The sequence below is a fragment of the Myripristis murdjan genome, chromosome 21 (assembly GCF_902150065.1).
Source record: "Myripristis murdjan chromosome 21, fMyrMur1.1, whole genome shotgun sequence".
NCBI classification, from domain to species: domain Eukaryota; kingdom Metazoa; phylum Chordata; class Actinopteri; order Holocentriformes; family Holocentridae; genus Myripristis; species Myripristis murdjan.
In genome coordinates, this window is record NC_044000.1 from 4923949 (window position 1) to 5212306 (window position 288358).

A 288358-nucleotide genomic window follows, 5' to 3' on the forward strand; every position below is an offset into this window, starting at 1 on the left:
ACCTGCGCGCGCACACACACACAGGCTCCCTTTCTGAAACGTTAACGTTAGCTCCAGCTGTAGTGTCCCCCGAAAAATGGTCAAAAGAGGCGCTTCGTAACACAGAGAAGGCGACTTTATGAAGGAGAAAGTGAACGTTATGTCAAAAAAACATACTCATACGTATCTTTGCGCATTTTTAAGTGGTTATACGGAAATGCGGGACCTTTTCTAGTGGGTATACGCCGTATACCTGCGTATCACGTAGACTACACCACTGATTTGGAGGCTAAACTTTCAGTGACAGACAACCAGCTGTGCGAGCGCAGCGCAAACAAGTGAGAGAGAGTTGCAGCAGTATCCCGCTGTGCTGGCAGACTCGGCAGCAGGGACGGTTTCTGCTATGGGCAGTGCAACTGCCCAAGGCGCAATCTACTTGGGGGCGCACGAGAAAAAAAAATCACTAGTTTTCTAGACTACCGTATTGACCCGCACATGCCGCGGCACCATCAGTCGGCATCAGGCGAGCCCGCCGCGGCATCATCCGGCACCGCGCCCACCCGGTCAGGTCTGCCGGATCTGACAGGTGAGCTGCCTCATGCTGGCCGGTGCCGCGGCCGGCTCGCCTGATACCGACTGATGGTGCCGCCTGATGTGTCTCGGTGTGATTGCCCCTCTGCACGCGTTTTACATGTTTTTCGTTTTCCTTGCATTAGGTGCAGTAGATTAATACACGTTTTACTTTCTCCCCCTGTCCACACCTTAAGTGACTGCCACAATCAAGTCATTTTCAAAAGAAAATGACTTTGAAATGTGGTAAAATTAATTTGACATTTATTCCACCCCTCCTCAGCAGGGGGTGCTGCAGCACCCTCAGCACCACCCTTCCCGCGCCCTTGCTCACACTGATACAATAATATACTGACAGTAAACACCATAGTTACAGAGAAATATATGAGGATGAGTTGTTCTTGTTAATATTGTTTGGCTTGTGATGGCTTGTGCTTTTAAGAATTTAAAAGCAGTGAGGTAATCCACAACAGTGACCTGTCCACAGATTTGCACAATCTCAGTATATTCAACTGGTTTTCAAATTGTTCAAATTCCTCTTGGATTCGGTATATTTTAGTCGGGAACTGGAGGCAGAATCTGAAAGGGCTTCCAGCACTGGTGTTAATCCAAGCATCACCTGTCTACAGTGGTAAACCCATAGATTTCTATAGCCTCAAGGTAGCATTATTCAATTTTAGCTTTAATCACAGCATCACTTACAGTATCTGGAGCAGTGCTTGGCCTCCAGTTGCCACCATTCAGTGTTAGCTATAGCACTTTTCTTGGTGTTTACCAGGATTACATAGCCTGCAGGACCTACACTGTCGTAATAGCAGTAACCTTGGCATCATTAATCCAGCATGTTACAGGCTTATATGACCCAGGCTACCATCATGTGGCTTTAACTTTATTACCACAGCATTACATTTTAGGGCTAACATAGCCTGGGGAATCCCACTGCAAAGCACTAGCTGTAGGTTTATCATAGCTAATCCAGAGTGGAGCACCTAGTGTCCCTGCAGGTAAAGCCTGGTAGCATTAACGCTGGCTGCAGAATCTTTAATCTGTTGTTGATTCTGCAGCCCAGTAATACTAACCACCAGTGAGCTGATGTAAGGCAGATTCACGCCACGACTGAAAAATTAAATAAATAAAAAAAAAGACCCCCTGAAGACATGACTGCAGCTTCTTCACTCTGTGTGCATGTGTATGCACACACACACATGTGCGCGCAGATGCGGGGGTGGTGGTATTCCCGCTTGCTGTGTTCATTACAAGAGCGGTACAGTGGTGTAATTAGCTTAATCCTCTTTTTTTTTTTTTTGGGTTATTATGACCATAAATCATTGAACATACATTTAGAGGGATTAAGGTAGCAGAGACTTGAGGGGGGAGGAGCTGCAAAAAGCAAAGTCCTGCCCAGCTTAGCTACACTACAACATCATGAGCCAGTCCACACAAAATTCACTCCAAGAGATTTCAGTGAGAGTTGTCAAGATTATACACATGTGCTGCAGTTCACATAGTGTTTGTAGATATATTCATATAGTGAAAAAAACTGCTCCAAAATGCAGCTCTTTTTGAAAGTGACAATATTTCAATTAGGGCTGAGCATTAATATAGACAATAGTTCAATTATGAGTGTTAATCTCCAAAGCACTTAGATGGCAGAGCTCTTCTGAGTCGCAGCCAAGGCTCCTCGCACTCTGGGTGGGTTTTTCCTCTCTCTGGCTCCGATCTGGATGAAACTCTGGATGAAACAGAAATTATAGATGCCGCATAATTGCATCCTCCGCGCACAGAGCTGTGCTAACTCCAGCCGCCGCCCCAGAGATTCTTAACAGTCCTTCTCTTTCTCTCTCAGTGTCCCTACAGTTGACCGAATGAGGAAATGTAATTAACTGCAGCCAAGGCAGCAGTGATGGGAGGGCGGAGGGCTGGTTTGGATGGATGGTAGAGGGTGGAGGGGGCTGGTGGGGTGAAGAGATAAGTGAATGGAGGGTGGTGTGGTGTGTGTGTGTGTGTGTGTGTGTGTGTGTGTGTGTGAGTATTAAAGACCAGATATCCATAAGATGAAACTTTTTCTTCTGTAAAGAAAAAAAAACTGATATCTGATATTATTTTAACATTTATTTTTAAAACAAGTGAAATGGATTTTACTTATTTTTCTCTACTGTGCAACTAATTTAACAGTCTTATTTGTGTGCATTGTCTAGTGTTTATAAATGGTTAAATGAAATGCGCAGTGACAGTAACAGACTCCACTGTTGAGCAGCTTGTCCACTCGTTAGTTATGATATCCACTTCACTTGTTTTTTAAAAGTCCTCATACATCTGGGGAATTCGCTTTTCACTAAAAAACTGGCAGCAAGATATTATAGCTGATTAGATTTTTTTTGTATTTCCATTTTCCAAATCCTACAAACGGCACAACTTTTGTCTGCGCTCCCGTTTCTACTGCGGAAGCCAACATTTTCCCAGACTTTGGGTTTTAGCTTGGACCGAGCATGAAATAGTGTTTCTGTGTCAGCTTTGCTGCTTTGTTGGATTGGGACAGGAAATGGGGTGTGTGCAGCCACATGCTCCTTGTAGTGTTTATCGTATGTGAGTTTGTTTTTTTTTTTTTTACTAGCAATTGAATATAAATCAGTTCAAGGCACATTATCTTGATTCAAGCTGACATTAGAGTGATTCTTTCCATCAATTTCTTTTAGGCGATTGATTGAATTGGCATCATTTAAAATCGATTCATCGAGATAATGAATGAATTGTTAAACCGCTACCATACACCCAAACCCCCTAAACCTCCGTACACTATGTACCCGTGGTGCTTTACCTCTACAGACTAAATCTGTCGCCCCTTTTCCACAACATGGTACTGGCTTGATTCGCCTCAACTGTACATGATTTTTTTGGTTTTCCATCGGGCAAAAGTTGGGAATAGTGCCTGCTACTTGGTACTTTTTTTGGTACCTTTTTTATTTATTTATTTTTTTTGGTATCATTTGTGCCAAGCTTAGCAGTTACTAAACGATGATGTGGAAACACTGCAGGCCACTGATTGGTCAGAGAGAAAGCAAGACTCATGAAACTAGTATCATGTAACTTGTAACCTATCTGTGTGAATTTTTTTTCCAGCAAATCTCTTAGAATAATATTGTTCATGTGAAACAGCCATTTTCAAGTTGGTCTTGTAAATTAAAACAAAAAAGGTGTGGGGCGCTGGTGTTTAGTGGAGGAAAAGCTATTCAACCTTCCTTGTTTTTTTTTGCACATTGGTACTTAGATCCTTAGATTTTGAGGGTCATCTTTATTCTTTATTTTTGATTTACTTATTCTTTATTTTTGATTTACTTAATCTTGTACTCTGTGGATACTGCTGGAAACTGTGAATTTCCTTCGGGATGAATAAAGTATCTAACTAACTAACTAACTAACTGACAAGCGACCAGTATGGCTTCCCTGTGAAGAGCTACTATCTGCAGCGGAACGCAAAATCCAGAAAAGTAAAGCAAGTTCAGTGGAGTGGCGTCGAGTTGAGCCGGCACCATGCTGTGGAAAAGGGCCATATAGCTCTAGACCCCCATACCCCAATACTGATTATCCCCATGCCTCTACAATAAATCCTTATAGCTCCACTCCCTCCTACACCCCTGAACTTCTATATGCTCTTACGTCTGTGGCCTGGTAACCCTACATCCTGCACCCCCATACCTCCTCACTCCTATACAGCGAGGACTGCTCACCTCTTAACCCTCACAGCTCCACATTAGACTGTCTAATAACTCCATATCCCAGTGCTGCTTTATCACCCCATACCCACTGCTATACCTCCACCTACTGAATCCAACCTCCAACCTTTCCTCTCTCTTTCTCTCTCTGTCTTTCACTTACATGTTCAGTTTGGGTTGCCAGGCAACTGCATCACACTCTTCTATAATTGGTTGGTGGCTGGCGGATTGTCCATGGCTGTTAATCTCTCTCTCTCTCTCTCTCTCTCTCTCTTTTGCCTCTCCGCCTGCCCCCCCCCTCCCACTCTCAGTTGCTAGGTGACTTTATCACGCATCCTTGCCTTGCCGTACTATAATTGGCTGGCGTCATGGTTGCTGTGGCGTCAGGCCCAAGCTGGCCTTGTTTCATTCTGTCAAGAGTGACTGTATGTGTGTGCATGTATGTGTGTGTATGTGCGTCTTTGTGTGTATGTGTGTGTGTGTGTGTGTGTGTGTGTTTTCGTCTGTCTTTGAGGGGGGTCCTATTGTAGGAAGATGGGGTACTCTGGCCAATTACAGAAAGATGGGTGTGAAACGGCCGCCTGTCTGGCACCTGCGGCCCCCACTTGTACCCCATATCACACACAACACAGTCAACACACACACACACACACACATGCAGATTGAGAGTGTAACATTTCTCCAACAGGCCAAGAAAATCAACTGCCAATCTTTCTGCAAGTGTTTTGCTGTTGTGTGATCACAACTCGGTGTATTGGATTCAGCCCTGAGTGAGGAGTAACCGCTACTCTCTAGTGCTGCAGATTACACACTGAGACACGTTCTAATCTGTTGTCGGCATCACCAGGCATAAGAATTTTTCGATGTAAGTGAGCTTTGTTTGTCCCAGAACAGTATATTTGTTACCTTCAGCAAATCTCAGCAAGCTGCCGAGCTGCAAGGGTAAGGCAGCACATGATCTCACATCTGTGTGGACCCGGCTGCAAAGGAATATGTGGACTGTGGTATTTCATTTATTATAGCACTGGTTTTCGGAAACATCAATGAAATGTTCCAAAAATGTCTTAAAATGCATCACTCAGTGTTTCAAAAGCATGCCTGACTCCATTTTCAAATATTTCTGCAGACAAATGCCTCAAGTCAGAGCTTCAATAGTGGCACAGTTTACCTTCAAACCAGCAGTCATGTATCATCTTAGAGGAGGGGGCCTCGATGACATGGCTGCACATCATCCACGATGAGCTGAATGTCCACAAATGGCAGCTTGTGAACAAGGTGAAGAAAACCTTACAGGCTGCTTTAACACCTAGTTGAATTTGGAGTAATTATTTGTGACCCTGGAGTCATTTTCAACCTTAGTTTCGTTTGCCCAGGCATGAGAAAACAGCAATCAGCCGTACTAATCAGACGGAGACCTTGCTGCAGGGGAGGTTCCCTGTGATGTTTCCAAACCAACCCTGCAGCTTCATTCAGAGAGTGACTCCACCCAGCTACAGGAAGCACCATACACAACAGGCTGAGGATGAGCTCACTCCAGAAGAAAGTTCCTGTCTGGACTTGGACTGGATATGGCTTTGGTGGAAATTTTGGTGCATGAAATGTCGCTGAAGGAACTATATGTTTGAAAATGTATATACAGTGGTCCCTCGTTTATCGCGGGAGTTACGTTCTAAAAATAACCCGTAATAGGCGAAATCCGCAAAGTAGTCAGCTTTATTTTTTACAATTATTCTAGATGTTTTAAGGCTGTAAAACCCCTCACTACACACTTTATACACTTTTCTCAGACAGGCATTAACATTTTCTCACTTTTCTCTCTTGTTTAAACTCTCAAAGTTCAAACCTTCATAGAAAAATAAGTCCAGTATTATAGAATGAACGCATTCTGTACTGTACAGGAGACACGGCATGGAGGAGGTTGATTGACAATGATCTACAGTCCCTTAGCCAATCAGGACGCAGAACACAATGCGCTGTAAAAAAAAAAAAAAAAAAAAAAAAAAAAAAAGCATGCAAAATTGCACAAAAAAAAATCCGCGAAACTGCGAAGCCGTGAAAGGTGAACCGCGTTATAGCGAGGGACAACTGTATCCAGGAAAGCATGTATCTGGCAGGCATTGTCTCCAGTGTGATTGTCACCGTCATGAGCAGCCGCCACCAGCTCCACTCAATCAAAACCACCAGTCTCAGAAACATGCATGACCTCGGGTCCTCCTCGCTGATCCCAGAGGACTGTGGGTCACGACGGGAGCAGAGATGCTGCTGGTGCTGCTTCACAGCACGGCGAGGTGATGCACATGTGTGGCTCCAGCTTCTGGACATTGGGTTTGGTGTCACAGAGCATTCATATCCATATCACATACAAAGTGGCAAATATTTATTGAAATTGTGTGACATATCTAAGGAATTAAACAAAATCAGTGACCCCACTAAATTAATACAAATAAAATGATGCTAAGTTAAATATTTTTAGGTTGTGTGAAACTGAAAATCCACATGAAACACGTTTTTTTTTTTTTTTTTTTTTGTTAATTTATTGATTTGTTTGGCGATTCAATTTGACTGTATAAACTTTGATTCAGTTAATCAGTTTGACTGAGGATCCTTTGACCAATGTGGCAAATTTTTCCAAATTTTACTTTCTTTATCTTTTCTTTGTTCCCTTCTGTTAATGTAACTTTCATTTCTTTTTCCTTCGTGCTTCCTGTCCACAAACATAGCCAACTTTTTTTTTTGTTTGTTTTGTTTTTTAAATGCTATTTTGGACCATAACATTTCTGCCACACATCGTCAAACTCAAACTTTGTGGTGGCTGCTGCTTCTTTAGCGTGAAGTTTCTGGATCTTTCTGGTTGTTGATAACAGGAATAATACAGTTCTGATCAGTACTTTGAGTGAAATCATCACACACTCAGTAGTCATATGTGCATTTTAGTTTCGGAAAGTGACACTTGTAAAGTGATGTTAAATCCTCTTTGAGTGAATTAAGGCGGTTATTTTTAAGCATGTTAGCTGGGGGGAAAGTCCAGCTCAATGGCAGGAGGCTAACAGTTAGCATGTGGAGCATCCAGCCAGTATCCAGCACTCAGTAACAATGAGAGGAAGATAGCACCACTACTGTCCTACAGCAACCCAGTTCCCCAACCCAGTCCTCAAGGACCGCCTGGCCTGTCCAAATTAAGGCCCACGCATCTTCCTGCACGCCCTGTTCAGGTAGATCTGCTTCAACCAATCAGCGTGGAGCCCTTAAATGGATCAGGTGTGAAAGAGCAGAGCTGAAACAAAAACGTGCAGGACAGGCGGTCCTTGAGGACTGGCTTGGGGAACCCTGTCCTACAGAACAGCTAATGTCACATCTTTCAAAATGGATGAACTATCACTTTAAGATTGAAAAACGACATTGTAACCTTAACCCTTTATAAGGCAAGTGAGTATTTTTGGTAATTTCAGAAATTTTACATATCAGGTCCATCCCCTGTCTCAGTTAGTTCAATAATCATTTGGTCTTCACCCAGCCAATCAGCAAAGATCGCTCTACATCCCAGATCACATGATTGTGGCATTTGACCAATCTCAATGGCTTTGATTTTCTATTACAAAATGAAAATTTTAGAAAAAATTTATAGAAGTAATAAAGTCCTGTCATGTTCTCTAATAACAGTCTAGGGTTGTTTTTTTGAATTTCAAAGTATTTCAATGAGTGCCTTATAAAGGGTTAATCAGTATGACAGCGCTGTGACAGTGTTCTTACTGTTTTCCAAAAATGGGGAAGTAGTTTCATTCTTCAAACTATCCATATCAATGTAGTTGAGCTTCCCAAAGTTCATCTGCAGCGCTCGCACGGTGACCATTAAACAAGCAGCCCCAGTGTGAGGCAGAGGAACTCCTGTCACTCAGAGACAGCAGGCAGCGAGCGAACCTCGGAGCTCCGCCGGGGAAATCAGCAGCCCGCTGGGTAATATTTGACTGGAGAATTTGAATATGCAAATCCAGGAGTGCACAGTTTGTGACCGGGAATTCATTTAGTCTGAAAACACTGCGTCACCCCGCAATCACATTGTGTCGACCGAATCAAAGAAGAGCCGGATCAAAGAGAGATGGAATTGAAAGGGGGGGGTGGGCTAAGGGAGGGGAACTGAAAGGACATCAGAGATCATTCGCAGTTGGATGCCTCTCTTTTTTTAATGTAGTTTTCAGGAGGATGGTGGCGAGGGAAGGGAGGTGGGGGGGGGCGCACGTCGTTTCATCACATCCCCTTTTACTTCCACCTCATCTTCCTCCACCACATCATCTTTTACCCGCCGTTGCATCACCTGGCTCTCAGCACTGCTCTGCACCTCTCCGATATTATTTGAAGATGAATCACTATTTACTTTTCTGCCAGTTGGGTCATCCTCGCGTGATGATTGGGTTCAAGGCAATTACAGCACGGAGGGGAAAAAAAAAAAAAAAAAAAAGCATCTTACATTTAGTCATCGTGTTAGTGTGTGGCTGAGAGCTGGCTTCAGATGATGCTGTGCAGTGTGTTTGGGGAGCGCAGGATAAACAGATCATCGCAGCAAATGGGAGGAAGATGTAGTTGGTAGAGGGAAATCAAATAAGGAAACTGTGTGTGTGTGTTCGGAGGGGAATTCAAAGGATCACACCATGGCTTATTTACATTAAAGGTTGATTAAAAGGAAAAGGAAAATGCGTAGATTTCACTTTAATAACACTTTGGATATTTGTGTGTGTGTGTGTGTGTGTGTGTGTGTGTGTGTGTGTGTGTGTGTGTCTCCTTAAGAAGATTGGTGTTTGATATGATGGGGGGAATGGGACATCTGGCTAACTGTAAGCTGCTGTATTACTCCCCATTAAGAGTCATTAAGACCCCAATTATAGTTACCACCCCCCAGTTCACACACACACACACACACACACACACACACTCACACACACACACAATCTGAAGACAGTCTGGTCCAAACCCCAAACCCAAAGGGGATACCTTGGGGCCCACACACACATACAGACACTTCACTCACAGGCACACCTACACACACGCAAACACACACACACACACACACACACACACACACACACATCATCCCATCCCATCTGAAGAGAGTCTGCCCCCCATCCCCCCTCCCCCAAAACCAAAGGGGTTACCTTGGGGCCTGAGCAAACACACTCTCCCACACATCACACACACACACACACACACACTCGCACGCACATGCACACACGCACGCACACACAGCTGAGAGGCTTTTTATCGTGGAGGGATAACTACAGAGTGGGAACAATAGAACATCTCTTCTCCCATCTGGTAAACTGGGGATGAAACTTCATTTACATTTCAGATCCCACCTCAGGGTGGGAGGAGGAGGGGGAGGAGGAGGGGCTGGGTGTGTGTGTGTGTGTGTGTGTGGACTGGTGGTGGTTTCATTTTCAGGGTGAATTTGGGATTATGAATTAACACGCCGCAGCGCTGAAAGACTTCATTTAGAGCTAATTGAATGGATTGGCTCATTGAAATGGCTGTTGTGTTAAAATAGGCCTGATGGTGCATGTGTATGCGTGTGTGTGTGTGTGTGTGTGTGTGTGTGTGTGTGTGATACATCTATATTAGTGAGCAGCTTTCACTTAGACATGGGAAATAAGATATAGAAATGATAATGAAATGTTAAATTACAGTTGTCTGTGTGTGTGTGTGTGTGTGTCTCTCTCTGTGTGTGTGTGTGTGTGTGTCTCTGTGTGTGTGTGTGTGTGTGTGTGTCTCTCTCAGGTGAGAAGCCCTATAAATGTTCATGGGAGGGCTGTGAATGGCGTTTTGCCCGGAGTGACGAGTTGACGCGACACTACCGCAAACACACCGGGGCCAAGCCATTCAAGTGTAACCACTGTGACAGGTAAACACACACACACACACACACACACACAACATTCCTGTCCTATCTATTGCACACACAGAGCAGTGAGTCGTGCAGCATTACAGGAGCTGCCCTGCACAGCCACGTCTGCTGTCTCATATTCATGCTGCTTCCTCGCTCATATGTTTCCAGTTATGCCGACATTGTTATTTACTCTTTTTTTTTTTTTTTTTTTCCTGTTTCTGCTTCCAGATTCTGTAGTTTCCATTCAGCTTTTCTAATTCTGTCTGTGTCCTTATGGTTTTCTTTGTAATGTATCTATATTTTGAATGGTTTTAGTTCACCTTCTTAACATTTTCCAGTCGTTTTCAGGTCATTTATTCTTCTAATTGGTCATGTTCTGGTCATTTTTACTATATGAAAATTTAATGGATTTTTTATGACTTTTTTTTTTCTCCAGTTTTCAAATCTTTTTTTGTGATTTTTAAACTTTTTTTTTTTTTTTTTTTTTGCCAATTTTCTGGTAATTTTTCATGATTTTCTTCCTAATAATTGCATCATTTTTGTGTAACTTCTTACTACGTTATTGTAAATGTTTGGGTCATTTCTTGGTAATTTACTCATCGCCCTTTTCCACAAGTTTTTGAAACTTCTCGCTTCATATTTACATTTTTTTGTTTAAAATGTTCATTAATATGCACTGTCCCATTTTTTAAAAATAAATAAATAAACTTAAACTTAAATCAAGTAAATTATCCCTTTGAATTTTCTCAGGATTCCAAGAAATAGAATCCGGATGAATGATGATTGGTTGCACACACAACACAGTGCTGCCTTTACATTTAAATTGGACTCAATTAACACACACACACACACACACACATATATATACACCAAGAACTGGTAGAAGGTTGTGTGCTGAAGATCAGTGTGAAAGTATGTGGTGAAGAGGTTTTCTAAAAATACAGAGGTTACATAACAAAAGGAAACGGACACTGTCAGAGCCATTCAACACATGCAAACACACACACACGTAATACATGAGGGACCAAACAGAGACAGCATGACACTCAGACTCCTCAGTGGACTGATGGGACACAAAGACATCCCTTTGTGGTGTGTGTGTGCGTGTGTGTGTGTGTGTGTGTGTGTGTGTGTGTGTGAGAGAGAGAGAGAGAGACAGAGGGAATCAGAGAGAGGCTGAGAGTGCCATACTCATGCAAATGCACTCACCGTCCATCACACACACAGAAGTCAAACACAGTCCCCACTGTGGTGCCAAGACACACAATGGGTTTGGTCCAGATGGAACCAGCCCCCTCCCCAGTTTGAGACACACACCTCCCTCCTCTTCTCTCAGCGGTCCATTTTGCCTTTAGTCTCCTCCAAATATAATTTATATTCTCATCACCGGGTTTCTATGCCCTGGATGCAGGTGTGTGTGTGTCTGTGTGTGTGTGTGTGTATGTGTGAGAGAGAGAGAGAGCGAGAGAGAGAGAGAGTGTGCACATGTGCTTACTCATGCCCCTGTGCTGGCAGTTATTACTAAATGGACGCTGGCTATTGGCAGACTGGTCACAGCTAATTGACTGGCACCAGATGCCAGCTCCACTTTAATACACACTCTCTCTCAGTATGTATGTATGTGTGCGTGTGTGTTGTTCGTCAGAAAGGTGCGCACACACAGACTCATGCACGCACACATTTGGCCCTAGGGACAGTGTAATTGGCTGTTGTGGGTTCCCTCTAGTTTGGGTTTTAGACACAAAGCCCTCCAGAACCCTGTTGGAAGCTTCTAATCCTCACTGAGAGCTGGGACCGTATTAGCCGTGTTCTGGCACACACACACACACACGGAGACACACACGGACACACACACATGGTCATAGACCCAACATGAATGTGGAGACACAGCACACATGCATATGGACAGGCACAAAGACACATGCAGATGCACATAGACTCATAGCTACACAATAACACATCCAGAGGTTACACAGACACCCACACACTCATGCACACACATAATTATACACATTCTGCAGCATGTACAGCATGTTAGAGTGTGAACAAAAGCCAGTAAATATCCAGCTAAAACCCCAGTCATAGTGCCATGACATGCATTAAAGTTAGCAGGACTATAGATACACACAGATTCACAGATTCCTGTTGTATTACAGTTAGTCTGGTGGTCAGACTTTTGAATCTTTTGATTACAAATTAGACCTGTTCCAGTCAGCTTTGTCCAAGTCTGGTTTGGTGACAGTGACACATTTTCATAGCATGTTTACTGTAGAACTGATCAATGCCACATTGATTATCTATTAGCCCTTTTTGGCCAACAACAAACTGGTTCCTTTCTGGTTCATGAACCTAATTTTGAACTGCTCTGAACATTTCAAACCCAAATAAATCGGAAAAGTTGGTTCCCGGTTGGAACTAAAAAAACAGTAGGACCTGAAGTGGGAACCATGATGACAACAAGGATGGGTGTGTATGCTGAACTGTTGTTTTTAGTTTGGACATCGGAATTTCAGGAAAAGATGGAAGAGAGTACTGGAAAAAGGTAATTTGTATCTCAAAATTGCTTTGGCAAAGTCTGGGTTTATTAGACCCAGAATCAAAATGTCAACAAGTCAAAAAAATTGAAAGACACCCCAGTGACTCCAAAAACAACCTGGTGAAAAGTGGCGAGGGATGGAGTAATATTAGGAAGTATTATGAATTCCTTGACAGCATGCTGGGTCATGGACCAGCAAACCAGCAGACTGTGGCTGAATTCAGACACAGCGATGCTGGAGACACCTCTGTCACTGTGGTTCCATCCAAAGTGGTGCACATGCTGGCCGGTTCACTAGTTAGCACCTTCGCTCCAAGAATGCGGAACAGAATCGGTTCTTAAAACAACATTTTGATAGTTTTAGAATCCCGTGGTCTAATTTTTTCTTACCCTGACAAGGATACGATTTTGGGGAAACATAGAATACTTGGTATTATTTGAATTTTTTTTTTTCCAAATCAATACCGAAAGCTGTCAGCCTTCAAAAACCCACATCGGTTCAAGTGTTCAGTGTGTAATGATCGTTTGCAGACTGAGAGAAAGCAAGGGAGAGAAACAAAAATAAAGACAGATGACAAACAAACAGATCCACAGTGAAACAGTCGGATGCAGCAGGAAATCCCTCGCCACCATCCACAAGCACTCAACAGTATCAAATGGAAGCCTATTCTCTCGGCATATTATTGTCTGAGTCCCAACTGGAGCTGACTCATTAAGACTGACAAAAGGCCCATCCTGTCTGGCTGGCTGCTGAACAGATTGCAGGCCACTCCTGGCTGCATGCTAACACTTCATACAGCACAGAAATATGGATGGAACTGCATTAAGCATCTGTCTCCACCATCAGCAATGTTAACCCAAGCCTGCAACAGGCACCACTCAAACACTGCGTTACATTGTGTGGTGTACTTGGCTTTTTGAAGACTGATTCCAATATTTTGTGTTGTGGCTGCCAATAGACAATATTTGTGCTTTTTTTTTTCTTTGTATGGGTGATGTACGGTGTTTGAGACATTGCTGCTTTAGGCTTTGGGAGTTCTTGCCTGTTGATGGCACTGTGGTTGGCCTATCAGTTTCACTTTGTAGGTACTAAATATCTGTATAAAAACGCAGCATTTCTCAAAGGTTCATCAAATTTGACCCGGTGTCGGGTAACTAATCAGGTGCAAAACTGTCCAGCAGTGGTTAAGAAATTGTACACAGACACACAGAACTGAATTTTTTTTTTTTCTAACTTTTTCCAAATTCGACACATAGGTCATTGTGGTTTTTTGCACAGGGGCACGAAGAATGATTATGATTGGTCCGTGAGGTCACTTGACTGAGACAAGAAATTTTTGGTGAAAGGGGCTGGAGGACTACATTATGAGAAGGTGTGCTAGGGCCTGACATCAGTCCTGACCAATCAAATCAGCTCTTCTTTTTAAAAACTCCACTATGGCCTACTGGCATTCTGGAGGAGGCAAGTCCAGTTCGACTTTTCCAAACCTGTGTTCTTGCCTGGGAAGTGCAGTATGTGCACAATGGTCACCCTAAATATACATACACCGCACCTGAAATGTGAATACTGCATCCTAAATATGTTGCCAAAGGCAGATGATGCCTCTTTTTAATGTGAATTCACATTTCGGGTGAAAGCCTGGTCACTATGTTTTTATGGATAATTATGCTGATATAGTAGAAAAGTCGCAATCTAACAAACGGTGCATTTACATTGCACAGTGAAAAACTGTCTCCATGAAGTTATTGATTGTGTTCCATAGGTTATATTTGGTTACACTGAAATGCACACCATAATGTACTGCAGCCTGTTGAACATGATTATATAGGCCTTAAGTGACAACTCCCCATAATAATCCTGACTGAGGTAATGTTTCTATTTCAATTTCCAATGAGAGCTGGACACCAAAACTCCACTGAGCCACCAGATTTGTATCAGCCCACCTCTCTGCTGCAATCCCTGCCCATTTTGGCGCAAGTGATGACGAAATTGCCAAACCGAGGCAGCCGGGCAAAAATTTTGTGTGTACCTGACGAACCTACCACTTCACCTGCTCTAACTCCCTGCACTTAGCTAGAACCCTTCGAACCCTTAGAACCCTCAGCGGATGGAGCCGGCTCTGTGCTTCTTGAATTTGTGGTTTTGACGACTGGCGAGTTGAGTTCTTTGCCGGACAAAGCTATATTTCTTTCTTTTGCTGTTCGCTAGTGGGCCTTCCTGTATATCTGTAGACCTGACGGTTGAAAGCAATATGTCTGCAACTACGCTTGGATGACTAGAGAATACAGTATCACTAAGGACATCATCAGCTGTTGAGATGATCAGGTGATCGTCAATTCAGTCTTTATGAATATACTGCAAATCTAAATATATTGCAGAATACTGGCATTTATGTGCTTAATCACTGGATTGCATACAGTATGTATAACAGTTTTCGTGATTTCATACAAATCTGAATGATTGGGCCCGTGTCTGACCAGCTTCACCTCGACTAATTCAGCGTTCCCCCCACAATTTCACTCTTGTCAGGATGGAAAAACCTTTGAAGCCTCAGCTCCTCAAGGCAGAGTAAGACAGGTTTCGCTACCGCTTTAACACAATAAGTGAAATCCTGCCACACCACGCTGGAATGATTCATTGTTGTTGGACATCTGCGATTAAAATAAATAAATAAATAAAAAATATCTGAATGATATTGGGTGGCTTTGATCAGGAGGAAGCTGTATCATGACTACAGTATATGATTACATATGCTATTCTCGCAAATACATGTAGTCAGGATACAGTAACACACACACACACACAAACATAGACACAACAGTGTCGGGTGGAGCCACTTTGTCTAGCTGGAACACTCAGCTTGGCACACACACACCCACACACACACACACACACACACACACATCTATTACCATCAGAATGGAAAGAGTGGCAGCCATGGCGAGGTTAACATTAGATACAGTGTTCAGTGTGACACATTATGTCTTGGGGAAACACATGCACGCACACACACACACACACACATACACACTCCAGTCTGTCATTAATCCTGCCTAATCAAGCAGAGACCCCCTGATGGTCATGGAGCTGGAAGGAGGAGGAGTGATGAGGAGGAAAAAAGGAGGAGAGAGGAGAAGGGAGAGTGTAGAAGAAAAGAGGAGAAGGGCGGGGGTGGGGGGTGGGGGGTAAGGAGGAGGGAGGAGAGGGTTAGGACGGAGCAGAGGGTGGTTCAGAGTTGTACCAGCTGGTCTGGCAGCCCCCTAACAGTGACACAGTGACTCGCATGGCCATCTGTCCAGCCACACACACACACACGCACACACACACACACACACACACACACACACACACAGATTGAATCAAGGCAGGTAGCACATGGACAGCTGAGGGGGGAGAAAGAGAGTGGAGGTACAAGGAGAGCGGTGCCATCACTTCAGACAGGAGGAGAGGTGGAGGCTCCGCTCGCTTTCGTCTCATCACTTAAAACAGCTTGGGAACAAAAAAAAAAAAAATCAGCCGTTGCCGTCGGTGACACAGGCAGGTTGAGAGAAAGCAGTGGGATGACACTTCAGCCGTTATGATGAGTGGTTTTGGGTGGCAATCTTTCTTATGATAATTCAGATTCGCTGCAACTCTCCTGCGACATTATCTGTGATGTCCCACGATGCTGCTTTTGAATCATTCTCCTCCACGCCTGGCAACAGCATGACTTTGGAGGCTGCATCTTATAAACTACTTGGCCACATGCCATTGGTCAGTGTTATCGCTCACAAATAAGGTGACATTAAAGAGGTAGTTCACCCATTTAGAAAAATTGGATTTTAATAATTATATTAATCATAATGTCATTCCCGCTTTAGCTGTTCTGTAGTGGTGCTATCTTCCTCTCATTGTTACTGAGTGCTGGATACTGGCTGGATGCTCCACATGCTAACTGTTAGCCTCCTGCCATTGAGATGGACTTCCCCCCAGCTAACACTCTGAAAAATAACCACCTTAATCCACTCAAATTGTTACAAAATCAAAGTTTGAGCTGGATGATGCTCATGCTCTCTCAATATAAGGTTCCAGTTGGACTGCAGAAGCAAAACAAGGAGAATTAATCAAAGGATAAGCATCAGGGATACGATGGATACGTTACAGCATGGCCAACTTTCTATTTGTGTCTTTTTCAATCTTTCATTCTTTCTCTGACTCTCCACCTCCGTCTATAGAACAGAACAGCAGCCACTCTAAAACAAGGCCTGTTTAGCAGAGAGAAACCTCAGTCAGATTCTCACACACACACACACACACATACACACGGTAGCCCTGACCAATTAATAATGAATAAAGCCTCTGGCAAATTGAATTTTTAATTTCTCATTTTATACTCGCCCACATTTTGTTTTTGCCTTTCCTTTACTCATATAATTTGTGATTCAATTTATTGCGCATGTTCAGCTTTAATCTAATAATCCTTACAGTGGCGTAATAAAATTAAAGTACTTGTGGCATTGCAAATCGTATATTATACGTTGTGGTTTTATGTCCCGCTCTCATAGCTGTTGCAGTTACTGTCGAGTTAAAAAAAAAAAAAAAAAAAAAACTGGCAGCCTGTTTACATGCGTGGCCATGTCTCGAGACGGTGCATATCTAATGAGGGTGTCGCTTTCCACAATAGTATTTCACCTCCAGTGGGGGGGATAAATTGCAGAGCTGCGGTGGTCTTGCCGTGATTTAGAGCTGCGTTGGAATAATAATCTGTTCGTTTTGGCAATAAGAATGAAAGAAATCAGACTCGGAGATCACTGAGCCTGAATTGGCCTGCCCTTATTTGCTTTCACTGGTGTGACATAATGAAGTGAGATTAGTGAGCTTCATTATACATTTGAAATGAAGTCGTTGAAAGTCCCTGAAGTCCTTGTGTGTGTGTGTGTGTGTGTGTGTGTGTGTGTGTGTGTGTGTGTGTTTGTTATTTAGCTTTTAGTTCTTGTTCTCTCATTCATTCATTTTCTCTCTCACACGCATTGCTGATCATGTCTTATTGTTATTAGTTGTCTGTACCGTTTTCCCCATGCTTCCCATTCAGGCATCCCATTCAACATGTGTGCATAACTATTAACAACTCAGTTAACGCCAAAAAAAAAAAAAAAAAAAAAAGTACAAAAATAGCCAATGAAGTCATCAGTTCTTGGTGAAGAACTCTTTTCAAATGTTTATTCACTTATAATTATTTTTTTTATATGAGGAACCATTCGCTAGATATAGTGGTTCTGTTGCTGTTGATGATTGTTCAGGGAACCACACATTGTTTTGAGGAACCATCTCAACATGTGTATTCTCCTATTTTCCTGCTGTATCTTATTACTGTTCTGTGATGGTGCAAACCAATTTCTCCATCAAGGTCATTAAAGTTTCATTTTTTTATTTGCCTGTTGATTTGCCTCCAGTCACTTTTGTGCAGATCACCTCAGTGCTGCTGGCGCACCAGATAAACGTTTCTGACACCGTTGCCCTGTCTGTCTCACTAGGTGTTTCTCCAGGTCCGACCACCTGGCCCTGCACATGAAGAGGCACATCTGAGGCAAAACGAGGGAGGAAGAAGGACGAGAGAGGAGGAGGAGGAGGAGGAAAAGGAGACGGAGGAGAGACAGGAGGAGAGAGGGGATGGGGAGTCGAGCTACCAGCCACCCGCTTCAGTTCGCCCTATCCAGACACCCACGCACGCCCCACACACACACACACACACACACACACATACACACACACATACACACACACACACACACACACCATCGCCTGGAGGGCAACGCGTCCGCCTGAGAAAACCAACGTCACCAGACTCAGACGGATGGACGTTCAATCATGGAGTAAAAAAGCGAGAAGGAGCTAGAAGTTGTTTTTCTTTGAAATCATGCATCCACTCACATGCAATAGCAACCGCTTTACATGCCCTTCTTTTATTGCATCATCCCGGTGAGCCCCAGCCGCTTCCATTCGGCTCGGGGGTTTGGACACTGCCACGCCAATAACCTACTCTAACAAGCATTACACGACCTTTTCCTTTTTTTCTCTGTATTCAGTGTGTTTTTTACCGTGCACCCGACCGGGGGAAGGGGATAGCCCCGTCGGACAGACCTGCTCAACTTCACATATCCAAATATTTCAGATTTAGTGCTTTAAAGACATAAGGACCGGCTTTTTCTTTTACTTTTTTTTTTTTGGCTGACACGGAACATAAACCATCACCTGCTGCACTTAAAAGTCAGTTTCTACAGGAACAAAACAACAATGCCAAATGTGCAGGAGAGAGACTGCAAGAATGACTTCCAACATGGCCGACACTGAAAACCCCCAGGGCTCCGACCGCCGCGGGGTCTCGGTCACAGGGTGGCGCTGCAGCTCTCAGGCTCTCCTCCAGTGGGTGATTGTATCTCTCACCTTCACTAAACATGCCTGCCACCTCCACAGGCGATCTGACAGAAATGCGCAGCGACACTTTCTTGCCTTTGTTTTCTATTTTAAAGGAGAAAAAAAAACAAAAAAAAGAGACGATGATTCCTATTATTGTTGTTGTTACGGAGAACGATGCTTTCTGTTTGTTCTTTCTCTCTCTTCGGAGGAAATGTCTTAAAACTCGCCGAGCTGGACCGCGATCGGAGCGAAAAGAGCGAAAAAAGATCCGTTTTGACTTGCAATGAGACGGAATGTGTGGGATGGAAAGGGAAGCGTTGCTGGTCTCTCAATCCCCCCGTGCGCACAGGCTTTGCTCTGCCATTGCAATCTGTGGGCAACCAATGGATGAGGAAAAAAAAAAATTGGAATCACACAGAACTATGAAAAAAGGGATTTGTATTTTTGGCCTAAAGTGAAAGCGGAAAGAAAGGCCTTCTGTTTTTCATTCGGCTCTTTCTGCCCCGCGATCCATTCCAGCAGAGAAACAAAACCCTGGCGTGACCCTCCATGCCCCTTCCGAAAGCCAGCCAAGGAGGCAGAGGGCTCTCTGAAAACTGGAAACCTGTTGTTTTTTTGGCTTTGTGTTGATTCTGGAAGTCATCTTCGAGCGCTATCGCAGACTCTGAGATCTCGCCTTCCTGGTTGGCGGGGGGGGAGGGAGACGAAAGAGTTGTTTGGCTGTTCCTCTGGGACGACAGTAAAGACACCAACCCGCCTCTGTGCGCTGGTGCAGAATGGACACGGTCACATCAGCCTGGTCAAACTTGCCTGTTTTCGTATCCATTGTCCGCACTGACTTTTTTTCAATGTTATCTGTGCTTTTTATTCTACAGATGAAAAAAAAATGCAGAAAAAAAGAATACAAAGGAAAAAAATGTCATAAAAAGACTCAAAAAAAGAAAAAAAAAATACACAAAAAACAATTGTCTCGCTTTACACATTGCATACTGAACAGGCACACATACGCCATGAACATGCAGCACACGCTCGTGCACGCACACACACACATGCACACACACATACACACACACACACAAGGCAGTTTCATTGCTCATGGTTCCTCTTTTGAGATAAGACTAAAAAGATTTAGGAAAATAATTATCAAAGTAATGAACAGAGTTGGAAAACAAAACACTGCATGACAGGCTTTATCACACACACACACACACGCACACATGCAGGCATACACACACACACAGACACACACACTTTCTGGAATTATATGTTCTGCTCCCAAATCTTTTTTCACAGTAGGAATTTAGCAACTGTTGTTTAGTAGAAGACTATCTTAGCGCTCAGCTGGAGGTAACAAACTAACAAAATCCTTTGAAGTGAAAAATGAGCTTGTTCCCAGTTCAATCACCCACATATCCAACATGAGACCCGTTTTCCTTGCTGGATGGCTACAATCAACTGCAGGAAAAAAAAAAAAAAAAAAAAAAAAAAAAATCAACAGTAAAACCTTGCCTTGCTACCAGGGCATCACCAACAGCACCACCACCACTGCTCCATCCAAGCACCACCATCTATATCCCCCCTAGCACTCCTGAACAGGCGTAGAGTCACTGCTAGTGATTGGTGAGGCTGGGTGAGACCAGAGGGTACAGGGTTCCTGAAGCTGGCAGGGGGGGGGGGTTTTCGATTCCAGCATGTTCCAGTATGTGCAGTCAACATGCCAGTCAGCCATGCCAGCTTTCATTAGGTGAACGCAAAGCATTCCCCTTCAGGGGGGGTTTTATGGTGCAGCTCAGAACAATCAATACCAAAAACCTCCAGCATGGAACTGCCCATTAGCCACGGGCAGGGTCTCCTTGGTCAGCAAAGACTGGTGGGAGACCGCCTCCATATAAGGCCTATGTATCCAGCGGCAGCTTTCTCTCTACAAACACAAACTCTCTCTCTCTCTCTCTGCTAAATGCAATGTAAAACAACCCGAGTTAAAGATGAATCCAGTGTTTCGCTTTTTGAGTTGAGTTTGTTCTTCGTTGGTTCCCTTTTCTTTCCCAATCGCTATAATGATGGTTATTTTTCTTCTGCTTGGATGATGCAACATCATGCTGAACTTTTCAGAAATGCAAAGGGGAAGTACCCGTAGAATGAGCCCTCCTATACAGGACGTACAATCATAGAGGACGGGGACTGTAGCACTTTTGTGAGGTTTTTGATGGCGCGCATGTGTGTGTATGTGTGTGTACGTGTGTGTGTGAATGTGTGTGTGTGTGTGTGTGTGTGTGTGTGTGTGTGTGTCCCCATAAGGCACATTATGAGGGAAGCAGTGATTTAGCGAAGTGGTAATAACTGTTTTTCGACTGCTGGCCATGTGTGCAACCATGTGGGAGAAAGTACTGTAAGATGGTTGATCCATTTGCTGTTAGAGTGAGTTTATAATCTAAGCAGTGGCTGACAATGTTTTCGCTTTCATTTGGACTCCTCCTTTACATCTCCTTTACAACACTCCGCTCATTTGGGGCAGTCATGAAGCTCAGTGACATGTCAAATTAAAGAGGCACTTCACAGCCCCGGTTGTTCCTATTTTAACATATAAAGGTGAAGGAAAACACACAATTCTTTGGCTCAAATTCATGTCATGTCAGACGAGTCTCTGCCACATGGTTACTACAGAGCACTCTAAAAAGAAATGTGTCACCCGTGATGCAATATCACATATTTTAAAGGGATGGTTCACCCATTTTGAAAAAAAAGTGATATTATTATTACCACTCTAGCTGTTATGTAGGACTTAGTGCTGGATACTGGCTGGATGCTCCAAATGCTAACTGTTAGCCTCCTGCCATTGAGATGGACTTCCCCCCAGCTAACATTCTTAAAAATAACCACAGTTGATATTTTTTCTGCTAATTCCTATTCTGCTGATTCATTATCAAACTCAAACTTTATTTATTTAACAGCTAAGGATTTAAGGAAATAATATCACAAATTTCAAAATGGATGAACTAGTCCTTTAAAAACAATTTAACTGTGTTAGCATGTTTTGTTTTTCACATAATCTGTACTGACAAGTAATACACTTGTCGCAAGCTGGGCAAATAAATTCATTGAAAAGGACACATCTTTTTTTAGAGTGTAAACTTAAAAATGTACCGTTAAATGAATGCCCTGGCTAGCAGTGCAATTAATATAACCCATATTTTCTCTCCTCTTCGATTTAAATCCCTCTTGACAAAGTCTGATAGATCTCAAACTCACTTCAAATGGAAATTCACATTTAATTCCCAGGGCATTGCTCTCTCCGCCTGTTAAAAGGAGTTTCGCTGCCATGGCGTTGCTCTGGGTCCCCTGTAGTCTCTCAGGCCCTGCCAGGCCAGCTAGCTGGTGTCCCACAGCTCTGATTAGCATTCGCACTCTAGGGTCCTCTTTGGGGCTCCAGACTCTCCAGTTGCAGCTCTACTAATGAGATAGCTATGGGTCACAGGGAAACCGAGCGGTCTGGAGTAAAAAAAAAACAACAGGGACCTTGAGCCACACTGGTTCCAATGGTCCTCACCCGATGGGCAAATCTGTTGTAGAACAAACAGAAGATCCCGTTTACACAGAGACACGCCAGAAGAGAGAGATACAAATATATTTAACTGTGAAAGAATCTGAACTTAGAGGAGATATTTTGATGAATAACGATAAAAGGATCTTTTACCACTTGAAATATCCAACAATGAAATTATCCCTTCCATTTTATCCCTTGGAATTACAGATGAAAAGAAACTGTCATTTCTTATAAAAGTCCCTATAGCTTTTTAATGCAGTCTGTGCCCCCAACCCCACCCTTTTCCACTTCCTGTACATTGAAAGTGCCATTCTTATTTCCCTCCATCCCTCCGTCCTCACCCCATCTCTCTCTCTCTCTCTCTCTCTCCCTCTCTCTCTCTCTCTCTCTCTCTCTCTCCACAGCAGTTGTCCATGCACAATCAACTGCAGGAATGCTGAATGCACACTTATACGTTTTGCCCAAAGATTTGCATATTTGCAAGTTAACTGCTGTGAATACAAGAGATATAGAGGAAGAATCCGAGAGGCAGAGAAGCAGAAAAAGGAGTGATGGATGGAAGTTGGGGAAGGAATTGTTTTATACCCGATCGCCCCGTTAAAGAATTTGAATTCCGTTCCTCACCCGAATCCAGTCTTGACACTTCATAACATTGCCATCTCTTGTCTGCTGTCAACTGCAGCCTAACTCATGGTTGCTCACGGTTGTAAAATAATGGTCTTTTAGGGTGCCCAGTATAGAGGGGGCTAGCAGCTTACCAGGACTGAAGTAGCTTTAGTTTAAGTTAGCTTCTTAGCACACTGCAAATAGTACTGTGAAGTCTTATATTTCAAAGTCAGAGGTGGACCGGAATCTTTTTGAAATGTTAGTAAAACTGTTGACTATGGAAACCCGAGATGAGTGTAAGACTAGTCAGTCAAAACCTTTACACTTATATAACACCAAGTACAAACAACTTCAGCATTCCCATACATCAGATGGTTAGAGTTCAGATCAATGGCTCCTCCTGAGACTCACAAACCAAGATGATGATGTCTTCTCTGCCTTTGGGTCTTACTAAGACTCCTCTTGGACCAATGGCAGTTGTTTGGAGGTAGCATATGGGAGGACCAGGCTTCAGTTTCCTCAAGTTTCCACCGTATCACCCTGAAGGATTGTCACTTCTGGCAGCTTTGTAAATAGCTTGGCTACTTTGGTGAGATATTGCATACAGACAACTCTGTGTGGAATTCAATGGGAACAGTTTTGTGGAAAAGCAACAGCACTGTCTTCTTCCAGTGTCTCTTCGAGAATCTCAGACATTTCAATGTTTCTAGATCTGCTTTAGTTCTCTCAAACATTTCACTACATGAAAGTACTTAGCTATTGCACTCTACATGTGTGCGCACTGCTAGCATAGTCTGTTTGAGCACTCAAATATCCACTAAACATTTTGTTACACTCGGAGGATGCACTTTGCCACCAAGAATCAAGGCATTTAGGTGCTTTGGGTACATCAGTCTGGCATATCAACATGATTAGAGAAATGCCTTTGATTCAACTTTATTTTACTGGAATAAATTGTACTTTACAAAGTCATGTTCAGTCATGTTGTGATTTGGTTGAATTTCTTGGTATCAACGGCATCCTGGAGTGACTGTCTGCCTATATCTACTGTGTTTGTTCATTCTTGATGTGTCAGTATATAAGAGATTCACAATCTCTACCCCCTTCCCCTGTGTCTGTACTCCACACCCCACTGTACTCCCTCTACCCAATCCCCAGCCCGTAGAGCTCTATGGGGCCAAACAGGCTCTTAGACTTTAGATATCCAACTGTCGGGATTTTTTTCTCAAGAGCTATGCAGATCAGACATATTGGGAATTCGGAGTTCCACATGCTACTTTTGTACTACATCCGTTAATGATGGGAAGTCCTGATCAGGCAGTACCGTGTGGTGTGACTGTAATAACTTTCCTCAGTGAATATGGATCTGAGTCAAGCCCCGCCAGCTAAATGTCCTTGGTCGGTAGAGCTTTTCTCCTTGATTCAACCCCATTCCCGCAGGTGCTCTCCTATCCCCACCAGTTTGTGTGGTCAGTTAATCCCTGTACCTGTAGTTTATTCCAGCCTCTGCAGCAACGATCCTATGAAGTTATAAAAGACAACACCGACTTTTTGGGAGTGTGGCCCATTAGGCACCTTCCCAATATCTTATGAAGGATTTGGCACCAAAGTAACTTCTGTCTCTCTGGTAGATAGCTCTGTCTCGTGCACATGCTAACACTTGAGTGTGTAGTATGTTTAGTAATTATCGGAAATTTACGTTACCCACCCAGATTGTACACTCTCTCACACTGTCATTGGCCCTACATCTATCCGACATCAAAGTGATGAATGATTACATCATAATTATACAACAGTTAGCTGTGAGTGAGAGATTTGATTGGACAAGAGGCATTGCACGAGTGCTGATATTCAGTACAACAGCACTCTGATGTTTAACTATATGTGTTACTCCACTTTACAGTTGTTTGGTAATAACCGTTAATTACATTAAATGCTGTGATCTACATTGTAACAAACTCTGCACTGCACAAATATTGGGCATGTTTCCAAAAGCAACATTGGAGTTGGATTGTGAAGCTCTTCAGAAGAAGACTCAATTCAGTTGAAGCTTGAATTCTAACATATCTATTTGTGTTTGGCGGGGCCAAAAGTTAATTGAATATGTAAATCCTAATCTATTGTCACTTATTAACTGATAAATTGCATTGTATGTACAACTGTTGTATAAAAGCAATATCACATGAGAGGGAGTGGTGTTATACTGAATATCAGCACAGCTGTGATTTGGTTGTAGGTACAAAGCCGCAGGCGCAGTGCCGAAGATAATACAAAGCAAATACAAACATTAACTTCTAAGGAATGGTGCCACTTCATTTACTGGGATGGACTACAATAGGTAGACGACAAGGAGAAGCAAGGAGATACCTTTTCACTATCGCAACTTCTCTGTCATCCATTCTGCAGGGGCTCTGTAATGCTGATACCTCTCATACTGTTCCTCCCTCCATACCTCCACTCCACATCTCCCCCTCACTCACCCACCTTCCTCTCCTCTGTCATTCTCACAGTCACTTCTGTTGCGTTTCTGTTTTGGTTTCTCTTGTTCTTTTACTTCCTATTTTTTGCTGTACAAAGTGTTTAAAATATTATTATTTGTATTATATGATGTTAGTATGGTAATGTTCTTTATTAAGGAAGAAGAAAAATTTATTTTTGTTACTGGTCTGTTTCATAATTCTTTTTTAAATTGGTATTGTAAGATATCTATGCAAGAACTGTTAAGTGGAGCATTTTTATTTAAGAATGTAATATGTGTAATAAATGGTAGAATCTGTTCACTGCTGTCTTGCCTTTTGTTTTGTCAGAGAGCTAATGGTCATTGACCAAGAGGCTCTGGAGACTGAGAGCGAACTGCAGGGGTAACACCTCACTGAACTTTCTCACTGATCCTTTCCACACTTTAGGCCAGGCTGTCTGAGAACTCACATTATAACCTCTCTGAAAATGACTGATACAGCCTCTGTATGGGCTCTCAAATGACTTCCATTGTGCTGCATGGTAGCACATTATTTCTGGATAATGGCCAGTTAAGGCAGATGGAGAAATATGGTTCCACCGCTGGCAAAAGTGCAGCCGCAATGAGAGCCACCATCACATAAGTACAACAAAAGGCTTTATGTTCTCAACACGGGTGGCAATTTAGGTCTTTATTACAAATTAAAACAATCTCATGAATATCTATAGCCCGCCTCCGCCGCCAAATGGCTTCTGCATGGCTGCTGCAAGTGACATAGTCCTTAATTACTGCTATTAGTAACTTGTCAATGACTGAGCTGTCATACATCCCAACCCATGCCCATGACATCAAGATTAAAAGAGGTAATCAAATAACTAATGGGTAATTAGGGAGCAATTAAGTGGAAGAAAAGGAGGCCATATACAGCATATCTGCGCTGTGTGTGAGAGAAAAATGTGTCCACTTACTCTGTATTTGCTAATTAAGTAATTGAAATAGTCCAGCTGACCAAACTGTGACTGTGTTTCCCCTGCAGCATAGGCATTAAGACGGGATATTTATACCTCTGATTTAAACCACCTTGACTGCCCACATGGCTCTCTTGTAAAGAAAGTCATTATATTTCTTTCCCATTTCCAGATATGCCCTTATTCCCTTTGCTTACAGGGCACATAGGATGTGGGGACCAGATGAAGACATTGCAGCAGAACTTAGGCGGCGCGGAGGGTTATTATCGTCCAGCAAAAGAGCTTCTCAGCATTGTGCTGTGTTGGCTAGAAAATGGGAATTCACAATGCTGATTAGTTGGGACATTTCCAAGTTTTGCAAGCTTATTCATTTCTAGTTAGAGGTAAAGAAAGAGGAGGAGTGAGCTGTTTCTAATCTTATTCAGCAGCATATGTGTGTTGTGTTTTAGAGAAACAGCAACCATCAGCTTTACTTAACAGCAGAAATAAACAGAAATGTGGTGAATTGTCCCTTAGCATACTCTGTGCTTATCTCCCAGAAGGGCCGTGTCAGCCAATCCGACTGACCCTCATGTCCCACTGTCCGCCGCCGCCTCCCCAGTATGATGCCACCTGGCAGTATGGGGTAAAAACAGCAACAAACCAGCTCTCAAGACAACAATATTGGCCAAGAGAAGATTGGCTTCATCTCGTTTCACTTCCCTCTGGCTTTCAACAGTGCAATAATAACATCAAAAGTAGTTTTGTACAACAAAATTACCAAATAGATGTGAAACATGCTGCAATCTAGTCAGGTTCCTACAGTGGTGGCTCTTTTAAAAAAGGTCACTGAAAGCACATAATGGGAGTATGATTATTACATAAAAGCTGCACAGTTAGCTAAGGCCGAGTGCCACTGCTCTGCTTTCCCTGTGGAAGCAGGGCTGCCTCACACACATTTTGTGCCACATGCACTTTGTTTCCATTACAATATAAGACACTCTAATCAGCCAGTGAAGTAGCTGGCATTTTGTTTCCATGGGAAAACAGACATTAAGTGAAGGATGTACAGCCAGCTGATCATTATGGTCAAATAAATCCTTTCAGGACAATAAAAAAAAACAAAAAAAAACCCTCTCTCCTTCATGGTGGTGTCTTGATCAGCCTGTCTGGGTTTATTGTGCCGTCGTGACCTGGCTGTACTTTATCCCACTTATTACATGGCTCCTTGAGAGAGAAAACAATCATTTGACACAAAAACAAATCATTTGAAATGATTTCACTGACCTTCAAGACTCTGGCCAAATATGGCCAGATAGGGCTGTCTCATTTCAGTGAGAAGCACAGGAAAACTCCTAGTGGAGCAGTGTTGTCTCTGTGTAATATTTACTTTGACATCTGTTTCAGAAGTCAAAGTAACATTTGATTGCCCATAACAGAGGCTTGTTATGTCGACTACATCTTAGCTCCCTGTCACTCAGGCAAAAGTAAGAAACTCAGCCGGCTTGATTAATGGTAGAAACAGGTCTGGATTTTCTGCATGGAGTGATAAATCAAAACTGCTTAAACTGACCATCCATAGCAACAATTATTCATACTGATGGTCAATGGACAACAGAATGTCTTCACTGATCAATCATTTTTGAGCATTTAAAATAGCCGTGTAATCATTTTTACATATGCACTGATTTAGTATTCCTGTATGCAGCATTTACCACTAGTTTGCTTTCATTTACAGAATATGCATCCCTGGTTTGGGGGCATGTCTCGATGGATGTCTAGATGTGTGAAATCCTCACACAGTCCCACACATGTGCACTCGATTCAAAATGATTAAAATATTTTGTGTCTCTTGGGTGGCCGCTTATTGATTAAGGTTAGGGTTACGTTATGGTCAGGGCTAACCATGCGGTCCACAACGACAAACAACAAGTACAATGAATGTGCAAATCTAGGGTTACCATCTATACATGACCGGGGTTTGGGTTTCTGTGTATTTTGTCTCACCAGTGAAAAAGTACCTGTGCACAACATGGAGACAGAGAAGCCAATCAGCTGCTTCCATTGTGTAACATCCCACCTCCTCTTCATTGCAATTGGTCTGTCTATTATGAACATGAAGAGGGCCAAATTAGCTGGTGGTGGTTGTTGCTGCGGTTCTCTCCTGTGTGGGTGCGAGAAAAATTCCCAGAGCTCCTCCTACAGAAGCCCGACCAGCAGAGTCCACAAAGTGAGAGAAGAAAAAAAAAAAACAGCCTGCACCAAAGCTAGAGGACCTCTCCTGTGGGAGGGCTGCAGATTTTATGAGGTCTGCACACAGTTTCTAATTGTATTAGGGAGAATCAGAATTAATGGCGTGAGAGGTGTTCGTATGGGTTATGCTTGCAAAGCCGATTCATCACATAGCACGGAAAATGTTTAGTCATTTTTATGTTTCTTTAGTGGGGACTCAGCTATCTCATCGGTTTCAGCTGTATAAGCACACTGCAGTTGGCCTCCAGGTGTACCTGACTACACTGTAGACATACCAGCTGAAGACTCTGATGCACCCTACCCAACACACTCATCTAAAAATACATTTAAACTACCTCTCTCTCCCTCTCTCTCTCTCTCTCTCTCTCTCTCTCTCTCTCTCTCTCTCTCTCTCTCTCTCTCTCTCTCTCTCTCGCACACACCCACCAACACACAGTCATCCTGTTTTAAGAGCGAGCAGATCCCACGAGACAGTAGTCATGTTGTGCTAACCCACATGCTGCTTGTCTCTCTAAATATTATTGTAGCGGTGAGGCTTTATGGCTTTCTTGTTTCAAAATTAGAGTCACAGTAAGCAGGAGAGTGCATGGAAAAACATTTGCTCGAGGTTGGGCGGGTGGGGCGGAGAGGGGGCGCGAAGCACTGATTTTCATTCGTGAGAAAGTGGCGCGGACCGCGGACACATGAGATGGGAGGAAATGAGTTTCTGAAGAAGCCTTGTTTGGATTTGGTGAGTGTACTAAAACCTGTGTGCCCTTGTTCTCTCCACCTTGGTTAGCACATATTGGTTGTTATATTGGATGACATGAAAGGCCATATAGATGCAAGAGAGCATGGAGCCAGTGGTGTAGTGGAGAGTATACACACGCCTGTACCTGCCTACCTTTTTCTGTCAATCTACAATATGCCCACCTGTGAGACAAAAAGCTGTGGAAATATAGGAGAGCACAGCCACTTCCTCCTTAGTCATCCACCAGTCTACTCAAAGCCCACATGAAATGACCTCACAAAACCTCTACTTCCTCTAAAACAGTGTCTTAAATGGTCACATCACCCTGCACTAATGCATGTGTGTTCAAATTTCAACCAATAAAACAAACCACAAACCTGAAACATCCTCTACCATCCCTATTTATCTCTTCAAATGAAACTGTGGCTGATATCCTGTTGGTTTGCACTTGAGAATGATCATTCCCTGAGCCGTGTCCCACCCAAACTTCCTGTTTCAACAGGAACTACATCAAATCAAGAACGTAAGAGTCCATTTTATGGTTCTTTCATACGATACCCACTTAATCAGCGATCACCACAGGCCTGCATGGAGAGTAACAGCATCAGGGCTTGTTCCCCAAACTAGATCCCATATACCCCTTTTCCATTAAACCGGTTCGCCCAAGCACCGGCCAAACTGGTTCCAAACTGGTTCCAGGCAAGCACCAACTTCGAGCAGGGGCTAAACAGGGGCCAGAGAAAGAACCGATGACGTGACCCACCACGTCATTGGTGGGCGGGGTTACAGACCCCAACAGGAACAGTGAACACTATAAACGTATAGCTAAACGTAGTCGTTGTTCGTTCCGGCCACGAATACGACGGGTAGCCAGCAGTAATTGTGTTTTTTGCCTCTGGATTGCAATGTAGGCTTGTAAAGACACAAGCAGTATTTGCATCGCTACAATGGGTCGTCCATTTGTCGTCCATGTTGGTTATTGTGATTCCGTGCGAGCGTCTCGCACACCCACACCCTTGTGATCATGTTTTACGTAATGACGTGGGTCTGACTTGACTCCGCTTGGCTGTTGGCCGGTGGAAAAGCAAACTGGTTCTTTGTTGGAACCAATTAAGCAACGGCTCTAGCACCAGCTCCGAACTAGCACCAAGTGCTTTTTGGTGGAAAAGGGGCAATAGAGAGCTGACGGGACAGAGGAGGAGCTTTCATTCACTTTTGGAATACCTTGCTATTTGAATGTTCATGTTATACATGACTGAATAATGGACCAAAAGTAAGATGGCTGGATGACTGAGCACATCGGAGTGCTTACTGATTTGTGTGAACTGTACTTCGTTCATCTGTCCCGGTCAAGTTGGATTGAGGCCAGGCAGAGGAAACACCCAGGCTCACACACACAAACAAACACACACATAGAGACCAGAGGTGCAGGACCAAAACTTCCTCCAAAGAATGGCAGGATGTTGAGTATTGATCCCACTGCAGCACACTGTATATTAAACACATGGCCATCTGGACACATGGACATTCATATCTGTTAAGGGATTTGCCGAGTACAGCAAGCGTAAAAACAGATATGAACTGTAGACTATACAGTTCAGCATTCAGTCAGTGAAGCATTTATACTGAAGATAACAAGATACATGGAACCACCAAACATTCATTCAGTCACACAGCACATGTGGTTCATGCACCAAGTTACACCTTAAAAAAAAGCTGGTGGTGAGTGCTTACTATGCACGTACACACACACACACACACACACACACACACACAAATACTTGGATGGATGATATGAGCTAGAGTCAATTATGGCACTAAATAATACTATCTGCAAGGGGTCATACATAAAAGCTGTCATACATGAAAGGGGTCTTCAAGAGTTCTTTGGTTAAGGTTGCTTTTCTAGAAATAATACCTATGTATAAAAGTGAACACTGCTGGTTTACAGGGGAAGAAAACTCCGAGGTTGAGTTGCACCAACAAGCATAAAATGAGATTGATCATAATTTACTATTAAATTCTGTTGCACCACAACTGGAATTTACTGTAGTTACTGTAAATCTGAGGAGGCTAAACGTTTAACCCTTTGAAACCTGAACAAATTCACTTGACACAAAATGACCTGAATTCACTTGACTAAAGTAAGTTACTAAAAACCTGACCCTCAGAAATGTGTAAATAAATAAATAAATCTATAAATGAATCTATAAGAAAATTAGTAATAAAATTACCAGAAATTTTGTAAAGCATTAGCAAAAAAAGAGAAAGAAAACAAACAAACAAACAAAAAAACAAATCTTTCTGAAATTTTGTATTACTTGAAGAATGTCAAGAAAACTATTTTTACAATAACTTAAATGGTCAGATCAGTGATGCTGGATCGACTTCAGATATTCTGTGTTTAAATTGAGAAAGGCGTCTAAACACAGCCTGAGGCTACATACAGACACAAGCCTTTACCACCAATTATTTCTTTTAGGTTTAAACCACTAAACTTGGATTTACTAAACCAGGATTTTTTATTATTATTATTATGTCAGCACACAGGATTCATGTATATTTAAACATAGTGTTGCTAAACTCTGATTAGAATTACTCTTATATTGAACTGAGTTCTTTTATGCACCGAGGTTCATGTGATACACATAAAGAATCATTTTCTCTATAGATCCCTTTTTGGTGAGACTTGAGACATGGAGGCGCAGATACAACACCTCACAAAGGAGCCAAGCGGGCAAAAGTTATCAACACTGACACAGTCAGGAAGTTACAAAGTGTCTGAAACTCTGGACGACAAAGTCACAACTAATCGGTGTTCTCACCTCCGCAGCCTTGGCAGCACCTGTATTGAGTTTGGCAGCCTGTAACAAGTTAGCTGAACAAACCCCAGACCTCGAGGAAATCAACGGGAGGAGAGTTCACTGAGCAAACTGAAGTAGATGTTTGATAAATACCTCTCCAAGAGCAATACTGTGTGGGTTTACTCATCAGTCACATCTCAGTAGGATCACAGATACAGTCCCTTGTGTCCCTCTGAATTATTCTGACATCAAAGGTAAAACTGATGGTACCAAGATGCACACAGCACCTCTCCAGGACCAGGACTGTCAGTTTCCTGGTATATTCTGGTGTATGGACTGAATGCTCTTAATTTATAAGTGGAGTGTTTTAAAGATCCAGTGTGATGACAATAATTCAGTAAGTGAGTGTGGTTCAGCCTCTAACTGCAAGGATTGTTTTTGTGTGATTTGTTTGCTCTAATGTCCTTTTCTCCAAACCCAATTTTGGGTTCACAGAGTGGTATCACTCCTTTCCTCAGCATTAAATTGCAAGTAGTGTTTTTTTTTGTTTGTTTTTTTTTTTTTTTTAGCTGCAGACCAATCTATAGGACAGAGTCAAAGCCAGTATTCACACCAAGTCAACACAAAAAACAGGCATGACAAGATTGTAAAATGAAAACAATCTCTGCACTCCTCCACACCGAGTCAGAAACATTGCACTGCGAAGATCCGGCCAACAGAAAAGTAATCAACCAGTCAGATTAGCTTTTGGATCACGTGCAGGAGCTGTTGGTGTCCTTTGCACCCAAAAATAGAGAGCACTGCATGTCGACACTCATGGAATGCCTCTTGACCAATCAAATCGCTCTACTGGAACTAACGGCCACATAATTGGCTCTGACCTGTGATAGGCTAACTTCACTAAAATGTGAACGCATCTAGCTGTGAATGCATATAGAACCTATGGACTGTGTATTCAAAAGTGATTGGTCAGTGAGAGCGTTCTGTGGTCCAGTGCCCACGACCGCACAGGAAGTCTTCATTATCCTCAGTCAAGCTAGCTAACAACAACACCTGCTGGAGCCAACAAGCCGTTACAACCTGGAGATCAAATCAAATCACAAAGTAACGTATGAACAACACATAGACAAAAAATATAGGCTATCATAGCAAAAAGCAGACTATTACACAGAGGCCTAGTAGTTTAAATGAAATGTTGCAACCAGATCTGAAATGAGATGAGATGAGAAGAGATGAAATCTGTGGTTTAGCAGAGTCTTGGAGTGTCACATTTTTGTGTCAAATTATTGCTTTCTTTCAGAAGTAGCTATTTAATAAACAGGATGGTGTACAGTCAGCTGGTCAGTAAAACATACTGAACCCGTGCCAGACCATGATCACGTCAGGGTGAGTGCTGCATCCCTGCTGGGGCGAGAGGCCCAGACACTGGTAGTGGAAGGCCCAGGGAAACCATCAGACGTCCTTTACCATTCAGCGAATGGCAGCATTAAATTTGCACGTAAATGTTTGTTGAACCGATTCATGATTATGGCAGACACCTATCCAAATAATCTCGCCCAGCTGTACCAAACAACCCTACCTGAGACATCCCAGTCTCACTGCTGTGCAAACCTGAAGACTGTGTGCGTTTAAGATGCCAACGTAAGTCCACCGACCTCCACGATTCTTTTGAGGTCTGGAACTGTATTGCACACAGGAGATCGCAACAGTTATCCATCCAAGTGTTTAATGTAACACACCACACACCACAACACACTACAACACACCACAGCTTGTGGCGAGCGCACACTCGCTCAGCACACAAAGACAATGGACAAAGTGTATAAGTTTATGAACCACACAAACTGTAGACTAGTACAACTGTTTCAACTTAGAAATGCAAACGGACATTCACATTTACCAGTGTTGTGTATTGCCTAACCATTGAAATTTTGAGCAGCACTATGCCTGCCTACCTTTTTATGTCAATCTACAATATACCCACCTGTGAGACAAAAAGCTGTGGAAATTGATTTATGGAAACTGAATGACTTGCTGAATTCATTTTAGACTCATCGTTCACTAGCAGCTGTTACCCGCTCACCTTGTCAGTCACCTCACCTGATCCATAGTCTAAGACCCCTTTTCAACAGGTGTGTCATTCACTGACTTACTGACTTCCTGGCTGAAACAGAAATAAAGGCCGACTGACAGGTGATCTGTAGGAATTGCAGTACAGAAACGTTACAACAGCTTGCACCAAAGATGGTGAAAAAGCATGCCTCGTTTTTTCTTTAAATTGCTCTTTCTTACAGGAGGAAGAGAAATGTTTGCACACTTGGTTCTGCAGCCTGAGTTTGTTTAGTCCGTAGGGGTGAAAGTTCAGAGGTCAGATTTTCCAGGGGTCATTGGGACAAAGAAAAGTGGTCTGTGTAAATCTGTTTTTTACATGAGCAGATAAATGAGCCAATTACAGTGAGTGCATGTAGAGGCCCAGAGACAATAGAGTGTTTAGCTTATCTCCTGGTTACAGCGACTCAGGAGGTCAAACACACATTAGCCTGCTATCACTGCTAATCTCCTTCTCTCTGTCAGTCTCTGCACCTCTCTTCCCTTTTCTCCCATCTTACCATGCACACACACGCACACACACACACACACACACACACACACACATCCTGACCCCTCTTCCTGTCCTGCGTCATGTTTCCTGTCCCATGCTCCCCTGGAACTTTTCATCATCCCAGCTGAGTTTCTTCTACAGTCTACTTCTACTGTATACACTGTACACGCTGCACAGATGGACACTTTTTCTAAATATGGATGTACACACACTAGACAGAGTCAAACAAATCACAATTTGTTTAAAGGTGAAAATTCTTTTTTTTTTTTTTTTTTTTTTTTTTTTTAATTTACCATGAAAATTGCTAATGAACAATGAACAAAACAAACTATAGCAAACTCAGTGTGGCTTCTGCTCCGCTGGCGGAGTGATAAAGGAAGTGCAGAGCGGAAATTTCTGGAATTGTAATGTGATGGTAAATCGTCTTTGAGTGGATGATGGTGGTTATTTTTCAGAATGTTAGCTGGGGGGAAGTCCTCCTCAATGGCAGGAGGCTAACAGTTAGCATGTGGAGCATCCAGCCAGTATCCAGCACTCAGTAACACTGAGAGGAAGAGAGCACCACTGCTGTCCTACAGAACAGCTAGAGGGGGAAGGGAAATAATATAATATTTTTTCAAAATGGGTGAACTATCCCTTTAAGCCAAAGATACACAGCCCTACTACAGTATATTGGCTATGATTTCAGTACTATTATATTACAAACAGATAAGTTTTGTATCCGATGGTGCATATTTAGATTGACTTTATTGTGCAGGCAATGTGGGTTAATGTGCCGTTGGATTTCCATAGAATAAAGATTTTCTTTCAGGAAGCCCCAGAAAGCAAAGTGAAGAGGATTCAAGTCAGAGGATCTGGGCGCTGTCCTCTGTCTGTCCATGGGTTAGAAAATGACACCCTGAGGGTGTGTGACAAGTCTGGAACACCAGACTGTGAAAGAATGAGTGATTTCCACATGATGACAGACTTTTCAGATACCGCCGTCCACAAACCACAAGAAAAGGAGGACGTTGCATAAGCCTCTAATGGAAGATACATTTTAAATCAGGTTAAATGTATGTGTGCAAAACCTTAAGAGGCTGTGCAGTAATCCCAGAGGGAAACAAGGTAAAACAGAGCATACACATAATCTAGGATGGAAAGAGTGAAACGAGCACAAAGGAAAACATCCCACTCACTGCTCAAGCACTAATACTGTTACCTCGCTGAAATCTTGTTTAAGTGCAAGCAAAAGTGTCACGTGGTCTTTTCTGTGCAATAAAAGGATGAGGTCACAGAGTTCAAACTAGATTTTTTATTTTTTTACTGTAAAAATTAGTAAGTAAAAAAATAAAGTTCACAAATAACGCAATATGGGAGCAAATAAGGAGATTACTATCCTCTACTCCTCTGTCCTTTTTTCTGGTGCTTTTGGACGGCATGCAAAATCTGTAGTCTGCACAATCAGCAAAAAATGTACTTAAGTAAAATTAAAAATGACTGGCTTTCAGAAAGTGCAAGCACACAGAAAGCTACTCATTTACAGCGGTAGGAGTCAATGTAATCAGTTACTCCCATCCTCGAACATGACGTTATCCACAGAGGGGAAAGGCAGGCTGTATTCTGGTAAACACTGTCTGGATTGATGTGCAGTGAGATGGAAGAGGGGGGAAAAAAATAGAGGCTGCTGTCTAAGATAATGTCTCTGTCGTCTTCTCCCTGGATCTGTGCTTGCGCTGAATTATTTAAAGCATTACAGTACAGTCGGTGACTGATAAAGACAACCAAATAGCAGAGGCATTGACCGAGGCAGAGCGAGATGGCGGTGGAAACACCACTGCTGGCTATTTGAATCCCAGCGATAAGCAGGAGATATGCCGCTCATCATCGGCAATATCACAAAGAGGCCAATTTCCTAGATTACTGTTTGTGATAATGCTGTAATGTCGCTTGATTATATCTCAAATAAGACGGAGCCTATTTGATCTGTGTGTGTGTATGCATGTGTGTGTTCCTCCTCTCAGACTTGGCATTGCTCCTTCCTTAAGAGGATTGCGATAACGCTACATGTGTGGGTTGAATAAGCTGCACAGCCAACGGTATGAAGACGTGTGAAACAAATAACCCCCCCTTGCCTTTCCTCTGCTCTTTAACTTTAAAAGCAAGCAAGGGTTTTTATTTCTGAAATGTAGCCCGGGGTTAATTTGTCTCAGCAGCTGTGAAGAAAAAAAAAAAAGACCATTCCTTTTGAAATATTATGTATTACCAAAGCATTTAGAGGGTATGTGCTTCTGGTTTTTTGTTTTGCATGGAGTGTACTCTATGGAGGAGTGAATCCCAATTAGTCTTTTATGATTGAGAAATGGAGCTAAGTAGATGTTACTGCTGAGGCTTGGTGTACTTGGCGTGTTTTTACAAATGAGAAATTGCAAGGACAACACTGAGGTCATTCAAGTTGCACTGCAAAAACGCAAAATCTTACCAAGATTATTTGTCTTATTTCAAGTCAAAAATGTCTTATTTCTAGTCAAAATATCTCATTACACTTAAAATAAGACATGATCAGCTCAGAAGTAACTTGTTTTTAGACAATTTTCACTTGTTTCAAGTGAAAATTCACTTGAAACAAGTGAAAATTTGCTTGTTTCATTGGCAAAATTTGCCAGTGGAAAAAGTGAAAATTCACTTGAAATAAGTGAAAATTAGCTAGAAACAAGAAACAAATTTTGCCAATGAAACAAGCAAATTTTCACTTGAAACAAGAGAAAATTGTCTAAAAACAAGTTACTTCTGAGGTGATCATGTCTTATTTTAAGTGTAATGAGATATTTTAACTAGTAATAAGACATTTTTGACTTGAAATAAGACAAATAATCTTGGTAAGATTTTGAGTTTTTGCAGTGTGGAGATGAAGGACATTCCAGTAAATTCTTACAACTGTGTTCTCCATTTTGCAACAAAATTATTTATCCTTCCTAATCATTTTTGTTTGTTGCTTTTTGTGCTCGCACACGAAGCAGTGGCTGCAAGATCATGGAATTCCCTTAAGATTGGATTATGTTGCAATCAAGGAAGTTGCATTTTTATGAATTCCTGCTTGCATTACTTGATGTATTTCTGGTTGAGATCGGACGTTGGGGCAGCTTGATGAAACGCGTGAGGGACTTGCTCAAAGGGAGCAGGTTGCGCTGTAACAAACACGGAGGGCAAAAAAGGCCGTGAAGCCACTGCATCCGAGCTGTAGCTGGAGGGCCACTCCACCATGAAATGCTCAGGGCAAAATGTCAAGATGTCGCACATTTCAGATTCTTCAAAAGGAATAAACCCCAGCCAGCAGGATGCAACCAGGACAGGGAAGCGTTTGACAGGTGATGACACACAGGAGGTGGCCAAGTTCAGTGCGCGGTTTCCACAATATGACATGAAGGCTCTGGTTTCACAACATGACACAGGTAGCAGCTATGAATGACTGTGGACATCAGCACTAGTTTCTTTTTTTTTTTCAATTTCCATTATTTAGATGATTTTTCAGTGCCGGTGCAGACACGTGCTTCAGCAGGGGGTCAGAAAGGCAAAACATTTTCCATCGCACTGATGTTGATGACAAAGACGCCACGATTTTGCATAAACTTTTGTGCAAACCAAAAATCCTCTGCGTGCACAAACAGGCCCACTGTGTAGAGAAAAAGCTGAAAACTGCAGAGTTCACTCCTTTAGAAATCTTAGTTAGGTCACTTCCTCCCTAGCTGCTCTGTGGGACAGCAGCGGTGCTATCTTCCTCTCCTCTTCCAACCACCTGCCATTCAGGTGCACTTCCCGCAGCTAACAATCTTAAAATAATATCATAATTTTTCAAAATTGGTGAGTTAGGCCTCTAATCTGTGGAAGGCCATGCAACCTCAGTTCACCGCGTGATTTAAATAGCTTGCTATGAACCCTCCAAACACAAGCCTCTAATGTTGCCCTTCCCTTCAATAATTAACTAGAAAGAGCGTCATCTATTCCCCTGTCCCGTACAATTAGACAGCGCTAAAAGTCTCCAGCCCTTTGTTTCCCTGCCCTGAGTGCGTAATCATAAGACATAAAACAAGGCCAGAATAAAAGGAGTAAACCGAGGGCTGCCGAGGGGCTCGTTTCACCTTGCAGGAAGATGGCTCAACAAAAGCAGCTTCCCCGAGTGTTGCGTGGAGAACAATAAGCCTTTGTCCTCCTCCTCCTCCTCCTCCTCCCACTCTCCTCCGAGCTCCTGGAGGAGAGTGGGAGAGAGAGAGCTCTCCGATGGCCAATGTCTTCTCTGTCATCTAATGTTTTTCTTCCCTCCACTCAGGTGTGTGTGTGCTTGTGTGTACATATGCATTGTGTGACCTTATTTGTCGAGGGAAGTCCTCGGGAGTGTCTTTCCAGCGTCCTTTATACGTGTCCAATGTAGCAGCAGTACATTTGAAACCTAGTTTTCTCACAACTTCTCAACAAAATGTGCTTAATTTCTTTGTCTTTCTAATTTTTGGTGGGAATTTTATGGTAATTTTGTGGTATCTTTTTGTATCTTGTAAATATATGTATAAAAACAACCCTTTTGAACCACGCGCCTGGTGCAATGATCCTTTTTTCCTCCATTACAATAGCAAAAGTGGATTTAGACACACCCTAGATGCAGTTGGCTAGAGGGTTGGCTAGCGGGAAAAGTCACCAAGACGGGTACGAGCAAGTTTCCTGCTGTCCCTGCGGCGGAAAATGACCCAATCTGGCAACGCCGCTCGGGTTGAAAATTGGCTTTCCAAGAACCAGTTATATTCAGCATGCAGTGTCAACCAATCAAAGGCCACCAGGCCACACCACCGTCCAGCAGAGAAAAGTTCGCCCCAGCACATGGACAAAGACTGTATTCAGCAACTCTCTTTAGTCAGCACATGTCACCGTGATAATGTCTGATTTATGTGAGAGTAACAACCAAAAATGAATCCACACCAGACACAACAATAACCAAAATGATTTTTCATTAAAATATGTATTTCACAATGGAAGTTGCATGTGGTATGGTGCACCAGCACTCTCAATGGACCACACACGCTGCGTTTCATTCAATTCATATAGCTGTGATTTTTTTTAAAAGATAAGCGTCAGTGTCACTTTATCTCCACCTGTAGAATCTAATGCAGTTTAATGCAACAGCTCCAGCATAAATTCTACCTTTTAACAAGTCACTTTAATTCTGTGTTTATTACTGAGGTTGTAGTTTGCAGAGGTCTTGTACTGGACTACATTATATTGAGAGCTGTTTCAAATTTTTTGTCCTCTCTATTTATATACAATGAGCGAGACAGAATATTAGAAACAGCTCTCAGTAAAATTCAGTCTAGTACAACAGCACCACTAATTACGAGCTCAGTGACTGCAAGTTTTTATTTTTTTGTAACTAATGAATTTACTCAGGTTTCAAAATGGAGACAGAAGGGAAAAAGATCAGAATTATAAACCATTTCAGACAAAAAAGTGTAATAAAAAGGAGAGTGAGGACAGAGGGATCGAGAGGCATCCAGTGAAACAGTTCTCAAGAAATCCTGCTGGAGAATTCATTCAAAATCTGTTTGTGTGTGTGTGTACTTCCATACTGTAAATCCACACACACACACACACACACACACACACACACACACACAGGCCTGGGCTTTCATTTCTATGTGGTCTGCACCTGGTGCATCCTGTAGTAGCCCACTGAGGAAAAGGAAAAGGAAGAGGAAGGCTATACACGCACACACACACACACACACACACACACACACACACACACACACACACACACAACCTGTTTCCTCTGAGTCAAGGTCTCAGGTCATTGTTCAAGGATCTGCCCTGATAGAACTGGAACAATAAAAAGCAACAACAAGAGACGATGCACCAACACAACACTCTGCCACCTTCAGCAGCATGTGCGCCTGATGAATGTATTTTTCACAGCTTTTATTCAAACAGGAATAATAATGAGGCAATATTATAATGCGGCATCTTTTCCCTTCACCTCTTCCAGTGCCATCACTGTTGGGACGGAACATGAAAGACCTTGCCAGCTGACAAAAATGCACTCCGGAGGACAACTTTATTTAGCCAGAGAGAGTCGCCTGGCTTCCAGCTCTTCCCCGGCAGCATCCTCACACACACACACACACACACACACACGCACGCACGCACACTCAGGCAGCTGCACACACTCACACTGGGACCCGCCCACTACAAACATGACCTTCTCATGTTGGGCACCCAGTTTCCCCAAAAAGAGGTGTTCCCTGACATTTCTGGGGCTCACTTGCAACACACACTTTATTATTTTCTGCCATGTGACATCTGCCCTGGAGAAGGCGGCAGCGGCGGTTGTCACTGTGTGTTTCTGAAGCGCTATAAATACAACAGCTTTGTTTTAACCCTTTGAAACCCGGACAAGTCCACTGATTTCCCTGCAAAACACAGAAGTGACCCAAAAATAGCTAAGACAGCAAAATAAGAATAAGAATAATTACCAGGAAATTTGAAAAATGAGTAAAAAAATAAAAAAATAAAAATAAAAACAAGCTACAGTTATTTTAATTATTATTTTGATATTATTATTATATTATAGGACAGCAAAATAAGAATAAGAATAATTACCAGAAAATTTGAAAATGAGTAAAAAAATAAAAAAATAAAAATAAAAACAAGCTACAGTTATTTTAATTCTTATTTTGATATTATTATTATATTAAATTAAAAGAATAATACATAAAAACCTTATAATTATCCAAAAAACTGTAATAAATAAATAAATAAGCACATTTACCACAAAACAAAGACTATACTAAAAAAAAAAAAAAAAAAAAAAAATCCCACACATGCTTTGACATTTCCACCAAACAGTTCCTAAGCTGTAACACGACCTGCTGAAATAAAATAATAAAAATGCAAAATGCCTCTAAAAGGCCTTTAATAGGCTTTTTATACATACAAGAGCCTATTATGAGTACAATGTCATGATGAAAGCATGTGGTTATCATCAGTTTCATGGGGTGGTGCCTGTTCTCAACCCATTTCCCTTCCCTCGCATGTAGATTGCCCCGGGACACCAGAGTGCATCACTGCTTTTTTTGCTTCACCAAACCATGAAAGCATGTTTACTCTGTGCTCACTGAGGAAGCAAAGCCACCATTCCTTTGTCTGCACAAGTGGTCAATATCGGTGATGCGCACGGTGGCTACTGCTGCTCATACCAAGGACCCAGCTCTTCTGTTTATTCCTATCAAAACACTGTTGCCAAAGCTGGAAGAAAAAAAAAAAATTGGGAGTGTAAAAGCATTCAGGAGCTGGGTGTAGCTTACATCTGTGACTTGTATTAACATGTGATCCGTATCTGGTGAACTCCTGTGGGTTAGGAGGGATGCGTGTTCAGACAAGACTGAAATGCACGCAGCGCGCATTGCGACTGAAATGCGATCAGATCTTCGCCACGAGTCAGGTGTAAATATGATCCGTGCGATTGCCTTTGTGCGAGTGCCCTAACCCGCAGGGTTGAAACGAAGGAGACAACAGCCTCCTTGTCACATGAGAAGTAAATCCAGGCGCACAGTTTCACCTCTAATGACCCCAGAGCCACCACATTTGTTGTTGTGGACAGGCTGGGTGGGACACCGGCACCAGAGGCCTCAATCATTCATCGTCTGGCTATTTTGTGGTTCTTAAATCTTAAATACAGAACAAACTCAAACATTATTCAGGCCCTGATGAATCTGCTTTGTGTGTTCTGTGGCCCCCAGACGCGGTTTGTTTCAGCGTCTCTTAAATCTCTTTCAGATTTGGGGCACTGTCAGTATGTGGGCCAGATCCAGGTGTTGCTGTTAGAATATAATGCAGAGCTGGACACCGAATGGAAAAAATAAAGCCAAATACTACAGAACTTTCAACTGTCCACACCTACTAGAAACTGTCCACACTGTGTTAAGTATGTTAAGCACTGAGCAGCAAACATTATTAGTAATCAAAACCAAAAAATAATGTTTCTTAAATGGCTCTTTTAAAGGCTGTGTGGCTTTAATGGAACCACTAAAGAATGACTTTACATAATGGATGGTTTCTCCTTTCTTCCAAAAAAAAAAAAAAAAAGCACTGTTCATTGCACCAACTGGCTGCACCAAAAACTACTTTAGAAAAGATTCTTTAGAAATGAAGAACAATTTCTATTTTTTTTTTATGGGTTTTTGAAGCAGCTTTGGAGATTATTTGAAGATCCATTTTAAAAGAAATGGCTCTTTAAAGAACTGTGCTCTGAAAGGTTGTTTGTGGACCCAGAAAAGATTCTCCTATGGCATCACCCCCGTTCCAGCTGGCACCTTAGTAGTGTAGTAGTGGACGGAGGAGGAGGAGGGGCAGCAGGAGCAGAATTTTTAAGGATTTGAACTAAGAGTCAGTAAAGGTCTCTTGTAGGTGTTCATTGTCCCATGCATTTTAGGAGGAGGGAACAGAAAGTCTCCTTATTTTAATTTCTTTTACAAGATGTTACCTGAGTTATGGACAAATAACAGCCAGTTTAGCTCTATTTATGTACATATTCATCATTTCATTCAGTGTGAAGGGGGCCCATGTGAAGTTTGGGCCCCGGGGCCCTGACAAGGCATCCCTCCCACCCACTTGCCTGCTTTTTGTCTTGCAAACCAAGAATCTGATCACATGATGACAGAATGACTGCCAGATCACACTTGAATATATGTTATCTCTCATTATTATTACCATTATTAATGAGCATTTTCTACTGTCTTACTGTGACTTTCCTTTGCTCTGAGTTTTTGTGCGTCCAGTTTGCTGTGTCTCTGCTGTCGGCTTGTCCTTGCTGTGTCCAGCGGTGACAGGAGAGGCTTTGGTCCTGTCGCTGCTTATTGCTGCTTCCCATTCACAGCATTCACAAAGTGTCAGTGTTTCTATTCAACTCGGAGGCCAGCAGGGCATCATTACAGTCTGGCTACGAGGCTAGTGATGTCAAATATAGGCCAGTGAACACACACATACACACGCGCACACACATGCACATTCTCTCACTTTCGTCCTCACAGTTTGCTGAGAGCACTTGGAGAGCAATAGGGGAATGAGGGAACAGACACACTGTGTGTATGTGTGTGTGTGTGTGTGTGTGTGTGTGTGTGTGTGTGTGTGTGTGTGTGTGTGTGAGGAGAGCTGCTGTGACAGTTTGTCCAAACTGACCGCCAGCGCTCTCATGGCAGTTGGCCTGGTTCCCTCTCATTGCTCTGTGACATTCCCTCAATCAACACTATCACACACACACACACACACACACACACACATGCACACACACAGAGACAGGCATAGGGTAATATCCCCTAGCTGCCCTCATTGTCTCACTGGAGCCTTCATATGAGTCATTCCTCCTCTGCATAAACCTTCCCAACGATACACACACGTATACTTACACTGTGAACACACACAGCAAGAATAAAGTGTAATATGTTTGTTTCATGTCAACACTAAACAATACATAAATAAGTAAATAAATAAATAAATAAATACGATTTCTGTCATTCATTCAGGAAAATTTTTAGACTTGGTTGAGTAAATTGTTTCCTTCAGTTTTTTTCCATTCCTGCTCTCCTCATAATGCACCTATATTGTTCCATGTCACATGTATCTTTATTATCTTATTCACCTTCATAATGAATGTATGCACTTGTATGACTCACACTAATTTACCAACATCTGGAGCATTGTGGAGTCAGAAAAGGGGCTTTAGTACTTGGCATTGGGGGTTGGGGCACTGAAGAGAGAAATGATTATTGGATTATTGGATTATTATAGCAGGGTCCTGGCTCTGCTGGACCTGAATGGAACTGAACCTTCATCAGCATCATTAGTAACACCTATTTCATGTCAAAATGGGTGCTGTGAAAAAGGGGCAGTGGGCATCAAGGCTGCCCTTCCATCACCGTACCACGTTATGTTGAAGTTGGCAAGGCAGTTTGTCTGAACCAGAGATGAGCCCTCCAGCTACGAGCTTCTGTGCTCTTTGATTTGCCTCCTCTTATGTCAGCTGATAGGCTCATCGAGTTTGATGGTGTTACGTGAATCCACCCTGAAGTTATATCACTTTTTGTGAGTAGAAAATGAAATTGTTCTGGTAAACCACGTACAACGCTATCTACATACTTATTTTCTGGCTTGTGTTATTTCCTGGATCCACTGGAATATTGTATTAATTTTCATATTCTAATTTCACTTAAGTGAGTTCGCTGACTTCCAGGAAGAAATATGCGGTACAAACGATGATATCTGAGTTGTACCTATATGCAGGACAGAGCTGGCAGCACACAGATTCATCTAAAACAATTATCCCTGGTGAATTTCACCTTGTCCAGTCATCTGAGATGCTGTTGGCCTCTCATTAATCTCACCCACTGGTCATCTCCTCCCTGCCTGCTCTCCTCTCTTTCCTCATCCCTTGTTCCTCCTCTCTCCTTCCCAGACAATGATCCAATTAGCTGCTGTGGCTCCAGTTGCCTGGAGATGTCAGTGCTGTGTGTGTGTGTGTGTGTGTGTGTGTGTGTGTATGTATGTGTGTGTGTGTGTGTGTGTATGATCTAATTGTCTCAGTAATTACCAGCCTGATACTCCTTGAGGTCTATAACCTTGTCCCGAGTCCTGATACCCTGCACAGCACTATCAATACCTGGCATGTTTTAAAAGGGATATAGATTTGTTATACGGCTGTGTATATTGACCCATCCTATACTTTTAATCAATATTAAAATCATTAGATTGGTGTATAAGTCATAAATGAACTGGGGGTTTAAAGGGATAGTTCACCCGTTTTGAAAAATGTGATTTTATTTCACTTCCCCCCTCGAGCTGTTCTGTAGGACGGTAGCGGTGCCTCTCATTGTTACTGAGTGCTGGGTACTGAAATAATGTCAGAATGAGTGAACTATCCCTTTAATAATGAAAGGCCAGAATGGAAGCAGTATATTTAAATAGTCACAGCTGTAGTCACTGATAGTAATGAAGATGAAGTCACAGTCATGACGTCAAGTGTGTGTGTGTGTGTGTGTGTGTGTCCATGTGTGTGTGCATGTGTGATCGCATGCCCCACAGCAGATCTTTTTTTTTTTTCCTCTCCTCTCCACCTCCTTTGTTCTCATTCCTCTCATTCCCCCTCTCTCTTCGTCTTCCTCGCCTCTCTCCTCAAGGTTGTTGGGTCAAAAGGAGCAGCGGCGGCTCCAGGCTGTTTAGGGAACCTGGAGGTTTGACCTGTGAACCCTGTGTAACAGACCAGTGCCATCCATTTATATGCAATTTAACACAAATATGAGTGAGCCGAGCTCAGAGCAGAGCGGAGCAGATAGGATCAATGAGGGAGCGTGCCTGGAATTCAGCAGCGCGGCTTAATGGAGGGGTGAGACCCATGCAGGTTTTTAACATGCAGTGCCAAACAGGCTGACAGTTATTATTCTTTTAGTCTCTTGACGTGGTGCTTAAAACCTTACAGGATGCCAAAATTCTCCACTGAAATTCCAACAATTAAAAATAAATAAAAGAAAAAGGAAAAAAGAATGAGCACTTTTATTTCTACTTGTGTGGAAACAAAAGGCACTGTCATTATTCTATATCTCATAGGTCATCAAGTCAACATTAAACTGCATTCATCTAACAACCTCTGAAGTATATCCTCCTGTTAGATCAGTGTACTCTGGTGAAGGGCGCATGTGCTGCAAGCTTCATATTATATGTGGCTGAATTATGCACTTTAAGGCCCAGACTTATGCACAGCATGCAGGTAGTGATTAATTTCAGAAGAAAACACGATCCACTCCCGCGTCAGAGAGTCAATATGAGAGCGGCTGTGTGAGGAATGTATTCATTGGAGAAACAAAGACCCCTTCAGCCCTACAATAAGCCTGGGGAGCTAATCATATCTCCCTGATTCGATACAAAGGAAGGAAAGGAAAGGAAAGGCCAAAGGTGGGGGATGCGGGGTTGGGGGGGGGATTTAGGGGGCGAGGTGGTTAGGCTACAGATATTGTCTGATTTTCCACAGCGGCAATCAAACGGAAGGCGACCGAAGGGGAGGGACGGAAAAGGGGAGGAAAGGGGAACTAAAATTGCACTGTAGGAGTGGGAGGGAAGGAAAGATAGAATGATCGAAAGGAAGAGGAATGATGTATGAATGATGGAGCGTAACAGCTTTGACCCTGAATACCAGACGGAAAGGAGAGAGAGTGACTGGGGAGGTGTAAAGAAGAAAGAGAGAGAGAGAGAGAGAGAGAGAGAGAGGAGAGGAGAAAAGGTCTGGCATGTATTCTTTCTCACAGAGGAGATTGTACATGCTGCTGTCTTGCTTTAAGTCATTCATCTGAATCCAGTCATCATGTCATGTTGTGTTTTTAAAGCATTTTAACACCATCTGAGGCTGTAAAACTTCAACACACCAGCAATCTCAAGCTTTGTTATTTACCAATTTGACTTTTTTTTTTTTTTAGGAACGGTAGCCGGGGAGAAGTCCACCTCAAACAGTTAGCGTTTGGGCCTCGTTCAGCCAAATCCAGCCGGCACAAATCGTTTTTTGACATATTCAGATTGTATCCAGATTGATTTTAGAAAGTCTGGACAGCAAAAAAAAACTCATGGAATGTGATTTTTGCAAATCAGATCCAAACCACATTTGGGCGTGGTTTGAAATGTGATTCCAATCGGATTTGTGCAGATGCGTCATGCTTTGGACACTCGAATAGGCTTTCAAAGTGCCTGTTATGTGACTTGCAATGCGACACACAACAGCGTCAAATGACGAGTGACGGACGTGCAGCAGAGCGGCTGAGCAGAATCCCTGCTGCTGCTGGCGGAGGGGCACCGAGGACAGACGCCGAAACAAACCGTCTGCCGGCAGCTTCTGTACATCTGTACGTCAGCGGCACACGTAGTTACTGACGCCTACACCGTCGCCATAGCAACCTGTGATAGGCTGGTGATGTCTGGACACACAAATCAAATCTGATCACTTGCAAATAAACAGTGCGGACAGTCCGTCTCAAAGATCTGATTTGAGAAACAAATCTGATTTGCCTGCAGTCTGAACAGGGCCTTGGAGCATCCAGCCAGCGTCCAGCACTCAGTAACAATGAGAGGAAGATAGCACCACCACTGTCCTACAGAACAGATAGAGGGGGAAACTATTTGCCCACAGAGAGAGAGAAAACTATTTGCATAGAAACTCATCCCTGACCTGTGCTTTGTCAAGCCTCTGTTCTGGAAAATATCAGCTGCAGGCACATGGCTGTTTCATTTTTTTTTTCTTTTTTTTGACAATCTTTACTGAAAGAGTCCGTGAAGACCGATGCACACAAATCATGACCTTGCGTCACACCTTGTCTGATAGATGACAGCCCAGTATAAATACGATCATACATTACATAAGGCTACATCCAGGCTGCAGCCCAACTCCCTCAGGAAGTTCATCTGTGTTGTTCTCAGACAGCTGGGGCATGTAGAACAAGTCACTTGGCTATAATGTTATCATATTTCAACTCACAGTAAAGTTGATTAATGTGCATGCTCCTTGTAAAAATGAATTTTTACTGAAGGAAAAAATAATGTCTCAAACTAATTTACCAATACAATGTCTAGCGAGCATTTGCACTGGACATTTTTTTTTCCCCGTTATGAATCAGATATTGGCAAGTCCTTGTCATCTACCCCTGAAATGAGTGAGGTTAATGTTGAATTTGTTTTATTTCTACATCGGTAAATATCAATAAAGCCTACATTAACCTGCTTTGAAGGAAAAATTCAACCTCAGATATTCTCACACTGTTGTCTGTATATATCATCAATCTGTGGGGGTTAGTTTATTCCAGCAGTTTGTTTTTGTTTTTCTGTGATGAAGTGCTGCAATTTACTTTTTTGCTGTACCTATTTTCTTTTCAACCTGCCTCGTCTACTATTAAAGCCACAGGAAACTGAAAACTGTCATTTCTCTGCAGCAGTGTTGTTTTGCTGCGTTTCACGATGTAATAAAGACTGCCAAGGTTTGAAAAACAAGCAGTATTCCTACGTGGAGAAATTCCTTTTCATATAATTGCATGATTTTCCATGGAAGCCCCATTTCAGGTTTTCAGCAGGCAGGATTAGTCTGGCACAGGCTCGTGCAACAAGCAAAGACAAATTCCTTCCCTCATTATGTGTGTAATATAGTAAACACCTGTCTTTTTATATGCTGTTTGAAGGCTGCTGACTAGATGGCCTTTTTACCCCTCCTGTGCCTGTTCCTGTTGCTGTTCAACACTCACTTATACTTAAACATCAAAGTGTCGCCATAGCTACCTCAAGGTTTGCTCCTGCCGTGCGAGCATTTGAAGTTCTGCTTTGCTGGGTCTGAGACCGCCGAAATGCTACATGTGTAAAGTTTTAATTTATTCCAATAAGATAAACACATAAGTAATCATAAGAATGTCATGGGACAATTTTTACCAAGAACTTACTGACCAGTGGCAGTCTTTGTAATTTGGGGATGAAGTGTCCTAAACATATTTGTAAACCTCCTCAATTAGTCTTGCAGCCTTTTCTAGGCAGGAATATTGCACTATTATTCCGCCTTGCCATTTTATGTAAAATGTGTCAACACGGAATGTTGGGAAATGGTCTTTTCCCTAATTTTTGGCCATAACCAACTTATGCCTGAGCCTAACCCTAATCAATAAGCCAAAATGACCACAGAAAATGGAAAAGTCCATCGCCATCCTGGAAAAAAAATCTGGAGACACTGTTCTTTCAGAATGCTGGAATGCGATGTAAAATTACAAACTGGGGCAGCATTATGCCGCCGTTGGTTCAGTTGGATAAAACACAAAGCCGGTGCAGAGCCAGGTCTTCATTACGGCACTGTAGCGGGATCTGTTTGACTGGCTCCATGTTGTCTTCACCATGAGTGGAAATCTACAGCTGCCAGCTAGGATGGCACCACAGGAGCTTATAGTGTAGCAATGGTGGCATTTTGACACAGGACCATAAACTGATCTCCACTCTGACCAGAGTGACCCCCTGACCAGCAGCTATGGGCCTGTCCACCATCACTGTGGTCCGCAACCCCTGTTCGAAAGCACTGATTGACTCTTACTGCTCTAGAAGGAGTCAGTGATTAACATGTCTGTGTGACAGTAGAGTGTGTGTGTGTGTGTGTGTGCGCGCGCGCATGTATATGCTGGCAGAGGAGTGTGAAATTGGCTAATTAACGTGACCTCCCTTTGATCCAGGGAGAATACACACATGACATCTGAATTGGGCTGAGCCGGAGGGATGGGAGGGTGCAGGGGATTTGTGATTGTGTGATTATTTGTGTGTGTGTGTGTGTGTGTGTGTGTGTGTGTGTGTGTGTGCGTGTGTGTGTGTGAGCAAGAGCGTGCCTGGGCTTGCCAGGGCTTTGTAAAGTAGGTTTAACCCCGCATGACTCCTGCCAAGTGTGGGACTCAAGCTGCAACAGCAACACAACGTCAGAGCAGCTCACAGCAGAGGACGGCGATGCTGACTCTCAGTCTGCTGCACAAGAGTCAAGGTTGGGTCAATGTACTCTGAGAGTCTGGGCCCAATAGTTATGATTTGTGTTAAAATACTAAAATCACAGTGCATACACAGTGATGATGCCCTTCCTATTTTCAGAATAGGAACTATTGCAACAATGGTATTAATATGCTATGATGGCCATTTTTTTCTTCCACTGTGATTTTTCCATTTGACAAATAGTCAATGTGATGACCCTGTGGCTGCTCTCCCCTACGCTGTTGGCCTTTTAACTGGTTGAGTTTGTGTTCCATGGTGCTTATGGGTCAGTTGTTAGGTAATGCAGGACATCTGCTTCCCTAGGCTGCAGACTATTTAAGATGGCCACCACAATATGCTCACTCTCCCTCTCACACTATGCTTCACCCCGGGAACACATCAGAGCTGCATTCCTCTTTTATTTTTGCTTAATTCCTCTCTACAAACACAACATACACATCCAAACACTCCTTGCACCACTGAGCTTACTGATTCCATTTTGGAATCATACACAGTACTAAACTTAGCTAGACTATTAGTATTAAGATTAGTGCAAATTAGGCTTCACATTATCAAGCAATTTGCCAACAGTTTTTTTTTTTTTTCTTTTTTTTTTTTTTCATATTTCCTTCATACTGATGTTTCACATGAAAATTGAGATTCATCAGACTTTTCAGGAGCCCGATCTGTTTGCACTGTGCACAGAGCCACCTGACCATCCTGCCACTAGAGTTAGTGACTGATTACAGTGATTGATTTCATGAGACTGACATCTAGGGCAGCCAACCCTTGGTGGGGGCAGGACACTGTGCTGCCAATCATCCGGTGAGAAGTGGAACATCTGATTGAATGAGGGCTTTTTATATTAGGAGGACACTATTTGGAAGGGGAACCTACAGAGACAAAGGGCCACGTTGCTGCTGTTAGCATGCTGATCGTCTGAACTGAGGCCAGCTGGGCGCCAGCTGAGATGCAGTCGACACCCGCATCGACAAGCTGGCCTCCACAGATACTTGATGAGGGCTGGATCGTCTGCCCAGAGCACGTGAGTCTTTTTTCAGGAACTTTGTTTTTTTTTTTTAAACTTAAGTTCAGTCAACATGAGTCACATTAGCATTAAGTGCTAGTCTATCGTTGAGCAGCATACATGGCCAGCCTCTCTGTTCTCTAGTGACGTGGAGGGGATGCATGATTGAGCTGGACACAGAGGAGGAAGTCACTCGCTGTGGAGGAGGGTCTGTTTGCCACCATTTGATTCAGCTGCCAATCAGGGGCCAGTAAGAGGTGTTGGCAGAGTCGACAGACCCAAATTGGCAGTGTGGGTATTATTTGACTTAGAACTGTAAGACTGGGCAAGGATTAAACTGAACTCTCAGTTACTCTTTCTTATGTTTTAACTTTGTAAGATATTTTACTCCTCTATAATATAGAACATATATACTGTTTTATATTTTATGTAGTATTTTACTCCCATTTTTAGCAAATAAAATGCCATATTTTAGTAAATAAATTGCCTTTTCATCATGCTACTACTGCAGTTTTTTCCTTGCGTTATAATGCACTGTTCACCCTTGTGGAATCACCTATTAAACTCAGTTTATTGCAGTTAAATAGTTCCTAGGCTCTTTCAAATCAAGGTGGCGTTGTTGGTCGAAACTAATTAAATAGCAGTAATATTTTGAGCCACAGGCATACTTTTGACAAGATGTCAAGATGCACCGTATGTTTGCTGAATGCCCAGTTCAGTTACATTAGAGTGGCATTTCTCCTTTTTGCAGATGATGGCGTTCTTCTGGTTTCAGAGGTACTGGACTGGTTTGCAGCTGAATCTGATATGGTCGGGATGACCAAGAAGTCTGAGGCCATGGTCTGCTTCTGGATAAAAGTGTCTTGGATGAGCACAAGTGGAGGAGTTCAGTTACCTCTGGGTCTTATTTGCAAATAAGGGTAAGAATCAACATGAGACTGGTCATCAGTTCAGGGCACTGGCTACAATGCAGGGACTGTATTAGCCTGTGGTTGTGGCAAAGAGACAACTGTCATTCCATCACATGTCAAGCTTCATTCTAGTCCTCACCTATGGTCATAAAGCTTTTTAACTAGTGATTGTAGGACTGTAGAATGGGATCATGGATCTGAGCAGCCAAAATGAGGTTTCTCTGCAGAATGGTTGCCCTCACTTCATGACAGAGAGTGGAGATCGGTGATTCCAGACGACCTCAGAATCAGTGCTGCCATATCTCAAGAGAGAAACGAGAACAAGACCACTTGCTCAATTTATGTATGAATTTATATGAATTTATCTTGGACTTCATATGCAACCATAAAAAACCAAACAAACAAAAATCTATAACTTGTAATTTTACAGTTTTCATTTTGTCTCTAAAGAAGTTGAACAAAATCATTTGGTCGACTAAAAATTAAGAATGAATGAATGAAAGTTAAGTTTATAAATAATAAATAATCATATCAATGAATGCAAAATGAAAAGGCAAATTAAAATTTTACTTATGCAATTCCATCCTGTTAAACTATCACCTGTAGTGTATAGGGGACGAGGAGGGCAGAGGGAACGGGGTAGTGGAGGGATCCTGCCACGGGACAAACTATCAAGCATTTAAATAACATAACCGAAATCTCTGCTAAGGATTTGATGTCGGCTCGTGCATCCATGGCTGCAACAGCAGACGGTAATCTTAGATGGACTTCAGTCAACTTTTATTTCATGTTAGACATACAGGAAACAAGCCCAAAGAAGCAACTACACTTTTGAAACAAGCCTAAAAAAACACAAGCAGTGACTCTAAATGTTCGTAAGTGACTTATTCGGAAAAACAAGCTCATCGTTTCTTATAAGAAGTAGACTTAGCAACAAGGTTCAGTAATGTGGTTGAGGAACCTGGTATGGATGCCCTCCTTCTGCAGGTATACTTACCATGACAGAGAGAACCCAGGACTACATCTCCCAGCTAACCAGGGATCCTGGAAGACCTGAAAGTTGCTGCAAGTTGCCTGCAAGTAGAGGCATTTGGTGTCCAGTGGTTGATTTACTGAATAAGATTGAATTATAATCTTACTACGCTTGCAGAATGTACACTGGACAATGCTGTCTTATACAAAAGGAGGGAAAGACTTATAAGGGAGATGATAAAAACCTTGTACTTCCTACTACTTTGAACAAACAATACTTTATTTTACACTCTAGAAAAATCCAGTGAACTGTTTAAAAGTGGGACAATCCATTAACAACTGCTGTGCGCTAAAGTGTGGAGGTGTATCCAGCTTCCCTCAGAAACATGCAGTTTCTTCACACAGCATAGTTACTTAGCAGATTTTTTACCTACTTCAAAACAGCTGTAATTACTTGGTAATTCACTATTATTTTCTCAGGTTTAGTAAGCTGGTAAGTTTTCCGTTGATTAAAAAAGTACCCCGAGCGACTACAAAAAGAGTATAAAAGACAGACTAATTGTATTTTCTCGTTCCTCGTCCCAGACTTTTCAAATGACCTCCCCTCACATTTCACTGCTCACTGCCCCCAATCTGTCTGAGTACTGCTTCTGTTAATCCAAATGTTGCTTTTCACATTATCAGGCCTTGTCTGCCTTTGTCTGTCAGAGAAATGCCCACCTTTCTTTATAGCTCCCTTTTTATTCCTTCTTTTCTTCCTCTCTTCATCTTTCCTCCTTTGCTCTCTCTTTTTCCTCACCATCCTCCTCCTCATCTCAACCTGTCCATCCTTATCCTGTCTTGTCTGTCTCATCACCACTCACTCTCTCTCTCTTCTGCAGTCTCTCTCACTCTGTTCTCTTCATCTTCCACTGTGTCACATTCACTTTCCTGACCCCCCCCCCACGCACACACAGACACATCCACATCTTACTTTTCTTCTTTCTCATCGTCATCCTCATCCTCCGCCTCCCCTTCCCCTTTTCTTAAATCTCTTCTCCCTCTGACCCCTCCTCCTCCCTTTCTCTTTCTCCCTCTTTCCTCCCTCCTCCCTCTCTGTTTTCCTCCATCACCTCCTGGGTAATGACAGGGGGACAGGTGGAGACCAGGCCAATGCTTTTACCACAGTGTGTGTGTGTGTGTGTGTGTGTGTGTGTGTGTGTGTGTGTGTGTGTGTGTGTGTGTGTGTGTGTGTGTGTGTGTGACACACACACAGATGGTGGACAGGGGTCCCTGCCGGCTGGCCTGTCTGTCTGGTGATGGGGTGTTGTTGTTGAGTTCACTCAGCCACACATGATTAGCTAGACAAACACACATACACTCTCTCTCTCACACACACACACACACGCACGCACGCACAAACACACACAAATGCATACACACACACACACACACACACACACACACACACTTACACACATATATTCCCCTCTACATACCACATATGGGGCTCAGCACCAAAAACAAGTCACCTGCTATTCCAGTCTCACTGATGTGTGTACACACACACACACACACTCACACACATACATACACACACAAGACAAAGTGAGGCGTAGAGGACCATGGGATTGTCAGTACTGATTATGCATCAGTGTGGCTTGTGTGTTTGTGCAACACTGTGTGTGTAGTGTATTCTGTGAGTGTACAACAACAATCCTCAGAACACTCTAAATGGTCCCTCTAATTAGACTCACTCTTCTAAAACTCCTTACTTTAAGTGTGTCATCATACATGGCGAGCAGATCATAAGGCCATTAGCAGCATCTATAATGTTTCACAACAATACGAGCAAGCAGCAGCGAATTACATGTAATTATCTGGATGGTATATGGCTGACTATAAAGTGTTTTTGATGCCTCACGAGCACCAGTTCTAGCAGAGTGTCGCCAAATGCCCCTCCCTCCTCAACACAGTATGCCAAGAAGGCTATTCCCATGATAGATTGCTAGGCGCCTAAGAGCTCTGTGTGTTTGTGTGTGTGTGTGTGTGTGCGTGTGTGTGGATGATCACCTGGGACTGTCTCACACAACAACGCTGTCTGTTCACATGGAGATCTGGCGCCTAGCTATTTCCCACTCACATAGTCTGCAGACGCCATACACACTAACCTTTACACACACACATTCTTACTGAGTCTTAATTTTTGACGAATAAATAAATAAATAAATAAATAAATAAATAAATAAATAAAGTGTCACGTTATGTTGCCATTTTGTTTCACAGTGACTAGAAATAATCGTTTTGGCTCTGGCGGCACTAGTGCAGTGTTTGCTGGGTGTCGATGTTTGTCTGGTGTGTTCAGCGTTAGCGCCGTGTGATCTGGGCCTCACCGCCGAGCCGATGTTACACGGGAGCCTTTTTCATGCAACTCGGTTTCCTGCAGCTGACTTTCAAGGGACGTGCCCTGTGCGTCTGCCAATACAGTGAACTGAAAACTTGCATGAAGCTAAGTCACGATCAAGGCCGAGGAAATCTGTTTAACTGAATATGAATTCAGTTTAATTCATTTCACGTTAATTAGTCCTCTGTGTTCACTGCAAAAACTCAAAATCTTACCAAGATTATTTGTCTTATTTCAAGTAAAAATGTCTTATTTCTAGTCATAATATCTCATTACACTTAAAATAAGACATGATCAGCTCAGAAGTAACTTGTTTTTAGACAATTTTAACTTGTTTCAAGTGAAAATTAGCTTGAAACAAGAAACAAATTCTGCCAATGGAACAAGCAAATTTTTACTTGTGACACAAGTGAACAAGTAAAAATTTGCAAATTTTTACTTGATGAGATATTTTGACTAGAAATAAGACATTTTTACTTGAAATAAGTCAAATAATCTTGGTAAGATTTTGACTTTTTGCAGTGTTGATCCACGCCGTTTTTAGGTACAAGGTCTACTTCATTTAAATCTAATTTCATCTCAAATAGCTTGGATGTCAAATAGATGAAAAAGTAGGAATAGGCTAATGATAAACAGTAGGGATGGGCGTATCGATCCTGTGGTATCGATATATCGATACTCATTTGGTATCAATTTCCTTAAACAAGTATCAATACTAACAAATAAGAATTGGGGGTGCATGCATAACTTTCAGCTGTTTTAGATAGCTTACTTCACTTACTAGCAGCTCGAATGCGGGAACTGGAGGAACACATAGAAAATAATGGCAGATCGGTCTTTTTTTCTTTTTTTGACAAGAAAATTGCAAGAAAACAACAATAACAGTGAAAATGTGCAAATTTTTGTTCATATTTAATTTATTTCATTAATATTTATGTTATTTATTTTAATTTTAGCTTTATTATGTATTGACCATAATAAATATGGTATAAATGGTCTGTATTTGTCATGTAATTTGTCTTAAATGTAATAATATTTTGAATGAAAAAAAAATTGCCAATAAGAAATTATCAGTATTGGTATCAGTATTGGTATCGCTGAAAATGCAAGAAAGAGTATCGGTATCGTATCGAATCCTAAAAGTGTGGTATCGCCCATCCCTAATAAACAGAGGCTCTATATTATCGCTGTCATTAATCTCATTGTTTGTTGCATGTAATTTTTGTTGCATTTGAAGTATTTAGTGTAACATTTTGGTTGCATGAACTGGCGACTCAGAAATGTGGCCGAGTTTCGAGAAAAAAGCTTCACACGTAACATCAGCCTCACGTTTCACTTTTGCTTTTAGGTTTTACTTTTAGCACGGGGAAGTCTTCGCAGTGGCACTTTAGTTTGATTTTCCCCACTGTGGCATTCCACCATGCCAAGATCAGCTTTTCAGTTTATTAAGTGTGGTTTATTTCTTGCTGAGACTTGTGAGAGAAGCAAACACACGGCCGCTTAGAATATTCCTGTAATATTCTTATTTTTCTTAAGTCATTTAAAAGCATTGCTGCTGCTGCTGAGGATACGCTTCCCAAAGACAATGCTGTTACAAGACGCGCCCCTTTCTGCCAGTCTGTTGGTTGGTCAGTGCCATGTCACATGCCAATGAGATACACACACACACACACACACACACACACACATGCACACGCACCCACACACACCCACCCTCTGCCTGGTGCTATCTCTCGCCCTCTCACAGATACTATTTCTTCAGTAATAAAGTGTGACAGTCAACTGGGCTCGCTCTAATCGTCGCTCAGCATAGTGTATGTAAGCAGCTAAACACACACACCTCACACACAAGTCACACACACACACACACACACACAAACACACAGTTCAGACTAGACATTTGATTCAATTCACTTTCCAAGGAGAGAGACTGGCCTGCTGTGTTCCCTTTGGGGTTCAATTTTATCTTGTTTCAATATTAATTACCAAGTACAAATTATGCTGAACATAAATAAGGGAATGGTGGCTGAATATGATTTTTTGCGACTCCTCCACCCCCCAAAAATTTACAATTTTATTGCTTTCAGGGGAGCTCAGCTGCCCCTGGACTCCCTGTAATTCCCACCCTGTGTGTGCATTACATGTGTGACTGCTTGTGAGTACAAATGTGTCTGTGTGTGCGTGTATGTGCATGTATGTGTGTGTATGTGTGTGTGTGTAAGAGAGAGAGTGAGTGCACGTGTGTGTGTATGCGCATGTGTACATGTGTTTGTGTGTGCACATGCTTAGCTAGACATGTGCGACTGCCTGTGGACACGAGTGTGCGCGTGTGTTTGTGTGTGTGTGTGTGTGTGTGTGTGTGTGTGTGTGTGTGTGTGTGTGTGTGTGCGTGTCCTATCTCTGGCCTTCTCTCTACAGCAGATCAGCAGGAGCTGTCAGATCAGCATCAGGCCTTGCCAGTCAGATTAAGGATGTTATGGCAGCATCCTGTCTACCAGGCCAGCCACTGCAGATAGATTAGACACTTCTCTCCATTTATCTCTCCTCCCAATCCCTCTGTCTCTCCAGTAGATGGCTGGTGTGTAGGCCCCGGTCCCAGGGTCGAATGGAGGTGAACTGAGCTTAGTGGAGGTGAATGCAGCGGAGCTGGAAGCATACTGGGAGTTGGAGTGGCGAGGCTGCTGGCTGACACCTCAGCCAGTGTAGGTGTAAAGAAAAAAAGTGAATTATTCAGATTTTCACTTAAGTTGCTATACATGTGTAGTTTTAGCTTAATTTAGTTAATTAATTTATTTCAAACATGTAAAAAAAAGTGAAAATTAAACAAATTAAGCAAAAACAAAAGAAACTTTGCAACAAACAAGCTAAATAACAATAAATTAAATAAGGCTGTAGAAGAGACTAACAGTAACAACACAAATTATATGGTACATGTTCGAAAAGGAGTTCTAGGAAGAGAAATGTAACCTTTATTATTTCCAACCCCTTCTCTGTCCTGAACCTGGCATTGGACCACTTGCATAAGTGGTAGCTGCTGATCAGCCAGGGAAGCCATTTTTCTGTCCTCAATTAGCAGATAGTTTTTTTTTTCCATATGATTGACTGACTGCACTGCAAAAATGCAAAATCGTACCAAGATTATATGTCTTATTTCAAGTCAAAAATGTCTTATTTCTAGTCAAAATATCTCATTACACTTAAAATAAGACATGATCACCTCAGAAGTAACTTGTTTTTAGACATCTTTCTCTTGTTTCAAGTGAAAATTTACTTGAAACAAGTGAAAATTTGCTTGTTTCATTGGCAAAATTTGCCAGTGGAAAAAAATCACTTTAAATAAGTGAAAATTAGCTAGAAACAAGAAACACATTTTGCCAAGCAAATTTTCACTTGTTTCAAGCAAATTTTCACTTGAAACAAGAGACAATTGTCTAAAAACAAGTTACTTCTGAGGTGATCATGTCTTATTTTAAGTGTAATGAGATATTTTGACTAGGAATAAGACATTTTTGACTTGAAATAAGACAAATCATCTTGGTAAGATTCTGAGTTTTTGCAGTGTGATTGATTGATTGATTTCTTTGATTAAAGGTGCCCAACCCTCATGGGTTTACAAGACACTGAAATGCACAGTGTGCAAACAATTCACTTCATCGCAAAATCACACACCATCATACAGCCCGGTCTCAAAGCAGATAAAATCCACCAGAAAAAAGGTTCCCTTCCTGCAGCACAACACAGTGTTTTCCATGATTGTCCAGCCGAGAGAAATCAACATAAATGGAAGAAATTTTCTTAAAAAGTACATCTGTTATGTCCTTGTAAACAGGACAGCAGAACAAAAATGAACCTCATTCTCAATTTTGTCTAATTCAAAGGAAGAAGATTTAGGTAAGCTGAAGACAAAGTTCAGTTTTATCGATTAGTGCCACACCCCCACCTCTCTTTGCTGTCCTAGCAGCATTGAAAAAGGAATAGTTGGGGAGTTCGGCTTCATTTAAAGGGAGAAAAACCTCAGGCTTTAACCAAGCCCATCATGTCATGGTGGAGATCACCGATCCGGTTGTTGACCAGTACTATGCCTTCTGGGAAAGCAATCTAATATTGATAAAAACTAAACTTCAGGTTAATCGGCCTTACAGTGGGTCGCATTGAAGGAGAAGGTCAGCTGAATGGGGAAAAAATTAGGAGCTATAGTCTACCTGCGTGTAGTTTGAAAGGAGCTGCGTGGGCGGTTTAGTGCACTAATGGAAGAAAAAGCCAAATTACTGCCGTTAGAGGGAGAATCAGAGCAAATCTTTACTGTATATAGAACTACTTACTGTATATATAACTTATTTTTATTCTTACTTATTCTTATCTATATTGTAATTTATCTTTTTTATTTTTTTTGTTCTTTATTATTACATGTTTGCACTAAAAGGAGCTGCTCTTAATCTCATTGTACATGTGTATAGTGACAATAAAGGCATTCTATTCTATTCTATTATATTCTATCTGCTGCCTGGACCAGAGGCAATGCAACTGGATTCTCACTATAGAGCTGAATTGACAATTGAGTTTACAAAGACAGTCATCACAGTGCTATAGCTCCCATCACTGCCAACTCTGAAAGGCGGCTGCAAGGACAGGGAAATGACACTCCGCTGAGTGAGTTCACCTTGACCAGCACGTAAAGCCGAGCACATATAGTTCTAATCAACAGGTTAGGAAATGCGTCTAACTTTGGTCAACTTCCACGAACCAAAGCCTCCTCTTTTCCTCTACTGCTGTTTCCCATCTTATCATTCTCCACACTCTTTGCATCCCCATTTACTCTGAATGATCCGAGCAGAGTTAACAAAGAGAAACAAAGAGTTATCACCACGCGTCAGATCTCACGAACGCTGATCAGCGTGCGTATTCGCAGTTCTGTTATCTGCGGTTGACACGGATTAACATCAGCATTAAGCGGGATCGTATATCTCAGTGGAAGAGCGAGAAGGAGAAGGTGAGGATTAGACATCAGTTAATCTGTGTGATGTGAGATTACACGTGTTGCAGGTGCGGGTAATACGGCATGCCATTTAAATCCAGCGTCAAACACTAAGTCAGCCAACGATATGATGAAGTAAAAAGTAATAAATCACAACATAATTATATGTAATTATTGAAAGATTCAGAAATCGATTCTCTTTTGAGGGCAAACGGTTCTTCTTGAAGTATGATAAAAACAAGCCATATAACTGATAAGCTGTTTACAATAAACTATATTACCTCAACTATTCCAAATGGACTTTAACCTGTTAACCCTTGTACCCTCCTAAGGAAAAGTTCCCAATCCCACCCTTTGACCAAAAAATGTTCATGCATCCATTCTCTCATAAAATTACGATTTTTTTTTAATCAATTTTTCCATGTTTTTTTGTTTCATTCTATTTATTAAAATGTTTTTAATTATTTTAAATCATTACTTAATAAAATATTAACCCTTTACATGTCTGTTTGTATCATATACTACTAATTAAAATTTGTGGAAAAAAACATATACTGAAACTTTGTCAACATACTAACAGGTAATGAGATTATTTTACTATTATTATCCCAGTCTGACATGGGTCGACCATCACCCACAATATTAAATTTGGTGCATTATTATTTTTTTTGTGCAATGCCAGTTTAAAAAAAAAAAAAAAACTCCCTTTAGCCTCCTTTGACCAAAAAATGGTCATGCATCCACCCTCTCATAAAATTATGATTTTTTTTAATCAATTTTTCCAGGGTTTTTCGTTCCATTCTATTTATTAAGTTTCTAGGTTTGTAAAAATGAGTACAACTTTGATAGTTGTTTGATACATTTCATTATGGTTGCTGTAGCAAACGTTGATTTCCAGGTCCTTGAAGAAGAACAGTGAACATGTATCAGGAATGTTCTCGGCTGCTTTGGCCTGCAATGGTCGCAGTGAGAAAAAGCAGCCTTACATAGGAAGAGAAAGCGCAATAGAAACACATTTTTTGACAGTAATCCTGCTCTCCTATCCCGCTCCTTTACTTGCACCCGATTGTGCTCTTATTTCCTAGAGCAGTGGTTCTCAAACTTTTTTTTTTCAGTGACAATAAAGTCCAGCTCCATCAGAGTCTAAAACAACAGCCTGATACTGAGGATATTTTGTTGGCTCTGTTTTTGCTTCTTTTTCCCTTCTTTCTTCTTGTTTGCAGCTGTATCACTGCTTTCTGGATTTTGTCCTGAGCAAAGATCAAAGATCAAATCAACTTGAGAGAAGGTAAGAAATTAAGTCTTTTATTTTGAGTACTCACTCTATTTATTTTAGGCTACACAAAAACTTCAATTTTCAAATCCCACATTTTGCATTTTAAATCCCACAGATGTATTTGTTTTTTTTTTTTTTTTCATTCCACAAGCCAATAGCCAACAGTTTAGTTTTTATAGTACAATTTTAGTACAAGTTCCATTCGTTACAAAATAAGGCTTCCTCCACTGTGCATATTAAAATGAGTTAAAGGGGAAAAAAAATCCACCTCACTCAAAACACATCGTTGGGCTGCATTGCATTCTGGTCTGCTTAGGCAAATGTCTGTGGGGAAACTGATCTCTCTGCCACTTCTGCAAAGGATTTCCCTCTGCGTGAATACTGAATGGCAGTGCAAGATGCGGCTCTTTGATTCTCCGGGATTGACTCCAAAAGTTGATCGATGCTTACAATTGTGGTTTCAGACAGCTTGGATGTGTTCCTGTCAAACTGCATTGTATATGTACAGGACATTTAGGATCACATTATCTACTTTTGGCATGGTGTTTATGAAAAAAAAATAAAAAATACAACACAAAACACAGCCTTGAAAGACTGTAAAGTACATCTGTGACTTTGACTGAGTATAACTGTTGAGTTTTTTGTTGTTGTTGTTTTTACAAAACTCTGTTTATCAGACGAGTCAGAATCATGTCTTGATGCACTTGAAAATCTTGTATTGTTATGATGGTTTGTTGTTTTTTAAAATTTCATGTTACTTCATTGATTGCAATAAACAAGCCTAACTGTGATATCACACCATGCACTGTGACATCACAACATGCACTGTGACATCACAGTCACCCATAGTCACCCTACCCTGCAGTCCCTCCTCCACCATCCCTGGCTGCAGTGATCAGCCTGTTTGCATCTCCGGCTCCACAGTGACATCTCCTTTGGGCGAATCCTCAGTTTGCAGCTTCAACATATTAACAACATTTGAAAAGGTGCAAGAAATATTACAATATAAACTACAACCTGTTGATTTCCCGGCTTCTCTCTTGACGAAAGCCCTAAAGACACATTGTAGATTCAGTAAAACCTCAATATAACACATTGTTTTCAAAATGTCACTATAGATTACATGTCTTTTTTATCATAAAAGTGTATTGCTCTTTTTATGCTACATTCTCCATTGATTCCCAAAGTCAATGGAGAATTCCCAAGGTCATATAAGTCATATACTTGCTATGTATGTATATATATATATATATATATATATATATATATATATATGTATATATATATATATATATATATATATATATGTGTGTGTGTGTGTGTGTGTGTGTATTGTGGCTATATCATGTTGTTATATGTGTTCTATGTCTCTTATCAGCTACACCATATGTATTGACGTTCACCCTGTCATTTTGATCATTTGACAGAGGAGAAGCATCATGTGACTGCTGACAGGTTCAGAGAAGCATACCAGAGATTTTGAATGTTTGACCCATTTACTACAGTATGCCCACATTTTTACATGGCAATAAACCACTTGCAAATCATGCAGGGGTATTGAAGATTTCACATAACGTCAACAATTTCAACATAAATATGAATTTTTGTTTGAAACACCCAATGTTCTACTTCTGTGGCTAACAAAGTCTTCAACATTCATAAACCACAGGACTGATAATTGGCTGTTTCCTCAGGAACTATTTTCAGACGGAGACCATTTCAAGTCATGTCAAGCCAAGTCATCAAAACCCAACAGTGCTGCTGCTTCTAGGAAAACTAGTGTGGACGACTTTATTACAGTGATGGAGTACTGGTGTGAAGAAACTTTAAACTCTCTGAAAGTTCATTTTGTTATTGTAGTGGAATGAATGGAAACCAACGGCTGGAGAAAAGGGAGGAAAAATGATGCCAGAGTTCAAAAATATGACTGCTTGCTTTGGTAATTCTAGCAGAAACGAGCAGTGCGCACATTTTTTTTTAACATTAAACATGCAAAAGCTCTATGGTTCTTTAGTCCGTTAAGATATCTCATTGCTGTGTTGCTTGAAACATCAAAGAATCTAAATGGAGCCCTGCAAACTATGTTTTCTCACTACTTGTTCTTGTTTCTGTTCCAGTGATGAAGTTTTATAGTGTGATAGTTTTGACTTTGCTGAAGGGGGTTAAAAAGTCAAAATTTTCAAACAAGCTGAAAGTTGCTAAGAATGGGAATGGTTTTTGTGGCTGTGCTCCCATTACTGAAGAAGGAAATTTAACCAATGGAAAAATCTCACAAAAATTCTTCAAAACATCTCTTTTTTCTATTTTTTTACATTTAAGTCATCACCCTACGTTGTCACTTTAATGCTGTAATGTCCGACAGTACTCCAGAAAGTAAGGTCACAGTTATATCACAGAGATCCATTTCTGCAGGTTGACTGTGCACTGTGTCTAATTCACTGTCACGACACCCTAATATATATTTAATACCCTTGCATCACGCACGCAAGGCAGCCGGCGCAGCCTATTTTTACCATGTAGGTAAACCCAGTGCACAGCTGTGAAGGGCTTCAGCTTCCACACAATTGTCATATGTGGGCAATTTGCTCAGCAAACACTCTCAAGACAGGGCAACTACTGGTGTGTGAAGGGAGGTGCAAATATGCTTAAGAAGCGTATTATCACTGTCAGGTGAAAACCTTGCATCTCCAGAGTGTCACCCTTTCATGCCCTGACAACAGTGCTCAAGTTTAGTTTAGCTCATCCACTGGGTTTTGAAAGGGTTTCTTACCCCGAAGGAGTTACTTCTTTGTTTGTTTGTGTGTTTGTTTGTTTGTTTTAAGCCAGTGAAGACCATGTTAACTTTGAAATTTCCCAAAAATGTAAAAAAAAAAAAAAAAAAAAAAAAAAAATGCAAGAAAGTTGACATGAAATTGCAACAGAAATAGTGAAAAACAACAATAAGAAAAATACACAAAAACATCAGAAAATTTGCAAAAGAAATTAAAAATCACAACAAACGAAATTACCAAAAAATTTCCAAAATGAAAAAAAATCCTAAAAAGGACCAGAAAATGGTAACAAATTAGTGATATACAAGAACAAGAACATTCCAACACACAAAATAACAATTATACATACAATTATACCAATTATATTATACAGTTACATGCAATATATATACAACTGGATAAATTGGATATACACGACATATTGCATCCTATATACTGTATATCAGATGGACTGAATATTCACTTTGAGGAGAGCAAGAGAGAAAAGACAAGGAGGAAGATGCACAGAAGTGACTAAAAGAATACAGCAGCATGAAACCTAACCTGTTGTGTTTCCTGAAGATCCACCGTGTGCCATGGGGAGATATGATATTCCTATCTATTTGAAGAAAGACTGGGTGGAGGGTGGGGAGGGAAACAGTGCAGAATTACAATCCTTTGAGGGCTTTGCAGAGCGTGACATGTGTGACACGAACCTGTCAAGGTCACTCATCCATGTAAATGATATCACGTCCATAAACACAGTCAAACAAACACCTGCAGGACCCAAGGGGTGCCGCTTCATTGTCAGACATAAATTTTGAAATCAAGGTGCAGAACAGACCCGCACACACACACACACACACACACACACACAGAAGACAGCAAAACAGTTTTTAGGTATGCAATGCTGCTTGTACAGATCACAGCCACTGTTGTTTGCCCTCCTCATCATCCTTTTATTTCATCATTTATATTTGTTGTCAAGGGTTTTCATGGGATATTGTGACAAATGTAGTGAAAATGCCTGATTTTGCAGCAGGTTTTGTCAAAATTTGCAATGCATTTTTTTTTTTTTTTTTTTTTTTTTTTGCATAGTTACAAACCAAGGAAAACCAAAGAAAAGTTTGTATTAAAGTGGTAAGCGCAATGCCTACCTCCCATGTCATAAGTAATGCCTATACCGTCTTCTGGAAATATATATTACAATATTATAATACATATTATACATAGAAACTAAATGCTTATTCTTTTTATTGTCTGAACAAAAACAAATGTGTTCAAGCTTTAAGTGCCACATCAGTTTTATCTATTTTAATGTGTCATGACTGTCAAACTCTTTTTCAAAAGTACCCTTTTTGCTTGAGTGCAACTTTGAGATTCACCAAAATGCTCCGGAACAACGAAAACTAGAATAATGCAGTTTCATGTTAAATGGAAAAAGCACATTTTTTAACCTCTTTAACTTCTTAAAAGTGGCATAAAATTACAACTGTGAATCCTCCTCCACCTCTTTCTGTAAAGTTGACCAGCTGATGCTCAGTTTGATTGGCCACTCAACATGAAAAACTATGGTGTTTGCCAAAATGACAAGCTCTCTCTTTATTTGGCCGTCTCATGCACAAATGTTGCAGCAATTTTTTCAAAACTGCAAGTTCGTGCAAACATTAAAGGGGCTGATTGAATTTGCATTAATGAGATTGCAAAATTGCAAATTCCTAGAGGCACTGTAATTTCTGAGTAGTCTGAGTGGTGAATAAATTTGACCTGAGCTCATTTGTGATTGTGGTTTTACAGTACCACACAGCTCCACTGCCGTTTCTTTCTTTGTGGGCCTGTTCAGACCATGGTGCATCATCAAATGACCACACTGCCATCCATATAGATGAGCAGGGATCAGTTGTAAATGAGGATCTGGCGGCGGATTTGGTCAGAAGCAGCCCACTGATTTAATGGGCAGCCGCCTCATGGCATCATGCAGTTTGGTGGGATGTCAAGGGCTCCTCCTGCTCCTTGTAAGCATGCCCATCCATGCTCACAAATGAGCAGGGCACTGAAATGGCCAGTGGTGAGATCACTAGGATGGCAGTGGTATGAATGATATGGGACAACATGGTTTTTCTATCAGGAATCTTCAACATGACAAATACTGAAGAGACTCCAGAGCACGCTCAACTGGACAAGGACGTGTCACCTATAGTTACTCTGATTCACACTGGGAATCTGGAGGGTTTGAGTCTAATTGAACACAACAGGAATCAGACTGTGCTGAGCACGTTGTCCCCTTAGATCTGAAGTTCTTAGCAGTTCTGATATCAGCTTTAGGAGAAGGATGGTGGGTTTTGTTTTTTATGCCTCCCTGCCAGTGACAGCCAAGGCCAGAGGCATTATGGTCCTGGTTTGTCCGTCTGTCTGTCTGTTCACATGTCCGTACGTCCACACATTTGTATATTTGTACATCCATATATGCATATGTTTGTCACATTCCATTAGGACTCAAGCATCAGCTGGTTAGGTGACTAGTGCTGCACCATGTAGCAAAGCTCTCCATCCTGTTCTCCTGTAAAAATCATCTCTAAGTGAAGACAGTACATTTCTCACTGGAGTCATACACGTCACTATAGTGGGGACTTCCATTCTGCTAAAAAAAATACACTTAATAATTTTTATCAAATTGAATCAAAGTCTTCGCCACAATATGCATCTGGGCAAACATGGATGAAAACTGCAAATGATTTGTGGAGGGATACAGCTGCAGGGCGGTTAGTTTTTATGTGTGAGGGAGACGCTACATGTGTGCTTGTAATTACATGTGCCATTACTTTAATATGTGCACATACAGTATGTGTATATGGTTGTGTGCATACATCATATTTACTGTAGAGATTCACCCATATGGTGTTTCAGGGCCGGTAACAATAACCAATCTGTCTGTTGTGGCCGATACAGATTCCACATTTGCCAAAAAGTGAAAAGAAAAATAAAGGCCTAGTTTTTTTAGATTGAGCGGTTTATTTTCCCACTGTCAATACAATTTGTAGTTAACACAAGAAAGCTCTGTTCATTCTTCATTCAACTGTTTCTCCTCTTTCTTAAAGTGCTGACAGGCAGCGATGCAGTTCCTATCAATTCAAGAGAAAACCTTGTCACATCAAACATGATGCACTGTACACACCCAACATGGAGTGCTGGTTTAAAACAACAATGTCTAATGACAGCCAGTCAACACAGATAAACACTCGCGAATTCAAAGACAAAAATACTTCTGTCTTCATTTTTCGACTAAAATGTAGTCAGAAACTGCACCTGTTGTGAGAAAAGGCTTCACTTACGACCTGAAATTATCAGGTGAAAATCCATTACTGGAACAACAACAATAATTTAAGTTTCTCATTTATTGGAGGATAATATATCAGCCACCAATACAGCATGCGTCTGTAATTATACTGCAGGAAAAGGCAAATGCCATAACCTGTCCCAATTTGACAAAACGCCCCCAAGAAACAAAACGTCATGGTGCAATGAATTTTCCCAATAACCAAATGCAGTATGATATTAAGCAGAAACCATTATATTCTCAGAGGAGTAACTTTTTAGAATGATAACAGAAGATGCTGTTACATAACCTGACAGCTCAGTGTAATTACATTACATTTATACAAGTTATAACATCTAAGAGTTGTTATATTATCAGTTGTTAGATGCATGCATAAGTACCGTGTGCAAGTGTGTATGCGTGTGTGTGTGTGTGTGTGTGTGTGTGTGTTTGTGTGCGTCTTCGTTCTGTGAGGGGTCCCAGCCGCCGTCCACGCTCCTCCAGTGGGACCATGCATAATGCAGCATTCGCATTTCCATGCCACTTCCTCCCCTCCCTCCATCCCTGCGTCTCCTCCTCCTTCCTCTCCCTGTGCTGTAGTAAAAATAGAAGCGCAGACCTGCAAGCCTTCGCTCGGCTGTTTACACCATCATGAACCCCCTCCCCACCTCGTCCACTCCGCCTCACCGCTCGCTCGCTCTCTCTCTCTCTCGCTCGCTCGCTCCCTCTTTCTCACAGGGTTATTACTCTCATTCATCTCAACCTGTTCTCTCAATCCTCCAAGGGAGCCGGAGAGAAGAAGCGAGAGAAGAGAAGGGGCTGGTGGGCCAGACTGAAGAGCAGGAAAGGTCCTCAGATAGCGCAGAGATGCTTCATCTCCATATCTTTATTATGTGCTTCATAAAAATAGCCGTGGTGGGGGCTCTATCCCTCGCCTCTCTCGCCACCCACTCCTCCCCTGCATGTACTCTGTCTTTGTGTACCTGCTCTGCTCGGGGGAAATGAGAAACTACTCTGCACAGCCATTAAATGTAGAAACTAGGATGCAGAGGCAGATATCTCTGGCTCATCTGCTCCGGCTGTGAACGCACGGCCATAAAACATGGACATAGTCGCCCACCTAAACTAACAAAACCCAGCTTTTAAACGCAGATTAGAGTTTATTCAGCCTTTTAAGGTTCACATAAATCTTTATTGGGTCAATTGTCTGTACACACCACAGGTGGTAACATTAAATGGATGGAAGTTTGATGCAGGGACAAGGAGAAAATGTGTAAATGAATGCTTTTCTTAAAATATAATTGATTTTAGACTATGCTGCTGGTTGTCTCGTCATAGATTATTCCCTTTTTATTTACCACCATATAGTAATATACAGTTTATGTGTCCTCACTTGTGTGTTAAAAATGATGTTGGTGTCAGCCTGAGAAATATCCCCTTCTGCCAGCTCATATTTTCTCCTATGTATAGAGCACTTAACGGCCCTGGGCTCCAGACATGGAAGGTAAATGGTAGACTGTAAAAAACGATATAGGTGTCAAACGGGGGAAATAAAGTAGTTCTTCCTTAAGCCACACATAGCAAGATTTTTTGATAAAAAAAAATAAATAAATAAAATAAACATGTCTTATCAGCCTAAAACACAAAATGGGGCCACACCAAAGAAGAGCGTCCCATTGTCCTGTATGAAATTTTGGTGTCAGCTATTGTCACCTGAGGGAAATGTTTCTCTGTGCACAAGAAATGACAAATGGAAATTTAAAGGGTTAGTTCACCCATTTTGAAAAATGTGATATGATTCCGCTCCTCCAGCTGTTCTGTAGGACAGTAGTGGTGCTATCTGCCTCTCATTGTTACTGAGTGCTGGATAGTGGCTGGATGCTCCAGATGTTAAGGTGATATATGCTGATTAACAAGAAAATGTAAAACAAAAAGGTATCAAAAAGCGGTTTTCCCCTGCTTTAAACGAATATCAAAGCTTGTTAAACATCTCTCTACATGCCACTCACATAAAGCCACAGGAAGTCACTCACCCACATCAGTCACTTCTGTGGTCAAATTGTGGATGCTGAACACAAACTTCTTTTTGTGAGGCTTTTAAAGTGTGTTTCAGCCTCCCTCGTGTTTTGCTTGTCGTGAGACTCTCTAACACGAACACATTTGGTTTACTTTTGCAACCTCAAAGGATTTCTCGGTAGGTCCTCCCGTTGGCACATGGGGCGACCAACATGTGAAACTGCTCAGCTTGAATCCCTGCCAGAGAGATGCGAGGTTCCTGTTCAGTAGAGACCATGCAAAAAAAAAAAAAACACTTCCCACCATGCAGTGCTCTTCTTTTATGTAACAGTGTCCAATAAGGTTGTGTGATATGAATATTGGAACAGGTTTGGCTCAGAAAGCATCGCTGTATATGGGGGTGCATAACAGCTCATCCTGTTCTTACTGTATGAAATCTAATGCAATTAGATTGAAAAGCACCAAGATAACGGCTTCAGTGCTAGTTAATAAAATATCTGAAAATGAGGCACAGACTTATTTTACATATTAGGATGGAAAGCCAGTATTCCTGAGAGAAGGAGAGAAATGTGCATGTGGCTGCCATGAGGAGGGATACAGTTTGGATTTTCAGAGATTTTCTGCATAAACTGAGCGGCGTACGAAACTGTGACTTAATGTATGTGTGCATGGATGTGTTTGAGCGTGCATGTGTGCGCGAGTGTGTGAGTGTGTTCCCGTGAGTGTGTTTGTGTTCTGTGCTAGAGTACAGTAGAGCAGCTATTGAAGGCAACAGACAGAGGAGTAGAGTGCCTCTGACAGTCTTCCGGTGTTTGAACCCACGCATCAGTAGAGAGAGAGAGGAGAGAGAGCAAGGAAGAGAGGAGGGAGGAGGGGGAGGAGGTGGAGACAGGGAAGAGAGAGAGAGAAGGATGGAAACACAGAAAAGAGAGAGATGACAGGCGCAGACAAAGAGCGACAGGGAAACTGATAGAGAAAAAGGAGTTTGGTATCGTCTGAAAATGAGTATTATGTATTGCTGGAAAGCTGTAGATGACCTCTATCTGGCTGATTAAAGAATGCACACGTGATCACTGACACAATAAAACATAAAGGGAAGAAATTGAAAGAAACGAGTCAAAACACATGTGTGTGTCATTTTCAAATCAGTTGGGCGATCTTGGTATAATTATTGTAAACAAACGAGGCCATGGTCAGGCCGGTTGGTAGCCTCTATCTAAAAGCAGTGGTATTATAAATTCAAAGCAAAGTTGAACTTTGGCAGAGAGTTGGGTTGCATAGTTACGTGGGTGTGTTATGAGTCCACATGGTGGTGAAATCTCCTCATTAGCTGCTCTGTGCTCCCCTGGGCTGCTAATCCACAATACTGGATTTCCGTCTCTGCATTCACTTCCACAGAAAAGCAGCTCCTAAAATATCACTTTTAGCACATAAACGCATGCAAACAAAGCAAATTATGCCAATATAAAAAAAACAAACAAAAAAAAAAACAACACACAATATCCATTTTTGAGGACATTTAACTGCGCTTGTTATTTTCCTATTTGAATTGGAAAGTAGATCCAGCAGGTAGCATCTGCCAGAAAACTCCCGCATGGTAACCTTGTACCAGGAAGAAACGACCTGACGGTACTTTCACAGATAATTGTAATTACACAGACAAAAAAAATCCTCCTCCTTGAAAAGGATAAACATGTTAGAAGTGTATGTAGAAGTATTTTTTTTTTCATCAGCCTTTCACTCCTTCCTCTAGCTGCTCTGAAAGCTTTAATTCTGTTTGCTCTGGAAGAACAGTGCCCCTTTCCTGTTTTGTGCCATAAAGCGATCCAGCAGACTGCCCTTGAATGAGGTGGTGAGTGGGTCAATCCATAGCCCAGGACTTTCCCCTCCAGAGAGCCAAGTTTGATTCTGGTGTTCAGCAAGAGCACAGTTCATTTTTACCTAGTCAGTATTACCTAATATTGATTAATATTAGTGAACATAAAGGTAACCATTAACTTTTCCTAACATTATCCTAACCTAATCCTAACCTTATCTACTACATTTTCCTAGCATTAACCATGACCCTCTCCTAACCTTAACCAAGTGGTTTTGATGGCTACAGGTAACAAAAATGGCTGTTTTACGTTTTACAGGAATGTAAAATGCCCACATTTTATTCTGGTGATTGGGTGGAGAGCGCAGTGCAGAGGATGATGTCATCAATTAAAAGTAATTGTAGTATTGTCTCAAAACGAATGTGGTTCTTTCGTGGCTTTTAAAAGAACATCGATTTTCGGGTTCCTATATTATGGTCTGAATGAAAGAGACGCATTTAAAGTTTTGTCTCTGCTGTCCTATAAAAATAGCAAAATGTCACTTACGCCCCTTTTCCTCTGAACCCTGTGCTATTTTAAGAGAGGAGGATGAGAGTGCCAGAGAGAGAAACACAGAGAGAGGGGGAGAGAGAGAGAGAGAGAGAGAGAGAGAGAGAGATCCACTTTAGGGAACAGAGTGCACCTGCACTTCCAGTGGTAAATGAACATTGATCTAGTATTCAGTCAGACCGTGTTCACAATGAAAAAGCTTTTCCCTGAGAGGAAAGGATAATACAAGTAAACACATACATCACGGATATGAGCTGCAGTCTGTGATCATCATAAGGCATCCCACCATCAATACAACAATAATGTTTCAGAAATGCATTAATTCATGCCTTTTATCCCCTTAAAGGACCCCATCATAATGCAGTATAACTTACATCAATGCAGTGCCACTTGCTACACTCTATTTTCTGAATTTCACAAAGATTTACGTCAGTCAGTTATGGAAATGAAATGGTACATAATCTGAATTTAGGTGGGTTTATTCTCCACTACACCCCAACATGCACCTGACGAATGCAAGGCAACACACATTTCGTCTGACTTATCTTGGGAGGAATGAGGAATCCCACAATATGAAATGGTTTCCTGTGCAAGTTGAACAAAAGACCAAGAGGAGGGTTTCGAAAACCCACGAGACTTGATTGCCTAACTGCCAGCAATCACAACCAGTTGATTATTTCAGTCAGCCAGTACATGATCAGCAAATTAGATCATCGCTTGGCTGGTTGCACACTCACACTCCTCCCCTCCTTCCCAATGTTTGAGTGATTTTCATCCATTTACAGTAAGCTTTGACTGATTCCATTCTTTGATGGCTCTGGCCAATATAGATACATTTGTGGGGCGCCCAGTAGCTCACCAGGTAAGAGCATGTACCATGTGTTAAGACACACACACACACACACACACACACACACGACAATTTGTATATATAGTTGTACATATATATATGACATATATATATGACAAATATGACCATAACAGTGATTTTGCATGTTTAGCATAATACCTGCACTGCAAAAACTCAAAATCTTACCAAGATTATTTGTCTTATTTCAAGTCAAAAATGTCTTATTACTAGTCAAAATATCTCATTACACTTAAAATAAGACATGATCGCCTCAGAAGTAACTTGTTTTTAGACAACTGTCTCTTGTTTCAAGTGAAAATTTGCTTGAAACAAGTGAAAGTTTGCTTGTTTCATTGGCAAAATTTGTTTCTTGTTCCTAGCTAATTTTCAAATAAGACATTTTTGACTTGAAATAAGACAAATAATCTTGGTAAGATTTTGCGTTTTTGCAGTGATGAAAAATGTATTCACTTCATGTTTCTGCTGATCTTTTGGCAATGCAAGCAGAGGTATTTTAAAGCTGCCAGATCATTTTTCCTCCCTTTTGTCCAGCCATTTCCATTCATTCCACCACGATATGAAAATGAACTTTCAGAGACCTCAAACTGTCTATACACCAGAATTCCATCACCGTAATAAAGTCGTCCACATTAGTTTTCCTAAAAGCGGCAGCACTGTTGGGTTTTGATGACTTTTTGAAACTGGGCAGAGTGAAATGCTCCCTCCACCGGGGAAAATAGTCCCCGGGGAAACATTTGCTTTCCACAGACAATTATCAGTCCTGTGGTTTATGAATGCTGACGGCTTTGTTAGCCGCAGAGGCAGAACATTAGAAGGTGGCTGTTTTTTGGATTTTATGTTGTGAAATCTTTACCGCCCCCACATGATTTGCAAAATGGTTTGTTGCAATGCAAAATGTGGGACGGCTGCAGTAAATGGGCAAAACATCCCAAATCACAGGTGTGGTCCTAGAAATAATACGCATTCAGTGTTTACCCCACAGTCTCTTGTCTTCCAGTGTGCGACAGCTTCTGAAGCAGTAGTTGGACCATTGTGGGACAATAAAAACCCACTGAAACTTGATTCTTGGGCCAAATGTGTCCTCACAGGCCCTCTTGGAGCAAAAAGTGTCCACTGTAGAGCAATGGAGCACACAATATCTTACCTTTGTTTGTCATGCTGGCAGTCCAAATCAGTATCTGTTGGCTGGAAGTCTCTGAATTACACCATGAGGCAAAATCTAGCCAAGTCTTTTATTGGCCCAACATGTTGGCCAACAAGGAATCTGTGTGAAGCGTAAAACATTCCACACAATTCCCTGTTTCACTCTTCTGTCAGCTCCGTACCCTCTGCAGTGGATAAACACACTCGCACAAAAGTATCAGTTAATATTCAGTGTGTATATTTGATGCAGCAGACAAATAAGATGAGAGGAAACATCGGGAAACACTGGTGCGCATGCTGTTACTTGAAGGGAAAAGGAACAAATCTACATAGCGTCGCAGAAAACAGATGCACTGAAGCCCACTGCAACCCAGTGACACACACACACACACACACACACACGCGCAGACGAACGGTGAACGAATCAAAAGAGGTCTTGTGGGAGCCATTGTGAGTATCAACCACATCACAGACGGGCTGCCACACCTCCCCTTTTTTTTTTTTTTTTTTTTTTTTTTGCCATATCCCACCGCACATTTCTGAATTATCCCTTGGACATTATACGTTTTCAAAAGCTTTTCAAATGCCTTTTTCTCTCATTTGGCCTTTGATAAATTCTCTACTCTCTTTTCCCCCCTCTTTTTTTTTTTTTTTTAGTCTTTTGTCTTTTCATGCAGAGCACCTTGGCTGCTGAAAAGGGAGTACTGGAGGAGTCCACGGTTATTCAATGTGCAGGGAGATGACATGCTGGCTCAGGACAGACAGGAAAGGAGGAGAGGAGAAGAGGAGGAGAAGAGAAGGAGAGGGAGGAGGAGGAGGAGGAGGAGGAGTACGAGGCAGAAGCAGTCGTTCTTTACCCAGGGGGGAGGCACAGTGGGGGTGGGGGAGGGTGGGCAGGGGTGTGTGGGGGGGGCACCTCATCCCTCTCTCCTCCAACTGAGCCACCTTCCTCAAGGTCAATCACAGAAAGGGGTTCACACACACGCACACACACATGCGTGTACTGGCAGACATACAAGCGAGAGCACACACACACACAGATACACACAAACACGCGCACTCGCATGCAAGCAGGCAGGTTGGCAGACACGATACACACCAACACACACTAGCTCACAGTTTCTCAGTGCTAAACACACATTCAGTCAGGCAGAACTAGAAAAGAAGCCTTCTGCCTGCTTTTTTACTCGGAGACTTCTCCACGTAGCGAGCAGCCAAGTCCCAGTCAACCATCTGGAGATAAAAACACCATTCTTCCCACACACATGCACTGTGTATTTATGATAATAGACCAAATGCCTCTATTGATTCTTTCTCTCTGTGTCTGTCTGTCTGGATCCGTGTGTGTGTGTGCGTGCGTGTGTGTGTGCGTGCAAGCTCATTTTTTATTTCTGCATGGAGAGCAAACAGCCCCCTCTTGTAAAATATGCTTCCACTCCTCCTTAGGTCAAAATTGTCTCACTTGCTCTCCCCCCCTCCTCTGGGGCTTTAAGCTGGACGCAAATTCACAACTGTTCATTACCCAGGCAGGGTCAATTCCAGAAACAATGTGTTTGGTGTCACAATAAAAAGGTGTTTTTTATGGCTTGTAGCTGTAAAACGCTATTAAACAGATAAAACACCAGCAACGAGCATCAAGAGGATTATAAAAGGAATTGCCTTGATAAACTCCACATATCTGCTTGATGATACACCAACAACCCCCTTCTGTTGGTGGGGGCGGGGGGGGAGCGGCGGAGACCGAGGAGCACATGGTCAGAGGATTTACGCAGCTCTACAGCGCCACCATCTGGGGGGAAGTAAAGGTGAGGGGGCTGACTGCTGTCCCGTGTCAGGATACAGCCCAAGAAAAGCAAAAAAAAAAAAAAAAAAAAAAGAAAAAGATAAAGATAAAAGAAAAATGTCTGATTAAATGTGTTTTTATTTCTGCACTATTCTTAGGTTTGATAAAATTTGAAATGATTTTGCCTTGGTCTCAACTGCAGACGTACATCATTTCTGAAATGCCACTTTTTCTGATTATCCATACAGAATGTTTTGTCTCGTGAGAAGACAAATGAGGCCTTGGCCTAGAGGAATTACTCTAGAATAAATATGATGTTTTTGCAGAAAGACTCTAATGAGCCACATTTTAACACTTCATTAGGCAGCAATGGAGCAATCAGGCCAGTTATGTCCGTATTAAAGTGTTAAAGGAAGGGGTAAGTTGAATACCAGAAGATTTTAATTTAGCCCATCATTAAGATCAAGAATATGTTTTATGTTCATTACATGTGGCTTGTCTCGTTCAGAATATGTGTGGTATATTCAGTGCAACTGCCCGTCCCACCAAACACTTCATAACACATAGGCGTGTGTGTCTGCATCACACTGGTCTTGTACTGCCCTCTGGCACCCATGCTGAGAATGGCATCACCAAGGTGTCACTGGATTTCACACTGACCAATAATTTTGTTCACTTTCTCTCGGACCTGCATGCTTTTCTTGTGTAAATTTGCCTCATTTCAAAATTATTGCTGATGAAGAGTGAGGAAAAAAAGAGAGAAAACTTCACAATACATCACCATCAAATCATCATCAAACCTTAATTTAATCAGCGACGGCCATTAAGAGTAAGTTCTCTTTTTAGAAGGCGCCCTGTACTCTGAGTACAGATAACATGATACAACAGTGTATATAATAAACAATAAAATGCAAAAAAAAAAAAACATACCAAAGCAATAAAACATATTACTAAATAACAATAGCAACAGCAATTAATTATGCTTACATACTAAAACAGTATTCAAAGATTCAAAGATTTTTTTTTTATTATTGTCAATACTACAGTATATACAAGATATATGAGGACTGAAATACTGTTTCTCTCAGACCAATGAAGGCACATACACTTGACTTAAAAAGTAAACAGCATGAGATAAATATTAAAAAAAAAAAAAAAAAAAAAAAAAACCATCAATAGGAAAATAAAACATCAGTTAAAACAATAAAGTAATCCAGTGAAATCACATGCACACACACGGCTCCAAATCCATTCTAAGAAATTTAATATTAGCCAGTTCATTTTTAATCATTTCTGTGTATTGCTCAGTATTGAAAGTGAGCCTTCCTAATTCACCCCTCACATGATGACCCTCGAATACCAACTAGCCTTGTACAGATACTACCCAATAATTTAATGGCAAAGACAAAATTTTGATCTCAGCACAGACACAAAAGAATGACCTGTTGAGACATTATATATTTAGTAACAACATGTGATGGCAGGTATCAATATGCATTATGAGATGATACACTACCCATATCCTTGTCAACCAATATACCTCTACATTGTTTGAAGCAATCAGAATTATTTATGTATTGCTACGGTAAAGAATAAGGCAATATTTTTATATGAATCTATAAAGATAAATAAGTAAAGCGTATTCATATTTGGGCCATGCAATAAATAAATGAGCCTATCAGTGTCCCAGTGGATTACACCATATTATCCAGACAGAGATCTCCCTGAGATCAGAACATTGTCTATGCCATTAAACTATTGGGAGCTATCTATATAGTGTGCAGATTTTTGTCTTTTTTCTTCACCAGCCTCTTTTTTGATCCTGCACCTGTGGGAAAGATTTAAAAGATGTGTGCACATCTCCTCTCTCACTTCTTGATGCAGAGTGGACCAACATACAGCCAAAATGCAGCAACAGGCAGCAGTTTGAAATCCATCAAGCTTCCTCTTGAGGTAGTCCAACCACCTGAACTTGCCGTAAAGCTTGTGTGGACTGATGTGGCTGTAATGGCTGATTGCTCTAATCTTGCTTTGGCATGGTTCATTTTTACAGTTAGTCAGAGTCAGAGAACATTATGGAGGTTATGACAGTTGTGAATAATAAAAGCAAGTAACATTAAAGAAGCCAAAAACTAATAGTCAGCTTCCCAAATCATTCTCCATGTCATGCTCCCCAGCTGCCTGTCATACATGGCTGCTCAAGTACGGCACAGGCAAAGGGACAAAATCAAGACTGCTGAGAATTTGGATGAGGCTATATCCTTGTGGAGGACAGCTACTGATCTGGGCAATGATAAGCCAGTGGCTGCTGCTGGCTTGGCTGGTTTCTTGCCTTGGAGTGCAATTTACCAGGCTTAGAAACTAATGACCATGCAAGCCAGTAGCCAATCCAGTGGGTTGCTACGGTAGATGCATGAGTTGCTCCACTGGTTGAATGCATAGTTGGTTTCTCATTTCCAGCCTCTGGCCACTCAGTTGGCAGCACTGGCTCATCACTGGCCGGAACAGTAGTTGGCGTTGGCAAGGATGTAGCCTCTTCCATCTTCTCGGTATTTTTAATGTTGTGCCATACTGAGGGAGCTGCAATTCCATACGTCCAGACCATGTTCCAGCCCTACACCTCCATACCCTGAAACCATGTTCCAGCCCTACACCTTCATACCCTGAAACCATGTTCCAGCCCTACACCTTCATACCTCCAAACTATGGTCCAGGCCAGCCTACACTTTTCTCCCTCCTGGCACCCAAACAGTGGGATGACCTTTGAATTTCCCACTCAATTCAGAACAGCAATCTTCCATTGTATGCAGAATACCCAAGCAGTACCTCTTGTTGCCTTCTCCCACTTGAATGACACCCCCTCTTATACTCTATGGTCAAAGGAATATTGTAAGGGCCCTATGACCCTAATCCCTGCACTCCATACAATTGGTTGCTTATGAAATTTGTGACTGGGAACTGAAGCTTTTCCTACTGTTGCACTCATTGTAAGTTGCTCTGAATAAGACCTGTCAGCTAAATTCTTAAATTCATAAGTACAGGGAGGTAAATCTTTATTTAAGCGGCCCCTTCCAAAACCAATGTCATAAAGTGTGCCACAACAAAAGGAGCAACAGAGTTATTAAAGAAACTCAGTAGAAGTAATGGAATAATGGCAAGACAGACAATAAAATCAGAAGCAGAGGTCAGCGGCCTCTTAAAACACGCCTTTTCATGTCAGCCATTCCACTCTTTTGTGGTCTGTGGTTCACAGTCGTGTAGTCACTGATACAATCAGCTGTGCTTGCTGTTCCCACACTCAGGTGGAGGCTGTTTCATCGTCCAGGAGCCACCACGGCAAATGCAATGCCAGATTTAAGTTTGGATGGGGGAATGGCAGGAAGTCCTTGATTAGAAGACTTATTTGTTTTCAGCATCCTTGCAGGTCAGCAATTAAAATATATACCATATAGAGTACCAGAGCACCATTTAATTCAACCACTGGGCGTATAGACGTGAAAATGGTTTGAAGATCCTGTCTCAGTCTGGGCAAGTTGGAAAAAGGGTATGCCCAAAACATTCGATTATTTAAATCTTTGATTCAGAATATAACCTGGCCTGGGCTCTGCTGCTCTCTCTCTCTCTCTCTCTCTCTCTCTCTCTCTCTCTCTCTCTCTCTCTCTCCTCTCTGATGCCTGCATCCACGACCACTATGTAATATAATGGCACTGACATTATCTGCTTGTCTTCTTGCACATAGGATAAATTGGTTTTAACACTGACATCAGAGGGTGTCTTTAAGATAACATCACAGCTCACAGTCCCTCTGCCCTTTTCTTTCCTGGCTTGAGCTCTGTCTCTGCCTCTGTTGTCTCTCTTTGATAGCTGTATTAACCACCTCTGAGAGACACATGTTGACTTTATTCCCTCTCAGTATGTGTATCCATGGGAGAAAATTGGTTTCAAACAATGTTCAAGTCATAAGAGTGTTATTATCAGGTGACGTTACAGCTTGTTGAGTATATTTATGCCATTTTTTTCTCTTTTCTTTCTCTGCCTTGCCTGGGCTTTCTCTCTGTGTTTTTATGTCTCTCTCTGATATCTGTAAAATTAAAAAGACTGGAACTCCGCAACTGAAATACAAGTTTATACAAGGGAAACATTAGATTTGCTAGACTAGATAGACTAAATAAGTTTAGTCAGTTGTGCTTAGGTGGCAACTAGTGTTTGCTGAAAATTGTAGAATAAGTGAGCTACTTCAGACTTTTATTTAGATAGAGTCAACAGGAAATAAAACCTTATGTGCCTTTTTCATATCCATGATGCTTATCCACATTGCAGAATTAAGAGGAGAGATATTGCAGGAGATGCAGTCAGGAAAAAGTAGCTATAAGTTATCTGTAACTGCATGGATTTGAAACAAAGGTTAAATATGGAGCTAGCTTGCATTCCTGGATGAACTGCTCATGCTCCTTTACCTTGTCCAAGAATAAATATATGATGCCAACATTAGAATACTAACATGAGTTTGCTTTAGCAAGCTAAGTCAAAAATGATGGCACAAATTCAGCTGCCAGTGCCCCTTGTGATAACATTAGTTTTGCTACTAAAGTTTTGTTTGAATAAAACCAACAGTCAGAATGCAGGAAAAGGGTGAAATAAATACAAAATTAAATAAATAATTTTGTGCATCAGGGGCAGAGAATACAATCTAATAAATAAATTTTAAATCAAGCAATAAACTTGCTCAAATTCCCATATGTTTGGGTTTTGCTTAAATATGCCTTTCTTTCTTTCTTTTCTGGACTCCCTTTTAAAATATTTGGGACTGCAACCCCTATCTGCAGAACCTGGGCATTCCAGCTGCTGGAGAAAGAAGCCAAAGGACCAATGCCCAGCCTTTACACAGCCTGCAACATGTGAGTCCCAGTCTCTTTCATACAACAGATGCATATTTATTTTCAGTAGTCTGCTAAAGCAAGGTGGTCAGAGGGTATTTCCACAGCCTACAACAAGATAGTCCAGAGTATTCACAGTGTTCCCATGGGGTCACATGCACTTCCTCCCGTGTGATTGGCATTTAATTATATTTACCTGTTAAAAGGTTTGAATCACACAAATTTCATATTAGCACAATTTGAATAAACAAATCATGAAAATTGCTTTTAATGAGTCATGAAGCTGTCTTATTTTTAGTTTAGAATCTACACGTGTTTTGTGTGTGATGAGAGGCCAGGAGATGATGAAACTAATTAAGATTGTTGTAATAGAGTGTGATGCACAATGCAGTGGTGTGGCAAAAGGAAGACCCTCCCTGGGTAAGGCACAGGGGGGGTCTTGTGGTGCAGCTTGGCATGTCACTGAAATGAACAGGCCGACAATGTGTTGGATAGCAGTAGCATTGTGAGGCACGTACCAGCAGTGGAGGTACATTCCAGGGCCAGAAGCATAAACATGCATGCACTGTGCTCTAAATGAACACTGGTATTTATTATTAAAAAAAAAAAAAAAAGAAAAGTTTTTTGGTAGCAGGGCAATGGTGAAATGACAAAAAATAATGTGAAAGACTATCTTTTTTTAGATTGTATCTTTTATTTCAATATCTGAAGAGTCGTCATAAGAGCCATTGTGCACGTATTGTTTGACACACACCTGTTTATCACACTGTGAGGAAAAATGTAAAAACACTGTGTCACACATCATACTGTCTATTGACTGAGAAATCACTCACTACCAGTGATGGTGCACACGCATTATCAATAAATAGTCATGAGCTCTATGAATATGCATAACCGTGTGTAAAAGCTGTGTGTGACAACACGTTTGTGGCTGCGGTGCTGTTAGAGGATGCTAGTGCCAGAGTGAGAACAATAGCCTGTTCCATACTGACAGACGAGCTCCTCCATCTGTTGCTCTCACTTGCACTGCGGGCACTGATGAGCCTCCTTACCTCACGCTTGTAATGTCCATGAGACTGAGGAATGCAGCTGTGTTATATGAGCTGGATTTTATGCTTATACACTATATTACCAAAAGTATTCGCTCACCCATTCAAATGATCAGAATCAGGTGTCCTAATCACTTGGCCTGGCCACAGGTGTATAAAATCAAGCACTCAGGCATGCAGACTGTGAAACAAGACATTTGTGAAAGAATGGGCCGCTCTCAGGAGCTCAGTGAATTCCAGCGTGGAACTGTCATAGGATGCCACCTGTGCAACAAATCCAGTCATGAAATTTCCTCGCTCCTAAATATTCCACAGTCAACTGTCAGCTTTATTATAACAAAATGGAAGCGTTTGGAAACAACAGCAACTCAGCCACGAAGTGGTAGGCCACGTAAAGTGACGGAGAGGGGTCAGCGGATGCTGAAGCGCATAGTGCAAAGAGGTCGCCGACTTTCTGCACAGTCAATTGCTACAGAGCTACAAACTTCATGTGACCTTCAGATTAGCCCAAGTACAGTACGCAGAGAGCTTCATGGAATGGGTTTCCATGGCCGAGCAGCTGCAGCCAAGCCACACATCACCAAGTGCAATGCAAAGCGTCGGATGCAATGGTGTAAAGCACGCCGCCACTGGCCTCTAGAGCAGTGGAGACGCGTTCTCTGGAGTGATGAATCACGCTTTTCCATCTGGCAATCTGATGGACGAGTCTGGGTTTGGAGGTTGCCAGGAGAACGGTACATTTCAGACTGCATTGTGCCGACTGTGGAATTTGGTGGAGGAGGAATTATGGTGTGGGGTTGTTTTTCAGGAGCTGGGCTTGGCCCCTTACTTCCAGTGAAAGGAACTTTGAATGCTTCAGGATACCAAAACATTTTGGACAATTCCATGCTCCCAACCTTGTGGGAACAGTTTGGAGCGGGCCCCTTCCTCTTCCAACATGACTGTGCACCAGTGCACAAAGCAAGGTCCATAAAGACATGGATGACAGAGTCTGGTGTGGATGAACTTGACTGGCCTGCACAGAGTCCTGACCTGAACCTGATAGAACACCTTTGGGATGAATTAGAGCGGAGACTGAGAGCCAGGCCTTCTCGACCAACATCAGTGTGTGACCTCACCAATGCGCTTTTGGAAGAATGGTCAAAAATTCCTATAAACACTCTCCTCAACCTTGTGGACAGTCTTCCCAGAAGAGTTGAAGCTGTAATAGCTGCAAAAGGTGGACCGACATCATATTGAACTCTATGGGTTAGGAATGGGATGGCACTTCAGTTCATAGTATGAGTAAAGGCAGGTGAGCGAATACTTTTGGTAATATAGTGTATGTGCTTGTTGTCTGTAATCTCTGACTATCATGTTTTATGGGGTGCTCGCTTGGCCAGGTCTCCCTCAGAAAAGAGATCTCAGTTTCAGGGAATTTCTGGTTAAATAAAGTTAGATTTTAATGTAAAATATATATATATATATATATATATATATATATATATATATATATATTTTCACACCTTCTCTTTTTCAACTTCTCCAGGGTCTACGGCTCAGAACTGATCAAATTAATGACATCTGTCACTTTTTGTCATTGTAACATATACTCAGTGGCCACTTTATTAGGACCACCTACACAACTTAATCCAACTGTTGTGCCATAAAATTTCCTTTTCTGCTCTCTATAATGCTCAGCTTATTGATGTTCATTCACTTCTATGTTTGGCATTGAGCTCATAGTTAGTGCTGCTGTTGGACTGGACTGCATTTTACTGACAGCTGTTTCCACTATTCTGTCCCCCTCATGTATATAAATAGAGAGGACAAAAAATTAGAAACACCTCTCAATTTAATGTAGTCCAGTACCAGACCTCTGCAAACTACAACCTCAGCAATAAACAGAGAATTAAATTGACACATTCTCCACAATGTCAACAAAAAACAAACATTATAAACTTTGTTAAAAGGTTAGAATTTATGGTAGCACTGTTGCGTTGAACAGCATTAGACTGTACAGGTGGACCTGAGAAAGTGGCCACTGAGTGTATTTTAGCTCTCAGATTCAAGTGCTAAAACTTTCAAATAAATCAGACGGTTCAATCTGACATTTGGTGAAATTGTGCTCCTTCTTTGCCGTACTTTTCATTGAAGATTGGATGAGCATCAACAGCTATTGATATGCAAAGCAGGCTCATTAGGGGTGTGCCTTCATTTATGGCTAATTGTGGGAGTGGGCATCAGGCTCATGCATGTGCACACCGTTTCATGATGATTAAAGGACTATAACAGTGATTTTGAATGTGTGGCCTGTTCACTATAGTTTACCCACATTTTACGCTACAACAAACCATTTTGTGAATCATACAGGGGTACTAAAGATTTCACAACATAGGCTATAATCAAAATCCCTCAATTTAAAATTTTTAAAATATTGACAATGTGGGTTTGCAACCTTAATGTGTCATCTGAGAAACAAAATATAGGTTGAATGGTTGTGGAGATGCTGTGTATATTGTGAAACTGGGCCTTAAGACTCAGGACTCCATAGAAACTGAATGTATGTCCAACAGTCCTGGTATAAAGGCATTTATTGCCAAAGGAATTTCTTTTTCTTCCTCTTCTGCTTCTGTCATTATTATCCGTAGTGGTAGTATCATCATCATCATCATCATTACTGCTGTTATTATTATTATCATTAGCAGTAGTAGTAGTAGTAGTAGTAGTAGTAGTAGTAGTGGTAATAGTAGTAGTAGTGGTAATAGTAATAGTAGTAGTAGTAATAGTAGTGGTGGTGGAAATAGTAGTAGTGGTAGTAGTAGTAGTAGTGGAAATAGTAGTAGTAGTGGTAGTAGTAGTAGTGGTAATAGTAGTAGTAGTGGTAGTAGTAGTAGTAGTAGTGGTAATAGTAGTGGTAGTAGTAGTGGCAACAGTGGTAGTAGTATTATTAGCAGTAGTAGTAATGGAAATAATAGCAGTAGTAGTGTTTTTTAATACACACAAGATCATTACAATTCATTTAACAAATGATAATAGAGTTTTTGACAATCTTATTCATTAAAAAATACTTTCTCTTTTGATAGAGCTCTAGCTGACAGTACATTTCCTGAAAAATGGTATTAAGTTATTAATTGCATCGGGCGTATCAGGGTCTATATTTAAACATAAAGGGGCGTTAAGACCAGACTTACTGTTGTGATAAGCCAGTATGGCCTGAAGGGCTTTTTATGGTTTACAGACAATTTGCCATTTTGCCAAGCGCTTCAGAGAGGAGCGAGGAGGTCGTTGTGATTCGCTCGGCCTCGGGATTTCTCGTCCTCTTCCGTTCAGTGTTCGGCTTTTCCCGGCGGGTGTCGCCAGTTGCCTTCTCGTCCCTCTCCAATCTCCGTGTTGTTGTTCCCGGTGACGCGGCGGAGGTGTAGCCTGACGCGGGCTCTTACGTGTCGGCCAGAATAAAAGTGGAGCTCCGGAGGCCCGGGAGTGACGAAGGGAGTCTGTATCGGTAAGGAAGGAGCGGTATCCGGGGCAAAGAAAGACGGGACGTGGCTGTAAAAAGTGTCGGTCTGGTCGGGTTCGGCCCGAAGGAAACAAAGAGATCATGGCGCCGCGGTGTGTTTGTAGCAGGATGGAGGGAGGGGAGGCTGCGGCTGTTTGGGGAGAAACAGTCATGTCTGGTTCAACCTGGGCGCCAGACAGTAGATTTGCACACCAAAGACAGTGATAGGACTTTACTGTTTATTGCGCTCTGCTGTCAAATGATGCTGAAAGGTTGAGCGCTTATGCGCACAGGGCTTGTTTGCGCATTTCCCTTAGCGCACTGAATGCAATGGTATTTTCAGTCTTTTTTCTCTCTCTACAACTTGTTCGACCTCATATGTATCTCTCATTCCTACCCACACCTTGGTTTTGATAATAATCCCCGTCTCTTATAACCCTTATCGTTAATTGTGTTCCCTTGTAATACCTTCATGCTATGAATCGGGCATCGCAGGTCATCGCGTTGAAAATAGCGAGTCAAGAACCTGGGGCTGAATATAAGCATCCTAACCGTGTGCCAAGCCACATCAGGCGTTTACTGTTTTTTGGGATGTGCTGGGAGCCCAAATAGGCTGAGCGGAGTGTGCAGTGAGGGGGCGTTGCCTGGCCATGTGGCTCTGCTGTCATACAGAGAGCATCCCAGTGACTTTTGAAAAGCAGAGGGAGAAATGTGTAAAGCCAATCATACAGCGGATAGACGCTACGCACAGTGTGAGATCACTGGGCTCACTGAACATACCCATCTTAGCCGGATAATGTGCAGCGTGCGGCGTGCCAGCCACACCAGCTCGTCAGGGTGGGATATTTGCGTTGTGTCATGGTTGAGAACATGTAACAACTACTTAATTACAAGTATGAACACATATAAGAGAAACGGTGTCCTTTGACCTAACAAACCTCTAGTAGACTGGAGTAATTAGGTGCTTTGCTGTGGTGGAAGTGTGTCAGTGGGTGAAATCAGCTGGACGGACCCCTTTTACACACTTTTGGCTCATGATGATACAAAGGCCTACTTGAGAAACACTGAATTAGAAGATACATCTGAATATAAAGTTATGGCCTGTGTAAGCCTTCAGTTGATCTAGTGGGTCTGTGGAATCCGGATCATTTGAAACGTAACATAATTTCCTTTGGTTAGGAAAGAAAAACACAAGTAATGAGTCTGTGTCCTCCAGAACAGTCCTCTGCCTGTCTGTCTTTGCTCGTTCCCTCCAAGTATGACTCGACTTTTTCCAGTTGGGGCTTGCAGCTACCAGCCTATCAGTACCCTCCCCTCAGTTTCGTTTTTTTCTCTCCTGCCTGATGTTTTTCTCTCCTTTCTCCATTGCTCAACTCCTGCCTTCTCAAAGGTTTGGAAGAGAATGCGCCCGGGTGTAATGCGTGACTCTTTCCAATGAGATTTGTACACTTCTTATGAAGGTTTGTAGCTGTTGGCTGCGACCCAGCAACTGTATTACAATATGGAAACAACTGCTGGCTGGAGGTAGTCTCATCATCACTGGATTGATTGAGGAAAAACAGATGAGATGTATTTAAGCTGTAACTTCACCATGGTCTTGAAAGTATTTTTGAAATACTTGTATTTTTATATTTGTGTAAGCTTTCACACAGTTTCTGTGTGTGTTCTACACTTTCTATTTGCTTGGATGTATCTTGGCCAGTGATTTGCATAGAAGGACTGAACATTTTATCGTTATCATATTGTTATCTAAATATGAACATGCATGATATTAATATCTCAAAAGGCAACAGTATTGACAATATTTTATTTAGGGTTAGGGTTAGCCTAAGACAGTAACTGCTCTGTTCTGCTCAATAAAATACTTTAAGTCACTGCATCTACATCCAGTTGGTATTAATATGCTGTTTTTTGAAGAATGCTCAATTTTCAGTGTTGATGCACTTAAATTTGAACCCATAGACATATCATATATCATGTCGCTATCAAGATATTTGACATACATATAGAGATATGACATTTTGTCCATATTGTGCAGCCCTATTGCATACCACAGAGATCTCAAAACAGCTACTTTTATTTGGTTCTGTTTTATTCAGCCATGCTGCACTGTGAAAACCAAAACCAATGTCTCAACCAAATGCCTTTGTTATTTCAAAATGCAAAAAGGTGGCAATGTGGAGATTGGCTACTAAAAAACATCATACTTGTGTTATTCCTTTAATGGCCTTGAATATTGTGTTGAGGATGTATGTTTAATGAAGTGCATTACATTTGTCAGTAAACAGATTCATTAGCTCTGGATACTAGACAGACCTTTGGTTAGTATTGTCTTTTAATGTCAGAAGTTGACTAACTCAAAGAGCTAGAACTAGTTAAACTATTAAACGGGTAGACGGTGATTTTTTTTTTTTTCTGCAAGTTGGCTTCACTGCTGACAACAAAAATGAGGTTCCTTTTGTGCAGTGTGCCTTTATGCTTGCTGGAAGTATCTGCAGACATGCTCATGTCATTGTGTTCTGTTGGCAGTCCTCTTTATTATCACAAGTCCTCAATTATTCTTGCGAGGTTTGTCATGGAAAAGCTACCAAATCGCCTTGTAGTCCTTCCACTAAAGTGGGGTCTTGCTCTGCAGCCGCTCTGGGATGTTGATTGAACTCTCAGCGGAAAACCGCAAAGAGGGTGCCAGGATGCAGAGGTTTCTGCATCCTGGCACCCTCTGGGACACCTGGATAGTGGAGGCCCATGTTGGGTCAACACGCTCCAAGGCATTTTGGCATCTTGCCTTCCTCAGGGAGTCTGAGGAATTTATTTATTTATTTTTTTCAACTAAAGGTTGATTGCCTTGGTTTTTCTTTTGAGCATAGCACTTCGCAGACTTCTGTATAATTGCAGCCAGTCTGTTATCACTGAAGGACAGGGTTCCTTCAAATGTCTTAAAAAGCATTGAATTTATTCATCTAAAAATAAGGCCTTAAATGGTATTAAAACGTCTTAAATCAGTCTTCCAAAAGTCTCTAAAATGCAAAGACATGCGTGGGAGGTAGGATTTTAATTTACGGTGTTGCAATTTAAAATCCCCAAATAATTCGTAACATCTAGTCTTTAAATGATTTGCTGAATGTCTACGGCATTGGTAGAACCAACATCACTCATGTTTTGGTTTCAGCCAGAATGAGAGAGCAGCAGATGCACTGTTGCTAGCTCGCTGTCACTGTACCCTGGATGACATGGGGAGCTGCAGATTCAGTGAAAGATTGATTGATTAGATTTCTTGGCATGGCTGATACTGGTACCAGGCAGTGAATATGAGGCACGGTGTATTTTGTGCAAGATAAATACTTATATTTTTTTATTTTATTTTTTATTTGTGTAAGCTTTATGACCTGCTCCTGCACAATTGCGGTGTGTGTTCTACACCTTCTATTTGCTTGGATTTGCATAGTGGGACTGAACATTTTATTGTTATCATAATGTTATCTAAATATGAACATGCATGATATTAATATCTCAAAAGGCAACAGCATTGACGATATTAAATTTAGGGTTAGGGTTAGAGACAGTAACTGTCTGTTCTGCTCTGGTCAATAAAATACTTAAAAAATACTGCGTTTTCTACATCCAGTTGGTATTAATATGCTGTTTTTTGAAGAATGCTCAATTTTCACTGTTGCTACAAATTTTAAATAAGTGTGAACCCACAGACAATAAGTAATTGAATAGTCAGTTAAGTGTTTTAGCTTTTATGTTAATCCTAAAAACAAAACAAACAACAAAAAAGCAGCAAATGATACAAAGTAGACAGTAGACGAATAACATAGGCTAAAGGATTCACCATATTCCTGCACAGTCCTTCACATGCACATGCCTTTAAATAGCTTTACTAATGGAATCAAAAACAGCGTATTCAGAATAGGTTCACAGATGATGCATTTACCTAGTGTAAACAGTCAGTGCTTTGCCCGTGAGCCTCACACATTGCAGCGTTTGAGCATCATCACTCATCAGGAGACATTGTTGCTCCTGCTGGGAAAGTTCTCATGTCATTGAAGTGTCAGTTAGTTTCACGGCAGCTTCATTTGCCCATCAGAGTGCAGGTTCTCATGCAGTGGACCTGCAGTGATCCTGTGCATGCATTCGCAGCCAGATGGTTTCAACAGCGTCTCCCCAATCCTCCTCAATGTCCCCAGCTCAGCCAATGAGGATGGAGTCAGCCGCGGAGGCTCAGCAGGGCGCGGACACTGCTGTGACCGAGACCGAGAACCAGCAGATCACCCCGGCCCAGATCGCCACCCTGGCACAGGTAACTGCTCATATTGCCACTTTTACCGCTACTGATACTGCAGCAGAGGAGCAGGCAAATCAGTGTTCACTCACATGATCAAATGACTTTATTTTACCACCACTGCACTGATGCTGGTGACAGTAAGACATGAAAGATATGAATTCCTGGCAAGACTGTTCTCTCTTTCTCTGGCTGAAGGACAGTACAATGTGCTTACGAGCTATGCAGACAAACACACACACACACAGAGAATTACACTGGCAGCGTCACGCTCCATGTCACAACTTTATGACTCACTGAACGTGACAATAAGGTGTGGATGGACCAACAGAAGGAAGGGCAGATTGAGCTTGGCATGCTGGCTGTGTGTTACCAGAAATAGACATGGAAATAGTGCCCGCCACTACCCACCCCCTTCAAAACACACACACACACACACACACACACACAGGCGCACTCACTCACCTGCAGCAGTAGGCCACAGCCAAGATATCAAAGTGTAGTATGACAGGCATGATAAATATAGTCAGGCTGTGACTTTGCCACTTCATTCAGATCAGCTTGGCAGCTTGTTTGTATGTAACGGCTTGATATTATGTGCTATGTTCACTGAAATCATCTATTTCAAATATGAGATATGGTCTGAAAGTCCATGAATTTGCCCGGAAATCATCATCATTATCACAGCATTGTGACCCTTATTAATACTTGGAAACCTCAGCAAAAATATTTAAAAAATGCGAGGAGCAAACATGAATTGACACAAAGATTAACAGGAAATTAGTATAAGAAAAAATGAACAAATTAGTAAATAAATACATAAATAAATAAATATGTACATACATACATAAATGCAAAACAAAAATCTGAAAATTAGCAAAATTACCAGGGAATTAGAAACATCACCATAAACTTGCAAAAAAAAAAAAAAAAAAAAAAAAAAAATAGAATAAAACTACTTATATGAATATACATTACATATTATTCTGAATTATTATGAATATACAATTGAATTTAATTTACAAGAAAAGTACTATAAAATACCACAAAAAATGAAAGCTGGTTTTCAAACAGTTCCACTACACAACAGCAGTAAAAGGTGACAGGTAGAAAACTGGCAGAAAACGCTGACAGTGTACAGTTTGTACTTTCATACAAATACAGTAGAAATACAGTTATCATGTTATTTCTCACAGAATAATTCCACATGAAGGTTCCTGTAAGAGCGTTTAAGGTTGTGTCTCCTCAAACAGTAACATGACATCACTTCTGCCTTTCAGGTATCCATGGCAACAGGTCACGCCTCAGCAACGGGTCCCACGGTTACGCTGGTTCAGCTTCCCAATGGACAGACAGTTCAGGTTCATGGAGTCATCCAGGCTGCACAGCCTTCTGTCATCCAGTCACCACAGGTCCAGGCTGTACAGGTGAAATACTCTCACACACACACAGTTACGCACATGCATGCACATACATACTCAGTTAGGTTATATGTGGCACATATTGGCCTTTTATTAAATACGCAGCATCATTATTGTGGAATTGATCAGTACTACATTGATTGCTTATTAACCTTTAAAGGGACATTTACCTATTTTATATGATATTATTTCCCTTCCCCCTCTATCTGTTCTGTAGGACAGTAGTGGTGCTATCTTCCTCTCATTGTTACTGGGTGCTGGATACTGGCTGGATGCTCCAAATGCTAACTGTTAGCCTCTTGCCATTGAGCTGGACTTCCCCCCAGCTAACATTCTGAAAAATACATAACATCTAGAGGGGAAGTGAAATAATATCCCCTTTAACCTGAATAAGTTCCAAAGTGAACATTTTTATCATAATCCATACAAGTAGGCAGTATTATGAAATGAAACTTGACAGTTCATATGATGCAGTTGTGAATAGATTTTGTGTGTGTGTGTGTGTGTGTGTGTGTTCTCTGTTTTGCAGATCTCCACTATAGCAGAAAGTGAGGACTCCCAGGAGTCAGTAGACAGTGTGACTGACTCTCAGAAGCGCAGGGAGATCCTGTCACGACGTCCGTCATACAGGTATGTGTGTGTTTATGTGTGGTATTTGGTCATGTGACTTTGTGTGAGATGTAGTTCCATGTGGCTGTGCAGATGTTCGACATGTGACTGACATGGAGAGCAAAGCTACATTACCCCTGAGAGATTCTCAGCCTGTTAAATACAAAAGTCATTACATCTGTCTGAGTGCAGCCATTTAGGTGTTTCCAAAGACAATAGTAAGGTTTACATCCATCTATTTTTATGCACATTTAAAATTTGCATAGAAGAAAACCTGAATGGAAAACACTGGAATTTGACAAAAAAAAAAGTTTTTATGCTTGGCTGAGGTCTATTAGTTGGTGTCAACAAAGAGAAAATGGAGAAATAGAGAAATAAAGAGCGCGTGCTTCTGTTCTGTTGAATGTCAACAAACATGGTGGTGGATGGGAGTACACATCCAACAACAAAACATTTAATCAAAACCACGTAGAACTAAGTGAGGGCTGTTATTACCAGTCTTCCCAGAGCAGTGAGGTCAGGTTTCTGAAGAGATGCTCACTTTACTTTCGTTTGTGTGTCCTACACAGCGTAGTACAATTCACTGGACTTATCACATTCACAAACTGAACGTTTGGCCTGATGGGAAGGTCATGGGGTCACCAAAAAGAATCAAGTTCTTCCTCTAGGCTTTTGTGAATGTTAATGAATGCTAATTTGAAAAGACTCTTATAAAAGGTATTTGAGTTCATGTGTTCACAGCCAAGAGTTCTTTCAGAATAGGCCGTCTGGCTACAGCAGGTGCTGTTTTGTGGTGTTATGAAGCGCCTGCAAGACATGAAGATGATAGAAAAAGGTGGTCATGATGCTCGGGCTAATTCAGGTTGATGAATATGTGAATGTGACATCAGCCCTGTCAATGCATTTTAAGAAAAAAAACCTTGCTGTTGGTGTTTGCCTGTGACACCAACAGGAAAATCCTCAACGACCTTTCATCGGATGCACCGGCCGTCCCTCGTATCGAGGAGGAAAAGGCTGAGGAGGACTCTTCTGCTGCTGCTGCACCTGCGATCACCACGGTTACCGTGCCCACACCCATCTACCAGACCAGCAGCGGCCAATACAGTAGGTCATCTACTAGCAGAATCAAGAATCGATCTCATGATGTGAGTCTGTGTGCAGTTGGTGTGTTAAATTGCAGTTGGCCTATTTCAGACAGCAGTCACATTTGATTTACATCGCATTAGAGTGGGAAACCTCGATGGCAGTCAAGCAGATGGAAGCAAGAGATCAATTGGTCAAAAAAATTTTATATACACAAGAAAGTATTTTTGGGTATCACTGAGCAATGAGTTGAACTGGAGGGCAGATTAACTCCAGTGCATTAGGCTAACACAGTTACACCTAGCTGCTCACATTAATGTGAAGGATCAACATTGTGGATGCTCTTTCAATCCAGTTGCTGTAGTTGGATCTTTCCAGCTCTGTCAGCAGGAATGAAGAATAATTCTATATTTGTTCCCCCCCTACCCCAAAACCACACACAGTCGCAATTACCCAGGGTGGGGCCATCCAGCTGGCTAATAATGGCACAGACGGAGTCCAAGGCCTCCAGACTCTGACCATGACCAACGCAGCAGCGGCAGCCCAGCCCGGCACCACCATCCTCCAGTACGCCCAGACCAGTGATGGCCAGCAGATACTGGTTCCCAGTAACCAGGTCGTTGTCCAAGGTGAGAGGAAAAAGTGATAATGGGGATGATTTCAGGTCTTTTGCATCACTGAGTTGGATTGAAACCAAAATTTTGGGCTACTTTGTTCTGCATATATTTATTCTACACATAGCACATTGCATCATATCTGTCTGTCAGTATTAAATTATGACTCTATTCAAGGCTTTATTTATATCGCGCCTTTCATGCAAACATGCAGCCCAGAGTGATTCACAAGAACAAAGACAAAAAATAAATTAAAAATTACAACAAGAAACCAATAAAATGTTAAAAACATATAAATAACAGACAACAATTGAATAAAAAATAAAGTAAAATAAACACAAGGATAAAAACTATTAAATATGAAATCCAATGATTAAACTGAAAAACTAAGGCTGTAACATTACTCCAAAATAAAAGCCAAATGGAAAAGGTAGGTCTTAAGTTTCCTTTTAAAAATAGCAAGTGAGCTTGCCATTCTGATATCCAGGGGCAGCGTGGTCCATGAGCTGTATCATTTAGCCATATCATTTACTGCAAATTAAAGGAAAAGTACAAACAGTTTAATTTCACTGAAATTTAACAGGAGAGTGAATGACTGTCACTATTATGTGTGCCTGTTTGATGGTTACTGACATAAAAACTTTTCCAAACTTGTGCACTAAAACATTTTTATCTATACCATGATCATTCCTGCTGTCGGCAGATGTTAGTTCTCAAAGTATGACTGATTTTGTCAAGAGCTCGGACCTAAATGTCTGCTTTTTTATGATCCACCCTGCCCAGCTGCTTCTGGTGATGTCCAGGCCTACCAGATCCGAGCAGCCCCGGCCAGCACCATCGCTCCAGGAGTGGTCATGGCCTCCTCGCCTGCCCTTCCCACTCAGGGGGGCACCGAGGAGGTCACCCGCAAGAGGGAGGTCCGCCTCATGAAGAACAGGTATATACAGAGGAGGACCCTGTGTCTACGTGTGCATTGCCGTTAACTGGGGCTCTGTTGTCGTGTCAGAAATCTCCTAGGAACCACAGATGCCACCTTGGATGTTAATGGGAAATTTGCTGTGCAGATAATGCATAGTGTACTGCAGCCAGCCTAGAAAAGACATATCTGATAAAGCTGGTGATGGTTTGGTTGTAGATCCATTCAGGAAAGTTGCAAGTAAAATCGGTTACATTTTGTAATTTTTTTTCATATTGGCATAAGGCATAATACTCACTTGTTTGTCAATACAAGCTTTTTTATTTTTTATTGATTTAGTTAGTTATTTTTTACCTAATATATCAACTGATGCACCCACAAACTCCCATGCAGTGGGTAGTTTGTATCCTGGTGCAAATTTTGATTTTTGCCAGGCTGGTTACCTGCAACTACTGGGCTAAGTAACATTAGCTACTGTGCGATTCAGAGTTGTTTATAACAAGAATGTCATGGTTAGCTAGCCCACAACCCAAAATCAGTGAGGGTGATTAGATCAGTGGGTGGGTGATTGTGGTTAGTGGGCAGCTTGCCGACTAATTCCTGTGGTAGGGACAACGCTGTACAATCTCAGACATATCTGCACACGAAACGGCGATAACAAATAAAAATGCGTCCTCTTCCCTCAACAGAGAGGCGGCCCGTGAATGTCGCAGGAAGAAGAAGGAATACGTGAAGTGTCTGGAGAACCGAGTGGCCGTCCTGGAGAACCAGAACAAAACGCTGATCGAGGAACTCAAAGCCCTTAAGGACCTCTACTGCCACAAGTCCGAGTAGCTCCCCTCCTCCACACAGAGCTCGCCCAAGTAGCATTACAATTCTTCTCAAAGACTTTGACTGTTGGATTCTGAGTGCCTGGCCCTGCAGTTGGACAGGACTAACTAACTCTCTTTGAGAATGCTACCCTATCACAATTCCGCTTATACTACCTGCCGACCTGTAAGCTATGTTGGTGCAGTGAATCTCCAAATACCAAGCAGGCGCATTTTCTACAATATCAGTACATGGGAAATGCCATTGTGTAGTTTCCAGGGTTGATAACAGACATTGGAAAAACTGAAAATTAGCAGACTGAGACACTATCCACAATGCTGTGCAACACTAAATGCACCCAGCAGGCATCCGTACTCATTATGGCTACCTGATTTGGATGCCTGCCCGATCAGGATTGTGTATGCACAGGCTAGGGTATAACATGATGGAGGGTAAATTTACCAGCTGATGGAAAACAACCATAATGTGAAGCTAGACACCTTAAACCTCTGTGTTTAGCATGGCTTGAATGTAATATATTGAAATTGTTCGTTATTTGGGGGGTGTCTTTGGTTAGAGTTAGAGCCTATGTTGTATACCACAGAGTGCAGTATGGGTAGCATTGTGTAAGGACTATGTATGCACTGAATAGAATTATGACTCCGACACAGCATCGTTTTACCAGGCAAGCTCAATCAGCCACAGTTAAAGGCTTTGGATGAATTGTGAACTGTTACTTGACCCACATCTGGTATCCCATCCTTACGCAAAACCAACTTATCCGATACGTGGCCACTTGTAAATGGGACTCTTCCAACCATTGGCTTTTTGGGCATGGACAAGTCTTTTTTTCTAAGTGTTTTTAAAGATGCTACAAACTGCCTACCGCGAACGAGGTGGAATTCTGTACCGTCGGGAGACAGCGGATCGCCACGGCCAAGGTTCGTTTCAACCGGACTGTCTTTTGAAAAAGGACATCAACGTTTTTCAAGTCACTCGTGTACTTTTTTCCTGCTCCTCCACCGCAAGAAGTTGTCAGTGCTGCCGGGAAGGACTACTAGCTGGCTATGGCACGGTTTATACACTCTTAAAACATTCATAAATTTCATAAAGTTAGGGTTCCCCAGCCTTACCAGTATGCGATATGACCGATGGCAAGTTCTCAAATAGAAAGAGATCTGCTTCAGACCCTCGTGACTAAAGTGACCAGCATCGTTGTTTTGATTTTGCTGCGGTAAATCGTTTTAATTTGATAATCTTATCAAGGAAATTAACCGTTTTGCTATGCCATTTTGTCCTCAAGTAGATTATTATAGATTATTGTTGTCTGTCTTAGTATATGGGTTTCTGGTGAATGGCGGTAAAATACGGATTACAGACACTTCTCAAAGTCAGTTTACAGATTTTTTTTTTTTTTTAATATGTAGCAGATCTGCTTTTGATTCTTGCCATTGGCTACGAATACATGTGCTCGACACAAATAATTCATGAGGACGTGTCGCGTTGAGAGATGGCTTTGTGGGACTGTTTGTGGTTTGTGAGAAGATACATGTATTGCTTAGTCTCCTCATTTAGATTTCTTTTTTTTTGTATGACCACCCATAGGCTCTACAGCATGTGTAGATCGTATTTCTGTTTATTTGATATGAAAATGTTCTTATGGCTTATATGAAACCAACTTTGCATATTTGTAACATATATGTCGGTGTATAATAGAGGTCACTGTACAAGTGTATTCATTTAATCTACCAGGCCTAATACAATCATGGCAGCTACGTGTATGGGAAAGAGGCCTTTGTTGAAAGTGTTCTATTTTGGAGTGCTGTACTAGCCTTATGCTGTGTTTAGGATTGACGGTGTATATTTGTAGAGAAAAGTGAGTCTGTTGAGAGCAGTTACAGTCCACAAGATATATCAGTTCAATTAACAGCCCTTGGTTTCATTTAGTTGGAAACGACCAAGAAGTAAATTGCCACCGCTGCAGCCGCCAGTCTGGAGTTACACAACCCTTGGTGGTTTTAAATTCGGCTGTAAATTGTTACATTCTTAACTATCAATGCATTTTTTCACATCGTAGGCTTAAAGTGAAATGGATCGCCCACTAAAACTTTTTTTTTTTTTTTTTTGGGTATCTTTCAGTTCACCAAGCAAAAGCACAAAACCCATTATTCAACTGGAGTCATGTTTTTTTGTACATTATTATATTGTACTGTATCTATTGTACTGCAAAACTACATTAATCCTTTTTTTATTTCTTATTGACAGTGTTTCTGTGGGTAAGCCACTCATGTTAGTGTAAATATTAAGTCATCAAGTTGGTCTTGGTTCATTTCAACTGCAGACAAGCCTCTGCAAACCATAAAATAGTTTTTTGTTTGTTTGTTTGTTTGTTTGTTTGTTTACAGGTAATGAAAGGTTCCCCACAGTGGGAGAAACTCTTATTCCAGCTTTGCCTCCCCAGAATGTTTCTCCCCGGAAGCAACACAGACTCATGTTTGGGTTTCTTTTGTATTATTTTTAACTCATTGTTACACATTAGCTTGTTTTATTTTTCTATTTTACAAAATGTTGATAATGTACAGTATACATGAGTATTTGTAATGTATGTATGGGTCAAAGCGGTTGGGAGCAGTGGATGAAATGACTACAGAATCAGTTAGCAGCTCATGCTTGGAGTAATACAGAAATGCTTAGAGGTCGATGTTGGCCCACAACACATGAACATGTACTGTAGCTGTGCTCAGCCTGGCTGAGTAGCACACATCTTCATCTCCTTTGGTCTGCCTCTTGCCTTTCATATCATGGTTTTGACAAATCATTTGCGTGGCTGAATCCAAGCATGACAAATTGCAGAGGTAATCTTTTTGCGGTGCCTTTTCAGGGCAGATTATGTATTCATGTCTGGAAACACAATTTGACTCAGCACACCTTGAGCCTCAGTGACTGTGGAAAAACCAGTTAATGCAGAACAGAAGAAATCTGCAAGAGAGGTTTGATGAGGGGCTTTGAACAACATGTGTGCAATGTGTTTTCACATAACAAGAAATTAATTTTCAGACTGTGGTTTGAACCACTTCCTGTAACCCACAGCTACAGTGCTGGTGCTGGAAAGAAATAGTAATAGCCTACTCATGTTGATTTGATATATTGAGCTCAAGTATGTGATGTGATTAAACAAGATCCTTTACCAACAGTGGTTTCATTTCTGTGCCAGAACTGTTTATACCCAGGCTTCATTTGTGCATGACACAGATTGGTATACATGTGTGTAACTACATGTAGAATTTCTAGAACAGTGTCAATAACCTTTTTCTAACTTTTGCGTGATCCGTTTATATATTGCCACTTTTACAAGTTATCAATTGAAAATGCCATTTATTGTATAGTATGTAATAGAGACAAGGTCACCTAATGGTGTGTTGTATACTCTTTGTTTCAACATCATTACCTTATAAAAGTCTACCAGCCTATTATTTGGAAGTGCTCTGTAACTGTTACATTGCATCACCCTTTTGTAAACACTTGCTATTATCACAATAAATTGCTCTCAAACTTTTTCATTTGTTATGTTGTTGATTAACAGCCATTTCGGCAAGCCAATCACAAAAAAATGACATTTTTAACTTTAAATAAAAATGTAATAAATGTTGCAGGTATGTTGTTACCCTGCGAAAGGTTTTTCACTACATTTAAGCTGATATGCATGGCCAGTATTTATATAATTATTTAGATATGGATAGAAGCTACTGCTGGTTGGTATTTTTATGCCAAAATTCAGTGACTTTGACCATCTTTGTGCCACTTTATCTTCTCATCAGTTGAGTGTAAAACTGAGAAATTGCAGTTGCTTTTTTACTTATTGAACCTTCCACCAACCAATTTAACCCTCTGAAGCATGTGGGCACAAATGTAAAAAGCATTTTAGAGGACCAAATCTGTGATTTTGAATGCTTGGCCTTCTACAATTTCCTCACGTTTTTACATAGCAACAAATTATTTTGCAAATGATGCGTGGGTACTAAATACACTATATGGACAAAAGTATTGGACCACCTTCACATTCCACCTGCTGGAGCTCTTCTAAATCCATAGGCATTAATATGGAGTTGATCCTCCTTTGCAGCTGGAATAGCTTCCACTCTTCTGGGAAGGCTTTCTACAAGATTTTGGAGTGTGACTGGGAATTTTTGCCCGTTCATCCAGAAGAGCATTTGTGAGGTCAGACACTGATGTTGGACATGAGGGCCCGGCTAGCTAGCAATAAGTAGTACATCCCAAATGTGTGTTTTGTGGTAAATGTTTAGTATCCATTATATACTCTATTTTGTATGTTTCCCCATATTTTGATAGGCCTATATATTTAAATCTTCATAGATGTTTTCTTCCCTCCTTTTGGCATGTTGGTTGTACTGTTGTAATTTTGCACAACCTCATGTTTTGTTCAAACCTCTAGTGGACTGACGGTTTGGATCAATGGTGGAAAGAGACGGGGATGGAAGAAATTAAAAAGGGGCTCTTATTAAAGAACCAGGGCCTAAAACTATTTATGAAAACATGATTACTCTTTTTTTTTTTTCTCTTCGATGGAAAATGTTGAATCTGGTAGGGGTGAACTGATTGACATGTGGGGCGTAAAGGCTTCAGTTTTTACTGTCAAATAAGGTTGCGGATACGAAAATAGTACCATCCGCTATAAATGCATTCATCGGTTTAAATCGTTTCCTACAGACAATTAATTCGTCCAATGAGCGGCTGAAGAATGAGCTTGTTTTGATTACACGACCAATGACGGTGAATGGAATTCCTAAGTGGGCGGGCGCTGGCTCTCCGTGCCAAGTATTGGTGTTTCAGAGCAGACAGATGGCGGCAGCGGGGAGCAGCACCAGTGTTAACCCGGTGGGGGTGAGCGACTGACTGGACGGTCTTCAAAACCAGAACCGGCTATCAGATGAATCCGGAGAAGACCTAGCCATAGTAACTTGGAGCGACACTTTTTTGTTGGCTGACTGATTTATTTTCTCTCTTCGGCTTGGATATTACACATTGCGGAGGCCGCAGAAGCCTCGGGCGAGATTTGGCGACAGACTGAGGCGAGTGGAAGAGAACAGCTGTCGGGTTACGGAAAGTCCTGGAAAGAATACTCGTCAGAATTCGCTGGCTGGAAGTCGTATCGCCTTTCTCTCTTGTGGCACAGATGGTGTCTGAACAACAGCTACAGGGGACTTCATGTGCACTAAAAAGTTAAGGACAGTAGCTAGCTAGCTTGCTAAAATGCTAGCTAGCTACCCAGCAGCGTAACAACCGAGGGGCGCACGTTGAATGAATGAAGGAGTTAGCGACCACTTGGATTTCAGCTAACAGCTGCTTGTTATTTTTACTCCAAACACACAAAGAGCGTTACACGGACAAACGCTGATTTTCAAAGTGTTTCTGCACTGTTGTTGCATGACAGCCAGGAGAGCAGACCCACAAATGGACAGCAATGCGATTCCGAGGAGTTGGTGGACAGCGGCGATTTAGCACGCAAAGATAGTGTTGAACAAACCCTTAGCTAATGTTTGTGTTGTTGGGGGGCAGCTAACTTTAGCTAGCTACAAATATTTGCACTACTGTGGACTTGGCTGAAATAGTGTTGAGCGTACTCCAGGTTTGGAATGGGGAACACGGTGTCATGCTGCGTCTCTCCCGAGGGGAGTCCCAAACTACCGTCGAGGCAGCCGGCAGAGCGGCTGGAGGACTACCAGACCAACACCGACGTGAGTGATGACAACACCGGGCCTTACCTGCAGCACATCAGCGACAGAGAAGTTCCCGATGGTACGTGCAACATGTAGAGTTGTGCTGGGCGTTGGATCACGCTCAGATAACTTCATCTGTGTGGTTATGTATGCACTGCATTGTGTTTGTTCATATTTTATCCATTGAGTGTCACACCCATGCTTGTGTTGTGCCCTGTTTGGAGGGAGGAGTAGCTTTAATCCCTTCTGTCACAATGAACAGGGAGCCGCATACAGTAGCCAACCATAAAAACTGACTCAAAAGACATAAAAGAACTCAACATAAAAGAACTCAAAAGTTCACATGCAGTGAGGGTGTTGAATTAGTTTTTGGTCATAGGATCTGCTTCAGTGTTCTAAGTGTCGCATTGTTTGATGTTTTCATGGTTAACAGATAAACACACATTCAAACACGCACACTCATTCTTCCTTTAGGGCTACAACACTAGACAATGACTTGACTATTTACTCTCAGCTACGCAGCTAGAGAACGCACACACACCCTTTGGCTATTGCCAAGCTGCCACACATACTTTGAGCCCCATGCTGCTATTGATGCACTTATTGAAGGACATTCTTGGCATTCCTTGGGATCAGATAGGCACTCAGTCATATTGATCTCAGCTTATATGGTGCAGCAATATACACTCAGACATGACAGTATAAAGAAGCCCTCAACAGTAATGGGGTCACTTTCAATGATCAGCTTCACTTAATAGCACATAGTCTGTGTGGAAGAGTTGAGCTTCATACTGCGCCCCCACCCCTCACCCCATCCCCCCAGACATGGAATAGTAAGCTAGTCAATGAAAGCAAAAAGAAACATGGAGTATTCCTGGAATCAAAGCTTTGAGTGCCTGTCCTATTTTTGTGCAGTCACTGGGATCAGTTGGGCTGGTTAGTTATCAAGGCAATGGCATTGAGAGACCCCCAGGAATCTCCCTTCTATCCCTGGTATCCCGACCAGTTGAACAGATACAGCACCCGGCACCCCCACCTCTCTCCTCTTCTCTTCATAGCTAAAAGGGTACATCATCTACTGGAGCCGAGCCATCACCAAGTTAGCCTGGGCTTTCAAATATGTAGGCAGATTTTTGAGGCAGAAATTCTGAGTCTGAATACCAGATGAACAGATCATGAAGTGATCTCAGATGTTTGCCTGTGATGGAGGCCTGAGCCTAATACTGTGCTTTCATTCCTCACGCCTCTTTTCATAGTCTCTCAGACATGCACAGAGGGCTTATTCAAATGTATTTTGGTGTGGTGACGACAGCAGTGTGTGAGTGTTGTTTGGTGAAGCCAGCTGATGGCAGTGTAAGGGTCAGCATGAGTCCCACAAGATCTTCTTGCATTCCTTTCATCCCCTCCGTCCTTGCCTCACATTCGGCTGCATCGTCCACTAATCCCTCCTCCTCTTTGATGTAATTCACTCTGTCTGTAAGGACGGGTTAAGGAACATTATGCTCTGCCTCCTGCTTGTGTATAGCCTAGGGCTGCTTTCAGATTGTTTTGAACTTATAATCCATAACTTGAATTAGACTTGTTGCCTCATTCAGTGAATGTCTGTGAGTAAATGCAGGAGAAAAAGGCCAGTGAAATGTCTCACGACTGTCTCTGTTTAAATGTTCTCCATGTTGGACTAAAAAAGACTGTGTTTACATTGTAAGCATGCCATATATTGTGCATAGAAGCAAAATTAATGATATGAACTTTGTGGCTTACCTGCAAGAGGCTGCTATAAAAGACCAGCCAAAATAATTAATGTACATTCTTTCTACAGAATCGACACCTGCCCCTTTTCAATCCATTTTGTTGCTATTTTGTGTATATAGGTATGTTTTTTCGGTCAGTTTAAGGCAGATGTCCACGAGATACAGTTTTAATGATTTGGTGTGTGTGCATGTTTGAGCAGGGTTTGCTTTGTCGGATCTTTTCCATAATTAGTCTGATTCCCTTTTTAACTTTTTTTTCAGTAGAAAATTGTCAGTAGCAAATTTCCTTTTCAGAAAATTTTAATGACAATATTAATCATTTAAAAAAAAATCATGTAAGCTATTCTAATTAATTAAGATCAGGTGACCCAATCTCATATTCTCCACTCCGACTGCTTCCTCCTCCATCAGATAATACAGTCCACTTTTGTTAATTTGTTAAATTTTTGAATTAGACACTTAGGTGATGCTGACCATGCCGTGCTTCTGTGATGTCAGGATATGAGGTAGTGTATATGTGACAGTTTTATGATGCAGGGTTGTAACACGGTGGCATAATGGCGGAGAAACATATTGCGATGGAACTGCATATTATGCTGTCAGAGGCCTTTAATTGATCACACTGTTGAGATGTAGCCTATATATGTGCCTGTAGGCTACAGTCTGTTTTGTTCATTGTATTACTTGTTCAGCTGGTTGTATTTATTTGTATTAATACTGGCTATAAGGAAGTCGTATTTATTTTAGTGAGATTTGCCTGCCTTCTTCACATGTCTCATTAACATGCTTTCATTTGTGAACAGGTGGAATTCATCACAGTTCTGTGGACCATTTAGGAAGGCTTTCAGAAGTTGTCAGCAGTTGTTGAATCTGATTTGGCAGATTTGTATGAACCCACCTAACAAAAAAAAAGTATGACAAAATGAACATTAAAAATAGGCTATTGCTCTTGCATGAGGACCATTGTAACAAGCACTGTGGTGTCTCTTGGATGTGGCATGGGAGCTTGGTGGGTGGAGATACAGCAGTCACAATGAACCATAAAACTAAAAAGTTTGTGAACTTTACTGGGTTACTTGGTCCGGACCTGGACCATCATCCATTTATTGGTGACACCTGATCTACAGTGATCAGTGGACTAGTTGTCTGTGCCTTGGTCCCAGTACAAGAGCCTGTTACATGGATGCTTTCTGTCATTATTGCTGTACCACTGCTGTGGATATGCCCATCTGACAGACTAAACTATACGTGCCCGCATCCCTTGGCATCCTAATGTTTTCAACACCACAGCAGGCTAGAATAGAAGAGACTGAAGTACCAGTACTGGCCGTCGTAGACTGTACAAGTGGCACTGAATGAGGCAATAGAGTCCATGATTGATTGTGACTAATGCAGGGATAATAAGGATAGAAGTGAAGCTGTGAAGAGAAAAGGGAAGCCACAATTAGTATTTTTCCATCACCAGTAGCCATACACTGCCAGTTGTTCCTTCTTGTCTTCTAAGAAGTATTTTTCGTAGTGGCATGAAGAAACACACCATTCAAGAATGCCTTTCATGGTTAGGAATAAACTTTTTAAAATGAAGTCAAAAGAAGTGTTGGCAGGAAAAAAAACAAAACAATATGTTTTGATCTAGCCATCCTGGTGTTTTCTCATAGAGATCATGAGAGGGCCATGATCAGTGTCTTTTGCTTCAGAATAAGATCATGATGATGAAATAACTGGCAAATCAGTCAAAAAGCATGATACAATATTTGTGTTTCTGTGCTTCGTCTTTGTGTTTGGTTTTGCTTTGTGGAATGAGTTTAGTCTCCTGACTGTTGCTTCGGTTTATCATTTAGCCTAAGTGCAGAGGTACTCTGGTAGCCTGAGATTTGTAATGAAATATACAGTGATCATTTGTAATTAAGTTATCTTCCATTTATTTGCAGTATAAAAGACAAAATACAGTACCAATAGCTTTTTCTCTGTGATAGTACACAGTGTAAATTTCACAGTCAGCCAAATATTGGTAGCAAAAAGACTTAAGACGAGTATTGCTTTTTAAAGCAGATGTCAGCTGGTACGGATAGTGTGCCAGTGTATTGGTTCATCTTAAGAAACTGTTAGGATTTATTTGCTTCGTGATTCCTGGTGCTAATGGGCAGTGATCCTAATATGTAATCATCAAGATATCGCTGTTTTTAATGTATTTGTGATTTCAGACATTTATTTATGAAATTCAAGCCAGGCATGTACCAAGGTGTTAGCACACTATAGCACAAAATATTAATGAGCAGAATTAGGCTACACACAATCATTTCTCTCTGATTGTCATGTGGTAATTAAAGATTTTTGCATAGAAACATTTGATGCTACCAGCTTAATACAAATGTAGTATTTTTTTCCCAAAAGAGACAGGCTTATAGCTGATAGTGCTTCATAATGAAACCCATTGTGAATGGACTGACAGCTTGGTACAGTGCACTACTGCAGAAACAAGCAATGGCTGCAGTCTCACTAAGAAACTAAGATGTGATGAAAAGTGCCAAAGGGCAAGCAGCTGCCTCACTGTTTCACTCATTTCCCTAAAATCACCAGAACGTAGTTCTGCACACACTCCTTAGATAAGGCATCCAATTTGTTGACTGAACAAGGATGAATGGATAGCTTGGGTCAGTGGTGTCCACTTTGCTTTGCTGAAGCAGTCAAAGTGTACTACTTCAAATTAATGCTTTAGGAGAGTGCTGTTGTTTGCCAACTTCCAAACATGTTTTTACAAAAATATATGTCTGTTCTGTATCAATTCATATTTCCATCTGCTCTAGTAAAGTTATGTCATGATGTGTTTTTCTGCCTGCCATCATTGAAACCCTGTCTAAACAGATGACATTGACCGTTGTGTCATTGCTATGTTCCTACCAGAAAACTACAAAGAAAACATCTGAGAAGTATGTGAATGAAATAAAATGAAGGACACCGTCCAGAATCAGTAGCAGGACCTTGATCTGGTATTTTGCTTCCAACCAGCCAGAAACCCGTACCTAATTGGCACTGGTTCTACCCAACATCTAGAGACTGTACTGCTGAAAATTATGTTCATGTACTGGAATGCTACTGTACGCTCTTATCATTGTATCTCATTGCTGTATTGGCTACAGCCTGATTGTTTCTAACTTTTTCTTAAGGCTTCATCCCTAATCCGGATTGAGAGCTGATGTCTAAACACAGACGAGATGCCTCTGTTGTCAGATTGTTATCACCCACTGACATGTTGCTGTGTTTTCTCAGAGCTGGCCTTGGAGTCCAACCCATCAGACCATGCCCGAGCGAGCACCATCTTCCTTAGCAAGTCCCAGACAGATGGTGAGCAATCATAACATGACACAGACACACACCCATGACACACCATAGTTTGGTTTGGCTTTGTTCCCTCTATTATACCATAGGGGAAATTTGTTTCATGTCAACTGGCTGATTCACAGCTGTGTTATATTTAGTCTTTTCCTCCATTATCATCTGAACCATTAGCACACACAGATGACACATGACTTGAAGTTTTAGTGCATGATGGTTTGAAAAATGGATCATTCATTCTGTCCCACACCTCAATAATTCATAGAATTGTTTTTGTTTACATGGTCACTGTCTCAATTGAAGCATTCAAAAATATCAGTGCAATGCCAATAGAAGTTCACTGACTCAGTCACATATATTTTAAAATAGGTTGAATTGCTGCACATGCTTGAAATACATGCTCAAACCTAGCCAGTCTCCCTAGCCAACAGTCTACAGCCCACAGCCCCCACTGTGTATGTAAGCATACATAATGTCAAAAATAGAACTCATAGCCTCAACCAAAGTTAATTAAGTATTACAATTGACTGAGCCCAACTGAATTTGCGGTTGGGTTGAAGCCACATTAACAGGTAAACATCATACCTCTTTTTGACCAAAACAGTTCTGATTCTTGAACCAGGTCCATTCAAGACTCGTGGAACCAGGGTGCTAACTAATGAACCGTCCAGCATTTGCTTCAGTTTGTAATGAAACCACTGTGACAGAAGTGTCCAGGTCTCTAGCCACTGACTCCAGCACTGCTGTGGCTGAATTCAGCCCCAGTCCCAGCATGCTGTTGAGGTACTCCCCATACTAGTCTGTCCAGTGACACTTTTCATTAGGTCCATTTTGGAGTCTCTTTGAGTATCTGCAATATTTTTCTTTTTAACTTTTTGATAATTTGGTCCTTGGTTCTAACAAACTCAAACAACTTTTTGCAATCTTAAGATGCAGATTGCTTTTCTAGCACTCCCTTCTATCTTTTCCTGAAATTCAGGAGATGTCCAAAGCAATAGTTTTGTTTCTTCAACAGACCACTGCATGAAATTTGATTTCTTCATTGTCTCATCTTTCCCTGTAGAATCATCCATACTTGTCGTCATGGTTGCTTCAGGTCATACTACTTTTTGGTTCCAGCTGGGAACCAACTTTTCAAGTTCTGAATCAGTTTATTTTTGGTCAGAGTACCCCCAATGGTTCAAAATTAGGTCCACGAACTTGAATGGTACCTGTTCCTTATTGGTCAAAAAAGCCTTTTAGAGGTCTCCATGTCTTTTTAAATTGTAAACATTTGAAACACTGGAGATTTTGTAGCTGTTGCTAGTAGACAAAATATTTTCACACCCAGACATGGCACTTCCTTCTAACCAAGTCTCCAAGTCTGGTTTGGCACATAAGGGCACAAGGAGCAGACAGGATAGTTAAATCAGGTTCTGTGAAATGTCAGATTATTGTTATTTGACTAATTAAGGTGGTTTTTTATGGTTTAGTCATAAAATTACAATAACTGAGTGCATGTGCCTACCACTAACCACATCACTGCATTACAGTCATCCAATGTTATCTGCTGAAATGCCATTCTCGCAGGATTTTGTGTAATTATTTAAAATAGAATTTTCCACCAGTCATATTTCAGATTTCAGAAGTGCACAGTTTTGTTTGAAATATTTGCAATGGATTGGCTTTTTCCCCCATATCATGACCTTCCAAGATGCAGTGCAATAATTATATGTAAGTGTATGGCCTTGATGTAGCTTTTAATTGTTTTTTTTTCTCTTTATTTAATATTTCTCCTCTTTTTCAGTACGAGACAAGAGGAAAAGCAACCATATAAACCACGTAAGTCATGTAAGTGTCAGTACGTAAATGTTAATAACGATAAACCTGATTGGTATACAAATTTTTCTATGATATTTACTGGTGTTCTACATGCTTGTAATGAGCAGACGTGGGTTTAGTCTTGTGTTTGAAGGCAAAACATATAGATATTCTAAAATTAAACCTATTGATGCCAATATTTTGAGCAAATACAACACCTACCAATTTACATGACAAACAATTGCAAAATGTCAGTGGTTCCCCATTTATTCCTGTCAGGGTGGAGAAGCCTTGGACAGTACTTTTACAACATGGGATACTCTCCATATGCATCATATCAGAGGTGGATCACAATAACTTGCTGAGCCAGTATCATCCCAGTGTATCAGTGTAATCCTAGTTGAATGTGCCCTCATTAGTGGGCAAGCTGGTAGCTTGTTATATATTGAAGCTGATTGGCTTCTTTGACTGGGTAGTGGCAGTGGGATTAGGTCTTGACCCACTGACCCCGTTAGTCTCCTCCAGTGTTGCTGGTCCTCAGTAGCCATCTTTCCACTGTTGTACCACTGCAAGCCAGGACTGTCTTTGAGCCAGAGAGTGTTAATGGCCCTTGGCCACAAGCCACAAGAACAAAAACCTATTTCCACTGTGGTGCCAATAGCTTTGCAGTCTTGTCTCATTGGTGCATGTGAATGGGAAGTAGAGCGCGAGTTGTTAAAGTCTGCACACCCGGCACCAACTAACTACTGCAGAACTACATGCCACAGGATTTTTTTTTTTTGACCCTTAACTCCGCCTCAGATCACGGTTAGCCTTGTCTGGCCCATGGGTATTTGATGGGCCATTAGTACCTAGAAACTAGCCCCAACTGTCCCACAAAGGCATGATCAAAGACCAGAAGTGACAATGGAAACACAACTGGCCTTGGCACGCACTAGCATCAGTTGCAGGAAAACGCAGCTCTGCACCTCTTTTAGCCATTAGAGGTCACTCATGAGGACACTGTAAAATTTGATAACTATCTATGCCTAGACTACCGAATTACGTCAAGGACATGGAGTATTATTCTTTCTGTGTGTCTCCAGGTATCTCCTGGTCTGCTGTCTAAGAAGTACAGCTCCTGTTCCACCATCTTTATAGACGACAGCACCGTCAGCCAGCCCAACCTCAAAAGCACAATCAAATGGTGGGTAGATCCGATACACGCACCCATGAACACACACACAGGCACGCATAGAAGGATATTCTTACCTAGTGACCTTAACAACTGAATGTACTGTGCTCTGAAAGTGACTCTTTTAAGCTGAGAAAACTCATTACGACTACATCAGCCCTAATTCCTAAGTCATGTATGTTTAACCCACGGGACGGCAGTTTTCTTCTATTTTAGCTACAGGATTCTTTCTTTAAATTCTGTTGTTTGTAGCTGCATACATTCATTTTAGCATCTCACTATACAGTCAAATTACTGTTCTGTAATTGAGATTTAGTGTGTTTTATTGAAGCTATAATATGAAGTAAAAGATGCATTGACTTTGTCTTTTCCTTGTCTTTTTCTCTCTCCCTCCAGTGTCACATTAGCAATATACTACCACATTAAAAACAGGTAAGTCTGTAATTTGCTCTTTATGTCTTAAAAGTTGCATTCATTTGTATGTAAAATAACATTTAGTCTTCTTGCTGCCTGTAAAGTGTTTCTCTTTGCATTGTGTGTCCTGCAGGGACTCAGACAGGTCACTGGACATCTTTGATGAGAAGTTGCACCCCTTATCGGTGAGTGATCAGTGAAGAATTTCCACAGATTCATCATACAGAGTAGTGTTTCCATAGCCCTGTGGCATGTAAGACATGTATTACAGTGGCATGTATTAGTTTATTGTAAAGCTGCAGTAGATGGTCTGGTGCCAGAAAACATTGGCTAATTAAGCGTATTGTAGAAGGCAGCGATTGCAGGTTTTTTTGGCCTGTTAGACCTAATTGTCAGTCAATACCTGGCACCTAGTGGCAAGACAGGTAGTCGTTCATTAAAGTCATACATTTTTTACTGTTCCAGTTATTCTGCCAGCCAGCTATTAATTCATTCAGCCATCTATCTAGCCAGCTGACCAGTCAGACGGTCAGTGAGTCACTGTTTACCTTGCACTGCAGTCGTCCAGTTACAAAACTGCAGCCGCTGCCAGTGTAACCCGAACCTGACCCAATGAAGTACTTGTAGGAAATCTTGACCCCATATCATGCAGCAAGTACAGACTAGTTATTAGCTGGTGTGTTTGGCTTCTTACTTGAGTATATAGAAAATAGAAAGATAGACAATATTACAGCCATTTTAGGTGTCCCAGACGGTCCCAGACAAATGGTTAGGATCGGGGTAAAAAAGCCACATCTTTCCTTGTGTAGTGTGAGAAGGTCAATACATCATGTCCCGATCTCCTTAGGACCTTTGTCCAGATCGTTTTTCCATCATGTTTGAAATTTTAGTTGTTGCTCCTCCAGTGTGAGGCTGCTAAGAGCTCATTTGTCTCCCAGTTAGATTGCAGCAGTATGTGACATCACTGTGTTTAGACAGATGAGCAGATAAACATACCATGTATTATGGAAATTTTCCCACCTCCAACTTGCCTTGGAATTGACCTAAACACACACACGTCCACACCTCAAAGTCGTCATCTTCCTTTTACCGTCTGCATCTATGCGTGTCTGAAAAAACATTGTGCCCACTTGATGCATAATTGTTGTCTTTATTGGTCACTAACACGCAAATGTCTACACTAATGACCCATTTGGCTTCCTGTCTAGCAGGCTCTAGTCCCGGCTTATGAGACTTCAACGTCTTGTCAACTCTGTTTAAAGTCAAGTTCACTTGTTCAGTCTTTCAATGGGCAAACATACCTTGTTGCCCCATTATAAAGTGTAAGCACTATTTTGATGCAAGATTGGATTTGTTAACTCCATCGTTTGGCAAATGTGAAATGTCCTGCAATATTTTTTTTTCATGTAATGTGCCTTCAGTCCCTCTGCCTCAGAAAAGAAAAACTATCTGTCCAACTTCACCATTTGTGCTGCTGTGCAAGTTTAATTTTACACTGCTCTGCCGCCTTTAGCACATTAACCCCAAATTTCAAAACAAGCAGCATGCAACCTGAACTTGCAGATCCACAAGGCTATAAAGCTGTACCATGTAAGATAATTAATTGGGCTTTCTTTATCTGCTTGTCACTCCCATTATTAATGTGCTTTGTGGGTGTGATAGAAGCAACAGCACAGTGAGCAGACATTGACATAGTTTTCCATTTCTATGTTCAAATTTTATTTAAAAAAATGATTCATATATCTGTATAATACACCTAAGGATGAAGCTTCACATCTATTCCCATCTTTGACTAGATGCTTGTTGCTGCACAGTGTGTATGATGTCTTCCAAGACTTTGAATTGATCAAATTCAAAATGCAAGTTAATGCAAATGAATCAATGCCTTTTTTTTGGCCTGGCCCTTTGCAGTTGAAGTGCACTGCACCACAAACTGGATAGCTGAGCTCAGTGAACAAATCACCCTTCCATTTATATTCCTTTTGCTTGATGCATATCACTGTACATGTGTGTTTTTGTGTGTGTCCCACAGAGAGAGCCGGTGCCAGATGACTACTCCTATATAGACCCAGAACACAAACTCATCTATCGCTTTGTTAGAACGCTGTTCAGTGCTGCACAGCTCACTGCAGAGTGTGCCATCGTCACTCTGGTGAGTGTGTTTGTGTATTGTTGTGCTGAGATGCTCACACTTGTGACACAGACCAATTTATTATTATTGTGCTAGATTTCAGTGGGGGGATAAATAAAGGTTCAGTTGAGTGCTAAAGCATTAGCACTCAACTGAACTTCAGCTTCAGTTTTCCTACCTGGTCACAAATTAATGGTCAGATACACAAATATCAGTCATATCAGTCAAACTCTGCTTGTGAAGATACTTATGTCTGTAATCTAAAGTCTGAGACTATGAAAAGAACAGTTCAAGCTAAAATAGAAGGTAGTAGTCTAGAACATAGACACAACTGTTAATTCATTCATGTTAATAAAATCAGTGATCTTACATTGAGTTGTCAGCAGAGGGCAGTAGACTCCTACAAACTAGATCTCAAGAATAAGACAAGTGACACATTGACAGAACCAGTTTGAGTACCAGGCATTATCAGAAATCACTGAAGCAAAGACTAAACTCAGCCTGGGTCACAGCAGGTGAAAATTTTTAGGCTGCTAGTTTACAATGATGTTTATTTTTATCAGAGCAACATATCAGAATCCATTGTAGCTTACCCAAGACCCTTCCTTAACACCTTAATAAGTGTGTAATTTTGTGGGTGGTGTACTGATGCCCAACCAAAAGGTCACAGGATTGATTTTTGCAGCAGCCATGTTTAATGTTTCACTGTTGAACAAGTCAGTGAACCCTGCTCCGGGACCCTCTCTTGCTTTACGTGTAATTTCTTTCTGAGGTATGCAAAGTAACACATTCAGATTCACACTAGGCGATCAGTGTGCTATACCAATACCATTTTCTCAGTCATGAATACCAGCACCAGGTACAGGACATTGACTGTTGACTGATACTGAGGACCATTACTGTACTGAACCCCTCTTTTGAATACAGCTGCAAAGGACATTTCTCTTAAAATGAACAAAAACCTTTTCGTTTACAAAAACTATGAATTTCTGTACTTAGCATCCCTAAACTCCAGTCTCCAGTTTAGCCTTGAGTCTTGAGCTCACCCTTCTTTAATCATTGCCAGAACTTTATCAGTTCCCATAAATCATTCCTATTTTTTGTATTCTTTATTACACAGTTAGACCTGGTATTTTTGGGTTATTTAATGGTAATATACACAGGTCTTAGTTGGGTATGGTGAAATATTGCACTTGATTTACTTACAAGAAGTGAGTTAAAATTAGCCTTTCCTCCTTATAATGTCAACTAGAAGAACAAATATCACCAAGGTGGTATTTCAGAAAACAGTTTTACTGACTAAACTGAGTTTGTTAACCCAGAGTCAACACAAATTTGCCATTTTTGATCCCAAGAAACAAGATTAAATGAACTCTAGGTCAGTCACTATTGCAGTGGTTCTCAACTGTTTTGGCCTGTGACTCGTTAAAATAAACAAGTGTCTACTGGTGACCTCTTGTCACAGGCTGCATATGCAGAGTGGTGAACAGTCCACCTTAAGAATGACCACCTGTTCAAGTTGTTTCATTTGCTTAAGTATCAGAGGAGGCCTTGTGTTTTAACACGACTTAGTATTTCACAAGAAAACAGAAAAAAGAGGAAACTATGCAAAATATTCATGATAGTTTATATATTGAAAATGATTTTTGTTTCTTTCCCCTATGTCGTAATCATTTTGTGACCCCGCCTCAAAATTATTTTGCAACCCCCTGGGTGGTCCTGACCCGCAGGAGCTAACTGCTCAGTTGGACAATCCTTATTAGTTATTGGTCAGATCTATCTATCTATCTATCTATCTATCTATCTATATATATATGTATATATATATATATATATATATATATATATATATATATATATATATATATATATATACATATACACACACACACTGAAAAACAAATAGTAAATAAAAGGCAAAACAACAGGACATCATATAGCTTGCCCTTTTCATGGTGATCTTGTCCACATTGAAGCCCAATTATTTTTTTGCCTCAACCACTCACACAGTCTTGACCAAACCCTAATGAATTAAGTTACTGTTGCCCCCAAAGAGTAATCTTGGGAATTCTAACGCATTAGGAAGTACCACATCATAACCAGAGCTGCATATAAGTCAATTTGGAAGTTTTGGTAGTAAATAATGCAGGGATTCTGCCAGTCTAGTGTTTCATGGATTACTGCCACAGATAATTATAAAGGAGACAACAGGGGAGTTGATAAGAACTCAATTGTCTTGCCAATTCCCAACTCTCCTTTTAACATACACACACTCTACCTTCAAACCCAAGGTGTACCTGGAGCGCCTGCTGACCTATGCTGAGCTAGATATCTGCCCAGCCAACTGGAAACGTATCGTCCTGGGAGCCATCTTGTTGGCCTCCAAGGTCTGGGACGACCAGGCCGTCTGGAATGTCGACTACTGCCAGATCCTCAAAGATATCACTGTGGAGGACATGTGAGTTGGTTTGCACAAACACACTTGAAAGAGTGAGATGGAAAGCTAGTCAAATTATTGGTAGTGTCCTCCTAAGGTGTTACAGTACTAAAAGGATAGTTCAGCCATTTGGAAAAATCGTTCCCCCCTCTATCTGTTGTGTAGGACAGTAGTGGTGCTATCATGCTCTCATTGTTACTGGGAGCTGGATACTGGCTGGATGCTCCAAATGCTAACTGTTAGCCTCCTGCCATTGAGCTGGACTTTCCCCACCTCACTACGGTCTTACATAACAACTAAAGGGGAAGAGAAATAATATCACATTTTTTCAAAATGGGTGAACTCCTCCTTTAAGTACATTAAGGAGTACAGCATGAGAAAGTTGGTGGTTGAAGCTGGCGATGATATGGACACAGGTGGAAAATCTTTGTGGTGCACAGAAAATGACAAATCAAAACGTAAGAAAAAAATAATAGAAAACTTGCCAACAGCTGTGAGTGAGGATCTGTTCAGAGAAAGCTGGCCACATCAGCCACTAAGAAGATAACATTTAATCATACTGCCAAACCGAATTCCTCAAAATCCAAACAGTTTTTTTGTGTTGTCATTGGGACCGCCAGAGTGGACCTTGTGTAGTGCAGCGTTAATGACATTAAATTGAGTGTAATTTGTTGATGTTGCCTGATGTGGTCATACTGCATTATACAAGTTTATCTCTGCCTCTAATGTTCCTCTAATCTGCTTTTAATGCATCATAAGACACAGGTAAAGCGCTGTCGAGTTTTAAAATGCCAGAAAGACTGAAAAACAGACATGAATGAATGACGCAGGTATAGCAGACGGAGGAATAGAAACGCTGGCACTGATGCTGCAGCCTCTCTGCTGTTCCTTAGTCAATAAGCTGGTGAAGAGGCCAGAGGCCACACTTGTAGCGCCAGGGCTTTATTTCCTGCAATTGGTTCACTTCTGTGTGTGTGTGTGTGTGTGTGTGTGTGTGTGTGTGTGTGTCTGAGAGAGAAGTTAAAAGTGGCTCCTTGTGTTTGTGGTTTGCAAAGAGGTGTGCACTGCCTGCATGTGTTTCCTCCATCCCTTGAGCCTTTCTCTCTCTCTCTCTCTCTCTCTCTCTCTCTCTCTCCCCCTCCCTCTCTCTCTCTCTCCATATATGTCTGACCTCTGCTCTCTCTGCTCTGTTTTCATTGCCTTCATTGAAGTGTCTTTGTGAGCCGGCTCGGGTCTGGATGGAGGGATGTGAAGAAGGGTAGACAGGGAGGGAGGGATGCAGGGAAGGGTCTCAAGTGCTCTCACTGCTTCTACATAATGGCCCTGGCTCTCGCCCACTCCATTAGTTGCCCCGGGAGACGAGACATCACACACACAAACACACACACGATCATACACACACAAATCCTTTACTGACCAACAAAGCATCCTGGATGTGGTCTCCCTAGCGACCACCTCCCTAGCTGTTCTTATGGCTGTGCTGAGGGTGAAGAACGAAGATGAAGGCAGACAAGACCAGGCTGTGATACTCCTGAGTGTTGAGCTCTGAATCTTGGCATGTCTGATTATTTGCTGTGTGTGTGTGCATGTGTGTGTCTGATGTTGCACTCTGTGGGATGGACTTGATTCTGTCTCCAGAAATGCCACATGTTAATTTTGAAAGTCCGAATACAAACACGCTTGTGATCAGCCTTCCAGTGATTCATTCTGTGTCCCACTTGTTGGCAAATCTCATTGTTTGCTGAGAGGAATGATGCAGAGTGAAACTGGGGAAAAGGGAAAAAAAGTTTTCTGATTTATCTAAGCCTCATCAGTGACTGATCAGAATATATCCTGTCTGTGGTTAGTTATGAGGGGGCAGTATGGTCCACCTGATAGAATGATTGTTATATTTACTTGATGAACCATTAAAACAATGAACTGATTATCAATACGTGAGTTTTTTGTAAATCGACGAACTTGATTCAACACTATAGCTCACAGAAGTAGCCGTGCTGTTCTTACATCATCACTGTTTGTCACATAGTCCAAATGTGGTTCCAGAGGCTTTTCCACTCCAGAAAGAAATAAAAATATATATTTTTTTCAGATTTTCAAAGTATTAAATAACAGCCTAAAATACTTCCGCTAACTCCAAATGTCATTTCATTGGTATTGGCCTTCAAAAATCATTATCACTCACGTCTGATGGTCTTCAAGCATGTGCTGTTTGCCATTTGCACACAGGTGATTTCACTGGTTAGTTCCTGCCCTCTGGTTGAAGTTTATTATTAATTGAAATCAGAACGTGTGTGTGTGTGTGTGTGTGTGTGTCATGATGCATCTAGTCACATCAACCTTGCTCTCAAAGCATTGATGGAAACCAGGTCTTATTGTTCTTTGTTGGAGGTCTAGGGATTTAACATCATGTACTCTATCAGTGTGAGTTACTTTGGAAATGAGCATCAGCTAAATGCCCAAATTCTAGACCAGAGTAAAGTAATGACAGTGTGTGGAAGTCTTGGCTCTCTCGCATAACCATCAGCTCTCTCTCCACCCTCCAGGAACGAGATGGAGCGCCACTTCTTGGAGCTCCTCCAGTTTAACATCAACGTGCCGGCCAGTGTCTACGCCAAGTATTATTTTGACCTGCGGCAGCTTGCAGATGACAACAACCTCAGCTTCCCCCTGGAACCCCTCAACAACCAGCGTGCCCAGAAACTCGAGGTGAGCTGCCTTCCTTGATGATTACAGCTCACTTTAGGGACGGTTTGATAGTAATCTGTGTCCAACAGCCAGGAAAGCCAAATGGCCATTGCATACATCATTGGAGCATGCCGGCAGCATCGTGGCTGCACCACAGAAGCATGATGAAAGATAACCTACACAGTCTGTGGCTCTACAGCAACTGCACAGGGTGTTTGTCCCGCAGCAGTTGTGTTCTGTAATGGAAATGAGCCTGTTGCTTCTAATTAATGAATTTACATTTACATTTGTGTGGGATTGTTGAACTCAGGAGAGTGGGCATGAATTTGGCCCAAGCCAACTTCCTCAATTGCCCTCTAGAGGGCTGGAAATGTAAGAAATGAATCTGCGTATTGCAGAATCTGGCCAGTAAAACAAAACTACAGCTGATTTATACAGCACCTGCCAGCATTCCATTTGCTCTGCCCAGGATGCTATCATTTGTTAAAGTATTCCATTTATGAATCGGCTATTTGTTCTAACATACGCCCAGAGCTAAGCAAGCAAACATCCAAACAGGCTACTAGTCCACATTAAGTCACTGGCTTAAGCTAATTAAAACAAACAAAACAAAACAAAACAAAAAACATGGTGCAATCAAGGATGGACTGGGATAAAATATTGGGATAAAAATTGACCATGGAATTTTGCAGACCGCCACACTTCAATCAGAAAGATGGGGCCATTGTTTACACTGGTTTCAATTGGGAAGCTTCATTTTTATGTCTTTAATTTGTATAAACAAACCCACAAGTCAGAATGGTGTATTTCCATGTCTCCACATGTACACCTTCCCTGCCTCTGGCAAATTTCCTGCAGGCAGTACCTGTCAGATCTTCATTTCAACTCAAATAGGAAAAGAAGAAAGGAGCTGCTAAATTTCCCCAAAAAATGGTTTTGGGACTTTACGTGACAGTCCACTTTGTTAGCGTTCATTTCTGCACTAAAAGTGTTATTTTAGGAGCCGTTTTAGTATGAAAGGGAATGGAGAGAGAGAAATCCAGTATTGTGGATTATCAGCCCAGGGGAGCACAGAGCAGCTAATGAGGAGATTTCATCACCATGAGGACTCATATAACACCCAGAGAACTATACAACCCAACACTCTGCCAAAGATCTACTTTACTTTAAGACGCTGACTTTGGCTAGTTGGTTGGTCACTCACCGTTGCCAAAAAACGTTCCACTCTTATGCTGTGTCAGGTGATGATATGCCTTATATCTTCACCCCTCCTGTCTTTCATGAGCCCACTCACTTCTCTGCTGTGAAATTTCTGACCAGTCACATGGGACAACAGTCTTGACATTAGCAAGAATGTTTGGAGTGAACATGGTGGCTACTTCAACTTCCAAAGTGAAAACAGAAAGGGTCTTTATTTTGTTTTGGAAGCATCAGTTTCTTTGATTTGAATATGATGAATGTTTGTATTGTGAATTCTGAGCTGGCTCTTGTTTAAAGGCACCAGCATTAACCACAAACACAGTGGACTGGGAGTACAGGAGCTGACCTGGTGCTCTTGCCTCTCTGTTGGAAAGACATGAATGAAGAGACTCACCAGCCTCGTGAATTCCCTCTCTGGCTTTTACAGAGAAGCTTTTGTCACTTGGTTATAATATTATGAAGCTCATCCTTCATCTTGGCTATAGATGCAACAACGGCTGATTTACAGTTTGGAACTTTTAGATTTTAGAGTTGCTAAAAATCATGCTTCAGTTAATTTTTGAGGATTGTTTTTCCATAATTGTGTGTTTTTGTGTCTCCAGGCCATCTCCAGACTATGTGAGGACAAATACAAGGACCTGAGTCGAGCGGCAATGAGGCGATCTTTCAGCGCTGATAACCTGATTGGCATACGTCGCTCCAACGCCGTGCTCTCATAGGCCGCCACCTGTCACCTGAGTTCCAACGGTCAATTCCAAGCCACCGCAACCAATCAGGCAGGATTTGGGCTTGTAATGCTACGGCCAATCCTGTGACTAGCTGAAAACAACAATTTGCATTTGCAAGTATTAAAGCTGCATGACTCAGCAAATTTAAAATCTAAATTTTATTGCAGTGTCTTAGCCACCCAACTACCCTGTTGGCAAATCTCAGGACAGTGTTAGAGATGGCTCTACACCAGTTAATCAGAGCTTGAGCTTTTGGATTGTCCTTAGGAAATATTACAATATGACATTTTTTAAGCAGCATAAGAGGCAAAATACACCAAATACAAAAGGCTGTTCCTTGTGAATGATCAAGTAAATACCAAAAGTTTTTATTGATAGCATAAATGAAACTTGTTTACAATTGATAGCAGTCCCAGCTGTGGTGCATACCTACTATTTGTTCTTAGTAACTTATCTACAGTACATATTTGGTTTTGGATGTTGCTTACAGTTTGTTTCATACAACAACCTACTAGGCTCCCGCTAGTCTACAGGATTTGGTTGTAGTGTTGCAAACCTAGTTCCAGGCAGCACCCATAGTGTGTCTGGGAAGAGGAGTGCCAATCTGGGATCGCTTTCACTTTTCAGATTGACTTCAGGTGATCAAAAGGGACCTAATTACAGATCCTAGATCAGTACTGCAAAAGAGAGGTTTGATAAATGTAGTCACTAGACTGACATGCTGTAGGTTGGGTCTACAGTCCAATTCCGGAAACCCCTCCAAACCTGCCATCCCAGCCCCACCCAGAAAGCCCGTCCCAGGTCCCACCCAGAGCTTCAGAGCAAACTACATAGAGATTGAGGGGAACAATAAGACTGAGATCCCCACCCCCCTTTTTTGCTTACTATGTAGGCTACTAGCTGTGAAATTTGTCTTTTTAAATGGAAAATCCTTTGCAGATGGAGTATTTTAAATAAACACTAATCATGTAACAAAGTCATGTTGTGGTCATTGCATGATACTACATTGTTGGATTTCAGTTCAAGGAGTTAACCCTTAGATGCATGGCTCACCAAACCCTACACTCTTCCATGAGTGGGGTTAAAAATGACCCCAATGGGTTTTATGCTGTAAACTTCAGAAATGTCTTTCATTTTGCTTAAAGATGATGATTTTTATTGTATTTTAGTCAACAAAAGAATTATTTCATGTTTGACATGTCCATTTATCACTTTTAATAAACAATTTATCAAAAAACATATTTTAAATAGGTCAAAAAAAGTAAACATCCAAAAATTATCCCTATTAGAAACAATGTGTTTAATGCAATATTTCTTCATTTTGGTTTTAAAATATCTTTCTTGGACACATCTTACACCTCGTTGTCTTCTGCTGGCCCTGTCTGCTTCTCTCCTGTGGCTGGATTGCAGCTTTTGTCATTCTGCACCTTCCCATTGCTTCAGTGATGTAGGTTGGTAGGCGAGGGTTACCTTCCAGTCCTCATATATATATATGTTCTGAGGTATAAAAATGATGATAATACTTACATGTATGTTGCTGTGTAAAAATAACCTTCAGGGGTGGTGAGACTGCTGGCATTAGATGTGTGGATCAACACTAAATGTATACCTGACATTCACAGTTGATAAAAATCAAAGGTTCCTAGGGTTAACCCTTGAAATTCCATAGAAAATGCTTGGGGTCATTTTTGACCCCACGTATGGAGGAGTGGGGTATTGATACAAAAAATGCAATTACTTAAAAAATATAACAGTTAGATACAAATCCAAATGGCCTCATGTCAAAGACAACCTATTTGAGGAATACATGGAAGATTAAATGATAAAAATTTAAAATGACTAAGATATTGCAAAGAAAAAAAAAAAAAACACCTCCGAGGTCATTTTTGACCCCATGTATGCATCTAAGGGTTAAGAGCCTTCCAGAAGATAAAGTGATTGTCATTTGCTTCTACAATGGATTTCTGCTTTTGACTGTCCAATGTCAGAACAAAATGGCGTCTGTTGATTGTTTGAAGAAGCCCTTGCTCTTTGTCGAAGACTGACACCAAACTCCAAGGTTTACCACAGTTTTTTTGTGCTGAGTTCATTTTTCTGCCATCAAAATCCATTGTAGCTGTGATGGAGTCATCCTAAGTTTTCAAGTCATCTTTACATTTGGCCTCACCTGATATCCTGTTAACCCGTTACACTCCACTTCCATCTTCGGTCTGACACTGCCTCCACTCTAACTGATTACTGTGGGGGAGGGGGATTCGATTTTTCCCAACAAATCACAACGAGACCAAAGTATCTGCCTGGATCTAACATCATTTGAAGCCGACACTGATGTGTGGCCATGCCCACATACTGGTCTTGTTGGGGTTGTAAGAGCGGAGAGGAGTGAAGTTGAAAACCATGCTAGGTAATATTAAGACATTGCGTCTATGTAAAATAAATTTGTTAGTCAAGATGGTATTATCCATTTTCTCATGTTAGCAACATAAGACCTGCAGAATTGCTCGGAACTTCTTAAAGGTGATTCACAGGTCTGGAACCATGCTGCGTTTGGCCAGAACACCCACAGGAGTGAGGAAAAATACACCACCAAACAAAACAGACCCTGAAATGCAAGATAAAATAAAGTAGCATATAAATGTTGAAGAACCTGGAGACTGCTTTGAAAGGGTTAGTGGGAGTGTGTTTAAGGGTTACAGTTTTCTTTCACCTACTTCCAACCATTTACATTTTCACATCTTCCAACAAAATATCAATAGTGCCCATTAACAGAGTTGGTGATCAATACCAGTGTCTCAGTTATTAATTAAAGGGATGGATTACCCTATATGCCCTGAATAACAGTAATCCAACAAAGAACAAATGCAAAAGAGAAGAGCAAGCTGAACGTACAGGAACATTTCTTCAAAAGTATCTATTGTACATGTAACTTCTCTGACATATGCTACTTTCAAATGCAGTCAATACTGAAATTAATATCAAAATAGAGTGATTTCTCTTATTCTCCTTGCCATGCTGCAGAAAACATACACACGTTATCTCTTTATGGAAAGTTCCATGCAAGTAAAAATGTTAATTGTGTTCATTTTGTCTCATTTTGTAAGACGTAAATAGGCATCAAATCCCTGTGGAAAATACAAAATGATTAAAAACACCTACCAGGTTGACTGCATGTTGTTTCACAGTTTAGAATACATCCGGTGCTATCATCTTTTGCAATTTATTTTAGTAAGCTGAAAATAGTGCAATAGCTCCAATGCATGTTGCTTGGAGTCAAGCAGCTCCATCATTGCCTCCTTACTGATGAACATTCAGAGTATTCAAATTTTAACGTTGAACAGTTTTCCTCTGTTGTAGTTCCAACTTAAAAGTTACATTACGCTCTGATGAAGACATTGCTATGATGTACCCACATTGTCCTCATCTAATTACAATTATTTATTACAGCACTATCACATCATTAATTCCTGGTGTAAGGTTACTATGTGAAAGTTTCCTGCAGAACCTACCTGCCGGATCTACTTTCCAATTCAAATAGGAAAATTACAAGAAAAGAGCTGTTTAATTTATGAAATAAATGGGTACTGGGACTCGCTGTTTTTTTTTTTTTGTTTTGTTTTTTTGAAATTGGCCTAATCCACTTTGTTCATGTTGGTTTATGCACTAAAAGTGTTATTTTAGGAGCTGTTTTGCTGCACTATAGACGTGAATGGACAGATAGAAATCCAGTATTGTGGATTAGCAGCCCAGAGGAGCCCAGAGCAGCTAATGAGGAGATTTCAGCACCATGTGGACTCAACAATACACACAGCACAGCACACACACAACAAAAACATAATCTGTTATCAAAGAACTCCACAAAATTGAATGCAAAAATTCTGAAAATAGCACCGTGACATTTTCGGGGAGGAAAAAAAAAGGTTTGGGGGGTCACTGAGCCTAAATCTGGTAGGTTGCTGCAACATTTGACCAGTTTTAGCACAACACTCCACTACATGAGCATGAGAAATTCAAACAGAACCCCTGAGTGCACTGAGCCCTTCCCATAATGACACAGAGTCGCTCTGACTGATTGGCCCACACAGCTTTATTCACGTACGCTTCAACCTGTGAAATCAGAACAGAGAAGAGCTGCTTTTTTTCCCTCATAAATATCTAGAAAAGAATGGCCAGTAAAATCATGTCATATTGAACGCCTTTTCACAATAAAGTACACATAAAGCTGCATCATGGGATACCAGATTTACATAGATACATCGATTTACATGAAGAAAATGCACAAAAAGGCTGGGATCAACTCCGTTTTAATTCAACAAGATGAATTAAAAAAAAAAAAAAAAAAAAAAAAAAACTACCACAATCATATCATTTGATGTCATCCAGTCAGTATGCATGTACATTTAACTGAGGAACATTTCTGCGTCCTGGCCACGCTCGCACACACGTCAGCCTAATAAATTAGAGATGTAATCTATGTGGATAAGTGACACAGTAGTCTAAATAACACAATTCGCTAACAACATTGAATGAATCCAACGATCACAACCCATCACAGGGAAGCAGGAGGCGCAGAGAGCAGACACTCTGAATGTGCTCCAGTTCAGCCTCAGTCATTCACAACACCTGCTCTGTCTCATGTGGGTTTTCCTTACAACGTGTGAGGAGCACAGCATCCCAGACTTCTTCATGCCACCCCATGAACCCTACGTACAAGGCTTTACGCATCTTACGGCATCTTAGACCAGGGTTGTCGCAAAACCCTGCACAGAATCACACGAGCAGCTCAGGAGGAGAGCGAGTGCAGTGCAGGGGTCGCCCCCGTATCGACCCCAGGCCAATTATCGGGGCTGATATGGAATAAAAGTGGAATAAATGTGAACTGGCTGGGCAGCAGTTTTAATAGCACGGTTACAGTTTTGATTTGCTTTACACTGCATTTGTATTTAATTTACAGAAGAGACAAAACTGCCAAGTTGTAGTGTGTTGCCCTTACTCGCCTTAAGGACAGAGGGGTTACAGTTTCAGTTTTTGTTTCACATGTTTGTGAAAAGTGCCCTTCACAAGCATTTAAACACACAAAATCTGATCCAGCAGCACTCATCTCACCTTTAAATATATCATTTTAATCAGTATAAAAGTTTTCTTTTGATTTTTTTTCTTTGATAAAGTTTTTTTTTGGAGATTGGTTTGTTTTAAATTTTCTGGTCATTTTCTTGGTACTTCCAATAATTGCAATAATAATTGCACTTCTCAAATTTGCTGCAGATGAATATTGGGCCTTAGTATCAGTTATCAGTCTCCTGGATTACTGATCGAAGGTATCGTTTTCGGCCCTCAAAAATCAAGCTCGGTCGACCCCCCACACAGTGCAACCTCTTCATGACAGTGGTCATCCTTACATGTTTGTGGCAGCTTCTAACAAGTGTTATGTAAGAATTATAAGAAAAATGTAAGACAATGAAACGCAAGAATTTGGGAATCCCTGGTGTAGAGAGATGCTTCTTGAAATCAGGACGTAGCACCTTGCAAAATGAGGAACAGTTTGATTTCAGATTTATTTAAGCCTAATTCACTAGAAATTACACTTCCACAAATTATTTTTGTAGCAGGTTTTACTCTCACCACCATCATCTCCAAATGGACACTGTTGACATTTCTGCTAAGAGGTATTTTGTAGTCAGTTTTAGATATTGTGATAGGACTCACAGTTTAGCAGGAATGATCATTTTTGCATTATAATTTTCATATTCACTGAAAAAGCAACTGATGGTGTGATTTTTTTCTGGGCTCTGCACCAAGCAAACATGTTGTCTTACATCTGGAAAATACAATTAGTAGGCCAGTGCATCTCTGTAGCATTGTAAAATTTTATTTACAACCTTTTTCTTCAAGATGTTTTACCTTGATTAAAATATTTTTAAAAAATTACAGCTCCTTAGAATTTGTTGGTGCACACGGCCATATTGAGGTTTCAAGAATATTTCTATTAATTTGAGTGATAAAAATGTAAAACAAAACAAAACAAAAGACGCATCTCTATGGGGTTTGAATTGATCAAATGGGAGCGAGCCTGGTGGACGTTCGCTCTGGGATCTGCTGCAGACGTTTGAGAGGCACTGCGGTGAAGACATAATGGAGTCAGCAGCTCCACTGTGGACCAGCAGATGGGAGTAAAGGCCACAGACAGCTGCACCCTTCACACTGAATCTGACGGCAGTGTGTCTGATGTTGTGACAAGTTTTCCAGAGACGGGCTTGTATTGACTTCAAACACGACACGACACCACCACGGAGCCCAGAGGTGATCCATCCCGGCAGACCCCAAACGCCCAGCTGTTCCCTGTGATGACTTCCAAGTCTGACATGCTGCCTACAGATTAACAGGTCTGACTTGAGACAGCTGAGACAAAGAAAAACTCTCAGTGCTATTTGAGTTGAGATTTCGGTCACAACAATGCATTCGTACAAAAGAAACCACAGAGCACATCCAAACACATGGAAAAGCATGTTTGTTTCATATATATGCAATTCAAATCTCTGTGAAAAATCAGAGCTTTTTCCCTGGTGCCTCTCCTGGGATCAGCACTGGCTGAGGTCAGTTACAAACTAACATACTATACACCTAATTTTACAGTCAACCTTTACAACATATACAGGAATAAATATGGATTCCTCTCTCAAGGCTCAGAAGAGCTCGAAAGAGGACATTTGTGCAGATGTGCTTCCTTCCATGGATCCATTGAACTCAGGGGCTGTTTAATGCTGATTTTTTTCCCATTAAATGTCAATTTTGGTGGATTTTTTTTTTTCTGAGCGGTGACACTTTATACACAGTGAAAGGCTAGCAGCTGCAGGCTCAGTTGCCATAGACATTTCTTACAAAAGTTTGTGACTCCCTTTTCAAAATGGCGGGTTTTCTCAAGTTTAACCTCTGAATTTTCCCTTATATCCTCGGTGTCAGTTTTCAGAACCTGTCGTGAAGTATGCCAGTCGTTTGTTGAATATTCCTTTTCACGATCTAAACTTTGTTCCTCTTATTTGTCCTAGCAGAGAATTAATATTATCAGAGTCCACATCTCCCCACACAGACTCACAGGCATTTGAGTTTGGATCCAGTGGTTTTATGTATGAGTGCCCAAAGAGACGACTTGCCATGTTCTAGTGCTGGACTCTCATAGGGGACCAGCAGTAACTGACTGCATGTGTATCAGGTCTATATTCCTCTGTGCGAGTCACTTCATATATGAGAGGGAGGAGCAGGTTTGTGGTAAATGCCTGAAGCCAGCACGGTTCCAGTGTGGCCAGTGAGGGCGGTGCTGGCTTCGCTGTACATCGAGGGCGGTGCGGCGGCCTTCTGCGGCCAACAGGGGCAGCAGCGAGCCACGAACCTCCTCCAGGACTCCAGGGTTTTGCCAGACCAGATCCAGACGCCTGAGGTGATGCCCACCACCAAGCACATGAAGTACTTGAGCATGAAGACGGCGTAGTCCGGGCCCACGCCCAGGCGCTGGCGTTCAGACAGGCAGGAGCAGGCCAGGGCTCGCTCCCAGCCGGGCCGGTAGTGCTGCTCGTACACCAGGCAGGCCACCACGATGGTGGCGGGGACGGTGTACAGCACAGTGAAGAGCCCGATGCGGATCATCAGCCTCTCTAGTTTGTCTGTCTTGGTGCCGCCTTGTTTGATGATACTCCGGATGCGGAAGAGAGAAACAAAGCCGGCGAGGAGGAAAAGGGAGCCGGTGAAGAGGTAGACCACGAGAGGCGCAAGTACAAATCCCCTCAGGTTCTCCAGGTTCTGGTTCCCCACGTAGCAGATTCCAGCCACAGGATCCCCGTCCACAGAGCTGAGAGCCAGGACAACGATAGACTTGACGCTGGGGATGAGCCACGCGGCCAGGTGGAAGTACTGGGAGTACCCCGCGATGGCCTCACTGCCCCACTTCATCCCTGCCGCCAGGAACCAGGTGAATGACAGCACCACCCACCAGATGGAGCTAGCCATGCCGAAGAAATAGACCAAGAGGAAGACCAGTGTGCAGAGTGCAGGGCCCGTGGTGTCGTAGAGGATGTGGAGCTGGTTGCTGCCGACGTTGCCACTGGCGCCACAGGCCACCCGCTCGTGACCGGCCACCAGTCGGATGATATAACCCAGAGAGACGAAAAGGTAGCAGGCCGCCAGGAAAATGATGGGCCGCTCTGGGTACTTAAAACGCTCCATGTCGATGAGGAAGGTGGCCACCGTGGTCAAAGTGGAGATGAAGCACAGCACCGACCACAGTCCCACCCAGAAGCTGGTGAACGCCCTCTCGTCGGCAGAGAAGTAGGGCTGGTGGCAGGGCTGGGCGCAGTTGGGCAGCGGGCCGGTCTGGACCCGCCCGTACAAGGTGTGGGACTCCCTCTTGATGGGGACCAGGGGGTCCCGACAGCGGCACTCCCTGTCACACTGAGCGGGGCTGGGGGGTCTGGTCCGGCCTTTAGGGGTGGGCTTGGGGAACGGAGGCGAAAGGGTGGTGGTCTCGCTGCTGTTCTGGTCCATACACAGGGTCTCGTCGCCCAGCTGGGGAAGCTGCTCGCAGCTCATCCTCTCTGGCCACTCGAAGCCGTACTGGCTCATTAGAGGAGAGCAGCCTCGTTTGGCCCGTTCGCACACCGAGCGGCACGGCGGCAGCGGCTTCCGGTAGTCCAGCAGGCAGATGGGCGTGTACATGCTGCACAGGAAGAAGAGCAGGTCCGGTGAGCAGCGGATCCGGACCAGAGGCCAGAACTGGTGCACCTCCAGGCCCACCTCCTCCTGGGTGTCATGGTTGAACTGGTTGGGCATGTAGGTGAGGTTGTAGCCGATGCCCCTGCACATGGGCACCGTGATTGGCTCGCACATTAGGTCCTTGGAGGCTCCCAGCGCCGGACCGGGACACCGGAACAGCAGCAGCAGCGGCACGAGGAGCCATGGGGACACCGGGCCACATGGCGCGCGCCTCTCCGCGGTTGCCATGGAGATATTAAATATTGTATTATAGCCTAATAGTTATGTAATTGGTACTTTTATATCATTCAAATGAAAAATGACAGGGATTGTAAATGAAAAGCGCTTCCTTGGCTTGCTCTAATTTATGAGCGCATCTCGGAAACGTGAGGTCCCCACAGAGCGGCGGAATAACTGCAGCAGCATGGCCACAGCGCTCTGTCCAATCAATCAGCACACAAGTTTCATTCCAGACCCGGTCCGATCCGACGGCAAAAGCACCTTGCAGCCTCTAATGATAAAAACAAAACAAGTCAAAGTGCTGACAGCAAATCCAGTCCTGTCCTGGAGAAGTTGACGAGGCTGCTGCCAAGCCCGCACGGCGCCCGGCGACGCTCTGTCAGTCATTCACCAGGCTCCAGCGCTCATTACGGAGAAAGTTCATTATGGAGAAAGTTCATTTCCTCTCTTGTTGCCTTACGGTCACGATCCAATCAATTTAACAGCTTTCCAACATGTTTACCAAGCGCTGTGTCGTTTTCCAACAAATGGCAGATGAAGTCGATTGTGTCTCGCAGTGAATTAAAAAAAAAAGATTAAAACAGGTTTCGTTTCCAAATAAAGAGGTAAGAAAATAAAACAGCGGTCACAGTGCAAATATTTGTCCAGCGTGCGCCAAATGTCCAAAGATCCTCACTCTTACGCACGGATCCCGCTGCGTAAAATCCAGTTTATGTCTCTTCTGTGTCAGCTTTATTCCCTCACTTTAGTTTAATAAAAGAAACAGATTTCAGATGAATTTCAGATGTTTGAGATTTCTTTTCAAAGTTTCACAACTGTCCCTCGCGCTGCCTCTGCAGGAAAACAGGGCTCGTGCCGGCCGAGAGAAAAAGGGAATAAATCTTTCCTCCGAAGTGTCCCTTTCCAAAGTTGTCCGGTGCCACCAGGCTCAGTCCTCACAGAGCCGCAGGACGGAATAAGTCGGCTGGTAGCCTGCAGACCTCCTCATCCAGAGTGAAGGACTGCTGCCTTCACGTGCTGTCGGAAATATCACCAGCAAACCATTTGGTACGATAACGCACCACGGCATGACAAAATACCTGGATCTTATACAATTTAGTGCGAAACCATCCAAATCTTATTATCTCCAGTGAATTTAAAGGGACAAAACTGAATTATGTCTGACCAGATATTATTTGATCAATGTGATGAATTATTAGACATAAGTCACCCAAAAATCAGCCTGGAGGGAGCACTGGCTGTGAAATGCCCCGTGATAGGACTCTTTCCACACGATGAAAAACTATATTTTTGCTTGATTTTTGTTCTCTATCATATTGTTTAAAACTACAAAGTTAATTTTTGAACTCCTTTTCCATTTACAACTCATTACCATGGACCATGGAAGCTGTGTAATAAATTAATTAAAGCACCAGTTAAGTTTATTTCTACTATAAAAGCGTTTAAAGAATTTTGATGTCGAGGTAGCGTCACTGATGTATCAATAATATATTTTTTTAAAATCATTTTTAAGACTTGTTTTCAGATTTTCATTTTTTTTTAGCTCATCTTCTAGTCGTTTTCTTGTATATATTTTTTTGTAAGTTTTGTATGTTTTTACTAATGCTCTGTAATTTATGATAATTTGTCATTACTTTTTACCCATGTTTCTGAGAGAAATCAAGTGCAAATGTTAGGATTTCATACACTGGTCTGCTTTGGCATTATTTCCCATCAGAAGCAGTTGAATGCAACAGTGCGATACATTTATGACTTCCTGTGTTAGGAAGTCAGACTTTACCAGGAGACCCTGAAGGCATCAGATGTTTGGATAAGCTCTCCCCGCCTCCTCCCTCTCTCTCTCTCTCTCTCTCTCTCTCTCTCTCTCTCTCTCTCTCTCTCTCTCACACACACACACACACACACACACACACACACACACACATTACCAACCAACGCACACATAAACCAAAGTTTCCTTTTAAACCATGGAAGTTTTATATGTGTTTTCAAAGTATTTACAATATGATTCACACCTTCTTTCCTCTCTTGTGCATATTCCTCTGTTACAGAAGAAACAGACATTCCTCTGTGCCCCTTTTACATTCTGTGTTTGTGTTTTGTACTCTGTCCAGTAACTCCTTTGCTGCTGCAGAGACATGACTTAAACCTTCGTCTTATTTTATAGTACAGTTTTCGTTTGGCACATTTCCAGATGATAAATATGACTGTCACATGCTGTCCTGCCTCCTGATACAGGTACAGAGTTGAGTTCTCTCTGAGCAGTCACCTGTCCAGGCTCTGGCTCTGCACCAAGCTGAGTGTTTTTCCAATCAGTGCTCACAAAGGTAGACAGCCTCTGAGAGCTGAGATGTCCAGGCTCTGCTGGAGGCACGAGAACAACACATATACACTGCCTGGCCAAAAAAAACGTTGCCACCAAAAAAAAAAAAAAAAAAAAAAAAAAAAAAAAAAAGGTCACACACTCTAATATTTCGTTGGACTGCCTTTAGCTTTGATTACGGAACGCATTCGCTGTGGCATTGTTTCGATAAGCTTCTGCAATGTCACAAGATTTATTTCCATCCAGTGCTGTATTAATTTTTCACCAAGATCTTGTATCGATGATGGGAGAGTCGGACCACTGCGCAAAGCCTTCTCCAGCACATCCCATTGATTCTCAATGGGGTTAAGGTCTGGACTCTGTGGTGGCCAAACCATGTGTGAAAATGATGTCTCATGCTCCCTGAACCACTCTTTCACAATTTGAGCCCCATGAATCCTGGCATTGTCATCTTGGAATATGCCCGTGCCATCAGGGAAGACAAAATCCACTGATGGAATCACCTGGTCATTCAGTATATTCAGGTAGTCAGCTGACCTCATGCTTTGGGCACATAATGTTGCTGAACCTAGACCTGACCAACTGCAGCAACCCCAGATCAGAGCACTGCCCCCACAGACTTGCACAGTAGGCACTAGGCATGATGGGTGCATCACTTCATCTGCCTCTCTTCTTCCCCTGATGTACCCATCACTCTGGAACAGGGTAATTCTGGCCTATCCTTCCAGTTTTTAATAATGCGTTGGCAGTTCTTAACCCAATTTTGGTAGTTTCTGCAATCTCTCTGCTTGATGCATGCCAATGATCTGACCCTTCTCAAACAGACAAACATCTTTTCCACGACCACGGGATATGTCGGATGAACTTGTCCTCAGAAGCAGAGGTGACTCTTGGTCTTCCTTTCCTGGGTCGGTCCTCATGTGTGCCAGTTTCGTTGTAGCGCTTGATGGTTTTTGCGACTCCACTTGGGGACACATTTAAAGTTTTTGCAATTTTCCGGACTGACTGACCTTCATTTCTTAAAGTAATGATGGCCACTCGTTTTTCTTTAGTTAGCTGATTGGTTCTTGCCATAATATGAATTTTAACAGTTGTCCAATAGGGCTGTCGGCTGTGTAGTAACCTGACTTCTGCACAACACAACTGATGGTCCCAACCCCATTGATAAAGCATGAAATTCCACTAATTAACCCTGATAAGGCACACCTGTGAAGTGAAAACCATTTCAGGTGACTACCTCTTGAAGCTCATGGAGAGAATGCCAAGAGTGTGCAAAGCAGTAATCAGAGCAAAGGGTGGCTATTTTGAAGAAACTAGAATATAAAAGATGTTTTCAGTTATTTCACCTTTTTTTGTTAAGTACATAACTCCACATGTGTTCATTCATAGTTTTGATTCCTTCAGTGAGAATCTACAATGTAAATAGTCATGAAAATAAAGAAAACACATTGAATGAGAAGGTGTGTCCAAACTTTTGGCCTGTACTATATATTTATATATATATATATATATATATATATGTGTGTGTGTGTGTGTGTATATGTATACATATATATATATATATATATGATGGTCTTTTGAAAACATGAGTAAAATACACCATGAAGAAATGTTCCTAATTGTACCATTCTTATTTTGATAGTATTTACCTTTATCATCAAAATACAGGGTCTGTACAGCAGTCCAGTCGCCAGAATAAAATGCTGCCATTTTACGTTTCTGCCAACCAACAAATACATTGAAATGTCAACGTTTCTGAAGCACAAAAACATTACATATGAATATTTAGACTTACAGCCAGTGTGGTGGAGCCTGAGTCAAACGTCAGCTGATTGCTAACGTTCACACAGGTGCAAACACCAGCTAATGTTAGCTCATATTAGCTACTTTAGCCATTTTATTAGCTTCATTAGCTTCATTAGCCACCCAAACTCCTTCGCTAAGTTTAGGAAAAAGCATTGGTAAAAGTAAGAGATCAATAAAAGATTGCAGCTGAGGTTCAGTAAAGGTTTGTCATCGTGGTTGAGGTGAGGAAGAGGTCATGGTTAATGTTACAAAACGTTAGCTAATGTTCGCTAATATTAGCTAGCTAACCTTAGCCAAAAACAAACCCTTGCTTGACGTGAGCCCTGACCTGCAGAGGTCAAATCCTCTCGATTTCTCCAACTTAACTCAAGTATGAAAACGTCACATCTCAACATATCTTTGCTTTGCAGAAATATAAAATGACAACATTTTCTTCCTGGTGACTGAGCTGTGACCACACACATTATTTCAGCTCAAATCTGCCATCAATTTAATTCTGCTTGAAATATATCAATGTCTGCAGAGTATTTTTTGGCAACGTTTGTATCTATAACTAAAGAAGAAACACAAATCTATAAAGGATTAAACATAATTGTCCACATGACTGTATTATCCATCTCCAACACACACACACACACACACACACATACACACACACACTATATCCCACTCAGAACAAAGGTCACAACGCTCGGTGGGGTACAAAGGTCTCGAAGGGTGTGTGTGTGTGTGTGTGTGTGTGTGTGTGTATGAGGGTGTGTATGTACAACCTATCAGCCAAGACAAGTCTCTCTGCAGCCCGTTCACACTGTGATTACCTTGGCTCAGGCCGCATGCTGCCATGATGAATATAAGCAAATAGAGAGGAGTTCACGTGTTAGCCTGGACGGCATCAATCACACACACACACACACACACACACACATAACTGATTACCTGTGGTGATTTTCCCTGGTGCCAGGCATGTTTGACTCAGACTTGCATCATTGGCCGATCAGGTAAGAGGGCTTACACACACACACACACACACACACACACACACACACACACACACACACACTAAAGTTAATACAGTTATAGCCACCATTTCAAAAGTAAGCGGGAAGGAATATTGAGAACTTTAGAGATTTATTAATATATTTTACACCAAATTAAATCAACAGGTTTATGTCATTCTTAGTGTGTGTATATTAAACAGTGTTGTCAATACAAGACATGCAAACACCGGAGAGACAAAAACAAACCATGACCTGAAAATAAGGGGAAAAAACAGCAGAAGAGTGAATATAAAAAGTGGGCTCAACACTCGCAGCGGCCTGGGAGCCCGTGAAGACACACTGAGGCTATAAAAGCTGCTGACAGCAGGCCGGACAGGGTCATTACAACTGCACATGTGGAAAACTGCTGCTGGGCCATCAATAGAGTGAGCTCAAGACTGTCAGTGTTAGTGTGTGTGTATGTGTGTGTGTTCCTCACAGCAGGATAAGAGCTTTGTGCAGACACCTGTATGGGCAGGCCAAGAGAGAGACGGAGAAATGTGAGTGGGAGGGAGGAGGAAAAGTGGAACAGACGACAGTCACAACTAAGACGTGACACTTTTGAAACGCAGTGACGTCAGTATGCTGTTATTGTGTTTCGATATTCAATATCTTAGTTTGTATCGAAGTAAAAATGCCCAGAAATGACTTTTATATGTGTGATGGTGGAGGGCGTGTGAGACATCATGAGTCAGCGTGTGTGTGTGTGTTTGTGTATCAGATCTCTGTCCATTGCTTGTGTGTGAGGCGCTCCGTGTTTTGGAAAGTGTTAAATATAACATAACCGTGATGATTGTCATGCTTTAGCAGTGTGAGGCTGTGTGTGTGTGTGTGTGTGTGTGTGTGTGTGTGTGTGTGTGACAGCAAACTGCTGCACAGTCTGAACTGGACCAGTGAGCCTCTCCTGTGATCCGGGTCACCGGGAACACTGGGGGCCCTGCAAGCTTTTGTGTAGTCAGGGAGCCATTGTGTGTGTGTATAAGGGGGAGGGTGGTGGGGGTGGGGGTGGGATGGCGGGGGGGGGGGGGGGGGGTTGCAGGTTGCGGAGACCCTGGCCTTCCCTCCGCTGTGACCGTTGTCCAACCCCCCCGCCGCTCCCCCCCGCTCCCCCCCCCTCCCGGCCCCCCCCTCCGTCGTCTTTTTCTCCTTAAACTGTCTTTTGTTTTCATTTTCGCTGGCATTTCTGCTCCCTTGTTGTCGGGGCCCTAAATGAGTCTTGACTGGCCCGCGGGCCACTGGAGAAGCATAAAGGAGTTTGTTTCACTCGCTACAGTTGATCCATTGTGGCTGCCCACAATGCACTAATTGGCGATGACAATTAAGCGCGGTCAACACTCAGGTTCAATTTGCCTGCTGCTCAATACACATCACGGGCCAGTGAGGCTGGGCTGCTCACCGCCTTCTCCTCAGGCAGGCACGCACACACACACACACACACACACACACACACACACACACACACACACACACAGGCCAATATGCAGAAATGCATGTTTCTGTAGGGGAGGCTGGGAGTAGTTGTAACACATTTTGTCTCAGCTTTGACACCTCGGACGGTTTTTCGTGTTGGATCTCTCAAACTTTGACACCAAGTCGCCCCGTCGGTCTGCTACAAACAGCAGCTATTTCACTCTCCGTCTTAATAGCACAGTCTTCATGGATAGTAGTCAAGTACAAGGAGCTTGTATGTCGCAGCATAACCCCAGCAGCACAACTTCCCCACCCCTGTTGGCCATTTGAGTCTTAGCTGTGGCAAAAAGGTGGTTTGAGATGAACAAGGTGACCTGAAGGAGCACTGGTTCATCTAATACACACACCATCAGTCATTTCATACTCCACATTCTCAGTGTTAATCAAAATATATACTTAAAATTATTACATTCATTAAAATTACTTTTTAAACCAAGGGATGGCCACAAATACTTCACTATTTAGATATTCATTCATTTGGTTTTCAGGTTTGGGGTTCAGATATTTGTGTTTGTTTTTTTTTTTTTTTTTTTCAGTTTATGATTTATATTAGTAGTTCCCTCTTTACTGACTTTACTCATCTTTTTTTACAGTGGGGCTCTGACATGTTGTAGTGCTGTGTTTCTCTAGTACAATATCTGTAAGCTGTTGACCAAAAAAAAAAATTTTTTTCACACAAAAATGGAAAAACATGACCACAGCAGGACACAATAACGGACGGGTGACACAGCGATGAGGTCAGAGAGCGGCGTAGCGAGCCAGTAGAGTCATTAGACAGGAGAGAGGGAGGGAGCTGCGTGGCCGAGCGAGGTAGACAGTGAACTGCAGTGAGGGAAAGCCCCACAGCCCAAACATGGTATGGAGGACGGCCCAATTTTTTTGCTGTAAAACCTGCAGCGTTGATTATGAAGCCATGGAAGTGTAGAGGAGATCGCATGTCTGTTACAACACACTCTGATGACACCCAGGCTCCCCTGCATGTTCCCACAGCCAAGGGATTCCTCAAACGGACACAGCATCTTCTGTCATGTCAGCAAACTCAACCCCCTCACTCCTTTTCCCTCCCCAGCAACAGAATATCAGCGGTGAGAGAGGCCTCCAAACGTTTCCTCGCCATTTACATCTGCAGCTCTTACTGCTGATTGGGCCTCCATCGTCACTCGGTTCTGATCTGCAGATGTCTGCTGGCTGCAGAAAACAGCTTCACACTAACAGCCGGTTTAAAACTTCAGTGCTGAGTGAAAAGCCCTGCTGCATGTGTGTGGTTACAGCAGTGTATCAGTTTGCCCATATTGGCCTTTTATTATTAAAAATGAGGTATGGTATCTCATCACTGATGAGACTGATACTGATGTCAGACTTTGATTGTGTCATCAATTTTCTAGCATATTTATTGTGTTATTGAGTGTGTATGCATGCTTAAATTTATAATCAGCCCTTTGAAACCTGATTCACTTGGTTTAGAAAAAAATCATGGGGGGAAATCATGGGTTAATCATGGGATTAAAAAGCTAGTAAAAATTACTTAAACATTAATTTAAGAATTAAGAAAATTACCAGAAAATTAGCAAAATACTACAAAATTAGGAAAAAAAAGTTTTTTAAAGAATTACAAGAACCACATTTCTTGTATTTAAATACCTTTGAAAGGTGTCATTTTAGTTTCATGTATGTGCATTTTAGTTCCGGAAGGTGACACTTGTGATGTTAAACCTTCTTTGAGTGGATTGACTTAACATGTTTTAGCCAGAGTGTAGCTACTTCAATGAAGAAAATAAACAACAGCAAAATCAAGCAATCTACTTTCTCTGTGGTGGCGGCTGCTCCTCTGGTGAAGCGACACAGGAGGTGCAGAAGTTCAGATCTTTGCAGATGCTGATAACAGAAAAAATAATTATTTGAGCAAAATTAGCATCCGTGTGCAAATTGTATGTACATTTCAGTTTTGGAAAGAACTCGATGTTAAACCTTCTTTAAGTGGATGAAGGTGGTTACTTTCAAGAGTGTTAGCTGGGGGAAGTCCACTTCAATGGCAGGAGGCTAACAGTTAGCATTTGGAGCATCCAGCCAGTATCCAGCACTCAGTCACAGTAGCTATGTTTACATGTGCAAAATTTCTCCAATCCGATCTAAACCTTGGTTGATCGGAAATTCCAAATCCACTGTTTACATGTACACTAAATAAAATGATCCGATCATGACGTGCGTATACATGCACCAAGCGTTTGATCACAATAAATCATTTGGGCATGCGCGGAGTTGTCTAATTTTCTGGAAATAGTAGTAGAAGCTGTACTTCCGCCTGTGTTGTAAACAAACGCCGCGTTGTCTGCACGTCCTCAGCTCGTTCACTCTTTGTGCCTCTCACATTTTATTTTCCTCCCCTCTGGCACAGTGTCTGTTTATGTAGGTTTTTTTTTTTTTTTTAATATGGACCTTTTGGACCGTTTGCTGCTTGCCGAAAAACGACCGGCTGCCGCAAAGGCGGAAACACATCACGCTGACGTAACACACATGCGCAGTGGAGATAATTTTACCCCAACCAGGAAGACAGGATCCGAATGGATGTGTACATGGACGCCGTTCGGAATAATGATCGGCATAAACCACCTCTCTCTTTCGGAATGAAATTTCTTTCCGAATGGACCGTATCGGATCACAATCTTCCGATTGACGTGTTTACATGAAGCATTTTTAACCTGATTTGGCCTTTATTCCGATTATTTGTGTCCATGTAAACATAGCTAATGAGAGGAAGAGAGCACCACTACTATATCACATTTTTCAAAATGGGTGAACTGTCCCTTTAATGTCAATGAACATAACTGAACTGAGCTGGATTGAGGAATGCAGTTGCACATCTCCCCAAAGCCTTGGAGGGGGGCTGATCTCATGTCATGTTTGGGCTGGAACTGAAACGCTGTCGCCACATTTCCCATCATGCACCACTGTATATAACACTGTTTTCTTTGGGTGCAAATGAATAAATCTATCAAATATGAAACCGGATCCTGCAACAATAATAATCTTTTCTGGTCAGTGCCACTCCACAGGGAACCTGAAATGGCTGTATAAGGCTTGGGAAGGGTTAGTAATTTGGGGTTGAGGAACTAAAGACGGTAGCGAGCAGAGCGGGTCGCTCCGGGTTATTCTGGGCCGCTCCAGCAAGCGTCAAAAAGATCTGGAAGCAGACCATCAGCGCTCCAGGTCATCTATTGTCAGCAGCCATTTTGACATGAAATAGCAGGTAAACACAGGTGTTACTGATGATGTTAACGAAGGCTCGGCTCCATTCAGCTCTATGGAATGGAACCTTAGATCAGGATTTTTTTTCCCCAGACAAATAAAACAAGATCAACAAGTAAAACAGAGTAAAATAAAGCATACACATATAAATGTAACATAACAATAATGCCAACTCAAAGTAATTATGACTGTACATGGAGTATTAGATATTGTAGTATAAACACCTGTTTATGCAGAGGAGTTTCCATCTGACTTTGTTGCAACGTTGATTGCATATCTAAAAATTTCAATAACCTCTTCACATTTGCTATTTACACTGCCTGGCTGAAAAAAAGGCACCACCTGGATTTAACTAAGCAAACAGATAAGAGCCTTCCATTGGATAATCGCTGCAGTGATCAATATGTTTCAGCTGGAAACAAGTTCTGTCACCCTAACTAATGCAGCTTCTCATGTCTTAGACAACCATGCTGGAGGACAAACCGTGTGGTCGTGGAAAAGAAGAGTCCGACTACTGGCCTGCATCAAGCGAAGAAAACAAAAAAGGAGACTGCTGAAGCTACAATTGAGTAAAGAAATGTCCAAAGCATTATTAAGAAAACCACTTAGCAGTGACACTAATTGGGAAAAAGGCACACAGCAGCCCGACTCTCCAGAATTAAATATGACATTGCATGAGCTTATTGTGCCATAATCAAAGCTAAGGGTGGTCCAACGACATATTTGAATTTGTGGCTTTTTTTTCCCCAGGCAGTGTACAGAAGTAACCTGCAGGACATTTAAAAAAACAGAAGACAAATTTGTATTGTGACGTTTTTTCAGCTGAATCTATAAATCCAAATCCATATCGACAAGATATTCACACAGATCACTGACACAAAAGCATTGGATATTAAGACGTTTGTTTTATTGGCATCAGTGGCTATAGCAGACACATTTGAACAAAACCAGACGGGAGGAAAGTCAGGTCATCAGAAATCAAGTCCCTGTACTTGCATAAGGATTTGGCTGTGGTCAAAAGGAACAATGATAACAAAAAAAAAAAAGTGGACAACCAATCAAAGCAATTTAACAGACAAACCCAGAAGTAGACAGAAGCATTTGAGTCCAGTTAGCCATCATAAATACTGTGGGATAAACACTCGGTTTTGGTGCTACAGGAGCGGAGAATTGACCGGGAAACCCCTCAATGTGGCGGCTCCACGAGGGCTGAACAATATCTTTAAAAAAAAAATTAAAAAAATCATTGCGATTAATTTTACAGATTTTGTGACTATGATATGATTCATGAACGTAATAGGAATGATCCTTGTTGCAGTCTAATTTGCATTTTCACTGACAAAACTGTTAAAATGATGATGGTGAAAATGCAATTTTCATGCCATCCTGGCATCTCCGTAGCCCTGCAAAACTTTATTTACAATAATGTTTTGTAACACATTTTACCATTATCACCAAACTGCAGCTCCTGTGATTTAGAGATCCCACCTGGCCTCACTGTGATTTCAATAATCTGTCCAATAATTGTTCAGCCCCATTCTCCACCACTTCCAATATTTTCCCAGCAATTCATCCAGTTTTACTCCACCCATGTGCTTCTGCTTTGTTTGTTTTTTGGATAATTTCTCAGACTGGAAAACCCTCAGCCTTACTCTTCTGATGGCATTAACCCTTTGAATCCCGGCAGCCTGTGGGATGGCTTTAATTAACCCTCTGTACAATATTCACTTGAGTTCTTGTCTTTTTTGTGAGATTTTTTTTGGCAATTTCTTTCAAATTTTTCAGTACAAACAAATCTGGTAATTTTGTTGGAATGTAACTTAAAATGTATAATTATAGTAAGTATACAGTCTTTTTTTCTTGTCATTTTAAATTAATTGATTTATTTGTTGTTTCCCTCATTTTCTGGTAATCTGATATTTTTTGTGATTTTTTTTTACAAATTTTTTTTTCTGGTCATCTGCTCATTGCTCTTTTTCCATGTTCTCCAAGAAATCAAGTGAATTTGCTCATGTTTCAAAAGGTTAAAATTTGAACTGGAGAATGAATCATTTCAGTGCCTGAGTGGACTGAAAACATAGCAGATCATGAGGTGAGGACCAGGCCACCTGGTCGTGTATTCCCTTCTTCTTAGCGTTCCCTGAAACACGGCGAGCTCATTAGGAAACAAACCTTGTAAACTAAGCACAGTAACAGAATTTCATTTTTCACACTTCATCGACATAATTAAACTTCCACGTCGAGGATTACATAAGGCTCAGAGGTATGGGGGAGTGAGAGGAAAAAAAAAAAAAAGCTGCACGGCTAACCCTCCACTTAAGGCAGGTGAACACTGACATCCAAACAGCAAGTAATGATCATTTCTTTAAGCAAACAGGCACACTCTGACACTCCAACGTAAAGCCTGCAAGTCATTGCTACATATAGGCAAAAAAAATGACAAAAAACAGCAAAAATCCTGAACAAAAAACATTCACAGCGAAAACAAGTACAAAAACATGCCGTGACAATAAACCGCTGAGCTGCTTTTGAACAATCAGACACAAAATCAAGCCGATCCTTTGTCGATCAGCCCTGCGTCAGGTTCAAAATACTTTTGGTTCGTTTGAGCGTTTTCTCCTGTTGAGTGCCAGATGGTGAAGTTGACCATTTCATTACGCAGCAGGCACAATCAGTCAAGTACAACTGATGTATTTCAAATTACTTTAACGATAATGCGACATGGCTATGGTTAGAATTGACTTCAAAAAACAAACAAAAACCTGCTTTACAAGCAACACGGCAGAGCTATCCCTTCTTGAAGCCATCACCAGCTTTTGAATGAAAAGGGCTGAATTCTCAGTTTCAGTCTACAGTAGAGCACATGCTTCATAAACATGAACAACTGTCACACCTGACCTCTGCGCTTCACAAAAATATATCAAAATATACCCACGGGCTTCTCAGTCAAGTGCTGATTACAGTAGCTTATTCACATTAATTCCCTTCAAGACTAAACATACATGTTTATGGCTACAGTACATTAGATAAAATGAGATGAATGTAAGTCTAGATACTAGGATTGTTTTAGCAGAGATTTAACAGAGTGGGGTTTGTTCGGCTGCACCGAGCCGTACCACTTTCAGAGAAAGGCGGAAAGATTAGCAGCACTGCAACAGTAGCTGGGTTTCCATCCAAGTTGAGTTATTTGCAAATTATTATCAGTTTGAAAAGATGAATGGAAATGCCCAAGCTTGATCAAATGCCCCGATGAATGTGAGAAAGAGGACCACATTGGAAATAACTTTTGAAAAAAGTGTTATGCTAGATTACTTCATTTTCATGCTTTCTGCAAGTGGAAAAGTGGTTGGTGAAGAAATAATGTTAAATACTGTGATAAACTGGAAACGTATTAGTCAAATACCTGATGATGAAGGCATGACACTGGTTCAGTTTCATTCATCAGTTCCATTCAAAAGTGGCTTTAGACATCCTGAGCTGTCTGGCGAATCTGTTCTTGCGCCTATCGAGCCGGGCCCCGACTACAGGAGGTTTAAAATACTACCCAGGTTGCATAACGCACGTTACAAGAAACTACACAGATGGGTGGCCCCGGATGAGCCTGCAAGCAAACGGGAGGTTTAAGACTGGATCAGTAATCCCCCCACATTACCTGATAATCCGGGCCAAACATCGGTACCAACCTAGACTGGCTTTCTCCTCAAATTTTCATTTTCAGCAGGGGTGAGCGGGGGTCAAATCAGCCCAAGACTCCTGACGTCTGAGCCCGGCTTCAGGTGTCATCATCATATATGCCCAACAGTTTGAAAAGGACAATAACAACTTGTCCAATGCCATCAAATTCTTGGATAATGGATAATTCACCCATTTTGAAAAATACTTCCATAATTTCACCTCTGCCCCTCGCTTGTTAAATAGCACAGTAGTGGTGATCTTGGGGAAGCTGGGGGGAAGTCCACCTCAATGGCAGGAGGCTAACAGTTAGCGTTTGGAGCATCCAGCCAGTATCCAGCACTCAGTAACAATGAGAGGAAGATAGCACCACTACTGTCCTACAGAACAGCATGGCAGGGAGTGAAATAATATCACATTTTTCAAAATAGGTAAACTTTCCCTTTAATGACACCATTTGTCTGATGTTTTTTTTTTTTTTTTGTTACATTCAGGATGTTTTTTTCTCCATTTGTTCACTTCAACCCAGCTGATGGAAACACATCTAGCTCACATTTCTTCTTCGCAACTAAACTTTGCTTAAAGTTCCCTACAGTTGGATGGAGACAGCCTGTAAGACAGAGTTTAGATAGAGAGTGACAAACAGGGATGCAGACGTCTACACAGGAAAGCATTGGATTATAAAGGCCATCTAGGTTGCATAGGGAAGATACTAAAAGCTAAAGCTGCTATCTTTTTTTTTTCAGATTTTGCATGAAATACAGCAGAGCAGAAAATAGATTCACAGAGGAGAGGAGGAGAGGCGAGAAAGGCAACAATGAAAGAATAAGTTAGATTATTGCCCGTGTTATTATACAGTTCAAGTAATGGGGGGAAAAAAACAAAAAAACAGCAGGTTACAAAGACGCACAAATGTGCACACAAACACACATGCATGCACACGCAAACACACTCACATCCACACACACACACACACACACACACACACTCACACACAAAGTCCCATTTAAAATTCAAATCCATTTAAAAAGCTTTTTAAATTTACATTAAAGGGGCACTAATGAAATAGATAGGTGAGTCCAGTGGGTTAAATAAAAATACTTCTTTCATTCCACATTCAGGGGTTAAACACCCCAGTCTGTGGTTTGACATCCTTTTAACTGCTTAATAGTGCAAAAATGTAAAGTGAGCAGAAAAGGGGGAAGGCAGGGAAAGAGGGAGAGGGAAAAGACAGAAGTAAGGACTGATTAAGAGATGGAGAGAGCTTTCTATGCTTTCTCTTGTTCACACCGCTCGTCTCATCGTCAGTGCCTACACCATGTTGGTAAAACATGCCCATGATGACTGCAAATCTCTCTGGGCAACGATGGGAAGCACTGTTTAGAAGATGGTAGTTTCTAAAGTATCGATCTGGATATCCCCCCATATATCAACAGTGATAATTGGACTAAGTAATTCGTAGAATATCAGGAGGGCTAGTGTATGTTGGCTTGGAGCTGAGAGACAGGTGACAGACAGGTGAGGTACGGTAGGAATGGGAACGACATCAACGTCATGCAACAGACTCTGGCTATGGCAACAGCAACTCCTCTCCCCTCTGATCCATCAGGGTCACCAGGTCCAGTCTGCAGATGTGTGTGTGTGTGTGTGTGTGTGTGTGTGTGTGTGTGTGTGTGTGTGTGTGTGTGAGAGAGAGAGAGCATATGTTTCACTACAAAGCATAGGTGTATGTATGTCAGTAGTAGGATAGAGTCTATAAAGCCAGGTGTAGTTGAAGCAAAGCAGTTCTTCCGCTGGTTCCCCTACAGTAGAATAGAGAAAGCTCAGCTGACGTATGTGCATTTATATGTACACACACACACGCTCGCGCACACACACACTCACAAACAGCGATACATAATGTTGCATCAAACACGCTGAGCTTGTGCTCCTAAGGAAAACTGACAGAATCTGTTTTGGAGACACACTTGAGAGAACAAGCGCTTTGTCCAACATCACGGCCAGCCTGTGCCTTTTTTTGTTGCTCATTGTCCATGTGTGTGTGTCTCTATGGGGGTGTGTGTTTGTGTCTCAGGTGTCTTGGTAGGGCACGTGATAGCACCCGGGGCTGTCGTCATCGGGCGACCAGAAGGACGACGGCCTCTTACTGTGGAGCTCTCGGCGGACGCAGCGCGGGCAGGGCTGGGCCTTCTGTCGACACTCTGTGTGGAATACCGCCCCGCAGCCGTCACACCTGTACAGGCAGACAGACAGAACAAGGCAACGGTGAAGATGTCATTCCGCCCCTCCTTTTCTCTTCCTGCTTAATCCCTTTCAGGATAATGGAGCCTATACCAGCATTGGGATGAAGGGAAATATCATGAAAATGTCACCAGTCAATCACAGGACCAGCACAGACGGACAATAACATTCAACGTACCATTATGGGCAAATTAGAATCTCCTGACTTGCATGTCTTGGGACACATCTTGGAAAATGGGACATTTCAGATTCAGGAGGCCCTCATCGCCCTCATCCCCAGCTGTATCAGCCAGCTCCTCCTGGAGGACGCCAGGGTGTTGCCATTCAGCTGGCATTTGTAGTCCCCCGGTTGTGTTCTGGGTCTGCTGTGGAATTACCTTCCGTTTGTCCACAGGAAGGTGTCCAGGACGTATCCTAATCAGATGCCTTAAAAACCTCAACTGGCTCCTTTCAACACAGAGGAGTGGCAATTCTACTCTGAGCTCCTCAGCCTGTCTCTAAGGCTGACTCCAGCCATCTTGCAAGAGGCCCATTTCAGCGGCTTGTATATGAGATCTCACTCTCTCAAGTCACTTTTGACCTTAGACCTTGAGTTGTAGATCCCCCCTTTTTATCTATCCATGGTCCCTGGTGTAAGAGATATGGATAGCTGTACAAAGGGACAACAGCAAGACATACATCCAATATTCAGAGGGCAGTCCTGCAAGATTCTGGCAGGCCTGCATGCATTCCTCAACTGAGTTGGTTAGAAAGCTCTGCAGTGTCAATGAGTTATCCATTATGAAATACTGAAGGCTCCAGATACTCCAATACTTTTTGACTGACAGACAGGGGTTGTAGTCCCCATCCATAAGAGAGGTTGTGTTCCAATTACGAAAGCATCGCACTCCTCAGTTCCACTGGGAAAGAGGAGACTCCTGCCAATGTCCGATCCTCATATTCAAGAGGAACAATGCAGATTTTGTCTTGCTCATGTAACAGTGGACCAGCTTTTGGCCCTCTTTCAGATAATTGAGGGGCTATGTGAGTTTTCCGATCCAGCCTAGGCCCCTCTCTTGTTCAGGCTATACATGAACAGGGAATCAAGTCGAAGTCAAGATCTGGGGAGTGTCCAGTTTGGAGACATCAGGGCTGTAGCTCTCCTGTTTGCAGAGGATATGGACCTTTTGGCCTCATAGTAAGATCTCCAATGTGCACTGGAGTGGTTATCAGCGTTGCAGTTGGGATGAGGTTCAGTACCTCAGAATCTGAGACCATGGTTAGGTCTTATACACCCATCCAGGTGAGGAATGAGTGGGTGCCCTATATGCAGGAACTCGCATATCTTGAATTATGATCCATTGGTGATGGTAAAAAGGGGCTGTGAGACTGACTGCTGAGTGCAACGGTTGGAGCTCTTGTTTTATTAGTCAATCTTTGTTCAAACTGTCACCTGGGGGTACAAACTGTGGATTTTGGCTGATTAAATCTGTATAGGTTTATGAAACCCACTCGAATTACTGTGCATTCTGCAAATCAAAAGAAATCTAGCCAAGAAAAAATATGGTGGACTTCTGTCTCTCTCAACTCCAGTCAGTAGTGTAGAGTTTCCCAGCATGCTTTTGGGCAACAGACATTTACTTAGCCCAGGCGACTGCTGTTTGGCTCATATTCCCTGTTTAATTCTTTCGTTTGTATGTGTAGTGTTTATCATGAGGTCTTTGTGTTGTGTTATTAAGTTTAATGATGGTTTTACATTATTTGTGCACCGTGACTGTTATTATCTGTTCTTTTGGTGTAGGTCCATCCACTATGTGTTGCTATATGACATCTGGGTCTATGCTTCTTCAAAATAAAAGACTGGATGGCTAAGACAGCCAAAGCAATGTCATCCCTCACAAGCACACCCAGATACCAAAGACACTGAATGAACTAGCTAAAGCGTAAATTTTAGAAGAATGTTCAGAAGGGAAATTTATTTGTCAGAAAGCCTTTGTTCATTACTTCCTGAATATGAATTTGGATTTGGGTGCTTCCCTAACTACTACTAACCATTTTCTGACTTCATTATTGGTCCTGTTATTGAATATTATTGGTCTTTACATTTCCAGGATTTCAAGTGCACACGGGAACCTTATTCTTGGGACCCTAGGAGCGACTGAGGATGTAAAAACAAATCACATAACATTTTAATACTTGCCTTCAAAACACTGTGTGGATAACTGCAGCTGTTGAACGAGTGCAGTATTGTGAGAGGCCAACATTCATGAATGTATCGAAGTAGATGTGGCGATAAAGGATCCAAAACAACAAAACGAAGTTAAGATGTTCGCCCTTTGCTCAATCCACATCTGGACCTGTGTTAGACTGCTCCAGGAAGTTACAGCTTCACACAGGACCAAACCAAGACTGAAGTGGCTCTAACTGTGGTGGCGACCAGTAAGCATGCTAGACCTGTGCACATATGCCCTGTCAACACTACACCCCCTCACTCATTTCCTGGACCTATAGTGGATGAGTAACTAAGTCAGTGCATTGTAGCTCAGTTCAGCGTGGTGTGAAAATCCTTTACAGCCCAGTTCCAGTAAGTACAGAAGATACAGCGGTTGGACTACACCACTGTTATCAGTTAACACTTAATACTTCCTTGACATGAGTCATAAAACACACCCAGAAGGAGGTGTGGTCATGTACAGTAAGCTTTGCTGTGCCCTCCGTTACAATTAAATGATGAACGACTTTAAGGATCATATATCATGCTATGTGGTCTTTCCAGTGATACATACAGTATATTAAACAGTTATGTTCCATTTCTCTCCGCTCCGCATTGCCTTCTAGGAATCAGCCCAGGTCTTATCAGTGCACCGTCTGTCACATCGAGTGTCAGTGGAGTGACAGGAGCCAGGCTTTGCATTGGATTAACTGTCCATGCCATGCTTTCCAGTCACCCAACACACACGCACACGCGCGCACGCACACGCACACACACATACACACACACTTTTTAATGCTAACCAGTGTCGCTAACAAGGAGCAGGCTTCCTTCCATCCTACTGCTTAGGAAGTGCACTTGCTCACATACAATCATTCATATTTACAGGTATGTATGCCCGTGCTCACACACACACACACACACACACACACACACACACACACACACACACACACACTAACTTCATGAGAGGGGAGGGGGTGAAACTAACCCTAAAAGGAAATAGTAAACATGTCCCTAACAAGCAATGCATTTACTGTCTAGCCCAACCATCAAAAAATATGTCATCTCAGGTTTATTTTTTAAAATCTGGCCTATAATTTAAAGCAATTTATATTTTGAAAATGTTGAAATTCAGTGTGTGTACCATGACTGTTATTGTCTGTTCTTTTGGTGGGGTCAGGTGGCATAACATTACCCAATGGTTTTCAATGGTTTGTATCCTGCACTCAAGCACCATTCCTGACTCTTGTAGGGCTACTCTCACCTCTTGACCAAAAGAGTTCTGGTTCTTGATCGGGTTTAGGAATTCTGCTCAGGATTCTTGTAACCAAGGTGCTAACTAGCTAACTGGCCCACTTTTGTACCAGCTTGGAGAGGAACCACTGAGACTGAGGTGTCTTCAGGTCACAGGCAGAAATCAGTGCCAGTCTACTGGTTTGCTGGTCTATGAGTGCCCAGGAGTTCATATTACCCCCACATACTGTCCTGTCCAGCACCACTTTTCACTAGGTCCTTTTTGGAGTTTCTCAACTCCTTCAGTTTTTTAAACTTGTTGATGATTTGGTCCTGGGTTCTAACAAAGCCAGGCTTTGTCAACTCTTCAGCAATTTTGAGTTACAATTTACTTTTCTAGTGTTGAAATTCAGGAAAAGTGCATATTGAAAGCAACAGTTTTGTTTCTTCAGCAGACCACTCTTGGACTTCTCCATCATCTCCATCTTCCCCCGCAGAATAATATAAACCCACTCTTGTTGTCGTCACAGTTCCTACTTCAGGTCCTATTATTTTTGGTTCCAGCTGGGAACCAACTTTTTGGGGTCTGAACCAATTTATTTTTGGATGAAATTCTCAGAAAGGTTCAAAATTAGGTTAACAAACAGAACAGAACCAGTTTCTTGTTGGTCATAAAGGCCTATTTAAGTCTAGGCTGCTGGTGAAAAAAAATAAAGATAAGTCTAGTCAAGGCGACTGAATAGTTTTAAGATTCTGTACCTCTTGGTGGCGCTCTCCTGGAAGGGGTAGATGACCTGTCCGTTCTGGCAGAGCTCACATATGAAGCCTTTCTCTCGGCACAAACTGCAGCTGAAAACATGGGAGCTGGCAAACTTTATCACCTTGGACAGGAAGGGAGCGAGCTTACCGTCGATCACCTAGAGGAGAAGGATAGATTGTTGGAGAGATGAGAGACGAAGAGGAAAGAGAGGTGGGGAAGAGATAATACTACATCAATAATGCACATTTACTCTTTTAAGGATCTACAATCAATACAATGTTCTGATTGCAGCCTAAATAAAATTGAGGGAAACAATGAATACAAAGAAAAAATATTAGTGCAACAGTGGTCAAATTTAGATATACTGAATACTGATAGAAAACATCCACGATTGAGTGCCAGATTCAAATACCCATATTGTATTGGTATAACTCTAACGACATCATTTTGATGTGAGCAAAAACTGTGTTGCAATTTATTATTGTAAATTTTATTTGTTTATTTATGTATTTATTTATTTATGTATTTTAGAAAGAAGCCTAATGAATCTACAGTTATATGAGATCTGAATTAAAAAACTGACTAAAACAAAGAAAATCTCGGAGAAAGACCAAGATAGGCCTAGAGTTCAGTGTCAGGTTTTCGCATTAGACTTTTATGAAGATTCAAAGAGAAAAGACTGGAGAGGCGAGGAGAGACTGAGGAGGGGAAACTGAATTCAGGAGGAGGGCAGGCAAAGAAAAAAAAAAATGGTGAATGCCTTTTAATGGCAACGCTTGGCAAGTTCTGTGAAAGCCCAGGCAGGTTAGGGGGTGTGAGGGCGGGCTGTGGTGGATGGATGAATGTGATGAATAGGCAGTGGGCGACCAGAGGAAGGAAAACAGTTAATGAAAGGAAAATGTGTTTATAATGTTTAGAATACCGCAAAAATTAACTTTGGCAACACAGCTTTCTGTCCTGTCATGTTAAGAGAGGAGACTGAGAGAGCACAGGACAGGGAAGCTAGACAGATAGAGAGAGAGAGAGAGAGAGAGAGAGAGAGAGAGAGAGAGAGAGAGAGAGAGAGAGGAAGAGAGAGAGAGAGACAGACAGACAGACAGACAGACAGACAGAGAGACAGACAGACAGACAGAGACAGAGAGCGAGAGAGAGAGAGGGAGAGACAGACAGAGATAGAGAGAGAGAGAGAGAGAGAGAGAGAGAGAGAGAGAGAGAGGGGGGCCTGCATTCAGATACAAGTGGTTCCACCTGGCAGGGCCCAGGACCTCCCAATTATAACCTCCTCCATGCTGTCTGTTAGAAGCAGAGGGGGAGAAAGAGGAGGAGGAGAGGAGTAGATGAGATGAAGTGAGAGAGGAAGGAAACAATCCCAGTTTCCACGTGTGCGAACACATGCAGACACACTCGGGGCTACAAAACGTACTGTATTATATCCATTCTATTTACAGTATATTACACACAAGGGCCAGGGGCTATAAGCAGGCCTTCTACTGAGAGTAATGGCCTCGACAAAGGGCTATACATCAGCATTAAACTGATATACAGTCAGGTCCATAAGTATTTGGACAGTGACACAATATTCATAATTTTGCCCTTGTACACCACCACAGCGGATTTGAAATGCAGTAATCAAGACGTGACTGAAGTGCAGACTTTCAGCTTTAATTTAAGGGGTTGAACAAAAATTTGGCATTAACCTTTTAGGAACTGGTGACAGTTTTATACATTGTCACCCCATTTTCAGAGGCTCAAAGGTAATTGGACAAACTATATATAATATACATAACTCTAATTATAAGGATTAAATCCGATATTTGAAAAATCCTTTGCAGTCTATGACTGCCTGAAGTCTGGAGCCCATGAACATCATCACCAAACTGTGAGTTTCCTCCCTTGAGATGCTCTCCAAGCCTTTACTGCTGCTGCTGGTTTGTGGGTCTTTGGCCTTCAGTTTGGTCTTCAGTAGGTGAAAAGCAGCTCAGCTGGGTTGAGGTCTGAGGACTGACTTGGCCATTGAAGAATATTCAGTGTTTTGGGTCATTGTCCATCTGCACTGTGAAGCTCTATCCAGTTTAGTGGCATTTGTCTGAATCTGAGCAGATGGTACAGCCCTATAAACATCAGAACTCATCCTGCTGCTTCCATCAGCAGTCACATCATCAATAAACACTAGTGAGCCAGTTCCACTGGCAGCCATACATATGTCCAAAGAAACTTGTTCCATTTTATTTGCTTTTTAAGCCTAATGATGGCCTCCTTCACCTGCAGGGACACCTCTCTGGATCACATGTTGAGGGTTCTGCTATAGAGCTACCAAATGCAAGTGCAAACACTTGGAAATAATTCCCAACCTTTTATTTTCTTAATTTGTCATGGAATAACAAAAGAATAGGCCACACCTGGCTGTGAAACTGCTTTTTAGTCAAGTGTCCAATTACTTTTGAGTCTCTGAAAATGGGGTGACAATGTCTAAAACTGACCGTAATTCCTGAAGAGTTAATGTCATATTTTTGTTCAGCCCCTTACATTAAAGCTGAAAGTCTGCATTTAAAGCACATCTTGATTGTTTCATTCTTAATCCACTGTGGTGGTGTAAAGAGCCGAAATGCTGAAAAATGTGTCAGTGTCCAAATATTTATGGACCTGATTGTATGTGGCTGATACTGACCTTTTATGAAAACTACAATGTGGGTCAGTCATCACTGATACAATGAATATGATGCAGTTTGTTTGATTACCTATTAATTGTAGAATTGGTAAGTAATACACTGGTAAACTATGAGAAGCCCTTAAAGGGACAGATAAAGTGTGATGTTATTTCACTTCCCTCTTAGCTGTTAGGACTGTAGTGGCTCTATCTTCCTCTCATTGTTACTGAGTGCTGGATACTGGCTGGATGCTCCACATGCTAACTGTTAGCCTCCTGCCACAGAGGTGGACTTCCCCCCAGCTAACATTCTCACAAATAACTGCCTTAATCTGCTCAAAGAAAGTTTAACTTCACAAGTATCGCTTTCCGATACAAAAATGCACATACGACTACTGAGATCACACCGACAGTTTTGCTCAAATAACTCTTTAAAACTGTATTTTTCCTGTCATCAACATTTAGAAAGATCTGTTAACTTCATCACTTCCTGTGACGAAGATGAACTACAGCCTACCATTAACCTCAATTAACTCTGCTGACTGCTATGAATTTTAATTTGTTTTCAGAAGAAAATACACCAGAAAACAACTGACATCTGCTTTATTTTTCATTATTTCAATGCGCTGTATGAGGATGAATGAGCGCGAGTCATGGGGAACTGAAACAGTGCAATTTTTGATCCTAGATGCTTTCATCAGATGCGATGCAACACTAATGCGATGCCAGCACAACGTGAACACCAGTGCCAGTGCTGTGGATAATACAGTGGGGCAGCTTTAATTAATTTCATATAAAGCATTGTGTCCATGGCTGATGGCTGTAGCGCGGCCTGGGAGACTGATGACAAAGATCAAGAGATTTGGGCACAAAGAAGGATCCAAGCAGAGCATACGCTCGCATACAGGCAATGTCCAGCAGACTCGTCCCCTGTAGTACGGATGATAAATGTCGTCTGTTAGCCAGGTAGAGAGACAGGCAGGAAGAGGGGCTGACAGACAGGTACAGAGGCAGTATATGTGTCCCTCATGCCCAGCACAGCCCACACTCAGCCTTGCCAGCCCAGCTCCAGTCCGGTCCAGCCCAGTCCACATGACAAATGGCTCTCCTGATGGAGGCTGACAGGCCCAGTAATTAAGGCCCTCTATAATTGGACTGGGCAGAATCAAACGACTGGCAGCACAGCTCTGGGTGGCTGACTGGTACTCTGGAGGGATGGAGGGAAGGAAGGAGGGAGCCACAGAAAGATAGATGGATGGAGGGTGACAGAAACAAATGGGAGGGGGGTGGAGAGGGGTTTTATGAGAACACAGCAAAAAAGAGAAGGAAATCAAAGCCAGCTCCCATGCATGTACACAGCCTGGAAGTGTCATTTCTTCGCAAATGCTGAACTACAGAGACCCATCTTTCCCAGTTATATGATCACATATTTTGCTTTCTGTGTAGAACTTAGCTCAAGACCCAAACTTCCAAGCCCAATCCAACCTTTGCCCGAAGACGTATGAACCAACATGAACCTGAAAAACATCTGCTTTCTCTAAGCCTGAACAGGATTGGATACCGAGGCATAAATTAACAACCTTTTTGCCTTTTTAACAACCTTTCCTTTTCCTAACCCCTCCTGTGTCTACAGGCTGTGACAGACGTGAAGACAGAGGATTCTCATTCCTGGAGAAACAGGAATCCTGGAATCCAGGGATCCTGAGTCATCAGGAATCAAGAAGGCGGAATGTTACTATAATACAAATCAATGTAGATCCCCTATAGCCCATCACAGGCTGTAATATAACATAAAAATGCTGGGAACCTAAAGGATTTGTCTCTGTCTTTTCACTAACTAACTAACTAAGTTAATTAATTAATTAATTAATTAATAAATGTCAATGCATGCGCCACTTTTGTTCTGATAACTAGCATGTACTATACTTTTATGAGGATTTAATCTATGTCATGCACATACAGGGTGTCCATAAAGTCTCTTTACAATTTGACAGCTTTATTACAAAAGCAAATGAATGGACAAATCTGTGGAAATTATTACAAAATGAGGAGTAGACATTGAAGGTTTTTTTTTGCCTCATTTAATCACCTCTATATGGGCACCATTAGTTGCACGAAGCACATCAAGACGGTACTCGATTTCTTGCCATGTTGGCTGTAGCAGAGCCTCATCAATGGTGGCAACAGCATCAGTGATCTTTAGCTTCAGGTCGCTGATGTCCGATGTGATTAAAAACTTTGATAACCACTGAGTACATAGAACAAACCTGATTAACATATCTCATCAACTGCTTTTGTAATAGATTTTTTACATTGGAAAGAGACTTTGTGGACACCCTGTATATTTTAGATATAGATGAATATGGCAGACAATACTCCTACTGGTTTCTGTCATGCTCCTCATTCACACACACTGTTTGTCGGGTGTGGAAATCAGTGGTCACATATGCTTTTATATACACCTGATCTCCTATAATTTATTATTTGCTATTTGCTATTAGTATTTGCTGCTGCAATGACCCACAATTCTCACACTCAAGTTTCATCTTATGATAATACTGATTAGTTAACAACATTTGAAATCTAATCTTTAGTGTTTTCTGGGAAATTTCAGTTCCTTGTATGAAAATTTTCCCATTCAATTCTGACAGAGTTTGGTAGGGCGGTCCTTTGACCTGTGCAATTTAGCTAGTCTTTCCGTGTGTGTGTGTGTGTGTGTGTGTGTGTGTGTATGTGTTGTCTTTGTAGTTTTTTCCTGAAGAGCCCTCCACCGCCCCTCAGCTCCTAGTCTTCCTTCCCTTCAGATGTCCCTCCTTCCCATCCAGCTCCCCTTTTCTTTTTCTTTTCACAAAGCAGACTCGCATAAATGTAGCCCCCCACACCCTCTGAATTCTTCCTCAGCCCCTCCAACCCACCCACCCCTCGTCCCTCCTTCCATATTCCTCCCTCCTTCCTTCCTCCCTCCATCGCCCCCCAGTTCACCCTCCCTCTCTGTCCCATGTAGGGCTCTTTGTGCTCCCAAACCTCCTAATCCCCTAAAACTGCTGTTTAGCAGCCGCTCGCCTGCCCTCCACACACACAAACACACACACATACACATACACACACGCACACCCTGAGTACCAGAACTCCATTAGAGGGCTAGACAGCCAGCCGGGATTACATCGCTAAAAAGACCAGGTTGAGCTCTGTTTGGATAACACCCGCTCCTCACACGCACGCTAAACAGGATTACCCGCCACACAATGACATACGTTGCCCATCAGTGTATGTGTGTGTGTGTGTGTGTGTGTGTGTGTGTGTGTGTTATACTCAAGTCACTTTCAGGTTGATGCATAAACTTGCTTTTAAATGTGCCTTTCATGCTACTTTTTTCAATGGGAAAGAAATAGGCAGTTTTTAACTCTCAAAATGCAGATTGTGTTAAGATGGATAGCAAGAATAATGGAACTAAACAAATATATAAACAGATAATTAGACCCAGACAACTGGGAAGATGGGTACATAGATACAGAAACACAAATAAGATAGCTCTTAAAACTCTAAATCTAATTTATATGTTCCAGTGTCTTCTTATTTGTTATATACTGCAGATTATTTTATGTTTTTATACTTTTTTTTTTCTTTAAAAATGTTTCATTATGTTCTGATACTGCTATTTTTAGCACCATCATCAAACTATACGTGTGCTTTTTCATTAAACTTAGACTGGCAACTTACAAATGTTTTTTTTTTTTTTTTTAACCATTTTTATCTGTTTTATGTTTTTTAATATATTTTTATTTATTTATTATACACACGAGTGTCATGTTTTCTAGTCTTCAATTTTCCTCACTACTGCCGTTTTCATTTCTGCAACATTTCCGTTTATTGAGTGCTTGTTAAGCGCTTTGCAACTCCTATTTTGGAGAGTGCAACATAAATAAAGTTTATGATTATTTGAGTGGTTGCTGCTGCAGCCACTCAAAGTCCTTAAGGGGATCATTAAAGTTCCATCGAATCATTTTATTTTATAGGTTAAAGTAAAAGGTCAGCGTTGGGCGTTTTCAGTGAAAAGGCTCCACCTGAACTCAAAGCCATGAGGAGAAACTAGAAATCGCTCTGAGAACATTTAACATTTATTTAGCAGGCTTTTGTGTCGCTGGACAAGTGTGAGTGGAGAGGCATACTTGGCATAGAGGGAATGCCAGTGTGTTTCTGAGGGAAGCATGCACACACACGCGCGCACACACACACACACACACACACACACGCAGGTCAGGGCCAACAACCCTGATACCACATTTATTTAACAAAACACATTCAAACTTTTTATTACTGCTAAATAATAAATAATAATATAACAAATTTCTGTTTCTTTATCTCTTGCTCCCTCCTCTCTTTCTCACACAGACACACACACCTACTTGTTACTCCCTCTTTAGTCCTCACAGAAAACCCCAGAAACAATTCTTCAAACCAGTGAAGTAAAGGCAGAGTGGACAAACAAAGTGGCCTTGAACAAACACATATGCTTTCACCAAATGAACTGGTTCCTAACAGGAGACATTGGGGCGAGCCATTTGCTGGAGAAGTGAATAGGCTAGTGCGGCCCAGGGTACACCCAGAGAGTTCAGCCTTCACTGACCTCTGCCATGGAACAATAAAAGCCACGTTGATTAAGAGCGCCATTTTATTCATGAGGTGAATCAAAAGAAATAAGCTTGTTAATATGGAAAACCAATTAAGAAGCAGAGTGCTTGAGCAGCACCAAGTGCAGAGGAGAAAGAGAGAGGGACAGAGGAGGTTATTTACGAGAGAGTTTTGTGGGCACCTAATGGTAAGAACTGTGTAACTTCACATCAAGAGACTAGTATATATATACATATATACATACATACATATATCTATCTATATATATATATCTATATAGATAGATAGATACATGAGAGAATTTACAACTAAATGGAAAACAGTTGAGTGGCGAGAAAGTAAGAGACAACGGGAGAAAGTGAGAGACAATTGAGGGGGATAGCGTGTGGTGAGTGCGTGTGGTGAGTGCGTGCGTGTGTGTGTGTGTGTGTGTGTGTGTGTGAGGCCAAGGGGATGTTGGGAAGAATGGTGGGATGTCACGCTTTGTTTTTCTGCCTGCTGATTCTGAATGTGACCAATTAGTGAAGCAGAGAGAGAGAGAGTGTGGGAGTGGAGGGGGGACGCCCAATCTCTTTCACCATGAGAGTCTCTGGCCCAGCGCTGAGGCAGAGACAGAAACAGGGGGAAGGGGGTTGTGGTGGTGGTGTGGGGGTTGAAACAGAAAAGAGGGCAGGGTACAACATAATGAACATAATTACAAACAATAGAACTTTTCAGTCATTTGTGGTTGCTGGCCTCCAGCCCCCCAACTCACACTGACAACTAAATTCAACTGCTGAAAGGCCAAAATGTGTTATTGTGAGTTTATTATCTCTGCTAGTGTTCAACAGCATTCATATTAAGCTGTTTGTCTCGCTATATTTGTGAGGACTTTCCACTGACTACATTCATTCGCTTCTCCTAAATTAAAATTAACCCTTAACCTATTGTAAACCGAAGCCTAATAACTATATATTCAATATACGTGCACTTAAATAATTGAGTTATGTCCATGACTGCCAGTTATCTGATTTCAAAATTGCTATTTTAAAGAGAAACCAGGCATCCATGGACCATTTAACCCTTTCGAACCTGAGCAAATTCACTGGATTTCTTTCAAAAAATAGGTTTAAAAAAAAAAAAAAAGGTAATTGGAGAATTAGCGAAAAAATTACCGGAACATTAGTAGAGCTTGGATTTAAAAAAAAAAAAAAAAATAATAATAATAATAAAAAAAAAAAAACATAAGGAACTAGCAAAAACAAAATACATATTTTAAAGAATCACAAGAAAACTATATTTGTAATTATTAAAATAATATATTTTTACATGTCAGATCAGTAATGCCGGACTGAGGCCAGATTTCTTGTGTTTAAATGCTTGTGAAAGGCATTGGAATGTGTCAATATGCTGACAATACCTGTAAATACGTGAGGGACTGAAAAAGCATGTTTTTGACACTGACTCTTGGCAGGTGTTGATTAACATTCGATACATGCAAATGGAATCTGTCTTCTGGGTGCCTTTGTGTGGACATGTGTGTATACCTGCTGCAGGTCAGCCATGGAGTAGAGGTGGATGTGCTGTAACAGGTACTCCCTGGGGAAGATCCTGTGAAAAAAAAACACACAGAACAAGAGAATATGTCATCTACCAACAAGGAGTCAGTGAACAGCAAGACGGAAGATCCAAGTTTCATCAAAACTGGACTGGTGATGTAGCAATTATGGACTTTCAAAATGTGACATTTTGACCTTTGATGACAGGACACCAAAAGGCCAGAGATTGCATATATTTACACACAAAGATGAGTTCTACCTCCAAGTTTCATCTCAGCTTAGCGATTTGAGAAATGTTTGACAGATGGACACAGATCAACCCACACTGGTCCCTTTTGTTTCTTCCTGATTTAGTAGAGGTTTCAGGTGTTTGCCTTTCTACCACACCTTGGCCACTACTGATACTGAATCGGAGCACACATTTCAGCAACAATCTGTGCATATGAGTTTTCCACCATCAAGGGTTACTTAACCAGTTATTACCTACATAAATTATTGAAATAAAAAAAACAGTAGTTAATTGATATTCTGTTCCTTAAACTGTCAATCCACTCCTTATTTTCCTACCTTCTGGACTCATTCCCATTCAGCGTGTGGCACATGCGTCACTGGAAGATAAGTGTCTTTTTGTCATTGCTGCTTTCATGAGTTATGATGGCTAAACTGTGTCACTTTAACGACCAACTTAAAAAACGAATTTATTCAATGATTACAGTGGATATCAAAAGTCATCATATCCTGTAAAACTGCCAAATTTCGATTGCCTTGAGAGCTCAGACTTATATGAATGAACACTAACAAAATTTGTTTTAGTTTTCTATTTGATGCTGGTCAGGACGAGTGTGTGCTGACGCTGTATCTGAGAGACTATTTTCATTAGTAAGCTTTACAGAGCAGCTGATGGGCCATAAGTTACCGATATATTAAGATCATAATCAACGTAATCAAAGCCTGATCAACACACCTAGACTTTAGCTCAGTCATTCAATTTATTTTGGCCACATACACATAGTTTAATCAAGATTTTGTTTTGAGTATTATTATTATTTTATTTTTGTTTATTTTAGTGTTGTATGTGTGCATGTTCCACCTTAACCACCTTGTAAAAATATGATGATACTGACTTTATGCCCCTCATCTGGAGTGTTTAGGCAGAGTTCCATGGGTCTGCATGCGCACATATCCAGATTTGCAAACTGTTGTTTTGTCGTGAACCGGCTGTGTTATCATGTTATGATCATGAAGCAGCCATCAGTGCAGCATGAAGTGACAGGCGGGGACATAAAACAAGCGCTCTCTCTTGTGTGCTGACCAGTGCTGTTGCCATGACAGAGGAGACGGATATACACAACGTGAACATGAGACCGCGCCTGAAACCTGCCGCATCACTAATAATTTGCTGAATAAAAGATCACAAAGTAGCTATCAGCCTTTATGTGCAAATACTAGTTTTGCCAATTTGTATTCTTTGATCTCTCCTGTAGCAGCTTGAAGCAAGTAGGAAGAACAGTTTACGGGAACAGGAAAAGCAGCGTCTTCTCCTTTTAGCTCAATGCTGAACAATACACTCATTTAATGGACAACCCCCAGGTTCCAGACGATGCAACAACCACAGTATTATGCTAGAATTATATTTATCTAATTATAATTGCACCCTATTAGACTATTTTACACAGGCATTAAGTATTATTATTACTGGCAGACAGAGTGGTGAGAGGAGAGATGAAAAATAACTTCCTGCTTTAAAGATATGTTTGGAGACAGCAGCGTTAAATATTCCAACAATGTGTGTCAAAACTCAGGCATGAGAGCTCTGAGCGAGAGGCGCATGTCTCTGTGTGTGTGTGTGTGTGTGTGCGTGTGTTGGGTGAGAGACCTCCTCTCAGACTACCAATATGGATGGCTCCATGTTAAATCCTGTCTAAGCTGTGATGAGTGTCACCAGCAATACAAGTGCTCTGTGTGTGTGTGTGTGTGTGTGTGTGTGTGTCCTATATGTGATCCAGACACCTCATGGTGTTAGGTACCACCGATAAACTTCTCTGTTTGGCATGTAACCATTAGTTACCACCACAGCTTTCACACACACACACACACACACACACACACACCCACACACACACACACAGATCTAAAAATCAAACACACACAAACACACACGGGCCCCTTTTTGACTGTGTCCCAGTACCTGGATGAACACACCCTGAGTGTTTGTCTTGATAACAGCACTCAAGAACCACTACGTGTGTACGTGCCTGATTGCACACGCACGCACGCGCACGCACACACACACACAACATACATAATATTTGTAGAGCACACATTATTTGATAGTAGGTTTTATTTTGCTATCTGCCTCCCTCTCTCACAGACACACCTCTCATGACGTGTTCAGCTTTCATTCAGTGATTGTGACAGTGTGCTGAAGGAGGGTCTGACCTCAGTAAGTGTGTGGGCTGTGTGAACCATCAGATAAACTTCTGCAACGCTGCCTCTAAACTCTGTGGGAAGTCCAGGAAATATATAGATCAGCTGTGCGTGTGTGTGTGTGTGTGTGTGTGAAGCAGAAAGAGACAGAATGGGAGAGAGAGAGAAGAGAGAGAGAGAGAGAGAGAGAGAGAGAGAGAACTGTAGTAACACTGTAAACAATGTATAATAGTGTGCACACACCCCTGTGTGTGGTGTGTGTGTGTGTGTGTGTGTGTGTGTGTGTTGTCGATGAGGCTGAGAGATGGGGGTTAGATTAGACAGCGTGGGCCATGACAGCTTTCTCCTCCCTTTGAACTCAAAGACAAACCGGAGATCCTCTCTCGGTTTTGATTATTCTTATGAAAGGAGCCCACCTCCTCTGAAACATAACCTCCAACCACTGTGGAGTTTTAAAGGGATAGTTCACCCATTTTGAAAAATGTAATAGCATTTTCACTGCTCCCAGCTGTTCTGTAGGACAGTAGTGGGTCTATCTTCCTCTCATTGTTACTGAGTGCTGGATACTGGCTGGATGCTCCACATGCTAACTGTTAGTCTCCTGCCATTGAGGTGGACTCCCCCCCAGCTACAACTTAAACACTCTTAACAATGACTACGTTTACATGCACACCATATTCCAGTTCGGCTGAATATTCCGGTTAAGGTAACTGCGCTGCGGCAACTGGAATATTCCGTTTACATGTTACTTGGCATGTTCCCTTGTTTCAGCGTATTCCACTCTCTGACATAATGCGACACTCAGCCGCGGGGGGAAGCAGCACGCGTATAGGCGTCTGGTCTGCCGGAAATACAGAAGAAGAAGAAGCTGTAGCTATTTGAGTGTTTTCTCCCATCGATATACTCCATGATATTAAAATCTTTCATTAGCTGAAGGCAGACTGCAGTCTTCTGGCTCTTGCTGCTTTTCGCCAGGTCATTCTCCCCGCTTGCAGTAACCATAGCAACAAAAACGCCCCAGGATTCATTGTGAGTCAAGCATGCGCAGATGTAACTGAATATTCTGGTACGGGGTATTTTCTGATTAAGGTGTTTACATGGCACAATATTCCAGCTGGAACAGGCATATGCCAGGGGTCTGATTCGGAATTCTCTCCATATGACCTACGAATATGACCTTGATCGGGTTCGGTGCGTGTTTACATAACACATGCGCAACCGGAATATTGCGAATATTCCGGTTAAAACAGGTTTATGGTGTGCATGTAAACGTACTCACTCTTACACTCTTAAAATAGCTGCCTTGATCCACTCAAATTGTTAAATAACCAAAGTTTGAGTTTGATCAGGTGTGGGAGAATTTTAAAAAGGTTGACCACATTCAAAGGACAAAAAAAATCCATAAAATCTAAAAAAAATCTATATCTGTCTAAATTATATCAATAGATAGACAGATAGATAGACACAGAGAGAGAGAGATCAATAGTGAAACTAGTGTGATCTCTTGTGCGGTCTAATCTCTGTGCTGGTCCTCAGTTACAGCAGCGGCTGGCAGGAGCCTGGAAAGTTCATGAAATGTGTGAAAACAAGATGCTAGACACTACATGACTGGCCAGCTCTCTTTTAGTGCTCTGGGAATAGCTGTTATATTTGTCCTCCATCACATGTGTTTAATGAAGAAAACACATGATAGTAAACTCAAACAATCCACTGTGTCTGTGGCTGCTGCTCCTCTGGTGGAGTGACACAGGAAGTGCAGAGTTTGCCAGATCTTACTCTGTTGATAACTTTTCAAAAGTAATGCACTAACATGCAGTGCAGCCTGGCTAAACCAAACTCATGGAAACAGTAGCAGCTTGACTGTAGAGGTCTACCAATATCAGCTGATGACCACTTCATTACCCACTGGTGATCCTCAACATTTTTCTTGGGGGGTCTCTGTCTTTGGTACATCTTTTGGTGTCTTCTTCCTTTGATTTTTTTTGTGGTTGATGATGTTTGGGTTTCTGTAGGTGGTGCTCTCTTCTTTGTCTAAGCAGCTGGTGGCTATGGTGGCTCACTGCTCATGGTAATTACCCAATGCTTCTTTTGGTTATTCCAATTTCTACCACTGGAAATATAAATGCGCCTCTTTTTCATCACATTTTTCCCAAGACAGGCCTGCCAGAATTTATAGCGACAAACATAGCATAAACTCAGTTGAGTAGGTTCAGCCACTACTGTGTTATATCAAATCAGCAATAAAGCAGCAAAATGAGTATCTATATTCATTATTTTACATTGGTCAATATGAGGAGCAATTAACAGTTAAAAGTCAGAGCCAAGGCATCTCCTCAAAACAACAGGTGCTCTGCTAATGAACTTCACAAAGTCACATTTTTACCTTTTTCACCTCTCACCTTTTTCAAGCCACTGCAAAAGTGAACCAAAGTGACAATATCAGAACAGTTTTATTTGGTTCAAATGCCGCTATCGGCTCTAAGCTGGCATTAATCAATCAGCAGTATGTACATGAAACTTCTAAGCCAAGATACTGCAACCATCACCTTCGCTGAGAAACAAGAAAACAGTCTTTACTATCTGCACATAAACCTGGCCAGGCTCCCCTCACAGGACCCTACCAGAGGTGGGAGCCTTTGAGATTGAGAAATGCTGCTCTGGGCAAAAAATACTGTACTCTCTCACTTACTACTCCTAGTGCCTGCATATGAGTATGAGTGTGTGTCTGTGTGAGCGTGTGTGTGTTCCTTCAGATCCCCCTTGGAGTAGACTGATGGTTAGGGGAAGGTTTTAGCGCCATGGCCCTCATTAATCCTGCAGTGTTTGGAAGTGGCGGGGCACTAGCCGGCGCTGGCTAATGGGATAGAAGTAAACACAGAACACTGTGATATTGCTCTGCTCTGCCCTGCACTGGAGTTCAACTCAAATGGGTTTTTGAGGCCTACAGCATATTCATGCATACTTGTTTGCAATCAAATCAAAGGCACTGCATTACAGTCTATTCGGGTGAAGGTCCTTTCATAAACACAAGACTACTATTGATTAATTATATGGTAATATTTAATAAAACAAACTGCTTCATAACAGGTGAAAGATACTGACTGGCCTATGTTCCATTTTCAATAAAACGCCAATATTGACCCTGGAGATCTGGCAGTGGCAGTGTCTGGTTTCCATATTTGGTAGTATCATGCCATAATTATGGGAAATGAATGCCCCTATTTTTTTAACCTTCCTGTTATGCTCAAATTTACGAACATCTTTTATGTTTGGGGTCAATTTGACCCCAGCAGTTTAAACCTCCACAAAATTATTATAACTAAAATTGTTACCAAAGTTTATGTGTTTCTTTGTTGACGACCTAAATAGACCTTTAAATAAAACCCAACCCCCACCCCCACCTATACATCCAGTATGACTATTACACGACTATGGAAAAATATGCAAATCACCATAAAATCTCACTGATTGACCTAAAATTGGAAAGAAATATTAATTTTTAGTGTTTTAATGGCTTTATATTATTTCTAAGAACAGATTTTTGTTATTTTGTTATTTCCAGGACTCCCTGGAAGAAGAGACATTGTGTCTCAATGGGACCTTCCTGGTAAAATAAAGGATAAATAAAATAAAATAAAATAAATAATTTATAACCGATGTGTACAAAGTGTCTACAGGACATTGAAAATATCATGTGAATTTCATGTTTACAAGGTAACTACCCATTACATTAGGAAAAGTCATTAAATATCAAGACAAAAAAAATGATGTTATAATCACTTATTTACAGACGTTAAACATTGGCTGTGGTCAAATTGACCCCAAACATAATAGGAGGGTTAAGAATGAACCCACATATATTACTACAGGCACGAAACATGGTGTCATGCACAACTGCAGGTCTGCATAAAGTTCATTATAAGCTATAGAGTATTTGTGATCCATCTAAAACATTTTTACATCTGGCCAGCATTTAAGAGCAAAAGTTAAACATTAAAAGTAATATTTACAAAAAACACTGAAAGCAATACAGCCTATCAATGTCTTAGAAACGGTCGAGTGGGGAGGAAGATGGTAGTGACCTGGACCAGGGCAAGGAGCATCAATCAGCTCACAGACAGCGCTTTCAGTGTGGGACCCCTCTCAAATAAACAGTCATCCCTCCTGACTCACACATATATGCACACTATATACATACACACACACACACACACACACACACAGGAATGCCTACAGATACAGTTTATAGTTCATAGTGCGCGCAAACATGAGCATATTCTTGCAAACACACACATAACATACTAAGAGATGACCCTTCAGTTTCAAAGTGGTTGGGTAATCAACAGAGGCAGCTTTCAACTGGACACCGACATGCTGGCCACATTCCACACAGCTTCACTATAATCCACCTGTTCTGACGCAGGCCATCACCACCATGACCTGAAACTAGGCATATGTGCAAATAGGCTAATAATTTGATCGGATAATTCAAGCCACAAGTCTAACTGTAAAAGCATTTGTGAACTTTTTTTTTTTTTTTTTTTTCGCAGAACTTAAAATACTTTAGACAAATTTGACTTCATATGCTTTGGTGTCAGTGAATTAATTATTGATTATGAATTATTAATGAACTAATTACCTGTGTCAGTTCATGATTGTTTTTTTGGCTGTGCCATGTTAGCCTTATATAATGTCCTACCTTCTTCGGAGGTCCTCGGCGACAGTGGCTCGGCAGCTGAACAGGTAGGCTCGCAGGGACTGGAGCTGCTGGCGGAGGCGCAGCACAGCGCTGAGCGGCTCGCAGTGCTCATAGAGACAAGGGTTGAGCTGCTGTACATCGAGCAGGGGTTCCTCATACACAAACTCCAAGAACTCCTTGGCCTGCTTAGACACCTGCAGGCACAGATCACAGTCTGAATCAGGATGGCTTTGATTCATCACAGACAACAGCTACAGAGGGAATTTGACCAATCTGGTAATTAGTGCTGACACATGCTGATGTGATGCTGCTATCCGGTGTGTGATTTTGAGAAGGTACGCAGGTACACTGGTTCATGAAACCGTTCCGTTGGTTGGTATTTACTAGTGGTGTCAAGAGATTAAAAAAATTGAGAGATTAATTAATTATGATCTTTAATTAATTGATCTAATTAATCTCTTTTTTAATCTCACCTAAAATTGCTGAGAAAAGCCCTCAACTTGAGGTATTTCCCTTTAAATTCATTACATTATTGTAGCAGATCAGTCCGATGCGGGTCGGGGGGACGACCCCTCTTTTTCAAGACCCTTTTTTGGAGGAAAAAAAAAAAAAAAAAAATTATATGGACAAAATCTTGTTTGAATAAAAAAGCCACCGGTCGGCATCGGGCGAGCCGGCCGCGGCACCGGGTCTGGTCTGCCGGATCTGACAGGTGAGCGGCGCACACATAGCCTACTGCCATATCAATTTTTGTTCATACGCGGCTGCAATGACTGCGCAATGCAGCCATTCGCCGGTAATCGCGGCATCAGGCGAGCCTACCTACTGGTTTACATATGCACAATACATGTGTATTTGCTTAGACCCCCAATATTAGACGAGGGCGTTTTTTCAGGGCATTTTCAATGGAAAAAATATTGTCTTATATTCGGATAAATACGGTAATGTATTAACTTCGATCACGCAACCTTTTCTTCCACCTCCTCTCCTCTTCTCTCCTCCACAGTCAGACACACACACGAGTCGCGACACCCCCTCCTCAACATGCGCTGCCTGTTTACAACGGACTCGGACTGTTGGGGCGGGTGTTAATCAAAACAAACCAATCATGTCTTCACCTCTTCACAGGTTGCTGGCCTCTGATTGGCCTGGCCTGTCTCTCTGACTTAAAAAAAAAAAAAAAAAAAAAAAAAAAGATCAGACTGGTGAGGCCAGCCGGACCGGACCGACAGCTGATTGGCCTGCCGGCGACCTGTTTAAAAAAAAAAAAAAAAAAAAAAAAAAAGACGGGCAGGCCACCGGGCCAGTGACAGGCCGGCGCTTCGGGAAATCTCCCGATGTACAGTTCGAGCCTGACAATAGGAGCCTATCAGCTTATGCTAAACAAGCCCAAACACAAAAAGTAAAGTTAGAGATTAAAAATTAGATTAACTCGATTAAAAAACATAACGCGCTAAATATGACTGTAATTAATTAATCTCAATTAACGCGATAATTTGACACCACTAGTATTTACACCAGTTCAGAGTGCAACTATGTCATCTTTGACAGTGGGCTAGCCCTTCCTTCCATCTTTTCCTGAAATTTAGGAAATCTCCACATTGAAAGCAATAGTTTTGTTTCTTTGGGAGACCACTGCGCACTCTTGGATTTCTCTGTCATCTCCATCTTTCTGTGTAGAATAATACATGCCCACTCTGGCTGTCATCATGGTTCCCACTTCAGGTCCTACAAGTTTTTGGTTCTAGCTGGGAACCAACTTTTTGGGTTCCAAACCCATTTACTTTTTGGTCTAAATGCTCAAAATGCTTCAAAATTAGGTTTGCAAACTGAAATGGAACCAGTTCCTTGTTGACTGAAAAGGCCCAGCAGCTATGCCACCACACAGCCATTCAGAACTCATGTACACTGCCTTTTATCTACACATACGCCTAATAATTTCTGACCTCTTTGTTGGCCTCCACCTGCTTAATTTACTGGTACTCCCAGTTCTGCTCCCTAATGGGATGGTCAGCAGCTTAGAAACCAAAGTGTATCAGCTGACAGTAATCTTAGTATTATTACACCAAGGATTCAAGGAACTTTATTGTCATACCAGCTCACATTTACATGTTAGTGGTATGAAATTAGGACTCAGGTCCCAGTATAAGCCTAAATAAATAAATAAAGCAAGGAAAAGAAATGTAAATATAAAATATAAAATATATAAGTATAAACAGTATATATAAATTAAAAACAATATGTATAAATATAAACAGTATGTATAAACTATAAACAGTATATGTAAATAAATATAAGCATCCCATATAAATGTAAACAGTATATATATATGTATATATATATATATATATATATATATATATATATATATATATAATATAATATATATATATATATATATATATATATATATATATATATATATAATATAAAGTGTATATGAATAGAGTATAAGCAGCATATATAAATGGACCAAAGCTGAGAACAATGTCTGGCTCTGCATCTCACCTAAGTAGCACTGATCAGAGGTTGTGGGAGGGGACTGGGGAGGAAGGTGGAATGGGATTGGGGGAGCAGAAGCTAGTAGGGTCCCATTATAATGGTCTAGTAGTGCAATACATGGGTTGAACGGGGTAACACCAAATTTAATACTGTGAAATTTAAAGTTGTACAAACTGACAAGGATCTACTGACAGTAGTGTCACAGATGTGCAAAGTACATCTAGGTTGATTAATAACCTAAATAAGTCACTCTGTCAGTCAAGGCTGGTGTGTGTGTTGGTGAATATGCTTGGTGGTGGTGGTGCTGTTTGTGTGGGTGTGGGAGGAGGAGGGGTCACGGCCCTTAGGGACAAACTGCAGGGGTGGTCCAGCAGTTAGGCATTAAATGTATATAGAGGACAGCACCTTGTATTTCTTGACATAACACTCACATATCTGACATCAGCACTCAAATGACGGACAAAGCTGATGATCGGCATCTGTGATATCTGTAAGATGTTGATTGTGCAAAAACACCTGAAAACTCAATGTCAGTAAGATACTGAGTTGCTACCATTTTGTATGTTGTGTGAATACTGAATGTCACCAAAGAAACCATCATATCTGGAGGTGTGCAACACTGCCTGATGTCTGCTTTTTAATAAAATGCCGATCTTCTCCAAATATTAGCAAACCCAGATATGAGTTTAATGTATTTAAGCCTGTGTGTGTGTGTGTTCCAACCTTGTGCTTGCTTGTGTCCCAGTTGTGCAGCAGGCGTGCTGGGATGAGGAAGGAGTTGTCTTGATGGCAGCTCTGGCAGTAGTACCAGCCGCTGTAACAGCAGACCTTGGCCTTGCCCCGGGAAAGGCCAACCGGACGCTGGCAACCTGGCAACAGAGCACATTGGTTGAGTGTGATAATGTCTGTGCACATTTTAGCAATCACACATACTTAGCACACTATATTCTACCGCCGAGTGTCTGAAAGTGTGTATTCAGAGTAAGCAACAATTAAACATGAACTGAAACCAAACTGGCGGCCAGATGTGGGACTTAAACACAAGTCTTCAGGAGCAGAAGCCCTTGTGCCAGACACAACATCTCATTAACTGATGTGTAACACAACAACAAAATGCTGGCTAATTAAGGCAAGCCAAGGCAATCTCACTGGAGGTGTTAGAGAACTGGTGGGGGCGGGGACGGGACTCTGGTCAGGGGAGGGAAGTAGGTTACACGGGACAGCTAATCATTACAGAGGAAAAATAGGTCTGTTTGTGTTCAAGCATTGCCTTAAGCTGATGTTAATGTGTGTCGGTTTATGACTGCCCTACTAAATGTCACACTAAACCATATCCAGCCAGGCAAATCACTAACATCCACACAAACAGCACTGATTCAAAAGAACACCTGACCATCATTTAGCTAATTTGTTCTTTAAAAAGCCCTCTAATATGTGATTCCTCCTAAAAGAGCTACCAGATTTTGTGGTTTACTCTGTGCAGCGTGATGACGAAAATTTGTTTTTGTCTTCAAAACAGTGATACCTGAAGCCAGCTTTTACTGGCAGAGGAAACTCTTTTTGGCTATGTTTGGCCCAGCAGCCAAAATTAAAGGAAATACCTGACAAAATCTACCTGGGCCTTTATTTGAAGTTATCACTGAGATCAGAGGGTCTTCTTGTTCCTCCATCTAGTCACAACAGTGGAGACTTCAATGAGAGCGTTTTATTGACAGAAAAGGACCAACAGGCCCTCTGTTCTATTCAGCCAGTAGGGTCTATTGCTGCTTGCTTTGTCTTCCAGGCACTTTAAAGTTCCTGTCTTCACCCCAACACCCAGACCTGATGTATGGTGTGTACACCACACACACACAGGTGAGTGCCACAGCACCGTGACAGGTGTCCCTTTATCCACACGATCTAGGAATACTTGGAGCCAGGATGAGGAAAAGAAACAGAGTGAAAGAGAGAAGAGAGGTAAAGGAAGATTGTTATTCTGATTGTGGAAAACAGAGGCCAAAACAGCTCTAGAAAAAAAAAACAGCAAGATGGAAAGAAATAAGGAATGAGTCGAAGGGCAGTAAGAGATGGTAGTGAAGACGTACAAGAGCATGAAAGCGGACTGAGAGATTAAACAAGCACGGAGCAAAATGAAGACAGACAAAGAAAGAAGCTCCCCAGTTCCGCTCTTATCTCCAACTAGGATCTGACGTCTGAAAGAGCCAGACAATGGTCTAATCAGCCACGAGTCGGATTCTTTTTTTTTTTTTTATCTTAAAAGGCCTCACGTTGGAGCACCGGTCAACAAAACATAGACTGCATGATAGGCGGACAATGGCAATGCTTCAATCCAGAAAAACATACAGTCTTCCTCTCGGGTTTAACGTCAATCCTGCTGCTTAGAGAGAGCAATCAGACTGAACACTTTGTAAGTGGAAGAAACTATTTAGGAGGAAGATATCCTCGTTAACACTTAAAGTGACAGTTCACCCATTTTGCAAAATGTGATATTATTTCACTTCCGCCTCTAGCTGTTCTGTAGCAAAGTAGTGGTGCTATCTTCCTCTGATTGTTACTGAGTGCTGGATACTCGCTGGATGCTCCACATGCTAACTGCAACTGAGGTGGACATCCCCCAATCAGAACCACCTGAAATGACTCTGGTGGGAAAACACATCTGTAAAATGTGGGTGAGGGTGAGTTACTGCCTATAGACTTTGTAAGAGACAATTAAGAAAAATAATGAAAAGTAGAAAACAATAAACAGGAGACCCACGATGCAACCCTAACCCTAACCCTAACCCAACTGAAGACCAGAAGAAATTCAGCATAGAAATGATTACTCTGCTGTACAAAGTGGGACTGCCTATTTCCACATTCTTCTGCCCACAGGTGGCTCTTTATGTTTCACATAGCATGGTGTTTAATCCATGCCTTGCACATTTAGTGAACAAGAGTGGTTGTGGCATGGCACGCACATCCGTTGCTCTTATCTTTGGCAGGTGCCGGATAAAACAGCAGTCAACGAACAAAAGTGAAATCCAGTCCACACCTTGGCCTGCAAATCACCCTTCAGTTCTTTCACCAGAGCGGCAGTGACATGCTGCTCTGAGAACAAACTACAGTTCGTTGTTGCTGTTGGTGTTTTTGATGTACTACAGAAAAGCCAGTACACCGGTTTCTCCCCTTGTATCAATTAATAAGCACTGCAGTCGTTCTGAAACAAAGTGAAAGAGAGCTCAAGAGGAAGCAGAGGGAATGAAAGCGTCTATCTCCTCCTTTGCCAAGCCAACTCAAACCAGTACTTTATAAAGCCAAGGATTTGGATGGCGGGTAGCTTACACCAGCTGTGGTTGGGATTGAGTCCCAAAAATCCACCAACTGGATCTAATCTAAACATGAGGCTTGTGTGGAACAGCGACCCCAAGATAGAAATAAGCATGACTTCATGTGTTGCCCTGGGCTTGAAATACACACATCTACACACGACAAACTATCACACAGAAAAAAACATGCTGTTGTGTATGCCTAGCTATCACTCTCTCCAACGCACACTAATCTACCCAAATCTCTGTAACCCTCCTATTAAGACAAAACTCCATGCTGTTGGTCTCAGGTCTTCGGTAGTGGACTCAACCACAGGACCGAGTGGCAGGGTGTCATGTGTCCATCCTGTCCTGTAATCAGCCTAGCACCACACAGCAAAGCCACACTATCCAACCCCACTCCACGAATAGAACATGGACTCCCCTAAAAAACAGGGAACACTGCCCAACTTCCAGAAACACTCCAGCGGCTTAACTTAGGCTGGGGACACACTGCACGACTTTTAGGCTGATTATGGCCACAACTTGGTATTGTAACTCCAGATTGTAAACATTTAACATGTTTGATTTGGTAAGGATGATCCACGGTTTTGAGATGTTCAAGACTTTAATCCCTTGTCTCCTGAACTGATATTTCAAACAAACTTGATTTTTATGACTTGAATCTAAAGAAGTCGTGATGTACCCCTGTAATACTGCCCAAACAAATATTTGGTTCTATGTTGCAGGAGCAAAAAAGCTTCTGTTTGTGTGAGATTTGGGGGGTTCATGGCATTAGGAGTCAGTTTTGATCAGTAGTAACAGAAAGTAAAGCTAATGGCTCTGGTACAGAATCTATAATAAAGGGCACAACCAGAAGTGGGCATGGCCATGTGTCGACCAACTTGTCGGCAGGTACACACTGAGTTAGAGGACACCCCACAAGGCCCCCTCTAGAGAAACTGCAACAAAAAAAAAAAAAAACAGAATAAAAAATAAAGAAATGGCCATAGCCTCGAAGGAAGTGGGCATGGCCCGATCAGTACAAGTAGATAATATGTTGCTCGTTAGCTGAGCACAAACCTTGCATCAAAAATTTATGGTGAAATTTACGGCCACGAGGCATGAAAAGTAAGGCACTTTTTGCTTCAGCCATGAGCAACCTTCCAACCAAATTTGCTGGAAATTTGAGCATCTGTTTGGAAGTTTTGCCACTCTGACGAATGGACAGATGGACGGACAGATGCACACTAATTCATAGTCCCTGCCCTCTGTTTCACTGAGTGGATGAACAAATAAATGAAACATGATTAAATAAATAAATAAATGAAAATCTGTAAAAAAAACAATCACATGTGTGATGTCTTTTTTTTCCACCTTGTAGGGAAATAGCTAATGAAATCAATCAGCAAACTGATCCGGGCCTTGGTAAACACACAGGACCATATTTCTGTCATTCTTCCATTAAAATGCATAATCTAAACCTGTCAATGAAAAGTTCAACAAATCGCAGCACAGCTGATGGGCTTCATAGTAGTAATAATAATAATACAAGTTCAAGATCCATCCTCATTTTCTTTTTATCTCTGCTATCTGGCTGTTTTTCCTTTCCTTTGGGGTAAGCTACTGCTCAAGGATGAGATGACACAAGACAGAAGAGACAATGAAGTCTTGTCTCATTCTTATCTTAGTAACTGACGTATGCTTCCCTGCATGTGTGTATCCAGGATTTAGCTCATCACTAAATTGAGCGCAGGTTGTTGCTACAGTGGATGCTCTTTCACAGAACCACAATCCACTGGTTGAGACCCAGTTGGCTTGAGGAGATGGTCACCAGTCAGAGAAACACTGTTTCACTTCTGGGAAAGAGCTGACCACCACACAGGCTCGCTGGCCAGAGTGGCCTCAGTCAGGTCCTCTGTTGTCACTGCTGGGACCAAGGGAATACAAACACACATGCACAGTTCTCAAAAACACAGGCAAACTGAATAAAAACCTCTAACATGAACCCCAGCTTTTGTATCATGTGGCCAACACAGACAGACACACACACACACACAAACACATTAGTATTATTTATGTTCACAACAGTGCAAGTAAGTCCTGAAATTAAACAATAATACATGCAAAGTAGCTGTAGGATACTGCGTTCAGTCATCCATCTACAAGGAAGTGTACAGGTACCAGCATCTCTTCCAAATCTGACAGCTGCCAATAATTGCAGACACAGAACAACACACACACACGCGCACAAATTGCATATGGTCTGTTCCCACAGCTGCACAAGCCTGCAATGTGGATAGAGGACGCCTGCTCTGGGCCACTCTGTAAGTCAAAGAACAAACAACAAAGCCTCAACCAAAACAATCCCAAAGGCATCTGGCATTATGGATGGAGAAATAGAATAAAATAACAACATGAAGCACATGAGCCTGATGCTGACCTGATCCTGACCAAAACCTCAACCAGCAGCCAGTCATCCACAAAACAGAGGACACTCTGTATGAATTCTCACCAATGAGCAGGGAGGACCTTGGAGTAGATCTAACCAGAGAGAAAACACTGCTGCTGTTTCCACTGTTTATAAACCTAAAATTCCAAAAAAATATCCCCTCGTGTATCACCGTAGCCAGTGTCAGAAAAAGAACTGAATTCAACGTTTGAGATGCTTTTAATATGCCAGTAAGACCGCAAGTTAAACACTGATGAGCCTTCACAATTAATTTTCAATGGGCTTAAAAATAAACATACTTCTTTTTTGATAAGTTTAGAAAAACACAATGCAGATTCTGTCCTGGTCATGGAACTGTGAAGCAGCTCTTCACCGTCACAAATACTGGAGAGATCATGGGAATTTGTGGATTTGGAGAAGGCTTCAACCATGTTCCCGGGGGGGGGTCCTGTGGGGGGTGCTGCAGGAGTTTGGGGTACCGGGTGTGCTGCTGCGGGCCAGTGGCTGCTGGACTCCACCAGCGCTGCTCCTTGTCCCTAATTCGGTCTGTGATCTTCACGGACAGGATTTCAAGGTGCAGTCAGGGTGTGGAGGGTGTCCAGTTGGGTGACCAGAGGATTGCGTCCCTGCTCCTTGTGGATAAAGTGGTCTTGTTGGCTTCATCAGGCTGTGACCTTCAGCATTCACTGGGGCAGATTGCAACCAAGTATGAAGCGGTAGCAATGAGGATCAGCACCTCTAAGTCCAAGGCCATGGTCCTCTGCCGGAAAAAGGTGGTTTGCTCTCTCTGAATTGGGAGTGAGCTTCTGCCTCCAGTGGAGGAGTTCAAGTATCTTGGGGTTTTGTTCATGAGTGAGGGTAGAATGGAGTGGGAGATTGACAGGTGGATCGGGGCAGTGACAGCAGTCATGAGGTTGCTATTTCGGACCGTCGTGGTGAGGAAGCAGCACAGCTTTGTTCCAACCCTCACCTACGGTCACAAGCTCTGGGCAGTGACCAAAAGAGTGAGACTGCAGATATGCAAATGCAACTTTGGAGAAACCGCAAAAAAACTGAAGTGGGCATGGCCTAGGAGGAAGCGAACATGGCCCAAACAGTTAATACACTACTCACAAAAAGTTAGGGATATTCGGCTTTTGGGTGAAATTTCAGGATGAACCTAAAATGCATTATAACCTTTACAGGTGAACTTAATGTGACCTTCTGTAAACTTTTGAACGCACATGTCCAACTGTTCAATGTTTCAGTACTTTTTGCACAAGTTGCTGTTCTCTAACAAGGAGTTTAACGGCAAAATTCACATCAGGTGTTTGATGCTCCAGCTCATCGAGGTCGTATCATTAGGGAACGGCTGCTGGAGACTGGGGTACCTCAAATGGAGTGGCCTGCACTTTCTCCAGACCTGAATCCCATAGAAAACCTATGGGATCAGCTGAGTCGCCGTGTAGAGGCTCGGAGCTCTGTACCCCAGAACCTCAATGTCCTGAGGGCCGCCCTTCAAGAAGAGTGGGATGCCATGCCTCAGCAGACAATAAGTCGACTTGTGAACAGCATGAGACGTCGTTGTCAAGCTGTAATTGATGCTCAAGGGCACATGACAAGTTGTTGACACTGACATTTTTTGGTTGTGGTATATCCACCACTGTTGTTGGCTTTTGTTTCAATAAATTGTTTGAGATGAGGAAATCACCAGTGCATGCTTCTGCTTAAATGCCCTATTTTCATGATATAATATCACTGTAGCGTGAACATTTTACATTTTCCATAAATTTCACCCAAAAGCCAAATATCCCTAACTTTTTGTGAGTAGTGTATGTTGTTTTTTTAGAACGGGACAAACCTTGCGTCAAAATCCTGTGGTGTCATGCTAATCTGGAGGAAAGATCAGTGACTTTTTGTGGTATGTCACGCCCACTGCCATGCCCCCTTTACACACAGCCTGAAGCCTTCATCGGGTCCCATGACACACCTGGTCAAAGTTTGGTGATCACATGTGCTAATAAATTTTGAGCCATTTTGTGATACGCCATGCTGACTGCTCACAGCCCGTTAGCTATTTCTTTCTTGGCCCATGACCAACTGTGCACCCAAATTTGGTGGAAACCCTACCATCCCTCCTTATGCTGCTGTGTGACGAAAAGACTAACAGACAAATAGATGCACACCGATTCATAGTCCACCCCGCCCCTTCAATTTCATCAGCTGCAGGGCAATTAATGGGAGGAGGGAGACACTGTTGAATGCAAGTTTTTCTGCTTGCCTCTGATCTATTATGGGTCTTTATGGGAAGGAGAGAGATGCAGACAGGAGGAAAGATGAATGGGAATTCAACCATAGCTCAAAGGTCTACTGGTTGTACTGCAGCTCTCTGTTGTGAGAGAGGGTCACTCTGGCCTACTGAGGGTGAGCATATGAGAGAGAGAGAGAGAGAGAGAGAGAGAGAGAGAGAGAGACGACATCAGGGGGAGAGGGGTTCATGCTTTCATCTGTCCGCCAGCGGTTCACATCACCACACCTTTGAGAGGACACTGGTGAGAGTGAGTGTGTGTGTGTGGGTGTGTGTGTGCATGTGTGCATGCAACTGTGTATGTGTGTCAATTATAACAGAAAAGCTGAGAGAACCCTGCGCTTTGATGTGTCTCATTCACACCGACCAAACACTCAAATGAAAACGTGCACAAATGGAGAGTAGCATGAGAAGGACTGCGTGTGCATGTGTGTGTATGTGTGTGAGAGTGTGTGTGTGTGTGTGTGTATGAGAGGCACTGTCCACCTTTTGATGTGAACCCACCTCCTACCTCCTCCGTTCCCCCATATCTACTGATTCCCACTCCATCCAAAGCCCCTGTGCCCCATGGATTCACATAGCCTGTTGGGGAGCCTGAGAATCTGCTCTAGCCCAATGACAGGGGTCACGCAAACCTGACAACACTCAGCACAAAGTGTGTGTGTGTGTGTGTGTGTGTGTGTGTCTATGTGTGTGTTCTGCGAAGGGGTGGTGGGGAGTCACACGCTTGGCTTCAAACGAACACTAACCATTTCCTTCAAAAGGAATGGAAAACACGACAATTCCCAAGTGTAATTAGTTGAATACATTTTACATTTTGATCTTAAATGACCAATCACTCGATATGTATGGATGGGTGTGGCATGCATATGCAAAGGCTGGACTTGAAACAACTTCAAAGAGGTATCACTGGAAACTAACATAGCGCACTGAGCCGGGCTGCACTGAGGCCCCTACCATCAAGAGAGATCCTGCTTCCATATAAGAACATCAGATATGCAACAATATGTAATAAGGTATGATGAATTAGGTTGTGGGTTTTGAGGATATCAATATTTTGGGATTAAAGGTGTAGTTCACCCATTTTGAAAAATGTCATACTTATTCCACATCACTAGTTCTCTTATATAGCACAGTAGTGGTGCTATCCTCCTCTCGTTGTTACTGAGTGATGCTCCAAATGCTAACTGTTAGCATCTGGAGCACTTGGAGCACTCGTGTTTCCTGTGGATTTTTGCTCTTGCTAGGTTGGGAGAGCGAACAACTCTAGGACACTACAACTATCCATGGAAACCTGGGATGATGACAACAATGAAGCACATTCATTCATCCTTGTCTGTCAGCTGGTACAATTTCATATTCTAGTCTGCATGTTATGTTTTTCTTTGAAGGTAAACAATACTGACTGAACCACATCCTACTTTTATTAAGAGACTGGTATCAACCTTATGTAGCAGCCAAAACCTATAACAGTAGCTGGGTTTCCATCCACCTATTTTTATTCGCATTTTCAGAAATTGCGAAAAAAAAAAAAAAAAAAAAAAAAAAACTTGGATGGAAACGCCAGAAATTCGAAAAAGGGCCGAAAATTCGCACAAAAGTTTTTACGCTTGGAGGGGGTGGATTTCTCAGCATATCGATAAAAGAAAATGTGACTTTTTGCTGTGGAAACAGGTTTTGCGAATAAACGATGACTGGACCGGATACCACGTCACACTTCTACGCTACAGTCTTAATATTAGTTATTATTATTATTAGTCTCTTATTCCTTATTTAGGATGGTTCGGTACGAAGTTAGCGCTGCCAGAATAGTAAGCAGACTTCTCCCAAGAGCCGACAAGTTCAGCAGGAATCTGTACCTGATCAGCTGTTGAGTGTCAGCTGAGTGTTTGTTGTTGTTCAGTGGACACACAGACGCTATCTTATGACGCCATCTCACGGCGCACTCTTCTCCCAATAATCACAAAACAAAACTAATGGAAACAGGCATGAATTCGCATTTTCTTTTGCGCATTTTGACAAAATTCGCTCAAAAATTTCAATGTATTTGGATGGAAACCAACCTAATGTGAACATGTCATTTCACACAAAAAGGCGCCAATGAAGGCACACCTTGGACCAATCAGTAACAAGACGCTTGATTTTGTCAAAACAGCACCAGCGGTGAGCTAATCATGGCTTTTTAAAGTTGGATATTTTGAATATTAATTATAATGTCCCCAGGAGGCCAGTAAGTTTGTGTCACTTTTCAAACATGAAAAAGCACAGTGCCGAAACACATTACCTCATCAAGTCTCACCAAAATCTGACACAGTGTGTGGAACGCAAAATGAATTAAAAGGATACTCGGTCAAACACGATATTTTGGGTAACATCTCAGGCGCTGCGGTCCTGATTTTAACAAAACTTCGAGTTCTGGTGTTACACCGATGATGATGCTATAATTAAAGGCTATAATTTCAGCATTTCAAAAGGCAAGTTTCATCGATTCTTGTGTGATGGAAAAAATATGTTAAGATGAATGTAAAGAGAGGCCAAGCAGGGGGTAACCATTGTTTTACTGCATTTTCTGCCCACTATGCCTTACAGTCCTGTCCTACAGCCGCTGGAGTGCTGACTAGGCCCGAGTTCAAACGGTCTGCAGTGTGATTGAGAAGAGGCTGAAAGGACCCACATTCTTCCAGAGCTCCAGTAAAAGACCCCCACCAACACACTAGGAGGATCCAGTCATTAAGAGGGTGACAGACTGGGGTCCAGGAAAAATGTGGGGTGGGGAAATGCACAGGAGAGTGTGTTTTTAATCAAATCTGAGAATTTCTACTTATATGACATTCAACAATATTCAAAAGTGCAACCTCTTCAATAAAATTTCCCCTATATCACAAAAGTGTACATTAACTGACAATGGAAACAAATGTAAAATATCGTCAATGTCAATGTCAATGTCAATTTATTTAAACAGCATATTTAAAACAACATCGATAACTGTGTTTGGCATGAGTAACTCAACAGCTGCTTCAATGTCGTTGTATCTCCGTTCAAAACTGGCTTGGCACTTTCTGAAATGTCTCTACCGTGAAATGTCATATGTTTGTCATGTCATGTCACACATACATATTTGTATTATGTCAAAGTCCTGATCATGATTGCACAGCCATTAGCTGCAAAACAATTGAAATGCAGGTTGTATAATCAAGGTCCATCAAGGTTGTATAACCATTAGTGGGTGAAACAGAATATTGAAAAGCATATTTTTTTTCATTTCTGTCACCAGATGAAAATATGAAATACGGCCAACATCGGCTGAGACAAAAGACTAATGTCTTGCCAAAAACGATCAATATTTGAGAGTTTCTGTTTTTTTTCTGATGGATGTGTTTCTTGACATTCAGGAATCCAGCAGTATTTCACTTCAACCAAGCTGATGGAGATGCACAAAAAAAAGGTCATAACAGCTGCAAATACAGGACAAGGAAAATAAAAAAGAGAGAAGGGGCATAATTAAGTACGGATTAACTGAGGGGTTGTTAAAAACACAATTACAACACTAGAACATACTAGAATTATTAGAATTAAAAGCGTGAAACATATAAATTGCAGAGTATAGCTATATACTGGTTATCAATATATTTCACACTTTTCATGTGGAACTGTACTGAGGCAGTGTGGAGAGCTGCATTAGGACACCAGACTACAACCTTCGATTGAACACAGGATAATGATAATAATAACAGATTCATGCAAATTTGCTGCTTTAGAAACAGATCAGGTTCAGGGTTTCCCATAAACAAATAACATAGTATACTGCACTGCCATGATATTTTGTAACAATATTCATGCTGGCTAGAGGGTTAAACCTGTCAGTTTTGGTGACAACCCATGGCCTTCCCTCTAGTGCCACCAACAGGGCATCTGTTTTCAAAATAACGTGCCTGTTAATAAAGGTTAATATCATCTCAATATATCAGTCTAACCCCTATGCCTAACCTCCCCTTCCCTTCCTCTGTAGTACTTATTCCTTTGGCAGTGTGCTGGAGGCCAACGCTATTTGTTTAGCACCAAGCAATTAAAGTGTAATACAAGAGACTGGCCCCAACTCCTCATTCTTAGCCTTAAGTGACTGACAAGGAGAAGCTGGCACTGAAAAGGAGCTGGCACTGTACCAAGGAGTGAGGGTGAGGGGATGAGAGCTAGTGGAGGACCGCGAGCTCCAATATGCCAGTTAAGAGTGTGATGGAAGATCAATTGCCAAACTGAAAGAAATATGAAAATGAGAGCAAGGGTAGACACAACTGCAAAAGATTTGAAAAAAAAATGTAGTTCTCAAAATGCCTTACTTAAGCTATATTCAAAATCTTGTGTTTTAAGACCTTAACAGGATCTGCAGGCACCCCGCAAAACCAAGCAGGGACACAGAGAACTGAGAAATGAGAAAGAAAGAGGGACAGAGGGAGACAAGAATGGGGTAAATATCTGAGTGAGCACAGTGAGAGAGTAGTGCAACAGTGAGCCTGAATGAGCCGGTGAAAGAAACAAAGTAAAGAAGGAAAAGGAGGGAAATAGGCGCATTGAGCGAACAGAGGTGAGCTCTGTATAGAAAGTGGATGTATCCAGCTGTCCCTCTCATCCAGCTCTGTCCAGAAACCCCTCAATCAAACAATTACCATCAGCGCTGACCACTGTAGCATCCCCACGCCGCTTTCATTCTCTTTCATTCATTCATTTTTTCCTCTCCTCCAGCGCTTTAAGCCTACCAATTATCATCAGTTGCCCCCAGACGGCCTCTGTCCTTGTTCCTGTTTCAGCTGGCCTTTCAAACAGCCCTGCATTAATAAGCCAGTTGTTACAAATGAAAAGGGGGAGGAGAGCAGCAATTATTCAAAGCCCTCCTGAGAGAGAGGAAGCCCACGTTTCACACCCAGGGAGAGCAAAAGCACCGCCTGCCATTTATGGCGCTGTCAGATGGCCCGGCATTGAGTTTAATAGAACGGAAAGAGGAGGGCAGGAGCTTTTAATGCTTTGGGATCCAGAAAAAGGTGAACACGAGATACTGGAAAACACCCCAAACGCCTGAGGTAAAGCAACAGGTCAACAGAGCCAAAGACAGCAGTGACTATCATATCAAATTTATGGACTGGCAGATATAAGCTGTTTTCTTTCTGGGTTTATTCTTCATTTATCTTTCCTTCTTTTCCCTCTTTGCATTACCCACTCTAGTTCCCTGGGTGCTATATGAGTCCACATGGTGGTGAAATCTCCTCATTAGTTGAGCTGCTTATCCACAACACTGTATTTCTATCTCTCCATTCATTTCCATAGCAAAACAGCTCAAAAAATAAACAAACTTTTAGCAGATAGACGAATGCAAACACGGTGGATTATGCCAAAATAAAAGACCCAATAGCCTTTTTTTGTCTTCTGAGTGTTACAATTCATGTTAGAAGTGCTATCAAGCTGTTTCTTTCTAGCTCAAGGTTACTGTGTGGATGTTTCCTAGAGACACTTCCTGCTGGATCTACTTTCCACTTCAAATAGGAAAGTAACAGGAATAGACATGTTTAATTACCCCAAGAAATGGGTAACTGGACTTGTTGTTTTTATTTTGACATAATCCTCTTTGTTCATATTGGTTTATGTGTAAAAGTGTTATTTTGGGAGCTGTGCTGCCATGTTATGGAAGTGAATAGAAAGATAGAAATCTAGTTCTCTGGATTAAAAGTCTTTAACATGGGAGCATGGAGCACCTAATAAGGATATTTCACCACCATGAGGACTCATATCGTGTCCAGGTAACAAGACAACACACTACCAAAATTCAATTTTGCTTTAAAACCAAAAGATTCAGTGGATTCAGTGAATCATACACTTAATAATTATATACCAACCTTGTTAAAAACAATTTAAAAACAAAATTGGAAAAATGGGATCATTAAAATACTATTATGGGCTTTCAGCAACCAGGACTATAAATGGTATATGAAGATTTAAGCCAGGCTAAACATGCATTCTAACAACCAGTGCGCATGAGGTGATGTGGCTGAAAGGACAGTAAGGTGGGGGGTCCATGACTGGTAAAGGTGAAAGAGGAGGCTGTTCCTCAACTCAAAGAGCTGGCAAGCATCACATACACACGCGCGCGCACGCGCACGCACACACACACACACACACACACACACACACACACGCACGCACCTTGATCACCTTTTTGAAGCCAGCGACAACAGAGAAAGCACCAAAGGTGAATACCACACGTGTGTGTGTGTGTGTGTGTGTGTCACTAACAGAGGTTTACTCAGTTACACACACACTCAGACAAACATGTACTGCACACAAGTGAATGTATATATATTTTTTTTACAATTATGAATATTTTTAACCATCAATATTATTAATATAAACTTTTCAGAGAAATATGACAACCTAGATGCTATTTTCAGTATTTTGTGTATCAAACCTAGATCTGCATGGTAAACTATATACCTACTCACTCACAACAAATCAATCTTAAAATCCATCACGAGCTGTAGCAGAACCGACTCTGCACTAGTATGACTGGTGACTCTTATTGATTTAATCATCAGAGACACATGTTGTCCATGTTGTCCAGTGGCAAACTGTGACCCTGCATCAGGATTTAGTGATGAAGACGGCTAACTAAGGTGACTATTACCGTTCACAAATGCAAGTATCTTTTCTTCAAGTATCTCAACTGTGACAGCAGGAAAAAAAGAGGGAAATCATCTACACATATTCTGAGCTAAAGCAAGCTCAAAGAGAGTCAGCATGTCCTGACACACAAATGGATACATAGACATGGATACATACACATGGCTGTGGGATGTAAACTACATTACTTTATACAATCTGAATGCATTCATCTTTAATTCAACTTTAAAGTTTAAATGAATCAAACCAAACTAACTACAAGGAAGCTTTTACAATAGATCAACTTATGTTTTTGTTGTTGGATCGCTGCTTGATTGAAATATCATGAATCATATGTAAAGGAATGATTAACCTATTCATTTTTCATTTAAATGATGACTATGGCGCTACCTACAGTATATTCTACACCTGCTGTTTCTATGCCTAACAACCTCCTACACTAGGCTTGCTCTAAAAGTCCAAGGTTGTTGATCTGTTTATTCCTCTGCTATCACACTCAAGTGAAGTCACCTCATCATTTGCATAAACACAGCAGATTGCTGACACTGGCTACAGATGGAGAAATGAGCCAAACTGACAACTTAGTCTTGGTGAGGTATTCCCCTCCTGTGTGCTCATTAGCACAGATAACAGCTCTTACACAAACCTCCCCAACATGTGTGACCACTTCATAGGAGCCTTGTAGTGCTGTGGTTGTCAGCAGCTGAAAGGGGCTGAGAGGCACCACTGGTATTCTGATAAATCACCTCTCCGGCCAATGTTTACTTCCAACTGGTGGAAGGGGCTGCTACAATAACATGGACGAAATCATGGTGAGCAGCAGTGAGCAAAATTGAACTTTGGTAAAGTGTCTTGTTACGTTATTTTTTTTTTGCATTTGTTTAGGTGCTAAAAGTGTTACTTTAGGAGCTGTTTTGCCATGAAAGTGAATGGAGAGACAGAAACACGTTTACATTAGCAGCCCAGGGCAGATTTCACCACAATGTGGATGTACCACCCACCACCCAACAATTTACCAAAGTTCAATTTTGTTTTAAGCAAGGACCATCCTCAACCTACCACAAACTTGTAGGATGACTTTATCCAGGGATACTAGCGTAATTACAATTATTCATTCATTCATCTTCTAAACCGCTTATCCTCACTCGCGGGGAGGTGCTGGAGCCAATCCCAGCGCTCATAGGGCGAAGGCAAGGAAACACCCTGGACAGGTCGCCAGTCCATCACAGGGCAGTAATTACAATTATCACTTGGGTAATTCATCCTTTGCAATCCCATTTGGAGTGATTCATTCAATGTTTTCACAGCATTCACCGATGACCTGCTAATTCATGTCCCATCCAGAAAGACACCTCTGGGTTTCAACTCATTTGCAGTGGTGTTAATAATCAATAGCCAATGAATTTCACAAATTAATTTAGGCTTTTGTGAATTTAACTGTTATAACTTTACCTGCTGTTCAAACTAGTAGTGTGGTAGGACTCACTACAGCTTAGTGATTCTAATAACATACATGCCTTCTTTGCCAATAAGGAAAGGCAGAAGGTAAAGTGCAGCATCAGGTGAGTCAGATCCTGCAGGCTGAGACATAGTTTCCTTCCTGGTCTACAGTCTTGGCCTTTGTAAAAGCAATGCTGGACTCTCCAATGCTCTTTGTAACTAAACCAACAAGCATATTTTGCAATAATGTCTGCAATGACAGCATCTGACCAAACTACACAGCTCTGTCTAACTTATTGAAAACCATCTTTCAATATACCATCTGAATGGGGTTTTGATTCTGTGATTCTGTGATTCTGTGTGTGTGTGTGTGTGTGTGTGTGTGTGTGTGTGTGTGTGTGTGTGTGTGTGTGTAAATATTGGTCATCGTCATTCACCTGCACACCTGAAGCTCTGGGCAGTGAGCCCCTTCTCCACAGCCAGACAGGTGAGGATACTGAGGAAACTGGTGGTGACTGACTGGCGCTTGGCTCTTTGGGCCTCTCGCTGTCTCCTCTCCCTGGCCGGTCTCGATCTCAAAAGCACCCCCTGGAGGCTTGGAGGTCCTTCACCAGACTCTCCTCCCTCCTCCTGGGCAGGCTTCTGGGCCTCAACCGCCTCCCGCAGGGCCTCCACCCAGTCCTGGGCCTTGACCTGACTCTCTGCACGAAGCTTAAGCACCTCTTTGGGGAAGACGGCCTGGAAACGGTCCCCGAGGTCAGCAGCGGGCCCCGTCCACGGGTCGCCATTCTCAGACTCTTGGTCGCGCTGCACGGCCAAACAGGAGGACAGGGGGTACTTGAGGACAGGTTCAGATACCGGCCCACGGCCCTCGGTAGGGAAGGCCTGGAGAGCAGATCTGGTCAGGACGAAGGTGAAGGCCCGCCAGTTGTTCTGGTCTGTCAGCTGGTACAGGAGGCCGGCTTTGAGAACGTCTTGGTAGCGCTGGGTGAACAAGGGCAGGGCGGTGGGCCTGGTCAGGACTGCAGGAGGCGGGAGGAGGGAGGAAGTAGCCTCTGCCGGGGTGGGGGTGTCGCTGTCACCATCCGGCCTGGTGTCAAGACCAGAGGGGGAGGGTGACGAGGAGGGGGACATGGGTGTGGGAAACTTTGCGACCTGTGGATTTTCCACTCCAGTTTTATGTTGTTGTTGCTGCTGCTGCTGCCTCACAGGCTTGGCTGCTAGCACCCTTTCCCACATCAGCCGTTTCCACTCCATGGCCTCCCACTGGCTGGCCGCTCTCAGCTGGAGACGGGTGCTGTTGAAGAACAAGGCCTGGAGCGTGCGTGGGTCAGCGGGCTGGGACTGGGTGCTCTGGCCGGGCTGGGTGCTCGGGGCTGGTGAGGCGACGCTCTGGCAGTGGGACAGAGAATAGGCGGTGCCAAGCTGGCGGTTGGCGCTGCTGTCCAGGGTGTACAGGCGGAGCTCACAGGGCGTCAGCTCGACGTGGCAGGGGGTCCAGCGGCCCCGGGGCCCCTCCCGCTGCTCCATCTCGCCCTGCTTTACCACGCTGCCACTGCTGCTGCCTTTATCAGCTGACAGGAGACAGAGAGGGAAGGAAAACCAGGGGACAGACAGTGGAGAGAAGAGAGATATCATGGAGGTGAGCAATGTGTTGTATGTTTCAACTTTTTAAACTACACATATATACATAAACACACACACACACACACACAGTAATCATCTTGAGAACCCATTTTGATGCCCTTTTTTAAATGACCTGTCTTAGCTCACGTTGCTCACTTTTGATCATTTTGTAACGAGATCAATATGAATGTTCCTTCAACAGTGTTTCCTTTTCCAACTGCTGCTGCTGGCTCATAGAATGGATAATTAATAGCTAATTTCCTTGTGGGTTATGCGCTGAAGGAAATTAAGTGGAGGCTGGCAAATATTTCCTTATTTTTTTATGGTACACTTGGCTCCTTGCAATCTACAGCCTTGGACATCAAACTCTTGGCACAGAGGGGTGTCCTTTTCCCTCTTGATTTGCTTACATAGCTCTTTCTGTCATTTCACCTCAATCCCAACACCTCACACTGATCGTGAGAGCCCTAATCTTGATGGGCCAACTTCCTCAGTGAGGCAGTTTATCACCGAGGCTTGGGACTCCGACGTGATCTCTGATATTTTGGTAAGAGATAGCTGTGCGCAGGGGCTCCTCTAAGAGTGTTTCCTGTCACCCAGGCAGGAAGAAACAGCATTGTTAAGGAGCCGGTGTGAGGGGACCTTTGCTAATGTGGGCCGGAGGCACACCCTCTCTCTCCTTTGGCCTTTCTTCTCCCTTAGTCTGTTCATTTTTCCCTTCTTTATCTCTTTCCCCTCTTGCTGTCTCGCCCCCCATCCTCCTCTGATTCTGGTCTGCAGGTTTCTTCTTAAGTGACGACGGTGCGGACACATGACGGCAGGCGCTGGCCTCCTTGGTGCCAGCATGTGGCTACCCTGTGGCCAGTCATGCTGCATTCACACTGCAGCCTGACGAATGGCTAGTAAAATACCTCACTGCCAAGGTGATTTTGAGAGGCTCACAAAAGCCATATATACTGACACAATAATATCCTGATTGTGTATTATATTATTTATGTCTGATTGTATATCAAAATGTTTAATAGGAAATATTTTGCAGAAATTATTAAATATGACACCTGTTCCTAACTAGAACCAAGCAAGCCATAACCCAACGATATAAAACCTGAGTGAGTACCTATCTGTGGTAAGTGACATTACATTACTTGAATTAAAATCTGCAATTTCACATCTCTACTTTCAAGATCGGCCTCTCTTCATCCATCCCTACCCTCCAACACAGAAGCTTACTGCAGTTTCCAGCCTACAGCAGAGTGTTAGAGGCTTGGTGCACCTGCGACATGTTGCTGAAATAGAGCAAAGCCACTCATTTTCTTAACCCAAAGCTGATGCTCGTTGCGAGTTTGGACATATTCACTCAAACTACATGCATGCCACCACAATGTGAGCGCAGCATCATAACACAATATGGAGTCAGTACATGTGGCCTCTGGAAAAAAAATATTTGAAAACTGTGCTGGCCAAAGAGAAAGTCTCTGTTTTAAGTTCCCTTTCTAGTCCAATCTCCCAGTGCAGCTGCATTTTAAAAACAGAGACAACTGCCTGCTATAAAAAACATTATAAAGTCTCTGTATGAAGTGTTTACAAGAAATTTACAAGACATGCGAGAAATTTGACTGACTGATTTGTTTTCTGTTCATACAACAGTTTTCACAAAGTTCCTGAAAAGTTGGCCATTGGTACCAAAAATGCTGAAATTTCTTTGTTTTGTGAAATTTATTGTTTTACTGTCTATTATTGTTTTTATTGTTTTATTGCTATAAGTGTACAGCACTTTGAGCGGCAGTTTTATCTTTTTATCTTATGTATTTAATTCTTTTATTTCATTGGGTTTTATTGTTTTACTGTCTATTAATTATTGTTTTTATTGTTTTATTGCTATAAGTGTACAGCACTTTGAGCTGCATTTATGTTATGAAAAGTGCTATATAAATAAAGTTTATCATCATCATCATTATTATTATTATTATTATTGTTGTTGTTGTTGTTGTCATCATTATTATTATTATTATTATTATTATTATTATTAAATGCATACACAAAACACTTCCCCTGTTTTCCCTGCTGCACTACAACACCAAACCGGCATATTCAAAGTTCTCCACTTGGAAGAGCGTTTTTGAAAGGTACCATTATTTTACCAGCCAAAAGATCCAACTAGAGAAATACATTACATTACGGACACACGTTTGTTTTGCGCATGTATCTTTCTGTGACGAACCGCGATGGTATTGCCAACAAAAGAATGGCAGAGGAGAGAGAGGTTTACAGCGGTACAATTGGAGCGTTTTAGTTGAGGAAACTAACAAGTGCATTCTTATACTGCAAAATGTGTTGCCTCTGTGTAAAAATGCTGCTTGGATTAGCATTTCAGCCAGAATTAACACAGTGGGAGTCAAAATATTCCATCACAGACATTAAGACAGGACTTGTTAGTTAGACATGTTAGTGTCAAAATAATACAAGCTTTTCACAAGCTTTTAATCATGTTTGCAATCACTGAGTCGGTAATGACTATTTTCCTTGTGGTTTGAGAGCGAAACTCACATACACTATATTACCAAAAGTATTCGCTCACCCATTCAAATGATCAGAATCAGGTGTCCTAATCACTTGGCCTGGCCACAGGTGTATAAAATCAAGCACTCAGGCATGCAGACTGTGAAACAAGACATTTGTGAAAGAATGGGCCGCTCTCAGGAGCTCAGTGAATTCCAGCGTGGAACTGTCATAGGATGCCACCTGTGCAACAAATCCAGTCGTGAAATTTCCTCGCTCCTAAATATTCCACAGTCAACTGTCAGCTCTATTATAACAAAATGGAAGCGTTTGGGAACAACAGCAACTCAGCCACGAAGTGGTAGGCCACGTAAAGTGACGGAGAGGGGTCAGCGGATGCTGAAGCGCATAGTGCAAAGAGGTCGCCGACTTTCTGCACAGTCAATTGCTACAGAGCTACAAACTTCATGTGACCTTCAGATTAGCCCAAGTACAGTACGCAGAGAGCTTCATGGAATGGGTTTCCATGGCCGAGCAGCTGCAGCCAAGCCACACATCACCAAGTGCAATGCAAAGCGTCGGATGCAATGGTGTAAAGCACGCCGCCACTGGCCTCTAGAGCAGTGGAGACGCGTTCTCTGGAGTGATGAATCACGCTTTTCCATCTGGCAATCTGATGGACGAGTCTGGGTTTGGAGGTTGCCAGGAGAACGGTACATTTCAGACTGCATTGTGCCGACTGTGAAATTTGGTGGAGGAGGAATTATGGTGTGGGGTTGTTTTTCAGGAGCTGGGCTTGGCCCCTTAGTTCCAGTGAAAGGAACTTTGAATGCTTCAGGATACCAAAACATTTTGGACAATTCCATGCTCCCAACCTTGTGGGAACAGTTTGGAGCAGGCCCCTTCCTCTTCCAACATGACTGTGCACCAGTGCACAAAGCAAGGTCCATAAAGACATGGATTACAGAGTCTGGTGTGGATGAACTTGACTGGCCTGCACAGAGTCCTGACCTGAACCCGATAGAACACCTTTGGGATGAATTAGAGCGGAGACTGAGAGCCAGGCCTTCTCGACCAACATCAGTGTGTGACCTCACCAATGCGCTTTTGGAAGAATGGTCAAAAATTCCTATAAACACTCTCCTCAACCTTGTGGACAGTCTTCCCAGAAGAGTTGAAGCTGTAATAGCTGCAAAAGGTGGACCGACATCATATTGAACTCTATGGGTTAGGAATGGGATGGCACTTCAGTTCATAGTATGAGTAAAGGCAGGTGAGCCAATACTTTTGGTAATATAGTGTATATGCGTGTGCACAGAGGTACAAAAAAGTAGCCACTGGCCCAGTTGTTTAATTATAGGCTCTAAAGACATGTTGTACTGGCATAGTAAATCATGTCAGTCTCTTTCTACCGCCAAATAAATAAAAAATAGAGTTTGTGGCAGCACAAAATGTTGGTAGTGCTGGAACCTAGTCAGTAAACTCCAACAGCCTTTCCCCACTTTCTCAACTAATCTCTCAAGCTGAATAATGTGTAACCCCCCAACGAAAGCAGTCTAATTGGCAGAATTTCCATCTCTTCTTTTCAGTTAAGAGGGGAAAAGCGGCGCTAAATCCTCCACGGCCCCTGCTAACTAGAGGGTGGCAAGTCCAGTGCCTCATCAATCTTACAGAAAACAGCAATAGGTACAGTGTCACTTTGCATGTTAACAAACCTTTCACTTAAGGAACTAATGAATATGCAAATAAGCGTAGACGGAATGAAGTCAGTCTTCACGCTTGGGGGAGTCAACATAAGAATTACGTGTGTCTGGCTAGGGAAAATGCTCGATTCAATTAGTCTTCATTTCTACCCGCAATCTTTTCACATCACACTCCGGTAATAGGCTACAAAAAACTTAAGACTTAAACACAAACACACACACACAAACACACACACACGACTACCAAGCAAAAGTAACACTTGACGACTCTGCACTCAGCTCTGCAATGTAACTCTCTAATACAGCTTCTCTCCTCAGATCCCCAGTCTGTTAAAGACCTGAAAGCCCCTCTTCTATTCAGCCACGCCCGCCGATTAGATAGGCAATCATAATATCACGTGGTGTCCCGCAGTCTATCGGACTCCCACAGTTTCCTGGATACTCATGTACATGCAGACTGGATATGTTTTCTGTTTCCACTGTGATGTGAGACTAAATGGAACGCAGGGCATTAAAGAGCTCCACAATCTAGAGGTTAGAATAAATGAATGGAACAACAACATCCTGCACGATGGAGCGAGGTGAGCGCATGCTCTGGGACAGCCTGAATATGGAGGTGTAAATGGGTGACTGTGTCCTAATGACTTTAGACAACAATCAACCATCTTAATGAGGAGGTAAAATGCCTTTGGCGGCAGAGGAGGCTTTAAGGTGGCAGCTGAAGGTTGGATGGCCAATCTTGGCAGCTACAACTTACACATCCATCACTATTAGACCTGCCGGGGCTGCAATGGAGAAATCTATACAGGCCTGTGTATGCGTCTGTGTGTGTGTGTGTGTGTGTGTGTGTCACCTGGGACTCAGCACAATGCATTAACTCATTATGGAGACAATGAATAAAGGCGGTAATGTGGGAGGAAAATCTGTGTATTTGTGATGTTAAGAGTGGAGGTCACATTCATATGACACTGTATCCCATAAACTGTCAAAACCCATAAAACGGACTCTTATTTTCTTGATTAATGTAGTGTGTGATAAAACAGGATGTTTGGGCAGGGCATACTGAAGGGAAGGATCATTCAGAAGTGCAAACCAATAGGATATCAGTTTGGGAGAGAAACACAATTCTATTTGAAGGGATGAGGTGGATAATACAGGATGATTCAAGATTTGTGATGTGGTTTTATTGGTTGAAATCTTAAATTTGCACGCCCTATTGCAGGATGATAACTGACCATTGTCAAGGCCTTTGACAAGCTGCGACCACATCACTGTATCTCTTTGTTCCAAATTAATGCTCTTCACCACAGAAAGCTACAGTGTGTGCTGTGGGTCAGCAAGCTAGCTACATACACAGAAAGAGGTTGGTTCAGAAGCTGACTGGCGACACCCACAGTCAAAAAAAAAACTTTACGACCGTTAACTGTTGACTAACTAAATGACTGGACTCTAACACTGCAGAGAATGCCAAAGTGGACCAAGCTGCTTTCCTCCAGCTCTAGTTATTTGGCAACCTTGAAACGTAAACATAACGGCACTGCCCATCATCATAAAATACTGGATTGAAACTGATATTGAAACTGACTGATGCTGTGGTAATGATACTGTAAGTGAATAAGGCATTTGCTTAGCAAAGTAAGCTGTAGCTAGGGTAATGTTATTTGGTGGCTCATTTGTAGTTGTGAGCCATTTTTGCAAGCAATAGACTTAAGATATAGATAGTTAAGATCTAGATATCGATAAGATAGTTTTAAGATATCAAGAGTTAATGTTTTATTTATTTATTTATTTTTTTTTGTTCAAACTAAGGAGGAGAGATTTTGGGCCGAGAAAATTCTGCTATGCATACTCGAACTTTGTTTATTTGACGATTTGATTGAATTAAGGTGGTTGTTTTTTAAAATGTTAGCTGGGGGGAAGTCCACCTCAATGGCAGGAGGCTAACAGTTAGCATTTGGAGCATCCAGCCAGTATCCAGCACTCAGTAACAATGAGAGGAAGATAGCACCACTGCTGTGCTACAGAACAGCTGGGGGGCAAGTGAAATATCACATTTTTCAAAATGAGTGAACTATCCCTTTAAATCACAATTTGCCTTATATACAACAAACCTAACTAATCAAAAGAAGACTGTAAATGTTGGAACATTCCTTTTATTTTCAAGCTCTGCCCATACAGGCTACATAAAATTGCACAAACCACATCAGCTGTGACATTTCTGTCAACCTGTTGACATTTTGACTCAAAACCAGCTGAGAGGTCGTCAGGGTAACCACGAACAAACTGCAGAACTGACAGAAGGGCCTCAAATCACTGAATGATAGGAGGAAACAGAGCGAAAACACCCGCCTCCTAAATAGTGACGCAATCACTGTGGCCAACATCAAAGTGCCCAGACTGTTTCGGTCACGGGGTCAAAGAGTCCGCTTAGGGCCAGGCGAAACTAGGGCATGTTACAGAATGATTAGAAGAGGAGAACGACAAGTACATACAGCATTTCATCAAGGACTTTTTCAGTAGCAGTGGCAGGGGCGTGTAGGGGAAGAGGGCTGATTTGCAATGCAACAAATAAAATGACAGTCAATTACATAATTATTTAATTAAGTACCTATTTACTGCTACTCAGGTTCTTAACTGGTGAAACAAAAACAGAAAACCCTGGACTGATAGGAGGCATCTGTTGACAGGAGCCTTTAGATGCACTGCATATGACATCTGCTAGAGATGAGAATCAGTAGAAACCCTGTGATGACATGATTTACAATACCTGGGTGCTGATTCAATGCATATTGTGATCTGATATTACAATACTGTGAGCTTTCGGTGTACCCTTTTCTTCGACTACGGAAAATGGCTCAATCATACTTCCATAGACAATTGACAATTGGCAATTGACATGTGGTGTCATACTGTTGTATTGGTGGTCACATTACCACAATTCTTGGCTTTTCATGCAGCAGTGCTCATGTCTAACTCATCATTACTTTCTCACTTATTAAGGTAGTTCTTCCAGACGTTTGACTCAATGCGTTTTTTTTTTCTTTCAGCCTTTAATTCCGTTAATTTCAGCCTTGTGATGATAGGCTTGATTCCTGCGATGCTACACCAGAGACCTGAAAGTAAATGTTTTATTGAACAAATCACACCGCTTTCTGTTGCATGGTAGGCAGTTTTTTCCACCTTTTATAGAATTAAAAAAATGTCTAAAATAAGGAAAAAGTATTGACTCATGGCCAGCATGGTAATACTAAAATTATCAAACAATAACTAAATGTTTTCCCATCTCTAACAGTTAGTGCATGTTATAGATTTGAAGTGATAACATATGAGGCCAATTAGATCAGCTGATCACTTCTGTGGTTCATGGAAATCAGACCCTGAATTCAGGTGCTCTGTGTCCTGAATCGATGCTCCACAACTGAACTGAGTTCTGAGCTCAAGTGCAGAGTAAAAATCTGTCTAGATATGCCAGTTTAGGCATCTAGTTTTGAATAAAAGCGGTAGCCTATTAGTTGATGGTCGTATGTAATGATTTCTAAGTAACCCAACTGAAAAGAGTCAGCATTCCTGCCACTGCTGACTTTCTGGGTCACTACAGTGTGACTCCCCACTCACAAAAAGACACACTTTCTTTCACCCAACAGCCAAGTGCCATCGTCATCAGGAACTTTGGCTTAGTTTGATAATGGATGCGTATTTTTACGACCACAGTCGCCATGTAACCATAACGTGCTTGTGTGACTGATATTTCATCAAATTTTAAACTCCAAGAGGAAATACTGATAGCCGGGCTCCTGCTACAGTATACAAATGCTGCTGTCTTTTGTTTTTCCTTTTAACACCACGTGAGCACTGCAATGTGTAATATACTACCTATGTGGCAAGCTTATAACCAGCTTCCTGCTTGTTTTCACTTGTTTGCCAAGCATTACCTGAAGAATGCAACATCAGAGAATTCAAAATGTAATATTATGTTGCATCCTCTTCAACACAAGCTATACTTTGATAGATTTTTGATAGACTTTGATAGATAGAATTATCTTAGGACTATTATGCAACCTGCGTGGCAACTCATTATGTGAGTTGCAATCACAAGGCAGTGACTTGCCCACAAACAGTTATAGTCTTCCTCTTTTACACAGATATCTCACTACAATCCAAAAGACCATGTTACAAAGCACAGGGCGTAATAAAGGCTAAAAACAAACCCTGTCAGTTTGTTCCTTTGAACATATACTGTATGTATATATGTGTGTGTGTGTGTGTGTGTGTGTGTGTGTGTGTGTGTGTGTGTGTGCGTGTTATACAAGTCATAATGATCATCATGTCCATCTGTCATCAAAAAGCCCTATTTGCCTCTAATGACAAGGCAAACACAAACCATTTCTTTCAATGCGAATAAAGATGCACAGCGAGGCCGAGAAAAATCACTCTGGCTTATACTTATTACCATCCTTTCCCCAGTTCTTTCCTTTCAATACACATCGAGCCAAACTGAATAGCCTGATGCCTTTTCACACATATGCTAATACTAAATAATCCTGCTAGTATCAGGAGCTGGATAATTGGGCTCCCTCTTCTCTCGCCTCATTTGAGTCCATTTGCTGACAGGATTACAAGCTATTATCCCTTAGGATCCCTTAGGATCTCCTTAGGCCTTCAGATGGCCAAAAGCACACAAACAAAAAGGAGTTCTACAGTATCTGAATCTATGTGTGTATATGTGTGTGTGTGTGTGTGTGTGTGTATGTGTGTGTGTGTGTGTGTGTGTGTTTCGTCCTCTGCCTGAATAGTTACTGTCATAGCACAGCTGTGTCATTTCAAGTTATCATCATCATAACAATCTTCTATCATTATTGCTTTCTCTGAGGATGCTTCAACAGAAGTACAGCCTACACACCTATCTGCTGCACAAATAGTCCGGGTCGTCCTCCCATTGAAAACCTTTCAATCCCTTGGGGAGCTTTCAAACCATTGGAGGGCTGTTAAATCATCATCAACAGAACAGGGACAGGTTTCTAACTTAGTCATACAATTGTAGTGGACATACATACGGGAGGGAATAGGCCTATTAACTGCGTGTAAGAAGTAGTAGAGAGATGAAGTGAGTAGTGAGATGAGGCTCAACCAGGCAGTACTAAAACTCCCCATGCCACAAATAGTGAGTTAGGGAAATCCAGCAAGAGCATTGGATGAAAATTAGGATACAATTAAACCGGATGATCCAGGTGGGAAAAACAGCATCATGAAAACAGTAAAATAGTAATAGGGTAAATTTAAAAAAAAAAAAGGTTCCTGGTTAGAGTGAGATGAGTTGACATGTCATAGTAAAAACAATATGTCATTATAATGTTGAAGTATGTTGTTACTGTATAATGAGCAAAACCTTGTATAACAAGAGGCGTTTCTCAGTACAACATGAATCTTGGCTTTTGTTGTTGTTTGACGTTGGTTTGTTTTCTTCCAGTGAATGTCTCCTAAAATTTCTCCAAACTAAAGTGGCTGGGAACTGGTTCTTTACAGTTCAGGAAGAGCGAGAAAATGACCACAAACCAGCTCCAAACACCATAATCTGAAGCCAAACATGTACACTGTGTCCACAAGTCAAATATTTGCCTCATTATCTGAGATTTTTTTAGTTTGTTCTGCATGCTAACCATCACAACAGTAGTGAGCAAATAACGCCCCCAACTGCTGTCAAAAATATTGTAATCTCACGTGGAGAATGCTTAAATAACCCAATAAAATGATAAATACAAATTGCAAAGTCAAATTTTACATGATGGCAATAACAAAATGCCAAGATGTGACATTTTCCATACTTAAGGGTGCCATGTGTAACCACTTTTAGCCAGTAAACTCAAAATTTTCTGATGTTGCAGCAAAGAGAAAATCTATACTAATGGGATTTTAAGTGTATTTTTGGGCATTTTCGGACAGAGCAGAGAGAGTTTGGATGACCAGCTGGAACTATCACTATCGTTGATAAGAACTCCATGTGCGATTTCTGTATTTCTGGTGAATTTGTGAATTTGCATGTGAATACGGCTGTCAATTTTTCGCTGCATCATTTGCGTCACCCGGCTCAAATTCACATGTATTTGCGCCTTTGCATTGACTTTGTATGTAACTGCCTCACTTGAAAAACCTGCACAAGCACAAAGGTGTGCTGGGGAACAAGCGTAGGTGTTAATTTGGCCCATTCTGGTCCAAAGGGAGTAATGAAAATACCGGGGAAAGTACCATCAACTTCCAGCTAACTTTCAATTTGCATAGCTTCAGCTGGCATTTCTTCTGAGAAAGAAGTGTGTGGTTAGTATGCAAAATGTGTGTAGGTTAGCAGGTGCTAAAAAAAAAAAAAAAGCTATACACAGCATATGAAAACTACAACCAAACTGTAGTGAAAATATGCTGCTTTGAAAGATCAAGCACAATCAAACATGTAATTATTAATTTTCAGCCACACTACATTTGGATGTCTTCTCATCATCTAAGAATAACTACATGACTGAAGGTTTTCACAACATTAAGTATAAATGTTACAATTTCTTTGCATTAATAATGGGCTATTGGTGCTATCACAGCAGTGCCATGATTATTTTAAAAGGGTAGAAAATACACAAATACACGAATACAGCAACAGCAATGGCCTCACCTGTTGACCAACAGAGTTTAGAATAAGTGTGAATGAGTGTCCTACCTTGTTTAGGAGGTTTGTTGATTGACAAAGAAATTATATTATTAAAATATTCAAAGGGAAAAGTTTAGCATTATTATTACTGACAGCAGACCTCATGCTGATTACACTGAGTGAGAGAATTAACATTTATGTCCAAATCAAGCATTTTTATGGATTGTTGAAATGTTATATCCAAATCTACACACTCTGTGCCCAAATGTGACTTTGATTTTCCAATATGCCAAAGATGAAGCTGATCAATAGCAATCCTGAAAGTGAAATGAGTGCACAATCGTTTCATGCTCAGATTTGATCTTAAACCACTTTGATAAATGGGGCCCAGTGTCTCTGCAGACTCACCTTCTCGCTGGTGGTTGAGGACCATGTTCTTCAGCGTGTTGCAGTCCACAGCGGGCAGTCCGTTGTCGGTGTAGGCAGATGGCCGGTAGTTGACATCCGACCTGGACCGGTTGTGTCCCTTCTTGAAGGCTGAGTTGGACGAGGAGGTGACGGTGTTATTACTACAGTCTTTGCTGTGGGCTGCCAGGTCGTTGGTGGAGCGTGCACGGCTTCGCTTGCCGTGCCTCAAGCCCATGCCCAGTCCCAGGACGCTGAAGGCTGAGGGTGGCTGATGATCAGCCCAGGCTAGGCCTAAGGGCCCCACCTCATGCTGCTCCCCTGCCAGCAGGCCCCACACCCCACTGGAGCTCAACTTCCCCAGGGCCGCACTAGACACCTCCTGGAGCTGCTTGGGCTGTCTGGAGGGTTGCAGCTCCCGAGTCTGGCTCTGGCTCTCGCCTTGGCCTGGTATCCCATCCAGGCAGTGGATGAAGTCTTCGGTGGCCTCCAAGGCGGGGCTGATGTCCCCGACAATGTCAAGCCCCTCAAGACCGTCCATGGCTGGGCCAGGACTTCCCCTGAGCTTGAAATCTCACTACTAAATGGTCTACCAGGAGGAGCACAAAAGTCCAGACAGCAACATCCAGTTCTCCTCTGCCCTCTGGTAAAATTATTATTTTTAAAAAAGCTGGACAAATAGAGATAAATGTATTTTATGTGTGGGGACAGTAAAGCTCAGTGGGATGCCTCCCCTTCTCAGTCTACAAAAATCACTCGGACATTCAGTGGAAGCAAAAGACAGGTGTGTTTCTTGGTCTGGCTGATCATCTGAAGTTAGGCAGCGATGAAGAAGAATCAAGCGGCCTGCAGGCTCCACAAACAGACCGATCTGCTGTCTGAGGCTCGTCCCCTCTAGACAGGGCCTTCATCCAGGGTTACAATCTTCCTTTTTAATGGGATGTCTCTCGTCGTCTACTAGCTCCGGGGGAAAGCTGTTGGGGCCTTATGCCAGAGCTTAACACACTAAACAGAAGGGCTGGCAGCAGCCAGAAACTCTCCAAATGGCACTGATTTGGGTGGCATGCTGCACTACTTAGCTAGATACACAAGCTTTTGGCTACAAAGGGCAGTCACATAACTCTGCCCTCTGTGAAAGTGTCAGGGGGGGAGAAATCAATGCAGGAGGACGTGGTTTGCCAAAATTAGTGATCAGCAGCGAGGTTCATGTTCTTTTCACATCCACATCAGGTGGCGGTGATGTCATCACACAGAGTCCTGTGTGCAGCTTCACTCTGACAAAGTGAAAAGAGAAAGGAGGAACAAAAAAGAGGAAGGTTAGATTGCATATCAACAGCAACCCAAAAGTTTCTGTATAACTGGAGAGCAGTCTTTCCTGTAGAAAAGAATAATTGGTAAATCAGATTGCATGATAATGAGGCCTCTTGTTTTAACAGAACCTACCTGCCTACAGTATCCTAAAAATTCCTGGGACCAAAGCCTTATAAAGTTCCTCACACGTCTGTCCCTGCAATGTGCAGATCAAGGTAGAGGCAACTATCCTCCCCGAGATGTCCAGATGAAATGACAGTTTACTTCCTCCTCAAGTGGTTATTATGGGAGGACTCGGCCTGGGTGGGGTTCCCATCCATCTGCCTGAATGCCTGTCTCTTCCTATTGTCTCTTCTGCCCTGACTCCTCATCACAGTCTCTCTCTCCCTCCCTCTCTCTCCCTCTATCTCCCTCTATCTCTCTCCCGCTCCCTCTCCCTAGGCCATTGATTTTCCTCTGCTCTGCTCCACAGCTCAGGGTCTTTCACTTTTCTCTCCACATGAATTATTTAGAGGCCATTACATCATTGCTAGCCAATCCCTTGATGACATATTGTCAGCAATTTCGTCTATGTGTGTGTGTGTGTGTGTCAGCGTCAGAACTTAACCATAACTTGGGATGAAATTGCCCTAGTGAGTTAATAGAGTCCTGTAAATTACAACAAAAGAGGCAAAAACTGTGCATTTGTCTTGCCTTACTCACTTCTGCTAAGTTGTATTGTTGTCAGACTAGATACGACGCTGACACTGTGTCAGCGCTTTTCAGCTCCACTGAAATCCAGGATGACAATAATGATAACAAATACTATAATAATCATCATCTATACTTGTGTGGTATCTGATCAAGATGGAGCAGAATCAATTAATGTCAAAACAAAACTGAGCTTTGATAGAGTGTTGGGTTGTATATGTTATATGAGTCCACATGGTGGTGAAATATCCTCATCAGTTGCTCTGTGCTCCTCTGGACTGCTGATCCACAACACTGTGTTTCTGTCTCTCCATTCACTTCCACAGTGCAGCAAACCAGCTCCCCCATTAGCATATAAACCAATTCCAACAAAATGGATTATGTTAATACAAAAAATAACAAGTCCCGGTACCTTTTTTGTGATAATTATAATTATTTGTGAAAGTACTATCAGGTTGTTTCTTCCTGGCACGTGGTTATTATGTGAATATTTCCTGCTGACACTACCTGCCGGATCTACTTTCCAATTCAAACAGGAAAATAACAACAAAAGAGGCATTCAATCTCCTCAAAAATTCTACTGAGACTTAATTTTTAGATTGGAATAATCTACTTTGTTCACATTTGTTTATGTATATTCATCATATTCAGGTCACTGTACAACCCAGTATTTTACCAAAGTTCAGTTTAACTTTAAGGGCTGCCCACTGACATTTGGTGTGCTATTTATTAAGTAAACATGTAATCAAACCAACTGCATTTCCATCATATCAGAGGTGGACAACACTGACTGGTTGATATCATGTTTTTTTTTTGTTTCTTTTTAAAAGGACAATATGATTTTCTATTGCAGTCTGACCACAGCGCAGAGATATCTAGCATGACATCATCTGCCTGCGGACAAAGCTCTGATCTGACTGGATATCAAGACGAGTTACTCATCAAGCTTACCAGTTCATTCTGACTGACTCATGCTGTCATTATCACACTATCAGGAATGCCCAGATCAACCTAATTCGGCCAATTCCACTGAGTATTAGCAGGGAAAAACACAAATTAGGATGCTATTTCATCTATTTAAACAAACACAAATCATAATCAATGCAGCAAAAACAACCAAATCTGTGAACAACCCAATCCTTATCATAACCAAGGAACTAGGTAAGTCAGCCAGTCTCTCTGAAAAGATTATTTTGGAAAATATGTGATGATTCACTTATGCCACTATGAGAATAAAACGATGGTATCATCATTTTACAAACAACCAAGATGAACAAAATGAATTAATCAAGTACTAATCAATAACTTTGTCCTTAAAAGACAGGCATAAAATCAATCTGGTGAGGAGTTTCAGTGTCATCACTATTACCTTAAAGTGTGTAACTTACAGTGTGCAGCTCTAAAAATTCATACTACATCGACACCAAAAGTATCATCAAGTGATGGCCTGTGGCCTCGTGTCTAGTTTGTGGTTCACGACAGAAAAACATGGTAGAAGCTAAAGCAGAAGTAGAAGCTCATGCATTTTTGTCCTCAAAGCAGAAATAACCTGCCTCATATCTAAAACAGCTGCCTATTATTGTTGCAGTGCACACTGAATGCATCGCAAAATGTGTGACAGAGCTGAAACAATTAGTCAATCAATCAATACAAAACATGAATCAATTATAATTTGGTTCATTGAAAAATCATTTTTAGTCCTTTCTCACATGAAACCCCAAACATTTGCTGGTTATAGTTTCACAAATGCCATGATTTTCCCCTTCATACAAAATAAACACTTGGTTGTGTTTCTGAGGCTGCACATCAGATCAATTTAAGACACTTTGGTATTAACATTTTATAGCTGAAACGACTAATCAGAGAAACAATTGACAGATTCAGCAACAATGGCAATTATCATTAGTTGCGGCCCTTAAGTGTGACTTCCTGGGTTACACAGCAGCAGCTTATGGAGAAACTTGGAAGACAGCATTCATTCATCCTGAGCTGTGACCGTAGCCAGCTGACCTTACCACTTGTTTCATGAAGACACACATATCTATGTGTCTTCTGTCTTTATCGTATTGTTTATTTAATCATTTAACTGTGCAATAAGTTACCCCTGTAGGACTTGACAACAATTCAAGTTATTTTTATATTACTGTAATATTTTGTAGGATTAATGCACATATTTAGACATAATGCACTTTTTTCTCTTACAAATTTCTATTGCAAATTTTTATATTTCTCATTTCTTTTTGTATTTCTCAGAATTTCATTCTTCTCTTGAGAATCTGTGCAACTGCAACTGACCCTATCTATATATACAGGGGTGGGGGGAAAACAGTACAGCACAGTATGATGATATTTTGTGTGGTAATATTGTTGATACACAGACAGCAAGCATCAATATTGTTTTGCCAAGAATCAATGCAACATTTATGACAGAATTGGTCAGTCTGTAAGATTCTGCCAAAAAAAAATAAATTAAAAAAAAAAAAAAAAAAATGAATGAAGTGAGATAAACAGAAGGAAAACTTTATCTTATCACACAAAACAGATGATGACAAAGTTTTCATTTGGGAACGTACACTGCAGTTGAAAAGGCAATAAATGCATGTTATTGCAAATGTTTAAAATTACAACATTAATGAATCATGACTTAAGTATCCTGATAGTATCATGTCATGAGCGCTCTGGTGATTTACACACACACACACACACACACAAATCTGCGTGTGTGTGCGTGTCTGTATTTGTCACTATAGAAATATGTCAACACACACACACACACACACACACACACACACACACACACACACAGTTCCTTTTTCCACAGCAGAGCAGAGCAGAGCAGAGCAGAGCAGAGCCGGGAGCCCAGCAGCACAGGGGCAGAGTCACTGTGCAGCAGTGGCAGAGGTGAAGCGACGGTCAGCCCGCTGCTGCTGCTGCTGGGCTCTGGTGGCTCGGCTTCTGCTATCAGTTCGCTAAAACGCCTCGTTTATCGAGGCAAAGCCAAACAAATAAAGCTTACTGAGCCATTTTGAAAATTAACCCCCCCCAAAACGCCAGGCTCTGTGTGTGTCCAGCTATGCTAATGTGATGTGAGCTGGCCAGGAGCTAGCATGCTAACGCTAGCCTCTCTCCATCCTTGAGCAATGTCAGTCCAGTCCCGGCGGCCGGACGCCCCCCACCCAGACCTCCAGCAGCAGCCCCCCGGCGGGCAGGGCAGCTGCGGCTGGGAGCTACACCTGCTGCCCTGTGCCCAAAATACCAAACAAACCAAGACTCACCTCAGTCTGTTTACCAATATGTCATCTGCTAGTCCGTCACCGATAATGCCGTCCGACTGGAACTCGGGCTGAGGGACGGAGGTTCCGCCCGTGAGCCGTACCGTCAGCCTGCTTTGACTGGTGAGCTGTGCTTATTTATAACATCAGGTTCAACAGATCATGAAAATAATAACAGCAACAGCAATATAATTGGTCAGCCATCTAGCTGTTGACATCTATACTTCTGATATTTCTACAAAATTTACAGATCTGGGCAATAATACACATATGTACTTTACCATAACATAAGGTTCACTAAATTGATGTCTCCTGCTTATTTGTGCCAATTATTTTATTAATTGTTTAAGTGATATTGATCAACTTGATAATTATTATTATTATAATATATTATTATTAATATATATAGTATGTTCTACTGCTGTCATTTTGCACTTGTAATGCTGTATTTTCACACTTTTTATATTAAATACATACATTGAAATTGCCAGTTCTATTATCTTCAGCACCTCCCATTTTGTAAAGTATATTCTCATTTATACTCTGTTTTTCTATGGTGTGCTGCTATTTTAAATATCTCCACAGGGGTAAATGAAGTTTCAGCCAACCTTATTTTACTGGCTTTTTTTCTAGCAATTCTGTCATATTCATGGTGCAAAGCAAATGTTCAACTGCACGATCACAGCCTAACACCCATGGAGGGTGACAGCAGCATGGGGCGCCCAGCCTCACAAACGAAGGTCATGAGATATTGCTGTAATGATAGATCCTACCGAGTGAGAGGATGGAGAGAGGAGGTGAAAGTGGAGGAGAAAACAGAGGGGGAGCATTGTTTCCCTTTAATGGGCAGTGCTCGTGGTGCTTGAGGCTGCCCCGGCACCCATTGTGCCAGCGCAACAGAGAGAGGAGCATCAAGTCTCTTTCAGCCCAGGGAGCACAGAGACACACTAATTATCCACAAACCTGTCTTCCAGCTACCAGTACACCAGTATACGGGAGAATCAGTCAGTCCTGGTCTTAATCTGACATTTTGATTAGATTCCACAGAAGCAAACAAATATATGTATTAGGGCTGAACAATGTGTTATTATCATATCATTATCTAGATATGAACATAGCCTAAAACACTGATCGATCTGATCTGATCATAAACTTGCTATCCACAAAAAAATATTGATGACAGTAGCAGCAATTTTGATCCAAACATATCAGTATTGGCCTTCAAAAGTCAGTTAGAGCCACACACACACACACACACACACACACACACACACACACACACACACACACACACACACACACATACACACACACACCCATCCTGTCTCTGAATGCTCTTTGTCTGAGTTTGTTTAAAAAAGTTCTCTCTAATGAAGGAGTGGAGGGCCCAGCCAGCCTAATGGTCTCCAATATGTCCCTGTATGTGCAGCATTGTTGCAGGATAATGGTCCTAAGAGTCTCAGCTGTAAACTGACAGATGCCATGTTGGGCCTGACCTACATAGGAGCCTCCATGTCAACCGGGCTCCATTCACAACGTGCTCCTCACTGTGGCTTCACCTGGTTGTCAGGGGTTTGTGACAGGCGCACATTTTTATACACGGAAATGAAAGAACGGCGTGCTCTTCTGAAGAGGCTCACTTCTCTTTAAAGGGATAGTTCACCCATTTTGAAAAATGTGACATTATTTCACGACAGTAGGACACATAGTTTTAGTTTTGGAATATGACACTTGTAAAGCGATGTTAAACCTTCTTTGAGTGGATCAAGGCGGTAATCTTTATGAATGTTAGCTGGGGGGAAATCCACCTGAATGGCAGGAGGCTAACAGTTAGCATTTGGAGCATCCAGCCAGTATCCAGCACTCAGTAACAATGAGAGGAAGAGAGCACCACTACTGTCCTACAGAACATTATTGTGATGTCTTTTTCTGTTGATGAAGTTTGAATTTCTGAAGGTGCTCTGTTGCTTGTCTGTTGGCCACCCCTGCTTCTGCTAACCACCCCGTTTTTCTTCTTTTTATGCCAATCAAACCGCTGTTGCTGCTGCTGGAAATGTAAAACACATCAATTCCCCCGGTGCATCAGAGGATTTTTCACATGAAAGACCCACTTGCCAGTGAGCGCTTTGAACAGCAAATTTAAAAACTTTGATAAATTAACTATTGACTGAATAATGACTGTGATACATGTACCAGTGACACCAGTAAATGGTAAGGGCAGGAATCTGAACAGATTAATCTGTTCTTCCAGAACAGATTAATACTGAGAAAGTTGTTACTGGTCTACTCTACTGTTGGTCACTCTACTGTTGGTCATATTTTGCCCTTTCCTCCAAATGTTAAAACAAAGAAATAAAATAGCCTTGTCGATAATATTGTAATGCACCAGCTACTGTTTGTATAAGCACATCAGCACCTAATTTCCCTGGCACAAAGCAGGTAGGATGTTTCTGGGAGGTTGTGGTGGGCAGACATTTAAGCGACGACATTTCAGAAAATCTATAGCCACTATTGAACTGTTGTGTAATCTGACCGCATTATTCACTGGGCTGAACATGCCAAATCTACATTATTATCAATCTGGCACACATTTCCATTGCCGCTTATTGCATAATTTCTTCATTGACAGAATCATTTCCCTCCTGAGGTGAGCTTAGAAACATTCCTGCATCATTGGAGGAAAAACTGTGTAATATTTTAGTGCTTTTAAGGGTGTCGCGCTCCCAGTTCTCTCAGGTATGTGCCATGCCATCAGCAGGAATGTAATCTTTATGAAAAATTGCTCCTTTTTAAAAATAAATTTGATACGTCATAATTTTTCTAAGTAAAATAAATGAATGGATACATAAAGAAATAACAGAAAGCCAACTTGTTTTAGTGGTGTTTACCACCAGGTCCACTGTATTTGCTGGCAATACATCTTTGGCTGAGCTATAGAAATCCTTTTAGAATGTAAGTGCCTGTGCCCGGCTATAGGGATTGATACAACAAATAAGAGTATCAACTTCAAGAATAAGACCATCTCTGTGCACGAGGCCCCTCTCATTTTTCATCTAACAGCACTCTCGCCCACCCCTTTCCCTTAACCCATGCACTTAAGTCTCTCTCTCTCTCTCTCTCTCTCTCTCTCTCTCTCTCCTCTCTTTCTCTCCCCTCCTCTCTGCCTCCTGTCAGTCTTACCTATTTCCCTCTGTATTTTGATCATACCCTCCTCCAATGATGACTAAATTATGATTGGATTGAAGGATGGCAGTGCTTTCATCTGTCTAGTGTTTTGGTCAGACCCCCCCCCCCCCCCCCCCCCCCCCCCCAACACACACACACACACACACAATAGGCGTCTACCTCGACTCGCACACACGCTGTTGAGGAGCAGAGTGGCTGCTTGGTCCCCATGGAAACAACTGTGTGCTTGTGTGTGTGTGTGTGTGTGTGTGTGTGTTCTATAAGTGTTCTTTCTCGCAGAGATTAAGTTGGACCTACACACATACACAGTGGTGAACAGCGCTCCATGCAAAGGAAATGGAAAATGATTTCATGAGAATTTGGCCCGGCTTATCGGAAGGACTCATTCTTTATGTTTGTTTGTTTGTTTGGACACAATCTGCTCTCATCTGCTCATCGAATGCGCCCTGGGTTCTGTCGCATTACGGACCCTGGCTGAATCAGATGACATGAGTAACATGCTGAACAGTAGCAAAGGCTCCAAGGGCGTTTTCACATCTGAAGTCCATTTCATGTAGTTTGAATCAGCGGGATGATTGATGCTGTGCTGTTCATTTGGTTCGGTTGGGTTTCACACGGCAAAAAAATTCAAACAAGCCAAAACGTATCAACAAAACCCATGTGGGAGCTGTCAGCCTGCTCATTGGTTGAAAGGCGGCGAAAGGAAATGTTTATTTCAGGGATTTTTTTTTTCCCCCTCTCTCACTTAAACACATCTGGCCAACAGTATCCAATATGCACTTGGAGCACCATCAGCAGCCTTGGCATTTCTTCATTGCTGCAGTGCTTGTTTGAGTTATATAGCTGTATATGTCTTTGTTGCTCCATGTCAGCTCTTGCTTTATTGTGTTCCCATGTTGCTAACTGCCAGTTGGTAACGCTATCTAGTTGCTTCTAGTGGGCAGTGGATCTTCAGGAGCTGCTTCAGCACAAATCACACGTTGCTTATTCGTCACATCTCGATTGGCTCATGTTCACACCGCAAACAAACTGCTGCAGAGTTTGTTTGTAGCTGGGAGAGACCAACTCCTCAACAGAGTCTCGGTCGGGTTGCTCTGGTCCCCACCCGAGTGCAGTTGCTGCTTTCACACCGACCCAGATGAACTCAAACACAGCAGAGTTCAGTTCAGTCAGGACTAAACAGAGCAGGTGTGAAAACGCTGCAACACAGTTGAAAGGGTATGTGTGTGTTGTCAGCAAACACTGTGCACTGGAGTCCTTAACATCATGTGATGAGGTTTCTGTCTTCACCAGAAAGAGTGCTGCCATCATCACTGTATAAAACCTGAGAGCCAAACCGGGCTGTACACTGTGGTCTGAGGGTATGGGCTCTGGAAGGCCGATACAAATACTTGTTGGATCCATGCTGCCAATGATAAATGATATTTCGTACCAGTGTGAAAGCAATAGTTTTGGGGAAAAAAAAGATTATTAGACAGTCCCTAGAATGACAGTAGTAGTGCTGTCTTATATCAAATATGAAATAATTGTACTTAGACACACACACACACACACACACACACACACACACACAAGAAAGAGTACTAGGAGTTGTTGCTCATAATTATCTTTACATGGGGAAATATGCAATTAAACAAAATGCACCATATTCATCCTAACACAGGTGGACCACACTGACTAGGTGATATCCAAATGTTTGAGATACTGCAGTATCAAGCTCATATATTGCAACCTTGTCTCACAGCAGTTCCTGCATTAGTCACAAAATTTAATCTACAGATTTGTTTCTCATGAAATGAATTATCCATTTTGTTTGTGCACAAACTTTTGCGCATATGCACACAAATTTTATTCATTTCATGAACATGATTTTTCCTAAATTCTGGTAGCTTTGGCAAACTGAGCTTACAAACAAAACCCTCTCAAACATGTGTTAATGTTAGAGAAAGGTAATGGTTATGTTAGGAAAAGGTAATGGTTTAGGTTAGGAGGAGGTAATGATTAAGGTTAGGAAAAGGTCATGATTTAAAATTGAATTGTTTGAATTCAATTGTTTTGAACCCTGCTCTCCCACCAGAATTTGACTGCCTCATCTGCCACCCCACTTTCCTCCAGGACTTTCTCTCTCTTCATACTACCTCACGGTACGTGGTACAGGCATGAAACACACTTGACACTTGAAATACGTTACTTTGAAAGTCGGGCTGACTGTCACAAAAAAATTTGGTGTCCAGTGATATGAATGTGTAGATTAAATTTCATGACTACAAAATCCCATGAGACTGGGCTGTATCTTGCTCTAACTATAGGACACTGTTCTCCACTGTAAGTCTGTCACAAAGTAGGGAATTGTACATGTCCGTCATATGTACAGGCTCCAAATGAAGCTTGTGAAGAACGTTCTTCTCAGATCCCAGACCTGACATTATGTTACCTCAATTTCCAGGGTTTTATTTCATGTTGTGGCTCCCTGGAGCAAAGCCTGCCAGAGATCACTCTTAAAAATGTGTCATTTTCAACATTTGTGGCTACTTTGGGACGGCACTTGTGTCTCAGAAACATGTTAATTGTCCTGTTAATGCTAAATGTGTGTTGCTATGGATATGTATGCACTGTGTGTGTGTATGTGTGTGTGTGTGTGTGTGTGTACTTGTGTGGAATCTGATCAAAATGTCACATTAAACTACAACCAGGTTAAAGCCTTCTCAAACAGTAAATCATACACAGAATGGGTCAGTGTTTTTGCACACACACACACACACACACACATTTGGCCTCCACTGAAGAGTACAATACAAATAGTATGTGAATATGTGTGATCAGACGCAGATGAAGAGCCACACGTTTCATTCACACCTAATGATCCCAGCCTCTCACCGCCAGCCGTCTCTCCTCCCAGACTAAATCCAATTACCAGGGACAATAGAAAACTGCCTCTGAGGCCCAGTGCACCGGCACACACACACACACACACACACACACACACACACAGGTATTGCAGCCTATATCCACATATACAAGCAAACAAATAAACAAAAACATGAAAACACAAATACAACGCACCAAGAGAAACACAAATGCCAACATATACACGAACAAAAACAAACAAAAAAGAAAACACGCATGCAAACACAAACACAAACGCAAGCACCAGCACACATTTCAAAACAAGCACAACTACTCAAGTAAACACACACACAAACACATGCACCGACACAAACTTAAACACCAACACAGCAGAAATCAAAACAAGCAAAAATGAAAGCGCACAGGTAAACAAACGCAAACACCAACACTATGGAAATCAAAACAAACAAAAATGAAAACGCACAGCCAAACACAAACACATGCACACACAATGGAGGCTATTTTCAAATGCCTCAGGATAAATAGAATCGTAGTACTTAGAAAGTTTTTCATTTTCAGAGCAATTAACAATTTACAGATGCACATGGACACACAAATATGTACAAACATAAATGCAAACAAAAACAACGGACACAATGTTGTGACACCTTGCACCGAGAAACAAGCACTCACACACACACACACACACACACACACACACACAAAATACTAGACATATACAATGCCACCATCTAGTGGATTAAGAGAACAATAACCAATCACCACGCTGACCTCGAGTAGGGTGGTGTGAAATAATGACATGATGTGAAATATAATTTGCGATATCCAAAATAAATGTATTAAAGGAGAAACCAAGGATAACTCGTGTGCCCAGGATAACTCTGTGAAATTAAGTTTAGTTCAGTGGCATCATTAAAGATCTCTTATTGACGATATCCTCCAAATAACAAAAGAAAAAAAAAAACAGTGTTAAGGTCTAGACAAGTGACTTTTTACTTGGACAGGATGCAGACTAAGTGTTGAAAAGGTTCATTTTTATTTGCTTGTATTTGTATGCTCATAAGGCTTTCATCATCACTCTTACAATGAATGTGACCATAATACTAACACCTAGTCATTATAAAACAGACTATTTCCCTTATATTGATCACATAAACAACACATGTTTAAAGAAATAAGATAAAACTGTAGTTTGTCATCACAAAAACCCAGAGCATTAGTTTTATCCAGTTGAATAGATGTATTAGTGGTAACACACACACACACACACACACAAACACACACACACACACACACACACACACACACACACACACACACACACACACACACACACACACACACACCTGCATGTAGACCTATGATTTTAATAATTAAAAGCTGTGTAAATACACACAATTCCCTCAAGGTTCGCCAAATTTGACCTAGCAGGGATACAGAGCATGAAGCTTAGGGCCCTGTCCAATCTTCAGTCATGGGACAGGTCTGTTTTGAAGGGCCACTTTTCAAAAAGTTTAGCCCCCCACTGAGTATGGAAAAGCTTTGGCTGTTCTACCAGTGGCAAGCAATGTGCCTTACACAATTTCAGAGGGTTTCATAATGCATCTTTAAGCGACGACAGAAGTAGGCAGGAGTGATACCTCTTGCTCCGTTTCTCCACTCTCTGACTGCGTCCTTGAGGTGACAGCGGACCTGCGTCAAGCTCCCACAGCCACAGCACGAGCGGAAACACAGATATTTTGCTTTCACAATTAAAGCGTAAAAAGTCACGTTAAAAAGGGAAAAGGGACTGTATTGCTGTGTAAAGAATAACGGCCATTGTATTGATATTAAACATAGAATAAGGATGTAGTGTGAAACTGGCGCACAAACAATATATATGGTTTGGCATTTTTAAAACTGTTTGTCTGTCACTGAATGTCTTTGTAAATATGCATTATTTCATTGTAGGTATGTCAAATTATATAGTTTATACCATGAGTTTTAACAGCCGACCTCACTATTTCTCAAACTGGTCAGCAGCACCCAGTGACAGTAACAGTAGCCTCCATGGCTATTCATAGTAAGGGTGGGAAATCACCAGAGGCACCACAATATGATATTATCACGATACTTACATGGCAATATGATAGTATTGCAATATTAAACAATTTGCAATATGTTGAGTATTGTGATAACATGCATTGTGATTTATTGGGATAAATTACCTTTTTTCAACTGCAAATTATGTCCCTGAGTGAAAATTTTTGTCAACATCTGTTTGATCTAATAAGTTCTCATTCTGTTCATCTCACTTCAGTCATTTTTATTGCAGCAAAATGGGACAGACTGGCCAACTCTGTCATAAAAACCTGTCAAAAATGTTGCATCAATATAAAATATCGATACTTGGCATCTGTGTATCGTACAATATTGCCACACAAGATATTGTGATACAAAGCTGTATCAAAATTTCCCCCACCTCTGATTCATATGTGCTGGAATAAGGACATTGGCCATGTTTCGTCTCATACTCGCTCTTCATTACGTTCCTCTTTTCGTTTCTGTTCTCTGTACTGCTGGAAAACATTTTAATTTACCGCATTCGTCTGGAAATTTTATTTTGAAAGCAGATACCGGAAGTCCTCCTGTCTTTTCGCGCAGGTTTGACACCGACGGGGAGAACAACATGGCGGGCGCAGGCGGCGTGACCGTGGAGGGAGACTTGATGCGGTATGCTGAATACACACCGAAAACAAACGTTAGGAGCGAGGCGGAGATTGACAGGCGTCTGGTAAGTGTGTGCGTGTGGATTTAACGCAAGAAAAAAACAACAACAAAAAACAGATATTCCCTCCGAGTTGAGGTTACTCTGTTTGACAGCATCTGCTAGCTTAACCCTGCGTCCAAGTGACGTCATTTTCACAGTGAAGGTGTTCATGGTTCGGCGTGGGGCGATCAGTGCGCACAACGCTAAAAGATATTAGCCATTTAGTTTGGCCAATGACGTGCCACCAAAACAGATAAATTGCAAGTTAACTGTCTGCATTTAGACTTTTGTGCGTTTCTCAGTGACCATGCCCTCTGTTAGTGATGCCGAGATGGGAATGGCTTTGTTAAATGATGAAGATCTACTTTGTCTGTGGCTCCTTAAGAGGGGAGGAGCACCACTGAACAGGTGGAGGCAGAATGAGGGAAGTTTGTTGTGCTTGTTCGCCAAACAAGAGACTGGGATGAAGAAATGTATTTCACCTATTTTGGCATGTCACCAAGTAATTTCGATGATTTGGTGCACCGCCTGAGCCCCTTCATCTCGCAGCAGGGCGCCCGCAGGACTCCCACCAGTCTGCCCCTGAGGTCCGCAGTCACCATCAGGCTCCTGGCAGCAGGTGAAAGCTAAAGTGCAGTGGCTGCCAGCTGTAAAACTGGCCCCTGCACTGTGTTGACCATCATTTCAGAGCCCTGTGGGAAGCGTTGCAGCCATAGCTTGTTTGGTGCCCCTCGGTCGCTCAGTGGGAAGCCATCGCAGAGGATTTTTGACAGTTAGGAACTTTCTTAACTGAATCGGCAGCATAGATGGGAAGCGTGTGAACATCAAGGCGTCCTCTCGAGCTGGAGGCAACTGCCACAAGTACATGGACATGCGCTCCGTTGTCCTGATGGCCGCCTGCGATGCAAGGCACAGGTTCACTGTGGTGGATGTTTGGGGGTACAAACAGGAAAGTAATGGCAGCATCTTCAAGGAGAGCAACTATGGTTCCATGCTGCTTCAGGACAAAAACTATTTTTTTTTACAGGAGAGACAGACCTCACCACGGAGCAGCAGACATACAACTACCAGCACTCGAGAGCCAGGGGCATGATAGAGAACAGTTTTGGCGTTTGGGTAGCACGGTGGAGGATCCTCAGTCGGCTCCTTGAATTTGAGCCAGAGAAGGCCATGCACGTACTGAAGGCCTGCATGGTTCTTCACAATTTCCTGGCCCGCACTGATGGGGGCAACACCCCTGCCACCAGATACACCCCAGCAAATTTCACAGACTCCTCTGACTCTGCAGGGATGCCTCAGCCAGGAGAGTGGTGCAAAATGGTGGCCAGGGACACAAATCTCTTGGAGCCTGTAGTCCCTCATTACCTGTCGAGGTCCACATCAAAAAGAGCTGCCATCAAAGTGCGCAGTGACCTGCTGGCATTCTTCCAGTCACCCCGGGGACTTATGCCATGGCAGGACACTGTAATAAGCTAAGGCCTGTGCAACTACTCCAAGTGTAAGACACTGTATGTCCTAGGGCAGCTGCATGCAGTGTGAATCTGTAACACAGTATCAATATTTCACATTCATCACTGTTCAAACCTCAGAGGTTTTGCCTTACAATTTCATATTTTATACTATTAATATCCTCATCAGATCTTATTTCTCTAATAAATGTGCCTATCTCTTACTGTGTATATTCATCTGGTTGTTTGATTGCAGGAGGGAAGAATCACACTATTTTGTATTGCATGTAACAGAAATTAAAACTTTTTTTTCTCCCCCAGAAAATTTAGCATTCAAATCAGCAAGCAGGTAATTGAAAATAAAACTCAAAATGTATAAAGTATCAGAAGACAACTGATGAATTCAGGGTCACCACACTAAATGACAGAAGTTGCCTTTGGCAGTCTTTTAAGTCCAGAATAACCAGGATCAAAAAGGCAACCTGGGCGATCATTTTAAAACGTGCAAAGACAGTCAAGGTGTCAGGAGTACGACTGTGTATGTTCTCGTTTCTCGTCATGCTCCATCTCAAATAGCAGGTGACGGATGTGGAATATTGTCTTTTATTCTCAGGCAGCTTGCACAGCATGTCTGCTCCACTGTGTCCAAAACTTGTCACCTCATCACTCTGCTGGGACATCCTGTCCTGTGTCTCTTGGGAGCGATTGTCAGTCCTTGCAAGTCATCTTCGTTTCTCCTCGTCTTCCGTGCCGTATTTTGGACTCCGTGGCTGACAAGAAGACAGAGCCGGCTTTGGCAGGCAGCCAGAAGTTGAAGGTGTTGAAGCTGATAAAATGTGGTGAAGTAGAGGCAGCTGGTGAGGTGGGAGCACCTGCCCTCCTCTCAGGCTGTGTTGCGGGGAACACACTGGAGGGGCAGGAGGTCGGGCGGGGACACACTGCTGCAGTTTTAGTGATGTGTCTGTTTCACTCTTTCAGTGGTTACTGACAAACGCATCAATTACATCCAGATTCAGATAGAAAAGGTCCCAAAAGTGGACCTCAGGTGTGTGGGTTCACAAATTTTAAATTACCATTTCCGGGCACAGTCCATCATCTAAAAAGTATTTGGTAAAAAAAATAAATAAATAAATAAAAAGAACTTTTGTGCAAAATTTAACTGTAAGTAAGAATATTTAAAAACTACATAGAACAAAAATGTACAATGTCTAAAAAATGAAAAAAATGCTACTGAAACTATGAAATTGTCCATGTTGAATATGCGGATACACCCAGAAGAGGAAGTGATAGAAGGCAGGTATTTATTTTCCCGGCTGCCTCCCTGCTTCTCTTCTGCATTTTTTTCAGCTGAACAAATATGTCCCACAAGTTTTTCATTTTCAAACACATTGAAACAATGTCTTGGAATATTTTCAGCACAATTTAAGTGATATCTGACATGATGTACCCTTGCACCGATCAGCTCTGTTCCAGATATTTCTGTGGAGGGAATGGAAAGTAAAACTGCCGCTGAAAAGCCCTCACATTAATTTTGCCTACCTAAGTACAGTATACACACCCAGTAGAGCAGTACACAGTAGTTTTAATGAATAGTTGCATTCTTTGGTTTCATTCTTTCCTTCTTTTTTGTGTCATATCAGTATGGTGCGTTTTGGTGGAAGAATGCAGGGGGAATAACCGGTGCAGCACTTGTGAAAGTCTTAATTTATTTGAAATAAGTGCAGCATTGTCTATTGGATGTAGCATTATGCCAAACTGAAGCCTTCTTGTTTCTTTTCTGAACTGTTGTAAGGAAAAATTGTATCTCTGTGTGAGACAAATTAGAAAGAACTGGATCTTTTCATGTTCTGCACATAAAGTTTTTACATCAAGTTTGTGCTACCAGTGACTAGTGGACTGATTTGCGTAGTTTGCTAACAGCTGGATGCTTTGTCTTTGTGACAGGGTGGGACTCTGATTGCAGTGGGACTTGGTGTGGCTGCTGCTGGCTTTGCAGGTAAGAATGGAGGCCAAAAGCCATGGGACGGGAAGAACACTTGTTTTCTACATGTAGTGTTACGGAAATGTACTTCCTGCATTCTTACAGTAAAACCTGAGTAGATGAGAAAAGTATGGTGAGCCTCAGTGGATTTATTATTGCAATAGGGAGCGTCTCCACACAGTGAACTGGGCCTAGAGACTCAAAGGAGAACAAAGGAGTTGCATGTTATATGGAGGAAAACAGTGTAAAACAGTTCCACGAGAGGTGGAGGTAGTTTTCTAATCTTGGTTTTGCACAGTCTGTGGAGAGGGAGTCTCATACTTAGAAACTGTGCGCTTCTAACTATCTCTTTGCATAGCTCTCTCAGGGTTGTACAAGCAGATTTATGCATCTTGCTGATTATAACACATGACAGTAATATGGATATGGTGCCTTAACTGCACATTCTTAATCTGTGGTTACTGGAAAGCATTACATGCTGTAAATTTATTGAGTTCATTTTAATGCTGCATGTAGTCAGTTTACTTAAAGGAGAAGTCATACATGATTATTTTCCTTAACAGTAGCCATAATTCATGGGAGGAGCTGTTGGTTTCCCAATATGATTTGGCAACGTACATGACATTGAAGCAAAATTAAACTTTAGTACAGTGGATAGTACCCAGGGAATGACATGAGTCTGACACTGGAGCTTTTTATATTGGTGTAATCCACTTCATTCATGTTTGTTTATGGAGTAAAAGTGTTACTTTGGAGGCTGTTTTGCTGTGGATGTGAATGGAGAGACAGAAATACAGGGTTGTGCTTTAGCAGCCCAGGGGAGCACAGAGCAACTAATGAATATATTTCACCACCATGTAGGGCTGTGACAGTAAGGATTTTTTCTTACTGCAGTGAAAAAGCACTGTGTCACCAGAGTACAGTGATACATTGCGGTAATGTGGTTATTGTCAAGGCCCTACCACCATGTGGACTCATGAGGTCCTGGCAATTATACAAGCCAACACTCTCCCAAAGTTGAATTTTGCTTGAAAAGGAGTCTTACACCGTGGCACTCTTTGATAATGGATTATGGGGGCAAATTGAAGGGGAAATTTGCTTCATTCTCCTCCTCTTTCTCGCTCTTTCCTCATTTATCCAGAGTAATTCCAAGGCCACTTGTTTGTCAAGGCAATATTGTCCGGCTGTACAGTGCAATTTGTCACTCTAGGTTGCCATCATCCACACATCAACAGTCTATCTGCCTGCTTACTGTCTGACATTAATTTCTCTTCAAGTAGAGCGGTCTTTTCAAATTCTTTCCTACTTGGTTCATTTTATTGTGCAGTAATTGGATTAGTGTCAGGAGTTTTTAGTGAAACACACAATAGTGCATTCAGAGCTCTGAGGGGAGGGAGCCTGTATTGGTCTATTTCTGTTTGGGGTTTAGTGTACTGTACTTATCTTACCCTTAAAATGGTTAAAGGTGGCATAGGACTGATAAGATATAGTTTTGAATGACTGACAAACAATATAGTTTATTTTTGTACTGTTGCATCAGTGTGTGTTATTTCATCCACAGGCCGCTATGCGTTCCAGCTGTGGAAACCTCTCGGACAGATGTTCTCTGACACTGTGAAGAAGATGCCCACCTCAGTGAGTAATGAATGAACCACCTGCACCTGCACCTGTGACTGTGCCTACCATGATGTTCATGTCCAGTCCTACAGCACGACCCTACTTCTGAAGAATTTTCTATCTTTCACCATTCTCTGTTCAGCACTAGTTTCAGAGTTGTCACATACTTGCTTCATGTGTATTTTGTAGCTCAGTGTGCACGTTCCATACCCTGTTTAAAAAATGATGTATGCATCCTCCTGTGTCACTGCAGGCTTTCTCATCTTATTACAAAGGAGGTTTTGAGCAGAAGATGACCAGACGGGAGGCAAGCCTCATCCTTGGCATCAGGTAATAGGATGAATAAGATTTGTTTGTTTGTTTGTTTGTTTTTGTGTGCCTCTGTTGACATGTAATGGTTTTGGCTTAAGCCAGCCAGTGTCTGTATCTCTGCCTGCTCAGTGGTTCATGGTGATTTTATTCACAGTCTTGTGTTTTATTTCCAGCCCAACAAGTACCAAGACGAAGGTGCGAGACGCCCATCGGAGGATCATGGTCCTAAACCACCCAGATAAAGGCAAGCTACACCCACCTCACCTCTATGTTGTACTTTAACTCATAATGAAAATAAAGGTTCTTTTCAACTGCAAGAACTTACTGAGCCATACCGTGAGGTCTGTTTCACAAGTTCTGAAATTGTTCCCATTGGCAACGACACAGTTGGAGGTAAATTTACTGGAACCTGATTTAGTCCCTGCTCAGAAGATGATACTCTGCTTTTAATTGAAGTTATATGCTGTTTGGCAGGAGCTTGACTTGTCTCTTAGAAAATAAAAAAAAATGTATCTAAAAAAAAAAGTGATGAGGGTGAAGGTCGAATGAAATAGATGTAATATCTGTGTGTGTGTGTGTGTGTGTGTGTGTGTGTGTGTGTGTGTGTGTGTGTGTGTGTGTGTGCGTGCGTGCATGTGTGTTCAGGTGGATCTCCGTACCTTGCTGCCAAAATCAATGAGGCCAAAGACCTTTTGGACAAGGAGACCAGGCGATGAGGCGGACACTCACAACAGTTACAGACTCTCATCATCCGTCCATGATCTCAGTCATCATTCCTGCCCTGAGCAGCACAGCTGAAGCTCTGTCCGGACGGCTCAGCACTCAGGCCTTTTACGTAGAGAATGGCAAAGAGTACCACAACAGTTCCCCTCTGACTACGTCTCCATGCTCAGAGAATGCTCCTCTTAAAGGTTAATACCTGTTATTTTACATGCATACATACATGTTACTTTACATCTAGAAAATATCACTTGTAGGCCAGGATGTCTCTGTAGCACCATAATACTTATATATATTTACAACATTATTTTGTCACACATTTTACCTTTATCAAAAAGTAGCCCCTGCTGTTTGGACATAGCACTTGGCCATATTGCGATTTCAGTAATATTTTGATTAGCTGTCCAGCCCTAACAGCTGCTTTTATTGCACAGGACCAATGGGACTTTCCAGACATCAAAAAATATAGATCCACACACTTTATCTCATAAATAACTACAAGAAATAAATGACAACAGTTACAGGCAAACAAAACAGCTCAGTACAAATGTTTTGTTCTGTTTGTGTTTGTCTGACTGGTATACATAGTACTCCAATATCTGCAAGTTTCAGGCAGTGTGTACTGAAAATAGTGGGTATAATGTACTGTAGTATGACTGTCATTTTAACCCTTATTGTAGAGGTGTTCATTTCTTCTTCGCCCTTTATTTCCATAAAGGAGGAAGAAGAAATAAAAGGGTAATTGATCCAGGAGGGAGCCAGGCATGTTTTACATGGATCCATGCCTGTGTGGTGGTACACTCCTGATTTAAGAAACTCATCTGAAAATGTTTTTGTGCTGTACAAAGACCTATAAATTATTGTAGGCTGTAATTTATATATAGAACCACAGGGTAACAAATTCAAGTGTCTTGACATTAATGAAGTATTCCCTGTGAATGTGAAAATAAACATAATAAAATTTAAAAAACTGGGTAGTATGTTGTCTTGATGTCGCTGCTCTGTGTATGAGTGAGTGATTACGCTTGTAAAATATTTTAACTCTTTTAAAAACCTAAAAATTAAAGTAAAAAAGATAATCACTTTCTATCTATAATATTTCTAATATTGTGGGAACTGTCCTGATTGCACAGCCCTCTCAAGAGACTCTATAACGTTTTTTTTTTTTTTTTTACATCAGACATTTTCATTCATCAATTAGGGTATGATGATATTTTGCCATGGTGTTTTTTCATAGGATAAGAGTTGTATGCTATGTAACTTAGATTTTAAGTGTCTTACATTCCTCATGATATGGTTGTCCATCTCTCTAAGTGCCCTGGATAAAAAAAAGTCCCATCAGCTCAGTGTCAGTGTTAAAAGAACTGTTTGACTGTGAAATTCACATTAGATGTTTTTCATTTCAGTGGCACCATCTAGTGGAATGACAGAGCACTATGAAGATTGATTTACAATACGTCTGAATTAACTGATGAATCCTGGCCATGGACATTTTCATATGTGCAAAACAGGCCTGTAATAAGGAAGTGACATGGTATTTGGGTAAAGTAGGGTTCAGAACAGTTCTCGTTGAAACAGTGAGGGAATGAGTGTGATACAGGAAAACTCATCCTTCTCTACCAACCAGCCAACATGAGGATGGATGAGCAGCACCACAAATCACAGCTCAGCTGCCTTTCAGTTGCATCGTCCTCTTGTGAAGCACTTAGCCTACTTTCTGAACAACAAATTATAAGAATGACCATATTTAGTAAGCCTGCATTTATTTCCACTTTGTCCAGTGGTGTCAGAATCCAGCAAGGTGCACTCATTCTGAATTATTTGAGTCCATTGTTATTAACACCAACGAGCAGCGTCTCCTCTGTCCACATGACTGAGCAGAGGGACAAAAGTTAAAAGATGGCATTATGGTCCATATCAAATTCAAGGATCTTATTTTGGGTGAATGTGTCTAAATTTGCCGTAAAATTCTTACACTGTACTTCCCACAATTAAAAGTGTAACTGTTAAAGGGTGTTCACAGGGTAATGAAACCAAATTTGGTGGGAATTAAGGGATAACAAATTTATACTCACTAAATAGTTGGTGTAATTACAGTGTAACTCTTTTGTAAATATTATCACCCATTTCATGGTTGATACTCATTATCATAAAATTGTTACCCCTGAATTCCCCAGAATTTTGCTTTCTCTACCCCATAATTACAAAAAAATGTACACTGTAATTTGCTGTGAAATTAATTGTTTAATTGACACTATGCATAATTACAGTGTGTGTTTCTTTCCAGCTAGGGTTGTATTGGCTGTTCTCCCACATCACAAGCCCTTTCCCATGGTGTACCCCTGGGCTCAGGTCTTGGACCACTACTGTTCATTATTTACAGTCTCCATCCTGGACATATAATTTGCTGACATGGTTTCAATTCTCACTGTTATGCTGACGACATACAACTTTACATATGCTACAACCAAAGCACTCGGACACTCTACTACCATCCAACCTGACAGACTGCTTAAATGATATTAATGCTTGGATGACCGGCAACAAAGTCTCTCATCTAAATTTTTCTGTCCCTGGTTTTATTACATCCTTGCCTCCACCCTCTGTTTTTACACACACATAAACAACATCACCGAAACGGCCTTCCTCTATCTGAAGAATATCTCCACACCATGCCCCTCTCTTTCCCACTCTGTTGCTGTGACTCTCATTCATGCCTGTATTACATCCCATCTAGATTACGATAATTCCCTTCTTGTTAGTGTACCCACCTGGGCATCAAATAGACTGCAGTATGTCCAGAATTCAGCTGTAAGAGTTTTCCACCACATACAGTCCTGGGAGCACATCATCCCTACCCTTCAGCAACTGCACTGGTCGCCAGTTAAACAACATACTGATTCCCATCTCCTCTCCCCTCCCCCCTACAGGCTCTGCGCTATGGGTGACAGGGCCTGTGGCTGGTTGTGAAATGCTCTCCCTCAAGGTTGACGCCAGTACAAATCTGTTGTTTCTTTTAAGTCACAACTGAAAACTCACCTGTTTATGATCTGACCCACCCAAACAAAGATCTACTTCTGGTGGCATTGGAGGTGTCATGCAGAATCACAAGAATCAAAGAGGACAAGGGAAAAAATATGGCACCTGGCAAACACACAGCTGTCGTTAAAAGCTCAAAATGAATTTGACTTGCATTGGAAGTGTAATTCGGTTTCTCACAGCCCCATGTTTGTCACAATACAAATTAAATTGGCACCCAAATCTTGTGACTTGAATCATTTTGCAAGGTTCCTGTTTATTCCCATCCCTATCAGCGGAGTTTATCTCCTGCTGAAAATACTAGGAATGTGGAGAGGTTTACAGGCTCCTGGATGGAGACCTGCTTGAAGCTGATTGGCTTTTGTTTTGCTGTCAGCACAATTTATGGTCCAAGCTGAAAATTGCAGTGAAGGGCCCTGTTTCAAGGTGCACCGCTCTGATTGGGACACTGGTGTCCTCGGTTGACATAGGCCTACTGTCCTTCTGAGGCTGTAGCGGTTTTAAAAGCTAGAGTGAAGACACTGGTATCATGTGAACCTAAACGACCTAGGAATTCATTTGCACCAAGCTTGTCGTGTTAGGTTTTCATCAATGGGGTAAACAATGCTTCAAACCTAGGTTAAATTTTGGCTAGGAAAAACTGGAATAGCCACTTTCAGCGGGGTCCCTTGACCTCTGACCTCCAGTTATCTGAATAAAAATGGGTTTTCTGGGCAGCCACGGCTCTCCCCTTTGCAGACATGCCCACCTTCTGCTAATCTCATGCAGTTTGGGCCACAAAGCCTGCAGTCCACATGTGTTCTTGTGGCCTGTTGTAAAATGGTGTGTTTGTGCAGACTGGGGCCTAAACAGTCTTGGAGTTGCATCAATTGGCTTTGACTGGAAAGCTGAGACTCTTGTGGATTCAGTGAGCCACATTTGATTCATGTGTGATGATGCTCCATAGTAACCATTTCATTTCAGGGAGACTGTTTTTTGAAACTTGATGCCACTGTATGAAATGACCTATTGGGACCTCTAGGATAATCACAACCTGATGAAATTTTTACAACCATAAACTAGAGACACAGGGCATCCAGAGGATGTCTGGTTTTCTAGGTAGATTGAAAATAAGTGGGAGTTTCCAAGCAGTTTACAAGTCAGTGCATTTAACCTCAACTTATTTGATGTATTGTGATAAACCTGATCTCTCTAAAACGCTCATACCTTACCAGAGATGGTTTTTTTATAATAACATTATGATGGAAGTTTCGTCATCACTAGCCTATAAAACTTGTGTGCATTAGATGTGATTTGTTTTGCTTTGCTTTATTTAAAAACAGTATGATTGAATGCTGGAAGACTGTTCTTGTACGCTGCTTCTACAGGTTGCAGTTTCTGAGTCAAAAATCTTGATTTATACAGGAAAGTCAAAGCCACGTTCTGGTTTCTTGCTGTTCCACTCACCTCTGCAGCCTTTATCCACATCAGCATGTTCCCTTACCAGGTCTGGTGTCCCCAAGTCGGTGTTTGTGCATCAGAACGGAACAAAATCACAGCTTTTGTGTGCATATTTGGAATACCTTTGAATCCCAGTTGAAATGCTTTTATTTTAAAAGGTTTTATTTCACCCTCTTAAGAAAATTCACTTGATTTCTTTTTATCTTTAGGGTTAGGGTTAAAATATCTGGTATTTCTGTGGAAATTTTCTTGTAATTTGAAATCTGTCTTTCTTGTAATCTGTGGTTATCTTCTTGGACCATCACTGTATGACAGAGCATGCACAACATGACCAAGCCTCAAGCAAACCTCATATGAAGCCAGATCACAGGAAAAACACACAGCTGAGCAAAAGATTAGCTTTGCAGGGATAACTGGGAGTGTGTGCTTTGGCCACCAGGTGGCGGTGTTACCATTCTCTTAGCTGTCAGAGCAGAGGGAAGGTTTTGATGTCCACTATGCGTGTATATTGTGTGCCAGCACAGCCAGCACTAAGGGCCTGATCTGCATAGATCAGGTCAGGATCAGGCCTGGATCACCTCAGCACACAGTCAACTTGAACACATTCAAGTAAGCACAAACAGGCAGCTCAGTCTCTGAGGGGAAGCTGCTCCCAACAGCTGCCAAAACGAGAAATACGACAGATGGGTTTCTTATATTAATCTCAAATGCATCCTTTTTTCCTTCAGTAGTAGTCAGGTGAACTGAGTTAATCATTATACCAAATTATTGTTAACTAAAATTAAAACTTATATTAAAACAAGATGTAAAGGCCTATTCACATCTAGAATGATGCGTGTAAAAATAACTATAAGCTGTAAATATTTTTATAGTTGTAAGGCCTCCAGCCTCTTTATGTTATCCATAACAGGATATATATATATCTATATATATATATAGATATAGATAGATAGATATAGATATAGATATATATACAGTACAGGCCAAAAGTTTGGACACACCTTCTCATTCAATGCGTTTTCTTTATTTTCATGACTATTTACATTGTAGATTCTCACTGAAGGAATCAAAACTATGAATGGACACATGTGGAGTTATGTACTTAACAAAAAAAGGTGAAATAACTGAAAACATGTTTTATATTCTAGTTTCTTCAAAATAGCCACCCTTTGCTCTGATTACTGCTTTGCACACTCTTGGCATTCTCTCCATGAGCTTCAAGAGGTACTCACCTGAAATGGTTTTCACTTCACAGGTGTGCCTTATCAGGGTTAATTAGTGGAATTTCTTGCTTTATCAATGGGGCTGGGACCATCAGTTGTGTTGTGCAGAAGTCAGGTTACTACACAGCCGACAGCCCTATTGGACAACTGTTAAAATTCATATTATGGCAAGAACCAATCAGCTAACTAAAGAAAAATGAGTGGCCATCATTACTTTAAGAAATGAAGGTCAGTCAGTCCGGAAAATTGCAAAAACTTTAAATGTGTCCCCAAGTGGAGTAAACACAGTGAATGAGAAGGTGTGTCCAGACTTTTGGCCTGTACTGTATATATATACATATATATATATATATATATATATATATATATATATATATATTTTTTTTTTTTTTTTTTTTTTTTATCAAGTACTCAACATGTGCTGCCTTCAGCCTCTGATAAAGACATGCTTCATGGTTAACTAAGTAAGTAACAGCTGAGATGTAGTTTCAGCTGAAGAGAAAATGGGCCGGTGGGGGGGTGAAAAAGAGTGGAGAGGGTTCAAATTTTTCTGATTTCCATCTGAGAAGAGCAAACATTGTCACTCAACTACTGACCTTAAAGCAGTTAGACTGGCCGGCACTAGATGGCACTGTTGTATAGAGTTTGGCTTATCAACGACACTAGCTAGACAGATGTTTCAGACCAGACTTATTTAACTGTCTATCTCTGAATGTTACAATTAAGTCGCCACAATTCAAATGAACCACCAGTTGTCTCACCTAAAGTGGCTGTTGTTATTCCAGGTGAGTTGATCTTTTCCAGAGAATACCAACCGTCTCTGATCCAATGGGGAAAAAAATGGGTCCTAAATTTGCACAATTTTACAACAGCAAAACACCTTCAAGAGCTTTCCCTCGTCATGCTGACTAACACAAGTCTCAGGTATCCAGTGTCATGCTCAGGATTTCTCAGTATTGCTAATATTTCATCTTTCATCTAACTAACTAACCTACTAACTTACTAAATTAATAAATAATCTACAAATAAATAAATAAATCTTTCAGGTTTCTTTCTTCCTTCCTTTTTTCCTGATCAGACACAAATCTTTAGTTTCAGAAAGCAAAACCTGTAAAGTGATTAAGTTGGTTATATTTCAGAATGTTAGCTGGGGGGAAGTCCACCTGAATGGCAGCAGGCTAACAGTTAGCATTTGGAGCATCCAGCCAGTATCCAGCACTCAGTAACAATGAGAGGAAGATAGCACCACTACTGTGCTACAGAACAGATAGAGGAAATAATATCACATTTTTCAGAATGGGAGAACTATCCCTTTAATAGGAAGCTTGACAGCAGCAGCATTACAGTGTATGTAAATGCAGCCTGTGCTGTTTGAAGTGTTCCATACAAAACAATCATGGTTGGTGTCAAACACATTCACCTTCCCTCTTCCTGTCCTTTACTCCACTGTGCTTCACTCAAGGTTAATGGCCTTTCTCAGCCTCACTCTCTTGAGAGATGCACACATGCTCACATGCACACACCTGCAAGTGTGTGCACGGGCACACACACACATACACACACACAAACAAGCGGCACACTTTTTCCTTTCTTAACGTGGCGTAGAGACACATAGATTTCCTTTTTCTCCTTTCCTGAACTGTAAGCATATACACACGTGCACACACACACACACACACACACACACACACACACACACACACACACACCCACGGGTAGTTTTACTCACTGTGAAATGAGAAATGGCTAGTAGGATTGCTATCTAACTCTGGGCGATAAGGGCTGAGAGGAAGGGTGACTAAGTGTGTGTGTGTGTGTGTGTGTGGTGGAGGACGGCTGGTTGCAGGCCAGAGGGAGGTGAGTTGTGGTAATGACATAAGGAGGCAGGACAGGAGAAGAAAGGAAGGTGGGATGCAACATAAGAACAGCCACGTGCTACAGAAAAAAGGCAATACTATCTGTGAGGAAGTGTTTGAAAAGCAGAACGAGCTGCAGTCACAGGAGTTTCAGCGACACTTCAGACGACCTGCGCTGGTCCATGTGGCAAACCACATGTATCTGGCACCTGAACAGGATAAAACACATGATAAAACGTTTTACTGTTTTCCTCCAAGTCTGCTCATAATTACCAGCAAGTGAGGCTTTTCTCAGACACACACACACACAGTCTCTCTCTCTCTCTCTCTCTCTCTCTCTCCCTCTCTCTCTCTCTCTCTCTCTCTCACACACACACACACACACACACACATACACACTACATCAGTCAGTGTTAGTGTTTTAGTGCTAATTGGAATCCTTGGTTTGGTTGAGGCTTGGTCACTCTTTGAACCTGAGCAAATTCACCTAATGTCTTCCAAAAACCTGGTGATGAGCAGAATAGCAGGAAATGATCCGATGATTAGCAAAATGAATAAATAAATAAATAAAAATTACACGATATTTTTCAGAAATTAAAAAAAAAAATAGCAAAAAAAAGTATTATAACTATTGATTTAAAGTCAGAAAATTACCGCAAAAAAAAAAAAAAAAAAATTATAAGAAATTCTCAAAAAATGCAGGAATTCTAGAATTAAAAAAAAGAAAATTTCCCAAATAAAAAAAAATAAATAGAGTAAATTTGGTCAGAGGGTCAAATAAAACCTTCCAAAATAAATGTTTGCACTTGCTCCAGAGTTTCAAAGAGTTACCTGTAGTACCAAAGCTGCAAAATTTAATGTGTTCATCATTCATTCATTTCATTTAATCAGTGTATTATGACTGCATGTTTCTGCCAATCTGCCTTTTTAAACGTATCATTGTTATGCTTATTCTTATCATTTTACAATTAGTTACAAGCATTTGTCAGTGAGTTCAATCTTTGAGCTCACACTGTGAGGACAGCAGCACTTTACATGGACCAGAGTAGTTTTTCAGTGCTTTGACACCAAATGCATTGAATGAGGACAGATTTTGTTTATAAATTCTTCAAGTTAGTTTCATGTTTTCCAATAAAGTAATGATGGGAGTAAAAAAAAAAAGTGGAGTTACTGATTATTGAATGTCATTTGCTGATTTTCAGGCAGCAAATTAACATGTTAATGAATCATTTTGTTTATCACAATTCTTAGAATGTTAAATTAGGAGATTATCTGAGCAAAAGATATTAAGTTGGCACAACAAAATGTTCTTGGAATTCATAGTATATAAAAATCTGCAGTTATCCGAGCAAAAGACAGTAAGTCGGCCCAAGTTTTGTTGTTTGAAATTCTTAGTATGTACAATTAAAAATCTCAAGAGACTCAAAACTGAAAAATCCTATGCAGTAAGTTGTCTTGAATGTTTGAATTTTCTGGGCTTTTTCATTTTTACAGTGACCAGAGGTTGATGTTGACTGTCAGCTGTTTGCTGGCTTTAGTTTGCACTGACAGCATCTACATCTAAATGAGAGGTGGCGCTCATTTCCTTTGTCAGGTGTGTGTGTGTGTGTGTGTGTGTGTGTGTGTGTGTGTGTATGTGTGCAAAATTGATGAGTGGGTTCATGCTGACTGTCCTCTCTGTTGTCACAGTGTGCACATTAATGCTTTTGCTCATTCATAACACTGAACACACTGCAGCTGGTGTGTGTGTATGTACACACACACACACACACACACACACACACACACACACACACACACACACACACACACACACACACACACACACACACACACTCACACAGAGGTTTTTCTGTGTACCTGAGCCATGTTTTCAAAGGGATTAGAGGAAATGACTATATCAACAACCTTCTCAGCAGCAAAAACAATTTCAGTAGCTCCTTAACTTCAGGGATCAGTTTCTCCTGCACCAAAACCTTTCATGACCCCAATGCATGAAGGCATGAAGGTAGCTTTCATTTCATCTTGTGCAGACTTTAGTTCTCTTGATGTATGTCAAACTCACACACACACACACCTCACACACCACCACAGTATACAGTACATAATGCAGCAACAACACTTTTACTTATTTAAGACCTGTGCAAATTCACCTGATTTCTTCAGAAACATGGGGGAAATAGACCAAATTAATGAAAAATTAATGGGACATTAGTTAAAAAAAACAAACAAACAAAAACAAAAACAAAAACAAAACAAAAACAAAGATAGAAAAACAAATCACAAGAAAATTACAGATAATTAGCCAATGAAAGAAAGGAAGATATTAGTAAGCATTTACCTGGTAATTAGTAAAAAATATTTTACAAAATTACACGAAAATTATATTTCTAATTATTAAAATTATATGTTTAAATGTAACATCAGTGACGCTGGATTAACATCAGTATTATTGTGCTCCTTTCACAAGCATTTAACCCTTTGAAACCTGAGAAATTTTATTTCTCTCAAAAACATGGGGAAAAGGGTCAAAATTACAATGAAAATAGTAAAAATCTTTAGTCATACAGTACATTTAAAGACAGAATTTACAAAGTGCATTCTTCTAAATTTATAAATATTTAAAGTAGGTCCGATCAGTGATGGTGGATCGATGTGAGATTTCCCTTCACAAGCATTTAACCCTTTGGAGCGAATTCTCGGAAATCTATACCTCAAAGTCCAAGAGTAACCAAAGTTGCTATTCGACTGTTAAGGCAACAAAAATTACACTGATTGGCCAGTTGATGGTATTGTACAAAAAACTCTGTGTTTGCTTTATGTTTTGGCCAATTCTGTCTGAACAATGAGATGTTATGTCAGATTCCCTGGGTCATTTTTACCCTTGAAAGTTGTTTTGTTGTTGCCGGACCCCCGCTATACGGGAAGGCCTTAAAACTCACTCATTGATAGTGGAGCCCTCTAGTGGCAACATTAATCATTGCAAGGGATAGTGCTTATCGAAGCTCCTGGAGTCCCCTAGTGGTGACAATTAAACATTGTTAGGGATGGGGCCAAGCATAGCTGTGGCTGTTTCAGTTTTTCTGGGGAAGGAGCCACAAGAAGAAGTTGAGGTGGCCTGGTGGCAACAGCAGCTGACCTTCAGTATAATGTGAAGCAGGAAGAAGGTTGATTTGGTTGGGCTTTTCTCTAGGAAGGAAGGTTGAAATGACACGAGTTTAATGTTATCTCAGGTAATTTTGATGATGGGTGGAAGGTGTTTCTGCTTTCTGAGGATGAGGGGATGCTGAGGAGTGAGAAATTGGAAGCACATCATGAGTCTGTGCACTCGAGGCAAGGAAGGAGGAGATAAAATGAGGAAACTGCCTAGGAGATAAACAAAGACATGGAATTCCAGGAAGTCCAGGAAATTTATGGGATTTTTTAAGGAGCATCCAAGGAGAAAATGGCAGTGTATACTCAGGATGGGATGATGCTGTTGTCCAAGTGCGCAATATCATGACTGAAGAAGAGGCTGCAGAGAAACAGATGGAAAAGCTGACAGGGAACTGGCATCCTGGTGCTGGCCACTATACTGGGTAGAGGAGACACTGGCACAATACTTAAACAACTGAATGATGTTGTTATCCTGTTGCCATGAACTGCAAGTGGAGGGGTAGGCTGCTGAGAAATAGATGGAAGTAGCAGACAAGGGAAATGACATCCTGGTGCCAGTTGTGACATGAAGTGGAGGATTTTGATGAGCAGTGGCAGGGAAGTGAGTGGAAACATGTGACATAGATAGTTGCTACTGGACTGGTGATGGGAAAAGCTGAATTGTGGGAGAGAGGGTTGGATGATGTTGGAATCCCTGTTCCCCACAGTGTTGAAGTGAAACCTGTGCCCTTGCTTGTAGTAGCCAGTAGAGTTGAGCAAGTTGAGTTGAGAAATTTTATATTAGATGGAGACTCTTTGCTAGCCTGCACCTTTTCTAATGTAATGAACAGTAGTTTGATAAATAATCCTCAGCATGCCATGCTAATGAGCGCAACAGTTACTGTTACTTGCTACCTTTTGTTGAGGCTAGCGTGGTGCTCTGCTAACAACCTCATCCTCAACACTACAAAAACAAAAGAACTCATAATCGACTTTAGGAAACTCAACACAAGCCACCAGCCTCTCTGCATTAACCATGTGTGCATGGAGAGAGTTCACTCATTCAAATTCCTTGGCATCCATATCACAGACTGTCTGTCATGGTCACTTAACACCTCTGCAACTGTTAAAAAGGCACAACAGCGCCTCCACTTCCTGAGAATACTCAGGAAAAACAACCTGAGTGAAAAGCTGCTGGTCTCCTTCTACAGATCAACAATCGAGAGCATATTGGCATATTGCATTTCTGTGTGGTTTGCTGGATGCTCTGTTGCAGACAAAAAAAGCTCTCCAGAGAATCATAAAGACAGCAGAAAAAGTCATCGGTTGCCCCCTCCCCTCTCTGTTAGACACTGCAAACAGCCGCAGTCTCTCAAGAGCTAAAAACACCATTAAGGACAATACCCACCCCAGTCACCATCTGTTTGGACTGTTACCCTCTGGCAGGCGTTATAGGTCCATCAAATCCAGAACCACCAGATTCACAAAGTTTCTATCCATACGCTATACCCTCATTAAACAAACACAGATAATAAACCCTCCCCACCTGCTGCCCTCTTGCACATGAACACCTGTTCTGCATTTTAAATTGTTTTATTTAATGTACATGTGTTGTATTTATTGTATACTGTTGTATTTATTTATTTATTGTAGGTGAGTACCATGGTGGAGAAGCACTTTTAATCGCATTGTACTGTAATGTACAATGACAATAAAGGCATTCAATTCAAATTCAATTCAGTTGAAGACAGGGTTCAAGTTACAATCTGAGCTTTGTGGGGTTCTCTACACGAGCCAGCGTTTGGGCGTAGATAGATAAATGCATCATAGCCTAATGCGTGCACTTTCTTCACGTGTGTACATGAGAGAGAGAGAGAGAGAGAGAGAGAGAGAGAGAGAGAGAGAGAGAGAGTATCCTGAAATGTGCCAGCCCAGGCCTGGTGCCAGGATCAAGTGACTGACTACACCCAACAAACAGCGGTGCTGTCCGTGGTGCTGAAACAACAAGCAAAACTAGCCATGCTTGTAGGTGCCATCTAGACCCCATCTATCTTTTTCATGGCGGCACGTTGGCTAGTCTATACCTTTACTTTCTAATCAATTTAATATAAAGGTAATGTTGGCTGATGATACTTCTTTTAAGCCATTTTGTCTTGTTAACGTAAATAATACTCATTCAGTTGGAAAATGCAATATTTGTGATTAAAATGATGGTAGTAAGTAATGTATTAGTGACCCCCACAGATGTTTGATTTTACCGCTTTCATGGGAGTGCAAACCCCTCTGTATGGTAGCTCAGCTCTGACTGGCTCCCACATAACTTGAACCCTGGTTGAATAATCCATTGGACAGGGCGGCGGGACTAAAAACAGAGATGGCGTTCTGATTGGATTACTCCACTTTTTGTGTGAAAGAGCACTTTTTAATCCTGAGTAAAACCACTGGTCTGACTCAGGGGAAACAGGCCTTCAGATTACCACTGTGTTACCCATGTTTTCTATACCCAAAGTTTACAGTAAAACCATTTTAATGAATAAATGCAGTTAGTTTACCATCCCTTTAACAGTGAAAGCTTGGGCTATTAGTTTGTGGTCACTCCATATTAAATTCTTGATTTTCCCACCATTTGAAAAATACTGTCTTCTGTGTGCCAGAAATTAAAAAAATCAAGACAGTTAGCCAGTTATCCAGTGGGTCAAATCTCAGATACTCTATTTTAGCCTGATATCGGCACTGATACTGATCCCAGTATTTGTATTGTTGCATTGCTATTTGAGGCGTATTCCCTCTCCTGAACCCCAGCTATTATAGGGCCAGAACACTGTCACAGTGTGTGTACACTGGAAGCCATTTGACCACTGAGAACATGGTTGGACATGGATAGAGCCTCAGCTGCCGCAGGCACTAACAGCCTCTGCAGCTAGGACAGCTTGCTCATTGACCCCTGTGTAACAAGTACACCATACTGCCCGCGGTCTGTGACACACACACGTACACACACACATGCACACATGCAAAAACAATGCACCAAGACACTCAGCTTAAACAGACCACAATCAAGAGAATAAGTAGTGCGTGTGAGTGTGTGTGTGTGTGTGTGTGTGTGTGTGTGTGTGTGTGTGTGCTCACAGTGCACTGGATGTAGATTGAAAGTGGCTGCTGTGCTGATGATAGCTAATGGCTGAGACCAGTCCCTGCCCGCATTCAATCTACTGCTGACGTGTGTGTGTGTGTGTGTGTGTGTGTGTGTGTGTGTGTTGCAGCGTGCGTGTGCGTTTATGTGTGTTAAGGACCTATCAAAAACATCTTGCATGTTATCTGTTGGCACTATAGCATGACGCACAGTCTCCTTCCACCTGCAATGAATACAGCAACAGATGGTGATATAATACCATTAGGATGAAAGGAAGCGCAGAAAGAGAGCAGAGAAAGCAGCACGGAATTGCGACACGGTATAACAGGAAAAGTGTGTTTAATAGGATAGATCAACATATCAGTTTGCTATGTTGGGAGTAAAAAGTGCATGTTCAGGGAGTGTTGTTCTAAAATAGAGGTGAGAATGTTTTTTTTTTTTTTTTTTCAACAGCTTCAGGGGTGCCTGTAAAACCTGAACTAAAATGTGCCTCACCTTGCCTCGAAACAAAACAGAGCTTTGGCAGAGTGTTGGGTTGCATAGTTAGCTTGGTGTTATATGAGTCCACATGGTGGTGAAATCTCCTCATTAGTTGCTCTGTGCTCCCCTGGGCTGATAATCCACAGTGCTGTGTTTCTAAATCTCCTTTAGTGATGCGCGGATCAACTCTGGTGTTGTCCGAATCCGCATGTACATATAATTCATCCACCCACCACCCACCTGAATGTATTATTTTCTCTGATTTAGACACCCGCACCTGCAAGGACAGTTCACTCCACCTCTACCTGTCCCTGATATGTCGCTATTAACCCCTTCAGACCCTGCGTCCATTGGAATGGACATGACATATTTCTGTCTCTAAACCAATAAATACTGGGTAATTGAATGATGTCAGTAATGCTGGTTATTGGTTGGATCCTGATTATTCAATCATAATCATGTTATGACTTTTAGCACGCTCAGAGAGTGACAGACATCGGACAAGACAAGCATGGCTGAGCGACTGCAGAGAGGGAGGAGTAAGTGCCCATTTTCAATCAAAAATATAAATTTATGTTCATGATGGCCAAACAAATTTTCTGTCAGCATAATTGTAACTGTTACAAGTGATAATATTTTAAGTAATTTTGAACATACATGATATGGTTAATTTACAGGATTTTTTCAAAGTCTGATGTCCATTGCAATGGTCATGAAAAAATATTATTAAAAACATGAGTTAGCAAAAATGTGTTTTTTCCACTTTGTTTTTATGTTGGAGAGGAGTCAGAATCAATTAAAAAAAATTGCCCAGCAGAAAAAATGCGGGTCTGAAGGGGTTAAATTATGTCGAGCAGCGCTTGACAGATGCTCTGGATGATTTGTTTATTGTGTGTTGATGTATGAATGTTTTCTTTCACAATTTACTTTAAAGACTACAGTAAATGTTTCCATGTGGGCAGTAATGTCACTGCAGCAAATATCATTTGACATTAAAGCAGCAAAACTAGAAACCGTAGTTATAAACGTGACAGGACAGAGGAAAAACTCTGCAAGGGAAACAGAACTGAACGTTTAGCTTCTGAAATAATTTTGTTAGCCAGCTGATGGAGCTCAGGATTTACCGGGAGGACGGCTGCTTTCCTCCAAACAGTTTATCTGTATGAACCTGGACTGTGTGTGACCTTTTGGATTTGTAGAAGAACACAGAGCATTAATTAACGTTAGATCCTGACCGCAAACAATACCACTACCACTACACTACAGTCTAGTCTGCTTGTTCATACCTGATGAGAAAAGAACTTCAAATGTGTTCACCCTTAGAAAACGTATGTCTCTTTAGAGAATGCGATTAATATTTTCCTCATTAATGGGTGGGTGATTATTCCACCCACCCAGAACCAATCTGCTGTTAATCAGAATGTTAATTTTCATGACCGGGCCCTCTCGATTTGTGGATTATCTGCAGTGCCTGCGGAGATAGCTGCAATTCTTGCATCATTACTCTCCATTCACTTCCATAGCACAACAGCACCCAAAATAACACCTTTAGAACATAAAAAAACACAAACAAAGTTGTTTATGCCAATATTAAAAAACACAAAGGTCATTTTTTACACAAAGATTACACAAAGGCTATGCAAAGGTTTCCTGCAGATTCTACCTGCCGTATTTACTTTCCAATTCAAATAGGAAAACAACAAGAAAAGAGCCATTTCATTTCCTCACAAAATAGGTAATGGGAATTGTTTTTTTTTTTTTTTTTAATTGATGTTATCTGCATTGTTTGCATTAATTTATGCACCAAAAGTGTCATTTTTGGAGCTGTTTTGAAGCAGCTCCAAAAATGTTGGAGCTGTTTTAGCAGCCCAAGGGAGCAGCTAATGAGGAGATTTCTCCACCATGTGGACTCAAATAACACCCAGGGAACTATACAACCCAACTCCCTACCAAAGCTCTACTTTGCTGTAAGAAGACATTCGTTAGTGTGCCATATAGAGGAGAGTTTTAATGTCCTACGATGGTCTCAATGCTGGTTTGGACTTTTCCACCATGAAGAATGGGGAATACAATAATGGGGATGCTGAATGCTTGGATTTTTTGAAAATGGTCAAATTTATGTAGATAATATTGGCACAAATTGTCAGTTACCAGCTTCAATCTAAAACTGTCTATACAGATCAAATCCTTGTGTGTAATAGTGTGTGCATGTATGTCCCCGCTTTGCAAAAACTATATCTTTCTTAGACCAAAAGCTTGAATTTTTAGACAAACATCAAGATGGAAACCTGTGTAAATCTTTAAGTACCCCACATGAATGTGATCATTTGTGCTCATCAAGCCAAAAATGCCATGGAAAGTCATATTCCATAGATACAAGGTCTAAACTGGTTCAGCCACAGTCTTTAGATTACATACTGATGCATAACACATGTGTTGCAGCACCTTTTGTACAATCCACATCTCAGCTGTCTCACAGTTGGAAAATCTTTTTCAAACCCATCTGCTTCTCTTTATCTACACCCTACCCTTTGTGATTGGTGTGGATCTAATAAGGGAAACGTAGAGGGGATAATGGCTTTTACCTACATTCACCCTAAAAGGAATAAATGGAAAATGTCCCAGTATGCAGTAACAATTGTAATTCAATAAAAAATGGACTATAATATTAAGTTTAATAGCTGTGTTTTTTTCCACATGAGAGAATCCCCTAGATTGCTGAATGAGGATTAAAAATAATAAAAATATATATAGATATTTTTTTAAGGGGATAATCATAATTTGTGCTGTCTTAATTTATCCCTTGTCTCTGCTTTAACTACAGCTATGCTTTTCTTTTCCCACTGCAGGACACTTCTGAGCTTAGGCAGATGGAAATGTACAGGACAGAAATCAAAGCTGACTTCTTCTAGCTTCCTCTCCTCTCGTGGGTTTCAAGGTTTTTGCAGTGTCGGATGGCTCAGAGCTTTCTCAGGACATCTGAGACTCTGTGGTTTGGTCTCACCACTTCTGCTGCATTCACAGATTTTTTAATCATGAAATTCCTCTCATTGTCGACGTGTGAGCAGTGATCCGGTACATCCCATTTAAATTTTGTGGAATGTTTTGGCTTTGGGATTTTTCAGCCACTTTCATCCACAACAAAGTAACAGGCGGGAAGTTGTGTCCCTTTTTGTGCACAGTCGGCTGTGCATGAGGGGATTGCTGCTTTTCTCTTCTCTGTCTTTCTCCTGTTATTTATTTGTGCATTTATTTTTGATTTGTGTAGTCCTCAATCACTGCCACAGCCTCCGAGGACCTAGCTACGCCCACAGTATGAAAACAATGCTGGCATTTGTGAGCCGGCTCTATTTTGAATGTGCATCACTGAACAAAACACTCATATTCAAACGTACCAAAAGCCAGTTCCACCCACAACCCTGCCATCTAAACATTGCATTGTGTGAAGATGACAGGCTGTTACCCACCTTTCCTCATAGCAGAGACACCCACCCTGACCCAGTGAATCTTCAGTGGAGAGCAGAGACGGAAAATTGCTACTGCCAGTGTCAAGGTAACTGTTGTGAACAATGTTTACTAAGCAACTGTGCGTGGAAACGTGTTTTAACGCACAATGTAAATCACAGCTGAAAGTTATTTGCCTGATGGCTGGCTCATAAGGGCCGATAATGAAGACGGATGCATTTCTTCAGACACCAGCACCACCTGCAATTGCAAAAGAATGCAAGCAAGCTAAGGATAAAATGAACTCCAGGTAAGGCTCCCTGCAGGCTGTGCTGTGCGGTGTAATTACTGCAGAGATTGTAAGAGACCATCTGCCTGCACAGTATGCATCCTTGCTCTCTTCTGGCATCTTTTTTTTTTTTTTTTGCCATGTTAGCTATCTGATCAGATCACCTGGGCCTATCAAAGGGTTGACTTGTCTTGTCAAAATTAAATGAGAATGTATGAGATCAAAAAAAAAAAAAAAAAAAAAAAAGATGATGTCCAAATCTCTGAATCCCTAATTAGGGTCATGGGATGCCCCTTGAGCCTGTCCCGGAGCTCATGGGGCAGACGGTGGGGAAACACCCTGGACAGGTCGCTGGTCCATGGCAGGGCAGACACACAGACAGACACATTCACACCAAGGAGCAATTTAGTATCTTCACTTACATGTCTTCAGACTTTGGGAGGAAACTCTTATAAATGCATTATAATTTTGTGATCCTGTTTTCAGTGTCGTAATGTAACTTGTGTCATATTCACAGCATCCGTCGCACATCTGCCTGTCCTGGGAGAGGGATCCCTCCTCTGTTGCTGTCCCTGAGGTTTTTTGTGTGTGTGTGTGTGCGTGTGTGTGTGTCGGGGGGTTTCCTTATCTGATGTGAGGGTCATAGGACAGAGGGTGTTGTTCAAGCCTCTGGAGACAAATTTGTAATTTGTGATATTAGGCTGTACAGTTAAAACTGACGTGCTTCGACTTAACTCCCGGAGGAAACTCCACCCAGGAACCCAGGACCTTCGTGCTGTGAGAACCCAGCGCTAACCACTGGGCCGCCCATGACTAGATATGTGCAACAAATGTAATGTCATTCCAAGCTGCAGCTATTGGAAAAACTGGGATAAAATGCTTCATTTTGACATCAGGGAGCATTCCTAACCAGTGCTGCTAGTAGCTGATCATTTGGTGACTTACTGTCCTACTATTTATTGCATTGACCAATAATAATGACCTCATTGCTCTTCTTAGTCCTCAGGAATTTGGCCTTTTTAAAATAAAAGTGTGGACATTTTGGAGATTAATATTAGATGCTGGGCCTGTAGTTTAATGTTTAATGAATGGAAGCCCCTGCATGTTGATTGGAATGCTTGCTAGATGTGGTGCTACAGGCTGAGGTGTGTGTGTGTGTGTGTGTGTGTGAGACTATATGCGTGTAAAATGCAGGTCAGTATTCTGGTCATGCCTCCTCGGCCTGGGCTAGATGGATGAATCTATTTCTGTCTGTTTCTGGCCGGGAGTCCACATGACTGCCTCTGCCTCCCCAGTTGCCGGCATGGCTGATTTTCATCGAACATCTGTGAGGAGAAGACCGCTTCACATGGGTCAAGGAGCGCTTTTTGTACCAAAGTCTTCAGGGACTCAGGGCATTTGTTTCTGACAAGTGCCAGTAGTATGGAGAAGATGATGGCATATTTCACTGACAATGAAGACCAGTCTATTTCTTTGTTAAAGGGACAGTTCGCCCATTTTGAAAAAAAGATGATATTATTTCAGTTCAGTTTTTAATTAAGTATGTTAGCTGAGGGGAAGTGCACCTCAATGGCAGGAGGCTAACAGTTAGCATTTGGAGCATCCAGCCAGTATCCAGCACTCAGTAACAATGAGAGGAAGATAACAACACTACTGTCCAACAGAACAGCTGGGGGGAGTGAAATAAGGATACAAGGATACAAGGATACAAGGAAGTTTATTGGTCATTATGCAACAGGTTGTATAATGAAATTAAAATGTGGTTCCCTCTTGATTGATTTATTAAACATGGCATTTCTCACATAATCAGCACATTTGCTGATGTATGATGTCACTGATGATGTGATAATAATATCATATTTTTCAGAATGGGTGAACTATCCCTTTAGTAAGTAAAATAAGAAGCGATTCTGTGTTTCATTACAAAGTAAGAAACACATTGCCAATTCAGAGTTTTGCAAGGCTTCATAATGAGAACTGTGGAACAAACTGTGATTTGGACACTAGTCTGAGTCAGCATTCACCTTCCTCATGTTGTAGCATTTCTCGAATTGAATGGTAGCTTTTTTTTCTACAGCTGCACACATTGCATGTCGCTCTAGCTAAGAGTTTCAGCTAAATGCCTAAACTGTAAATGTGATATAGGAAAGAAGACAGACAGAATGATTGGCTCCAGCCTTCTATGATCCCTTCATCTTCAGCAGCAGGACACAATGGATGCAGCTGGATCACTCACCATCTCCATATGGTTTTAAGCAACTGTCTTCATTCATGTCAGGCCCTTCTTTCTCTCGCTCTCACCAACCCAAACACACAAACACACCAAAAATCATGTTGACAAAGAAAAGTATAAAGTATAACTGAAAGCAGATGGCAGGCTGACAAACACAGTGATTTAAAATTGCGCAATTGTCTCAACTGGAGGGGGGCTACAGTAAGTCAACACAACATGAGATGAAAAATCACTTGAAACTGGAAACGTTTTGTTCATACAGCTGAGTAAAGGCAGGATGGAGTTTCCTGACCGCAATTCAAAGACAATCACTAACTAGCACGACTGAACCGGTTCACAGGGCAGATCTGAGCTCCCTTTGAACTTACGACTCCCACTGGGAACTTTTTGTTAAAACCTCACTATAAAGTAATCTGTGATATTTTCACATAAATCAGTGTCTCCTACTCTCTATTGTTGATGAATGCAGCACAGTGATGATTCAACCTGTAGTCACTTAATAACAGCAAACTGAAGATAAACTCTTTCCTGGAAACATAAAAGCTGATTCATACTCCATTTTGCGTTCACCTCGCTCACGGCACCAACGGCTCGGGCCGGTGCTGGCGGACAGCCGGCCATTCTCCACTGTAAGACACTGGACATGAAAGAGTCAGGATGTAGGAATACATTATTAATAGGCGCAGGCCGTTTTTCAGCAGCAGGGCTGTCCAGAGAGCTGTTTGTCTGAGGTTGACAGCAGCAGGCGCAGAGGTCGGCTGCTTTCTAACACTTCAACACATTGACCAGGCAGAGGTTGCTAAGCAACTGTTATGCAGCATTCTGTTGTTCTGTTGTTGCACAATGACAGCATGCTCTTACGGCGCTCTTGAACGAGTCCCATCACTTGGCATCTCAGCACAGCTGTGGTGTTTTGCATCACCGAAGGATGGGACCATTCAGCATATCCCTCTACTGTCTAGATCAGAAATAACAGATGTCAGAGTTAATATTGCATCCTCATGTTGCAGCCTCAACACAGCACACACCAGTATCAGCATATCTGGGGTCAATATGTATCATTATTACACTGTATGTTCTTTTGAAAAGTAAGGCATTTGAATGATGCCCTAAGCTACACATGTGATATATTGAAAATGACAGACCTATTTTTCTGAAGAATGATTATGATAATGCACAATAGAAAACACACAGTATATCCCATTTTCTCTTACCTCATTTCACCCACTTCAGTACTGTCTACCCTTGGACTACACACCAGATTTGCACTCCACTGATATGGCCAGTTTTACTTAGTTATTATTATTATTTTTAACACTTTATTTAAACAGGGTAAAGCCACACTGAGATCACCATCTATTTTACAAGTGGGCCCTGGCCGAGAAAAGCAGCATGCACACTTCAAAAAACACACCTTTGATTTGAAGTTGCCTTAAGCAAATATTTGGTGCGGATATTTAATATTTTTAAATTTTCCAATTTTCATACCCAATGCAGAGAATTCAGTTTTCCCCACATATTTTATTCATGGCTGTGAAAACCCTTAAAACAGCATTTAGAAAACTAGTGACAGACTGGGAAGATATTCCAGCCACAAGAATATCTGAGGTCACCCCCTTGGGGCGATGTAGAGCATTAAAACTGGGCTAAACACAGTCAGTTTATAATTATGTCCTCCATGTAACAATGATAGTAATAGTGCAGTCGCCGGTAAATATTTGGAAGTAAATGTATTGATCATTTTATAGCACTTAGCCCCGTTGACCGCGACGTATCCTTTTTAGCAAGTGCTCAGCACTGCCCCCGATGGACATAAGACTACACTGCAGTCTTTCTCCTGTCCCATAGCAGTCAGTGTAAAGTCTGTGGAATCTGATCAAATGTTGCTTTAGAAGCAGTTCAGGTTATGGGCTTCCTATATACAGCCATAGCGAAGGGATGTTGTATTATTTGTTTCTTCAATAAATATGCAATTTAACAAACTGCATAAATTGTACACACTGTTGACAAGTGAGAAGCAACAGAAAATGCCAGAAGAGGCAACCCTGTCCCCCCACCCCCCGACCTCCCCGCCCATCCTGGCTCAGCTGTCAGACATGAAGGCCTGAGCGGCTCTGTTCAGATGTAGGCCAGCCAAAAAGCTTACAGAATCTGAGGCCAGAGAACCTGGACGGACGCCATGACGGTTAGACCAGGTGACTCTTACGTGTGTGTGTGTGTGTGTGTGTGTGTGTGTGTGTGTGTGTGTGTGTGTGTGTGTGTGTGTGAGGGAGAGAGAGAGAGCATGTGTGAGTGGGAGAGAGAAAGATAGAGGTCAAAGAGGCATGGAGCTGCTCTGAAACGATAAGCCTTAGAGAACTATTCTGAAAGAAGTCTGGCGTCAGTACAAGCGTGCATTTTACTGTGCTTCCAGGAACTACTTTCCTTGCCATACAGCAGTGATGTAACCGGTCTCTACAGAGAGGGTTTGGCCTAAAGTATCGCATTGTTCAGTTAAAAACTGAGAGAATGAGTTGTGGAGACAGCCAGGCAGATCTTTATGTAATCACACATACTGTACATAGATAATACAGTATGATACATTTTACAGCCCCACGGCCAGGAACACTGCTTATCTGAAGGCCTTTATTTTTTTTATATTATTATTCATTTTATTCTTATTATTCTTATTATCAACAACAGTAATAATAATAATAACATTCATCATCATTATAATGTTGTTTATTTATTATGTAATTGTTAGGGTAATTTGTTTCTAATTTACCATTTTGGGAGAATTTTTGGATGCTGATCTAGAGTTTTTTGGACATTTTGTAGTCAATTTGTACTAATTTATCAATAATGTATTTCTAATTTTCAGGTCATTTCGTGTTAATTTGCTCATCATCCATTCCCCATGTTAATCTTTTTCCCCCCAGTAAATTCCTCAGGTTTCAAAGGGTTTTAACCCAAGACATCTGACGCTGATGCAGCATCACTGGCCTGACATTTAAATATATCATTTTAATAATTACAAAAACACAGTATTACAGTATAGTTTTTGTGCAAATTGTCAGGTACTTTTTTTTTTGCTAGCTTGCTGTTTTACCCCATGTTTTGGAAAGAAATTAAATGAATTTGCTGAGGTTGCAAAGGGTTAACGCATGCCATACGTTGGACGCATAGCACGATGCTGTCATTTACACACAGCTCTCCAAAGCAAAACCAGCATCAGAATAGCCTACATACAATTTCACACCAGGGATCTCTCCCAGTAATGGCTGCCAGGTATAATGACAAGCATGCATAACGCGCTGTCAGGCAGGACAACGGCATGGCTGTGCAGCAGGAGGAGTATGAAGCAATGTCTTGACACCAGTGTCAACAAAGGGAACACAAAAAGCCATGGCTAATTACAGCCGCTGTCAACAGGCTTCATTAGAAATGCAGCACAGCTAATGGAATGCTGCTCCCACTCCCTCTCTGCCTCCTCACACCGCTTCTGCACGCATTATTTATAGAGCAGACTGGGTGTGTATGTGCATCTCTCACACATACACACACACACACACACGCACACACAGATACACACAAATGCACACATATTTCCACATGGCGCAGGCGTCTGTGCTGCATTCGAGCAGAGCGGTAGAGAAGTGACAGATTTTTTTGGCCAGGAGGCAAGTTGGCTGCCGAGCCGCTTTCGTACAACGATGACAGAATGTGTTTTCATTTTTTTTTTTCTTCCCCAGTGAAAATAGGATGATTGTAAATGAGCGTGTCGAGACATCTTACACAACACAATGTCTGAGCTGGTAGATACACGCTTTAGCAAAAGATACAATATTGATTGCTCTCCATAATTTGTGCATGTATTCAATGGCTTTGGTCAGAAATTTGATCAGATTCTAACACGAGACACTAAAATGCTTCATTGACAGCCAGACTCTTGGAGGTGGGTCTGATACAGGTCTCACTGCAGGTTTCACACACCACGCTGCAGTGATTATCTGGTCAGGCATATGAAAATAATTACAATGGAAAATGATTCCTTGTAAAAGGCAAATATGCATCATGAGGGTAGCAGTGGCCTAAGGGTTAGAGAAGCGGCCTTGCGATTGAAAGGTTGCCGGTTTAGTCTCTGGATCAGCAGGAATATGTGGGTGGGGAAGAGAATGAGCAGTGCTCTCCCCTCACTCAATACCCTTGGTTGATGTGCCCTTGAGCAAGTCACTTAACCTCCAACCAACCGCTGTAGTGGTGCTGCTCAGTGGCAGTCAGCGCAGAATGTGGTTGTACTGGGCAGCTCACAGGTCTGAATGTGTGGAAATGTGTGAGTGTGTAGCAGGGCATTGCCGAAAAAAACAGCAAACGTGCTCAGCTTACAACTCTGGGTAAATAAAGGTTAAAAAATATATCAGCCACATACATTATTTAAAACAAAAAAAACAAAAACACAATATCAGCCAGATACGTTGGCAGACTGAGATATCAGTTTCAGCCAACTAGATGTGACTCTAATTCACCGCTGACTGTTAATCCAGCAGTGGAGAGAGGGATGGATATGGCAGCCAAGAAAGAGAGCACAGAGCTGGAGGTAATTACTGGCTCAAGTAATCATTAGCGAACCAGCACAGGCAGATATTTCATCTGCATTTGCTGTTTGTATTGACGTTGCTGCTTTCAGGCACAAGAGAACAATGGACACAGAACGGGCTCGGAGAGAAAAGGACAGGAGAGAGATAGATGGAAGGGGCGGGACACTGTGAGAAAGAGATGGAAGAGGAAAATACTACCAAAGGAAAAGCGCAAGAAGGATAGGAGCAGAGAAACGGGATGAGAGAACAAGAGGGAAAGGAGGGTTATAGATGACACAATGAGGTAATGGGCGACTGGGAGACTATACAACAACCAGCGTGGAAAGGAAAAAGGGTAACGGTAGATTATCTTACCACTCAATAACAAGGTGGATGATCACAACGTTCTGTTAAGGTCACTTTGTATTCTAGATATGGTCAGATCAATACATTGGTCTGATATTGGCCTTATTATGTCATTAGTCTGGCTTTCAGTGGAGAGTTTTGGTGATCTCTTATGCTATAAATTCTGTCTTAGAGGGTTCTCCATTCCAAGAATTCAGGATCAGGGGGAACAGTCCTTGCAATTTGTTGGTATGAATATAATCAAATGAATATTGGCAGTAAGGCCCTCAAAACCCACAGCAGTTTAACCCCAATTCTTGCAGCCTTTGGTACCATCTCACAACCACCTTTCTTTAAAGAGTAGACTTACTACAGACATAACTGTCGAGAAACAATCCAGAAACCTTTGAGAAACAGTCCCTCAACACAGTTCAGCAAGGGAACTGTTTTTGGCATCTAACAGTCCAATATAAATGTTGATTGTAAATTTGCATTCCATGTCCATGTCCAATTTCCATGTCCATGTGATTTACCTCCAAGTCACAATGTTGTCCTGTTGTCCCTTACCAGGAAATTGAGGCATTCACTCTTGACCCTTTGTGACCCCGATGGCGTCTTTCACTCCTGGAGTCAGGTGACGCCACCCACGCTAACAACGGTCGTCACAACAGAGAGCAGCACTAACAAGGCAGCGGTATAAATCACCTGGGTTACGACCCAACAGGGGTTAAATACCTGGGACTCTTCACCAGCCAGTCACAACTGAGGAAGTTTCTTGGACAAGAATTGGAAGGTCTTCAAGAATCTGCAAACAAGCCCAGCTGACCTCGATTCAACTCTTCTCGGACAACCATGACACAACCCCGTCACAGATATAACTGTCCTTTATGAAAACAGGAAACTCACATTACAGTCATGTGGCCATTTGATTTTAGCAGTTTTTAGCAGCTGCTGTTCTCCATGTTTGAAAGTACTTTTAACAATGACCACATCCCAAGTGTTCGGAACCTCCGCCAGTAGTTCAGAGACGCCGTTGCTGGTGTAGCAAATGGGTCTTTCTACTGACTGTCAGCTGTCCAAGTTGAAACTTCTCACCTCTGTGCTTAATGTGTTTCACTGCAACTGACATGGACGCCTGCAAGACCACAAAGATCGATCTGTCCGCTGACAGCAAATGACTGCTAACAAGTCAGTGAAGATAGCTAATGTTAGCTATATTAATGTTATAAATCAATACCATTGTAAATAAAGACTTCAGTGATTGAACTCGAACATGTTTTCAAAAAAAAAAAAAAATCCAGTCAGAGAAAAAGTTCGTCATGGACTATGGCTGACCTCTGTCTATATTTTGTAGTGACATCATATATGGATAATTTGGCAAACTAGGAGTTTTTCGATTCTCTGTAACTCTGACTTGGGGTTCTGACTTCACTGGCATTCGTTTGCACTTTTCCATGTAAGAAGTTGGATTTACCCTTGTTCTGAGCTGCTGCATTAGTCAAACCAGCAGCGGAATAGTGAGGACACATAAAAGGTAGTGTACTGGCATAAATGCAAAAGTAAAACCTGTTCAAAATTATGGTTTACAACCATTTTTTCCAGCTGGCTAAGGCTTATTTAACTCTAGGCAGCTGCGAGGTTCCCTTTATCAAAATGGTTTTTGAGAGTTTGAAAATAATTGTTCTGTTGGACTATGTTGCGGGCAAGCAAGAAGGTGCAGCAGGGCGGTAAGACAAGTGTTTCGACAGGTGAGTCAATGGTGAGGTTGTGCTATTACAAATGCTGGCAATCAACATTTTAATATGGCCTGGGTTGAAACATACCAAACCTATCTTTTCATGGCAGGATGCTACTGTGTAAATAAAGAGAAAAAACAGAAGTGCCAAGACTAAGCTGGTAAATGTGGGGGAATGAAGCTGCTGCCAGCTGTTGTGTACAAATAGCGACATGAACACTGAGGGTCCCATGGAGAGAGAGGCCTGCTGTTGACACAGTAAACCTAACAGAGGCATAAATACTGCATTGAGAGTTCCAGCACTTCTGCTCATTCCTCCTCTGCACAGGCCATTGTGTGATTATGCATGTTCCCTATTCAGGAGTGGTGTATAAATAGCAAAGCACTGCCCCAAATTGTGAAATTGGTTTTCCTCTTCAGTTAGGCCCCGAGGAGAGAGAGAGACGGCCGTGTACAATTTTTCAGCGTGCCCAAACTCAGAGAGAAATACAGGGCTGGGGATGTTGTGGTTAGCACTCAGCTGCACTAATGGACATGGAGAGCTCTTCTCTATTTTCCTGACAAGTCTGACTTCCCTCGCCATAATTTAATCACGCAAACTAACACTATAGATTTTATTCATTAGCACAGATTGCTTCCTCTAACACAACGCTACCAACTGAATTAATATGTAAAAAGAAAAACCCAAAAAACAATGGCACATAGCTAAATTGAAGAAAGGAATAATCTTATTATGTTAATATTTTGAAATTGATATGCCAAAGGAATCAAGGGCATGCCAAAACAATTACGGCAGAAGTAATTACAGTGAAAGTGTCTGATATGAGTATAATGATGGATCAGATTAATGAAATCATTTTCCTGAAATGGAGAAAATTAGCAGGAATAAGGCCTGGATAGTAAGACATGTTAAATAATTAAATATGTCAAATGCCTCAATATCACCATGTCTGAGATTTTTTTTTCTTGTATCAACAACCTGTTTCGTACCAACAGGCGTTCCACTTACACACAGCAATGGGTTGACAGAAATTAAACGCGTAAGGATGGCTGATTTTCAAGAGCCACATGAGACAGGCAGTGTTAAAACCCGCTCTTAACATGACATGAAAGTGGAACTGGATGGTATAATCGGCTGCACATTTACATGTTAAGCCAGGTGACTCTTCTCTGACATGGACATGCAGCTCCTGTGTAGCAGTTTATCCTTGCAACACTAATCAAACCCTTTGCATGACTTTCCATCACTCTAGGATTAAGCACACGTCACTCCAATCAGATCGACTCTGCCGCGGGTTCCTTTGTGGAATGGATTTGTCTCATACCGCCGGAGATTTAGGAAGCGGGGATAGAGGGGAACGTGTTTGCATCATCCACATTCATATTCAGATACCTTCTATCTGATGGAATAGATTGGCTTTGACACAGTGAAGCTCTGCCCTAGTTTTTTCATTTCGATATCCTGTGCCTGGAAAATGAACATCTTGAGCGCTTGCACGTCACGTACAGTGCAGGCATGCAAGCGGGCACAAAACCCTACACACACACACACACACATGTGCAGACACACACATTGCTCCGTTATCAATAAACATGTCTGTTACGACTGTGTTGCATCAGGAGCAGCTCTGCGGTAGTGGGTGTGAACAGCCGTTTACATCATCCTGTCAGGCCCATTTCACCAGCATCACACTGGAATTACTGGGAATGACATTTGAATAAAAACACCTTTATTTAATTACAAAAAACACAACATAAATTAAATGCGTAGGTACAAGAAGAATGCATACCATTCTTGTCGTCATCATCATAATCATCATCATCATTATCGCCGTCTCCGTCATAATACAAAGGCCCATGGACAGAACATAAACAAGCCAGGATGGGTTTCCCAAAAGCACAAATGTCCCATATAATGGAAAAAATATTAACTGGATTACAAGGGCACTGGGGTTAGAGTGATATGTGGTGATACTGTTCTTTCATTAAAACCAGACTCCAGTCAGCATTATCCACCTCTGATTTAATGGACATGATGCAGCTTATTTATATATTTAGTGTGTGTGCAAAATTATACTGTGGTAGAGTGTTGGCTTGTGTAGTTCCCTGGGTGTGTTATGAGTCCTCATGGTGGTGAAATCTCCTCATTAGTTGCTCTGTGCTCCCCTGGGCTGCTAATCCACAATCCTGTATTTATGTCTCACCACTCACTTCCATAGTGCAGCAAAATAACAAATTTGGTGCATAAATGAACATTAAAAAAAAATCAGATTATGTCAATAACAAAAAAAAAAAAAAAAAAAAAAAAAAAAATCAACAAGTTCCGCTACCCATTATTTAAAGAAATTAAACAGCTCTTTTCTTGTTCTCTTCCTATTGAACTGAACAGTAGATCCAACAGGTAGCATCTGCACAAAATCTTCACACTGTAGCCTTATGCCAGAAAGAAACAACATGGGTGTACTGACATAAATAATTTGTTGTTTTTTATATTGGCGTAATCCACTTTGTTTGCATTGATTTCTGTGCTAAGCGTATTGGTTATTTTGGGAGTTGTTTTGCTATGGAAGAGAATGGAGAGATAACAATACAGTATGAGGATATTTCACCACCATGTGGACTCATGTTAACACCCAAGTAACTATACAACCCAACTCTCTACCACAGTTCAATTTCGCTTTTAAGTCAATGTTTTGCATGTAAGTATAACACTGACTACTGGCAAACTCATTCAGTTATATAGCATTGGTATGGGTATCAGCCCAACAATTTAAGCACCGTGGTGTTGTTGGGAAAACCAGCCTTGAGCAGATAAGAGACAGTCTCATTGTAACTTTGAGCAACACATCAACAACAGGATGGAGATACTCACAAGGACTGGGCCAAGACCAAAGACAGACAGAGAGAGAGAGAGAGAGAGAGAGAGAGAGAGGGAGACAGAGAGAGAGAGAGAGAGAATGTCAAACCTGAAGCAGTGACGCAGCGTGAAACCAGGCGTAACACCTCCTCAACAGTCCAGATAGGGAGATCAAACAGGATCAGTTATACATTTGTGGAGTCTCACCCTTCGTTCCCTTTTCCAACCTCATTCTGTCACACCGCTCCCCGCAGTCCTCATCCTCACTCATTCCTGTCCTCTAGCTTAGCATGCTCTTTTCCCCTGCTCTGAATTCAGTGGGTAAAATAATTCGCTCAAAAATAATTCCTTACTTTGAGGTTAGCAAAACCAGCATTGGCTCCCGGAAAAGCTATTTCAAAAATCCAGAGAGCAGTCAAGACGATTCAATTATTCAACTTCTTTCATTTAATCATTCTGAGATATGTAACTAATGGCATGGCTATGTTTCAGCCTGCTGCCTTCTTCAGTGAAATGCTTCTTTATACAATGAAATAAATTAAGCTGAATAACTTGGATTGAATTGAATTTGCCATGTTTTTGTCCCTTCCTTTGCACCACTCCGTGCACATCTTCCCTTTCCCTGCATCCCGTCCTCTTCCCACCTCCATGCCTCCAGTCCAGGATCTTGGCAGGAAGCCCTCGTGTGAAGTAACTGTTGACAGGTAACTTGGAGCGTTTTCGCACACAGTTGGTTTGGTGCGATTATTTCCAAAGCTCCAGTGGGTTCCTTTTTAGTTCCATATGAGAACGCAGCAGGAGGACCGAGACCTTGTGGAGAGGGCAGTTTCTTGGTCCGTTCCCAACCCAAACCCAGAGCCAGAGAAGAAGAAGGTCCACACCAAATATCTGAGCAGTGAAGGGGTTACAGGTTGTTGATGAATTTTGCACGTCAGACAATTAAACCCAATGTGTAAATGCAACAACTTTGGTACAACTTCTGAACTTTCTTTCCATTCACGGTCCCGCCAAGTTTTTTCAGGACAAAGAGTGAGTCAGGGACAGGGCAACCAAGGACACTGATTCAGACCAACTAAAACTGGTGGAACTAAGCTTTGTAAATCCCCTTACACAACCAGAAGAGAGACAGTACGAGGAAGAGTGTCTTTAGGTGCAACCTATTTTGATTCCATGGTGTTGGGTCCTGCTGCATTTCCCCTGTATCTGTAATGTGGGGGAGACAGTAGGCAAAACTGACCAAACAAGCGCCTTCACCTCAAGCCCAAATCAGCAAGTCGATTTTGTTTTGGTCTCCAAGGTCTGAGCATCTGTTTATTCCATTATTTCCACTTGCACTTCCAGTGTCTGCTTGAATGAGGCTCGTCATTGTTCACTAGGTCCGATCCGCTGCTGTTTACCCGATGGGATTTGTGAAAGAACAACACACACACGCACGTGCGTAGCCGAAAGGTCTGAAGCATGGCGTGCGTCCGCTTTCCGCTCACGTTAGTGTGTACTTGTGCTGCGCGTGTGTGCGTTCTCCCTGTGTCATGCCGAGCCGAGGCTGTCGAAGCCGCAGAACTTCCATCGCTTCTCCAACGTGGCGCCCACGCCGCTCAGCTCCTGCCTGAACATGCTGGGAAGACGTACCATGAGACGCTCCAGCTCCCCTGCTGATACCTGCAACACGCACAATATGGAAAAGGATACGGTAGTTTTAGAAATAGGTAGTAAAATTACCTTCTATACTACCTGTAAAAATAAACATTTTATTCACTGTAGGTATTTATCTATACAATCCATATAATTCCTATACAATTAAGGAATCTTCTCAACATCATCATTATGTATTAAATGATGACATGATAAATCCACTATGTTTGTAGTAAGCTTGAGATATGAATAGGAATTTGGACTAAAGACCAAAACATACAACTCCAAAATACATTATAGGGCCTAATCAGGAATACTGTGACTGAAAACCTTCCTCTTCAGATGTGGTCATTAACAGACAAATTGTGTATTCTGTGACTGCTAGAAGACAATCTTTTATGCAATTCAGTAATATCACTGAAAACAGGAAGTCATGTATATTAATTGCCTCTGGCTATAGAGTCCCATTCCATTTGTCTGTTTATTAGCAGGATATCTCAAAAAGTTATGAACTGTTTTGCCTTAAACTTTGTGGAAATGTTGGTCATGGGGCAAGAAAGAACTGATTCACTTTTCACACCACTTGGCTAAAGGGGGATGCGGCGGTGGCTCTGATTAACTTTTGGCAAATATCCAACATGTGGGATTTTCATATCTTAACAACTGCATAGTTTTGAAGGAGGTATGTGCTATACTAGGTGCCTTCTAGTTTACCTTTGAGTCCAGTCTCTGAATGTAAGACCACAGATATTCAATGTTGGCCCCAAATGGATGGACATGGAGGAATGTGGATATGATGCCTGCAGAGAGAGAGAGACAGAACATAATGCAGCAGAATACCTTGTTTGAGTTAAAGGCTTGAGAGATATCTTACAGATTGACACGACTGCACTGGCACGCAAACTGAAAGTTTTATTGATACATTCCAGTGATATCATGTTTTACAAAGTGCACCTTAAACGCCTCAAGCTCAACAAAAGTGATCTCTGAATGGAAAGAAATATTGTCCAAATGTGATGTTAGACACATTTATGAATTTTCCTTCCTGTGTGCAGACCAGGCGGGGGGGGGGGTTAACTAGGCCAGGCAGGCTGCCCGGACAGTAATGCACTGGAAGAAACCCTGGAGACCACCCACTGGAAACTGGAAAAGGTCGCCATAAAAATTCATGGCATGAAAGACATGAATATCTTTGTTCAAACTGCAAACAAAATGATGGAAGATGTGATCCTAAATGTCTCCTGGTCAGAAATGTGCGAGAGAACCTAGCATTTACAAGGCCTTCAAGCTAAAAGATGAAAAAAAGAGGACGAAAAAGATGAAAGTTGCATGAGGTGAAGAGCATAACACAATTTACATGGCGGAAAATTATGCATATTCATGTCGCAACTTGCAGATTATGAGTAACAAAACAGAACAGTGACCAGTTTTGTTTTATTATTTTTGCACATCTACTAGTATTTTTAAAATTTCTATATTAATTGTTATTGATAACCATGAGTGCATTTGCAGCATAATGTGTTGTGCTAATGAAGCCATTCTGACTGACAGAGAAAAAGAGACAGAGGACAAAAAGGAGAGATGCAATTGACTTTGGTTCTTAGACATAAAGATGCAGGGCTTCAGCTGGACAGGCAATCTGCATCCCTGTGAAATGCTGCACAATAAACAAATAGCAGTGCAGCTCCATAAAAAATGCTGGCCGGAGCAGAAACAGCACTTGAGTTGATTACTTCTGAGAGGTCCTGCAAAGGTAGGCAGTCATGCAGAGGAGGGGTTAGGGAATATAGTGCCATCCCCCCCAAGGACCCGGCACAGCCAATATTTATTTCCTTGATTTATGTGGCGAAACGCTGGCAATTACAGACAGGCCTAATTCAATTCCCTCCACCAGGCCTGCTCGTGTGGAACACTGCCACCGGATGAGAACTGGGAGGGGAAAGAGGGGTTCCTGTTCTGGGTATGTGTGTGTGTGTGTGTGTAGCCTATGTTTGCATGTGTGCATAAACTCTCAACGTTGAAAATTTCATCACATCTGAGGGTCTAATTTGGAATGCCAAACATTTATGTTACGTATGCAGCATCAACAATATCCTGATTTGTGTTTGTGCAGAATGTACATGCATACCCACATGTGTACTATCAGTAGCATCCTGATGTGTGTGTGTGTGTGTGTGTGTGTGTGTGTGTGTGTAAAGATGGGCTAAATGCGCCTGCTTTTAAATGAAAAGCTTACAGTAGCAGCAGCTTTGCAGGTTTGCAGGCAGCCAAGGAGAAAGATAGAGAGCTCTGCCTCCCCTCTCCTTCATATTTGGTTTCTCTGGGCGCCACTAAGAGAGATAAATGTGCTGCTGTTTCCTCTGCTCTCCTCTGCTCTGGACAAAGCAGTCCCTTCAGCACAAATAGCATGCAGTACACTGGCTTTTTTTCTCAAGGTGATGCCAGGAAAAGGCGGCAGTGCTACGGCTGCATGTATAACATGAAGATTTATACGATGGAAAGAAACAAAAGCAGCTCAAATGAATTCACTCCAGTTGATATGCAGGCCCCTCCGGAGAGGGAGATGCATCTCTCTGAGCTTAGAAGAGGATGGAAGGAGAAAAATGAGACAAGGGAAGAAAGAAAGCGAGAGTGAGAGAGACGGAGAGAGACAGGATTTAGGCAATTTGTGTTTTAACAGTCTCCTCCATGGTAGAGGGGGTTTGTCTTACGCTCTGGCTGAAAGCCGTCTTAACCCCCCAGACACCAGACAAAGAGTGCGTGCGTGCAAATATGATGGTAGAAATGAGAGTTGAATGGACTGTGGGCATCAGTGTGTGTATGCCTCTGCATATATGTGACTTTATTTGTAGGTTGATGTGTGAATTTTCACTGTCATTGATATTATTCAAGCAGACAACCATGAAACATTCACAGTACCCAAGTGTGCATTGCACCTTCTCAACAGGGCATTCCATGCATGTTACTACATGTTGTGTGAGTAGTGCTGTGCAAACAATGTGTATGTATGAGACAGTATGGATATGTATAATGGATCATTGGCTAAATCTAGAGTTGTGTAATGGCAGGGCGTTTTGGGAGTCAGTGGAGTTTGGAAATAAAACGCCCACAAGGCAAAGACAAAGATAATTCTATAGGTAAGTAGACAAATTTACCTTCATGTAAGACATTTTTCCTTTAAGCACTTGGATGTTAAGCTATTATAGAGCAGATGACTATGTAGCTAGGTCCGTATATAATATGTTGCACATTTTGCCTCATTCACACAAGGCCATATTTGATTTATGTCATACTTGGTTTGGGAAACTATCTGCACGACAGTGATGCAACAGTGATGGTAACACAGGCAAACTCAGCCAGTTTTCAACATACTTCAAATATACACCAAATATACAGCAAAAACTTGGGATATGTAAGTGGCAGTGATGCCCGATGTACGTTAATTATTGTATTGGTAACACTTTACAATAAGAGTACAACAATTAACGTTAGTTAATGCCATAATGGTTAATTAACTGTTAATTAATGATTATTATGGCATTTACTAATGTTAATAATATCTACAATAACCCTTAAACAACATATAAATTAATACTGCAATCAGTGCAAACTCCTCGCACAGCCACAGGTCGTCAGGTGCTGGAAGGCAGCAGGAACTAGCGATAAACTCATACAAACAGATCCTCCGCACACTGACTCAAACTTTACTATAACACTTTATTTAGAGGGAACAACGCGTTTCGCCTCAGCGTCTTCAGATTTGAGGTGAACCTGAAGACGCTGAGGCGAAACGCGTTGTTCCCTCTAAATAAAGTGTTATAGTAAAGTTTGAGTCAGTGTGCGGAGGATCTGTTTATATAAATTAATACCTTAGCATGAACAGCATTAGTACATGATTCTTAGACACATTAGTTAAAGGTTAGTTAACTGTTACTTAAAGTTTATTACGGCATTAACTAACGTTAATTGTTGTACTCTTATTGTAAAGTGTTACCATTGTATTTGTATGGCAATTTTGTATGATATACGATCAGTAATACTAAAAAGTTCCCAAAGTTCACCATTTCACAGAAAAACTGCTTACAATAACCTTATTTCCTGACTGATTTAAGATACATTTTTCTTATTAACATTACATAGTGTTCAAGAATTCCAATCCTAGATCTTTTTTTTAGAGCGAAACACCTGCAGCCAGTCATTTATCCTTGCTGCTGCATGGCATGCTCATGTCCACGGCAGCGAGGATACGTTGGTCTCCTGCAGTCTATGTTGTGAGCAAATGAAATGTTTTCACCTCCTGATTGGCTATTGTAATTGGCTTAAGTGTGTGAGTGGGCCGTGTCTAACAAGATTGTTTCTCAGAATAAATAAATTTTTTGTTAAATTACACATTTACGCCCGCGCTTCCTCGATAATACGGTAGGTCATCCAGATCATGATCATCCAGGGACCGTTGAATCGAGGGCAACTAGACTTGTTTTTAGATTATTGAAGTCATTTAATTTTTCATCCAATAAGCTTCTTCGGTTCTGACAGACTGGTCCCAGGTATTCAACCCCTCCTGGGTCATAACCCAGCTCAATGATACCACTGGCTCATTGGCGCTGCTCCCTGTTGTAACGACCATCATTTGTGTTGGTGGAGTCAACTAGGACCAAGAGTGGACGACGGTTGTTAGGATCACAAGGGGTCAAGAGTGAATGGTTCAGTTTCCTGGGAAGGGATGACAGGACTGTTGTAGGTAGCAGATAAATGATGTAACAGTGGTTTCTGTAGTCTGCGATTTTCCTGGCTGTCCTGTCATACTCCCACACCATTCTGAGGATGTTCTTCTCAAAATGTAGGTACAATGTCTGTGAAGGTCCTCAGTCATAGATCATGGTTATCCAAGGAGAATTCAACTGAGGTCGACTGGACCTGTTAGTAGATACTTGACGACGTTTCACTTTTCATCCAAGAAGCTTCTTCAGATCTGACAGACTGGTGGGCAGTCCGAGTTTAAACACCAGGTTACCCAGGTCACTGATACCACTGGCTCATCAGGTGGGCTATTAGATGGACTGTATAGAGTATGTACCATGAAGCACTAAGGCTAAGCTGCAGCGGTCTGGGTTTGAATCCAGCCAAGTGTCAAGATGAGGATGGTGGAGGACCCAAATGCAGGAGCCAGGAGGCACGAAGCTCAGAATACAACAAAATATTTAATGAATTCACAGGAAACGCAGGGAACACATGACAGCTAAGACAATAACTGGACAAGGAACTGAACAAATAATCATTAAACGAAGCTGCTGGCCCTTTAATTTGTACCTCCTCCAGCTTTGCTCACTATCGTGAATGATAAGGAGGGAAGCAGATGAGTTTGCCTGTGTTTCCATGTGCTTCACTGTGTTCCAAGTAGTTTTTCCCATCCAGAGTACGATGTGGGCTAAATGAAATAAAAATACAGTGTAGCCCTCATGTGAATTGAGACTTTGCAGTTGAATCACAAATCTCCTGGCAACTAAAGCTGGTACTACAATGGAGGTCCAGTGAAGAATGGACTGTGCACAAATACATGGCCAAAAAAAGAGAATTGTTGAAATTACTGTGACACAAATTTTGCCCTATAGTCTCTTTAATCCCAAACGATGTCCCGAACATGTTTTTCATGCTAAACAGTAAACCCTGAATTCTAATCTTCAATGTACCTTTTTTGAAATTAGTATGACTAAAATTCAAAGCACCACTGGGCGTAACGCAGCATGTCTGATGAGGACACTGTCATGTGACCTATATCTGGATGTCTTCTGCCAACTTCAAATTTGCAAAACAACTATTGCACAAACATAAAAACATGAATCTTAGCAGATACTTTGGTGTAATTTTTGATTTTCTTCAACTTCTCATTTTACTGTTGCCCCTGAGACGGCAGACACACCTCTGTCAGTTGATCCATTATTTCAAACTTCTGAGCTGTGAGTGACTGCATACTCAAAATACTGACCTTCTTGAGTTTGCTGGATTTTCATACTTTAAGAGTGTGAACACATTACATAATTGGTTAGAGTAAGTATAGTATGCTTTTGGGACAGGGCTCCAATGGACAGCTAACTAGCTAAAAGGTTAATTTTGTGAAATAAAGATGTCAACAGCTGTGTCCCAATTCAGGGGCTGCCTCCTTTGAACGTTGCATTTCCAGAACTCAAACTTTGCAGCCACTCAACAAAGTGACCACAATCCAAAGTGTCCTGGGTGCAGCCCAGATATGTAACCTTCTATTAACAGAATAGGCCTTTTTATATCATGTCAATATGAAATCAACAAGTCGTGGTACTCGTTTTTGTGTAATTACAATTTTTTTGTCAAAATACTACCAGGCCATTTTGTCCTGGTGCAAGGTTACAATGTGGAAGTTTCTTGCAAATGCTGCAGGCCAGATCTACTTTCCAGTTCAAATAGGAAAATAGGAAGAAAAGAGTCATTTTATTTCTTCAAAAAATGGGTACTGGGACTTGACAGTGCATTTGTTAATGTATAATAGTGTTATTTTGGGAGCTGTGTCATAGTGTTGCCACACTATGAAACTGAATGGAGAGACAGAAATTCAGTATTGTGGATTAGCAGCACAGAGGAGTCCAGAGCAACTAATGAGGAGATTTCACCACCATGTGGACTCAATAAGAACCAGGTAACTATACAACCCAACACTCTGCCAAAGATCAGTTTTGCTCTCAAGTCTCTGTTGCTCAAGAACTGAAGACCTCCACTACAGCTGCCAGGAGGTTACATCACCTGGAAGCCATCTATAATGATCAAAATACAATGATACAATGATACAATGATCTAAATCTCAGTCATATTTACCTAATAGAAGGGCCTCTTTCTCTGAAGTGACCACTCCTCTCATAATGACCTCATTCCTCCTCTCTCTGGCATGGTACAGGGAGGGAATACATCCGTTGATTCCCTGTGAACACACGCACACGCACACGCACACGCACACACACACACACACACACACACACGCACACACACAAATCAGGATTTAACAGAAGATACCAACTTGTGACTCTAAGTTTGTGAAACAACAATGTCATTGTATCCAAGGTCATGTGAGAGGCAGACAGCCTTTTAAATAAAGGCTTCTCATGCTGCTATAAGTAACACTGGCCATGTACAACAAATATAGGCTCTCTGTAGCATGTTTTATGTATCTATGTCCTTCAGACTAAAATCAGTTTCCAGTCCAGTAGCCATGGGGGTAGAAGTTCAGCTGTGTGTGTGTGTGTGTGTGTGTGTGTGTGTGTGTGTGTGTATGTCTGTGTGTCTGTGGTCGTGTTGACTCCCAAAGGCTCTCTGAAAGTCAGTGAAGTGCCGTGAGATGGACAGCAGTGAAGCCCTATGGGGAACCACCACTAGAACCACAAGCCACTCTCCTCTCCCAGACAAAAATAACATGCCACACACACACACACACACACACACATATCTCTTCTCACTCCTAATGCACGTCAGCTTTTGGTGGTTGCAGCAATGTCCTGAATCCTGGTGCCTCCATGAGTGCCACAGTGTTTGTGACGGACTGTGTGTGTGTGTGTGTGTGTGTGTGTGTGTGTGTGTGTGTGCGCACGCTTGCACATATGTGTGTGTCATATTGCAGTCTGTAAGCCTGCTGTACAGCGTCACTTTACCTTTTCATGCACCTCTCCATTGGTCCCCTCCACAGCCTCCAAGTTGTTGTTCAGCAACTAAAAGACACAAAGAATCCAAAGAATAAAGTATCTGATTTAATCCCAAGCAGTGAAAACTCAGGGTGAGATAAAAAAAAAAAAAAAAAAAAAAAAAAAAGCATTGTGGCACTTCAGCCACAACAGAGGAGCTCTGAATTTCATTGCAGTTGTTTTATAGATGGCTCTGTTAGGAGTATGAAAACAGAAAACAGACGTCCTAGAAAGAAAAGTCAATAATACAATGCAGTGTGTGTCCAACTGTTTGTCCATGGTCTCTGTCTACCCATCCATCAACTAGTGTCAAAATATCCTGTGTGCCAGCATGGAGACTGTGGTTGGTTACTGGAGGAACACTCTCTCTGTAACTGGTGAAAATACACTTGGAAATTACATTAAAGCATTATTGCTGGGAAAAACGTTTTTTTTTTTTTCATTGTGTGGAAATGAATACACTCATGGAAAACTGGTTAATTAATGCTTTACTCAGTTTGTTCCTGCCTGTTTTTTGTCCTTTTATACACACTACACGAGGAGAACCCTTGACATGTAAGTGTGATGCCAGAAATGCTTTGCATGAGGAAATGGTTTGGACTTCTCAATCCATCACGTGCATGTACTGAAAGTTATGTTTTGTTGAAATAATCTATGTGAGAGACAATGTTTATTATTCATCAACCTGAATCTGAATCAAGGAGATCTGCAGTGTGCATAGTGTGTAGTATTAATTTGAACATCAATCAATAATTGAACACAGAAGACCATCACTGACAAGGCCGGCAGCTTCCTCTGTACTTAATTTTACACTGTGTGCCGCTAGCAGGAAATTGCAGGAGCAGGACTCTCTTACTCCAGGGCAAAGTTACACCAGAGATAGGAACACATCCCATCTACAACAGTAAGTGAGGCCACCACCAGGGGGCGATGTAGAGCACTAAAACAGGGCTAAAAAGAGTCAAATTTCCAGAAAATCAGCTCTCAAAATATGAATATATTTATTTATTTGTTTTTATTTAATTATTTATTTATTTATTTAGTTAATATTGTGCATTTGTGAAAATGTCCAGATGCTGGTTAAGACGACACACATTTCTATGTGCTTAGATGTGTGAAACTCTGGTCATGCAATTACATTTTACAGCATTTAGCCCCACTGACCGCCATGTATTTTACTCTGTTTAGCAATTGCTCACTGTTGCCCCCAATGGCCAAAAGACTGTACTGCACGCTTTCTGTTTCACAGCAGCCAGCGGCCGTGGTTCAGCTTTTCTGGCTTTGGTTTTCACATTATAGCTTACCTTGTTGCAATGCATACAGATTTGCCGTTATTAAAGCCTGTTCCTGCTCTTCAAAATAAACACATGGAGCAACACAAAGGGGGAGAGACAGGAAGGAACAGGGCGGTGCACTCACGACCTACCTCCATCATTAGCTCTGGAAAAACGAAGCAGACCAAGGTGATGAAAGTGGATGGGGTTGTATTTTTTCTTCTAACAATAAAAATACACGAGGCTTGTATGTTAAGACAACGCATTTGCAAAGTGTATGATCTCAGCAACGATGAGGCATGTTACTCAAAATGTCTTTCTGTAGATCACTTATATATAAATGGAAATCAACAGAATACATCACAATACATGTAGATGCTTTTTAAAATGATATTTTACATATTCTAGGTGTTATCTGATAACATAGGCCTATAGTGTATACAGTTAGTACACTATGTGCGACAGGGGTGTTTTGTGTTGCACTGGCTGCAATATCCTGTCAATCTCCAGCTTTTGCAGTATTTCCTTTTCCTTTTAACCCGGTATGGAGAGGTGAACGGAACAGTGCCTGTTACATTTATTTAGATGAATTAGCAGAGTTGTGCCCACAGTATGAAGCACTAACATAAGCTTTATACTTGAGGTCTATTATGGCCACCAGCTAACTCGCTGAGAACATAACCACCGAGTGCCGCCTCTTCCCTTCATGTTGACAATCTTTCTCAACACCCTCTGCAACAGGAAGCAGTTGGATTTATGGGTAATGTGGTCTCAATTTTGAAAAAAAAAAAACACTGACATCAGAAAGAGGCTCCTGACTATTTCAACCACGGTGCTGTATGTTTACAGAACCATCCCCAGGCGTGGAAATCAATTTGAATAATTACACTCTGATATTTAAATATTCTACATGTAGAATCATTAAACCTGAGCTGTTAAATTTCTCAATATGTGATTAAAAGAAAAAAAACTTGTTTCTGCTCCTTTAATGCTGCCCTCTCCTCTGCTCTCTACAGGAGCCGTGTGATTATTGATGAATGCATTATGTTGGACCAAAAATAATGATCAAGCTGAATATTTTATTCAACCCCCTGCATGTGTTCTCTCATGTAAGGAGGAACTGAGCTGAATGATGTAGCGTGATATTAGCATTTTACAAGAATCAATAGGTACAGAGTTGGGGCGGGGGGGGATCAACATCAATTTCCATAACCCAAAGAGCAACAACAACAACAACAAAAACAGAATGTCTGCATTCACCCAAGACAAGCATGATAAAACAGTGACACACACACACATGCACACACATGCACTCACACGCACACACACACACACAAATTGATGGGGGGGTGATGAGGGAAGTTGAAAAAATGCGAAGGCTGCTATGGCAACAACAAAGATGTTTTTCTCTCTCAGAGTAGTGAGTGGTGTGACCTGAGGCATGGGGCTTTCTGTGCATGTGTGTGTGTGTGTGTGTGTGTGTGTATGTGTGTTTTAAACAGCACAAGACCCCACCCCCAGCCCAAGCGTGTCTCTCTGTCTGAATGTTTTTCCTTAGCTTATGAATAACAAACTTTTCCTGTTTTTATCCAGTTTGCATCAAAATCACTGCGTAACTTCTGCGGCCTGACTGTGCAAAGGAAATGTCTGATATCTTAAAGGATGTCTCCACCATACCAATGCAAAAAAACAGCTCATCACAACCAGAATATTGCTACTGACTGCAGTACACCACAGCAGCAAGCCCTACAGGCACACAGCTCTGGAGCTCCAGTCCAATATGGCCTGGGTGGGGCGTTGGTTTTTGGTTTTCTCAACAAAATGCTCCCTTTCTTTGGCTCCTTTTGCTCAGTGTTAGTGGGATTCACTTCATTTCCTTTTATTTTTAATTGCTTTTATAGGAATTTTCTCATAATTTAATTTTAGGTATATATTCAGAATTATTCTACATAATTTTGCTGTTTTTCTTACAAATTTTATTTACTAATTCTCTGAAAAAAAAAAATACAAAGACATACAGTTATTTATTTACTCATTTATTTACTTATTTATTTACCAAACAATTTAGTAATTTTCTTTTCTCATCATCATCATTATTATTATTATTATTATTATTATCATTATTTTTCTTTTTCACCAGTGTTCCAGTAATTTCTTGCTAAGTTGCTCATCATTTTCTGCTCAGGCTTCATTCTGGAAGCAGCAGCTTCAGCGATATGGACTTAAAGGCCAGCTTTGGTATTTTTCAACCCAGACTGTATTACAATATGGATTCCCATCATGTATCACTGGACATATGGCCCAAGGTCACTGCTAGCTTCAGTGCTAGCTGTGACCTTAGAAAAGTATCATGATTTTTTTTCAATATAATAATAGGACAGTGATGTTCAGCCTGTTGAAAGATAAATGTCCTTTTTGAAGAGGAACACGCCTAAACAAGTGCAGCCTGTGTTCCCGTGTGTCAGGTATGTGTCATACGTCTCGCTCTCCCATGTAAACCTACTCAGAGTGTGCTCAGTGGGAACAGAGGAGCGGAGATTACTATACTGTCCCTTGAATGACAACAAAAGAGCACACACTGCGCTCAAATTCATAAATAAATCTCCTCTGTCTGCCCCTGGTTTTGTTGCCTTTGCTCTCCCTCTGAGCCTGTCTCCTCCTGACAAACACACACGAGCAGTTCCATGTGTGCTCCTTTCTTAGCCTGCTTACTTCACAAGCCTGGTTTTGAATCAACATGTAAACATAATAACTGCGTCAGGATAACCTGGGTGACCACATTTTGACAGACCTGCTCATCTTCATTCACTCTCGTCAGCAAGTCAGTAACTGTGAGTAGAAAGATCAGTGTTTTGCTATCTCCAAGTGGGCGTCCATGTTGGCTGCAGTGGAGCGCAGTCAGCACAGAGAGGGGAGGCTGAAACATCCCACTGTCACAGGGGAGCTCCGTTAGTCACATGTGTCTTGTCCACGTTTATCACATATGCACATAACAGGGTGAAATGTTGTAAAACTGTAGTTCCAAACCTGAGGCTGGATCATGTGGCTGGTCTGGGCTGTTTACTGCTTATATGAGAAGCATATGAAGTACCACTATCATTATACTACAACTCAGCCTCGACCATGCATATTAGTTTATTAAGAGCCCTATTAGCCATATATGATGCATTTTATATTTTATATTTTCCTACATCCGACTGTATAGGGGGTTGAACATTAGGTGACTGACTTCATGTAATGAATGATGATGAGGAGTGCGAGCACCAACCTTGTCTCGCAGAGCTACAACCTCCCCCTCCAGGTGGCGGTGCTCTTCTCTGGCCTGCTCCAGCTCCGCCTCCTTACTCCTCAGCTGCTCCTGCAGGTTCAGGAGTTGCTGGAGAAGACACACACGCAGAAACACACACACACACACACCTTTTCAAATCCATGATGGATAGAGCATTGAATTCATGTATGACTGAGTGTGATGTGGTAGATGATACGCTTAATACAGAAATAACTGATGCATAACTTCATTTATAATTGGTGGTAGTGGCCAGTTTAGTTGTGTTTCATAGTTAGAGACTAAATTCACACAAATATACAATGTCATATTGTGTAGATGCTATAAAATTTCATTTAAATTCATGCATATAAAATATTTAAAAAAGTACAAACACTCGCTGGAATAAAATGCAAATTTATGTTTCTGCAAACCGACAAATATGCTGAAATGTCAGTGTTTCTGAACCAAAAATATGTTGCATATCAACATTTAGGTGTATAGCCAATGTGGTGGAGCCTGCATCATCGTCACATGACTTAACATTCACATAAACAAACTTTAGCTATTTTTTAACCACTTTTGTGTATTTTCGTTAGCCTTCTTAGCCACGAAAACTACTGGGTTAGGATTAGGAAAAGGTCATGGTTAAGATTAGGAAACATCAGCTGTAACATTCCCCAACAAACACAGCTCTGACACAAGACTTGAACCCCGGTCTGCAGAAGCAAAGTCCTGGTGATTGTGTCATCCACCGCCCGACCTGCCTCCTAATGCCATGTTTTTTGCTATGCCATGTTACATTTCAATTTTACATTTCAGAAATGTAAAATTCCCCACTCTTTTTCTGGCTACTGGGCTGAAAACATGCAAACATCATATACAAGGGACAGTACAGGAACTAACCTGAGTTAGTGGAACTGAATAAGGAGGGGGATGGAGTGAGTGTATTGATCAGTTTGGTAAATATGGAGTGTGAGGGCTATGGAGTGTGTGTTGATTGGATGAGAATTTGGTGTATTTGCTTTCTTAGTGAGAGAAGCCAGAATCCAAAACTTGGCCAACTCCCTCCAAGGCTGCTGAGGCCTCGGTGGAACTGTTAACACTGTTTTGTTACCATGTTCGAGCTGCGTGGATAAGAACAGGAACAAGAACTGCTCAGAGGCATTTGTCCATAGACGCTCTTTATAACTTAGGGTAATAAAACATTGCAACTGTAATGTTTATGGCATCCTTTCAGCAGATCATTAATTGGAAGTGAAAGCACACAATGTTTTGTTGCCTAGAAATACTGTAAATATTAAAAGAAATCCATGACCCATTAAAGAGGAACAACTTGCCTACAACTTGTGGTTCCTGCGTCATCACGTTGCAGCTGACTACAGCATCTCCAACGTGAGCATCACAGTAAGAGCCTTCACGTGGATTCCTTACAATCCTGTTTCTAGTTCTTGACATCATAAATTAGTATCTTTTAAACAGTGTGTGAAGTGTTGTTTGATTAAAAAAAAAAAACCCTCCACTCAAAAATGTGTTCTCTTTCATGAACTAAAATGTCTGACCTTGACTATACTGACTTGTGTCTGTGCAGAGTTTGCCACTAGAGAGGTGTTTTCACACTCCTCTACTGAAGGTGGAGGTGTGCGTGTACTAGAGTGCAGATCGGGACGCATATTTTTGTTCAAACCTGATCTGAGACCGAAGCATAGTAACCAAGCTGGACTCGAACCCAAGAGGCATTCTTTTTTTTGTGTCCGAACCCGAGCCGAGCCCGAGATTTTACTCATCTTCCATTGCTGCAGGTTACATTTACCACCTGAAGTTTCACTAAAATAACACTGATGTAACCAAACTTAACGCTAACCACAACATCATTTCTACATTTTTGACCCTAAAATCTGAGATTCAAACATTAAATTAAAAGCAACGACAACAACAACAATGAGAGCAAAACGAAATGGTTATTCCACATGAACTATATTAGTGTAACTAGGAGATTTGCTGAATTTTTTTTTTTTATGTTGTTAGATTATCAACTAAGGTACAACTCTCACAAGTCTTGGTGTCGGGACATCCTGGTTGTATTAGCTGTTGTATTCAAAGAAAATGGGACTATTTGCATATTCATAAGTGCACATACTTAATGAGTGCAAGGTGTAAAATTATATCTAAGCCGCTTCAAGACATGAAAGGATGTTTTTTTTAATGGAAAAAACTTTGAAATATGTAACTGACGAAAAGAGATGATTTCTAGGGATTTAATCAATGGCTGCAGTGGGTCTTTAAATTATCAGTGCAGCACATTACTCCTCACAACATTAGCAAACAAGATTAGATAAAGAGTCTCTTTATCAAAGTTGTACTTACAATTAAAAAAAAAATGAGCAGTTAAGGGGAAGAATAAGGAGCTACAGCTGTCAGGGACTCTGTTCGCTCCTGAAATCCTGCCAGTGATTTCACCAAATTATTCATCACCTCATTTGGCCAAAAAATTAGCTTCAATGCACAGCCATAGAAAGGAATGGGTCTGCCCTACTAGTTCTTGTATGGGTGTGCCTTTTGCAGAATCATGATAAAATAATGAGTCTGTCTGGGAGATTGAAAAGTGCTGGAGAAGATGCAGCTGTCTCGCAGTCACGGCATCAAGCTGGAAAATCAAGGCTTGACTGACAGAGAGATATTGTGTGACAGCTTGATCATCAAGCCATAAAAAATTTAAATAAATAAATAAAAATGAAAAGAATAATGATGAAAAAAAAAATCATGATACTTTTCTAAATGACACATTTCTTGGTGGCTTTCTCCCCCTCCTCTTCACATCTTCCCCTTTTCTAGGTTATCATTTTTTTAATGACAGTTTTTATGATGGCGTCAGTAAGTTAGCACAAATAGGGCTGGTTCAGTCATAGTCCTCAATAATAATGACTTGGGTATTGTTTTAATTTATTTACAAAAAATAAAAAAAGTTTATTGTTTATTATTTATTGTTCATAAATGTTATATTTCATAAATTAAAAAAACAACAACATAAAAAGGCAAACATTTATTTTGGTAAGGCACATTTATCTCTTTGGTTATGTCACACTCTCAGCTCTCTGCTCTGCATGAACAAAACCAACAGCAGGTGACAAATGACAAGTGACACTCGTGTGATGTTCTCTCACACTGTTAGAAGTCAAGTAAGCAACACTTTTAAAAGAGCCCAGCGGGGTGGAGTTCGTCTCTCATGTGCCGCGTTCCATCAGCGCCATCACGGCGGATAGAAGAGGACAGCGAGTCAAGGCGGATCAGACTAACTCAGAGCAAACCGGCTCCGCGCTCATGACAACAATGAACTTGTGCACCGTGACACGACTTTTTGTGAGGCCGAGCGTTACACAGAGGAGCTCTGAGTTGGCACTGCAGCTTTGTATTTGGTTTAACCTTCAGCCGACTGAACTGTTCGGTCTGTTTCGGCAAAAAGCTGCTTTACATGCGGACAGTGGGTGCACAGTTTGAAATGAAGATTGTGTTCAAGGGCATCTTGGTAATGGCTACTGAGGACGACGTTACTCATTTAGCCTACCCGCGTTTAGGTTATTTCTGCTGTTTAAATTGTTCATATTTCTATTTTTTCTATATTCCTTGTTTATAGTGTTTATATTGCTTGCTACTGTTTATAATGTAAATTTGCTTCATATTCTGCTATCCACTTTGCTACTGTAATGCTTGAAATTTCCCCACTGTGGGACTAATAAAGGAATATCTTATCTTATCTTATCTTATCTTACCCACCTTTTTTCTGCCAGTCTATTGGATTCAAACTGAGGAGGTTGAAGATCCACTATCTTAAACTGCAGTGAAATGAGGACCGTTTAGACTCAACTGGCAAAAAAATGTGGAATACACTCAAAATTTGGTTGAGTTGACATGATTCTCATTGTCTGCTTGAATCGCTGATAACATACAGTATATGCTTGTTTCATGTTTTTGTCAGTTGAGTCTTAACAACCCAAACCTCAATCACCTTTAAAAACTTCTCCAAACTAGGCATCTTTTATTCTGACCTTTGACCTTCTGTCTACACTAACACAGCATATTCAGCCAGCAATAACAGCTATTTTCAAATCCACAGCCCAAAGTTGATAAACTGTATTGCGTTAGTGTTACGGGAGGAACTTTGAAACTGATTGTAAAGCGATCACATTCAGGTGGTCGCCGACAATGTCGTGTTCTCAGCTGCTTTTAAAAGCAGTTCAGCTCCACTGTTTGTCCTGACAAAGATGTCTGGCATGCCTTTGTCTGTTTTAGTTCTTGATTTTGACATCTTGGTGGCACTTCACGCATTCAGCTGAGATACAGCTGCCCTCCAAGAGCCCAGCAGGCAATGATCACACTCCCATACATGACAGAAACATCATATAGGTCATGCGTCGGGGGTGTATGCAGGCACAACACAGTAAATGTCACATTCTGTGTATTTTTGAGCATATCAGTGCGGACGGGAAACTTTTCAAGGAATAGTCTACTGTAGTGTGGACAGAAAGAAGAGGAGGACAGCGTCAGTCACTGAAGCCCTGCTCTAACATCTAGGCTTCCACCTCCCCTGGAGATGGTGTGTGTTGGAATGTATCCAAAGTAAATGGGTACCATGTCTAAACACATCTAGTACAACAGCCGTCAAATCTGAAAACATACACTTTGATATGGTTTTCAGTCCGCAAGTAAAAATATTTTGAAGAATCTGAATACATATTTGAGATATCAGCTGAAAAATTTATATCATGGAGGAGGAGAGAGAACCAAGTAGAACCAAGGGTAGATCAAACGTAAACTGGAAAGGAAAGAGCAAAAAGAGTACAGTAGTCATGAATAAAACTGTCGGAGGTAAAATCTGCTGAGGACTGCAGCGCGGCACACGAGGAGAGACAGCAAGAGAAGGAGAGCTTACAGTGGAGCGGCCTACCTGCTGCATGTTGTGCATGCTCTGCTGCAGCAGCTGGATCTGGGCCTCGGGGTTGTGCGCGTGTGCGTGCGAGTTTGCCGGCGCGTGTGTAAGGTGTGTGTGCGCCGGCGTCTGGCTGTGTGTGTGCTCGTCGTCTGGGCGGCTGGCCTTGCTTTGCTCCTTCCTCAGCAGCTCCACCTCGTTCCTGTAGGCGTCCAGCTGCCAGCGCAGAGAGTCATTCTCCTCCCTCAGGGACACCTGGCTCTGATCACACACTCCTGGAGAGGAGGAGAGGGAGGGAAACGTTAAAGGGATAGGTCACCCATTCTGAAAAAAAAAAAAAAAATAAATAAATAAATAACTAAATTAAAAAAATCACTTCCCCATGGTCAGTGATATTGCTCCCAAATAAAGAGCAGATTTTCACTGCTTAATAATAGGTGATGGAGACATTAAAGGGATGTTTCACTCATTTTGAAAAATGTGATACTATTTCCCTCCCCCCTCCAGCTGTTCTGTAGGACAGTAATGGTGCTATCTTCCTCTCATTGTTACTGAGTGCTGGATACTGGCTGGATGCTCCAAATGCCAACTGTTAGCCTCCTGCCATTGAGCTGGACTTCCCCCCAGCTAACATTCTGAAATATAACTGCCATAATCCACTCAACAAAGGTTTAATATCTCTTTACATGTGTCCTGAAACTAAAATGCACACCCAATTATCAAGTGCAGATGGGTGATAGTTTTGCTCACATTACAGTTTAAAGCTGTGTTTTTACTGTTACCAACATCAGAAAGATCTGGTAAATTCTGCACCTCCTGTATCACTCCACCAGAGAAGTAGCAGACACCACAGAGACAGAAGTAGACTGCTTGAATGTGAAGTAGCTACGTGAGGATAGCTACATTGTGGCTCACTTATTGGCTAGCTTCTTTTCCTCTGCTTCCCTATATTGCAGATGTTACCTTTCAAGCACCTGCCAGCCAATATAAGACTGCACAAGAAAATAGTTCTAGTTCTAAATTGTTTTTTTTTTTTTTTTTTTTTCTTCGGTTGCAGTCAACTTGTTTACTCCATTTTGGGCTGTTTGTTCCATCATGGAAAAAAACACCAAGATACTCCATCTTCAAGGGAAAAAATACTGATGTATTTATTCCTCAAGCATATAGGTGACAAACAGACCATTGGGTCTTCATGACGATTAATAATATCACATTTCCAAAGTGGGTGAACTATTCCTTTAAGTCTCCTCAGGACTGTACAATAAGATCAAATATTTATGTACAGTTTGTGTGACATTTGAGCTCTGCGTCAGCACTGGAGTGTAGGTTACAACTATCATTTCACTGTCTTTATTCAAGGCGGCTGTTTGCACTGACAGATCTTAAAAAAGTACATTTATGTATGTATGTGTGTGTGTGTGTGTGTGTGTGTGTGTGTGTGTATGTGTGTTTGCCTGAAATCCCTGACTCCAGGCCTTTCTCCATAGCCTGGCTGAGCAAAGCGACATCATTTGTAACCAGAAGTAGACTCTCACTGGATGTTGGAAACACACTGCATCACTCTCACATCTAATTTTCATGATTCAATGTGTCACCGAGACAAAGAGACCTTACGGGCGGAGAGTTCCTCTGCCTCATGTTCCACTATAGTGTGGCCCGAGATGGATGTGCTGCAGCCGTAGTGACAGTGCACCGTGAATACGGGGCGTCAGAAAACAGTAATTATGTTATCAACTCAAGCTGGCTCTCAGAAAAAAAAAAAAAATGTTATTTTTTATTTGAAGAGGTCTTTCACAAAGCTTTTAGAAAGAGCTGTGCTTTATTTGTCCAGGCTTTGAGCACAGACTGTAGCAAAGCCTCAATTTTGAAAATCTGATCAGTTGGACACTGCTGCTCATGACGTGCTGCTGAATCTCTGTGCACCGTGTTAAAAGTCACCGGGACATAAGATTAATGATCTAGCAGCTGGCACATGCAGAGCCTTCACATGACAGATGTCTCCGAAATGTCGTTTTGAACTTCACACCTGACTGAAAAAAGTGTCTCTACAGTCTGTGTGCAAAACTGGTGTGAGAAGGTGGTGTGTATTAATGAATACGTTAGTGAGCAATTGAATAATTAAAGCAAAACTGAACGTGTTGGGTTGTATAGTTGCCTGGGTGTGATATGAGTCCACATGGTGGTGAAAAACCCTCATTAGCTGCTCTGTGCTCCTCTGGGCTGCATCTACAATACTGGATTTCTACCTCTCCATTCAGCTCAATGGCAAAACAGCTCTCAAAATAACACTTTAAGCACACAAACAAACATGAACAAAGCGGATTATGCCAATAAGAAAAACAAGAGAATTTTTTTTTTTTTTTCATGTAATTATAATTATTGGTGAAAGTACTATCAGGTCATTTCTTCCTAATGCGAGGTTATTATGCAAACGTTTCCTGCAGATGATACCTGCTGGATCTTCTTTCCAATTCAAATAAGAAAATAACAAGCTGAGACATTTAATTTCCTCAAAAATGGGTACTGGGGCTTGTTGATGGAAGTGAATGGAGAGATAGAAATCCAGTGTTGTGGATGAGCAGCCCAGGAGAGCACACAGCAGCTAATGAGGAGATTTCACCACCATGTGGACTCATGTTAACACCCAGGGAAATATATACAACTCAGTCTGTCATACCATTCTCCTCCATGCGCATCTTCTTACACGGACTTTCATCTGAGTCATCATCTGACATCTCCATCTCCTCCTCCCGACGAATGCCCATGATCTCTTCACTGTGGGCATTCCTCAGCTCCTGCAACGTCACAGCCACAACACACACAGAATGCAAGGAGCCCTCAGCACCACGGCGTTGCATGCAAAGATCATGAGCTGCTAAGATATTCCTCCTGGGAGAAGTATTGCACCTCTTCTCACCACAATGCATGATGCAGTGAGTCTGTAACAGTTTGGGGCCGGTAGTGGCTTTCTGCAAATGATTTGAGTGACCAAGTGGCAATTCTACTTTAATGGATTGACTATTTATTGAATAGCCCTTCTAGTGGTGTGTTTTTTCCAGTGAATCGGGTTGGCCTAAACAGTCCTACTTAATATTCATCATGGTTAACCACTCCACCCGCTCAGGCAAGTCCAGCTGTATGCTGAATCAGAGTCCAGGCATTAAGGCATTGATGCTTTGATGTGTTAGTTGATGCACATCAGTTGATGCTCTGAATTTGATGTTTCTACCGTATGAAAATATTCAGGAGTAGCATCAATGGGATCTGCACTTCACTACTACATTGGGTGACATTAAATATTGTCATTGACCGATTGCCTGCCACTAGCTAAACTGCCTTCTTAGTCACTTTGTCACCTTTGCTGGTCATTTTGCCTCACAGCAGTTCTAGAAACGTATGAAAACAGCTGCTTTGAGCATTTGGTGACCTCCAGAATCAAACCAACTTAGAAGCCAGATGGTTTTGATGCATCACCTGATATTTTTACTGTGCGTTCCTTGGCTAATTGAAAATGCACGTCTGATGCTACCATTGCCAGTCGCAGCTGTGCTAGAGGCCATATTCAAGTTTGTCCAGTGCCCACTTTACAACACTCGTGTTAAAGCATCATTCCCAGGGCTCTTGTGCAGTGACGAGGCCATGCAGTGCAGCACATGAGTTTAAAAAGAGTTATAAGAGGGAAGAAATCAGACTGCCCTGATTCTCAGTTCACGACATGAGCACTGAGCCTCACTTAAAGGAGCCAACTATTTTTGGCTCGAGGGCTAAGTGCCCTCCTGGCCACTGGCAAACATGTTACTTCGTATTTTCCAATAAAATGTGTTAGCCTGTGTTTCGAGAGAATATTTGCACTCCTAAATCTCAAGTTGCCAATCCGTTCCTTGTTGCCGTGAATCTATTGCTTTAAAAAATGCTCACGTCACTGCCTTAATCTCCGCGCTCTGCAATCTCCCCAGTTGCTCAGATAAAGTTAATATGCTTAAAGATGCTCCAGTTGTGGGAGAAGGAAAGCTTTGTTATCGGCGAGCAGAAGCAGAAAGCCTGAGCCCGCCTGCCGCATTATCTCTCATCAATTCTTCAGAAGCCTGTGGGATAATCAGATCTCTTTATGGCTGCCATATTCATTATCTCTCCATTTCCCAATTGTGATTTCACACTACATTTCTGAGAGAATAATGCTCATTTTGACAGAGGAAAATACACTTTCTCATACACTTAGCAAAATGAATGTTTTGACTATAGGGATGTGCCTACATGTACACTTACCAAGAATGCTATGGGGTTTCACAGTGGTACTGGAGCATGCTATCTGATTGCACTAGATGTAACAATGCCAATCACTGCCTCTTACCTCTGCTTGGACTGAAAATGTAATATGTTGAGACACTGATTTGGGTCAGATGAAGGTAAAGTAATAGTCTTGTCATATTATATTGGTTGTAGGACACCTGGTTGCTTAAAAAAATAGGGTGCTGCCACTTTTAAATTAGTATACATGGACGACCCTGTGTTGTTGCTGTATTTATGCCCCCAAGTGCTAACTGAAGTGAGGACAGGCAAATCTCTGCATTTTTCATAGCACTCTCGTGTTCACACTCGTTATCTAGACTTGACTCTGGATGAATAACTGTCTTAGTCTTAACCCTGGAAACCACTGTTGCCATAGCAGCACCTCACACTGTCGAGGAGGCGTCAGGTCTTGCTTTACATCTGGGCTGGAGGGAAAAGGAAAGTCTACAGACTTAGACGATCAGAAGCCAGTGTCTGTCTGTCTGTCTGTGAGGGCGCAGCATCCAGAAAAACAACAAGGGTACTGAACATAGCACTCTTGTATCAATTCCTACAAGACTGTCTGTCAACCTTCTCCTGGGGACTCAAAAAAAAAAAAAAAAAAATGACAACAGCAAAAAAAAAAAAAAAAAAAAAGAGAGCAGTGGGTTGGGGAGGGAGGAAAAAAAAGTGAAAGTAAAAGTATACCAACCTCGCACTGCTTGCGCCAAATGTCTATGTTCTTGCGCTGTGCTTTTGAGAAATGGTCCCATGCCTTTTGCCTGGTGGCGGCGGTGAAAACGGCGGTGATCTGCTCGACTTTGGGTTGAACGGGGAGGAGGAGGGAGGATCAAGACAAAACAAGCCATTTATGCAGCTTGGTAGCACTGACTGAGGCTCATACAGCGGACAGAGGAGAGACCAAAGACATACATTGACCACAGGCTAGGTGAAAGCAGCGGGGTGGACCTACTCTTGTGGACATTTCTTTCATATTAAAACAAGAGTTTACTCCAAACTTAGGTTTAAAAAATGATGTCATTATTTACTGACCCCCATGTAACTGGAAAGTTCTTACAACCACCAAACACACAGTGGCATAGCTATTTGGGCCTTCGCTCAAACAAGTAAACAGGGTCTGGTTAGGTAAGAGTTACAAAAACAGCATCAAATCCTGCCATCATTTTTCTCAAAACAGAATCCCTAACCGAAGGATTTTAGATGTAAATTCTGTATTTACCTGTTATTTAAGGTGTAGAAACAGTAACTTGCAGAAATCAAAGGAAATGGGCTGCTCCTGGTTCCATTTCACCAGCCAATACTAGCTGTGTACTACTGTCCTAGTGTCCACCAGCCACAAACTCCTCTACTGGCAACCAAGTTGTACAGCTGTTGGACAAAAGAAGCTACTCTTTCCCTTCCTGTTGGACTCAATTGTGTAGACACAAACCACTTATGCTGCACTGGAGATTTACTCAAAATAAGAATTCCTGTGCCTTTTTGTAAGTCTGACCATATATCCCCCTTTGTCTTCATTTTGCTGGGAGAGGACTTGGATGGAAAAGCAGGGCTTGCTCAATGTTGCCTCTTTTCGACCAAAATATTTCCGCTTCTTGAACCAGTTCCATTTGGGATTCTTGGAAACAAGGTGCTAATTCGTAAACTGGCCTGCAAATGCACCAGTTTGGAGTGGAACCACTGTGACCAAGGTGTCTCCAAGTCTCTGGTCCACTGATTCCAGCACTGCTGTGTTTGAATTTAACCCCAGACTGCTGGTTTGCTGCTCTGCGACCTGGCACGCCATTAAGGGGTTCATAAGATTCCCCCATATTACTCAAGTGCCACTTTTTGCTCTGCCCTTTTTGGAGTCTATGTAATCCTTCATCTTTTATTTTATTTTTTTTAAATTTCTTGATAATTGCTGCTGGATTGTAACAAACTCAGTCTGCACATTCTTTGATTTCTGTGTCATCCCAAAGCTTTCCTTGTTGAATAATACACACTCACTCTTGTTGTCATCGTTCCCACTTCAGGTCCTACTATGTTTTGGTTCCAGCTGGGAAGCAACGTTTCATGTTCCAACCAATTTATTACTGGTCAAAATGCTCAGAACGGTTCAAAATTAGGTTTGCAAACTGGAACAGAAGTAGTTTCGTTGTGTGCCTATGTGTGTTGGTGGTCAAATTAATTTCTGTGGAGCTTCAGCTGACATGGGGGTGAGTAGATTGTGACCGAATGTGCATTGTTCTCTTAAAGAAGGGTCCACAAAATGCTGCATAAACCGATCATTTATATCTGTTTAGCTAAATAACTGAATAAATAAAGCACATATCATTATTGTAAATCATTGAGATGTCTGGTCTGGAGCTGAGCAATGTGCTTCTGAAAGGCACACAATATGCATAGAATTTATAGGGCTGTGCATGCAATGAAGAGGTATTGCAATTTGATGAGGGGTGAGTTAAGGCAGGGAATGGATGGGAACCACTGACCAACAGGGTATTAGTTAGTAAATAGCTTCAGAAATGTTGGCATAGAGAATAAATCAGACTAAATAAGCAATATCTTACAGAGAATCATAAGAATTCACAAAACCAGTGGTACTGGCTTAAAGCCCCAACAGAAACCTGGACAGAAAATCATAGGTCAACTAAACCGCACTTGTGTCATGTAATGAACTGGTCTCTCTCCTGGCCAGTGCTCTTCAGTACTTACATCTCATGACCTGCAGGTTCAGTTCCTTCAGGACTGACAAAGGCAACATTCATCTGGAATGGATGGCTATTTCTGCAGGTTTCTACAGTGTTACATTCTCAGAGATATTACACTGTCTGTTCTGCTCCCAAAATGAGGACTAGTCAATATTCACCTTGATGGTAAGATACAGCCTATGCTACAGAAATGAAGCATTCCTCTATGTGCATTTTAGATCAGAATTCATTTAAATCTACACCTGAAGCTGTAAAACCTCAGTAAGAAAAGCCATACATTCCATGGAAAATGCTGCCTTTTAAAGTATTACTGTGTTTTGCTTTCTTAGAAATATTTGCTGTCAATGAAACTGGAAAAAAGCCCAGTAGTGACATCTCTTTTACCTGCCAAACTGAATGAACTTAAAACACAATCCACCCATTTCAAACAACATCCGTTTGGTTCCCCTTGCTTGCATTAGCCTTTTTTTCTGATGGAGCAAGAGGATCAACAGATAGATTTTAGAAATAAAACAAAAATAAAAACAAAATTCCACTTTTTGGTAAAAGATTGTGCATGATTGTTTTATGGGTTGCTGACTGTGAGAGAGAGAGAAAGAGAGAGAGACTGTGAGAGAGAACGAGACAAAGACAGACAGACAGAGAGAGAGAGAGAGAGAGAGGATATGTGTTGCCTACCTGAAAGTGAGGTAAAGAGAAGGTAGAGCCTCTGCTTCTCTACAGCATTATAGCTCAATGGGGAACCAGTGTGTAGTATTATAATAGTACTGTACTTACCCCTGCTAGAGTCCTCTGTCCCTGTGGTCCAATCATTGTCACCCTCCCTCCCAGCAGACTTTCTATTTGTATTGTGAAGGCTTTGCCCATTTAGAAAACACATTGTGTTTGTTGCCATGCAAAGTGTACTGAAACTGCAGAACATCTTCTTTATGTGAATGATTTCCCAGTTTGCAGTTTAGACTGATAATGAGTGATAATGGATGGGGCACAGTTACCCAGTGAGCAGATTCCAGCAGTTGCTGTCAGTAGTTATTTGTTGTCATCTTAAACATCGCTGCAAAATGGTCAGTGGGCTGTACCATTTTTAAATACATGTGCTACTGACCTCATCGCCACCTCAAAGTGAGTTGAAGATAATGGAGCTGATCGTGAGACGGATGGGAAAGCGTTGTCATGGAGACTGGGCTAAGATCCTTGCAGAGTAAATGACTTGGATCGAGCCAGCCTTTAAAGTGGATGTGGTGAAAATGGCTTCATGGTCTTGCACCACTGTAATCTGTGACTGCACCATAGCCTGCAGTAGTGTCATGTGCTATATAGGTTTATGGAGTCATACTGTACGGTCTGGTGAGAGCAGAGCTCTCAGTAGAGATCAGACCATCATATGGGGCCAAAATAAGCCATTTAGTAAAAAACAGATATCACTCTATCAGTGTCATCGACCTCCAATATGATGGATATGATGCAAATAATGCACATTTAATTAATAACACACTGGTTTGTCATAACTATTGTTATTAATATTTTTTTTTATTAGAGGAACAGTGCACCCATCACACCCAAAATATGATATTATTTCCCTTCCCCCCAGCTGTTCTGCAGGACAGTAGTGATGCTATCTTCCTCTCATTGTTACTGAGTGCTGGATACTGGCTGGATGCTCCACATGCTAACTGTTAGCCTCCTGCCATTCAGGTGGACTTCCCCCCAGCTAGCACTCTGAAAAATAACGACCTTAATCCACTCAAAGAAGGTTTAACACCACTTTACATGTGTCATTCCAAAACTAAAATGCACATACAGCTACTGAGTGCACATGGACAACAGTTTTGAATTTTTGTCAAAATGGGTGAATTGTCCGTGTATAATGCTTCATCAGTGGCTTTTACATGCAGCCAATAGCCTTCAAAAAAACATATCAGTCCAAATTTTGTCTACCAAAATCAGCTGAAACAGTTTATGTCATCAGTGTTGGTTTTGCTGACTCCTTCTTACAGTGCATTATTTGTAAAGTATTAGAGGTGAGCTGCCCACTGTGCAGCAGAATAAACTGGTGTTCCATCACAGGAGCAGTGCTTCACTGTAAGCAGTGCAGTAAATGTGCAGTGTCACTGAGTGGCAGTCAAGATACAGACCTACGCTGAAGCATCAGTGCAGCCAGAGATGACCTGAACGTCAGTGGCACAGGAAAGAGTAGTGTACTGTTGCAGTCTCTGCAAAATTGATATCCTATACAACACATTAGCATACATTTATGTAACATAACACCATGCATACACACTGCAAGCAATTTGATCTACTAATCACCAAACGTATTCATTCTTTTCCAACTGGGCGTGGCACATTTAAAGACTTTAAAGACATCCATCATCATCTGCCAGCAACATTTCTGTGCTTTCTCGTTTCCCTCACGATGTGATTTACTTTCACACATGCAATAGTTGAAACTGGGAAGTGCAACATGGAGGACAAGTAGAGTATAGACATTCAAAACTTCCCAGTTCTCAGCAACTTTTGATTGAAAGACTGAAAGGATAAGGCAAAAATGTCTGAAATGCAATGCTTGGAGGACAGCCATATTCATTGGCCAGACTGATAATAAGCTCTCACATCATTTTAATGTTGGGGTGTATTTTCCATTAATTTAACATATTTTACCTCCCATCCATGAAGCTTCATGGGAGCACTGATAATAATACTAACAGTAATGATACAACTACTACGACTGCCACTACTACGGCTTAAACCACTACTACCACTATTACCAGTACTACTACTACTACTACTACTACTACTATGACTACTATGACTACTACTACTACTAATAATAATAATTATAAGAATTTTATTTGTATAGTGCTGTTCAAGACACTCAAGATGCATTGTGGACAGTGCATGAGGCAAAAAACAGTTTGACTGTTCAGCATTGCTGGCAGCTAAATGTTAAACTAAATGTAAATGTAAACATGGCCATGATGCCACGGCCATGATGTTCTCTTGAGTCTCTTGCAACGAACCAGTGCATTATCAAAACTCCTGGGAAGCTGTCTTGAAATGTACCAAATGGCCAGAGTGCTGATTTGCTGAGGTATGGCCATTCTATTCAACTGACTTCTGTGGTGACAAACTAGCAGAAGATGACAAGTGGAGAAAATTTTCCTTCAGTAAGAACCAAATTTCATGGCAGTTATGTGGATTGCCATGTCCACTCATCCCACCCTCTTTCTCCAACTGAGTGATTCATCAATCAAGTTGCTTGCAGTCTGTACAAGAATCAGGGTATGGGTGGAAGTTACCTGAATGCCTGAACAGACACAGCATCATTCCCACATGGAGTCTGGCTGGAAAATAATATTCATTAGAGGCTCCTTACACTGTGTTAGTATAGCCAGCAGGGCGTTCTTGAAGGTTTCTTTGGCCAGCTCCATCTCCTCTTCGTGCTGGGCCTTTTCGCTCATCAGCCGGCGTACGTGGCTGTTGGCTGACTGGATCATGGAGTAGAAGTGATTGGCTGTCCGTCGGTTGACTTCGCCCCGGTCGATCCAGGTGAAAAGCACTGTTATGGCGTCAGTAAACTTGTGGTCATCTGTGGAAATCAGTAAAGAGGTATAAAATGTTTACACAGGAAAATAGCTATAGTGCAGTTTTTACTGGTCCATCATAATAATGACAATGATGTATCTGCTGAGGGCTGAAAAGACTGCTGATCAGTACCTAGGACCCAAAGATTATTTTGCCAAACCTCACTTCCCTGATGATGCTCTCTGTTTTGGAAATTCAAGAAGTTGTATTATCATAGTGTTTTGCATAATGATAGGGCTCTGTCTGTTTCCTAAATCTTCAGTCAATCCAGTTTGGACATTCAATTCAATGATTTGACTACTAACACTGAAATACAAACACTATAAGTCACAGTGTGTCCGTGCTCCGGTGCTCTGTCTCTCACACATTTCTGTTTGTCACTTTGCTCATGAAGGTGCACTGAAGGTGAGAAACAGGGCACATTTGAATGCTCGATTTAAACAACCAGTGCAGGGGGTCTATGATAGATGATTTGAGCTGTCGACTGTCAGGGGATGGCCCTATATGGTGATATAGGCTATAAGCTCTTCAGTTATTTCTTGTGGATGTGTGCTCTAATTAGTCAGCTTACTCATCCCGGTGTGACTTAAACATAGACAGCATCTTAAATACAGGCCACCATAAGGTGTTAATCTCCTTTTAAGATACGATTACACTTTGATAATGCCCAAGATAATTGATGTTAAAGCAGCTTATTTTAATACAATCCAGAAAAAGTAATATAGAAATATATATTAAAATAAATAAATAAATAAATAAACAAAGTAGTAAATGATTGGTGATGAAGAAGTAAATAACTGAAAATATGAAAAAGGTATGGATTGCAGCATTAACAGGCTATGCAAAAGAACAGCTGTAGAAGCTGCTATAATGTGTGATAATGTATGATTTCTGAAAGTGAAAAGTGAATACAGTTGTCCCTCGCTATAACGCGGTTCACCTTTCGCAGCCTCGCAGTTTCGCAGATTTTTTTTTGTGCAATTTTGCATTTTTTATTTATTTATTTATTTTTTTTTTTACTGGACTTATTTTTCTACGAAGGTTTGAACTTTGAGAGTGTTTAAACAAGAGAAAAGTGAGAAAATGTTAATGCCTGTCTGAGAAAAGTGTATAAAGTGTGTAGTGAGGGGTTTTACAGCCTTAAAACATCTAGAATAATTGTAAAAAATAAAGCTGACTACTTCACGGATTTTGCCTATTGCGGGTTATTTTTAGAATGTAACTCCCGCAATTAACGAGGGACCACTGTACACATATGTGCAAAATGCAAATGTACTACATTTGCATTTTCCTCATGAAATAAATGAGTAATTCAAAAAATATCAATGTATTGTTTAAAAAGTGGCAAATATCTTTATGCACATTAAATCAATGAGGATAAAGGACAGATGCCACATGGTGTGTGACGGCATCGCAGAGAGAATGCAAGGTTTTCACAGTGAGGGGAAACATTTTCAACACTTCAGCACACTGCAAGTGAGGACACAAGTGTTACTAATGGGTAAGTACGACTGCGTCATAGGTACAGCAAGAGGCAAAGACAAACTCCCTTTTCTGTCTCTCTCCACTCTCATGTGCAGCACACTCAGAATGAAACAGTCAAGACATTAAATGCACTGTATTTTCAAAAGTTGTTTAACTTTAAGCCATGCTGCACTCAAACAACAGAGTGACTTGGGAGGATTAAAATCATTCTCCAGGGGCATTCACTGTTCATGGGTCTATGAATTGCGCCACAGCCACTGAACACAAAAGGCCATTTTGATTTTCAACTTTTCAACCAAAACCGCAAGCTGCATTCAGCCTCGCTCATAAAAATTGCTGAGTCTCCCCGGGCCTCCGTCGAGTGCATTCTCTACATTTGAATAATAATTGAACAGTGCCACAGAGCCATGGACGATTGCAGAACAGAGTGAATTAGAAAGCATTTAATGAGCTCAATACCCACTGCAACACGACCTGTAAGAAGACACTTTTCCCCATACCGATAAAGCCCTATTCAGAGACTGCAGCAGATTACAGTCACATTACAGCAGGCACAATGAGCCGCGGCTGAACAGGGACAACTGAACGAATAATGGAAATTTATTTCCCAAGCCGTTTGGAGGTGAAGAATGAATTCAAAGAGGCTATTCAGAAAAAAAGGAGTTTGTTTATGTTAGATATTAGCGGATGGATATTAAATGGCACAGAGACTGCTGGGGTAGTGCTGAGTTTTGGGTTTTGTAGTTACAGCAGAGATGCAGATGCACACACTGACAAATGAAAGCCACATCCTGATGGTTCCCAGTGGAGTGAGAGGGGGCGAGGGGTGGGGGGTAATGTAATAATGAAGGCGATTGCTGTATTACCGAGCAGCGGATGCGAGAACCATTACACTGGGGATGTTTCAACGAATAAATTTGATAATGGGAAGCAGGAAGGCTCCAAACGTTGCATGACACAGAATGCAGAAATTATATAAATATCCCAAGCAGCAGAACAAGATTTTACGCAGAGAAATGGAAAGGAGGGCTGTGGGAAGAAAGGAATGAAGCATTCACACACACACACACGCACACACAGACACTTCTTGCCAGTATTTAATAGGAAAATCTAGGAATAGTGTGCCTCTGCAAATGAGTTGTGGTGGGAGAAGAGGAGACCAGTAATCCCACTAGTTAAATCACAGTGTGTGCTGTTATAATACTAAGGCACATTCTATTTTAGTCTAAATCTGTCCCATTTATCATATCCATGTGTTTTATCAATATACCAGTGAGAGGGATGCACTGAACTGGCAAAATATCCAGCATGTCAAAAAAAGAGTCTAGGATGGGTTGAACCATTGGAAATAAACAGTACTTGGTTTGATACTGCTATTTAATGTCAAATGTGATATTATTACTGTGGAAATGTTGGTGGAAATATTAAATCATATATTGATGATATGAATGAATGAATAAATAAATGGATAGGTATAGATAGATAAAATTAAAAAGGGGATTACTACCCAGAAAAAGTCTGAGACTATAATCACCCATATCGTGTCAAATTCATTACCACATCTAGAATAGCAAGACCGGGGAAAATAACAACTAATTATGAGAACAACAAACCTTTAATCTGATATTTTGAGGGTGACCCTCCAAAAGAAGCCTCAGTTTACAGGACTGTTTTCTGGGGAGGTATCTAAGGTGAAAAGGCCCATTGACAGTACCTGGGTCTTTCAGCTAGCTTGAAAGATTCACCACAGAGCACTTCAGCGGTGCATTCATTGCTCCAAAATAGCACAATGAACAGAACTTTTTCAGAACGACAATAGATCCCTTTTTTCTACTTGTAGCAAATCACAGTTCTGTGGCAGTTCTATAGAGAACCACCACCCTGACTAAAGAACGCCAGAAGAACCCTCCTTTTTTTCTCAGTATCACTCGACAGATATGGGTTTGAGTGCTGTGGAAGCGTATTGCATTCACTCGGAAAAAAAGAATAATCAGCCTGGTTTCTGAATAAATGATGTCTTCTGCCATACTTCTGAGGAAAAAGTCCTTCATTCTGAAACACAGTAATGATCTTGAGATCACGAACGCTCACGGAGCTGCTTTTCACGCAGGCGGATTATGGGTTTGTGAAGGGCATTTAAAGAATGTGTATAATTTTAGTTTAACTGGGTGACAATTGGTTGACTGTGAGTCACTGCGTAGCCAGCTTGAATACATTTCAGATACGTACCCTTATACGCATGAAGTATGCTATATTGGCTCAACTGATCCTGTTGATGCGCCTGTGTTCTGCCTGCCAGAACAACAAGAAGACTTCCGGCCCGTAGGCATCATTTCTACATATCTGCACAGCACTAAAATATCTACTAAAAAACCTTTGCACGAAAACAAGCAATGGTACAGTTGATATCATATGAATAGCAATTGATCTCATCATTTTGTAAAAAGTCCTCCTCTACATTTAAATAGAGATTTGCCATTTGTATCTTGTGCAGTAGCTTTGAAAGGTGAACTGTACATTGTCTGGTTAGTGGGTTTTCAGTATGTCTGCTGCATCATGTAATACAAACAGCCTTTATAGTTAAAACATACCACTTATTATGGTATTTATCATGATTATTAGAACACAAATCTTTGATATGTGTGCTTAACTGACAACTTACTGGTTGTGATGTAAATACAAATAATTTGGATACACTCCATATTTTTTATACATAGGGATTCTTGGATTTGGTCCTGGGTTCTAACAAACCCAGCCTTCACCAACTCTTCAATTTACTTTTTCTAGTCTCCCTCGCATCTATTCCTGAAGTTCAGATGTCGTCCAAATTGAAAGCAGTAGTTTTGTTTCTTTGGCAGACCGCTGCATGCTTTTCGGTTTCCCTGTCCTCTCCATCTTTCCCTGTAGAATAATCCACACCCACCCTTGTTATTGTGATTCCCACCTCAAGTCCTCCTATTTTTGGGTTCCAGCTTGGAACCAGCGTTTTGGGTTCTGAACCAATTTATTTTTGGTCAAATGCTCAGAACTATTCATAATTAGGTTTGCGAAATGGAATGAAACCGGCTTCTTGTTGGTTTAAAAGGTTTCCAAGATGTTAGTATTTCCTCACAACACAAACCGAGGTGAAAATAAAATTTGATAAAGTCAAAATATTGAGGCGCTTAATGGCTTTACTCCAGGAGCCTGGGTTTGATTCCTGCCATTTGCTGCATGTCATTCCCCCTCTCTCCCCTGCCTTTCCTCTCTCTATCACTGTGAAATAATGCAGAAATACCCCCCCCGCCCCAAATAATTATTTAAATCAAAATGCTACATCTTGTTGGCCTCCCATAAAATACATGTCTACAAGCACCCATACCCATCTCTGCCTGGAGATTATTATGAGGAGAGAATATTTATTCAGCAGCGGTCCCAATCCCTCCTCACCATGTGGTGTCACTGTATTTTCACAGTGCACAAGTCTGCTGAGTCTGTGAGGAGTATTTCAATCTGGACTAGCAACAGAGAGTGTTTGCGGCATCTTTGACCATTAAAAACCTGTTCTTCTTTTTTTTTTTTTTTTTTAATTGTTGATTGTGTTGCTGCATTTATTGCAATTTAACATTTCAGTTTATAGTGAATAATTTGTAATAAGCTTCCATCAGAAATCATCAATGACAGCAATTACAATAAACGAAATAAGTCCTATAACGGTGATATGCTACAGTCATGATGCCGTTCGTAATTTCCCCTCAGGGATCAATTAAGTATTTCCGATACTGATTCTGATTCAACTCTAATGCAGCTACACTGAATAGGTTTCAGTACATTACAAAATGAATCCTAGCCCTCCAGTGTTTTAATGGACACACTGTCAGTGGCAGACAAGCTAGGAGCTCCTAACCTGTCAGACAAGACTGGAGTATTTTTTAGTCGGGGGGAAAAAACAGCTACTGCAGAGACAAAAGAGGAAGGAGGGGAGGAAGCAGAGGAGAAGTGACCTTCACACTCTCCTCTCCACTCACCCATCCACACCTCTGCCAGTGATCTCTCTCTCTTTGTCTCTCTTCCCTCTGTCACTGGACATGAAAAGCCGATTTTAGACCCCCATGAAGAGAAAAGAAAAGAGAAAAAAGGAAGGGAAGAGAAAGGAGAGGAATGGATCACAAATGTGGTTATTATTACACACTGAATGTACAAGTGTACCTGTATGTGTTGAGTGTGCGTGACCATGCCAGTGTGTGAATTTGTGTGTGTATGCATGAGGTGTATGAAGAAATCCAAGCAAGAGGCAATAAATTACTAAGTAGCTGAGATAATAAAGAATATGAGACAATCCCATTCCTCTTACTGAGCTCATATCTAAATGTGACAAATTTTACAATCAGTTCAGCAGAGCGCTGGGGGACTATCTCATTGTTTTATTGCTTCACATGATTTTAGAATTAAAGTAGTGACACCGTGTGTTAAGCATGGGACCCAGCAGATGTCCAGTGGTGTTTCGATTCATGATTCACGGCTCATGGTTCACTAGTCGGTGATTCGATTTCCTTTAACTTAGCATTTAACATGCGCTGATTTAAAAAAAAAAAAAAACAAAAAAAAACTAAAACAACATCTTATGAAAGAATTATTTCATGAATTTTCTAAATTCTTTGTTATTCATGAAATGGGCAGTAATCGCTAATATTATCGGCGCCTATTCATGTGGTATCAGTGGACAGATGAATTGTTTTTGGCTGCGGTGTAATGCATTCAGCGCGGAGGTGGGACGTTCCAACTCAGAAGTCAGAACATCTGACAGCCAATAGAAAGCTCCATTAAAGTCTCTGATCCACTTGACTGGCGTGTGTGTGGAACGTGGGACGGAGCCAGAACTTCCAGCGGACCTCCACACAAACAGAGGGAGAACCCACCAGAAAAGGGACCTGAACCCAGGACCTACTTGCTGGGAGGTGACAGTGCCAGCTAAGTAGGTGGACTGGACTCTGGCTGATAAGCTCATTATTAAACGAAGCCACGTGACTGCCTGGACGTGCAAAGGAGGCTGTGGAGAAAGTGAAGACGATGGGCGATGGCCAGTTCCTCAGTGAAGTGGAACAATGGGTTCCATACCTGCAACACTGTTTCTACAAGACAACATTAAAATAGATAAGTTATGGGCTGCTGGTGCCTCAGCTGCTGGAGTGCAATGGAAGAACAGCCTATTTTCATTTACTGGGGTAACAGAGCATTTCACCTCTGTGCATTCTGGACTCAGACAAGGCTGCTGGGCCGCACGGAGAAACTGTGCTGCCGGTGCGTCTGCCCTGCTGTCACGCTCGTAAATTTCTCTGTGCCTCCGTTCCACATCTGGTGTGTCCACGGTTCGCAAGCTTTTTATGCAACTTGAGTGACCTTTGTATAAATCCTGCACACACAATAACATGTCATACACACAAGTTAATAACCGACTAATCCTAAGTCCCGCCAACCACTGTGGCGAGGTCGGACGAGTTTATGTGCTCAGCCACTGAGTCGGCGAAATTCAGCGGTGAACCACAAACTGGTACAGACCCTTTCTGGCATAAACGGCTCTAATATCATGAAGAAGTCACCAGAAAGTTCTTCAGTTCGCTGTGGAAGTGTATATACAGAATTTAAAGTTACACCAGTTTGATGCAGGTAGACTATACCGAGCCCCATCCCTCTCTGACATATAAGTTTTCCCCTGTTCAAAAACATTATATATTCAAAATTAAATTGAATTCCAAAAAAAAAAGTATCATACAATTATCACAAATCTCCTCTAGAAGAAAAAAAAAAATACCATGAAATTGCCCAAAAATCCCCTGCACACTAGATAGATAGATAGATAGATAGATAAGAGAGGGGGAGAGAGAGAGAGAGGGAGAGAGAGAGAGAGAGAGTGAAGGAAAAAAGCCCCAAATACCAAAAATTGCAAGAAAATTGACATTAAGTGGCCAGGGAATGACCAGGAAAATAACCATTACATATGTTTTTAAAAATACTGAAAAATGTATACGAAAATATAATTATTATAATTATATATTAAAAAATAGCAACATTTGTTTAAAAAATAAAAATAAAATAGAGTAAAATAAAATACAATTAAAAAGCACTCAAAAAATCAAAAAGAAACTGAATTTTGTTTAGAGGGTGAAATGAAACCTTTGAAAATACAAGCCCGTCCATGGCCTCCTGGGTTTCAAAGAGTTCATATTATTAATATTCATTAGTCTGTGTGGTCAGACACACAGCTGTTTCCAAAGGCATATCACTTAATCCTTTTTTTTTTTTATTTTGGTGTCTGGTCCTCCCTATTGTTCAGTCTCCTCCAGCGTTTCACACCATGGATTTTAAAAAAGCAACAGCATAAAGATCTGAAAACACCTCAACATATCGAGAAAATTCACTGAGGTCTACGGAGAAAGACGTTTTATTTGTCCCAGAGCAAAGTGTGCTAGGCTACGACTGGCTGCTTTGCATGTTTTTGCTCTACTGGACACCACTGACTACAATAATGACAACAATTCCAAAAACCAACAGTACAGTATGAATATTCAGCCATAACACCCTACAGCGAGGGGCAATGATATTAAAGTCAATGTTCAATAAATTTCAAGGTTGCATGACAACAAATGGGGATGATGAATGTCAATAATTGTGCAAGTTCCTGAACAATGGATTCATAAATATATTAGGTGTCTCAGCATGTGATCTGCAGGGCTGCACAACAGATTATGCAGCACACTCCACCCACACACACACACACACACACACACACACACACACACACACACACACACACACACACACACACACACACACACACACACACACACACAGTAGACTGACTGTAACAGATGTGTTGACAATCAAATTTGGAGCCGTGTTCACACTGACCTTCAGATCGGCTTTGGGAACCCGTACATGGTTTTAAATTAATATGTCTGCGCACGAGTTGTTGTCCATTTTTTCCCCCCTTTGTATCCACATCTGTGCATCTTCGGATTCTCATTCTGCTCATTATTCTCAACAGCAGCCGAAACACTGAGGCAAATCTCCGTTCACGATAAATCAGATAAAACAAAGACATCAACTGGCTTTTAAACCTCCCTAAACAACTGCATTGTCTGTGTGTTTAACAAAATTTGTACATTATGTGTGTACAATGCAAATAATTCATGTGCAACATCCATGAAGGGGATATAAATGGATTTATGAGCAGTGTGCAGGGCAGCTAAATCTGGTTATACATCTTACATGCAAGCGATGAAACATTTGCATAGACACTTTCTGTACACATGCATGGCCTATATAGACCTACTAATGTGAATATAATGCACATTTTGCACATGATGTTTACAGCAAGTTTGCATATTTGCTGTTCTTTGTATTCTAATATTTTTGTCATGTATTTTATATTGCATAGGTCTTGCTATTTGGGGGATTTTTCATTTGTTTTCATACTGAATGTATTGCATATTTTTATCTTTTTTTATATGCTTTTTATTCCTTCATTCATTGTGTTCCACAGATGTTATACATGCTGTAATTGAGGTATTTTCAACACATAACACATTCTGTGATCATCAGCTCGGTTACGCTAAATACCCCTCATTTGCTCCACTCTTATTTATATTCTAGTTTTCTTTTCTGGATTATTTTGCTGCTGCGATGACTCCGTTTCCCCACGAAAATCATTAAAGTTTCATTTCTGCGTCCATAAGAGATTAGTTTAGCTGCACAATAAAAATGACCAATTTATTTTAGTCAATTTATTATAGAATTGTTTCATCGAGTAAAATCAAAAGGGAAACTGATGCGTCCCTGTTTTGTCAGGATCAGGCAGTCACTGGACTATGCTGAGTGTTATGGTCACTAAGCTGGCGGGTGATGTGGTGGCTGGCGTCTTTCCCTCGGCTCCCCTCCATCACACATCTCAGTCACCTTGAGAGCTGAGACCACACAGGTAAAGTCTGCATTTTTTCCACTACCTAGACCATTTTCATGAGTCGCAACACCGTTTGTCAATTGTCCGCTCACCTTTCAATCTGTCAGCCAGCAGCCCTGCCTCGTGTTCGGAGTAGTGCATGATGGGAGGGGGCGATGGCGGTCTGAGACGGTCTTCCTGGATCTTGCGGCGGTGCCTTTCCTCTCTGGCCAGTAACCGCTGCTTACACTCCCACTCGTACAGGTCGTCTCTGGCCTGGGCGAAATCCACATGGATCTTCCCCGAATCTTTTTTGTCAGTGCTGGATCCAATACGCATCCTGTAACCTGGAGAGGGGATTAGAGAAAACACACTACAATTATCCAGGCTATACATTTGAGTTGGCGGTGGTCCAACTGAGGTGCAATTCAGCATATTGCAGAGTTGATTGGACAAGTTTAATATAACAAGTTAATATAACATCAGTTAGGAAATGCCTTACCGTACGTTTAACTTCTCAGATGGCCAGCGCTATCTGAATATAAGATGCTGCAGCGATGTTTGCTGTGATATTTGCCCCTAACATGTCTTGACCCACATACAAACATCAACATAAAATATCTTTTCATCTTGTCTTCTCCTGTGTTTTGTCAAATTCCGGCACGTGGGCACATTAACATTCCAGCCTCGTGCAGCAAATTATTCATATAGGTCAAAATCACATACTGTATGCCACCATGCGGATCATTAGCAAGTCAAAAGGACAGGCCGAACATTTGCAGATGCTAAAACAATGTTCTGATATCCAGGTTTTGCCTCGGTCTACAGGTCTGAAAAGGGTGCCTCTGTTTCTGTGTGTGTGTGTGTGTGTGTGTGTGTGTGTGTCAGTGCCCACCAGACAGATACAGGGCCTTGTCCACCATGAACTCCTCACTGAAGCGTATGTGGCAGAAGTTCTTCTTGCTCTTGCGGATGGCGGTGATCTCCCCGCACTGGTCGAACACCTCCCTGATGATTTCCTCGCTGGCGTTTTCCGGCAGACCTCCTACGAACACAGTCTTACAGCCGGGGGGCCGCTCCCGCGTGGAGGGAGGGGGCAGGTCTGAGGCACAACACACAGCAGCCATCATCAGTGCACTAAGCTCAATTATTCTGTTTCACTGCGATTTGAAACCCTGTGAAACCTGAGCGCATTCACTTGCATTCTTTCAAGAACGTTACTTATTTAAAATTAAGCTGGAAGAAAATGACCATCAAAAACCCCAAAAATTGTAAAAAAAAAAAAAAAAAAAAAAAAAAAAAAGAAAGAAAGAAAAAGAAAAAGAAAGAAAATTATAAGAAATAAAGTAAAACAAACAAACAAATAAAAAAAGACAGGAAAATTAGAAAAACAAGGTAAAGATTACAAGAAAATGACCACAAAATTGGGAAACACAACAACAGAAACTGATCATAACATCAGTAATTTAAAACGAATTAAAAAGGGCCTGAAAGTATATTTACAATTAGTATATTAATATATTTAATATTAAGTTACAAGATAATTACCTTCTAATTACTTGAAAAAAAGAAAAAAGACAGAAAATATGAAAATACAAGAAAATTAAAAAAATACATAAAACAATTCCAAATCAAAACCTGCCCACAGGCTCCTGGGATTCAAAGGGTTAAATTGGACCTGACGCAGTGAGCCAGGCAGCTCATGGAAGAAAAATGGCCACCATGACTGACCTGTTTCATTTTGTTGAGATGTTCAGGGCATCAAACTGAACACACACATCAGTTGTGGTGCTTTTATGCAAACGGAAAATATTTTAGCTAAACTGTAGAAATAGTGTCCACCTGGGTGATGGGTCTTACTGGGGTTCTGAGGGAAGAGGGTGCAGCTCTTGCAGTGGATGATCTCCTTGATGACAGGCATGTCAGGTGGTACAGGCGGTGGAGGGACCAGGCTGATGCCCGCCATCATGGGGTTGATGGGTGTGATGAGGCCCAGGCTTGGATCAAATCCCTGGATACACAGAGAGTCTGCAGGACGGACGGCGACAACAGTTAGGCTTTTTTATTACACATCAGCCAGTCAGTGCTAGGGAGCCTCCCCCCTCATGAGAGCTAATTATGTTTTTTTGCTATTTTTAAATCAGATATCTGACCAGATTAATCATTCTAGTGACGTGTGGGAGGATTTAACTCCACAGTCTGTAAAAGCTGCAGTGACTCCTGCCTCCTCCCTGCCTTAAGGGGCTGCTAACCCTCCTAAAAGAATTTCATCAGTCTGGCTTTCAGTGGCAGTTCCACTGTCCCGTGATGATTTAGGGCCTTTTCCAGTGAAAGGAATAAAATTGAGGAAGAAATACGTTCTGGCATGAAAAATAATAATAAATAAATTGGAAAAAAAAATTAAAATTTCACCTATCGGCGGTTAAATAGGCAGACCATATGAAAACAAGAAGATAAAAAGCGAGTCAAAAAGGGGAAGAGCGAGAAAGGGGAGCAGAGGAGAGAAAGCAAAGCATCTCTGGAGGAAAAAGAAGATACAGAAAGCGGAGAGAGAAAATGGAGAGGAGAAAATCTGTGATAAGGAAAAGAAAAGAGAAAAGTTATAGTCTTGAGCAAGGCTATTTGAAATGCTGGGGGGGGGGGGGGGGGGCTTGGTGAAGAGTAGTAGGAAAGAACAAAATGTCTGCGGTTGGAGACAAAGATAAAACGAGACAGAAGGGAGAAGATAAAGAGGGAGAAGACAGGGAAGACAGGACTATTCCTTCAGCTGTCCGGGCGGAAAGCTACCGAAGGCAGACGGGAGGAGGGCGGTGCGCAGTAGCACAGCAGAGCATGTTACTATCTTCATCACAATGCAATGAAAAGAGGAGGGGGGAGAAGCAAAATGTCAGCAGAAATAACCTCAGCGGCTGCCTACACAGGCCTGGCAACGGGAAGCAAAATAAAGTGATTCAAATGAGAGATGAAGGAAACTGTCACACAAGAGAAAGACCTATCAAATTAATGATCCATGACATTTTCATATGAATAAAGTCCCTTTTGCTTCATTCTACTGGTGATTCATATAGCAATTGTGTTTGAAATGTCGTGGGCAAATGTGCCAAAATATGTGTCTTATGTGCATGTTTTTGTTTTGCCACTACATAAGGAAATGAATGTGGGCAAATGCACATAATAAATGACAAGTACATTACTGTATAGCCTGACAAGGTCCTTGCAGAATCAATAGATGCTTGTGGTTTTATGATAACAAAAACCCTGATCTTTATTCAGTGCATTCAGCTGGATAACTGTGTTCTTTAGAATCCAGTGAGGCACCTTGTAAATGGTGTTTGAAAAGCCAGTGACAAAAAACGGTCACAAAAATGTACATTACAGAGTGAAATCAAGGCAAAGAAACACCTCCTGCGGATACCCATTTTTTACTCGAAACAAATTTTGCCACAATAGATATAAATAATTTGAGCCATCACTTAAAGGGAGAGTTCACCCATTTAGAAAAATGTGATACTATTTCTCTTCCCCCCCTAGCTGTTGTGTAGGACAGTAGTGGTGCTGTCTTCCTCTCATTGTTACTGAGTGCTGGATACTGGCTGGAACCACCTTCATCCACTCAAAGGTTTACCATCACTTTCCCAAAACAAAGATGCACATACATCTACTGCACACAAATGATAGATTTGCTCAAATCACTGTTTCTAACTGTTTTTTCATTAATCCACATCCAGAAAGATCCGGTCACTTCTGCACATCCTGTATCACTCCACACCAGAGCAGCAGCAGCCACAACACACCAGCCATAGTTGTACCTTTTGAACAGTCAGCGTTTCTCATGCCATTTCAGGCAGTAAAATTTCTGCTATACATCATCAAACGCTGTTAAAACTTTTAAGTTTTAATTTTAGGACTGTTAGCTGGGGGGAAGTCCAGTGAGCAACAGTTAACTAACAGCATTTCGAGCATCCAGACGTTTTTCAAAATGGGTGTGCTATCCCTTTAATATCTATGCAGCGCTGTACATTTACCAGTAGTGGCTGTTGTTTGACTAATGTGAGAGTGTGAAGAGTGAGGAGTATGAGGAGTACTGCCATCTAGACACACACTGTCTCTCATCTGCAGCTCTCATTCCTCTGTTTCCACCTCAGTTGAAAGTTTCACGACCCTGGAGCAGAGAAAATCCACCCAAAACCAACTGTGTGTTTTTCAAAAAGGAGAAATCCTTTGGCTGTCAATCCGAGACTCAGGTTGTTTCCCTTACTTCCTAAAATAATACCTTTCTACGGGGCGATACTTGGTTTCCATCCAGCAGCCGTGATATGCAGGTTTTCCTAGGTCAGTGTAATTCCAATTAGCTCTAACATATTTTAATTTTCTATCAGTATTAGAGTACATAGTGCGCTG

The 288358-nt window shown here is 41.7% G+C and overlaps 7 protein-coding genes across 12 annotated transcripts in view; 4 read left to right on the top strand and 3 right to left on the bottom strand.

Moving 5' to 3' along the window:
- klf7b (Kruppel like factor 7b) overlaps nt 1-20587 on the top strand; it is a 71682-nt gene extending 51095 nt beyond the window's left edge. Inside the window, exons 3-4 of the mRNA XM_030081187.1 lie at nt 10029-10152; nt 18188-20587. Coding sequence (XP_029937047.1) covers nt 10029-10152; nt 18188-18239 — 176 coding nt within the window. The 3' untranslated portion in view covers nt 18240-20587. The remainder of the gene's footprint in view (nt 1-10028; nt 10153-18187) is intronic.
- Nucleotides 20588-85634: 65047 nt separating this feature from the next.
- On the top strand, nt 85635-99035 carry creb1b (cAMP responsive element binding protein 1b). Of its 2 annotated transcripts, XM_030080888.1 has the most exons (8): nt 85635-85747; nt 89932-90044; nt 91307-91453; nt 91977-92077; nt 93009-93160; nt 93583-93768; nt 94537-94690; nt 95359-99035. In XM_030080888.1, the coding sequence occupies exons 2-8, from the start codon at nt 89940-89942 to the stop codon at nt 95501-95503; spliced, it is 990 nt and encodes a 329-aa protein (XP_029936748.1). In that variant the 5' UTR covers nt 85635-85747; nt 89932-89939; the 3' UTR covers nt 95504-99035. The 2 variants fall into 2 exon arrangements, with proteins under 2 accessions (XP_029936748.1, XP_029936749.1); XM_030080889.1 differs by lacking the exon at nt 85635-85747 and having other exon boundaries at nt 89924-90044.
- A 1295-nt stretch (nt 99036-100330) lies between these two features.
- ccnyl1 (cyclin Y-like 1) lies at nt 100331-119849 on the top strand. 2 transcript variants are annotated; one of them, XM_030081645.1, is made up of 10 exons: nt 100331-101296; nt 106239-106313; nt 108091-108134; nt 109190-109290; nt 109675-109710; nt 109826-109877; nt 111725-111844; nt 114115-114281; nt 116804-116966; nt 118748-119849. In XM_030081645.1, the coding sequence occupies exons 1-10, from the start codon at nt 101134-101136 to the stop codon at nt 118862-118864; spliced, it is 1038 nt and encodes a 345-aa protein (XP_029937505.1). In that variant the 5' UTR covers nt 100331-101133; the 3' UTR covers nt 118865-119849. The 2 variants fall into 2 exon arrangements, with proteins under 2 accessions (XP_029937505.1, XP_029937506.1); XM_030081646.1 differs by having other exon boundaries at nt 108091-108125.
- A 3081-nt stretch (nt 119850-122930) lies between these two features.
- On the bottom strand, nt 122931-200649 carry plekhm3 (pleckstrin homology domain containing, family M, member 3). Of its 4 annotated transcripts, none has more exons than XM_030081640.1 (8): nt 200549-200649; nt 195276-196546; nt 182846-183982; nt 167003-167148; nt 163778-163971; nt 156640-156703; nt 147834-147991; nt 122931-122977 (listed from the first exon to the last, which is right to left on the bottom strand). In XM_030081640.1, exons 2-8 carry the CDS (start codon nt 195811-195813, stop codon nt 122962-122964), a joined length of 2253 nt encoding a protein of 750 aa, XP_029937500.1. In that variant the 5' UTR covers nt 195814-196546; nt 200549-200649; the 3' UTR covers nt 122931-122961. The 4 variants fall into 4 exon arrangements, with proteins under 4 accessions (XP_029937500.1, XP_029937499.1, XP_029937501.1 ...); XM_030081639.1 differs by lacking the exon at nt 122931-122977 and adding an exon at nt 138620-143639; XM_030081641.1 differs by lacking the exons at nt 122931-122977; nt 147834-147991 and adding an exon at nt 151118-151411.
- fzd5 (frizzled class receptor 5) lies at nt 122936-128779 on the bottom strand. Its single transcript, XM_030081643.1, has one exon. The coding sequence runs from the start codon at nt 127859-127861 to the stop codon at nt 126107-126109; it is 1755 nt and encodes a 584-aa protein (XP_029937503.1). The 5' UTR covers nt 127862-128779; the 3' UTR covers nt 122936-126106.
- Nucleotides 200650-209219: 8570 nt separating the features above from the next.
- Nucleotides 209220-216400, top strand: dnajc15 (DnaJ (Hsp40) homolog, subfamily C, member 15). The gene is made up of 6 exons (XM_030081321.1): nt 209220-209372; nt 212741-212792; nt 214339-214412; nt 214648-214724; nt 214880-214950; nt 215352-216400. Exons 1-6 carry the CDS (start codon nt 209268-209270, stop codon nt 215420-215422), a joined length of 450 nt encoding a protein of 149 aa, XP_029937181.1. The 5' UTR covers nt 209220-209267; the 3' UTR covers nt 215423-216400.
- A 30318-nt stretch (nt 216401-246718) lies between these two features.
- Nucleotides 246719-288358, bottom strand: part of enox1 (ecto-NOX disulfide-thiol exchanger 1) — a 121449-nt gene continuing 79809 nt past the window's right edge. The window contains exons 6-17 of the mRNA XM_030080116.1: nt 285818-285968; nt 284853-285059; nt 284071-284304; nt 274346-274558; nt 268974-269080; nt 266670-266787; nt 264011-264267; nt 259069-259176; nt 254497-254553; nt 253670-253772; nt 247538-247623; nt 246719-246850 (exon numbers count right to left, since the gene is read on the bottom strand). Coding sequence (XP_029935976.1) covers nt 246719-246850; nt 247538-247623; nt 253670-253772; nt 254497-254553; nt 259069-259176; nt 264011-264267; nt 266670-266787; nt 268974-269080; nt 274346-274558; nt 284071-284304; nt 284853-285059; nt 285818-285968 — 1773 coding nt within the window. The remainder of the gene's footprint in view (nt 246851-247537; nt 247624-253669; nt 253773-254496; nt 254554-259068; nt 259177-264010; nt 264268-266669; nt 266788-268973; nt 269081-274345; nt 274559-284070; nt 284305-284852; nt 285060-285817; nt 285969-288358) is intronic.

What these genes read in the sequence shown, in the direction of transcription:
- creb1b (XM_030080888.1), top strand. Translation starts at nt 89,940, where the DNA reads ATGAGGATGGAGTCAGCCGCGGAGGCTCAGCAGGGCGCGGACACTGCT. An exon ending in TCACGACGTCCGTCATACAG is followed by an intron (nt 92,078 to 93,008) that starts GTATGTGTGTGT and finishes TGACACCAACAG; the next exon opens with GAAAATCCTCAACGACCTTT. An exon ending in GTCCGCCTCATGAAGAACAG is followed by an intron (nt 94,691 to 95,358) that starts GTATATACAGAG and finishes TTCCCTCAACAG; the next exon opens with AGAGGCGGCCCGTGAATGTC.
- ccnyl1 (XM_030081645.1), top strand. Translation starts at nt 101,134, where the DNA reads ATGGGGAACACGGTGTCATGCTGCGTCTCTCCCGAGGGGAGTCCCAAA. An exon ending in TAGCAAGTCCCAGACAGATG is followed by an intron (nt 106,314 to 108,090) that starts GTGAGCAATCAT and finishes CCTCTTTTTCAG; the next exon opens with TACGAGACAAGAGGAAAAGC. An exon ending in AGCGTGCCCAGAAACTCGAG is followed by an intron (nt 116,967 to 118,747) that starts GTGAGCTGCCTT and finishes TTGTGTCTCCAG; the next exon opens with GCCATCTCCAGACTATGTGA.
- fzd5 (XM_030081643.1), bottom strand. Translation starts at nt 127,861, where the DNA reads ATGGCAACCGCGGAGAGGCGCGCGCCATGTGGCCCGGTGTCCCCATGG.
- plekhm3 (XM_030081639.1), bottom strand. Translation starts at nt 195,813, where the DNA reads ATGGACGGTCTTGAGGGGCTTGACATTGTCGGGGACATCAGCCCCGCC. An exon ending in CCAGAGCTTCAGGTGTGCAG is followed by an intron (nt 167,149 to 182,845) that starts GTGAATGACGAT and finishes CTCTGTTGCCAG; the next exon opens with GTTGCCAGCGTCCGGTTGGC. An exon ending in CAGGAGAGCGCCACCAAGAG is followed by an intron (nt 143,640 to 147,833) that starts GTACAGAATCTT and finishes CTGCCTGTACAG; the next exon opens with GTGTGACGGCTGCGGGGCGG.
- dnajc15 (XM_030081321.1), top strand. Translation starts at nt 209,268, where the DNA reads ATGGCGGGCGCAGGCGGCGTGACCGTGGAGGGAGACTTGATGCGGTAT. An exon ending in GGCTGCTGCTGGCTTTGCAG is followed by an intron (nt 212,793 to 214,338) that starts GTAAGAATGGAG and finishes TTTCATCCACAG; the next exon opens with GCCGCTATGCGTTCCAGCTG. An exon ending in AGCCTCATCCTTGGCATCAG is followed by an intron (nt 214,725 to 214,879) that starts GTAATAGGATGA and finishes TTTTATTTCCAG; the next exon opens with CCCAACAAGTACCAAGACGA.